At 35.7% G+C, this 288358-nt stretch overlaps 1 protein-coding gene and 1 long non-coding RNA gene across 3 annotated transcripts; one reads left to right on the top strand and one right to left on the bottom strand.

Annotated features, from left to right (window-relative positions):
• Nucleotides 1–58706: 58706 nt before the first annotated feature.
• Nucleotides 58707–186718, bottom strand: LOC309978757. The gene is made up of 2 exons (XR_014327140.1): nucleotides 186592–186718; nucleotides 58707–58880 (listed from the first exon to the last, which is right to left on the bottom strand). It is a non-coding gene; the product is annotated as an uncharacterized lncRNA (long non-coding RNA).
• ITM2A (integral membrane protein 2A) lies at nucleotides 173888–179061 on the top strand (the record flags this gene model as incomplete). 2 transcript variants are annotated; one of them, XM_082864296.1, is made up of 6 exons in its annotated part: nucleotides 173888–173998; nucleotides 177459–177590; nucleotides 177867–178064; nucleotides 178302–178412; nucleotides 178655–178805; nucleotides 178955–179061. In XM_082864296.1, the coding sequence occupies 6 exons, from the start codon at nucleotides 173888–173890 to the stop codon at nucleotides 179041–179043; spliced, it is 792 nt and encodes a 263-aa protein (XP_082720422.1). In that variant the 3' UTR covers nucleotides 179044–179061. The 2 variants fall into 2 exon arrangements, with proteins under 2 accessions (XP_082720422.1, XP_082720423.1); XM_082864297.1 differs by lacking the exon at nucleotides 177459–177590.
• Nucleotides 186719–288358: the final 101640 nt, after the last annotated feature.

The following is a 288358-nucleotide window of genomic DNA, read 5'->3' as shown; positions in this document are numbered from 1 at the left end:
ACCAATATTAGCACTTCAACAATTAACAATCATATGGGTGAAAATTATATAATTTAAGTATGTATTTTTCTGATAACTAGTGAGTTTGAACATCTTTTTTGTTTATTTAATACTACTCATATTTTCTATCATTTAAAAGACCTTTTCATTACCTTTGCTAATTTAGCTGATGGAGATTTAATTCTTTTTGCTGCTGTTCTGTAGATATTCTTTGCACATTCTGTATAATAATCTGTATCAATCTGTTTTTCTTATCAAACCTGAGAACAAAGCTAAAATATAATTAAGCAAAATGGTAACTTACTGGAAGGATATCATAGATGATAATCTACTGGAAGAGCAGGCCTTGAAAGTAGACCAAAAACAGAGGAGCACTGGAAGGCCTGCCAGCAGTAACCAGAGCAAAATTCCAGGAGCAGGACAGACTGTTCCTTAGCTTCTATTATTGCTGCTGCAACAATTATGAACTCCAGATATCTCCATACCCTTGCATCACTCACAACAGATTCAAATTCCTTAGAAAGTATGTACAAATGGCCAAACAAATGTAACATGCCTACTTTACTTTGTGCTGTGCTGGGTCACAAAGAGGGAGACTCTTGCCTTTCAGCTTCTACAGTTTCAGTCAGAACTACTGCAGTTTCAGGCAGCTCATAAAGACTATACATATTGTTGAATGTCTCCAACTAGAAATGAGAATCCTATCAAGAAGGTATGGTTGGGAGGAGATGTTGGAGAAAGTACAAAAAAAATCCTACCAACAAAAATAACCTCCTGTACCAATATGAGAGGGGGAGATGGAATTTATTATTGAGTAAGCAATAACAGATTTACATAAATGGAAGGGAGCATGAAAGTGACTGCAAAATATAGATAACATTTAATACAAATTTATGCAATAAAGTGAAAGGAAGATTAAAACCTCTCTTACTTTCTTGAGAACAAATAGATGTACCTTGTATGAAAATTTTACATTAATTTCAGAAATATATGTTTACAGTTCCAAAGGTTAGAAAGCCTGTGAACATGCATTTCAAAATCAAAAGTTTAAAATTCACATAGGGCTTATCATATTTTCAATGAGATTCCCTAAGAAAAGTGGAAAGGGGAAAATGGTATATTTTCCCTTTATAAATAAAGGAAATCATTTTAATTTACTCTTAAAGATGGCAGCCAAAAATGTAATAAATATTCACTATATTCTCCTTTGTTCTTTTCCCTCCCAGCCTTCTATTATGGATGGATGTTTTTAATCACATATATGGCTTTAATGTTGAAATTCTCAAATTTATTGATCTTTTAATTTTTGTATTTTTCTTTTATTTGTTTTCTTTTTGTATCTAGTTTATGTGGCCTTCCCTATTTCAAGGCCAAAAATATATTTCTGATATTTTAAAAAATACTTTTAAAATTTTATAATTTATATTCCATTGCCATATACTATATTCATAATATTTATTAATTATGATTTATATTATTTTGCAGATAGTGTTATGCAGAATTTATATTAAAAAATATTTAACCATTTCTTCTTCATCTCCTTCTTCTGTTTCCTTTCTCTTTCTGAACTATTTAATCCTAAAGGTTTTAGGTGGAGCATAGAGAAACAAAGAGAAGGCACTGGCAGCAACGGAAGATTGGTTATATACAAAGAGACTGATCAAATTAATAAATGTTTTAAGCATAATGAAAATAGGTTTCTTGCTGTTAGAGAAAGGAGTTACAAATGTGGAAAGAGATAAAATTACAATAACTCTGTGCTGTTGAATTGGATTTGGAGGTATCGATGTAAGCTCGTATTTTTCAAGATGAATGATGATAGATGATAGATAGATAGATATGATAGATAGACAAACAGATGTTAGATGTGAATGTGTAGACATATACATACATATATTACTAGATCTGTCCTCTGAGAGGGCCTAAATGTTGTGACCTCCAATAACAATAAGCACACGTCATGCTCAAATTTCAGTTTCTAAATAGCATTCTCCAATAAAAGGTAACTAAGTTCCTTGGAGAAGTGGTTGATTCCAAGGTTGGGGCAGGGAAATACAAGATCAGCCTTGCCTGGAGCATCTTGTAGTGACACAAAGCAGGAAAGTGCTCAAAGGAGGATGGGGACTTAACAAAGGAACAATGAAACCAACCTTGAGCACCCACTAGCCATATCTGAAATAATTTGAGCATAAAATGAATATTAGTAGTAATGGATTATAATGTATCAAATAAAATAGGAAGCATGTATACATACTGATATAAATAAATGAATGAATAACTTGAAGTTTTGATGAGGAATAGGGTATTTACATAGTCTAAAATTATTTCCCAACAAAATAACTTTGTGTTTGAGAAGCCTGGCACACACCACCTTAAGTGATCAAGTGAACATTATCAGTTGTGGGACAAATTGAAATCATGTACTCCCAATAGGATGAGATGAGATGAATACAACATGATTTTTGTGATAGTCTTACCAATGAAGCATAAACAGAATCTAAGCATGTTTACATGTCAGACATAGTCAAATTGAGGAACATTCTACAAAATAACTGGCCTTTACTCTTTAAAAACATCAAGATCATAAAAGTCAAGGAAACACTGAGCAATTTTTCCAGTTTTAAATAATCTAAAGAAACAAACTGAAAACAACACATGGGAAAACTTGAATGGTGTCTGATTTTTTGTTTTAAAAATTTGAAAATTAATAATATTCAACTATTATTATGGCATAGGTATTGTAGACTTAAAAACTGCACAACAAGAGAGTTGTGAGTCAAGTTTTATTTGGGGCAAAATGAGGTCTATAGCCGAGCAGACAGCACTTCAGATAGCTCTGAGAAACTGCTCCAAAGAGGCAGGGGTAAGGTCAGTATATATGTGATTTTGGTGGAGTACATACAATCAAGTATATATATATATATATATATATATATATATATATATATATATATATATATATATATATATATAGCAGAAGGTTTCTGCTAGTCATGAGGTGCAGTCATCACCGTGAAGGATTTTAGTGCTTTTCTAGATATGAGGAGATACAAGAATTGGGCTCATAAAATCGGCTCCTGAAAATAACTATCTGAAGACCTTTTCTGCCAGTTTTTCTCAGAGCAGAGTGCCTCATTTCTGCTCTCCACCCTGGACTCCTTTAAGGGGGTGTTGAAAATCAGCAGCACATGATTTAATCCTTTTAGAGGTAGTTGGCAAGTGCCAATTTGTAGTTGACAGTATGGACCCATCAGAATGGACACTGAATGTAAGCAACCAGTTCATGCCCAAAATATATTAGGTCTGGTGTGAGATAGTAATCCATTTTACTGTTCTCTGAATGCACACCCAATTATCCTAATTTCATTAAATAAATAGCCCATCTTTTCCCAATTATGTGAAATGTCATATTTAGCAGATACTAAATATTCATATACATAAATTTATTTCTGGATTATCTATTCTGTTCCATTAATGTACTTGTTCATTTGTACACAAACTGTGTAATCTAGTACCCTGCTTTACTTACTATATGTTCACATATATTCACACAATATATTGCTGTCTGGTTGGGCAAGTCTTCCCTCTATTCCTGCTTGTCAAAATTATCCAGACTATCTTTGAATAATGACTCTTTCTTATAAATTTTAGAATCAGTGTTCAAGGTACATGAAAAATTCTGCAAGTATTTTAATTAGGATTACATTGAAAGTCATATATGTTGTATCCAAATTAAAATGATATTATTTTCTTCCTTGGTGCAGGCATTGCAGGGTGAATCACCTTCTCTTCAATTTCAAGGGGCTGTTTCCACAGGCCTCTTCAATGAGTTTCGAGGTTATGAAATTTCTAATGGTTTTCTTCCAACCTCTGTTATGCAAGTGTCACAATAATAGATGGATAGAAAAACCCATTCTGTGAAGTTTTGCCAATTTTCTCTCAAGTCATCTCAGTGCTTGCTTAGTAGAATGAATGAACATAGCAGCAGTTATGAGGGGTTATGTATAGGCTCACTCAACAGCTTTCCCCTTCTTATTCCTTTGGAGAGGCTTACTGTCACTAATCTCCAGACACACTGACTTTTACTTGAATATGCCAAAATTAATTCCACCTCTGGGTCTTTGCACTAGCACTCCCTTTGACTGAAATGTTATTTTCTGTTATTGTTATGGTTAACTACTTTTTGTCATTCTGATCTTAGCTAAAATGTCACTTCCTCAAAGAATATTTCCCTGAGCATCCCATTTGAAATAGCCACACAGTTACTCTTATCACATCATCTAATTTATTTGCATAGATTTATCCATTTAATTTTCTATCTTTTCTCAGCTGTAATGCAAGGTCCACGAGATCGTTTTGCTATATTAATTATTTTATGCTCATCACTAAAAAGCAAAAAGCAGATGGTAAGCACTCAGTTATTATTTTTGAAATAAGTGGAGGCAGATACACCTATATCATTTCTTTAGAAAAAGGGAAAGGTGAGGTGTGTGCTTTCACTTCCAGTTGCTAATCAAAGCTTATCAACTGAACATGAACATTTTCTTGGTCTGGAATCTTTTCTTGATCTAACTTTTTGTCTTAAAATCAAAGATAAGTGTTCTCCATAAGAACCTAAAAGGAAAGTGAGAAATTTCAGCACCACTCTGTTTTCCCCTAGTTTCCACAGTGGCTCAGATGCTGTGCTTACCTTCCATACCTATAGACTTCAATCTCATCTACTATATTAGAAAAATAATATAGCATAATTTCAAATAAAATGTTAATAATTGTTAATGACTTTGAGTGTTAACACTACCAGGGGTACTTAAGTTTTAATGAAGGCCTCTTGAAGAACATATAGGCATTAAGATTTATTGTAATGGATCACAACCCATTTATTTTCTGGTTTAGAATGTGCTACCAATTTGTATTCTCAATCAAGTTATAGTGAAGGCCTTCTGAAAAGTCCAAACTTTTTTGAAAATTATTTTTTATGAAAAAGAACTACTTAGAAGCTAATATACATTGAATAACCTCCCCTAAATTGTTATCATGTTTGCCCCCAAAGCTTTTATAATCAACTAATATTAACCTATAGTATCTATATAAAGCACTAACTGAAGAGCATGTGTGCAGAATCAAGTATTAAATTCACATTTCTGTGGTAAAAAAAATCTCTGCTTCTTACTCTATTGCTTCAGATTTCACATCTGGAAAATTAACATGGAGTTAAGACACTGGGTTTCATTCTCTATTCTATCACTGTTATTTTAACCATGATAAAATCACTTTACCTCTCTAAATATCATACACTATGTGGCTTAAACAACAAATATTTATTTGACACAGTTCTGGACATTGGGAAGACTAAGATCAAGGCACAGGCAGATTCAGTGTCTGGTGAGAGTCAGCTTCATGGCTCATAACTGTCTTATCTTGTGTCCTCACATAGTGGAAGGAATGAGGGGGTTTAACAGGGTCTCTTTTATAAGGGCACTAATTCCATTCATGAGCACTCTGCCCTCATGACCTAATCATTTCCTACAGGTCCCATCTCCAAATAACATCACTTTAGGGATGGCATTTCAAAATATGAATTTTGGAGGGAGGACCCAAATATTCAGTCTATGGTATTTGATCCCAGGTGTCCCAAAACTGATGTTCTTTTTTCATGCAAAATTAATTAATTCCATTCCAACAGCTGCAAAAGTCTGAAATTGTTCCAGCATCAACTCAAAAGTCTAAAGTCCAAAGTTGCATTTAAATATCATCTAAATCAGATATGGGTAAGACTCAAGGTACAATTCATCTGAGCAAAACTTCTCTCCAGCTGTGAACCTGTGAAACTATGTAAGTATGTATTTTCAAAATACAATAGTGAGACAAGCATAAGAAATACATTACCATTCCAAAGGGATAAATAAGAAAGACTGAGAAGTGACAGATCCCAGGCAAGTCCAAACCGAACGGGACAAACATTAGATCTTAAATAATAATCCTCTTTGGCTCAATGCTCTACCTTCCAGTACTATTGGGCTGGCAACTTCACCCCCAAGGCTCAGAGGAAAGTTCCTGCAGAGACTTTCTTCTTGCACCCCACCTCTGCAGGGGTTCTCTTCCTGGATCCTATGTCTCTCCCAGGTTGGGGTCCTGAGCCCATGGACTCTGTTTTGTAGTCTGGTCCTTTGAAATCTAGGTGAAGGCAGCCATGTCCCAAGGCCTATGCACTCTGGGTACACTTTGTTGACTGCACCCTCCAGAGCAGTGGCCACAAAGGCCTACACTGCACCAGGGTTCACTCGAGCTGCATCTGGGGTAGATGAGGAATGCGATGCTAGAGTATGGAGAGAGGAACCTGCAATATGAGATAGCACTAGGCAGTGTGTGCCTAAGTCTCACAGGTGGCAGTGGTCTCTCCTTTGAAGCCATTCTGCCCTCCAGGCCCTTGTACTCTGGGTCTGTGATGGGCGAGCAGCCCTGATGATCTCTGAACCAACTACAGGGTCATTCTTTCATTGTCTTAAACAATGAGAAAGTTGATCCATACTAATCTCCTTATCAAACAGTTGTTTGGCCACACACTTTGTGTTCACTACTGAACAGGATTTCTCATTTTTTGAAATATGGATAGCCTTAGAAATTTCCACATCTTTGAGTTCTGCTTCCTTTTTGCTTATCAATTCCATCTTGAAGTCATTTCTCTCTCTTTGCTTTCAAACAGTCAGGAACAGCCAAGCTATATCTTTAGCACTTTACTTAGAAATAGATTCAGCTAAATATCCAATTTCATCACTCAAAAGTTCTACCTACCACAAAACACTATAACATGAACACAACTTAACCAAGTTCTTAGCCACTTTATGACAGGATTGCCATTCCTCCAGTGTCCAACAACATATTCTTCATTTCTGTCTGAGACCTCATTAGAATGGACATTACCATTCATATTTCTGCCAACATTCTCTTCAGGATTACTTAGGTATTCTCTAAGAAGACTGAGCCATTTTCTACAGTTTTCTATACTTTCTGAGCGCTCATCAAAATTACCCAGTTCCAAAGTCACTTCCATATTTTTAGACATTTGTTACAAAAGCATCCTCCTTCTCAGCACCAATTTCTGTCTTAGTCAGCTTGGGCAGTTGTAACAAAAACTCCATAGAATATGCGGTATTTAAAAAACAAACATTTATTTCTTATAATTCCAGAAGCTGAGAAGTTCAATATCAAGGTGCCAGCATATCCTACGTCTGGTGAGAGCCCACTTACTGGTTAATAGAGAGTTGTCTTTTCATTGTGTCCTCACATGATGGAAGGGGCAAGGGAGCTCAGTGGGGTTTCTTTTACAAAGGCTCTTAGCTCATTCATGATAGCTCCATCCTCATGAACTAATTCCATCCCAAAGGCTCCATATCCAAATACCATCACATTGGGAATGAGGCTTCAACATATGAATTGTGGGGAGACACAAATATTCAGACTATGGCAGCTTCTGTTTCTTCTTTTGTATTGATTGGCCAAAAAGTTCCTTCAGTGTTTTTAGTTTTTAAACATCTTTATTGGAGTATAATTGCTTTACATTGGTGTGTTAGTTTCTGCTTTATAACAAAGTGAATCAGCTATACAAATACATATGCCCCCCATAGCTCTTCTCTCTTGCAACTCCCTCCCTCCAAAACTCCCTAACCCACCACTCCAGGTGCTCAAAGAGCACCGAGATGATCTCTCTGTGCTATGAGGCTACTTCCCACTAGCTATCTATTTTACATTTGCTAGTGTATATATGTCCATGCCACTCTCTCACTTTGTCCCAGCTTACCCTTCCCCCTCCCTGTACCTGCAAGTCCATTCTCTAGTAGGTCTGTGCCTTTATTCCCATGTTGCCCATAGGTTCTTCATGACCATTTTTTCTCTTTCTTTTTTTTAGATTCCATATATATGTGTTAGCATATGGTATTTGTTTTTCTCTTTCTGACGTACTTTACTCTGTATGACAGACTCTAGGCCCATCCACCTCACTACAAATAACTCAATATTTTTCCATTTTATGGCTGAGTAATATTCCATTGTAAATATGTGCCACATCTTCTTTATCCATTCATCTGTTGATGGACACTTAGGTTGCTTCCATATACTGGCTACTGTAAATCATGCTGCAAAGAACATTTTAGTACATGATTTTTATGAATTATGGTTTTCTCAAGGTATATGCCCAGTAGTGGGATTGCTGGGTCCTATGGTAGTTCTATTATTAGATTCGTAAGGAATCTCCATACTGTTCTCCATAGTGGCTGTATCAATTTACATTCCCACCAACAGTGAAAGAAGGTTCCCTTTTCTCCACACCCTCTCAAGCATTTACTGTTTGTAGATTTTTTGATGATGGACCAGATGGCTTCACAGGCCAATTCTATCAAACATTTAGAGAAGAGATAACACCTATCCTTCTCAAACTCTTCCAAAATATAGCAGAGGGAGGAACACTCCCAAACTCATTCTACGAGGCAACCATCACCCTGATACCAAAACCAGACAAAGATGTCACAAAGAAAGAAAACTACAGGTCAATATCACTGATGAACATAGATGGAAAAATCCTCAACAAAATAATAGCAAACAGAATTCAACAGCACATTAAAAGGATCATACACCATGATCAACTGGGGTTTATCTCAGGAATGTAAGGATTCTTCAATATATGAAAATCAATCAATGTGATACACCATATTAAAAAATTGAAGGAGAAAAACCATATGGTCAGATCAATAGATGCAAAGAAAGCTTTCAACAAAATTCAACACCAATTTAGGATAAAAACCCTCCAGAAAGTGGGCATAGAGGGAACTTTCCCCAATATAATAAAGGGCATATATGACAAACCCACAGACAACATCGTCCTCAATGGTGAAAAACTGAAACTGTTTCTTCTAACATCAAGAACAAGACAAGGTTGTCCACTCTCACCAGTATTATTCAACAGAGTTTTGGAAGTTTTAGCCACAGCAATCAGAGAATAAAAAGAAATAAAAGGAATCCAAATCAGAAAAGAAAAAATAAAGTTGTCACTCTTTGCAGGTGACATGATACTATACATAGAGAAACCTAAAGTTGCTACTAGAAAACTACTAGAGCTAATCAATGAATTTGGTAAAGTAGCAGGATACAAAGTTAGTGCACAGAAATCTCTTGCATTCCTATACACTAATGATGAAAAATCTGAAAGTGAAATTAAGAAAACACTCCCATTTACCAGTGCAACAAAAGAGTAAAATTTCTAGGAATAAACCTACCTAAGGATACAAAAGACCTGTATGCAGAAAATTATAAGACACTGATGAAAGAAATTAAAGATGATACAAATAGATGGAGAGATATACCATGTTCTTGGATTGGAAGAATCAACATTGTGAAAATGACTCTACTACCCAAAGCAACCTACAGATTCAATGCAGTCCCTATCAAACGACCACTGACATTTTTCACAGAACTAGAACAAAAAAATTCACAATCTGTATGGAAACACAGAAGATCCCGAATAGCCAAAGCAATCTTGAGAAAGAAAAACGGAGCTGGAGGCATCAGGCTCCCTGACTTAAGACTATACTACAAAGCTACAGTATTTAAGAGAGTATGGTACTGGCACAAAAACAGAAATATAGATCAATGGAACAGGATAGAAAGCCCAGAGATAAACCCACGCACATATAGTCACCTTATCTTTGATAAAGGAGGCAAGAATATACAGTGGAGAAAAGACAGCCTCTTCAATAAGTCGTGCTGGGAAAACTGGACAGGTACATGTAAAAGTATGAAATTAGAACACTCCCTAATTCCATACACAAAACTAAACTCAAAATGGATTAAAGGCATAAATGTAAGGCCAGACACTATCAAACTCTTAGAGGAAAACATAGGCAGAACACTCTATGGCATAAATTACAGCAAGATCGTTTTTGACCCACATCCTAGAGAAATAGAAATAAAACCAGAAATAAACAAATGGGACCTAATGAAACTTAAAAGCTTTTGACAGGAAAGGAAACCATAAATAAGATGAAAAGACCACCCTCAGAATGGGAGAAAATGTTTGCAAATGAAGCAGCTGGCAAAGGATTAATCTCCAAAATTTACAAGAAGCTCCTGCAGCTCAATATCAAAAAAAAAACAAACAAACAAGGCAATCCAAACATGGGCGGAATACCTATATAGACATCTCTCCAAAGAAGATATACAGACTGCCAACAAACACATGAAAGAATGCTCAACATCATTAATCATTAGAGAAATGCAAATCAAAATTACAATGAGATATCATCTCACACCGGTCAGAATGACCTTCAGTTTCTATGTAACAATAAAAGACACAGGGCTTCCCTAGTGGCACAGTGGTTGAGAGTCCGCCTGCCGATGCAGGGGACACGGATTCATGCCCCGGTCCTGGAAGATCCCACATGCCACGGAGCGGCTGGCCCCTTGAGCCATGGCCACTAAGCCTCCATGTCTGGAGCCTGTGCTCCGCAATGGGAGAGGCCACAACAGTGAGAGGCCCGCGTACCTCAAAAAAAAATAAAAGGTCACATTTTTCATTTTCACCAAGAACTTTATTGAACAACATATTTGAAATTTTGTTCCACTACCTTCTGCTATTTTTCACGCAGCTTCATAATTCCATCTTCCCAAAACTTTTTATCTTTTTGAGCAAAGAACTATTCCAGGTGCCTTTTACAGTCTTCCAGGGAATTGAAATTTTTTTATTAAGAGAATTTTGTAAGGACAGAAATAAATGGAAATCTGAAGGTGCAATATCTGGTGAATACAGTGGATGAATCAGAACTTCAGCCAAGCCGTAACAGTTTTTGCTTGGTCATCAAAGAAACATGTGGTCTTGCATTATACTGATGAAAGATTATGAGTTTTCCGCTGACTAATTCCAGCAACATTTTATGGAGTGCTGCTTTCAGTTGGTTTACCTGGGAGCAGTACTTGTTGGAATTAATCCTTTGGTTTTCTGAAAGGAACTCATAATAGAGGACTCCCTTCGAATCCCACCATATACACAACATCACCTTCTTTGGATGAAGATGGCCTTTGGTGTGGTTGGTGGTGGTTCATTTTGCTTTCCCCACAATCTCTTCTGTTCCACATTATTATACAGTATCCAGTTTTCATCACCCATCACAATTTGTTTTAGAAACAGAACGTTTTCATTACATTTCAGTAGATAATCACATGCAGAAATACAGTCAAGAAAGTTTTTTTCACTTAACTTATGTGTAACCAAACATCAAAGAGATTAACATAACCAAGCTGGTGCAAATGATTTTCAGTGCTTGATTCGGATATTTTGAGTATGTCGGCTATCTCCCGCGTGGTATAACATTGATTGGTCTCAGTTAATGTCTCGATTTCCATGAAGCATCATCCAGCTATAAATCTCCAGCATGAACCTTCTCAAACCACTTTTGATATGTTCGATCAGTCACAGCACCTTCTCCATACACTGCACAAATATTTTCTTGCATTTCGGTTGCATTTTTACTTTTCTTTAAATAATAAAGCATAATATGCCAAAAATGTTGCTTTTTTCTTCTATCTTCAATATTAAAATGCCTACACAAAAATTTACCAATTTGATGGGGTTTTTTTTAACATCTTTATTGGGGTATAATTGCTTTACAATGGTGTGCTAGTTTCTGCTTTATAACAAAGTGAATCAGTTATACATATACATATGTTCCCATATCTCTTCCCTCTTGTGTCTACCTCCCTCCCACCCTCCCTATCCCACCCCTCCAGGCTGTCACAAAGCACCAAGCCAATATCCCTGTGCCATGCGGCTGCTTCCAACTAGCTATCTACCTTACTACGTTTGTTAGTGTGTATATGTCCATGACTCTCTCTCGCCCTGTCACAGCTCACCCTTCTCCCTCCCCATAACCTCAAGTCCGTTCTCTAGGAGGTCTGCATCTTTATTCCTGCCTTACCCCTAGGTTCTTCATGACATTTTTTTTTCTTAAATTCCATATATATGTGTTAGCATACGGTATTTGTCTTTTTCTTTCTGACTTACTTCACTCTGTATGACAGACTCTAGGTCTATCCACCTCATTACAAATAGCTCAATTTCATTTCTTTTTATGGCTGTGTAATATTCCATTGTATATGTGTGCCACATCTTCTTTATCCATTCATCCGATGATGGGCACTTAGGTTGTTTCCATCTCCGGGCTATTGTAAATAGAGCTGCAATGAACATTTTGGTACATGACTCTTTTTGAATTTCGGTTTGCACGCTGATATGACAGCTGTCACAATACAATCTAACAATTGTTTTGAATGAAGTTAAAGACAACTAAGTGCTACTAGAGCCATCTTACGGAAAAACTCAAACGAACATTTTGGCCAACCCAGTAAAATAAGAAAGTTAGGTAAAATAATGTGCAACATCCCTTCCAGATAGAAAATTTATGTTTCTTTGACTCTGCACTCATGTCTTAGGTTTGGAAGAACATAGGCCTCATTGGGAGAGACAAACTTTTCATCTCAGCAGATGTGAAGAAGCTAATTAATTACTTGATCTGATTTTAATCCAAATTTGTCTACCTTATATTTGAAGTTTTGACTCTTCCATTTAAAATCTCTTATTTGTATCCAGAGCTAGGAGCAGTATTCTGGGTAATTTGTTCTTTGACCAGTTTCCATCAACTTGATTCTAATTATCCTATTTGAATTTTCCCCAACATTTGTGTTCTCTTAAGAAGACAGAAATTCTATTTTATGGGACCAGCAACATAGGGACTAAGGGACTAATCCATAGGGGAATTATTTTTCTTTCTACTAATTGAATATCATAATCACAAAATTTAGACCGTGACATGGTCATACAAGTCATATTCTTTGTTTTGATTTCCAATCAAGGTTTGGTTATCCTATCCTAATGCAGTTACAGATAGAAAATATTAAATTTTAAACATTTGGTGGAAATATCTGGTATTAAAAGGTAGTTGAATATATTAAAACCAAATGTCTTTACTTCTAATACTACAGTTACAGTAGAAAAAATAGTAAAACATAAATTCTGACTTAATAATGTATCAGAAAACATTTCTCCATATCTGCAAATGAAAACTTTCAGATTTATTTGTTTGTTTGCTTCAATGGGATTCAAATGAATTTCACAAGATTTTGTTTTGTTCCTGTTTGATGAAGAAAAATTGATATTATAAAGATTCAATGCTATTTCTTTCTTTTTCATCCTGGGAAACAATTTTTATCACTATTATGTAGCTATTCTACAAGCAGCTTTGATTATTTTCATGACCATGTCACCACTGAATCCTTGGCTGAATGAATATGTTGATGTTCTGGGTTGACCCAATATTGAAAAAAGCAATAGAAATTTGAAATCATTAGAAATTCTATCATTTTTTAAAAAAAATTGATGATCTAGATATGATATAGACATAGAAGGAAGAAAGAAAGTATAAGATATCAAACTTTAGCTTGAAAATTTTGTCCCAGAGAATGCCTTATAAAGCTTAATTCTAAACCACATCACCATTAAACTTGTGATATGAGGCACAAGATTGCTCAAATAGATATGGTAGTATGTTGTTTTCAAAGGCACACTGGATTAGGAGTCAGGAAACCTAGGTTCTATTCTTAGTTCCTTCACTAGGATGAATTTATTAATACTTCATAATCTGAGCCTGAACTTCTTCTATCTAATGGGTGTAATAATGTCTTTCCTTCACAACCAATAAGTTTAAGAAGACTGAATGAGATAATGCATGTAATAAAAATTTATTTAAGTTTATGCAAATTGGAGGCCATTGAGATTCTTATATTAATCTAAAGATTAATGTGCTTCATCAAATTTTGGAAGGTTTTGGCCCTTATTTCTTCATTTTTTTAAACAATTTTCTATTTTATTATTTTGGGACTTTCATTGTGTATGGTGATACTCTTGGTGTTATCCTGCAGATCTCTGCTACTCTGTCATTTTTCTTCTTCTTTTTTTCCTTTTTATTCCTCAGACTGGATAATCTCAATTGGCCAGTTATCAAGTTGATGACTCTTCTACCTGCTCAAATCTGTTGATGAACTCCCTCATGATTTTTTCATTTCAGTTATTGTATCTTAAATGTCAGAAATTATGTTTGGTTTCTTTATTAATTTATATTCCTCTATTAGTATTCTCTATTTCATGGGACATTGTGCTTATACCTTCCTGAAGTTCTTCAGACATGGTTTCTTTTACCCCTTTGAAAATACTTAACTTAATTGATTTAACGTCTTTTTTCTAGTACATCCAATGTCTGGGCTTTCTCAGGGATATGTTTTATTGATTACTTTTCCCTATATGTGGGTCATGCTATCTTATTTCTTTGTATATCTCATATTATTTTAAACTATATGTGTCAGTTAATATATGTAGTAACTCTGAAAATCAGATTCTCCCTCTCCCTCCAGGTTTGTTATTGTTGCTCTTTTGTTGTAATTTTTTGTTTGTTTAGTGATTTTTCTGAACTAATCATGTAAGATATGTGTTCTATGTCATGTTTGGCAACGAAGTCTCTATTCTCTTAGCTTTGTGGTAAACTAATGATTGGTAAGATATTTCTCTAAATGTCCAGAACCAGTAAATCCTCCAGTCTTTGTTAATGGGCTCTGTGTGCTTGCTAGGACGTGCATTCAACATTCTTCTGGGCGGTTCCCAATTCTGCCTTAATCTTTACTTCCTGCTGCATAGAGCTTCAAGGTCAGCCAGAATTGAGAGATTAGGGCCTTCTCGGATTTTTCTGGAGCATGCACACAGCATTACACATTCATGTAAACTTTACATTCATGTAAACCCTCAAGACTATTTTGGCGTTTTCCAAAATGTCACAGACATCTCATCCTGAGCTTTTCCTATTAACTTTTTGATGTGTCTATTGCTTGCCTTTTTCCAACACTTTAGGCAGCTGTGATGTTAAAATGTTCAGTAAATGCCCCTACAAAAGGGCTTTTAGTACTGGATCACTGGAAGAATTAGAGTGAGATCAAATATTAAAAAGCCTCTTGAGAGGGTCTTCCAGGGAACCACCAGATAGGTCAAATAATGGCTATTCTTTGAGAAGTATGTGTTAGAAAAGTTCCAGCTCCATTTTGATCTCTTCAATACTGGGAATGTGAGCTGATTTTTTTTCAAGGCTACCACTGTGCTGGTAACTGTGGGATGGGGTTAGAACAAATTTGAATACCACAGAACTCACTGTTCTTATTGAGATTCATACACATTTTTTCTTTTACTAAATGTTCCACAGGTTGCTGCAAGTCTTTGGTTAATTCACGAGTTCTGAAAATGTTGATTCTGACAATTTACCCCTTATTATTGCTTTTGAGGAGTGGTGAATTTTTGGAATTCACCTTACACCTCCATTTTTGCTGATGTCACTCCTACTTTTTATTCCTTCTTGACTAAATTACTCCTTAGTTAGCTACTATTTAAGCTATTCTTTGAGTTTTTTTATTTGCTTAATATAATTTTCAGTTCTAGAATTTCCAGATTTTTTTTCCAAATCTGCAAAGTCATTTTAATACTTTCTAGTTCCTTACTAAAATTTTAAATTTTATCTTCATGAATATGGAAATTGTCTGGTAATTCTACTATCTGGTGTACCTGTGGGTCTGTTCCTAGTGCCTGGTGTCTGTGTTGATGCTCATCTTTAGGGTAGACATATATGCTTTCCTCTAGTAACTCAGAACTAACAATCTAGTATCAACTTCAGATTTCAGAACTTGAGATTTTCTGGGCCATCAAAATAATGTTAAGCTAGGCAACAGTCCATGTGAGTTCTGGATTACTTCAGGTTTGTCCTTGCTTCTTGGGTGCCATTCTTCAGGCTCCCAATACTAATTGAAGGGTGATTTACTAGTGACCGCAGCCCTGGCAAAACCTGTGTTCTAAGTTTTGTCTCACTGGTCCTGTGAGGTTGTCTAAAGCTCTACTCAGCCTTTAAGATGCCTCACCAGGATCAGCAGAAGGAGCATCAAGTGCCAGGCTGATTTCTCTGGACTCTCTTTTCATATATCTTGGCCCAGTAGTTTTGATCCTGTGTGTTGATCCATTTAGGAATATGATGTTTTAAATGAAGACACTCCTCTCTTTGTGTGTTTCTTATATTTAAGAGTTTCAATTACCAAAGTTTAGTTAAACAGTACCAGTCCAACAACAACATTGTTTATATTTCAGTTACCATAGTTTATTAAATGTGAGTACTTGCTTAAAGTAGAAATTTTACTGTTAGTGTTTCAGTCCACAAATCATTACATAAAAAACAGATTCATGTCATGATCAATGACCAATCATATGGCTTTTAAAAGTCCATCAGCAACTGGTCACTTTTCATGTGTTATTCAGTTTATGCACAGACAGAAAAGCATTAAGTTATGCTGCCTCCTTGTCTCTCAGAGATAACTCATATGGTGGTATACAACAATGGATAATTTAAAGGGAGAACTGGCCAACAAAGATCAAAGTGCAGCAAAGGAACAAAAAGTGATACCATTGCAAGTAAAATTTAAACCAAATGTAAATAGAGTTATAGAAGAAATAGCTGACTGTGGGAATATTGACATTGCCAGCACTGAGAAAGTCTAGAGCCAGAGAAACTTAGCAAAGGCAAACTTATATACATAAATGAGGAAAGTTACTGTGATAAAAAAGATGAAGATATCCCAGAGAAAGTAATGCTGGCAAATATTTCATATTAAAGAAACTCTGGGAGATATTTCTCAACACTGAATGTACAAAAGATAAAATATTGGAAGCTGATTCACACTTAGAAATGAGTGTGAGAATTCTCCAAGACAAAAATTATATATCTAGAAGAAGGTGAAAACTGTTCAGACCACTCTAAATACATTTTTACAAAAAAAAAACCACTTTAATTTTACACTATTTAAAACACAGTGCACTACATAAATATTAGTTTTATTATTTTTTGTTTTCCTATTTATTTGTAACCAAAAGTAAGAAAGATTTTAATGCTTTGACAAAAAATGTTTAAAGTCGCAGAAGAATCATATTTTTCCTATTGATTATTAAGATTGTTTTGCATAGTTTCAGCTTGCATGGCCACTTTTATGGTCCCACACCACCGTGCAATGTAAAGACTGCCTGTATTTTGTTTAGCATTTTCAGCTGTTTTCAGCAGATGGTTTGGTGTAAATTAAATAGTCTGCATTACCGTGTATAATTTTCAAAGGATTTTTTCATACAGAATCATATTTAATTCTCACAATGACTTTGTGAGATACAGTGGTTAAATTTTATTATGTTCTATATTTTATAAATGAAGAAACTGATACCTAAAGATGATTGATGGTCCTGAGATAAACAGCTACTTAGGTGTGAAACAGGGATTCAAACTCAGGTTTATTTGATTCCAATTCCTTGTTTGTCATCACTCTACTATAATGATAATTATGGGAGTAGACTCTACCCTTCTAATTTGAGACATTTTTTGTACCACATAAGACATCCTCTAACATCATTAGAACTTACCCACTCAAAACCAATTCACTTTTTTTTATTTTTTGGCTGCACCATTTGGCTTCTAGGATCTTAGTTGTTCCCCAACCAGAGATTGAACCTGGTCCCTCCACAGTGAGAACACATGGAGTCTTAACTACTGGACCACCAGGGAATTCTCCACTTTGCAAAATAGATAAAGCTGTCTTTCTGACTAGAATAACTAAATATTTTTGAAATGGTGAAGATAAATCATTCAGTAAATATATATTTATTAAATTCCTAATAGACATGTTGGAGACACTCTAAGAAACACAAAAGAGGAATGGGGTGTTTTTTGCTTTCAGAAGGTCTATGATTTTTTAGAAGACAATACAAGACAAATATTGAAAAGCAAGATTATATGGTTAAAAATATATGACATCACGACAGAACTATCAAAAGGAAAATGATGCATAAAAATGAGACTATGATGAATTTTGAAGAATGATTCATATCATGATTATAAAAGAGGAAGATTATAGTGACTACACAAAAATGCGTGAAGACCAAGAAATAAGCAGAGATGTAGCACTGATCACCTTTTACACAAGGAGACCTACAGAGCTCTCTTTGTTTCTTGCTTTGTTAAAGTTTGTTGTTAGCTCTTGGGAGGTGGCTGGGAGGAAGGAATGTCAGCAATTCTATCTCCAAGACTAGTTGTTTACATTCAACTAATCAGAAGGAGACTCACCTCTGGAGACTATAATTTGTTTAGGAAGCTTCAGAAAACAGTCTTTGAAATGGGATTTCCGTCACTTTGGCTTTAGAATCATATTGGAAAATTCTCAAGAACTGCCTTTCTTCTGGGTCCTGTCAAAACATTCATAACAGAAAAGCAAACAGTCCTGTGAAGCCATTCATCAGAACATCTTAAAAGCTCTGAGATAACTGAGAAGTTTGACCATTAAAATAGCTTCCAAACAAAATTTAATATACAATATTTTATACAACTGCTAATAATATTCCATATGTCCTAATGTAATCATTTTATAGCTACAGACTAAAAGCATCCAATCAGAAAACTATAGAAAGAATTCTGAATTATCCAAATATCTGTACAAACTTGCTAATGTCACTGTAATTACATTTCTAGAATCAAACATATAATTACAAACATCAACAACCTAATGAAATACGAAGTCCTAAATAATGAATTTAGAAAACAGTTTGGCAACTCTTCAAAATGTTAAACATAGAGTTATCATATGACCTAGTAATTCTATTCTTAAGCACATATTCAAAAGAATTGAAAACATGCTTTTAAATGATTGTAAAAGCAGCATTATACATAGCTAAAAAGTAGGAAAAATCCAAATGTCCATTGACTGAAGAATGAATACATAAAATGTGGTATATTCCTACAGCATAATATCATTTGGCAATAAAAAGAAATGAAGTATTGATACATGCTACAACATGAATGAACCTTGAAAACATTATGCTAAGTAAAAGTCAATTGTGAAAGACTACATATTATATTAAACGATTTACATAAAATGGTCAGAATAGGCAAATCCATAGAAACAGAAAGTAGATTAGTGGTTGCCTAGGGCTGAGGTGTTGTAGGGGAAGTGAGTAACACTAATGGATATTGAATTTCTTTTCAGAGTGATGAAAATGTTTAAAACTAGATAGTGGTGGTAGTTGCACAACTCTGTAAATATACTAAAAACATTAAATAGTACACTTTAAATGGTGAAATTTATGGTTTGAAAATTGTATCTTGATGGAGCTGTTTTAAAAAATATACATAGGATATAGGATAATGAAGGTAAGAGATCCCCTCTCTCTTTTTTTAACATCTTTATTGGAGTATAATTGCTTTACAATGGTGTGTTAGTTTCTGCTTTATAACAAAGTGAATCAGCTATATATATACATATATCCCCATATCTTCTCCCTCTTGTGTTTCCCTCACACCCTCCCTATCCCACCCCTCTAGATGGTCACAAAGCACCTAGCTGATCTCCCTGTGCTATGTGGCTCCTTCCCACTAGCTATCTATTTTACATTTGGTAGTGTATATATGTCCATGCCACTTTCTCACTTTGTCCCAGCTTACCCTTCCTCCTCCCTGTGTTCTCAAGTCCATTCTCTACATCTGCATCTTTATTCCTTTCCTGCCCCTAGGTTCTTCAGAACCTTTTTTTTTTTAGATTCTATATATATGTACTAGCATACAGTATTTGTTTTTCTCTTTCTGACTTACTTCACTCTGTATGACAGACTCTAAGTGCATCCACCTCACTACAAAAAACTCAATTTCGTTTATTTTTATGGCTGAGTAATATTCCACTGTATATATGTGCCACATCTTCTTTATCCATTCATCTGTTGATGGACACTTAGGTTGCTTCCATGTCCTGACTATTGAAAATAGAAAAAACTAAAAATAGATTACCATATGACCCAGCAGTTCCACCACTGGGCATATTCCCTGAGAAAACCATAATTCAAAAAGAGTCATGTCCCACATGTTCATTGCAGCTCTATTTAAAATAGTCTCCTCTCTTTTGTACTGATCAGACCACCCTTGGAAAAATGTAGTCATATCTGAACAGGATGCTTTGAAATGAAATTGATGAAAAGAACTAAAGACATTCTGAGGAAAGTGGCAAAGATGATGAAGGCACCCCAAAATACAGTATACTAATACCTGATCCTGGATTTAAGGAAAATATATCTCTATAAAGAAAATTATTCGGTCAAATACAAAATTGGAATAAGGGTGACAGATTAGATAAAGGTTTGTCATCAGTGTTAACTTTCTTAAAGTTAATAACTGTCCTGTGGTAACATAAGACAGTGTACTACTTGTCCACAAATGTACACTGAAGTAAGTGGTAGCTAAAAGGTATGACGTATGTAACTTTCCCTCAAAGGTCTCAGAAAAAATATATTGTGTGCATATGTGTATGTGTGTAAATGTATGTAGTGTGAGATAAAATAAATAAAAACCAAAGAAAAATGTTAAAAATTAGTGAATTTTGGTAAAGGATATATGGGTGTTTTGTGCACTATTCTTGCAAATGAAGTCTGAGATGAGCATCTTTGGACAGAATCAAGGAGTTAGCTGGGCCATATTACACTGGAAGCTCTAGAGAAGAAACCATTTCTTGCCTTTTCCAGCTTCTCTTAGGTCCCAGATTTCATTTTAAGGTCATGTTTTAACACAAATGTTATCTTACACAGCAAATCAAGCATACACCAAAAGAACTGTTTTTCTAATTACATCCCTTTCAACTGTTGTCCTGTCATATCTTGTATACTCAAGAAATGAGGAAGTGGGCAGCAGTAGATGTTACTAAGAGTACTGAAGTAAATTCTCTTGTAATATTTGGCTAAAAATAACTAGGACTATTATGTGAGTTCTCTTTCTCATTTGGTAGCCTGTTGTCAGATTCAGTGACAACCTTCTCATTACAGATTTTTAGGAGATAGAAACTTTTTTCACAGCATTCATAAACCATCATAGCCATGCACTACATGTTTTTGAAGAAACAACTGAGACAATAAGGAGAACCAATTGCAAAGCAGGTTAGCATTCATGGTACTCAGAGGAAAGTATAACGGTTGACTTGGTTACTTCTAATTGCCTTCAGTCACAAGTTCAAATGACTTTTATTTTGTATATTCCATGATTTGAGTCACCATAAGAAAACTTGCCTTTCATTTTAAGAGTAAATAAGGGTGGTGGAAGTAATATACTGAATTGTATGCATTTCCTGGCATGTAACTGGTATAACAGAGCTTAGACTATCTTAGACAAAAACATTGTATATAAAAATTATATTGGGCAAAGGTTTTATTAGTGTAGTGGTGTAAACAGTTACTAGGAGTCAGAAAACCTGAGTTCTAATAATAATTTTGCCAGTTACTACTATTATGATTTTGAGCAAGTCATTTCTCTCTCTAAACTTCAGTTTCCTCCTCTGTAATACAAGAGGCACCTTTTAACTCCTAAGTCATCAGGTCCTAATATTCTAAGATAATAATGATAAACCTGTTTTTTTGGTGTGTAAAATGTCTACCAGAATTTCCTTACTTTGATTTGTATCAGTACACTGTGCCAATAAACTGTGGTTAAAACAACATGTTTTGAAGTCAAGGAGACTTGTGTTCTAGTCCCTGATCTGCCATTTTCTAGCTGCATGACCCTGGGCCAGTTAATTATCCATGCTTCAGTTGCCTCATCTTTAAAATGAGATTAATAATAATACTGACCTCATAAGTTTTTAGTGAGAGTTAAATGTGATAATACATATATGTGCTTTGCACAGTGCCTATGACATAGTAGGCACTCAATAAACTTAGCTTTACAAAAGGAAGAACATTCCTTAACTTGAGTTTACTCTGATCATACCTTTGTTCTGGGACATGTTGGTACATGGGGATTCCAATTGTATATTTTCTTAACACTTACTTGGTAACTGCTACTAAGTCACTTTCATATTTTATGTGATTTTAAGCTATTAAAAGTTGAGAATTAAATTTGTTTCCTTGATCTTTCTGCACAACAACTAACATAGGCTTTGCATGCAAAATTTACTTGGATATTTGGTCTTAACTGGCTAAGCAATTGTCAAACTAAAATCAGAATTCTTGCTGCTCAATTTACAGTAACCTTTTCATAGAAGAAAGCCTGTGGCATATCTCTGAAAGTTGCAATTAGAACCGTTTCTTATCAGAATTCAAAACTGTTCACAACTTCATCCAGAGTAAAGCTCAAAAATGGCTCTTTGGCAAGCAGTGCACAATTTCAACAGGAGAAATTGAGCTCACATTTAATTGGGAAATATATTTTCTTTTGTCAATAAAATGTTGATTAACTTAATGGAGAAAGTTTATGGATTTAAGGAAATGGCAATCTTAGTTTACTTTGGAGATTTTATTTTAAGTAGCTTTATTTATACTCTTTGAGGCTGAGGGGTGTGTATGTGTGTGTATGTGTATGTGTATGTGTGTGTGTGTGTGTGTGTGTGTGTGTGTGTGTGTGTGTGTTGGAGTAGTTGTGTTTAACAGAGTCAAGCATTGTTTAGTAGTGACAGATGATCTTATGAACATTTTACCCAGAGGAAAAAGCAGGCCACTGCCAATGTTGGTAGGATATTCTCCTTTAAAAGAAAGCCACATAGTCAGACTTTTAGTCACCTTTTTATATAAACTCTATAAAATATTGACAGCCACTCCATCTCAGATACATTGCTACTTTGGCCCCTTAAACTAGTAACAACCTTTAGAGAACACAGAGTCCAACTCTCTTATTTTATAGATGGAGATACTGAAGCTTATCAGAGATAAGGGGCTTGTCTGAGAAGTAGTAAGCAGCAGTTATGTCACATAGATCTATCTGTCTCCCCATTTAACTGGCATTCACATATCACTGACTGTGTTCCCATACTGAGGCCTGAGCTTCTTTTGAAGCAGAATAACCAGTTGTGAAAATATTCCATTGCATTAGGATATATAGACATTTTATCAACTGGCTATGACCCCCAAGATCTCGTTTTATACAAGAAAACCAAGTATGAGTAGGCTTCACTTCTAGATTTATGTGACAGCTCATGGGAAGAAGATTAAGATGGGAAAAATAAAGATAAATATTTCCATTCCTCCTGCATAAGGGAAAATCCCTGCTTTAATTTCAGCCTCTGCTATTTTAAATGACTCACTTCAGTGACTATAGGAATAAAGGACAAATCATAATGTAACTAAAATTACTATGTCAACACTGAAGAAGTCTGTGATTAATGATTTACTCTAGCATCTTGCTACTCAAAGTATTATCTAAGGAGCAGCAGTGTTGGCATCACCTAGGAATTTGTTCGAAATGCATAATTTCAGGCCCAACCCCAGACCCAATAAATCAGAATTTGCACTTTAACAAGAACTTCCTCTAGAGTATTTAGAAGAATGCTGAGTTTAAGTGACCTAATCAGTTTGCTCTAGATAAAATTCAGGTGGCAAATCAAATGACAAAATCTTTAGAAAAGAGATCAAATAGATAGGTATTCCCCAAATCTGTATTTATTTCCCATTTCTGCTGCAACATATTGCCACAAAATAAGTGCCTTTAAGAACGACAAATTTATATATTTTTTTACTTTTCTGGATATCAGAAATATAAACTGTGTCCTCAGGGAATTATTCCTTATGGAGTTTCTAAGGGAGGATTGGTCTCCTTTACTTTTCCTGATGTAGAGGCCACTTAGTTTACATGGCTTGTGTCCCCTTCTTCTGCCTTTAAAAGCCATCAGTGTAGCAATTTATCTACCATGCTCTTCACACTTCCTTCTGAGAACTTAGCAGCAGCATCTTTAATGTTCATATTTCTACCAATTGTATGTTTATGACTACATAGGTGTTTCTAAGATGATATAGACCTCTTTCTACCATGTTCTTCCTTTCCTTCTTTTTCTATTTTTTTATTTTTTTATATAATTTTAAATGCTACACTCCATTTACAGTTATTACAGAATATTTGCTATATTCCCTCTGTTGTACAATACATCCTTGTAGCCTACCTTATACACAATAGTTTTTACCCCTCACTCCCCCACAACTATACTGCCCCTCCCCTCACTCTCCCACTGGTAACCAACAGTTTGTTCTCTATATCTGTGAGTCTGTTGCCGTTTTGTTATATACATTCATTTGTTTTATTTTTTAGATTCCACATATGAGTGATGACATACAGTGAAAACATACAATATTTGTCTTTCGCTGTCTGACTTATTTCACTTAGCATGAAGCCCTCCAAGTCCATCCATGTTGCTACAAATGCCCAAATGTTTTTCTTTTTTATGGCTGAGTAGTATTCTGCTGTTTGTGTGTGTGTGTATATATATATATATAACATTTATGTATACATATATTATGTATATATATATATAATATTTATAGTATGTTATATATATATATATTATATATATATAACATCTTCTTTATCCATTCATCTGTTGGTAGACATTTATTTTGCTTCCAAGTCTTGGCAAGTATAAATAATGCTGCTATGAACATTGGGCTGCATGTATCTTTTCGAATTAGTGTTTTTGGTTTTTTTGGATATATACCCAGGGCTGGAATCATCCACATCTTTTCATGTGTCTGTCAGCCATCTGCATTTCCTCTTTGGAAAAAATGTCTATTCAGTTCTTCTGTCCCTTTCTTAATTGGGTGTGTATGAGTTGTTTAGGTATGTTTTCTTATCAGTCATATCATTTGCAAATATTTTCTCCTATTCAGTAGGTTGTCTTTTTTTTTAACAACTTTATTGGGGTATAATTGCTTTACAATGGTGTAAATGGTTTCTGCTTAATAACAAAGTGAACCAGTTATACATATACCTAAGTTCCCATATCTCTTCCCTCTTGCGTCTCCCTCCCTCCCACCCTCCCTATCCCACCCCTCCAGGCGGTCACAAAGCACCGAGCTGATCTCCCTGTGCTATGCGGCTGCTTCCCACTAGCTATCTACCTTACGTTTGGTAGTGTATATATGTCAATGCCTCTCTCTCGCTTTGTCACAGCTTACCCTTACCCCTCCCCATATCCTCAAGTCCATTCTCTAGTAGGTCTGTGTCTTTATTCATGTCTTACCCCTAGGTTCTCCATGACATTTTTTTCTTAAATTCCATATATATATATGTGTGTTAGCATACGGTATTTGTCTTTCTCTTTCTGACTTACTTCACTCTGTATGACAGACTCTAGGTCTATCCACCTCATTAAAAATAGCTCAATTTCATTTATTTTTATGGCTGAGTAATATTCCATTGTATATATGTGCCAAATCTTCTTTATCCATTCATCCAATGATGGGCACTTAGGTTGTTTCTATCTCCGGGCTATTGTAAATAGAGCAACAATGAACACTTTGGTGCATGACTATTTTTGAATTATGGTTTTCTCAGGGTATATGCCCAGTAGTAGGAATGCTGGGTCATATGGTAGTTCTATTTCTAGTTTTTTAAGGAACCTCCATACTGTTCTCCATAGTGGCTGTACCAATTCACATTCCCACCAGCAGTGCAAGAGTGTTCCCTTTTCTCCACACCCTCTCTGGCATTTACTGCTTCTAGATTTTTTGATGATGGCCATTCTCACTGGTGTGAGATGATATCTCATTGTAGTTTTGATTTGCATTTCTCTAATGATTAATGATGTTGAACATTCTTTCATGTGTTTGTTGGCAGTCTGTATCTCTTCTTTGGAGAAATGTCTATTTAGGGCTTCTGCCCAGTTTTTGGTTGGGTTGTTTGTTTTTTTGTTATTGAGCTGCATGAGCTGCTTGTAAATTTTGGAAATTAATCCTTTGTCAGTTGCTTCATTTGCAAATATTTTCTCCCATTCTGAGGGTTGTCTTTTGGTCTTGTTTATGGTTTCCTTTGCTGTGCAAAAGCTTTGAAGTTTCAATAGGTCCCATATGTTTATTTTTGTTTTTATTTCCATTTCTCTCAGAGGTGGGTCAAAAAGGATCTTGCTGTGATTTATGTCATAGAGTGTTCTGCCTATGTTTTCCTCTAAGAGTTTGATAGTTTCTGGCCTTACATTTAGGTCTTTAATCCATTTTGAGCTTATTTTTGTGTATGGTGTTAGGGAGTGGTCTAATCTCATACTTTTACATGTACCTGTCCATTTTTCACAGCACCACTTACTGAAGAGGCTCTCCTTTCTCCACTGTACATTCCTGCCTCCTTTATCAAAGATAAAGTGACCATATGTGCGTAGGTTTATATCTGGGCTTTCTATCCTGTTCCATTGATCTATCTTTCTGTTTTTGTGCCAGTACCATACTGTGTTGATTACTGTAGCTTTGTAGTATAGTCTGAAGTCAGGGAGCCTGATTCCTCCAGCTCCATTTTGTGTTCTCAAGATTGTTTTGGCTATTTGGGGTCTTTTGTATTTCCATACAAATTGTGAAATTTTGTGTTCTAGTTCTGTGAAAAATGCCAGTGGTAGTTTGATAGGGATTGCATTGAATCTGTAGGTTGCTTTGGGTAGTAGAATCATTTTCACAATGTTGATTCTTCCAATCCAAGAACGTGGTATATCTCTCCATCTATTTGTATCATCTTTAATTTCTTTCATCAGTGTCTTATAATTTTCTGCATACAGGTCTTTTGTCTCCTTAGGTAGGTTTATTCCTAGGTATTTTATTCTTTTTGTTGCAATGGTAAATGGGAGTGTTTTCTTGATTTCACTTTCAGATTTTTTATCATTAGTGTGTAGGAATGCCAGAGATTTCTGTGTATTAATTTTGTATACTGCAACTTTACCTAATTTATTGATTAGCAGTAGGTTGTCTTTTTATCTTGTTGATGGTTTCCTTTGCTGTGCAAAAGCTTTTAAGTTTAATTAGGTCTTATTTGTTTATTTTTGCTTTTATTTTCTTTACTTTAGGCAATGGATTCAAAAAAATATTGCTGCCTTTTATGTCAAAGTGTGTTCTGCTTACGTTTTCCTCTAGGAGTTTCATAGTATCTGGACTTACAATTAGTTCTTTATTCCATTTTGTGTTTATTTTTGTATATGATGCTAAAAAATCTTCTATTTTTATTCTTTTACATGTAGCTCTCCTGTATTCCCAGCACCACTTATTAAAGAGACTGTCTTTTCTCCATTGTGTATTCTTGCCTCCTTTGTAGTAAATCAATTTACCATAAGTTTGCAGGTTTATTTCTGGGCTCTCTATCCTATTTCATTGATCTATGTGTCTGTTTTTGTTCCAGTACATATTGTTTTGATTACTCTAGCTTTGTAGTGTAGTCTGAATTCAGGGAGCTCTGTTCTTCTTTCTCAAGGTTGTTTTGGCTATTTGAGGTCTTTTGTGTTTCCATACAGATTTTTAAATTATTTGTTCTTGGTATATATAGATAATGGAATATTACCCAGCCATAAAACAAATGAAATAATGCCATTTGCAGCAACATGAATGGACATAGAAATGATCATACTAGTGAAGTAGGCCAGACAGAGAAAGACAAATATCGTGTCATACCGCTTATATTTGGAATCTACAATAAATGATACAAATAAACTTATTTACAAAACAGAAATAGACTCACACACATAGAAAACAAAGTGATGTTTATCAAAGGGAAAAGGGGGGAAAGGATAAATTAGGAGTTTGGGATTAAAATATCACACTACTCTACATAAAATACAAAACCAACAAGGAACTATTGTATACTCAATATCTTATAATAATCTAAAATGGAAGACAATGTAAAAAAGAATATACCTGTGTATGTAATATATATGTACATATTATTTACATAGAACTGAATCACTTTGCTGTACACCTGAAGCTAACACAACATTGCAAATCAACTAAATTGCATTTTTTTTTATTTTTTAAAAAAATTAAAAAATCTCCACACACACAAAATTATTTGTTCTAGTTTTGTGAAAAATGTCATTGGTACTTTGATAGGGATTGCATTGAATCTGTAGATTGCCTTGTGTATTATGGTCAATTTAACAATAATCATTCTTCCAATCCAAGAACATGGTATATCTCTCCATTTGTTTGTATCATCTTCTCCTTATCTCATTAGTGTCTTACAGTTTTCTAAGTACAGGTCTTCCTTCCCACTAGTATCTTTAACAGCTATATTTATATTAACAGTATATTCAAAGAAATCTAAGCTTTTTTTCACCTTATTCCTCACATTTTTTTCAGCCTCTATTTATTACTCAATTCCAAAGCCACTTTCACATTTTTAAGTATTTTTTTTACAGCAGATAAAAATGACCCCTACCATTCACAATTAATTTTCATGTGGATATCATGAACTTCCAAATGCCTAAATTTTATTATAGCATGTAATTTTTCATGAAATGTAATAAAGTATAACTAGAAAGTATGTTATATAAACAAGAATTATTTTAATCACTTTGTAATACAGTGAAAAATACTTAATAGAAACTTAGTGAGGTTTTTTAATTTAAATGCAACAGAAATAGCATGGGTTTCAACAGACAGGAAGTCTCTAATTTATTTCTGTCCCTAGATAAATAAGTAATATTGTATAAATCTTAATTTTCCATTTTTGAAATTCAATATTTTCCTGACTTTTCAGGATTGTTGTAATGATTCAGTGGTATAATCAACATTATGAAAAATAGTGTAATTAAAAGGTAGCTCTAATTAGATGACATAGTAACAGAGGAACTATACCAATAGACTAAATATAAAATGCTATTGTGTACTAAAAGTGTAGCCAAAGCATTAGAAGGTGAAATTTAAAAATTGATCATGTCAATTTCAACTTGTTTTGCTTAGTTTCCTTAGCTATTTGGTGTCTTAGTCCTTCTTGTCTGCATAAATAAAGTAGTCGTTCCTACTGAATTTCTGGATTTAAAATGCATCTCAGTAGTCACCAAGTGTGTGATAATGTATAGGAATAGAAACAACACTGGATTAAGAATAAGGTGACCTGGACTTTAGCTATAAATCTCTTGATAATTTAGATAGAGGGTGTGTGTGTGTGTGTGTGTGTGTGTGTGTGTGTGTGTGTGTGTGTGTGTGTGTATTCTCCAGGGACCTGTCTTACAGGTAGGAAACAGGAGTCTCAATGAAGCCAACTGATCTGAAGACACCTAAAGCCGAAACGAACTGGAAACATGGGGTTAGTCAAGAATCAAGTCTCAACAAAACCAGGATATCTTATTTCCATTTAAGAATTTGTTATTCTGCTGTTTCAGCAGGTAGAAAATCCAAAATCAGAAAGAAACTTGGAAATCCATTCATTTATTTAATAACTATTTTTTACTGCTTACTATGTTCTAAGAATCACTTAAAAGAGAGACCATAGACCAAATTCTTCTCATAGCTTCAGCTGACTTTGATTTATATTTTCCTCTCAAGCAGGGTTTTCCTGCTCCCAGAATTGTTGCAAAAGTTTTGGGAAGTCTCTGATAGCTAATTATCTGGGTAGACCTTGGGTACATCATTTTACCTCCCCAGTCTTCAATTTGCTTATTGATAAAATAAGGATATTGAAATAAATAATCTGCAAGGTCCCTTCTAGCCCTAATATTTTGTGATTCTATGTTTGTAAATTCACAATCTATAGGCTACTTTGAACTGCTAGGAAAGATATATGGATAAGCTATCAAAATCAGAAGAGTGGGCCTTATGAAAGGGAAAAGAGGCAAGGAAAATTAGCTTTCTCCTTTTTGTACAGCAAGAACTGATATTCAATATTTGAAATTTTTATTTCTTTTCATGTTATGAAATATTAAAATGTGTCATAAAAATACTGGATGAGAAATAGCAAATAAAATGTTGTAATGAATTGGAGGTGAGTCTATTCTTATAAACAATTCTGGTTTTGTTATTAGGCTGTTTTATTGAGGTAGAATGATAACCACAATTTCTTGGCACATTTTGTTGCCCACATCAATATGTGAATATCTATGTTCAAGAAAACAGAGTATAAATTGTTGTAACATATGAGTAAACATCTAATAATATGTTGGCAATTGGATAACTCCATTCTCGCATATTCTTGTTTATGCAACAAGGAATGTTTTACCTACTGATTTTTCCCCAAGCCTATACCTTGTTTTAATATAAAATTATTGCATAAGTGCTTTATTCTTACCTAATCCTTCTATTTCTAGGCCTTTGCTGTTCTTCTAGAACATACATGAAAATTTTGTTTGCTAATATTCATTCTAGTTGAGGAGTATATCAGTAGCAAGATTAATCTTAGGTTTAAGCAATTCCAAAAATTTTAAGAGTTTCATATTCCTCCCTCTCGCTACCCCCAACTTCAACTTTTTTCTTTGCTTTGCCATGCCCTCCACTTCCTTGGTTGATTTGCTGCTGTCACTTTGTTTTAGTAACATTCGAAATATTGTAGAAAGGTCAACATAACTTATTTCTATACCAATGGACTGCCTTTATTCCTTTATATATTCTGTACTGTATCTTGAAGTTTTTGATCAGTATCTCCCTTTTGAATTGAAGAAAAACATGAGAGGAGTCCACCCAGTAGTTATTGTCCCACAAAATGACTTTCCTTAAAAGTCTACTTGTCCTTTACTTTATTTCCATCAAATAAAAAAAAAACCTTCTGACAACAACACTGAGATCCATTTCAAAGGAAAGCTGGAAAGTGACTGGAACTTGAACAGACTATGCACATAAAACTTGTTTTCCTAATATTTCATCATTCGCTCATTAGTTAATTTGTTAGCTGCCAAGAGATTAAAATATGATAGATCCCATTCCCATCCCCAGGTATGGATTCAATCAACATAAAGATAAGGACTTCCATAGTTTGGGCAAGGAATTCTCTCTCTCTACCCCACTCCTCTTATTGGATCTGAATGACAAATTATGCAGCCCTGGACCAGTAATGAGCTACAGAACATGAAGAGGGACATAAAAGAACAGACTGGGTCCTTGAACATATCACTGACCCTCAATATGTCTACCCTATAACTAGACTCTCCATACATGTGAGCCAATAAATTCTTATATTTTTAAACATGTTTTAGTTGAGTAGTTTGCAACTTAAAGCTTCCTAACTTCTACATCTTGCCTTTTAAAAGTCTATTCTTAAGCATTTTACATAGTTTTATGTCAGTTAGCCTCCTTCTTACAAATTAGATGTTAAAAATGAGTCTATCTTAGATGCAAGAAAATAGAGAATCCTTAACTGAGGTGAGATGTGCCTCTAATCTTCCTGGAAATGTGGAAAAACTTTCTGACACTAGAATATTTAAAAAATTGTACTATTGAGAGTACAACAAAGTACCAAGTTTCAAATTAAGTTCAAAAAACTTAATCAGGGATTTGTCATTGGTATTTCACAGCACATTTATCTGTCATAATATTGCAGTTGGGATGATATCTTAGATGATATGTGTTAGAATTGCTTTATATGCAAAAGTCAACAAGAAGCTCTCCCATAGCACCTCTTGACATTAAAAAAAAATTACAGGTATAGTGGCTCAATGAAATATCCTAGAGGTCTTTTATTGAACACTCAAATATCATTTCTATCATCCAAGAGATTTTTGATAACAGGGACAGTAGAAAACAGGAAAAGCATGATTCAGAAATATGCATTTCTTAGAAATATTAGCAGTATATATACCATAGAAAGTTACACCATATGTTTCCGTGATTTTAAGGGTACATTATTCTTAGGGAAGTGTCCCTTTGAGAGATCACACTCCTCAAAATCCTACCAAATATACCTCGAGAATTGTTGTTAGAATTTATATCATCTAATCAACAAATAATATTAATTTTCCCACGACATTAAAGGCCAGCAGTTTTAGCTTACTCAGAGATTCCAGGACAAGCTCCCTGTAGAAAATATTGTATTTGAAAAATAACTTATAAATGATTTAAAGCAAAAGATGAAATATTAAAACTGTGAAGTCTCCAGTACGTTGTGAATGAAGGAAATAAGGAGCAACCATTGTCCAATTTCCACACCCAATGGGCTGGAATAGTGACTCCCTTCTCTGCGTTCCCATAGCACGTTGTTTATTTCCTGAATAATATCATGTTATTTATTACTGTGTTTTACTGTCAGATACAATAGGAAATAGTTTTCTAACTAGAAAAGCAATAGTATTTTGGGGGCTGTCTCAAGTGGTGTATATGATAGGCTAAGCAAGTATAATTTTAATTCTGATGAAACATTTCCCATTTTCCGCATAATTTCCTGGTGTATTGAAATGATGTAGTGATTTATAAAGTATTTGGCCTTAGTTTTAACAATAATCAAGAATGTCAATTTTCTCGGTAAACACCATTATTTGGCATAAAAAATGTTTATGATGAGAATTCATAAGTAGCTCCATGGGAATCAGAAAACAAAAGTCCTGGAGTGAAGCTGAGTTGAGAACTTAATGGGACACACATATATTGAACACAGTATCTCTAACAAAGTGACATAGATCTGTTTTATACAATAATGTCACTGCCATTACAAATTATTTTTGTTGAGCTGTCCATGTGGATGGTAGCTCTTCCCCTGAGAGAGTATTCAACTTGTCACTTGCTTTTTTACAGAAATTATAGAAAAATTCGTATGTAATTCAATTCAACCAACAATTATTGAGGATTAATTTGTGCCTGTGTCAGAAACTTTAATAGCTATAGTAGATGTATAAAATATAAGCCTTTAAAAAGTTCATATCTTCCATAAATTAATAAAAAGTTTATTGATTGTGAACTAGACTTGATATCAAATTATTTGTACATATCTGATACAGATCTCAAATTCTATCTCTGCTCAGACCTTTTGCAGTATGTGTGACAATACTATTTGACTACAATATTTTTCCTTTGCTCCCCAGACTAGAAAATTACTATTTCTTTGAGAATGTTACTTTCTCTGTTAAGTTTTCCCCAGATATGCTAGTCATTATTTGCAGGTGATTCTACTACAGAGATCCAGAAACTATCATTAATTATGGAGCATTCTGAGTTTGTTTAGTACTTTCCATTTAAAATTTTAAGTATCTCAAAAATTTCCACTGAGAATATGCTTCTTAATAATTTAGATAGGATATTATATGCTAACATCTTGATTATGAGATTAACAGAGAAAGAATACCAAGGCAGAGTTCATAAATCATGACATTATTTCAATACATCAAGAATATAATAGAAAAATGGGAAATACGACATCAGAATTTCAGTAATGCCTGGCTTACCTCACCATATCAATATACGGTTATTACACAATTGAGACAACTTCAAAATTGTATTTTCCTTTACATTAGAAAACTGTTAGATATTTCTGATATGTTTATAAAACAGACTTCCTTTTTGAGACTGTCTTAATTGTGTGATAACAGTAGCATAGATATGATGGGCCAAACAGGGCATGATTAGTAGTCTGAAGTCAAGTTTTCCTTTTTTAATTAGATACCTTATGCATTGAAATGATATAGTGATTTTTTAAACTCCACAGCAATAGATTTAGACCATAATCAGAAAATAATGAAAAAGAATAAACTAATAACACATGCAACAATATAAATTAATTTCATAGACATAATTATGAATAAAAGAAGTCAGACACAAAGACTATATACTCTATGACTTCATACATATTAAATTAATTTTGAGAAAATTTAATCTATCTTTATTGATGTCAGAACAATGGTTACCTGGGGGTACTGATTAGGAGAAGGCACAAGGGAGACTTTGGGTGCTTGAAATATTTTCTGACTTATCTGGGTGACTACACACTTGCACACACATGTAAACTTTCATTGAATTGTAAACAAGATCTGTCTACTTTTCTACCGGAAAGCTATTTTTTAAAAGGAAGAAAACTAGTACCCAGCAGTAAAGTAATAAAGGAGGTGGTATGTATGCCAAAGAGTGGTATTATACAGTGAAAAGTGTATTGATTCTTTTTTGCGGGGGGGTCATCTTAGTAACATACTGCAGTGGGTTGGGTTAGGATCAGCTCCACAGTTCCTATAAAGAGCTATTCATCCATGCTTGTTTACTGCTATTCCAACACAATGGTTCCAAATTTTTTTTGTGAGAATAAACTTAGTACCATCCATGCATTACTGCAGTTTAACTCAAAAGGAATTTTGGAGCACAGGGAGACATTTTGAGATACTGAACAGACCAGTGAGGCAGCCATTATCTTTTACTTTGAAATTCTTTAAGAACTTATTTTATATAAATCTATGCATAAGTCAATATATGCCATGGAGAGGGAATGAGAAGTCAAATTATCTTAGAAATTTCTTCTAGTCATGGTTTTCTTGATCAACCATGCTGTGTCTTGAGGTATTTGAAGTATAGAGGTCTGAAGAAGTGGAATATGTATGTTCTTACATTTCTCAGAAAAAAGAATTTGGGAAGGAACAGAAAAATTTAAAACTTTGGATGGATCATATTATCTAAGGCAAAAAGTTTAATAGTTGAATAAATAATAGTAAAGGGAAATTACCCTTTTTTTTTATTGTGGTTCGTTGAAGAGTTGTTAAACTGTGGACACTGTAAAGGGCTAGGCCAAGAGGGGCCAGAAAGAAAAGAGTGATTGTGTCTATGTGTGTATAAGTCATAGTTTGAAATAATTCTTTTTTAGACTGTGTTATTCAAACCTCATTTTTCAATTTGGTGTGATGTTGAGAGATGTCTATATTTTCCTGGTGTATATCACACCTTATTCTATTAATGAAATATCCTTACCTTTTATATTGACTTCTTATGCAGCTTTACCCTCTTGTATATTTCTATGCATATCAAGCTCTCTTTGAAGTCAAGGGAGAGCATTCAGGGAACAAGATGAAAATCTGCTAGTTTGTTCATGTATATAAACAAACATCTTCTGTTTTATTGTTTCCCTGTGAACTCTTGCACAGAATTTAAAGATCCAAAGAAAAGCAAATAAGTAGCATGATTCCAACTTGACCTTGAATTGTAATATGTATCAACAACTCCAGAGGTGGGATTAGGGAGTCTCTTCTGGTGTTGGAAAAACGAAACCTAAAAGAATAAGTGTCAAAGAGAGTGTCACAATTCATTTACTCACTGCATATTCTGAACAGATATCCATGAATTAATTTTTTCTTATATATTCTTCATAAAGAAGAGTTTACTGGCACTTGGTGGCAAATTCAAAGAAGTCATCATTATATTCAGTCTTGCTAAAGCAAAGGAGACCCATCTTGAAACAGGGGATGCTTAAAATTTCATTTTATAACAAAACAAGTGGACACACTCAGATAGAACATGAGATGGCTTAGTTGTTTCCAGAGAACAATTTGTTCATTAGAAAACTGACTTTCTAAAAATTATTATAATAGCCCATAAATTTCTGTACATCGTTATTATTATCGTGTTGTCGATATTATTAAATATGTCATTATATTATTGCTGCCAGTCTTTCTGCACAGGAGATAAACAGCAAGCAGTTGTCAGTCTCAGCAATAAACTCTAGTGGCAGTAAACTTAATCTGGTGTTAATTATGCCTGCGGAAAACTAAATCAAGCATCAAAAACCACAGATTATTTTAGGCTTCCTTTAGCATAAACATAAAGTCTTGAGGGTCCATAACATGTTACTTTTGTTGACAGTCTTCCATTTTTTGACCAATTGACTTCATGTTTCTGATATACTCTGTCTTGATTGCACTTAGCTCTATCTTCTCTTGGCCTCCAAGCAGCAGTTCGTTAATCCATCCTACTTTTGTGTATTTAAGCAAGATTAAAAACTTCAAATACCTTGTAAAATGAACCTTTATACAACCTTTCAAAACCACTTAAGTGATCCAGTGATGGAAGTACCAGCCTTGTAAGTAAATACAGAACATTTTGGAAATCATGCCAAGTGTTTATTTATGAGCCATTTGTAATTACTAAGCAAGAATGAATGAAAGCTCTGGAAAATGTAAAACGGCAGAGCATACTGCATTAAATTACTATTTACCCACAATGAGGAAAGGATAATACTGTTTTCTTAAAGCCTGTTCTAACTGAGGAGTGTGATTATGTTCTATAAGATCATTGATAAGTAAATGAAGATTTTTAAACTGCAGAAACTTTGGTAAACTTGTAAAAGAATGTCACTACAAAGAACAAGTAGACAGATATGAACAATGGCCATACTTCTTTATAAGAGTTTCTTAAAGTTTTATACACCTAAATGATGACTGATCAAGTAATAAAATGTTTATTTTGTCTCTTTAAGGTTTTTTTTTTTAAGTATTCCATAATATACTCCTTGAACTCTCCTCTTTCATTTTTCAAGCAGGGCAGAAACCCTCTATGCTTCTGTGCTTTCTCAGTAGTTATTTTCTTTCTCCTCCCTCCTTCCCTCCCTCCCTTCCTCCCTTCCTTCCTTCCTTCCCTCCTTCCTCTTACCTGCTTTCCTGTCTACCTTCCTGCCTTCTTCATCTCCATTCTTCCTACCTTTCAGCTCTCTCTCCCTCCCTCTCTCAACTTTATTTATCTCTCCAGCTCCATCTCTCTGCATTCCCATGAACATTTCTTAAGCACCTACTCTGTATGAGGTCTTGAAGTAATAATATCAAGTAAGATAAATTCCTTGCCCTCAAGGAGATCATAACTTAGAGAGAGAAATGGACATGAACATAAAAAAATACAATGTAGAATTCTATAATTAAAAAAAATAGAGTAAGTACTATAATAGAAATATTCACTGGTGCTATAAGAAAACAGAGAATGGGCATATAAATCAGACTGACTGGAGGAAGTGATCAAGGATTCTTGGAGATTGTAATGCTTATGATGGACTTTAAAGGACAAATAAGCGTTCATTGCAGCAATATTCACAATAGCCAAGATATATTTATACACACAAACAGTGAAATATTATTCACCCTTAAAAAAGAAATAAATTCTGCAATTTGTAACAACATAAATGCAGCTAGAAGACATTATGTTAAGCAGAATAAGCAGGACACAGAAAGAAAAATACTATGATACCACTTATATGTGAAATCTAAAATAGTCAAACTCATAGAAACAGAAAGTAGGGTGGTGTTTGCCAGGGACTGAGGGAAAAGGGAAATTAGATGATTTTGGTCAAAGACTACAAAGCTTAAGTTATGCAAGATGTATAAGTTCTGAAGTTCTAATGTACAGCATGGTGACATATGCTAAAAGGATAGATCTTAAATCAAGTCTTCTCACCACACACACACACACACACACACACACAAAACAATGGTAACTATGTAGAGATGATAGATATGATAATTAACTGGAAAGCAGTGTTCATTTCAGAATGTATATGTATATCAAAACATCTCATTGTACACTTTAAATGTATACAATTTTATATGTTAATATCTCAATAAAGTAGAACAGATAGGAGTTACATATAATGGATAGATGAAGGGCACCATAAGCAGTAAAATGAACATATACAACAGCATGATGTTATCAAGCATTTAAAATGCTTTCTGTAACCTATGTACAGTATACTGAGAGGAGAGCTTGCATGTGGAGTATGGTAGGGGACAAGACCACAGAAACAGACATTAGTCAGAATATGAAGTGCCTTATGTGCTAAATTTAGGAAACTGACTTCAGCCTGGAAGACCTAGGCAGCCTTTGAAAGATTTTCAGCATGAAAATGGCAGAATCATGTTATGGATGTGTAAAAGATCACTTTAGAATTAGTGTGAAGGAAAAGAGGATGAGATAACTTAAGGCAGGAGACCAAGTTGGGGAGTGATGCAACAAGTAGGCAAGCATGGATGAGACTTGTATAAAGAAATGGCTTTGGAAGAACAAAGGAAGGAATCGACTAGAGAGTTATTGAGTATGTGTTCTCTCAGGACTCAGTTGTATCCTGTAACTGTCCTGATTTAGTTATAACCCATACTTGTTTCAAAGCATTTATGACATATGGAGTTGGTGGTACAGTGGTGAGCATATCTGCCTTTCAAAGTATTTATGACAGTTGTAGCTATTATTCAATCACACCATATACAGTGTCTTGCACAAAACCTTTTACATAGAAAGTGATCAATAAATGTTTTTGAATAAAATAAATTGACCTAGAATGTCAAAAAATTTTGGTTCAGAAAACGAGGTGCTGAAGTTTGCTTTTCAGAGATGGAGCTGTTCTAAATTATTGCAAATTCCAGAGTGTATTTATGGAAGTGAGTAGATGAAGTGAAAGGTGACTGAAAAACAAGTGATCATGAGACAAAGGTGCTGAGTGGGTTATCTAGGTGGATATTGACTTGAGCATATATTAAGGAATCTGTGCTCATGATGGTTTCTGAGGAGGCACAATCGTGATGAAACTTGGTATGTTTCTGGCCTGTACAAAATTGGTTTCTAGTAAGGTGTTCATGCATAGGCAATTGTGAATAGCAAATATATACATACATGAATGCTAATATTAAAAATAAATCAGACTGTGAGATGTGAAAGGTCACTGAGATAATTGTTTAAAATTAAAACAATAATAATAAAGCAAACAACAATATAATGATATTGGCCAGTTGCAGCCCTTGGTTTATGAGACTTATCTAAACATACGTGTAAGGAAAATTACCTTGCCACAGATAAACAATAATTTTAATAGATGAAATGTGCCTTTTAAAATAGAGGATTATTACATCCCATATTTATATGTTTTGGAGTCAAACCTTAGCATTTCAAACAAAAGGAAAAATATTAATTAATGTCAAATTTTAAAATATTTTCTAGTATATTTAGAAGTACAAATTAACCATGTTTTGTCCTTCAGAGCAGCATTCCCAAACTTTATGTTTGTGGCACATGTACAAAATGATGATATTTGAGCATCTTATTGGAGGAAAATAGACCAGACTGTTCATGGTCACAGGGCCTGGTACTAGGCTGCCTGGTTGTGTAGTGCCATCCTGAGGGCTGAGAGGATCAATGTCTTGGTACTCCTGTAACCCATTTTTGGCTCAGAGAGATCTCTAAAAAGTATTGAAACAATTTAGGTAAAACTTCCCCTGTTTATAGTCTCATTCTTCTTAGAAGGTACATTTTTTCATGAATAAAAGAGCTCCAGTCAAGTTTTCCCAAATATCACATAAATTTGTGCTGAAGTAACAAAAGAAATAAACAAGAATGACAGTATTCCTTTTAAGAGCTACTGCTAGAGTGTTAACATCCTGTTATATAATTGCTTCTAATCACTATTGATTACTAGTTTCCTTTATCCTTAAATAAGTGCTCTACCAATAAGGTTCCATTTCCTTATTTTATTTATTTTATTTTTTAATTATTATTTATTTATTTTTTGCAGTACGCAGGCCTCTCACTGTTGTGGCCTCTCCCGTTACGGAGCACAGGCTTAGTGGCCATGGCTCATGGGCCCAGCCCCTCCACAGCATGTGAGATCCTCCTGGACCGGGGCACAAACCCATGTCCCCTGCAACAGCAGGCAGACTCTCAACCACTGTACCACCAGGGAAGCCCCATTTCCTTATTTTTGTTTTGGTTTACTTTGCATAAGGGGACAGACCCCCAAAAATATATTGCTATAATTTTGTGTCAAGAGCATTCTGCTTATGTTTTCTTCTAGAAATTTTATGGTTTTCAGTGTTACATTTTGGTGGTTACTCCATTTTGAGTTTATTTTTGTATATGATATGAGAAAATGTTCTAATTTCATTCTTTTACATGTAGCTGCCTAGTTTTCCCAGCATCACTTATTGAAGAGAGTGTCTTCTCTACATTGTATATTCTGACCTCCTTGTAGTAGATTAATTGATCATAGTGCATGGGTTTATTTCTGGGATCTCTATTCTGCATCATTGATCTATGTGTCTGCTTTTGTGTCAGTGTCATACCGTTTTTATTACTCTAGCTTTGTAATATATTCTGAAGTCTGAGAGAATGATACCTCCAGCTTTGTTCCTTTTTCTCAAGATTGCTTTGGTTATTCAGGGTTCTCTGGTTTCCTGTGAACTATAGGATAATTTCTTCCAGTTCTGTGAAAAATGTCATGGATATTTCAATAGGGATTGCATTAAACCTGTAGATTGCTTTGAGTAGTATTGAAATTCTAAAAATAATATTTTCTCAAATTCTTGAACATGGATATCTTTTCATTTCTTTGTATCATCTTCAATTTCCTTCATCAATGTCTTATAATTTTCAGAGTATAGCACTTTCAATATCTTGCTTAAGTTTATTCCTAGATATTTTATTCTTTTTCATGCAATTGTAATTTGAATTGTTTTCTTGCTTTTTCTTCCTGATAGTTGATAGAAAAGCAACAGTTTTCTGTATACTCTTCTTGTATCCTGAAATAAAATTTACTGAATTCACTTATTAGTTCTAATAGTTTTTGGTGGAGAATTTTAAGGTTATCTATATATACTATCATGCCACCTGCAAATAGTGATAATTTTATTTCTTCCCTTTTAATTTGGATGCATTTATTTATTTTTCTTGTCTGATTGCTGTGGCTAGAATTTACAATACTATGTTAAATGAAAGTGGTGAGAGTGGTTTTCCTTGTCTTGTTTCTGATTTTAGAGGAAAAACTCTCAGCTTTTAATTATTCAGTATGATGTTAGTTGTGGGTTTGTCATAATGTCTTTATTATGTTGAGATATATTTTCTCAACACTGACTTTGATGACAGTTTTTGTTTGTTTGTTTTTTGCGGTACGTGGGCCTCTCACTGTTGTGGCCTCTCCTCCCATGGAGCACAGGCTTCGGACGCACAGGCCCAGCAGCCATGGCTCATGGGCCCATCCGCCCTGTGGCATGTGGGATCTTCCCAGACCGGGGCACGAACCCACGTCCCTTTCATTGGCAGGCAGACTCTCAACCACTGTATCACCGGGGAAGCCCAACAGTTTTTTTTTTAATAATGAGCGGATGTGGAATTTTGTCAAATCTATTTTCTGCATCTATTGAGATGATCACATGATTTTTTTTTTCAGTATTCAGGTCTCTCACCATTGTGGCCTCTCCCATTGCAGAGGGCAGGTTCTGGATGTGCAGGCCCAGTGGCCATGGCTCACAGGTCCAGCCACTCCACAGCATGTGGGATCCTCCTGGACTGGGACACAAACCCATGTTCCCTGCATCGGCAGGCAGACTCTCAACCACTGCACCACCAGGGAAGCCAAATCACATGATTTTTATTCTCTGATTTGTTTATGTGGTGTATCATATTGATTGATTTACTGATATTGAGACATTCTTACATCCCTGGAATAAATCACACTTGGTCTTGATATATAATCCTTTTTATATATTGTTAAATTCAGTTTTCAAGTATTTTGTTAAGAATTTTTACATCTATATACATCAGAGTTACTAGCCTGTAATTTTTTTTTTCTTTTTACTGTCTTTGTCTGGTTTTGGTATTAAAGTAATTGTGGTTTCATAGAATAAATTTGGGAATATGCCATTTTCTTCAAATTTTTTGAATATTTTGAGAAGGATAGGTATTATCTCTTCTTTATAAGTTTGGTAGCATTCCTCTGTGAAGCCATCCAGTCCTGGACTTTTGCTTACTGGAAATTTTATTTTTTATCACAAATGTAATTTCACTACTATTGATTGCTTTGTTAAGATTGCATCTTTCTTCCTGATTCAGTTTGGAAAATTGTATGCTTCTAGAAATTTTTACATTTATTCCAGGGTGTCTAATTTGATGGCATATAATTGTTCATAATGTTCTCTTATAATTTTTTGTATCCCTGTAATAGTACTTATAATTCCTCTTCATCCACTTCTTATTCTGTAAATTTGGGTACTCCATTTTTTTTCCCCTAATGAATCTGGCTAAAGACTAATCAATTTTGTTTACCTTTGCAAAACAACCCTCGGTTTTATTGATCTTTTCTATTTTTTGTCTCTAATTTATTTCCTCACTCATCTTTATTATTTCTTTCCTTCTGCTGATTTTGGGCTTTGTTCATCTTTTTCTAATTTCTTTAGATGGTAGGTTAGGTTGTTTATTTGAGGGTTTTGTTTGTTTGTTTCTTGAGGTAGGTCTGTATCACTATAAATTTCACTCTTAGAACTACTTTTGCCGTGTCCCATAGATTTTGGAAAGTTGTATTTTTATCTTCATTTGTATCAAGGTATTTTCTGGTTTCCTCTTTCATTTCTTCATTGAATCATTGTTTTTTTTTTAGTAGCATATCATGTATTCTCCATGTGTTTTTGTTTTTCACATTTTTCTTATTTTAATTGATTTCTAGTTTCATATTACTGTAGTCAGAAAACAAAATGCTTGTTATAATTTCTACACTCTTAAATTTGTTGAGACTTATTTAGTGGTCTACCATGTGATCTATCCTGGAGAACGTTCCATGTGCACATGAAAAGATGGTGTATTCTTCTCCTCTTACATGGAATGTCCTGTAGATGTCTTTCAAGACCAACTGCTCTATTGTCTTGTATAAGACCAGTGTTTCCTTATTGATTTTCTGTCTGGATGATCTGTTCATTGATGTAAACAGGGTATTAAAATCCCCTAATATTATAATATTATTATCAATTTCTCCCTTTATGTCTGGTAATATTTGCTTTAATATTTAGGTGATCTCATAATAGATGCATATTGGTAGGGACAAGATGGCAGAGGAGTAAGATGTGGAGATCACCTTCCTCCCCACAAATACATCAAAAATGCATCTACATGTGGAACAACTCCTACGGAAAACCTACTGAATGCTGGCAGAAGAATTAAGATTTCCCAAAAGGCAAGAAAATCCTCACATACGTAGGGCAAAAGAAAAAGAAAAAACAGAGACAAAAGAATAGGGATGGGACCTGCACCTCTGGGAGGGAGATGTGAGGCAGGAAAAGTTTCAACACACTTGAAAGCCCCTTCACTGGCAGAGACTGGGTGGGGTAAGGAAGCTTTGGAGCCAAAGAGGAGAGCACAGCAACAGGAGTGCAGAGGGCAAGGCAGAGATTCCTGCACAGAGGATAGGTGCCAACCAGCACTCACCAGCCTGAGAGGTTTGTCTGCACACCCACCAGGGAGGGTGATGACTGGGAGCTGAGGCTTGGGCTTCAGAGGTCACACCCCAGGGAGAAGACTGGGGTTGGCAGCATGAGGACAGCCTGAAGGGGGCTAGTGGGCCACAGTTAATCGGAAGGGAGTCCAGGAAAAAGTTTGGACTTGCCTAAAAGGCAAGAGACAATTGTTTCGGGGTACGCAAGGAGAGGGGATTCAGAGCACTGCCTAAATGAGCTCCAGAGACAAGTGTGAGCCACGGCTATCAGTGTGGACAGAAGAGATGGGCATGAAATGCTAAGGCTGCTGCCACTGCACCAAGAAAGCTGTGTGCAAGCACAGGTCACCACACAGAGGCCATCCACCCCCTCTGGGACCCTGTGCAGCACAACACAGCCAGGGTCCCAAGATCGAGGGACAAAATTGCTGGGAGAAAACATGGTGCACCTCAAGCTGTTGCAATGACATGCCAGCCTCTGCTGCTGAAGGCTCAGCCCACATTCCAATTATGACTACCGTACTCACCACCTCCCTGGCCTGAGAGACCAAGACAGCCCTAATCAGCTGCTGCTTTAACCCCCTCCTGTCTGGGTAGGGAGCAGATGCCTGAGGGTACATGCAGAGGCAGGGCCAAAACCAAAGCTGAACCCCAGGAACTGTGCGAATAAAGAAGAGAAAGGGAAATTGCTCCAGGCAACTACAGGAATAGCAGATTAAATCCCCACAATCAATGTGATGACCCCTGAATCTGTAGAATACCTGAATAAACAATGAAAGTTCCCAAAGTTGAGTTGGTGGAATTTGGGAGCAAATGTAGACTTCGGATATGCTGTCTGTGACTGATATGTTTCTGATTTTTATGGTTATCTTAGTTTAGATTTTAGAGCTTGTTATCATTAGTAGATTTGTTTATTGGTTTGGTTGCTCTAGTCTTACTTTATTTTTTATTTTTCTTATTTTTTTATTTTCTTATTTTATTAATTTAATATCATTTTATTATTTTTTTTCTTTCTTTTCTTCTGAGCCGTGTGGTTGACAGGGTCTTTGTGCTCCTGCAGAGTGTCAGGCCTGAGCCTCTGAGGTGGGAGTGCTGAGTTCAGGGCATTGGACCACTGGAGACTTCCCAGCCCCATGTGAAATCAATCAGTGAGAGCTCTCCTAGAGATCTCTATCTCGACTTTAAGACCCAGCTCCACCAAACTGCCAGCAAGCTCCAGTGCTTGATGCCCCATGCTAAACAATTAGCAAGACAGGAACACAACCCCACCCATTAGCAGACAGGCTACCTAAAATCAGAGTAAGTTTACAGACCTATAAACATGCCACTGGACACGGCCCTGCCAACCAGAAAGAAAAGATACAGTCCCACACACCAGAACACAGGCACCAGTCCCCGATACCAGGAAATCTACACAAGCCACTGAACCAACCTCACGCACTGGGGGCAGACACAAAAACAACAGGAACTACAAACCTGCCCCCTGCAAAGAGGAGACCCCAAACACAGTAAGTTAAACAAAATGAAAAGACAGAGAAAGACACAGCAGATGAAGGAGCAAGCTAAAAACCCACCAGACCAAAAAATGAAGAAGAAATAGGCAGTCTACCTGAAAAAAATTTCAGAGTAATGATACTAAAAATGATCCAAAATCTCAGAAACATAATGGAAAAATAAAAGAAACATTTAACAAGGACCTAGAAAAATTAAAGAGCAAAGAAATAATGATGAATAACACAATAAATGAAATTAAAAATTCTCCAGAAGGAATCAATAGCAGAATAACTGAGGCAGAATAATGGATAAGTGACCTGGAAGATAAAATAGTGGAAATAACTACTCCAGAGCAGAATAAAGAAAAAATGAGGACAGTCTCAGAGACTTCTGGGACAACATTAAATGCACCAACATTCAAATTATAGGGGTCCCAGAAGAAGAAGAGAAAAGCAAAGGGTCTGAGAAAATATTTCAAGAGATTATAGTTGTAAACTTCCCTAACATGGGAAAGGAAAGAGTCAATCAAATCCAGGAAGCAAAGAGATTCCAATATAGGATAAATCCAAGGAGGACCACCCAAAGACATATTAATCAAAGTATCAAAAATTAAATACAAAGAAAAAACATTAAAAGGAGCAGGGAAAAGCAACAAAAAACATCAAAGGGAATCCCCAAATGTTAACAGCTGATCTTTCAGCAGGAACTCTGCAAGCTAGAAGGGAGTGGCAGGACATATTTAAAGTGATGAAAGGGGAAAACCTACAATAAAGATTATTCAAACAAGCAAGGATCTCATTCAGATTCAATGGAGAAATTAAAACCTTTACAGATAAGCAAAAGTTAAGAGAATTCAGCACCACCAAAGCAGCTTTACAAAAAATGCTAGAGAAACTTTTCTAGGCAGTAAACACAAGGGAAGGAAAAGACCTACAATAACAAGCCGAAAACAATTAAGAAAATGGTATTACAAACATACATATCAATAATTACCTTAAATGTAAATGGATTAAATGCTCCAACCAAAAGATATAGACTGGCTGAATGGATACAAAAACAAGACACATATATATGCTGTATACAAGAGACCTACTTCAGACCTAGAGACACATACAGACTGAAAGTGAAGGGATGGAAAAAGATATTCCATGCAAATGGAAATCAAAAGAAATCTGGAGTAGTAGCAATTCTCATATCAGACAAAGTAGACTTTAAAATAAGACTATTAAAAGAGACAAGCAAGGACACTACATAATGATCAAGGGATCAATCCAAGAAGGACATATAACAATGTAAATATTTATGAACCCAACATAGGAGCACCACAATACATAAGGCAAATGCTAACAGCCATAACAGAAGAAATCAGCAGTAACACAATATTAGTAGGGAACTGTAACACCCCGCATTAACCAAAGGACAAATCATCAAAAAAGAAAAGAAAGAAGGAAACACAAGCTTTAAATGACACATTAGAGAAGATGAATTTAACTGATATTTATAGGACATTCCATCGAAAATCAACACAATACACTTTCTTTTCAAGTGCTCATTGAACACTCTCCAAATAGATCATATCTTGGGTCACAAATCAAGCCTTGGTAAATTTAGGAAAATTGAAATCAAATCAAGTATCTTTTCCAAACACAACATGATGAAACTAGATATCAATTAAAGGTAAAATAAAAAAATGTAAAAAATACAAACACATGGATTCTAAACAAAATGCTACTAAATAATCAAGAAATCACTGAAGAAATCAAAGAGGAAATCAAAATATACCTAAAAACAAATGACAATGAAAACACGATGACCCAAAACCTATGGGATGCAGCAAAAGCAGTTCTAACAGGGAAGTTTATAGCAATACAATCCTACAACAAGAAACAAGGAACATCTCAAATAAGCAACCTAACCTTACACATAAAGTAATTAGAGAAAGAAGAACAAACAAAATAACAAAAGTTAGCAGAAGGAAAGAAATCATAAAGATCAGATCAGAAATAAATGAAAAACAAATGAGGGAGACAATAGCAAAGATCAATAAAACTAAAAGCTGGTTCTTTGAGAAGATAAACAAAATTGATAAACGAGTAGCCAAACTCATCAAGAAAAAAAGGGAGAAGACTCAACTCAACACAATTTGAAATGAAAAGGCGAAGTAACAACTGACACTGCAGAAATACAAAGGATCATGAGAGATTACTACAAGCAACTATATGCCAATAAAATGGACAACCTGGAAGAAATGGACAAATTCTTAGAAAAGCACAACCTTCCAAGACAGAACCAGGAAGAAACAGAAAATATGAAAAGACCAATCAGAAGACCAATCAGAATTGGAACTGTGATTAAAAATCTTCCAACAAACAAAAGCCCAGGACCAGATGGCTTCACAGTTAAATTCTATCAAACATTTACAGAAGAGCTAACACCTATCCTTCTCAAACTTCCCAAACTCATTCCACAAGGCCACCATCACCCTGATACCAAAACCAGAAAAGGATGTCACCAAAAAGGAAAATTACAAAGGACATCGATGCAAAAATCCTCAACAAAATAGTAGCAAACAGAATCCAACAGCACATTAAAAGGGTCATACACCATGATCTACTGGGGTTTACCCAAGGAATGCAAGGATTCTTCAATATGCACAAATTAATTAATGTGATACACCATAGTAACAAACTGAAGGATAAAAATCATGTGATAATCTCAATAGATGCAGGAAAAGGTTTTGAAAAAATTCAACACCAATTTATGATAAAACTGGCCAGAATGTGGGCATAGAGTGAACTTACCTCAACATAATAAAGGCCATGTATGACAAACCCAGAGTCAACATTGTTCTCAATAGTGAGAAATTGAATCCATTTCCTCTAAGATCAGGAATAAGACAAGTTTGCCCACTATTATTCAACATAGTTTTGGAAGTTTTAGCCACGGAAGTCAGAGAAGAAAAAGAAATAAAATGAATCTAAATTGGAAAAGAAGTAAAACTGTAACTGTTTGCAGATGACATGATAGTATATGTAGAGAATCCTAAAGATGCTACCAAAAATTACTAGACCTAATCAATGAATGGTAAAGTAGCAGGATACAAATTTAATGTCCTGAAATCTCTTGCATTCCTATGCACTAATGATGAAAAATCTGAAAGAGAAATTAAGGAAACACTCCCAACTACCTTTGCAACAAAAAGGATAAAAAACCTAGGAATAAACCTACCTAAGGAGACAAAAGACCTTTATGCAGAAAACTATACAACACTGATGAAGGAAATCAAAGATGATACAAACATGGAGAGATATATCATGTTCTTGGACTGGAAGAATCAACATTGTCAAAATGACTATACTACACAAAGCAATCCACAGGTTCAATGCAATCCCTATCATATGATAAATGGTATTTTTCACAGAACTAGAACAAAAAATTTTACAATGTGTATGGAAACAAAAAAGAAGCTCAATAGCTAAAGCAATCTTGGGAAATAAAAAAAGAACTGGTGGAATCAGACTCCCTGACTTCAGACTATAAAACAAACCTACATTAATCAAGACAGTATGATACTAGCACTAAAACAGAAATATATATCAATAGAACAGGATGGAAAATGCAGAGACAAATCCACGCACATATGGTCACCTTATCTTTAACAAAGGAGGCAACAATATACAATGGAGAAAGACAGCGTCTTCAATAAGTGGTGCTGGGAAAACTGGACAGTTACATGTAAAAAAATTAGAACACTCCTTAACACCATACACAAAAATAAACTCAAAATTAATTAAACACCTAAATGTAAGTCCAGACCCCATCAAACTCTTAGAGGAAAACATAGACAGAACACTCTATGACATAAATCACAGCAAGATCCTTTTTGACCCACCTCCTAGAGAAATGGAAATAAAAAGAAAAATAAACAAATGGGGCCTAATAAAACTTAAAAGCTTTTGCACAGCAAAGGAAACCATAAACAAGACCAAAAGACAACCCTCAGAATGGGAGAAAACAGTTGCAAATGAAGCAACTGACAATGGATTAACCTCCAGAATATACAAGCAGCTCATGAAGCTCAATATCAAAAACAAGCAAACAACCCAATCTAAAAATGGGCAGAAGACATAAATAGACATTTCTCTAAAGAAGATATACAGATTGCCAAAAACACATGAAAGGATACTCAACATCACTAATCATTAGAGAATTTCAAATCAAAACCACACTGTGGTATCACCTCACACCAGTCAGAATGGCCAACACCAAAAAAGCTACAAACAATAAATGCTGGAGAGGGTGTGGAGAAAAGGGAGTCCTCTTCCACTGTTGGTGGAAATTTAAATTAATACAGCCACTATGGAGAACAGTGTGGAGTTTCCTTAAAAAAGTAAAAATAGAACTACCATATGACCCACAAATACCACTACTGGGCATATACCCTAAGAAAGCAGTAGTTCAAAAAGAGACATGTACAACAATATTCATTGCAGCAATATTTCGAATAGCCAGGACATGGAAGCAACCTAAGTGTCCATCAACAGATAAATGGATAAAGATGATGTGGCACATATATACAATGGAATATTACTCAGCCATAAAAATAAATGAAATTGAGTAATTTGTAATGAGATGGATGGACATAGGGTCTGTCGTACAGAGTGAAGTAAGTTAGAAAGAGAAAAAGAAATACTGTATGCTAACACATATGTATGGAATCTTTAAAAAAACATGGTTCTAATGAACCTAGGGACAGGACAGGAATAAAGATGCTGGTGTAGTGAATGTACTTGAGGGCACAGGGAGGGGCAGTTGTAAGCTGGGACAAAGTGAGAGAAAAGCATTGACATATATACACTACCAAATGTCAAATAGACAGCTAATGGGAAGCAGCTGCATAGCACAGGGAGATCAGCTCAGTGCTTTGTTAACACCTAGAGGGGGGATAGGAAGGGGGGGAGGGAGATACAAGAGGGAGTGTATATGGGAATATTTGTATACATATAGCTGATTCACTTTTCTATACAGCAGAAACTAACACAACATTGTAAAGCAATTATACTCCAATAAAGATGTTAAAAAGGTGCATATTTATATATATTAATGAATATTATATCCTCTTATTATATTAATCCCTTCATCATTATACAATACCTTTCTTCAAATTTTGTTAGATTGCTTTATAGCATACTTTGTCTGATGTGAGTATTGCTACCCGAGCTTTCTTTTCATTCCCATTAGCATGAAATATCTTTTTACATCCCCTTTCAGTTTGTGAGTTTCTTTAGATCTGATGTGATTTTCTTCTAAGCAGGTGTTGTTTTTGTATTGTTTCAGCCACTTTATGTCTTTTGGTTGGAGCATTTAGCCCACTTACAGTTAACATAATTATCAATATTTATTTTCTTATTGCCATTTTGTTAATTGTTTTAGGTTTATTCATGCAGGGTTTTTTTCTTTATCTATTTTAAGCAGCATATAGAGTAGCCTTCTTTTATTCATTGAGCCACTGTATGTCTTTTGATTGGAGTATTATATAAATTGAATTTAAAGTTATTACTGATATGAATGTACTTACTGCTGTTTTAAAACTTGTTTTCTGGGTTTTTTTGGTAGTTCTTCTCTTTTCTTTTCTTTTAGTTTCTTCCCTTGTGAATTCATGATTTTCTTTCATGGTGTGCTTGTGTGCCTTTCTCCCTGGTTGTGTATCTATTGAATGTTTTTGTTTTGTGATTACCATGGGGCTCATATATGTTCACCTATGACTATATCTACTTCTTTTAGGTTAGAGTCATTTAAGTTCAAACACATTCTTAATAATCTACATTTTTAAACTCCTCTCCCCCACTTTTTATCTTTTATATATCATATTTTTCTTCTTCATTTTTATTTCAGTTTAATGCAGTTATAGTTTATCTTATAATTTTGTCTTTTAATATTTGTTCTAGGTTATTTAAGTGGTTGACCTATACCTTTTCCATATATATATATTTCTTTACTAGTGGGATTTTTTCTTTCCTATAAATTCTTAATCTTTGTCGTAACTTTTTCTTATTCACTTAGAAAAGACCCCTTTAATGCTTTATTTTAGGGTTGGTTTAGTATTGATTAGTTCTTTTAGTTTTTGTTTGTCTGAAAAAATATTTATATCTCCTTGGATTCTGAATGATAACATTGCTGGGTAGATTATCCTAGGCTGTAGGTTGTTCCCTTTCAGTGCTTTAAATATATTATTCCACTCCCTCTGGCCTGCAATGTTTCTGCAGAAAATTTAGCTGATACCTTTTGGGCATTCCCCTGTATGTGACTTTTTTTTTCTTTTGCTGTATTTAGAATTCTCTCTTTGTCTTTAATTTTGCCATATCAGTTATGATATAAGTGGTGGGGACCTCTTTGGATTTCTCTTATTTGGGACTCTCTGTGATTCCTGCACCTGAATATCTGTTTTCTGATTTGTATTGGAAAATTTTTCAGCCATGATTTCATCAAATATATTTTTGACCCCTTTCTCTCTCTCTTCTCCTTCTGGGACATTTATAATGCAAATGTTAGTACTCTTGATGTTGTCTCAGAGGTCCTTTAAACAGTCCTCGTTTTTTAAAGTTTTCTTTTTATTTTTGCTGTTCTGATTGTGTGATTTCCATTTTTCTATCTTCCAGATCACTCATTAATTCTTCTCTACCACCTAGCCTGTTGTTAAGTACTTCTGGTTTGTTTTTCATTTCAGTTATTGTATAGTTCAGCTCTGATTGTTTCTTTTTAATATTTTCTAGTTTCTTGTTAAAATTCTTTCTGTGTTCATCTATTATTCACAAGTTCAGTTATATTCTTATTAGTAATGCTTTGGACTCTTTATCTAGTAAATAATTTATCTCTGTTTCCTTTTTTTTTAAAGTTTTTGTTTGTTGTTCTTTCATTTAAAACAAATTCCTCAGTCTTCCCTTTTTTTTTTTTTGCGGTACGTGGGCCTCTCACTTTTGTGGCCTCTCCCGTTGCAGAGCACAGGCTCCGGACGCAAAGGCTCAGCAGCCATGGCTCACGGGCCTAGCCACTCTGCGGCATGTGGGATCTTCCCAGACCAGGGTACGAACCCGTGTCCCTGCATCGGCAGGTGGACTCTCAACCACTGCGCCACCAGGGAAGCTCTGTCTTCCCATTTTGTTTAACTTTCTGTGCCTTTGTGAAATTGGGTGAAACAGTTACTTATCCCAGTCTCAAAGGGATATCCTTGTGTGGGAACCTCCCTATGCAGTCTGCATGTGGCAAGTGGCTTTAGTGGAAGAACTGGATCTGAAGTTAGTTAGCATAAGTCACATCTTCCCCCAGGGTGTGCTGTCACCTATCACTTTATTGTGTGCTGGGGCTGGAGGTGAATGGGATAGAGCCATAGCCACATGTGAACCAGGGCTTCTCCTATACTCAGTGCCTATTGCTGCTCTATCAGGAGAAGGGGTCGGTACTGAGGGGCTAGAGCAAAACCCATGAGGTTCGAGTCTTAGCTGGCTCCATTCTCACTAAATGTGCATACCCCCCCATCCCGACAACACCTTTGCCCTGAGAGGAGCAGCATTGAAGCAAGAGGGGCAAGAGTGGGTGCCTGGTGTGGGCTGGGGCATGCACTGGGATGGTTCTTGCATGAGAGTCAGAGCTCCAAACATCTTCCAATCCACCATCTCTGCAAGTACCAGTAATGGATGCTCAGACCCCATTCAGGTGCAGTGCCAGATCTGAGCTGGCTCTGCCCCCCCACACACAAGTGTACACTCCTCAGCAATGACATCATTTGCCCTAGTAGGGAGCTCTACCAGAGCTAGAGAGGATGAAGTGAGTGTATGTTGAGGGTGAGTACCTGTTGGTACAGTCATAGGAAATCTGCCAGAGCCCCATTCAGTTTCAATCTGCTTCCTCTGTCTTGTTTCCAGGAGTAAAAAAGCATGTATATGCCCTTTGAGAGCATAGTCTCAGTTTCTTATATATCTCCTGTAAGTCCTTCTGGTTTTCAAGCCAACAAAGTGTACTCTTCTTCCTGGCATTGAACCCCAAGTCTGAAGTGTCCAATATGTTGTTCAAACCCTCATATCCCAGGGAGGATTTCTGAGCACATAATAGCCCCCTTTATTTCTGTGTCCCCTCCTAGAGTCATGGGTCCTGACATGATCACTTCTCCTCCCATTCTACCTGACTCCATGTGTATCTTTCATTACAGCCTTGGTTGTAGAGTACTCTTTCTGCCAGTCACCAGTTTTTTAGTGAGAATTGTTCCACATGTAGATGTATTTTTGATGTTTTCTGTGGGAAGGTGAGCTTAACTTCTTCTACTCTGCCACTTTGATCTCTTCTCCTCCGTTTTGTCTAGTTCATATATACTGCTATCTGTTCTGTTATTGTGACTATGAAAGTAGGCTACTAAAATACAACACAATTAAATCTATGTCAACAACTTTTTCTTTGTTCTTATAAATAAGCTAAAAGGAAATAGATCCCCATCAGCAGAACTGATGGTTTTGTTTCACTAAAAATTGTAAATAATAATATTTATTCTATTGCCAATTAACTTTTAAAAAGTATATCAGGACCTCTCTGGCCACCCAGTGGTTAAGACTCCATGCTTCCACTGCAGGGTCACAGGTTTGATCGCTGGTGGGGGAACTAAGGTCTTACATGTCCATTGGTGTGGCCAAAATAAATAAATAAAAAACAAAAATCTATCACAAAAAATATCTATGTTGATGAGTGTTCTACGGTTTTTGCCTTTCTTTCATTAGATACAATGTAGGACATAGATGATAGATAATTAGATAGATAGATTGGTAAATAAGATAATAGAAGACATCTGCCTATTTATCTCAAGTGAGGCTAAGCAAACATTGGCCACTAGAGGGCAGTAGAAGATCAGAATGGGCAGAAACGTGCTGGCTACAGATAGGATCAATAATTTGACTGTGAGAGCAACTGAAAGAAACTTCGTGACACATCACTTTGGCCCTGAGGAAGAGCCCTGGACTGGCCTGAAGCACAGAACATGGTGGTGTCACAACTCAGAGACATAATAATATCGCTATACCTCAAAAGTTCTGAAATAGATAAGGAATTGAGCAAGACTTAGGAATCCAAATCTCAGATTAAATTAGTTTTTAAATCAGGTTATTAATGATAAAATCAAAGTTGTACTGAAATCCAAGCACAGATGAGGAAAGAATGAAATCAAGGTGAGGAAGTAAATAGATTACTGGACCATGCAGTGTTTTTCCAACACATTGTGAAAAGATGCCACCTCTTTTTGAAGCATTACCATGTCTAAATAACATCTAGATAGATACAGTTTAAAGAATGCAGCTCCTAAAGAAGAGGTGGCACATATATACAATGGAATATTACTCAGCCATAAAAAGAAATGAAATTGAGCTATTTGTAATGAGGTGGATAGACCTAGAGTCTGTCATACAGAGTGAAGTAAGTCAGAAAGAGAAAGACAAATACCGTATGCTAACACATATATATGGAATTTAAGGAAAAAAAATATCATGAAGAACCAAGGAGTAAGACAGGAATAAAGACACAGACCTACTAGAGAATGGACTTGAGGATATGGGGAGGGGGAAGGGTGAGCTGTGACAAAGCGAGAGAGAGGCATGGACATATATACACTACAAAACGTAAGGTAGATAGCTAGTGGGAAGCAGCCGCATAGCACAGGGAGATCAGCTCCGCGCTTTGTGACCGCCTGGAGGGGAGGGATAGGGAGGGTGGGAGGGAGGGAGACACAAGAGGGAAGAGATATGGGAACATATGTATATGTATAACTGATTCACTTTGTTATAAAGCAGAAACTAACACCCCATTGTAAAGCAATTATACCCCAATAAAGATGTTAAAAAAAAAAAAAAGAATGCAGCTCCTAGACATTTTTAGGCAGCTTGATACTCTTCTGTCCTCAGGTTCATGTCTAAGGAATAGTGAAATCTTTAAAGGGGTATCTTTTGTGAAAAGCTATAAAGAAGATGGACAGAACCCCATTGATGTGGGTTGCTAACCTAGTGTTGCCACATAAATGTATCTAATGTTAAAGCTATCCCCATCCCAATAATCAAACTATTGTGTTCAACTCCAAAAGTACCAGGAACACAAAACTACAATATTAGTTTATATCAGAAAAGTTTATGTGCAATATCGGGAGTAAGCAGCAGGTAATGTGAGTGGAACCCATTATTGGCACCGGAAGACCGTTTATAGTAGACGTTGGACAGCCTGAGGTATTTTTTAGCTGCCAGAATCCACATCCATCCTAATAATATTCTAGTTTCTTTCTAGAGATTTACCTCTTCTCCACTATATTTAGTTTTTGCATGACAATGCTAAATGCACCCATCTCCCACTGCCCAAATCCATACCTCTGACTATGAGTGCTGAGAGCATCAAAATGTTGGGCACATTACTTAAACTCTGTCAATCAAAGCTCTTTTCCTGGACTTTAAATTTTGAAGAAAATAATAAATTCAGAATTCATATTTAGACATAATAATTTTTTTAGAGCTGCAGCTGAAGTGGTAGCAGAAATAGAACTGGCAATAACTTTTGAATACGTGGATCCTTCTTAAAAGACACATGCTATAATTTTTGTTTCCTGTTTCTCCCTTTTTCAGATCTTCCCAATCTATTAGCTTCTCATTAATATTTTGAGCCTTCTGTATCATTTGCTAAATTTCTTTTTGCTAAAGTTTTCCAAATTTGTTTTTCATTGTTTTTCATAAAAGACCTTAATAGAAGAATATTCTGAATGGAAGTGTCTAACACATTACTATAAACAAATTCACTTGTGGAAAGAGAAAGCACTTTATTATCTTTGTTTGTTTCTTTTTTACATCTTAATTGGAGTATAATTGCTTTACAATGGTGTGTTAGTTTCTGCTTTATAACAAACTGAATCAATTATACATATACATATGTTCCCATATCTCTTCCCTCTTGTGTCTCCCTCCCTCCCGTCTTCCCTATCCCATCCCTCTAGGTGGTCACAAAGCACCGAGCTGATCTCCCTGTGCTACATGGCTGCTTCCCACTAGCTATCTATTTTACGTATGGTAGTGTATATATGTCCATTCCACCCTCTCGCATTGTCACAGCTTACCCTTCCCCCTCCCCATATCGTCAAGTCAGTTCTCTATTAGGTCTGTGTCTTTAATCCTTTTGTATCCCTAGGTTCTTCAAGACATTTTTTTCCCTTAAATTCCATATATATGTGTTAGCATATGGTATTTGTCTTTCTCTTTCTGACTTACTTCACTCTGTATGACAGAATCTAGGTCCATCCACCTCATTACAAATAGCTCAATTTCGTTTCATGTTATGGCTGAGTAATATTCCATTGTGTATATGTGCCACATCTTCTTTATCCATTCATCCGATAATGGACACTTAGGTTGTTTCCATCTCTGGGCTATTGTAAATAGAGCTGCAATGAATATTTTAGTACATGACTCTTTTTGAATTCTGGTAGTCTCAGGATATATGCCCAGTACTGGGATTCCTGGATCATACGGTAGTACTATTTGTAGTTTTCTTTTTTTTCTTTTTCTTTTTCTTTTTTTTTTTTTTGCCGTATGCGGGCCTCTCACTGTTGTGGCCTCTCCCGTTGTGAAGCAGAGACTCCGGACGTGCAGGCCCAGCGGCCATGGCGCACAGGCCCAACCACTCCACAGCATGCAGGATCCTCCTGGACCGGGGCACAAGCCGGCAACCCCTGCATCAGCAGGCAGACTCTCAACCACTGTGCCAAGAGGGAAGCCCCCTACTTGTAGTTTTTTAAGGAACCTCCATACTGTTCTCCATAGTGGCTGTACCAATTCACATTCCCACCAGCAGTGCAAGAGAGTTCCCTTTTCTCCACACCCTCTCTAGCATTTGTTGTTTCTAGATTTTTTGATGATGGCCATTCTGACTGGTGTGAGATGATATCTCATTGTAGTTTTGATTTGCATTTCTCTAATGATTAATGATGTTAAGCATTCTTTCATGTTTTTGTTGGCCGTCTGTATATCTTCTTTAAAGAAATGTCTATTTAGGTCTTCTGCCCATTTTAGGATTGAGTTGTTTGTTTTTTTTATTATTGAGCTGCATGAGCTGCTTATAAATTTTGGAGATTAATTCTTTGTCAGTTGCTTCATTGGCAAATATTTTCTCCCATTCTGAGGGTTGTCTTTTGGTTTTGTTTATGGTTTCCTTGGCTGTGCAAAAGCTTTGAAGTTTCATTAGGTCACATTTGTTTATTTTTCTTTTTATTTCCATTTCTCTAGGAGGTGGGTCAAAAAGGATGTTGCTGTGATTTATGTCCTAGAGTGTTCTGCCTATGTTTTCCTCTAAGAGTTTGATAGTTTCTGGCCTTACATTTAGGTCCTTAATCCATTTTGAGCTTATTTTTCTTCATGGTGTTAGGGAGTGATCTAATCTCATACTTTTACTTGTACCTGTCCAGTTTTCCCAGCACCACTTACTGAAGAGGTTGTCCTTTCTCCACTGTACATTCCTGCCTCCTTTATCAAAGATAAGGTGACCATATGTGCGTGGGTTTATCTCTGGGCTTTCTATCCTGTTCCATTGATCTATCTTTCTGTTTTCTTGCCAGTACTATACTGTCTTGATTACTGTAGCTTTGTAGTATAGTCTGAAGTCAGGGAGCCTGATTCCTCTAGCTGCGTTTTTCATTCTCAAGATTGCTTTGGCTATTCAGTGTCTTTTGTGTTTCCTTACACATTTTGAAATTTTTTGTTCTAGTTCTGTGAAAAATGCCCATGGTAGTTTGATAGGGATTGCATTGAATCTGTAGATTGCTTTGGGTAGTAGAGTTGTTTTCACAATGTTGATTCTTCCAATCCAAGAACATGGTATATATCTCCATCTATTTTTATCATCTTTAATTTCTTTCATCAATGTGTTATAATTTTCTGCATACAGGTCTTTTGTCTCCTTAGGTAGGTTTATTCCTAGATATTTTATTCTTTTTGTTGCAATGGTAAATGGAAGTGTTTCCTTGATTTCACTTTCAGATTTTTCATCATTAGTGTGTAGGAATGCCAGAGGTTTCTGTGCCTTAAATTTGTATCCTGCTACTTTACCAAATTCATTGACTAGCTTTAGTAGTTTTCTGGTAGCATCTTTAGGATTCTCTATGTATAGTATAATGTCATCTTCAAACAGTGACAACTTTACTTCTTCTTTTCCTATTTGGATTCCTTTTACTTCCTTTTCTTCCCAGTTTGCTGTGGCTAAATCTTCCAAAACTATGTTGAATAAGAGTGGTGAAAAGGGGCAACCTTGTCTTGTTCCTGATCTTAGCGGAAATGCTTTCAGTTTTTCACCATTGAGGACGATGTTGGCTGTGCGTTTGTCATATATGGCCTTTATTATGTTGAGGAAAGTTCCCTCTATGCCTACTTTCTGCAGGGTTTTTATCATAAATTGGTGTTGAATTTTGTCGAAAGCTTTCTCTGCCTCTATTGAGATGATCATTTTTCTTCCTTCAATTTGTTAATATGGTGTATCACATTGATTGATCTGCATATATTGAAGAATCCTTGCATTTCTGGAATAAACACCACTTGATCATGGTGTATTATCCTTTTAATGTGCTGTTGGATTCTGTTTGATAGTATTTTGTTGAGGATTTTTGCATCTATGTTCATCAGTGATATTGACCTGTAGTTTTCTTTCCTTGTGACATCCTTGTCTGGTTTTGGTATCAAGGTGATGGTGGCCTCGTAGAATGCGTTTGGGAGTGTTCCTCCTTCTGCTGTATTTTGGAAGTGTTTGAGAAGGATAGGTGTTAACTCTTCTCTAAATGTTTGATAGAATTCACCTGTGAAGCCATCTGGTCCTGGGCTTTGGATTGTTGGAAGATTTTTAATCAGTTTCAATTTCAGTGCTTCTGATTGGTCTGATAATATTTTCTTTTCTTCCTGATTCAGTCTTGGCAGTTTTGCATTTCTGAGAATTTGTCCATTTATTCCAAATTGTCCATTTTATTGGCATAGAGTTGCTTGTAGTAATCTCTCATGATATTTTGTATTTCTGCAGTGTCAGTTGTTACTTCTCCTTTTTCATTTCTAATTCTAATGATTTCAGTCTTCTCCCTTTTTTTCTTGATGAGTCTGGCTAATGGTTTATCCATTTTGTTTATCTTTTCAAAGAGCAAGCTTAAAGTTTTATTGATCTTTGCTATCATTTCCTTCATTTCTTTTTAATTTATTTCTGATCTGATTTTTATGATTTCTTTCCTTCTGCTAACTTTCGTGTTTTTTTGTTCTTCTTTCTCTAATTGCTTTTGGAGCAAGGTTAGGTTGTTTATTCGAGATGTTTCCTGTTTCCTAAGGTAGAATTTTATTGCTATAAACTTCCCTCTTAAAACTGCTTTTCCTGCATCCCATCAGTTTTTGGTCGTTGTGTCTCCATTGTCATTTGTTTATAAGTATTTTGAGCTTTCCTCTTTGATTTCTTCAGTGATCACTTCGTTATTAAGTAGTGTATTGTTTATCCTCCATGTGTTTGTATTTTTTACATATCTTTTCCCATAATTGATATACAGTCTTATTGCATTGTAATCGCAAAAAAATACTTTATACAATTTTAACTTTCTTAACTTAACCAAGGCTTTCTTTGTGACGCAAAATATGATCTATCCTGGAGAATGTTCCTTGAGCACTTGAGAAAAATGTGTATTCTCTTATTTTTGGATGGAATGTCCAATAAATATCAATTAAGTCCATCTTGTTTAATGTATCATTTAAAGCTTGTGTTTCCTTACTTATTTTCATTTTGGATGATCTGTCCATTGGTGAAAGTGGGGTGTTTAAGCCCCCTACTATGATTGTGTTACTGTCGGTATCCCCTTTTATGGCTGTTAGTATTTGCCTTATGTATTGAGGTGCTCCTATGTTGGGTGCATAAATATTTACAATTGTTATATCTGCTTCTTGGATCGATCTCTTGATCATTATGTAGTGTCCTTCTTGTTTCTTCTAATAGGCTTTATTTTAAAGTCTATTTTGTCTGATATGAGAATTGCTACTCCAGCTTTCATTTGGTTTATATTTGCCTGGAATATATTTTTCCATCCCTTTATTTTGAGGCTGTATGTGTCTCTAGGTCTCAAGTGGGTCTCTTGTAGACAGCATATATAGGGGTATTGATTTTGTATCCATTCATCCAATCTGTGTCTTTTGGTGGGAGCATTTAGTCCATTTACGTTTAAGGTAATTATCGATATGTATGTTCCTATTCCCATTTTCTAAAGTGTTTTGGGTTCATTATTGTAGGTCTTTTCCTTCACTTGTGTTTCTTGCCTAGAGAAGTTCCTTTAGCCTTTGTTGTAAAGCTGGTTTGGTGGTGCTGAACTCTCTCAGCTTTTGCTTGTCTGTAAAGGTTTTAATTTCTCCATCAAATCTGAATGAGATCCTTGCTGGTTAGAGTAACCTTGATTGTAGGTTTTTCTCCTTCATCACTTTAAATATGTCCTGCCAGTCCCTTCTGGCTTGCAGTGTTTCTGCTGAAACATCAGCGGTTAACCTTATGGGCATTCCCTTGTGTGTTATTTGTTGTTTTGCCCTTGCTGCTTTTAATATGTTTTCTTTGTATTTAATTTTTAACAGTATGACTAAGGTGTGTCTTGGCGTATTTTCCTTGGATTTACCCTGTATGGGACTCTCTGTGCTTCCTGGACTTGATTAACTATTTCCTTTCCCATATTAGGGAAGTTTTCAACTATACTCTCTTCAAATATTTTCTCAGTCCCTTTCTTTTTCTCTTCTTCTTCTGGAACCCCTATAATTCGAATGTTGGTGCATTTAATGTTGTCTGAGATGTCGCTGATACTGTCCTCAGTTCTTTTCATTCTTTTTTCTTTATTCTGCTCTGCAGTAGTTATTTCCACTATTTTATCTTCCAGGTCACTTATCCATTCTTCTGCCTCAGTTATTCTGCTATTGATCCCATCTAGAGTATTTTTCATTTCATTTATAGTGTTGTTCATCATTGCTTGTTTCATCTTTATTTCTTCTAGGTCCTTGTTAAATGTTCCTTGCATTTTCTCTATTCTATTTCCAAGATTTTGGATCATATTTACTATCATTATTCTGAATTCATTTTCAGGTAGACTGCCTATTTCCTCTTCATTTGTTAGGTCTGGTGGGTTTTTATCTTGCTCCTTCATTTGCTGTGTGTTTTTTTGTCTTCTCACTTTGCTTATCTTACTGTGTTTGGGATCTCCTCTTTTCAGGCTGCAGGTTCATAGTTCCCGTTGTTTTTGGTGTCTGTCCCCAGTGGTTAAAGTTGGTTCAGTGGGTTGTGTAGGCTTCCTGGTGGAGGGGACTAGTGCCTGTATTGTGGTGGATGAAGCTGGATCTTGTCTCTCTAGTGGGCAGTTTCACATCTGGTGGTGTGTTTGGGGGTGTCTGTGACCTTATCATGATTTTAGTCAGCCTCTCTGCTAACGGGTGGGGTTGTGTTCCTGTCTTCCTATTTGTTTGGCGTAGGGTGTCCAACACAGTAGCTTGCTGGTCGTTGAGTGAAGCTGGGTGCTGGTGTTGAGTTGGAGATCTCTGGGAGATTGTCACCATTTGATATTATGTGGAGCTGGGACGTCTGTTATGGACCAGTTTCCTGAAGTTGGCTCTCCCACCTCAGAGGCACAGCTTATAATAAAGACTGTGCTTATTATAATGTATGTGATCAAGATATGATCAAGGGAGTCCCCATAAGGTTATAAACTGAGTTTTCAGAAGAAACTCTCCAGGCAAGAAGGGAGTGGCACAATATATATAAAGTAATGAAAGGGAAAAACCTACAAACAAACTCATCGACCTATAGAAACCCTGATTTTGAAACCACCCATGAATAAGAATACTTTTTTGGGTACCTGGGAGTCGAGTAGAGCAGTTCCAGCATGCAAATGAAGCAAAAAGTCTGAAAACAGACATATTGAAGAGGGTAAGAAAAACAGCTTCACTTTACCTGTGTCACTCTCTCTGCCAGGAGAGCACAGTGTATTGCCAAAAGAGTCTTACTTGGCCTGTGATAGCTCCCACAGGATAGATGAATGTGAGAACACAGTGGGTTCCTGGCTTTCCATGCTATGCAAGACACTGCCAAGTGACACAGTTCTTTCTCACTCAAATAAGAATACTGAGAGGATTGACAAGACTGGATAGCTTAAGGGAAGCTAGGAGCAGCAAAAACTGTCAGGGTTCACAGTAACTGGGCACAAGACTCAACAAAGGAGAATGGATTCTATTAACATCTTTGCAGACTCCATCCAAGTAACCGTCTCATAAACCTCATAAAATGTATCACTAGCAAATCCACCTCCAACAAGGCTATGTGAATCTCAACTACTTCCTTTCCATAAGCAGTGCTCCACATATGTCAGCATCTGCAGATTATGCATGTGCATTTGCAGATATTGTCTAGGAAAAATAAACAGAATGTTCTCATCGTCTGACCTGGATTTAGAACATCAAGAGAAAGTGTAAAATTTTAAGACTTAACCCTCAAAAGGCAACATGAGGAAGAGAGGATGTATCCATAGAAATAGTCTGAGAGAATTCCAAAATTCCTAGGTGACTGGTGAAGGTATTTTTTTCCTGAAACCAGTTGGTAAACTTTGGAACAGGTAACTACATCTTCAAATGTAAACACAGCAACTTAGGATTTAAAGAAACAGAAAAAAAAAAAAGGAAACATGACAACACCAAAAAACACAATAATTTTCCAGTAACTAAATTCAAAGAACTGGAGATCTATGAATTACCTGACACATAATTCAAAGAGTTGTTTCAAGGAAGCTCAGCAAGCAACAAGGAAGCAAAGATAAACAACTCAAATAAATAAGAAAAAAATACATGAAGAAAATTATAAGTTAACAAAGAGATGGAAATTATAAAAAAGAACCAACAAATTTCTGGATCTGAGGAATAAATGATCAAACTAAAAAATGGAGCAACGAGCTTCAAAAGTAGACTCAATCAAACATAAGAGAGAATCTACAAACTCAACAAGAGGTCATTTGAGGAGGTTGGAGAAAAGATGGCAGAGTAGAAGGACTTGAGCTCACCTTTTCTCACAAAACACCAAAGTCACAACTAACTGCCAAACAACCATCAACAAAAAGAATGGGACCTAACAAAAAATATATTCTACTTCCAAAGACAAAGAAGAAACCACAACAAGATGATAGGTGGGGTGCATTTGCAATACAATAAAATCTCATACCCGCCAGGTGGGTGGCCCACAAACTGGAAAATAATCATATCACAGAGGGTCTCCCACAAGAGTGAGAGTTCTGAGCAGCACGTCAGACTCCCAAGCCTGGGAGTCTGGAATCAGGAAGAGGAGTCTCCAGATCATTTGGCTTTGAAGGCCAGCAAGGCTTGATTTCAGGACCTCCATAGGTCTGGAGTAAACAGAGACTCCACTCTTTGAGGGTGCATACAAGGTCTCACGTGCACCAGGAACCCAGGGAAAAGGCAGTGATTTCAAAGGAGCTGGGGTCAGACGTACCTGCTGGTCTTGGGGGGTCTCCTGGGAAAGTAAGGGGTGGCTGTGGCTCACTAGGAACAAGGACACTGGTGGCAGAGGTACTGGGAAATATTCATTGGCATGAGCTCTCCTGGAGGCCACCATTTTGACACCAAGACCTGGCCCCACCCAACAGCCTGCAGGCTCCAGTGCTGGTACGTCTCAGGCCAAACAATCAATAGGGTTGGAACACAGCACAATGCATCAGCAGACAGGGTGCCTAAAATCATCCTGAGTCCACAGACTAACCTAAACACACCTCATGACACAGCCCTCCTCACCAGAAGTACAAGACCCAGCTCCACCCAAGCAGTGGGTAGGCATGAGTCTCTCACACCAGGAAGCCTGCACAAGCCTCTTAAACCAACTTCACTGACAAGGGGGCAGAAACCAGAAGCAAGGGGAACTACAACACTGTAGCCTGTGGAACAGAAACAGCAATCACAAAAAGTTAGCCAAAATGATATGGCAGAGGAATATGTTTCAGACCAAGAAACAAGATAAAACACAGAACAACAAAGTGAAGAGGAGATATGCAAACTACCTGAAAAATAATTCAAAGTAATGATACTAAAGATGATAAAAGATCGCAGGAAAGAATGGAGACACAGACCAAGAAGATACAAGAAATATTTAACAAAAAGCTAGAAGATATAAAGAACAAACAAAGATGAAGAATACAATAACTAAGTGAAAAAATACACTTGAAGGAATCAATCAATAGGAGAATAAATGAGGCAGAAGAATGGGTAAGTGAGCAGGAAGACACAGTGGTGGAAATCACTGCCATGGAACAGAATAAAGAAAAAAAGAATGAAAAGAAAGAACATTTTAAGAGACCTCTGGGACAATGTTAAATGCACCAACATTCACATTATATGAGTCTCAGAAAGTAAACAGAGAGAGAATGGGTCTGAGAAAATATCTGAAAACATAATAGATGAAAACTTCCCTAACATGGGAAGGGAAAGAGTCACCCAAGTCCAGGAAGCTTAGAGAGTGCCATAAAGTATAAATCCAAGGAGGAACATGCCAAGACAAATATTAATCAAATTGACAAAAATTAAAGACAGAGAAAATATTAAAAGCAACAAGGGAAAAGCAACAAATAACATACAAGGGAGTCCCCATAAGGTTATAAACTGAGTTTTCAGCAGAAACTCTCCAGGCAAGAAGGGAGTGGCACAATATATATAAAGTAATGAAAGGGAAAAACCTACAAACAAGAATATTTTAACCATCAAGGCTCTCATTCAGATTTGATGGAAAAATCAAAAGAATTACAGACAAGCAAAAGCTAAGACAATTCAGCACCACCAAACCAGCTATACAACAAATGCTAAAGGAACTTCTCTAAGTAAAAAAGAAAAGGACCCAACTATAAAAAAGATAATTACAAATGGGAAAACTCACCCATAAAGGAAACCATACAGTAAAGGTAGAAAGTCAAACACACACAAATACAATATCAAAACCAGCAATTGTGAAAAGAGAAGGGTATAAATGCAGAATATTGTAAATGAATTTGAAACTAAAAAACAGCAACTTAAAAGAATCTTGTGTATTTAACATGCCATAACAAAACATTCTGCTAACCACAAACCAAAAATCTACAATAGCTACACACACACAAAAGAATAAGGGATCCAAACACAACAATAAATTTAGTCATCAAATCACAAGAGAAGAGAACAAACAAGGAAAGGAAGAAAAAAGACGTAAGAACAAATCCAAACAATTTACAAAATGGCAATAAGAACATACATATTGATAATTATCTTGAATGTAAATGGATTAAATGCTCCAACAAACAGACATAGACTGGCTGAATGAATTTAAAAAAAAAGACATATATATGCTATCTACCAAGGACCAACTTCTGATTTAGGGACACATACAGACTCATACTGAGGGGATGGAAAAAGGTGTTCCATACAAATGGAAGTCAAAAGAAAGCTGGAATAACAATAATCATATCAGACAAAATTGGCTTTAAAATAAAGATGGTTACAAGAGACAAAGAAGGACATTACATATGATAAAAAGGATCAATCCAAGAAGGAGATATAACAATTATAAATATATATGACCCCAAAAAAGGAGCACTTCAATATATAAGGCAAATGCTAACAGTCATAAAAGGAGAAATTGACAACAAGACAATAATAGTAACGGATTTTAACACCTTACTTTCATCAATGGACAAATCATTCAGACAGAAAATCAATAAGGAAACACCATCCTTAAATGAAACATTAGACCAGATGAACTTAAGTGATATTCATAGAGCATTCCATCCAAAGCAGCAGAATACAGCCATAAAATGAAATGAAACTGAGTTATTTGTAGTGAGGTGGATGGAAGTAGAGTCTGTAATACGAGTGAAGTAAGTCAGAAAAAGAAAAATAATTCGATATGCTAACACATATATATGGAATCTAAAATTAAAAAAAATTGTTATGAAGAACCTAGGGGCAGGACAGGAATAAAGACCCAGACATAGAGAATGGACTTGAGGCCATAGGGAGGGGGAAGAGTAAGCTGGGACAAAGTGAGAGAGTGGCATGGACTTATATATGTTACCAAATGTAAAATAGATAGCTAGTGAGAAGCAGCCACATAGAACAGGGAGGTCAGCTTGGTGCTCTGTGATGACCTAGAGAGGTGGGATAGGGAGGGTGGGAGGGAGACACAAGAGGGAGGAGACATGGGGATATATGTATATGTATAGCTGATTCACTTTGTTATAAAGCAGAAACTAACACACCATTGTAAAGCAATTATACTCCAATAAAAATGTTTTTTAAAAAAGGAGCAGAATACACAATCTTCTCAAGTGCACATGGAACATTCTCTAGGATTGATCACATACTGGGCCACAAAATGAGCCTCGGTAAATTTAAGAAAATTGAAATCATAACAAGCAACTTCTCCAAACACAATGCTATGAGATTAGAAATAAACTTCAAGAAAAAAAATGTAAAAAACACAAGCACATGGAGGCTAAATGCAACTAAACAACCTATGGATCACAGAAGAAATCAAAGAAGAAATCAAAAAATACCTAGAGACAAATGAAAATATGACAATTCAAAACCCATGGGATACAGCAAAAGCAGTTCTAAGAGGGAAGTTTCTAGCAATAAATTCTTACCTCACAAAGCAAGAAGAATCTCAAATAAACAACCTAACTTTACATCTAAAGCAACTAGAGAAAAAAACAAAACCCAAAGTTAGTAGAAGAAAAAAAATCATAAAGATCATAGCAGAAATAAATGAAATAGAAATATGGAAAACAACAGAAAAGATTAATAAAACTAAAAGTTGGTTGTTTGAAAAGAGGAACAAAACTGATAAACCTTTAGACAGACTTATACAGAAAAAAAGGGAGAGGGCTCAAAGTAAAAAGTACATATATACAAATGAAAAAGGAGAATTTACAGCTGACTCCAAAAATAAAATAAAATAAAATTACAAAGGATCATAAGAGACTACTACAAGCAACTATATGACAATAAATTGGACAACCTAGAAGAAATGGAGAAATTCTTGGAAAGGTACAGTCTCCCAAGACTGAATCAGGAAGAAATAGAAAATATGAACAAAGAAATCACAAGTGCTAAAATTGAAAGTGTGATGTAAAAACTCCCAACAAACAAAAGTCCTGGACCAGATGGCTTTGTGGACAAATTCTATCAAACTTTTAGAGAAGAGTTAACACCTATCCTTCTGCAACTATTCCAAAAAATTGTAGAGCAAGGCACACTTCTGACCTCATTCTATGAGGTCACCATCTCCCTGATACCAAAAACAGACACATACACTAAATCCCCTACATATGAACGAGTTCCATTCTGAGAGCACGTTCTTAGATCCAATTTGTTCATAAGCCCAGCAAAGTTAGCCTAGGTACCAAAGTAACAATAGCTGCTATACAGTACTGTACTGTAATAGGTTTATAATACTTTTTACACAAATAATGCATAAAAAACACAAAAATAAAGAAAACATTTTTAATTTTACAGTACAGTACCTTGAAAAGTGCAGTAGTACAGCACAACAGCTGGCATACAGGGACTGGCATCGAGTGAACAGTCAGGAAGAGTTATTGACTGGAGGATGGAGAGGAGGTGGGAGATGGTAGAGCTGAAGGATCATCAGCAAAAGGAGATGGAGGGCAAGCTGCAATTTCACTCACGCCTGACATTGATGGCACATGTCCAGGTTCCTTGCTGCATTCAATTCAATCTACCCACTTGAAAAAAATAATCCAGCAATGTCTGGGTAGTAGCTCTGTTTCTCTTCTCATAAATGACATGGTAGCAATGGATTGCATTCTGAACGGCTGCTGCAATCTTCGTGTACTGTTCTATATTCGGATCTTGTGCCTCAAAACCTAACAGTGCCTCCTCAAATAAAGAAAATCACCTTGCCACTTCCTGCATCATGAATCTCTTCAGTGCTTCAGTTACTCCTTCCTCTTGTCTCTCTTCATCCTTTTTCGGGGCCTCCAATTCCATCAGGTCTTCATTAGTAAGCTCCTCGTGTTTCACAGCAAGGAGTTCAACATAGTTATCCTCTTGCAGATCTAGCTCCAGCTTCTCACTGAGAGTCACTAAGTTGCTGAAGACCTCTTTGGACTCCTCATCCACCTTCTCAAATCCATGAAAGTCATGAACAAACTGCAGGCAAAGTTCTTCCAAACCCCATACATGGTGATGGCCGTAACCTCACCTCAAGCAAAGTCAATGATTTTTTATGGACTTGTAGATGTTATAGTCTTTACAAAAGTGTCACAAGGTTGTTCCTGATTTGTCACTCACCTTTACCACCTGACAAAAAAAGTGTGACGTAAATAATATTTCTTGAAAATCGCTATAACTCCCTTGTCCATAGGTTGGATGAGCAACGTAATATTTGGTGGCAGATATACTACTTTGATGTTGGGATAAAAGTCATCCATGAATGGGGTGTAGCCTGGAGCATTGTTGAGAAGCAAAAGAATGTTAACGGGACGTCCTTCTCCAAGAAATATTTATCTACCTCCAGGAAAATGTGGTGGAAAAACCAGTCCTGGAAAATGGACTGTGTAACCCAGGCTTTGGGGTTACACTTACAAACAACAGGAAGAGAGCCATTACCTATGTTTTTAAGGGCTCTTGGTTTCTCTGAATGATAAACTAAGAGAGGCTTCAGCTTCATATCCCTGGAATCATTGTCACCAAACAAAAGAGTTAGCCTATCCTTTACTGCTTTATAACCTGACATCAACATTTCCTCCTTACTGATGTTTTTCCTGAAGTGCTTCGGGAAATTCCTGGGCAGCTACGATATCTGCACCCACTGCCTCACCACTTACTTTCATGTTGTGATGGTTGGCCCTAGCCTTGAACCAGTGAAACCAGCCATGGCTGGCATTAAAAAATGTGCCTTCTGATTCTTCACCTTGTTTATTCTTCAAGTCTTCATAAAGGTTTTTAGTTTTCTCTTGAATCATCATTAAGTGGAGTGGGACTTGACAATAATGCTGATTCTGAATCCACACACTGAGAAGTTTCTCCATCTCCTCCATCATTTTTCCACCCTTCTTTGATACTACTGCTGATGTCATCAGCATAGCAGCCATCACATATTCAATGATCTTCTCCTTGTTCTTTAGAATCATGCTGATGGTTGAACAATTCATGTTATAAGAACAAGTGATGGGAGGACCTTCAAGATGATGGAGGAGTAAGATGTGGAGATCACCTTCCTCCCCATAAATACATCAAAAATATATCTACATGTGGAACAACTCCTCCAGGACACCTACTGAACACTGGCAAAAGACCTCAGACTTCCCCAGAGGCAAGAAATTCCCCATGTATCTGGTTAGGAAAAAAGAAGAAACAGGACAAAAGAATAGGGACAGGACCTGCATCACTTGGAGGGAGCTGTGAAGGAGGAAAAGTTTCCACACAGAAGGAAGCCCCTTCACTTGTGGAGATGGGTGTGTGTGCAGTGGGGGGCGAAGCTTTGGAGCCATGGAGGAGAGCACAGCAACAGGGGTACAGAGGGCAAAGTGCAGAGATTCCCACACAGAGGATCAGTGCCGACCAGAACTCACGAGCCTGAGAGGCTTGTCTGCTCACCCACTGGGGTGGGTGGGGGCTGGGAGCTGAGGCTTGGGCTTCATAAGTCAGATCCCAGGGAGAGAAGTGAGGTTGGCTATGTGAACACAGCCTAAAGGGGCTAGTGCACCACAGCTAACTGAGAGACAGCCCGGAAAAATCTCTGGACCTGCCTAAGGGAAAGAGACCCTTGTTTGGGGGTGCATGAGCAGAGGGAATTCCTTCCCTGTCTGCCCACAGAAGGCAGAGCACTGCTTAAATGAGATCCAATGACGGATACAAGCCACGGCTATCACTGTACACTACAGAGAGGGGCATGAAACACTAACGATGCTGCTGCAGCCAACAAGAATCCTATGTGCAAACACAGGTCACTATCCACAACTCCTCTCCTGAGAACCTGTGCAGTCTGCCACTGCCAGGGTCCCATGACCCAGGGAAAAATAACCCTGGATAACACATGGCAAGCCTCAGGCTGTTGCAATGTCACACTGGCCTCTGCTGCCATAGACTCGTCCCACATTCCGTACCCCTCCCTCTCCCCAGCCGGAGTGAGCTAGACCCCCTAATCAGCCACTGTTTTAACCCCCTCTTGTCTGGGGGAAGAACAGATGCCAGAGAGCAACCTACACGTAGAGGCAGGGCCAAATCCAAAGCTGAACCCCAGGAGCTGTGTGAAAAAAAAGAGAAAGAGAAATTTCTCCAAGTGGCCTCAGGAGCAGCAGATTAAATCTCCACAATCATTTTGATGTACCCCACATCTGTGGAATACCTGAATAGACAACGAATCATCCCCAAATTGAGGCAGTGAACTTTAGGAGCAAATGTAGACTTGGGGTTTGCTGTATGCGACTGACTATTTTCAGATTTATATGTTTATCGTAGTTTAGTTTTTACAGCTTGTTATCATTGGTGGATTTGTTTATTGGTTTGGTTGCTCTCTTTTTTCTTAATTACTTTTTAATTTTTTATTTTAATAATATTTAAAAACATTTTTAATTACTTTATTTTTCCCTTTCTTCCTTTCTTTCTTTCCTTCTTTCTTTCTTTCTTTCTTTCTTTCTTTCTTTCTTTCTTTCTTTCTTTCTTTCTTTCTTTCTTTCTTTCTTTCTTTCCTTCCTTCCTTCCTTCTTTCTTTCTTTCTTTCTTTCTTTCTTTCTTTCTTTCTTTCTTTCTTTCTTTCTTTCTTTCTTTCTTTCTTTCTTTCTTTTTCTTTCTTTCTTCCTTTTCTTCTGAGGTATGTGGCTGACAGGGTATCTATGCTCTGGATGAGTGTCAGGCCTGAGCCTCATAGGTGGAAGAGCCGAGTTCAGGACATTTGATGACCAGAGACCTCCTGGCCCCACATAGTATCAGTTAGCAAGAACTCTCGCAGAGATATCTGTCTAAACACAAAGACCCAGCTCCACTCAACAACCATCAAGCTACAGTGCTTGACACCCCATGCCAAATAATTAGCAAGAAAGGAACAGAACCCCACCAATTAGCAGAGAGACTTCCTAAAATCAAAATAAGTTCACTGACACCTCAAAACATACCACCAGACTTGGTCCTGCCCGCCGGAAAGACAAGATTCAGACTCATCCACCAGAACACAGGCACCAGTCTCCTCCACCAAGAAGCCTACACAACCCACTGAACCAACCTTACTCACTGGGGGTAGAAAACAAAAACAATAGGAACTATAAACCTGCAACTTGTGAAAAAGAGACCCCAAACACGGTAAGTTAAGCAAAATGAGAAGACAGAGAAATACACAGCAGATGAAGGAACAAGGTATAAAACCAACAGACCAAACAAATGAAGAGGAAATAGGCAGTCTACCTGAAAAAGAATTCAGAGTAATGATAGTCAAGATATCCAAATCTTGGAAATAGAATGAAGAAAACAGAAGAAGATTTAAAAATGACCTAGAAGAACTAAAGAGCAAACAAACAATGATAAGCAACACAATAAATGAAATTAAAAATTATCTAGAAGGAATCAATAGCAGAATAACTGAAGCAGAAGAAGAGATAAGTGACCTGGAAGATAAAATAGTGGAAATAACTACCGCAGAGCAGAATAAAGAATAATGAAAAGAATTCAGGACACTCTCCAAGGTCTCTGGGACAACATCCAATGCACCACCATTCGAATTATAGGGGTCCCAGAAGAAGAAGAGAACAAGAAAGGGACTGAGAAAATATTTGAAGAGATTATAGTTGAAAACTTCCCTAATATAGGAAAGGAAATCAAGTCCAGGAAGCACAGAGAGTCTAATAGAAGGATAAATCCAAGGAAAGACACACCAACACACATATTAATCAAACCATCAAAAATTAAATACAAAGAAAAGACTATTAAAAGCACCAAGGGGAAAGCAACAAATAACATACAAGGGATCACCATAAGGTTAACAGCTGATTATTCAGCAGAAACTCTGCAAACCAGAAGGGAGTGGCAGGACATATTTAAAGTAATGAAAGGCAAAAGCCTACAACTAATATTATTCTACCTATCAAGGATCTCATTCAGATATGATGGAGAAATTAAAATTTTACATACAAGTAGAAGCTAAGAAAATTCAGCACCACCAAACCAACTTTACAACAAATGCTAATGGAACTTCTCTAAGCAGGAAACAAAGAGAAGGAAAAGACCTACAAAAACAAACCCAAAACAACTAAGAAAATGGTAATAGGAACATACATATCGATAATTACCCTAAATGTAAATGGATTAAAGGCTCAAAGGAAAAGACACAGACTTGCTGAATGGATACAAAAACAAGAACCATATATACCCTGTCTAAAAGAGATCCACTTCAAACCTAGGAACACATTCAGGCTGAAAGTGAGGGAACAGGAAAAGATAGTCCCTGAAAATGGAAATCCAAAAAAGGGGGAGCAGCAATACTTATATCAGACAAAATAAACTTTAAAATAAAGACTATGACAAGAGGCAAAGAAGAACACTGCACAATGATCAAGGGATCAATTCAAGAAGAAGATATAACAATTGTAAATATTTATGCACCCAAAAAAGGAGCACCTCAATACATAAGGCAAATGGTAACAGCCATAACAGGAGAAATCGATAGTAGCACAATAACAGTAGGGGACGTTAACACCCCACTTTCACCAATGGACAAATCATCCAAAATGAAAACAAATAAGGAAACAGAAGTTTTAAATGATAAATTAAACAAGATGTACATATAAGACATTCCCCCCAAAGACAGCAGAATACACTTTCTTCTCAAGTACTCATGGAACATTCTCCAGCATAGATCATATCTTGGGTCACAAATCACGCCTTGGTATACTTAAGAATATTGAAATCATATCAAGTATTTTCTCGACCACAGTGCTATGAGACTAGATAACAAAAACAGAAAAAAAGCTGTAAAAAATACAAACACATGAAGGTTGCGATATGATGATAAACAACGAAGAGATCACTGAAGAAATCAGAGAGGAAATTAAAAAATACCTAGAGGGCTTCCCTGGTGGCGCAGTGGTTGAGAGTCCGCCTGCCGATGCAGGGGACACGGGTTCGTGCCCCGGTCCGGGAAGATCCCACGTGCCGCGAAGCGGCTGGACCCGTGAGCCATGGCCGCTGAGCCTGCGCGTCCGGAGCCTGTGCTCCGCAACGGGAGAGGCCACAACAGTGAGAGGCCCGCGTACCGCAAAAAAAAAAAAAAAAAAAATACCTAGAAACAAATGGTAATGAAAACACGACAGCCCAAAACCTATGGGAGGCAGCCAAAGTAATTCTAAAAAGGACGTTTATAGCAATACAATCTTACCTCAAGAAACAAGAAAAGTCTCTAATAAACAACATAACCTTACACCCAAAGCAATTAGAGAAAGAAGAAAAACAACAACAAAAAATCCCAAAGTTAGCAGAAGGAAAGAAATCATAAAGATCATATCAGAAATAAATGTAAAAGCAATGAAGGAAACAATAACAAATATCAAAAAATCTAAAAGCTGATTCTTTGAGAAGATATACAAAATTGACAAACCATTAGCCAGACTCAATAAGAAGAAAAGGGAGAAGATGTAAATCAACAGAGTTAGAAATGAAAAAGGAGAAGTAACAACTGGCAATGCAGAAACACAAAGGACCATGAAAGATAATGATCTCTCATGATTGGCACCTATATGGCAATAAAATGGACAAATTGGAAAAATGGACAAATTCTTTAAAAAGCACAACCTTCTGAGACTGAAACAGGAAGAAATAGAAAATATACACAGACCAATCACAAGCACTGAAACCAAAAGCGTGATTAACACTCTTCCAACAAACAAAAGCCCAGGCGAATTCTATCAAACATTTAGAGAAGAGCTAACACCTATCCTTCTCAAACTCTTCCAAATATAGCAGAGGGAGAAACACTCCCAAACTCATTCTACGAGGCCATCATCACCATGATACCAAAACCAGACAAAGAAATCACATAAAAGAAAACTACAGGCCAATATCAATGATGAACACAGTTGGGAAAATCTCAACATAATACTAGCAAACAGAATCCAGCAGCACATTAAAAGGATCATACTCCATGATCAAGTGGGGTTTATCCCAATAATGCAAGGATTCTTCAATATAAGCAAATTAATCAATGTGATACACCATATTAACAAATTGAAGGAGAACAACCATACGATAATCTCAAAAGATTCAAAAAAAAGCTTTTGACAAAATGCAACACCCATTAATGATAAAAACCCTCCAGAAAGTAGTCATAGGGGGAAATTACCTCAACATAATCAAAGCCATAAATGACAAACTCACAGGCAACTTTGTGCTCAATGGTGAAAATCTGAAACCATTTCCACTAAGATCAGGAACAAGACAAGGTCACCACATTATTCAACAGAGTTTTGAAAGTTTTATCCACAGCAATCAGAGAAGAGAAAGAAATAAAAAGAAAACAAATCAGAAAAGAAGAAGTAAAACTCACTGTTTGCAGATGACATGATACTACACATACAGAATCCTAAATATGCTACCAGAAAACTACTAGAGCTAAATCAATCAATTTAGTAAAGTACCAGGATCCAAAATTAATGCACAGAAAACTCTTGCACTCCTATACACTAACAAAAATTCTGAAAGAGAAATTAAGGAAACACTCCCAATTACCATTGCAACAAAAAGAATAAAATGCCTAGGAATAAACTTACCTGAGGAGAAAACAGACCTGTATGCAGAAAACTATAACACACTGATGAAAGTAATCAAAGATGATACAAACAGATGGAGAGATACATCATGTTCTTGGATTGGAAGAATCAACATTGTGAAAATGACTATACTACCTAAATCAATCTGCAGATATAATGTAATCTCTATCAAACTACCAATGGCACTTTTCACAGAATTAGAACAGAAATTTCACAATTTGTATGGAAATTAAAAAGGCCCTGAATAGCCAATGCAATCCTGAGAAATAAAGTGGAGCTGGAGGAATCAGGCTCCTGGTCTTCAGAATATACTACAAAGCTACAGTCATCAAGACAGTATGGTACTGGCACAAAAAGAGAAATATAGATCAATGGGACAGGATACAAAGCTGGGAGCTAAACCCATGCACATATGGTCACCTTATCTTTGATAAATGAGGCAAGAATAAATGAGGCAAGAATATACAGTGGAGAAAAGACAGCCCCTTCAATAAGTGGTGCTGGGAAAACTGGACAGCTACATGTAAAATAATGAAATTAGAACACTATCTAACCCCATACACAAAAATAAACTCAAAATGGATTAAAGGCCTAAATATAAGGCTACACACTATAAAACGCTTAGAGGAAAACACTCTGACATAATTCATAGCAAGATCCTTTTTGACCCATGTCCTAGAGAAATGGAAATAAAAACAAAAATAAACCAATGGGACCTAATGAAACTTAAAATCTTTTGCACAGCAAAGCAAACCATAAACAAGATGAAAAGGTAATGCTCAGAATGTGAGAAAATATTTGCAAATGAAGCAACTGACAAAGGATTAATACCCAAAATATACAAGATGCTCATGTAGCTCAACATCAAAATAAATAAATAAACCAAATCCAAAAATTGGCAGAAGGCCTAAATAGACATTTCTCCAAAGAAGATATACAGATTGCTAACAAACACATGAAAGGATGCTCAACATCACTAATTATTAGAGAATTGCAAATCAAAACTACAATGAGATATCACCTCACACTGGTCAGAAAGGCCATCATCAATAAATCTACAAACAATAAATGCTGGAAAGGGTGTGGAGAAAAGGGAACCCTCTTGCACTGTGGGTGGGAATGTAAGTTAATACAGCCATTATGAAGAACAGTATGGAGGTTCCTTAAAAAACTAAAAATAGAGCTACCATATAACCTAGCAATCCCACTACTGGGCATATACACTGAGAAAACCGTAATTCAAAAAGAGTTACGTACCAAAATGTTCATTGCAGCTCTATTTACAATAGCCAGGACATGGAAGCAACCTATGTGTCCATCAACAGATGAATGGATAAAGAAGATGTGGCACACATATACAGTGGAATATTACTCAGCCATAAAAAGAAACGACGTTGAGTTATTTGTAGTGAGGTGGATGGACCTAGAGTCTGTCATACAGAGTGAAGTAAGTCAGAAAGAGAAAAACATACCATATGCTAACACATATATATGGAATTTAAGAAAAAACAAAGTCATGAAGAACCTAGGGGTAAGATGGGAATAAAGACACAGACCTACTAGAGAATGGACTTGAGGATATAAGAAGGGGGAAGGGTAAACTGTGACAAAGTGAGAGAGTGACATGGACATATATACACTACCAAATGTAAAATAGGTAGTTGGAAGCAGCCACATAGCACAGGCAGATCAGCTCGGTGCTTTGTGACCACGTAGAGGGGTGGGATAGGGAGGGTGGGAGGGAGGGAGATGCAAGAGGGAAGAGATATGGGAACATATGTATATGTATAACTGCTTCACTTTGTTATAAAGCAGAAACTAACACACCAATGTAAAGCAATTATACTCCAATAATGGTGTTAAAAAAGTAAAAAAATAATAAAATAGGAGGAATCCACCTACCCAAATTCAAGACATTATTTGGCTACAGTAATCAAGATTGTGTGGTATTGCTAGACAAATAGATACACAGATCAATGGAAAAGAACAGAGAACACAGAAATAGATGCACACAAATATCCCCAACTGATGTTTTGACAAAAGTTCAAAAGCAATTCAAGGGAGGATAGGTGGTCTTTCAACTTATTGCTGAAAGAATGACATATCTAGGCAATAAAATAAACCTTGATCTCAGTCTTACTGCTAACACAAAATTAACTCAGAATGTATCAAAGACTTAAAGGTAGAATGTGAAGATATTAACCTTTTAGAAAATAAATGAGAAAATCTTCAATATCTTGGACTAGACAGAATTGTTAGACTTGATACCAAAAACATGATCCATAAAAGGAAAAATTAATAAGTGGACTTCATTAAAAATAAAATGTTTTACTGTGCACAGGACTCTATTAAGAAGACGAAAGGACAAGCTACAGAGTAGGATAATCAAGCCACATATCCAACAAAATATCTAGAATAAAGAACTCTCAAAACTCACCAATACAAAATCAAGCAATCTGATTAAAACATGGGCAAAAGACATGAAGAAACATTTCACAGAAGACATACAGATGGCAAATGAGCACATGAAATGTTATTTAACATCATTAACCATTAGGAAATGCTAATTAAAACCACAATGAGATACTACTAAACACTTATCAGAATGACTAAAATAAAAATTAATGACAAGACCGAATGCTGGTGAGGATGCAGAGATACTGAATAATGTTATATTACTAGTGGTGATGAAGAACACTGCAGCCACTCTGGTACTCTTGGCAGGTTAAAACAATAATAACAACAAAAGAAAACACCTTAACGTGTAACTACCATGTGTCTCAGAAGTTATACTTCTGGACAATTATCCCAGAGAAGTAAAGATCTACGTTTACACAAAAACAGGTACCCAGATGTTTATAGCAGCTCTATTCATAATAGTACAAAATTGGAAGCATCTAGATGTCCATCAGTGGATGAATGTTTAAAAAAACTGGCACATCGCAATAAAAAGTATTAAACTATTGACACCTTACAACAACCTGGATGAATATCCAAAGAATTATGCTGAGTAAAAAAGCCAACCCCAATACATTACATATTTGATGTTTCCATTTATTCAACATGCTTGAAATTACAAATTATAGAAATGGAGAACAGATCATGGTTGCGAAGTTTATTAGGAGGTGGGAGCACCAGAAGGGAGATAATGTGGTTATAAAAGAGCAACATTAGGGATCTTTGTGGAGATGAAAGTGTTCCAGATCTTGACTGTATCAATGTCAATATCCTGCTTGTGATATTCAACTACACTTTTGCAAGATGTTTCCTTTAGGGAACTGAATAAAGGATTCAGAGAATAATAATAAAAAAAACCAGTATGATACTGGCATAGAAACATGTATACATGAATGGATCAGGATAGAAAGTCCAAAAGTAAACCCACACACCTATGGACAATTAATCTATAATAAAGGAGGCAAGACTATACAATGGAGAAAAGACAGTCTCTTCAGTAAGTAGTAATGGGAGAACTGGACAGCTACATGTAAAAGAATGAAATTAGAACACTATCTGACCCCATACACAAAAATGAACTCAAAATGGATTAAAGACCTAAATGTAAGACCAGATACTATGAAACTGTTAGAAGAAAGCATAGGAAGAACACTCTTTTACATAAATCACAGCAAGATTTTTTTCAATCCGTCTCAGAGTAATGGAAATAAAAGGAAAAATAAACAAATGGAACCTAATTTTATTCAAAAGCTTTTGCACAGCAAAGGATACCATTAAAAAAAAACAAAAAGACTATCCACAGAATGGGAGAAAAGATTTGCAAAAAATGTGACCCACAAAGGATTAAGCCCCCAAATATACAAAGAGCTCATACAGCTCAATATCAAAAAAAAAAAACCTCAATCAAAAAATGAGCAGAAGATCTAAATAGACATTTCTCCAAAGTAGACATACAGATGGCCAAAGAGTACATGAAAAGATGCTCAACCTCACTAATTATTAGAAAATGCAAATCAAAACTAAATTGGGGTAACACGTCACACCAGTCAGAATAGCCATTATCAAACAAAAAATCTACAAAACTTAAATGCTGGACAGGATGTGGAGAAAAGGGAACACTTCTACACTGTTGGTGGGAATGTAAATTGGTAAAGCCACTATGGAGAACAGTATGGAGGTTTCTTAAAAAGCTAAATATAGAGCTACCATATGATCCAGCAATCCCATTCCTGGGCATATATTCAGAAAAAAACATAATTCAAAAAGATACATGCATGACAATATTTATTGAAGAATAATTTACAATAGCCAAAACATGGAAGCAACCAAAATGTCTCTTGACAGATGAATGGATAAAGAAGATGTGTTACATATATACAATGGAATGTTACTCAGCCATAAGAAAGAATTAAATAAGGCCATTTGCATCAACATGCATAGATCTAGAGATTATCATTCTAAGTGAAGTAAGTCACACAGAGAAAGACAAATATATCATATCACTTATGTGTGGAACCACAAAAAGTGATACAAAGGACATTAAGAAACCCCATGAAAACAGAAGAAATTATGAAACTCACTGGTAAAGCTAAATATATAATGAAATTCAGGAAATGTTTTCTGGTGTTTTGTAAAGTACTTTTAACTAGCATAAAAGTTAAAGACAATAATATTTAAAATATTGCAATAATTTAAATGAATGCACAATCTAAAAAGATATGAATTGAGACATCAATTATATAAAATTTTGAGAGGGAATAACATATACTTTTTGTAGACAACTGACATTAAATTGTTATCAGCTTTACATAGACTCTTATAACTATAGATGTTTTATGTAAGCCTCATGGCAATCACATAGCAAAAACCTACAGTAGGTACTAAAAATATATTTAGAAAGAAAACAAAGTATTACAATATGGAAAATCATCAATCACAAAGGAATGCAGTTATAGAGGAAGAAAGGAGCAAGGACACTACAAAATAGGCAGAAAACCATAAGGTGGCAAGAGTAAGGCTTGATTTATCAATAGTTACTTTAAGTGTAGATGGAATAAGTTATCTAATCAGAAGGTATAATGTAACTAAATGGATAATAAAAGACACAACTATATGTTGCCTACAAGAGACTCACTTCAGATTTAAGGACATACACAGTCTTAAACAAAAGAAATGAAAAAAAAATTTCATGCAAATGGAGACCAAAAGAGAACAGATGTATTTATATAGACAAAATAAACTTTAACTTAAAGCTGTAACAAGAAAAAAAAGATGGTCATTATATAATGAAAAATAGATGAATTAATCGAGGACATAATCTTTGTAAATATTTATTCACCCAATACAGGAGCATTTAAATATATAAGGCAAATATTAACAAACCTGAAGGGAGCAGAAATAGACAACAATACAAAAAAGTAGGGGACTTCAATACCCCACTTTCAGTAATGGATAGACTACTAGGCAGAAATTCAATATGAAAACAGAGATTTGATTAACTCCATAGGCCATATGGACCTAACAAACAGCAAAATACATACACATAGGTCAATAATATATGGGACATTCTCCAAACTATTCTCCATATATTGCTAGACCTTAAAAAGAAGCGTTAACAAATTTAAAGAGATTGATATCATATCAAGTGTCTTTTCAATCACAATGATACATAACTAGAAATCAGTAGCAAAAGGAAAATTGGAAAATTCAAAACTATGTGGATATTAAACAAAACATTCCTGAACAACCAATAGGCCACTGAAGAAATCAAAAGGTAAGTAAAAAATATCATGAGGAAAATGAAAATGGAAACACAACATAGCAAAAGCTATGGGATGCAGTAAAAGCAGTTCTAAGAAAGATGTTTTTTCTGGGTTTTATTGGTTTGGGTTTTTTAAGATTTTTTTCTTGTTGTTGCAGACCATTTTTAAAGACTTTATTGAATTTGTTACAATATTACTTTTGTTTTAAGTTTTGGGTTTTTGAGAGTGAGGAATGTGGGGTATTAGCTCTCCAACCAGGGATCGAACTAGCACCCCTTGCACTGGAAGTCTTAACCACTGGACTGACAGGGAAGTCCCTATTTTAATTTACTTTATTTTTTAAAATTTATTGTTTGTTGTTGGTTTTTAAATCTTTACTGGAGTATAATTGCTTTACAATGGTGTGTTAGTTTCTGCTTTATAACAAAGTGAATCAGCTTCTGCTTTATAACAAAGTGAATCAGCTATACATATACATATAACATCATATCTCCTCCCTCCTGTGTTTCCCTCCCACCCTCCATATTCTACCCCTCTAGGTGGTCACAAAGCACTGAGCTCATCTCTCTGTGCTATGTGGCTGCTTCCCACTAGCTATTTTACATTTGGTGCTGTATATATGTCCATGCCACTCTCTCACTTCTTCCCAACTTACCCTTCCTCCACCCTGTGTCCTCAAGTCCATTCTCTATGTCTGGGTCTTTATTCCAGTCCTGCCCCTAGGTTCATCAGAAACTTTTTATTTATTTATTTTTTAGATTCCATATATATGTGTTAGCATACAGTATTTGTTTTTCTTTCTGACTTACTTCACTCTATGACAGACTCTAGGTCCATCCACCTCACTACAAATAACTCAAATTCGTTTCTTTTTATGGCAGAGTAGTATTCCATTGTACATATGTGCCACATCTGCTTTATCCATTCATCTGTCGATGGACACCTAGGTTACTTCCATGTCCTGGTTCTTATAAATAGAGCTGCAATGAACATTGTGGTACATGACCATTTTTGAATTATGGTTTTCTCAGTGTATATGCCGAGTAGTGGGATTGCTGGGTTGTATGAGAGTTCTAATTTTAGTTTTTTAGGGAAGCTCCATACTGTTCTCCATAGTGGCTGTTTCAATATACATTCCCACCAACAGTGCAAGAGGGTTCCTTTTTCCCCACACTCTCTCCACCATTTATTGCTTATAGATTTTTTGATGATGGCCATTCTGACTGGTGTGAGGTGATACCTCATTAGAGTTTAGATATGTTTTTCTCTAATGATTAGTGATGTAGAGCATTGTTTCATATGTTTATTGGCAATCTGTATATCTTATTTGGAGAAATATCTAGTTAGGTCTTCTGCCCATTTTTGGACTGGGTTGTGTGTGTTTTTGATATTGAGCTGCATGAGCCACTTGTAAATTTTGGAGATTAATCCTTTGTCAGTTGCTTCATTTGCAAATATTTTCTCCCATTCTGAGGGTTGTCCTTTTGTCTTTTTTATGTTTTCCTTTGCTGTGCCAAAGATTTTAAGTTTATTTAGGTCCCATTTGTTCATTTTGGTTTTTATTTCCATTTCTCAAGGATATGTGTCAAAAAGGATCTTACTGTGATTTACATTATTGAGAATTCTGCCTATAATTTCCTCTAAGAGTTTTATAGTGTCTGGCCTTACTCTTAGGTCTTTAATCCATTTTGAGTTTATTTTTGTTTATAGTATTAAGGAGTGTTCTAATTATATTCTTTTACATGTAGCTGTCCAGTTTTCCCGACACCACTTATTGAAGAAGCTGTCTTTTCTCCATTGTATATTCTTGCCTCCTTTATCAAAGATAAGGTGACGATATGTATGTGGGTTTTCCTCTGGGCTTTCTATCCTGTCCCACTGATCTATATTTCTCTTTTTGTGCCAGTATCATAATGCCTTGATTACTGTAGCTTTGTAGTATAGTCTGATGTCCAGGAGCCTGATTCCAGCAGATCCATTTTTCTTTGTCATGATTGCTTTGGATATTCGGGGTCTTTTGTTTTTCCATACAAATTGTGATATTTTTTGTTCTAGTTCTGTGAAAAATGCCACTGGTAGTTTGATAGGGGATAATCGTGTTTTATTGCCATTTGTTTCTAGGTATTTTTTGATTTCATCTTTGATTTCTTCTGTGATCTCTTGGTTATTTAGTAGTGTACTGTTTTACCTCCATGTGTTTGTATTTTTACAGATTATTTTTTCCTGTAATTGATATCTAATCTCATAGCATTATGATCAGCAAAGATACTTGATACAGTTTCAATTTTCTTAAATTTACTGAGGCTTGATTTGTGACCCAAGATATGATCTATCCTGGAGAATGTTCCATGTGCACTTGAGAAGAAAGTTTATTCTGTTATTTTTGGATGCAATGTCCTATAAATATCAATTAAGTCCATCTTGTTTAATGTATCATTTAAAGCTTGTGTTTCCTTACTTATTTTCATTTTGGATGACCTGTCCATTGGTGAAAGTGGGGTGTTAAAGGCCCTACTATGATTGTCTTACTGTCAATTCCCCCTTTTATGGCTGTTAGCATTTGCCTTATGTATTCAGGTTCTCCTATGTTGGGTGCATAAATATGTACAAATGTTATATCTTCTTCTAGGAGTGATCCCTTGATCATTATGTAGTGTCCTTCTTTGTCTGTTGTAAGTCTTTATTTTAAAATCTATTTTGTGTGATATGAAAATTGCTACTCTAACTTTCTTTTGATTTCCATTTGCATGGAACATCTTTTTCCACTCCCTCACTTTCAGTCTGTATGTGTCCCTAGGTCTGAAGTGTGTCTCTTGTAGTCAGCATATATATCTTCTTGCTTTTGTATCCATTCAGCTAGTCTATGTGTTTTGGTTGGAGCATTTAATCCATTTACATTTAAGGTAGGTTTTGATATGTATGTTCCTATTACTATTTTCTTAATTGTTTTGGGTTTCTTTTTGTAGGTAGTTTCTTTCTCTTTCTTCTCCTGCCATGAGAAGTTCCTTCAGCATTTGTTGGAAAGCTGGTTTGGTGGTGCTCAATTCTCTTAGGTTTTCCTTGTCTGTAAAGGTTTTAATTTCTCCATTGAATCCGAATGATATCCTTGCTGGGTGGAGTAATCTTGGTTGTAGTTTTTTGTCTTTCATCACTTTAAATATGTCCTTCCACTCCCTTCTGGCTTGCAGAGTTTCTACTGAAAGATCAGCTGTTAACATTTGGGGGATTCCCTTATATATGTTATTTGTTGTTTTTCCTTTGTTGCTTTTAATATTTTTTCTTTGTATTTAATTTTTGGTGGTTTGATTAATATGTGTCTTGGCATGTTTCTCCTTGGATTTATCCTCCTATGGGACTATCTGTGCTTTCTGGGCTTGATTGATTTTTTCCTTTCCCATATTAGGGAAGTTTTCCACTATAATCTCTTCAAATATTTTCTCAATCCATTTATTTTTCTCTTCTTCTTCTGGAACCCCTATAATTTGAATGTTGGTTTATTGGATATTGTCCCAGAGGTCTCTGAGACTGTCCTCAATTCTTTTCATTCTTTTTGCTTTATTCTGCTCTGTGTAGTTATTTCCACTATTTTTTCTTCCAGTTCACTTATCCATTCTTATGTCTCAGTTATTCTTCTATTGATTCCTTCTAGAGAATTTTTATTTTCATCTATTATATTATTCATCATTGTTTGTTTGATCTTTAGTTCTAGGTCCTTGTTAAACTTTCCTAATGTTTTCTCCATTCTATTTCCAAGATTTTGGATCATCTTTACTATCATTACTTTGAATTCCTTTTCAGGTAGACTGTCTATTTCCTCTTCATTTGTTTGGTCTGGTGGGTTTTTACCTTTCTCCTTCATCTGCTATGTGTTTTGTCTTCTCATTTTGCTTAACTTACTGTGTTTGGGGTCTCCTTTTCACAGGCTGCCAGCTTACAGTTCGCATTGTTTTTGGTGTCTTCCTCCAGTGGCTAAGATTGGTTCACTGGGTTGTGTAGGCTTCCTGGTGGAGGGGACTGGTGACTGTGTTTTGTTGGATGAGGCTGGATCTTGTCCTTCTGGTGGGCAGAACTGCATCCAGTGGTTTGTTTTGGGGTGTCTGTGACCTTATTATGATTTTAGGCATCCTCTCTGCTAATGGGTGACATTTTGTTCTTGTTTTGCTAGTGGTTTGGCATAGTGTGTCCAGCCCTGTAGCTTGATGGTCTTTGAGTGGAGCTGGGTCTTAATGTTGAGATGGAGATCTCTGGGATTACCTTTGCCATTTGATATTATGCACGGCCGGGTGGTCTCTGGTGGACCAATGTCCTTAACTTGGCTCTCCCACCATAGAGGCACAGGCTTGACGCCTGGCCAGAGTACCAAGACCCTGTCAGCCACATGGCTCAGTAGAAACAGTAGAAAGAAAGAAAGAAAGAAAGAAAGAAAGAAAGAAAGAAAGAAAGAAAGAAAGAAAGAAAGAAAGAAAGAAAGAAAGAAAGAAAGAAAGAAAGAAAGAAAGAGAAAGAAAGAAATAAAAATACATAAAATAAAAGAAAGTTATTAAAAATTTAAAAGTAATAAAAAAAGAAAAAGAAGGAAAGAAGAAAGAAAAGAGCAACCCAACCCAAAAACAAATCCACCAATTATAACAAGTGTCAAAAACTATACAACAACAAATAAAGACAGACAGAACCCTAGGACAAATGGTAAAAGCAAAGCTACACCAACAAAATCACACAAAGTAGTATACACATACACACTCACAAAAAGTGAAAAAGGAGAAAATACATATATTTCTATATATTAAACAAAAAAGGAAGAGAGCAACCAAATCAATAAACAAATCTACAGATGATGATAAACTCTAAATACTAAACTAAAATAAACATAAAACCAGAAAAATATTAGATGCAGAACACAAACCTGATGTCTACAGTTGCTCCCAAAGTCTACCACCTGAATTTTGGGATGATTCATTGTCTATTCAGGTATTCCACAGATGCAAGGTACGTCAAGTTGATTGTGGAGCTTCAATCCACTGCTCCTGCAGCTGCTGGGAGAATTTTCCCTTTCTCTTCTTTGTTCACACAGCTCCTGATGTTCAGCTTTGGATTTGGCCCCGACTCTGCATGTAGGTCGCCTGAGGGCGTCTATTCCCCACCCAGACAGGATGGGTTAAATAGCAGCTGATTAGGAGGCTCTGGCTCACTGAGGCCAGGGGGAGGGATGGGTATAGAATGCGGGGGGAGCCTGCTGCAGCAGAGTCCCGTGTGACATTTTAACAGCTTGAGGCATACTATGCGTTCTCCCAGGGAAATTTTCCCTGGATCATGGGAATCTGGCCATGGTGGGCTGCAGTCTCCCTGGAGGGGAGGTGTGGGTAGTGACCTGTGCTTCCACACAGGTCTCTTGGTGCTTGCAGCAGCAGTCTTAGCATTTCATGCCTGTCTCTGGCATCCATGCTGATAGCCACAGCTCACACCCAGCTCTGGAGCTCATTATGGCAGTGCTCTGAATCCCCTCTCCTCACGCACCCCAAAACAGTGATCTCCCTAAGAAGGAAGTTTATAGTGATGAAACCCTATGTAATAATGAAGGCAGATTTCATATTAAGAAAACCTAACATAACACTGTAAAGAACTAGAAAATAAGTAATAAATTAAACCTAAATTCAGCATAAGGAAGGAATTAATAAAGATTAGATTAGAAATATACAAAACAGAAACTAGGAAAATAACTAAAATGTTAAAACTAAAAGTTGGTATTTTGAAAATATTTTTAAAAATTGAAAAACCTTCAGCTTGACCAACTATCCAAAGAATAATGGAGGGAAAAAAATCCCATTTACAACAGCATCAAGAAGAATAAAATACTTAGGAACAAGTTTAACCAAGGAAGGGAAATATCTATGTACTGAAAACTATAAAATATGGATGAAAGAAATTAAGTAAGACACAACTAATTGGAAAGATATCACAAATGCTTGGATTGTAAGACTTAGTAGTTTTAAAAATCCATACTAATGTGATCTGCAGGTTCAACAAAATCATTATCAAAATTGCTGTGACTGTTTTTTACAGAAAACACTTTGAAATCCTAAAGTTTATATAGAACCAGAAAAATACCATATTGCCAAAGCAATCTTGTACAGGGAAAGAAGAGGTGGAGACATCACATTTCCTTATTTCAAAATACATTACAAACCTACAGAAATCAAAACAATAAGGTACTCCCTGTTTAAAAAAAAATAACAAAGAAAGACATATAGATAAATTAACAGGATATGCATCCCAGAAATAAATCTGCAAATCTACAGTCAAATTATGTTTGAAGAAAAGTATGAAGAACAAACAATGGGGAAATGATAGTCTTTTCAATAAATTGTGTTTGGAAAAGTAGATATCCATATACAGAAGAAAGAAATTGGACCCTTATCTCACACTACATACAAAAATCATCTCAAAAGGCTAAAAAAATGTAACCATAAGTCCTGAAATTGTGAAACCACTTGAAGAAAATGTACAGAGGAAAGCTTCTTATCACTGTGGATATCACCCCAAAAGCAAAAGCAACAAAACCTAAGATAGATAAGGGGTTTTCAATTCAACTAAAAATCTTATGAAGAGTAAAGGAAACAACCAAAAACATAAAAAGACAACTGACTGAATCAGAGAAAATATTTGCATACCATACACCTGATGATAACTTAACATCTAAAAAATATAAGTAATACCTAAAACTAAATAACACAAAAACAAATAACCTCATTTAAAAATGGGCAATGAACATGAATAGACATTTCTCCAAGAAGACCTACAAATGGCCAACAGAGAGATGAAAATGTTCTCAACATCACAAGTCATCAGGAAAATGCAAAGCAAAACCACAATGAGATATCACCTCACACATGTTTGAATGGATATCAACAAGATAAGAGATACGTATTGGAGAAGATGTGGAGAAAAGGAAACATTGGTGCACCATTGGTGGGAATGTAAAGTGGTACAATCATAATGGAAAAGAGTACGGAGTTTCCTAAAAAAAGTAAACACAAAACTTCCACATGATCCAGCAAACCCAAGTCTGGATATATTGAAAAGGAATAAAATCACTATCTGAAAAATATACCTGCACTGTCAGGTTCATGGCAGCATTATTCACAGTAGCCAAGATATGAAAATGATCTTAAGTGTCAGTCAATGGATGAATGGACAAAAAAAATTGCCATACATATATTGTTATGTATTAAAATACATATAAGACAATTCTATATAACACTGATCTAAAAAATAAGCAATTCCTGCCATTTGCAACAACATGGATGAATATGGAAGACATTTTGGTAAGTGAAATAAGCCAGACATAAAAAGACACATACTGTATGATCTCATTATATGTGGAACCAAAAATGCTGAACTCATTAAAGCAGAGAGTAGAATTGTGTTTACCAGGGGCTGAAGTTTGGGGAAAATGAGTAGATGTTGATCAAAGGATACAAAGTTTCAATTATGCAGGATTAATGATGTATGGAGATCTAATGGACAAGAGGTTAACTATAGATACTAATAATGTATTGTATAAACGTATCCCCTACTTTTTGAAAATTTGTTTAACCATTAGCTGACTCATCAAGAAAAGAAATAGAGAAGACCCAAATAAATAAAACCTGAAATAAAAAAGAAGTTGCAACCAACACCATAACTGATGGACAGGGTCAGTGAGAGGAAATGAAACAGTCTTTTCAGTGGCTATTAAAGCAAAATGCAAGTAAATAAATAAAAACTTTCTATTCACTATAAAACAAATCATAAGAGATTACTAGAAACAATTATATGGCAATAAATTGGACAACCTAGAAGAAATAGATGAATTCCTAGGAATGTACAATCTCCCAAGACTTAATCAGGAAGAAATACAAAATATGAAAGAACAATTACCAGTAATGAACTTGAATCAGTAATTTAAAAAATTTGAACAAACTAAAGTCTAGGGCCAGATTGCTCCACAGGTGAATTCTACCCAATATTAAAAAAAAAATAGCACTTATCCTTCTCAAGTTATTCCAAAAAATGAGGAAGAAACACTTTTGAATACATTCTGTGAGGCCAGAATCACTCTGACACAAAACAAGACAAGAGCACCACAACAAAAGAAAAATTACAGGTCATTATCACTGATGAATACAGATGCAGAAAAACTAAACAAAATAATAGCAAACTGATTTTAACAATACATTAAGAGGATCATACATCATGATCAAGTGGGATTTATCCTACAGATGCAAGGATCCACAAATAAATAAATATCCACAAATCAGTCAATATGATACACCATATTAACAAATAATAAAAATCATATATCATTGCAATAGATACAGAAAAACCTTTTGACAAAATTCAACGTCATTTATCATAAAAACTCTCAACAAAGTGGTACAGAGGAAACATACTTCAACATAATAAAGCCTATATGTGACAAATCTACAGCCAACATCCTATTCAATGTTGAAAAACTGAAAACATTTTCCCTAATATCAGGCATAAGACAAAGATGCCCACTCTCACCACATTTACTTGATATAATATTGGAAGTCCTAGCCACAGTATTCAGACGAGAGAAAGAAATAAAATTTGGATATGAAGAAGTAAAGCTATAACTTTTTTCAGATAACATGATATTTTATATAGGAAATCCTAAAGATGCCACCAAAAATGTATTAGAACTAATAAATGAATTTGGCTGTGACAGGGCGAGAGAGAGTCATGGACATATACACACTAACAAACGTAGTAAGGTAGATAGCTAGTTGGAAGCAGCCGCATGGCACAGGGATATTGGCTTGGTGCTTTGTGACAGCTTGGAGGGGTGGGATAGGGAGGGTGGGAGGGAGGGAGACGCAAGAGGGAAGAGATATGGGAACATATGTATATGTATAACTGATTCACTTTGTTATAAAGCAGAAACTAACACACCATTGTAAAGCAATTATACCCCAATAAAGATGTTAAAAAACAAAACAAAACAAAAAATAAATAAAATGAATTTGGTAAAGTTGCAGGAAACAAAATTAACACACAGAAAGCTGTTGCATTTCTACACACTAATAATGACCTATCAAAATGAGAAATTAAGAAAATAATCCAATTTACAATTGCATCAAAAATAATAAAATACCTGGGGATAAATCTACCAAGGAGGTAAAAGATCTGTACTCAAAAAACTATAAGACACTGATTAAATTAATTAAAGATGACACGAACAAATGGAAAGATATTCTATGCTCATAGGTGGGAAGAAGTAATATTGATAAAATAATCATACTACCCAAGGCAACCTACAGATTCAATGCAATCCTTATGAAAATACCAATGGCATTTTCCACAGAAGTAGAACAAATAATTCTAAAATTTATATTGAACCACAAAAAGACCTACAATAGCCAAAACAATCTTAAGAAAGAAGAACAAACCTGAAAGAATCATGCTCCCTGATTTCAAACTATACTACAGAGGTACAGTCATCAAAACAGTGTAGTACTGGTATCAAGTGAATAGAAAGGAGATCCCAGAAATGAACCCACACTTATATGGGCAATTAATCTGTGACAAGGTTGGCAAAATGTATACTGAGAAAAAGGTAGCTTCTTTAATAAACTGTGTTGGAAACACTGGACAGCTAAATGCAAAATAATCAAACTGGACCAGGGGGCTCCCCTGGTGGCCGAGTGGTTGACAGTCTGCCCACTGTTGCAGGGGACATGGGTTCGTGCCCTGGTCTGGGAAGATCCCACATGCCGCAGAGCAGCTGGGCCTGTGAGCCATGGCCACTGAACCTGCGCGTCCGGAGCCTGTGCTCCGCAACAGGAGAGGCCACAACAGTGGGAGTCCTGTGTACCCCCCCAAAAAAAATACTGGATCACTCTCTCACCTGATGCACAAAAATAAATTCAAAAATGGATTAAAAATTTAAATGTAAGGCCTAAAACTAGAAAACTTCTAGAAGAAACCATAAGCAGTACAATCTTTCACATCAGTTGTCTTAATATTTTGGATATGTCTCTGCAGGCAAAGGAAACAAAAGTAAAAATATACAAATAGAACTACATCAAACTAAAATTCTTTTGCACAGCAAAGGAAAATATGAACAAAGAAAAGGCTACCTGTTAAATGGTAGAAGATATTTGCAAATAATAAAGGGTTAATATGCAAAATATACGAATAATTCATACAACTCAACATTTAAAAAAACCTGATTTAACAATGGGCAGAGGATCTGAATAGACATTTTTCCAAAGAAGACATACAGATGGTCAACAAGGACATGAAAAGATGCTCAACATCACTTCATCATCAAGGAAATGTAAATCAACCCACAATGAGATATCACCTAAAACCTGTCAGAATAGCTATTATCAATAATACAACAAATAACAAGTGTTGGTAAGAATGTGGAGAAAAGGGAACCCTCATGCACTGTTGGTAGGAATGTAAATTGGTGCAGCTACTGTGGAAAACAGTATGGAGATTCCTCAAAAAATTAAAAATAGAACTACTATATGATCCAGAAACTTCTCTCCTGTATATTTGAACAAAGAAAACAAAAACACTAATTAGACAGTTAGATGCACCCTTATTCACTGCTGCATTATTTACAATAGCCAAGATATAGAAGCAACTCATATGCCCATCAATAGAGGAATGGATAAAGAAGATATGGCATATATGTACAATGGAATATTGCTCAGCCATAAAAATAATGAAATCTTACCATTTGCTACAACATGGATGAACCTAGAGGTTATTATGCTAAATGAAATATGTCAGACGGATAAAGATAAGTACTGTATAATTTCACTTATATGTAGAATCTAAAACATAAAACAGATGAACAAACATAACCAAACAGAAACAGAGTTATAGATATAGAGAACAAACAGGTGGTTGCCAGAAGGGAGTGGGGTGGGGAGAGAAAAGGAACAGTTGAGGGATACAAGAGGTACAAACTTCCAACTGCAAAATAAATAAGTCATGAGTGTGAAATGTACCGTGTGGGGAATATAGTCAATAACTATGTAATATCTTTGAATGGTGACATATCCTACCTAGACTTATCCTGGTTATCATTTTGAAATTTATAGGAATACCAAATCATTATTTTGTGTAACAGCAACTAACATAGTGTTGCAGGTCAATTATATTTCAAAAACAAGCAAACAAACTCATAGAAAAAGAGAACAGATATGTGGTTACCAGAGGCGGGGGGTCTGAGGAAGGGAAATTGGATGAAGGCAGTCAAAAATACAATCTTCCAGTTATAAGATAAATAAGTATTAGGTATATGATGTACAACATGATAAATATAATTAACACTGCTGTATGTTATATATGAAAATTTTTAAGAGAGTAAATCCTAAGAATCCTCATCACAAAACAATTCTTCTTTAATTTTGTATCTATATGAGATGATGGATGTTCACTAAACTTATTGTGATACTCATTTCATGATGTATGTTAGTGAAATCATTATGCTGTACACCTTAAACATATACAGTGCTGTATGCGAAATAGATCTCAATAAAACTGGAAGAAAAAAAAACCCATCATGTTGCATACCTTAAATTTATACAACTTTTATTTGTAAATTATACCTCATAAAGCTGGAAAAAGTAAAATAAATTAAACTAAATAGTCAAACAAAAAAATAAGAAACAGTTTTAAATTGAATCTCTGCCTCTTTCACTTTGTGTAAATTTGTGTGAGATTTTTAGACTCTCAGGGACTGAATTTACTCATCAATATAAATGGAAATAATAATAAATTTCTTATAAGCTAATTGAGATCATTAAATGAGAAAATCCCATGTAAAGCATTAGCATCATTCCTGGAATGTGGTAAATTCTCATTTGTTGCTATTTTAAATTATATAATTAATTCAACAAATATTTATTGACCACCTATTATTTACCAGGTACTATGCTAAGCAGACTAAAATGAGACTCTCATGGATTATACAAGCTAGTGAAAGAGATAGACATTTATAAATCTAAAAGTCTTGAATATGAAAAATGTAATTGTGGCAAACAATATGAAGAATAGATACATTGTTTTCTGCATTATTATACTAGTAGAATGACTAGAGGATAGGGAGGGTTTCTTTAAGAGAGTGGCATAGTGGAAATGGGAATGAAAATGAGTGATCTATTAGAATTATATGTTGGAGGAATAATCTACAGAGCTTGTTGTTTGAGTGGCTATGGGATATATGATAGAAGGAGGTGTCAATGACTACTTCCACTTTCTGAAGTGTGCAATGGGAAGGTAATATTTACTAAAATGGAAAATATTGATTGAGATACAGGTTGAACAAGTGAGTGTCGAATATTCAGTTTGAAAAATATTCTGTTTCACTTGCCTGGGTTACATTTAAATGCAGATATTAAGTAGGTAGCTGAATATAACATTCTGGAAGTTGGTAACTGGAAGTACAAATTTAAAAGTAAGCAGTGTATAGATAACAGTTAAAATTGTAAGACTGGATGAGATTTCCTTTTGAGAGGAAATCCAGTAGAGAAAGAAAAGAGCACCCAGAATGAAACTCTGAGGAGCTCCATATTTAAAAGACTAGATAGCAAAGGTAAAGAGCTTGAGATAAAGTGGATAAAGTTAAAAGTTTAATGTCATATAAGCCAAGGAAAGAGAGTGCTTTAAGAAGAGGGAGGTCAAATGTCAAATGATAAGAGGCCAAATAAACTAGATTTTTTTCCATATAACTTTTCAACATAAAGATCATCGGCAATACGGGTTTCAATGAAAGGGTGTAGGTGGGTGACTGATTGGAGTTGAGAACTGACTGGGAATAATGTAAATAATACCTTGAGAAATTTTAGAGTTGCCAGACAAAATACAGAAAGTTCTGTATTTTTATTTACTAAATGTCACAAACCTTGCCCATGTATAGATTGCCCTTTTAAAAAAGTTAGCTCTGAAGGAGAACATAGAGATAAAGAGATAGAGATAGAAATAGAGATAGATATATAGATAGATGATAGATAGATAGATAGATAGATAGATAGAGGGAGTGTGAAATCCAGAGATTTATATTTTTTAAGATGAAGAGAGTAGAATACTTGAATATAACATACATCTCTAGGGGTAATATATACAAGGAGGTGAGTAGAAATGAACTTGTGTTTTAATTCCTTGAAAGTTTCCTGGGACTAAGGTACTCATTGAAGTGCCTACTATTTCCCCAGAAGATTTGTTAGAGAGAGCAGGGGCCACAGAAGGGAGTAGTAACCTAATATAATCATCTTTGGAATGTGAAAGATTATTGAAAGTTTATTTTAGAATTAGATGTGTGTCCTAACCAGTACTCATCTGACTTTCCAGAGGTCCATCCCAATCCCTTGTGAGGATGTTACATACACCAAACACTTGACTTGAACTTCATAAAATTCATAATTCTAAATTTTTGGCAAAATAGTTGATGCTATTGGAGACAGTCCAGCTCCATCTGGTCAGTGTTTTCATGAGTAGACTAAGATATTACCCAGATACTTAATCATGCTTCAATCCAGGAAAGTCCAGAAACACCATGTTCATAAAATTTTGGAAAATCGCCCAGACATAATAAAATCCAAAAGGCATAATGGTTCATAAACACACCAGCCATACTGAGTGCAGAAAAACATTTTTTCTGTTATCTCACTCCTGAAACTCTGCACTGTCACTGAACCTATGAAGAATAGGTAAGTGTCACTGTTGGTTGATGGAATTGTTAAAACAGGTTAGGGATCAGTTGGAGAAATCCTGTTCTTCCGTATAGTTTAACCTATTGTTTCTACATAGAATGTAGGGACTCCAGCCTGGGAAACTGTTAGATAAAAAAACGTTTACTCATGATCGGCTTCTGTATATTTTTATAATGACAGAATCTTAAAAATTAAAAAGAAATACATTTGTCCAATTAGAACATGTATACCTAAAATTAAGGAGCTAGCATACTTACAATGTCAGAGGGGAGTCAAAGATTCAGTCATAAAGGTGGAAAAGACGTTTCATAAATTTGGTCAGTATAGAAACCTGAGGTATCCAGTATATCATGGGAAGCTACATTTTAATTTGTAAATAACTTTTTGTCTCTTGGTTTGAAAATAACTTCTAATAAGGAGCATATTTATTTGAGGAATTCTTGTTTCAGATGGAAGTGCAGTGAACACCACAGTACATACAGCTAGAACTAGCCAAAGTACTTAAAAACAAAATGAAGAATATAAGTTATTTAGGTGATAATAAAGTCATGCCTCTCTCTCTAAGGAATGTGGAGAAATCAGACATTGTTTAATGGACAGTGCCAGCCACATAAAATTATATCCCAGATGGAATCTGATGGGAATGATGCTTATCATCAGTGTTCATTAATACAAGAGAAAGTTTAAGATGGTGCTAGAGAAAAACTTGATTTACAAAATTACTTTATGCTTCAGTCCACAATGGTATATATGTAGAAATTAGTTCATGCCACTTTTAGATTCATGGCTAAATGAAAGTGACTGATAATTTTGTCATTGGTGCCCAATACAGAGCCTGGCACACAGAAAATAGTAGATCTCAAAGTGTGATGCTAGCAACATGGCTGAATAAGATGTTCCTCATTTGTAACCCACCTCAAAAAACAACAATTTGTCTTCCATTCACAGATAAAATCACCTTTGTAAGAGCTGTGGTATCCAGACCTATTTGCCAGGAAACCCAGGAAGAGTCTTACTCACCCATGCATCAGGCAATAGTCATACAGACCTTGGTCTCATCTGTGGACTCTGCAGTTGCTAATGAACCAGCTACAGCCCCTCTCAGTAGTGATCCAAGAGTCCCTGGAGAGCACTGCCTCAGAAAATCACCCATGGATGAGAGAGTTTTTGTGGAAATACAGGTTTCCAGCAGAGAATTTCCAACACACCATTGGAGAAAAAATACAAGTTTGAAGGCATTTGAGAGGATTACTGAATTATAAGTTGCATGGGTGGGAGGGAAGAAGCTAGAAGAGTGGTATATTGGATACCTGGAGGTCATTAAAGGGACTTGGATCCTACTACCTGCCTTGCAGACTCCATCAAGAACCTTGTCAATAAGCCACTGTGGATGTCTCGACAATGGGTACACCCAACTGGCTTATGGGCACCCCAAAGGTTCTGCATGGCTCACCCACATATCCCTCTCTTCTTTGGCCAGATCCCTATAAATGTACCTAATGGTGGCATTAAGAGCAAGTTTTGGCAGGTGGGTAATGAGCATACACAGAAAACTAACATAAATCTGCAGGCCAGGGACAGACAACAAACTTGTACTTTAGTGCCACATTTGGGAAAAAAGGGAAAGGCTGTCAGCACTTGTTCTGTTGCACTGTAAGACTGAGAGAAGACATACAAGTTTAAGAATTCTGCCACAAGACAGAGCAAGAAACATGGATCAGATGTACAATACCATAGAAGGCCTGAGAAAATCTAAGATCTCTAATACAGCTGATGGAAAATATTTCTCTCTGGAACGCAGTTAGTAATAACTGGAGGAGGTGAATGCTATTTCAAATGGGAAGACAGCAACACAAAACATCAAGGAATACAGAAAACTAAAGAAACATGACACCATCAAAGGATCCCAATAATCTCCTAGTACCAATCTCAAAGTCATGAGAATTTTTGATTTACCAAATAAATAATTCAAAATAGCTGTTTAAACGAAGTTCAATGAGCTACAAAAGGTACAGAAAGACAATTTAGCAATTGGGAAAATAATGCAAGGACACAATGAGAAGTTTAACAAACAGATAGAAATCATAAAAAAGAACAAAATAGAAATACTAGAGCTGAATATTGCAATTAATAAAATAAAAAGGCAATAGAGAGCATAAACATCAGAAGGGATCAAGTAGAAAAAACCCTGTATGCCAGAAAAAGTAACTTTAAAATTATCAAGTCAGAGGAAAACAAAGAAAAAGTAATGACCCAATAAAGAAAAGTCCAGGACTATATGACTTCATTGGTAAATTCTACTGAACAAGTAAAGAATTACTACCAATCCTTTTCAGACTCTTTCAAAAAATAGGAGAAGGAAACACATACAAACTCATTTTATGAGGTCAGTGTTAGCCTGAAAACAAAATCAGACAGGGACACTACAATATAATAAAATTACAGCCCAACGACGCTGAGAAACATAGATGCAAAAATCCTCAACAACATATTAGCAAACTGAATTCAACAATACATTAAAATATTAAACTCTGTGATCAAATGGGATTTGGTCCATGGATTCAAAGATGGCTAAACATTTGCAAATCAATCAACGTGATACACCACTTTAACAAAATAAAGGATAAAAATCACATGATAATCTCAAAAGATGCAGAAAAGCATTTGATAAAATGTGGTATATATTCTTGATGAAAATTCTCAACAAAGTGTGTATAGAGGAAATGTACTTCAACATAATAAAGACCATATACAACAACCCCACAGCTAACAACATTCTCAATGGTAAAAAGTTGAAAGCTTTTCCTCTAAGATCAGGAATAAGACAAAGATGACCACTTTTGTCACTTTTATACAAAATAGTACTGGAAGTCCTAGCAAGAGCAATTAAGCAAGAAAAAGGTGATTCAAAGAAAAAAGTAGAATTTTATTTACATATATATATATATACATATATATATATATGTATATACGCTAAAGACGCCACCAAAAAACTGTTAGAGTAAATAAATGAATTCAGTAAACTTTCAGTATACAAAGCAATTTGCAAAGTTAGGTGCATTTAGTTAAACTAATAACAAATGATTAGAAACAGAAATTAAGAAAACAAGCCAATTCACAACTACATCAAAAAGAATAAAATACACAGGAATAAATTTAGCCAAGAAGTTAAGAAGTCTGTACACTGAAAACTATAAGACAATGATAATATGAATTGAAAAAGACACAAAATTAATGGGAAAGTATTCTGTGTTCCTGAATTCGAAGAATTAATACTGTTAAAATATCAATACAACACAAAGCAATATACAGATTCAATACATTGCCTATCAAAAGTATAATGACATGTTTTGCAGAAATAAAACAAATAATCCTAAAATTTGCATGAAACCACAAAAAGCCCCATGTAGCCAAAGCAATGTTAGGAAAGAGAAATAGAGTTGGAGGCTTCACAGTTCCTGATTTCAAACTATCTTACAAAACTATAATAATCAATACCCTATGTTATTGATGTAAAAACAGACACAGAGATAAATGGAACAGAATAGAGAGCCCAGAAATAAACCCATGCACATATGCTCAATTAATTTGTAGCATTAATTTATGAAAAAGAAGCCAATAATATAAAATGGTGAAAGGATAGTCTCTTCAATAAATAGTATTGTTAATACTGGACAGCCACATGCAAAAGAATGAAACTGGACTAATATATTACACCATACACAAAAATCAACTCAAAGTGGATTTTAAAAACTTGAACTTAAGACCTGAAACCATAAAACTCCTAAAAGAAAATGTAGAGGAGGAGCTCCTTAACATCAGTCTTGGCAATGATTGTTTGGATTTGACACCAAAAGCAAAGGTAACAAAAGCAAAAATAAACAACTGGAACTACATCAAACTAAAATGTCTTTGCAAAGAAAACAACCAAAAAAAATGAAAAGATAACCTACTACATAGGAGAAAATATTTGCAAACCATATATCTTAGAAGGAGTTAATACCCAAAGTTTAGCTATAACTCATACAAGTCAATAGGAAAAAATCCAATTAAACAATAAGCAGAGTATCAAATCGACATTTTTTTCAGTGAAGACATACAGATAGCCAAAAGGTATATGAAAAAGTACTCAACATCACTCATCATCAGGGAAATGCAAATCAGAACCATGAGCTATCACCTTACACCTGTTAGAATGCCTACTATCAAAAAGACAGGAAACAACAAGTGCAAAGATGTGGAGAAAAGGGAATACTTATGCACTATTGATGGAAATGTAAATTGGTCTGGCCATTTTAGAAAACAGTATGGAGATTCCTCACAAAATTGCAATTCCACCTTGGAATATTTACCTAAAAGAAACTAAATCACCATCTTACAAAAAATGTGCATCTCCCTATTCATTGCAGCATTATTTAAAATAACCAAGACATGTAAATATCTCAGTGTCCGTTGGAAGATGCATAGATTAAGGAAAATGTGGTGAAATATACAAAAGAATATTATTCAGCCATGAAAAAGGAAATCCTACCATTTATATCCACAATGATGTAACATTAGGGCACTATGGTAAGCTAATTATGTTAGACAGGGAAAGAGAAATCCTATATGATCTTATTATATCTGGAATCTAAGAAAACTAATAGATACAGAGGGGTGATTGGTAGTTGCCAACAGCAAGTTATTGGGAGTGGGTAAAATAAGTGAAGATGGTCAAAATGAACAAACTTCCAGTTATAAAATAAATGACTCCTGGTGATGTAATATACAGCATGGTGACTATAGTTAACAATGTTGTATTGTATATTGAAAATTGCTGAGAGTAATTCTTAAAAGTTCTCATTACAGAAAATATGTTGTAAATATGTATGGTGATGGATGTTAACTAAATTTATTGTTGTAATAATTTTGCATACAAATCTTTATGTCTTACACTTAAAACTAATACAGTGTTGTATGTCCATTATATTTCAACAACAACAAAAAGCTAAAGTATAAAAAAAGGTGAAAAAGGCTAGATATTCTATGGGAATCAATGAAAAGAAACAATTTTCAAATTATTTGAGTCCCAGAAGAAAAAGGGAGAAGGTTGCAGAAAACTTATTTAAACAAATAATGGTTGAGACCTTCCGAAATTTGGGGAGGAATTTTGATATCCAAGTTCATGAAGCTTATGGTTCAACAAATAAACTCACTTAAAGATATCTTCTACAAGACATATAAGAAAGAAAACGATCAAAACCAAAGAAAACAAAGAGGGAAGAAGCTTGTAACTAATGAGGAAATTTGCACAAGGCTATCAGCAGATTTCTCAGGAGAAATCTACAGGTTAGGAAAAAAATGTGATGATATATTCAAAGTGCTGAAAGTGAGGGAAAAAAAAAAACCCTGCCAACAAAGGATACTCTGTCAAAGTATTTTTTTCAGAATTGAAGGAAAGGTAAAGACTTTCTCAGACAAACAAAAGCTAAGGGAGTTAATCACTACTAGACTTAACTTGCAAGTTGTTGTTGAAAGGATGCTAACTAGTAACATAAAAATATACATCACACTGGTAAAGGTAAGTATATAATAAAACTCAAAATATTCTGTTTTGTAATATGGTGGTTTATTAATCATTGAACTCTAGTATAAATGTTAAAGGATAGAATATTAAAATATAGATTAAATAATTTGTTAATGAATACACAATCTAAAATGAGGTAAATTGAAAAATCAAAAACATAAAGGAGATGTAAAAAGGTAGAATTTTGGACATGATCAAAGTTAAATTGCTAGTATAAAATAGGTATAATATCTGTAAGATATGTTATGTATGTAACTTGTGGTACCTATAAAGCAAAAACCTACAGTAGATTCACAAAAGATAAAGAGAAGGCAATGAAAGTGTAACACTATGGAAAATCACCATTCCCAATGGAAGAGAGCAAGAGAGGGAGAAATGAACAAGGAACAAGGGAAACAAAACTGGAAGAAAACAATTAATAAGAGCATCAGTAAGTTTTACCTGTCAGTAATTACATTTTGTGTAGATGGCTTAATTTCTCCAATCAAAAGGCGTAATGTGGCAGGTTGGATCAAAAACAAGACCAACAATATGCTATTTACAATAGATTCACTTCACTTTAGAAGACAAACATAGCTCCAAAGTGAAGGGATGAAAAAAATATTCCATAAAAGTGGAAGCCAAGAGACCATAAGTAGCTATACTTATATGAAAAAATAAACTTTAAATCAAAAACTGTAAAAGGAGTCAAAGAAGTTTCTTATACAATGACCAAGGGATCAATTAATCGAGAGAGTATAACAAGCATAGATGTATATGTACCCAATATTGTAAAAGCTAATTGTATTAAGCAAATACTTACAGAACTGTAGGGAGAAATAGATGATGATACAATAATAGCAGTAGGGTTCAATACACACTTTCAACAGAGGAGAGATTATCCAGGTAGAAAATCAATAAAGAAACTTTGGGCTTGAACTATGCTTAGACCAAAGAAACCTAAAAGAAATGTATAGAACATTCCATCCAACAGCAGCACCAGCATATACATTCTTTCAAGAGCACATGGACATTCTCCAGGATAAACCATATGATATATCACAAAACAAGTCTTAGCAAATAAGAAGATTAAAATTATATCTAGTACATTTTCAACCACTATGATGTAAAACTAGAAATAAAAGGAGGAAAACTGGAAAATTCACAAAATTGAACAACAAAACCCTGAAAAAAATATTGACTCAAAGAAAATCTAAAGGGGAATTACAAAATATATTGAAACGAATGAAAATGAAAACACAACGTACTAAAATTTATGGGATGCAGCGAAAGCAGTTTTAAGAGGAAATATTTTAGCCATAAATGCTTACATAAAAAAAAGAAAGATATCAAAATAAACAACGTAACTTTCAAGAATCTAGAAGAAGAACAATTCAATACCTAAGTTAGCATAAGGAAAGAAATAACAAATGGAGCAGAAATGAATGAAATAGACATAACAAAAAAAGATAAAATGGACAAACATTTAACTAGACTAAGACAAAAAGAGAGGTCTCAATAGAACAAATCAGAAATAAAAGAGGTTATATTACATCTGATACTACAGAAATACATAGGCTCATAAAAGATTACTATGAACAATTATAGGCCATCAAATGAGATAACCTAGAAGAAGTGGATAAATGCCAACAAATATACTACATACCAACAGTGAATCAGGAAGAAATAGAACATCTAAACAGACCAATAACGAGTAAGGAGGTTGAATCAATAATCAAAACTCTCGCAACATAGGAAAGCCCAGGACAAGAGAGATTCCCTGGTGAATTCAATAAACATTAAGATAATGCCACTTCTTTTCTAATCCCCTGAAAAAATTGAAGAGGAGGGAACATTTCCAAACTCATTCTATGAGGCCAACATTACACTGATACCAGACATTATAGGAAAAGAAAAATGCAAGCCAATATCCATGATAAATATAGATGAAGAAATTTTAACAGAGAACTAGCAAACTTAATCAAACAACACATTGAAAGGATCATACATATTGATCAACTGAGATTTATCCCTCGGATACAAGGTTGGTTCAACATATGCGAATCAATAAATATGACACAATAAATTAATAGACTGAAGGATAAAAAGTATATGATCATCTCAATAGATGTAGAAAAAGCATGTGACAAAATATAACATCCTTCATGATAAAAACTCTCAACTGATTTGATATTGAGAAATGTATCTCAACACAATAAGGGCCATATATGACAAGACCACAGCTAACATCATACTCAGTGCTGAAAGTTTGAAATCTTTCCCTCTAATATTAGACATGAATATTCATGTCCTCTTTCACAACTCTTATTCAACATAATTCTGAAAGCCCTAGACAGAGAAATCAAGCAAGGAAAAGAAATAAGAAGCATCCAATTAGGAAAGAAAGAAGTAAAATTGTGTTTATATGCCGATGATATGATCTTAAATGTAAGATCCTGAAGACTCAACACAATACTGTTATAACTAAGAAATAAATTCAACAAAGTGGCAAGATATAAAATCAACAGAAATCAGTTGTGTTCTATACACTAGCAATGAATATCTAAAAAAGAAGTACAGAAAAAACATCATTCACAATAGCATAAAAGTCAAAGACTAAGGAATAAATATTAAAAAGAAATAAAAAGACTCAAGAATAAATTTAACCAAGGAACACTACCTAAAATCTATTACACTTTGATGCAAGAATTTGAGGAAATACAAATGGAATTATATCCCATGTTGAGGAATCAGAAGAATTTGTCAAAATGCCCATACTAAGATCTATAATAACGAACACAAAACAATTTAGAAAATTGGAATAGGAACATACATATCGATAATTACCTTAAATGTAAATGGACTAAATGCTCCCACCAAAACACACAGATTTGCTGAATGGTTACAAAAATAAGACCCTTATAAATGCTGTCTACAAAAGACCCACTTCAGACGTAGCGACACATACAGGCTGAAAGTAAGGGGATGGAAAAAGATATTCATGCAAATGGGAACCAAAAGAAAGCTGGAGTAGCAATTCTCATATCAGATAAAATAGACTTTAAAATAAGGACTATTAGAAGAGACAAAGAAGGACGCTACATAATGATCAAGAGATCAATACAAGAAGAAGATATAACAATTGTAAATATTTATGCACCCAACATAGGAGCACCTCAATACAAAAGGCAAATACTAACAACCATAAAAGGGGAAATCAACAGTAACACACTCATAGTAGGGGACTTTAACACCCCACTTTCACCCATGGACAGATCATCCAAAATGAAAATCAATAAGGAAACACAAGCTTTAAATGATACATTAAACGAGATGGACTTAATTGATATTTATAGGACACTCCATCCAAAAACAACAGAATACACATTTTTCTCAAGTGCTCATGGAACATTCTCCAGGATAGACCATATGTTGGGTCACAAATCAAGCCTTGGTAAATTTAAGAAAATTGAAATTGTATCAAGTATCTCTTCCAACTGCAATGCCATGAGACTAGACATCAATTACAGGAAAAGATCTGTAAAAATTACAAACACATGGAGGGCAAACAATACACTATTTAATAACGAAGTGATCACTGAAGAAATCAAAGAGGAAATCTCAAAATACTTATAAACAAATGACAATGGAGACACAACGACCAAAAACTTATGGGATGCAGCAAAAGCAGTTCTAAGGGTGAAGTTTATAGCAATACAAGCCCACCTTAAGAAGCAGGAAACATCTCGAATAAACAACCTAACCTTGCACCTCAAGCAATTAGAGAAAGAAGAACAAAAAAAAACCCAAAGCTACCAGAAGGAAAGAAATCATAAAGATCCGATCAGAAATAAATGAAAAATAAATGAAGGAAACAATAGCAAAGATCAATAAAACTAAAAGCTGGTTCTTTGAGAAGATAGACAAAATAGATAAACCATTAGCCAGACTCATCAAGGAAAAAAGGGAGAAGACTGAAATCAATAGAATTAGAAATGAAAAAGGAGAAGTAACAACTGACACTGCAGAAATAAAAAATATCATGAGAGATTACTACAAGCAACTCTATGCCAATAAAATGGACAAATTCTTAGAAATGCACAACGTGCCAAGACTGAATCAGGAAGAAATAGAAAATATGAACAGACCAATCACAAGCACTGAAATTGACACTGTGATTAAAAATCTTCCAACAAACAAAAGCCCAGGACCAGATGGCTTCACAGGCGAATTCTATCAAACATTTAGAGAAGAGCTAACACCTATCCTTCTCAAACTCTTCCAAAATACAGCAGAGGAAGGAACACTCCCAAAATTCTTCTATGAGGCCACCATCACCTTGATACCAAAACCAGACAAGGATGTCACAAAAAAAGAAAACTACAGGCCAATATCACTGATGAACATAGATGCAAAAATCCTCAACAAAATACTAGCAAACAGAATCCAACAGCACATTAAAAGGATCATACACCATGATCAAGTGGGGTTTATTCCAGGAATGCAAGGATTCTTCAATATACGCAAATCTATCAATGTGATAAACCATATTAACAAATTGAAGGAGAAAAACCATATGATCATCTCAATACATGCAGAGAAAGCTCTTGACAAAATTCAACACCCATTTATGATAAAAACCCTGCAGAAAGTAGGCATAGAGGGAATTTTCCTCAACATAATAAAGGGCATAAATGACAATCCCACAGCCAACATCATCCTCAATGGTGAAAAACGGAAAGCATTTCCACTAAGATCAGGAACAAGACAAGGTTGCCCACTCTCACCACTGTTATTCAACATAGATTTGGAAGTTTCATCCACAGCAATCAGAGAAGAAAAGGAAATAAAAGGAATCCAAATCGGAAAAGAAGAAGTAAAGCTGTCACTGTTTGCAGATGACATGATACAATACATAGAGAATCCTAAAGATGCTACCAGAAAACTACTAGAGCTAATCAATGAATCTGGTAAAGTGGCAGGATACAAAATTAATGCACAGAAATCTCTGGCATTCCTATATACTAATGATGAAAAATCTGAAAGTGAAATCAAGAAAACACTCCCATTTACCATTGCAACAAAAAGAATAAAATATCTAGGAATAAACCTACCTAAGGAGACAAAAGACCTGTATGCAGAAAATTATAAGACACTGATGAAAGAAATTAAAAATGATACAAATAGATGGAGAGATATACCATGTTCTTGGATTGGAAGAATCAACATTGTGAAAATGACTCTACTACCCAAAGCAATCTATAGATTCAATGCAATCCCTATCAAACTACCACTGACATTTTTCACAGAAGTAGAACAAAAAATTTCACAATTTGTATGGAAACACAAAAGACCCCGAATAGCCAAAGCAATCTTGAGAACGAAAAACGGAGCTGGAGGAATCAGGCTCCCTGACTTCAGACTATACTACAAAGCTACAGTAATCAAGACAGTATGGTACTGGCACAAAAACAGAAAGATAGATCAATGGAACAGGGTAGAAAGCCCAGAGATAAACCCACGCACATATGGATACCTTATCTTTGATAAAGGTGGCAGGAATGTTCAGTGGAGAAAGGACAGCCTCTTCAATAAGTGGTGCTGGGAAAAATGGACAGATACATGTAAAAGTATGAGATTAGATCACTCCCTAACACCATACACAAAAATAAGCTCAAAATGGATTAAAGACCTAAATGTAAGGCCAGAAACTGTCAAACTCTTAGAGGAAAACATAGGCAGAACACTCTATGACATAAATCACAGCAAGATTCTTTCTGACCCACCTCCTAGAGTAATGGAAACAAAAATAAACAAATGGGACCTAATGAAACTTCAAAGCTTTTGCACAGCAAAGGAAACCATAAACAAGACCAAAGAACAGCCCTCAGAATGGGAGAAAATATTTGCAAATGAAGCAACTGGCAAAGGATTAATCTCCAAAATTTAGAAGCAGCTCATGCATCTCAATAACAAAAAAAGAAACAACCCAATCCAAAAATGGGCAGAAGACCTAAATAGACATTTCTCCAAAGAAAATATACAGACTGCCAACAAACACATGAAAGAATGCTCAACATCATTAGATAAATGCAAATCAAAACTATAATGAGATATTATCTCACACCAGTCAGAATGGCCATCATCAAAAAATCTAGAAACAATAATTGCTGCAGAGGGTGTGGAGAAAAGGGAACACTCTTGCACTGCTGGTGGGAATGTGAACTGGTACTGCCACTATGGAGAACAGTATGGAGGTTCCTTATAAAACTACAAATAGAACTACCATATGACCCAGCAATCCCACTACTGGGCATATACCCTGAGAAAACCAAAATTCAAAAAGAGTCATATACGGAAATGTTCATTGCAGCTCTATTTACAATAGCCAGGACATGGAAGCAACCTAAGTGTCCAGCATCGGATGAATGGATAAAGAAGATGTGGCACATATATACAATGGAATATTACTCAGCCATTAAAAGAAATGAAATTGAGCTATTTGTAATGAGGTGGATAGACCTAGAGTCTGTCATACAGAGTGAAGTAAGTCAGAAAGAAAAAGACAAATACCATATGCTAACACATATATATGGAATTTAAGAAGAAAAAAAAATGTCATGAAGAACGTAGGAGTAAGACAGGAATAAAGACACAGACCTACTGGAGAATGGACTTGGGGATAAGAGGAGGGGGAAGGGTGAGCTGTATCAGGGCAAGAGAGAATCATGGACATATACACACTACCAAACGTAAGGTAGATAGCTAGTGGGAAGCAGCCGCATGGCACAGGGATATCGGCTCAGTGCTTTGTGACCGCCTGGAGGGGTGGGATAGGGAGGGTGGGAGGGAGGGAGATGCCAGAGGGAAGAGATATGGGAACATATGTATATGTATAACTGATTCACTTTGTTATAAAGCAGAAACTAACACACCATTGTAAAGTAATTATACCCCAATAAAGACGTTAAAAAATGCCCATACTACCCAAAGCCCTGTACAGATTTAATATAATCTAAATCCAAATCCCATTGGCATTTTCCACAAAAGTAGAACAAACTATTCTAAAATGTGTGTGGAACTGCAAAATGCCCCAAATAGCCAATCAATCACGAAAAAGAACAAAGCTGAAGGCATCATACTTTCTCTTTTCAAACTATAATACAAATCTGTAGTCTGGTCCTGACAGAGAAGTAGACACATAGATCAATGGAACAGAATAGCAAGCCCAGAAATAAACATTCACAGATATGGTGAGCCTAATATTTTCCAAGTGTGTAAAGAATACTCAGTGGGAAAGAATAGACTCTTCAATGAATAGTATTGGTAAAACTGGAGAATTACATGCAGAGGAATGAATTTGGGCCCCTATCTTACACAACTTACAAAAATTAACTCCAAAATGGATTAAAGACTTAAGCATAAGACCTGAAACCATAAAACTTATAGAAGAAAAAAATATTGAAAAAGCTCTTTGGCATTGGTTGTGGCAAAGAGTTTTTGTATATGACACCAAAAGCTAAAGCAACAAAAGCAAAAATAAATAAGCAGAACTATATCAAACTTAAAAGCTCTTCGTAAAAAAGCAAAGAATCAACAACATAAAAAGGTGACATATAGTATGGGAGAAAATATTTGAAAATCATATATCTGATAAAAGGTTAATATCCAAAATATATATGGAACTCATACAAATCAATAGCAATAAAACAATCTGATTTTAAAATATGCAGAAGAATTGAACAGTCTTTTTTTAAACATCTTTATTAGAGTATAATTGCTTTACAAAGGTGTGTTAGTTTCTGCTTTATAACAAAGTGAATCAGTTATACATATACATATGTCCCCATATCTCTTCCCTCTTGCATCTCTCTCCCTCCCACCCTCCCTATCCTACCCCTCTAGGTGGTCACAAAGCACTGAGCTGATCTCCCTGTGCTATGTGGCTGCTTCCCACTAGCTATCTATTTTACGTTTGGTAGTGTATATACGTCCATGCCACTCTCTCACTTTATCCCAGCTTACCCTTCCCCCTCCTCGTATCCTCAAGTCCATTCTCTAGTAGGTCTTCATCTTTATTCCCATCTTGCCCTTAGGTTCTTCTCACAATTTTCTTTTTTCTTTTTTTTAGATTCCATATATATGTGTTAGCATACGGTATTTGTTTTTTTTCTTTCTGACTTACTTCACTCTGTATGACAGTCTCTAGGTCCATCCACCTCACTACAAATAACTCAGTTTCGTTCCTTTTTATGGCTGAGTAATATTCCATTGTATATATGTGTCACATCTTCGAATTGAACATGCAAATGGCCTTTTCTTTTCCAAAGAAGGCATGCAAATGGCCAACATATACAATGAAATGTTATCACTATTATTGAATAGTGAATGAATAATAACTGAATGAATATCACTAATTATTAGGGAAATTCAAAGCAAAACCACAGTGAGATATTACCTCACACCAGTTAGAATGGCTGTTATCAAAAAGACAAGAGATAACAAGAGTTGGCAAGGGTGTGAAGAAAAGCGAAAACTTGGGTACTGCTGGTGGGAAAGTAATTTGTATAGCCACTATGGAAAACACTATGGAGGTTCCTCAAAAAATTTTTAAGAATAGAACTACCAGCAACTCCAATTCTGGGTACTTATAAAGTAAATAAATCAGTATTTCAAAGAGATATCTACATTTCTGTAATTCTTACAGCATTAGTCACAATAGCCAAGATATGGAAACAACCTAAGTGTCGTCTATGGATGAATGGATAAAGAAAATAAGTGAATATTTATTATTCAGCCATGAGAAAGAAGTAAGTCTTACCACTTGTAACGACATAGAAGGAACTTTAGGACATTATGATAAGTGAAATAATGGCAGAGAAAGACATCTATTAGATAATATCCTTCTTTTTTATAATATCCTTTATATGTGGAATTTAAAAGAGCCACACTCATAGAAACAGAGAATTGTATAGTGCTTACTTGGGCATGGCGGTTGGAAATTATGTAGATGTTAATCAAATTGTACAAACTTCCAGTTATTCTGAGGATCTAATGTAAATGATAGCTATAGCAAACAATTTTGTATTATGTAGTTGAAAGTTATTTAGAGTGTATCTTCATAGTGGCTGCACCAATTTACATTCCCACAAATAGTGTAGGAGGGTTTGTTTTTCTCTACACCCTCTCCAGCATTTATTGTTTGTAGACTTTTTGATGATGGCCATCCTGACCGGTGTGAGGTGATACCTCATTGCAGTTTTGATTTACATTTCTCTAACAATGAGCGAAGCTGAGCATCTTTTCATGTGCCTATTAGCCACCTATATATTATTCTTTGGAGAAATGTCTTCTTACAACTTCTGCCCTTTTTTTTTTTTGAGGTATATGGGCCTCTCACTGCTGTGGCCTCTCCCCGTTGCGGAGCACAGGCTCCGGACACGCAGGCTCAGCGGCCATGGCTCACGGGCCCAGCCACTCCGCGGCATGTGGGATCTTCCTGGACCAGGTCACGAGCCCATGTCTCCTGCATCAGCAGGCAGACTCTCAACCACTGTGCCACCAGGGCAGCCCTGCTCATTTTTTTGATTGGGTTGTTTGTTTTTTTTTTTTTTATATTGAGCTGTATGAGCTGTGTGCATATTTTGGAAATTAAAATCTCTTGTCAGTCACATCATTTTCAAATATTTTCTCCCATTCCTTAAGTTGTCTTTACATTTTGTTTATGGTTTCCTTTGCTGTGAGAAACCTTTTAAGTTTCATTAGGTCCCATTTGTTTATTTTTGTTTTTATTTCCATTACTCTAGGAGGTGGATCAAAAAAGATCTTGCTGTGATTTATGTCAAAGAGTGTTCTGCCTAAGTTTTCCTCTAGAGTTTTGTAGTATCTGGTCTTAATTTTAGGTCATTAATCTATTTTGAATTTATTTTTATATATGGTGTTAGAAAATGTTTTAATTTCATTCTTTCACATGTAGCTGTTCAATTTTCCCTGCACTATTTATTGAAGAGACTGTTTTTTCTCCATTAAAAAACTAAAAATAGAGTTACCATGTGATCCAGTGATACCACACCTGGGCATATATCCAGAGAAAAACTATAATTCAAAGAGATACATGTACCCCAATGTTCATGGTGGCACTATTTACAATATCTAAGACATGGAAGCAACCTAAATGTCCATTGAGAAGATGTGATATTATATATATATATATATATATATATATATATATATATATATATGATGGGATATTACTCAGCCATAAAAAAGAATGAACTAATGCCATTTGCAGCAAAATGGATGGGTCTAGACATTATCATACTAAGTGAAGTAAGCCAGAGAAAGACAAATACCATATGATAATGCTTATATGTTGAATCTAAAAAAATGATACAAATGAACTTACTTACAAAACAGAAATAGATTCACAGACATAGAAAGCAACTTATGGTTACTAAAGGGGAAAGTGAAGAGGGACAAATTAGGAGTTTGAGATTAACAGGTACACACTACTATATATTAATAAATAAATTATGCAAACAAAAAAATCTACCTTTGCATCTGAGAAATTATTTAGAAACTGGACTAAGTAATGTTTGCTGAATAAATGAACAAAGTAATTATATGACCATAATTTTAGATATTAGTTAAACTTATTCCATTAAAGGTTAGAAGAATACATTCCAACAATTTCCTGTCAGGACACTGAAGTACATATATTGATTCAACATGTATTTTTTGATATATATGCCCAGAAGTCGGGTTGCTGGATCATGTGGTAACTCTTACTTTTTTAAGGAACCTCCATACTGTTCTCCATAGTGACTGCACCAATTTACATTCTCACCAGCAGTGCAGGAGAGTTGCCCTTTCTCCACACCCTTTCCAGCATTTACTAATTGTAGAATTTTTAATGATGGCCATTCTGACTGGTGTAAGGTGATACTTCATTGTTTTATTGATTTGCATTTCTTTAATAATTAGTGATGTTGAACATCTTTTTATGTTCCTGTTGGACATATATATGTCTTTTTGGAGAAATGTCTATTTAGGTCTTCTGCCCATTTTTTGATTGGGTAGTTGGTTTAGATAGTTAGATAGATAGATATTAAGCTGTATGTGCTGTTTGTATATTTTGGAGCTTAATCCCTTGCTGCTCACATCATTTGCAGATGTTTCTCCTATTCAGTAAGTTGTTGTTTCATTTTGTTTAGTTTTCTTTGCTGTGCAGAAGCTTTTAAGTTTACTTAGGTCTCATTTGTTTATTTTTGCTTTTATTTCCATTACCCTAGGTGATGGATACAAAAAAGTATTGCTGTGATTTATGTCAAAGGGTGTTCTGCCTATGTTTTCCTCTAGGAATTAGATTTTTTTTTCCTCTAATAAAGTGAGTCCTTACAAAGAGAAAAACAACACACAGGATGAGAAAAAATGGCAAGTTTTAATGACACTTCCCGCTATCACTAAACACAGTGGGGAGGAACAAAATGATCCCTAAAGTAGGTTAAAGTAGCAGTTAAAGTTCTCACCACTCCAGGCAAATAATGAAACACACTAATGGTAGAAAGATAAAACACATCAGTATCAACAGTTCCTCTCTGTACTATGCTGGATCTTCACCATCCTGTTAAAAGAGTGACAGAAATTCCATCCACAGATTCTACTAGATGTAGCAACAGTGGCACAAAGTTGTTTTGTCAGGCTGCTCTAGAGAGAGGGTCAAAAAAACCCACTCTTTTACAGAGTGAGTTGGGTAAAATTATGACTCTTATTGAGAGTTTTCAATTATTTGTTAATTTTACACATACGCAAATAACTTAGAAAATCCTTCAATTTATCTCACTAAAAGCACAATATGCTCAGAAATGATTTCATCAAGGTAGCAGTATAGGAGATTAACATACAGAAGTCTGTTTTATTTCTTTACACAAATAATAAAATGTCTGAAAGGGAAAGTAAAAAAAAATCCCATTTAAAATCACATCAAAAAGAATAAAATACCTAGGAATAATCTCAACCAAGAGGTGAAAGACCTATACACTGAAAAGTATAAAACTTTGATAAGGAAAATTGAAGATGGTTCAAAGAAATGGAAAGATATCCCATGCTCTTGGATTGGAATAATTAATATTGTTAAAATGGCCATACTACCCGAATCATTCTACAGATTTAATGCAACCCCTATCAAAATAAACATGACAATTTTCACAGGACTAGAACAAATACTCCTAAAATTTACAAGGAACCAAAAAGACCCAAACTGCCAAAGCAATCCTAAGGAAAAAGAACAAAGCTGGAGGTATAACCCTTCTAGACTTCTGACTATACCACAAAGCTGCAATAATCAAAACAGTGTGGTGTTGGCATAAAAACAATCATACAGATCAGTGGAACATAATAGAGAGCTCAGAAATAAATCCACACACCTATGGTCAATTAATCTACAACAAAGGAAGAAAAAATATAAAATGGAGAAAAGATAGTCTCTTCAACCAGTGGTGTTGGGAATTCTGGACAGCTACCTGTAACTCAATGAATTTAGAACACTTTCTCACACCAATATTCAAAAATAAACTCAAAATGCTAAAGTCCTAAATATAAGACATGATACCATAAAACTCCTAGAAGAGAATATAAGCAAAACATTCTCTGACATAAATCATGGCAATAGTTTCTTAGATCAGTCTCCCAAGCAAAAGAAATAAAAGCAAACAAACCAATGGGTCCTAACCAAACTTAAAAGTTCTTGCACAGCATAGGAAAGCATCAACAAAATGAAAAGACAACCAATGGAATTGGAGAAAAAATTTGCAAACAATGCAGCTAACAAAGGGTTAATATTCAAAATATACAAATACATACAACTCAGTATTGAAAACACAAGTAACCCAATCAAATAATGGGCAGAAGACCTAAATAGATATTTCTCCAAGAAGACATACAGATGTCCAAAATGCACATGAAAAGATGCTCAACATCGCTAATTAGCAGAGAAATGAAAATCAAAACTACAATGAGGTACCACTTCACACTGGTCAGAATGGCCATCATTAAAAAGTCTGCAAATAGTAAATTCTGGAGAGAGTGTGGAGAAAAGGGAACCCTCCTACACTGTTGGTGGGAATGGAAATTGGTACAGCCACTATGGAAAACAGTGTGGAGATTCCTTAAAAAAAACTATAAATAGAGCTACCATATGATTCAGCAATCCCAGTCTCGGACATATATCTGGAGAAAACCATAATTCAAAAAATACATGCACCTCAATGTTCACTGAAGCACTATTTACAATAGCCAAGACATGGAAGCAAACTAAGTGTCTATCAACAGATGAATGGATAAACAAGATGTGGTATATAAATGCAATGGAATATTACTCAGCATTAAAAAGAATGAAATACTGCCATTTGCAAAGTGGATAGACCTGGAGAATATTATACTTAGTGAAGTAAGTCAGACAGAGGAAGACATATGTTATATGATATCACTTATATGTGGAATGTAAAATATAGTACAAATAAATCTATGTACAAAACAGAAACAGAGTCACAGACTTTGAAAACAAACCTATGGTTACCAAAGAGGAAAGGGAGGGGGAGGTATAAGTTAGGAGTATGGGAGTAGCATTATTTATACGTAAAATAGATAAGCAACAAAGATATACTGTATAGCACAGTGAATTATATTCAATATCTTGTAATAACCTATAATGGAAAGCAATCTGAAAAAAATATATATCTATAGATATAACTGAATCACTTTGCTGTACACATGAAAGTATCACAATATTATAAATCAACTGTACTTCAATAATAAAAGATAGTGTGACCCTAGCATGAGGACATACCATAGAGAAAAGGAAAAACTGGCATTTATAAACAAACTTACAAAATATGGTCATCTGATTTACAACAAGTATATTTATGTCTTCAAAAGATAAAAGGTGTTCTTTTTGGATAAATTGTACTTGGGACAGTTGGATATCTTTATGTAAAACAATGAATCTTAACTCTAACTCACATTATACGCTACTATTAATTTGAAATGGATTGTAAATGTAAATATACAAGAGAAACAAGAAAGTTTCTAGGAAAAAACATGACAGCATAACACAAAAATCATTCACTATACAATAAAAGATTTATAATTTGATCTTTACTAAAATTACTAACTTCTATTCATTTAAAAACAATTCTTAAGAGAGTGAAAAAGTGAGCTATAGACTTGGAAAATATATTTGAAATGTAGATAATAGTAGAGGGTGAGAGATAAAATATATAGAGAGAGATCTGACAATAAATTAGTTTCCTGAATATATACAAAAAAAATCTCCTAGTAAGTCCTAACCTATAAATAATTACTTTCAATGTAAGCACATAAAATTCTCCAGTTAAAAGACAGAATGGTTGAATGAATAAAAAATATTCCAACAATATGCTGCCTTCAAGAGACTCACTTTAGCCTTAGACATAAAGAGACTTACAGTGAAGGGATAGAAAAAGACATTTTAAGCAAATAGTAACCAAAATAACCAGGAGTAGCCATACTTATATTTAAAAAATACACTTTAAATTAAAAATGGTAAAAAGAGACAAAGGAGGTCATTATATAATGATAAAGTGGTCACTTTATCAAAAAGATATAACAATTGTAAATATTTTCACACCCAATATCGGAGCACCTAAATATATAAAGGAAAAAATAATAACTAAAAGGAGAAATAGACAGTGATACAGTAATAGTTGAGGATTTTAAAATCCAGCTCTCAACAATGGATAGACCATGCAGACAGAGAATCAATAAAGAGGCAGCAGATTTGACAACACTATAGGCCAAATGTACTTAACAAATACATAAAACATTCTATCTAACAGTAGAACACATTCTTCTAACACATTCTTCTAAAGTGCACATTGAACATTTTCTAGGATAAAACATATGTTAGGCCACAAAAATGTCTTAACAAATTAAAGAAGACAAGTAGACCAATGGAACAGAAGAATCAAGAGCCCAGAAATAAATGCAAGCATATACAGTTAAGTAATACATGACAAGGGAGCCAATAATACTTAATAGAAAAAAGTCTTTTCAATAAATGGTTTGAGGATAATTGGATATTCACATGTAAAATAATAAAACTGGACCTATATCTTACACCACTCACAAAAATTAACTCAAAATGCATTAAAGAGTTAAATATAAGACCTGAAACTGTAAAACTGCTAGAATAAAACAGAGGAATAAAGCTCCTTGATGTAGATCTTGGTAATTATGTATTGTATTGGGTTGGCCAAAAAATTCTTTTGGGTTTTCCCATATGCTCCAGAAAATCCCAAACAAACTTTTTCGCCAACCCAATATATTACAGGTAAAGCACAAGCAACAAAATGAAAAATAAACAAGTAGGACCAGGACGTCACCTAACTAAAAAGCTTCTCCACGGCAAAATAGACCATCAACAAAGTGAAAAACAAACTGCAGAATGGGAAAATTACTTGCAAACCACACATCTGTTAAGGGGTTAATATTCAAAATATATATATAACTCTTTCAACTCAATTGCAAAAAAACGAATAACCCAGTTTAAAAATAGGCAAAGAATTTGAACTGACATTTTTTCCAAAGAAGATATATGAAAGGCCAACAGGCACTTTCATATGAAATGAAAGTTTTTCACATCATATGACATGATGTTTAAAAACACTAATAATTAGAGAAATGCAAATTAAAGCCACAATGATATATCATCTCACACCTCTTAGAGTCATCATTATAAAAAAGGACAAGAGATGACAAATGCTGGTGTGGATCTGGAGAAATGGGAAACCTCATGCACTGTTGTTGTGATTGTAACAACTTGGTACAGCCGTTATAGAAAACAGTATGGAGGACACTCAAAAAATTAAAAATAGAATTACCGTATGATCCAGAAATTCCACTTCTGGGAATATATCCAAAGGAAATGAACACACTAACTCAAAATGATATCTGCATCCCCATGTTCATAGCAGCATTATTTACAATAACCAAGACATACATGAATAAAGAATTTTTGAGATATTTAATAGAATATTATTTAGCCATGAAAAACAAGGAAATCTTACCTTTTGGACAACATGAAAAGATTTTGAAGACATTATGCTAAATGAAATAAGTCAGACAGAAAAAACAAATACTGTATGATCTCACTTACATATGGAATCTTAAAAAGAAAATTCATAGAAAAAGAGATTGGACTTGTGGTTACCAGAGGCAGTGGGTGGGGGACAAGGAATAGAAGGAAAGTGGTCAGAAGGTACAATCTCTCTGTTATAAATAAATACTAGAGATGTAATGTACAACATGATGACTATAGTTAACACTTCTGTAGGATATATAGGAAAGTTGTTAACAAAGTAAATCCTAAGAATTTTTATCACAGGGAGAATTTTTTTCTTTTCTTCTTTTCCTTTCTTTTTGTTGTATCTATATGAGAAGCTGAACCTATCATTTCACAATATATGTAATTCATACCATCATTCTGTATGCCTTAAACTTATACAATGAAATATTTGCAAATCATATATCTAATACAGATCAAGAATTCAGAATATATAAATTCACAATATATAAACAACACTTACAATTCAACAACCAAAAGTTCAGCAACCCAACTTAGAAAGATAGACAAGAGATCTAAATAGAAATTTATCCTAGTAAGATAAAGAAATGGCCAATAAGCACATGAAAATATGCTCAAATGTCATTTGTCCTTACGAAAATGCAAATAAAACCCACAACAAGATACCACTTCACATTCACTAGGATAGCCATGTTCAAAGAAATAGAAAATAACAAGGGTTGGTGATGATGTGGGGAAACAGAAATCCCCATAATTTGTTGGTGGGACTGTATCATGGTGCAACTGCTATGGAAAACATTTTGGTGGTCCATCAAAAAGCCAATCATAGAAATACCATATGATCCAGCAATTCCATTCCTTGATATATATCCCAAAGAATTGAGAACAGGTGTTCAAATAAAAATTTGTACATGAATGTTTATAACAGCGCTATTCATAATGTTAAAGCAGAAAAACTCAAACCTCCATCAACTGATAAATAGATAAAATGTGGTATATTTATACAATGGAATGTTGTTCAGCCATAAAAAAGAATGATGTACTAATGTAAGCTACCACACAGATGAACTTTGAAAATAATGATAAATGAAAGAAACCAGAAACTAAAGGTCACATGTTGTATGATTCCATTTATATGAAATGCAAATCCATAGATACAGAAAGCAGGTAAGTGTTTGTCTTAGGTTGTGCAGAGTGGGGAACGACAAGTGATTTTTTTTAAAGTTTACAGTGTTTCTCTTTCAGATGATGTAAAACTTTTTGAACTAGATAGTGATGATGTACTACATTATAAATGTATTTAATACCATAGGCTTACACACTTTAAAATTGTTAAAATGGTAAATTTTACTATAATAGAAAAGAATAAATAAAGGATTATTTTAGTACCAGTGGTCCCTTCATATTTTTCTCCCTGTGTCTATAGGACTGGATGATTGCAGAGAACACCACTTTGAGAGACAGCTAATAAGACTGATATGTTTTATGAAAAAATGAGGCTGGACTCTTCAAAGTGAGGCAAGATCACTTCAAATATGTCAAAATTCTCTGATGACACATCTGATTAACAGGGGAGGAACATCACTTGGGACCTGTGATATATGACACGACAGGGTGCCAAAAACAGGAAAGAAGAATATCTGAAAAAGAGAAAAGCTACTGAAGATACATTCTACATATTTATTTTGTCAAGGGATAGCCTTGACAGGATCATATTCTTAAATATTTTTTTACCAGTTCCTGAAAAACTCCAGAATACTGTTCATCTTGATCCAAGTTAGACATAGGTATTTTAAACCAACCTTGGGATTTAAACACCTGCAGTCAGAGACTTAAGAATCCTGGCAAATATAGAGGAAAGAAAGTTTTTTTCCAACAAATCATTCTGTCCTTAAACCCTCCATTAGGCCTAGGGCTTTCCCTCTATTAGACACTGATACTATTTTGACAGAGCCTTTATGAATAATTTGACTGTAATTCACATTTTAATTAATATATGCATAGTGGTGAGTGCATACCAAGACAATTTTATCTGCTTATATTTTAGTTTCTCCTTTCATATGCCTCATACAGCAAGCCAGGCCACTGAGTCAGTACAGAATCCAATTCCTAAATCATATTTGACTTGAGAGCTACCCTGGAAAATTCCAGTAACCTGATGTCTGCTGGACCTCTCTTTTAGGGTTTTGGCCTCTGATTCAGACTCATGGGACTTCCATTTCTTATTTCATATTTTGACAAAGAAGGTAGCAGTGGTGTGAGAATATATCAACAAGTAGTAATGAGGCAGTTAAGCCTAAGAGAAATGAGATGTGGCAGTAATTGAACTTGCAGAAGGAAAAAGAATGAAATAATGTGGAAACAAGTTCATGAACTCTATGGTTCCTTATATAAGGTGAATGTAAGTTTGTTGTAAGTTTGTTCTATTTAACATTGGTTATTATTTTACTTTCTATGGTCACCTGAAGCTAAAATCAAAAAAGCAATTAGCTCAATATTTAAGAAAAGAGCCATAAAATATGCCTAGAAATCCAGGTCTTTGGGGACATTGATTTATAAAACTTCCATAGCAAACCAGTTATGCCACATTCCACATTGTACTGGGGTACTATTACTGATGGGCTGAAGAGGAGCTGATTAACATGATGTGATTCAAGGAGTATGAGGAAGTAACTTACCAATCTTACCCCAAAATTTCTCTCACTATAATTTTCACTTGCACTATTAGCAAATTATTATTTTCTTTAAATAGTGATCTTTTGTGGGGTTCTCTTCTGTAGTGTAAGTATCTTGAAAGAGGATAACATAAGTTGATAACCTATCAGTGGTGTGCTGAAGCCAGTTCTTACTGGTGCAAGAGAGGCCATTTTGTGCATATCTTACCAATTTTCCCTTCAATGACTTTTCTTTATTAACTTTAGATCACTCATTGTGGGAGCATATACACCACAAAAATTCTTACAGAAATTACAATTACTTGGAAGTTGGTTCAGCCATTTTAAGTTCATGCTTGTAATTTCAGATATCATTTTAGGTAACATTTTGCATTCATAAAAATACACTCCTACAGAAAATCTTTGCTTTGTATATTGTTTCATACACATCTACTCCAAAGACTTGAAAGTGTTTTGTGTGTGTGTATGTGTGTGTGTGTGTGTGTGTTTCCCCCAAAGACACAAGAATATGTGGAGAATTATCTTAGTTTGTGGTATACAAAATTATCATATAGTTTATAAGTAGATTACATTGGAAGAGGACTTAGAGTGGGGGGGTATTTACAAAGTATAGTTTCAAGCATACAGGGAGATTACTTAATCAAAAAAAATACCCCTACATGTGTACAACTCCTCCCCTCATTTACTACAGTTTTTTTTAGTCCCAGAAACTCCATTCTTACTGTAAGAGATTGGGGTAACCCAAAATGTAGACAATGTCTCACATTCACATTCACAAATATCTCCTGAAAATCAAATTGAATAAGGGTTAAAAGTAAATCAGTAAACAAAGAGGGGACAACTGAAGAAAAGGACAACTAGAACCATCAAAGATAAACTTTACCATCTATTTTAACTTTTATTTTCTTTCATGAAGACGCTAAAGACAAAAAAAAAATTCAGAAAAAATTCAAGTTTTTACCTGTCTTTCAGACATGGGATAACATTAGGGTCATTAAATTTGCAAATATAATTTGGAAACATTTTGTAGCAGCTTGCCTGTACGTTATTCTACACTCAAAGGTTCCATTGCTGTGATCAATGGACTCATTGCCTGGGTTTGATCACTTGGCATTTTTTGAGCCAAACCAAAGCCTCAAAGTAAATATTTCTTACATAGATCATTTAGGCCACAAATGAAAACGTAAGGAATATCAGAAGGGAAAATATTGTTTTATAGTTACTTGCAAACCATACTGCATGAATTAGTGACTAAAGAATGCAGCTGGCAGTACACGGAAAGAGGGGGAAGGGATAAAGAGCAGCATTTTAACATTTTCACCAGTTTCAAATTGTTATAACTCCAAACCCCAAAAGTTGTCATATTTCTTTGCATGCTAACTAAGCTAAGCTTTTGTTGCTTTCCAGACTTGTAAATTTCTCTCTGCTAAGTTTTCAGGAACCATAGAAAAGAAGGAAAAACTAGCATATAGTCCTCTCTGTGTTTAGTTACAGAGGGATGAAATACGCAGTAACTAATCAACCTCTATACACTGTTTGTTAGGGTGAAATATAAGCAGGGAGAACAGTTTTGTTAATATAAGTAATTTTTTTCTAAATAATTTGCCCCAGGTGACAGATAATTGTGCAGACCACATTAATGTGGCCACTATGTTTCAAAAGCTACTACCTTCTCTATTGCTCAACTGATTCAGGCTCAACTTTTGGCTATGGGAGAATAAGAACCATTCAGCTAAATTTATAGTCATTTCTTCCAAGCACACTCTATAATAGCTCAGAAGAGAAACAAGAGACTCTGGCTCTTCATGCCTCTTCATCTGATAAATGTGCACTTCTTTTGGAGGAATATTTTCTTTTTATCCTGCTTGGAAGCCACAATCAAACAAGGAGTCAGGCGGTAAACACTGTTCAAATAGCCTCTCCATCAACAACTAGAAAGAGAGTCATTCTAGACCTTTTGCAAATAAACATAGTGATCTGATAGATTTCTAGAGGAAAACACTAACTTGCAAATTCAAAGCGAACCTGGTCACTAATTCATTCAAGATTTTTTATCACATTTATTGAGCAACTAATATGTTTCAGAAAACTGTATTAGGAACACATGAAATGATGCTGGATGGTAAAGTCCAAACTGTTTTTCTGTAGGCAATTTCCAAGTTGTGGCTGCATTTTTGTCACTGGCATTTTAACAAGACTTTTAAGAAGTATAAAATGTAAATCAAGTATGTGCAGACTGAAAATCACTATTAGAATCAACTATAATAAAGTCACACATGAGAAATAAAGTTATCATAATACAAAAACTACACAAAGGCAGGTATAGTAAAATTGTAATTAAGGAAAACATAAAACAACACAGCTGGCATCAATGATTTATTAACCAAAAAAAGAAAAGATTTCAGATTATATCCTGGACTCAGTACACAACAGAATTGGTGTACTTGTTTCTACCTCCATTGTTATCTTCGGTTCTGACTGGAAACTGATGCTCAAAAAGATGACTCCTAGGTCCTGAAAAATGAGCAAATTTTTAATCATGGTCACCAGACTACTTTGAATAAACTAAGAAACATGTTCATACATATTTTAAAGTTTTCAAGTAAAAAAGGGTTTTAGTTGACTTTTAGTTAAACCCAAGTATGAACTGTTTTAACCAGAGCTACCTTAATTTCCTAGTGTGCTGGGTAACAATGACACATTAGTGGTGTGATTGAATGTCACTCTAAAGACATAATCACACCCATCATTCAAGCTCATCCTCCCTAGGGGCATTGGTTTCTTTCCTTGACAAAAACAATTAAAATGCAAATATAAACTGAGAAAGATAACCCTTTAAATCATTAATCATACAGTAATTCTTTAGTGGAAATTAATCTAGACTCTGAAAAAATGTGACATAAAGGAACAAAAAGCTCTGACTGATAAAAGGAGATCTGGAGTCTAGGGCATTATTGAGAGAAGGGAGGCACGGGCTGATCATTATAGTGTGAATTTTGGGAAGCAGTGGCAGGATTGGATGGTGTAGCAGGCCAGTCCAGAGCATAGGAAGGCCATAAAGAATGCTATTGCAGGTTAAAGAGTTATGTGTAAGAAGTGGCTCTATCAGATTATGAGAGTAGAGCTTGATGTTCTTACCATAACAGAAACGCCTTGTACACCTTAAATTTAAACAATGTTATGTCAGTTATATTTAAATAAAGCTGGTTCCTTTATCAAAGATAAGGTGACCATATGTACGTGGGTTCATCTCTGGGCTTTCTATCCTGTTCCATTGATCTATCTTTCTGTTTTTGTGCCAGTACCATACTGTCTTGATTACTGTACCTTTGTACAGTACTTTGTACAATACCTTTGTACAGTACTGTATCTTTGTACCTTTGTCTGAAGTCAGGGAGAAAATGGAAAAAAAAATAAACAAATGGGACCTAATGAAACTTCAAAGCTTTTGCACAGCAAAGGAAACCATAAACAAGACAAAAAGACAACCCTCAGAATGGGAGAAAATATTTGCAAATGAGGCAACTGGCAAAGGATTAATCTCCAAAATTTATAAGCAGTTCATGCAGCTCAATAACAAAAAAACAAACAACCCAATCCAAAAATGGGCAGAAGACCTAAATAGACATTTCTCCACAGAAGATATACAGACTGCCAACAAACACATGAAAGAATGCTCAACATCATTAATCATTAGAGAAATGCAAATCAAAACTACAATGAGATATCATCTCACACCAGTCAAAATGGACATCACCAAAAAATCTAGAAACAATAAATGCTGGAGAGGGTGTGGAGAAAAGGGAACCCTCTTGCACTGCTGGTGGGAATGTGAACTGGTACTGCCACTATGGAGAACAGTATGGAGGTTCCTTAAAAAACTACAAATAAAACTACCATATGACCCAGCAATCCTACTACTGGGCATGTACCCTGAGAAAACCATAATTCAAAAAGAGTCATGTACCAAAATGTTCTTTGCAGCTCTATTTACAATAGCCCAGAGATGGAAACAACCTAAGTGTCCATCATTGGATGAATGGATAAAGAAGATGTGGCAAATATATACAATGGAATATTACTCAGCCATAAAAGAAAATGAAATTGAGCTATTTGTAATAAGGTGGATAGACCTAGAGTCTGTCATACAGAGTGAAGTAAGTCAGAAAGAGAAAGACAAATACCATATGCTAACATATGTATGGAATTTAAGAAAAAAGAATGTCATGAAGAACCTAGGAGTAAGACAGGAATAAAGACACAGACCTACTAGAGAATGGACTTGAGGATATGGGGAGGGGGAAAGGTAAGCTGTGACAAAGCGAGAGAAAGGCATGGACATATATACACTAACAAACGTAAGGTAGATAGCTAGTGGGAAGAAGCTGCATAGCACAGGGAGATCAGCTTGGTGCTTTGTGACCACCTGGAGGGGTGGGATAGAGAGGGTGGGAGGAAGGGAGATGCCAGAGGGAAGAGATATGGGAACATATGTATATGTATAACTGATTCACTTTGTTATAAAGCAGAAACTAACACACCATTGTAAAACAATCATACTCTAATAAAGATGTAAAAATAAATAAATAAATAAAGCTGGGATAAAGTCTGAAGATGTCAAATACAGTGAGCATATGGGTAAAATAACACTTCAATACATTGCTGATGGAGTTAAAAATGTATACGGCCAATTTGGAAAGCAGTTTGCTAGTACTGGTTAAAATTGGAAATATGCAGACCCTAACGCTCCTACACTCACACTTTAGGTATATATTTTATATAAATGCACTGTACATAAGAACACATGTACAAGAATGCTGAAATCAACATTGTTTTTAAAGGCAAAAATTAGAAACAAAATTATCTAGTCAACTGGAACTAGATAAATGTAATGCAATATATTTATATGATGGAATACTAAATAGCAGTTAAAAGGAATTATATATATGCATATATATATATACACAAATAAGTATATATCTAAAATAATAAAATATGTTGTCACTTTTAATTATGGTAATTAAAAAACAATAAAATATACTATCAAACGTCATCATTATTTCATAATAGAAAGTGTGCATTTTTAGTGCAAACGAAAAATGTGAGGCAGACATAACTTTAGAATAAAAGATGGAATAAATCTAGTTCTATGAAAATCTCATTGCACTATCCAAAGAGTTATGATATAGATCGTTGAAAATTTCATCACAGACTGGTAATTGAAACAAAGATTTCATGGGAAATAGTTTATTAAAACATCCTTCACTGTTTATGTAAAATTCCATTTTAATCAGGCTTCCTCTATTATTTGCTAAATCTGGTAGCTCTAACTAAGGAAGCATTTGGCAGAGCAGTCCCAGATCTTTAGATGCCACCATACTGTATATTTTATACTATACTGTAAAACCTTCAGTTTAGCAGGGACCAGATCTCTATTTCTGTTGATTTCTACACATGACTTAATACGGGACTCTGTACAAATGGTAGTGTCTAAAGGATATTTATTTCAGACACATAACTGACTTTGTACTTAATATTTTGGTGCTCTCACGTGTCCAACTTTTCTACCCAAGCTCAGAATCTGCACCATTAATGCTATTTGTACAAAGGCTTTCCTTAATAAGTCCTCACTGCAGCCCTTAGAACAAGATTGTGGTTGGTATGTTATTTTGGAAAATGAAACTACTTTCTCTGACTTTCTATATAAAATTAATTGGGATCTCATTATATATGTTGCAGTTATTCCAATTTTAATTTGTTACGAAAGACACGAGGAGACTATCAGTATCTCTCATTAAATAGCTCTCTCTTGGTTTACATACCGTAATTTGTTTTGTAAAATACAATTAGTCTACTACTATTGTAAATACAAGGCATACCTCGTTTTATTGTGCTTCTCTTTGTTTGCTTGACAGATAATGGCGTTTTTTTTACAAATTGAAGGTTTGCGGCAACCCTGCATTGAGGAAGTCTGTTAGCGCTATTTTTCCAACAGCATTTGCTGGCTTCATGTCTCCGTGTCACATTTTGGTAATTCTATAAATATTTGAAACCCTCCTTCAGCAAAAAGATTATGACTAGCTAAAGGGTCAGATGATGGTTAGCATGTTTTAGCAATAAAGTATTTTTAATTAAGGTATGTATATTGTTTTCTTTAGACATAATGCTATTGCACACTTAATAGACCGCAGTGCACTGTAAACATAAGTTTTATTTGCACTGGGAAAACAAAAAACTTGTATGACTGGCTTTATTGCGATATTGCCTTTATTGCAATATTCACTTTATTGTAGTGGTCTAGAACCAAACCTTCAACATCTCTGAGATATGCTTGTGTATATGTTTTCTTTAAAATGGTGAGAAAGCGTAAGAGTTTATTTCCATATGAGCAACCCAGGATTTTCAATGGTATTAATTTCTATTACACAATTATCTATTACAAAAATAAATGAGGAAATTTCAAAAAGAGTAATTTAGACCTAAATGTACTGAAAAGTAAGCCATTTCAGTTTTCAAGAGCCTTCTGATTTTCTCCTATGGTTTACCACAAGGGGGCGTGTGACGATCAAATACAAGAATATATTTATAACAGGTCTTTGAAAAAAAATTACAGCTGTTTTTAAACTTTTTGAAAAGGTGATTTATTTCACCACGGGTGTGTTTATTTTTTAAAACACAGATTCACTGAACATTAGAGTTGGCTAAATATTAAGTCATTCCGTATTCTTTCTTGAATTTGGAGCTGAGAAAATGGTTTCGTTGTTTTCTGAAACAGCTTAGCCCTCTTGATGTGTTGGATGAGGAATATGGTTAACAAGAACACGCCTGCATCTGTTACTTTAATAGGCAGGTATTTCAGGGTGGACTGGAACACCTTTTGTGAAACTGGGTATCTTAAGGAAACTGATGATATTTGGGAGATGTTCTTCCTTTTCACTTTTTCATACAATGCAGTTTTTTTTTTTACTTTGTTAAATTTCTTTTAAATATCTTTATTTAAAATAATTAAACTTCAATTGTTATATTGATAATAAATATCTGTACTTCACTGATTATCATTCTCTCTCTCTCCCTCACACACACACACACAGAACCAAAACTTGCACGTCTCAATGGAAATATGAATAATTTTATGCAAAATGGATATAAGCCAATCATCCTTTTCATAATTTCATGGGACATTACCTTTAAGACTAAACTATTTGCTACAATTCCTCAAAGAGAGAATATTAATTTTTAGAAAATGGTGGGAGAAGAGACAACCAAGCAAAACAGAAACTCGAAATGGAAAAATGATTCAAAAACTTTAAAAGCAGGTATTTCCAAGTGAAATATGTTCCATTTCCAATATTATACACGCCAAAATTCAAGCAAATGGTTTTTAACTTTAGGTAAAAGTTGGAAAAATTTTGGACATGTATTTCACATTTCAACCAGCCCACTATGAAAGTCTGCAGCAGTTCTTTTTGTAAGGGTTATGGGAAGAGAAGCCAAAGTTCTGGGGGATTCCATACAGGGATATGACAAATTAAATAAATATTTCCAACCTATCCTACATTTACATGAGGGATATAGGAGGCTAAAGCAATTATGTACTACATGTTGATGTTCTCTTTGTGTCACTTTTATAACAAATTAAAATTGGAATCATTGCAACATGTACAGTGAGTTCCCAAAACATTGTGTTTGGTAAGGCAAAGCAAATAGTTACCTGCCAGAACTATTTGCTCTAGTTCATAAAGTGCATTACTGTGTGTTCTATCCTCTTTTTCAGTATTTTGGACTATTTAATTAGCACCTATTGGTTAGCAACTTTGAAAATATTGTCTTCTATGATAAACTGCCATCTTCTTATGGGGTCATTAATGTATTTAACATCAAACAAGTATTTATAGAATGTCTACTATGTGCGAGGCAGCTACACTTTGGGAAATAAATGTAAGGAAATATGCCACAATTTCTGTGTGGGAGAAGCATTTGCCTAATTGGGAGAGAACAAATACAGAGCCAAGAAAATTTAAGTCATTGTACACACGAAACATATGCAATGTACCAAACAGATAGTAAACACTATTGGATTTCAGAGATTGGGTGGAGTGGAGAGATTAAAGAGCGTATAATGTGGATTGGAAGAGAGGAAGGAATTGAGCATTTTGGTTAACCAGATGAATATGAACAAATCAGTAAAGAGAGATGAGTATTCACATGATAATTTGGTGACAAATAATACATCAATCTGGCTGAACTGGGGATTTCATATTGAGAAACAAGGAGCAGTAAAATTAAAATGATGAATAAGCCAGATAGTGTTAGCAATGTTGACACAATTTATCTTAGATGAGGTTACATTAAAGAATTTTGGGAAGAGCAATGACATATTGAAAAAGACTTTTAGAGAAGATAAAGCTGGCAGTGTTTTTATAAAATAAACTAGAAGAGAGAATTGGAGGCTAATGTAATAATCCAGAGACAAGATGTTATGGACTTGGACAGGAATGATGGAAATGGAAATTATGAGAGCGAGTTCAATATTTGTTCATATGATTAAAATAGAGGCATCATAAGGAGCTGATCCAGGCAAATCTATAGATTCAGAGTGGAACTAGGAGATTGTCTTACAGCAAATAGGCTGAAAGTCCTATAATTAATGGCTTTGGTTGCTCAAGTGAGTTTATGGAATGCCCATCGAAGTTGGTTCAGTTTTACAATTATGCTTATCCCTATTCTAGAATCCAGAATAAAAACTATTTAATCATTCTGGACAAGGAAGCAAAAGTAACATACAGTATGGTGGAATTAGCTTTGGAGGCAGACCTAGGTTTGAATCTTGATTCTGCAGATGTGTGATTTTTGTATTAAATGTTTAACCTCTCCAATCCTCATTTTCCTCCTCTGAAAAATGAAAATAATAATTGTATCTATACCATAAGTCTATAGCAAGGATCAAATAAGGCAACTTAAGTACCTACTGGTACCTATAGTACCAAGATACATCCAAAACTCCTTAGTATATAATGTTCTTATATGATTGTTAATTTAATCATTCTTGGTAATCTAGAGTTAAACCATCAAGACCAATCAGAACTGACATTCTTGTCCATCCTTGCTTGCTTGCATGCAGAAAGCCAGACCAGATAATTTCTTATGCTTCTTCCTAGTTTTTTACATATTCTATGCAATTAGAAGGTCTAAATGGGATTATTCCCAAGAAAAATCCAAGGAATATAGTCTAAATCAATCTAAGAGTTGAAAGTGTAAATTTTGATATAGAAAAATAAGCCCCTGTGAGTAATATATTTTAAAAATGTATATTATTATATACTCTCTCATGACTGGTGAGCTTTTATTCATCTAAAATTTTATTTTAACAAAGGATACATTTCCAGCGTGGTTCTATAGTAGAACCACAATTATGTTGATATCTTTGGGGATTGTGTTTAATTCCATTATATGGAATAAAATCAGTCTCCATGTTGTTATGATTTAAATAAATTTCCATTTGGTCCAGGACCAGTTGATGATCTTGAAATATTCTAATAATTGAAGAGATAATTATATCCTTTAAGTGCTTTAGTAAAGGTTATAGGGTTCAGCCTTGGATCATTCCTAAAGGCCCTTTTGCCCTTCCTAAAATGATCATTATTCATGAGTTGCTGCTGCTATTATATGATCTTTATACCAATATAACTTACTTATATGTAAATGATGACAGAAATATATGCTATTTTGGGAGCTTGCATGACTCCCAGATGTCCAATACCTGAACATTTAAGACTCTCAGAGGAGTATAGGTTATAGATTCAATTAGGGGTTTGATATTAACAGATGAAGGATGACCAAGTTCATCAGAATATATAGAGAAAATGGGAGAAAATGAATGTGACTCTTCTTAGTGGCCTGACTTTTTCTAAGAAGTAATATTCAGGTACTCTGGGGCCTGAAGCAGTTCTAGAGACAAAAGAAATGAGGGAAAGAATAACTTAAAATATGGGTATGTTCCAGAGTAATCAGTTATCCTACCCACACCCCCAGCACTATCATCTGACAAAGATAGTAGAGAACATTCTAACATTTGGCATGTGGGAGAGCTAGAAAGGAGAGATTTGCTTGATGACGTTTAAGATGTTTTTAACCTGAGATTGGAAATGTGAAAGACTCTAAGGAGTTTTTAAAATAGATATTTATTGGAGTACAGTTGCTTCACAGTACTGTTAGTTTCTGTTGTACAACAAAGTGAATCAGCCATATGCATACATATATCCCCATATCCCCTCCCTCTTGTGTCTCCCTCCCACCCTCGCTATTCCACCCCTCTAGGTGGTCACAAAGTACAGAGCTGATCTCCCTGTGCTATGCAGCTGCTTCCCACTAGCTATCTATTTTACATTTGGTAGAGTATATATGTCAATGCTACTCTCTCACTTCATCCCAGCTTACCCTTCCCCCTCCCCATGTCCTCAAGTCCCTTCTCTATGTCTATGTCTTTATTACTGCCCTGCCACTAGGTTCATCAGTACAAGTTCTTTTTTATTTTTAGGTTCCAGATGCACCTCGAGTCTGTCATACAGAGTGAAGTAAGTCAGAGAGAGAAAGATTCTAAGGATTTTAAAACATATAGTGCTCTGATACTTTGAGGATACATATCAATCAGTGAATGGAAGCAGACAATGAATGTTAGAAGTGTACAATATTTCTATCTAAATAGAAATATTGCAATTCCATTGATTCACTTTCTCCAATTAGGAGTTTGACTGGACAAGCCCACAGTTTTCTGGACAGAAAAAAAGTTTCCAAGTCTTTGTTTTCTAATTTAGCACTTGAGGTGAGCACATGGGGAGATAACCACATATTTAGCATGTATCACCCATGGGACAGGCTCTCCAAACTCAAGCTGGTGAAATAGCCTGTGGATACATATGAAATACTTCTGATTGGCTATATGGCATACATTTTGCTTCTAAAGGTGTGATATATTTTGTGTCATGTTGAATTTAGAGTAAGGGTCTCTGGGTGACTTTTTTTTCTGACATTTTTCATTACTGGACCTAAAATTTCAAATGTGCAAATTAAGAGGTTGGATTAAGTTATCTTCTATCTCTAACATTCTACAGTCTCTAATGGGATGACTTCAAATATCAGTATTGAAAATATTATTTGATTATGTTCTCCTTTAGGTTTTCCTTAATCTCACTCTTCCCAAAAGAACTTGCCTTCTTCTGCCTCTGGATATTCATGGCATTTATTATATGTACCAGTCACCTTGTTACTGTTATGTATCACTAGGCACAATTACATTTGTTACCTTGTTCACCAACTAGATTGAGAGCTCTTTGAAGATATGTTATTCTGTAAGCTTACCAAACAAAGGAGTTCAGTTCAGTTAATTGAACACTGTTGTCCTTTTTACATGTGAAATTTTTTAACAAATTATGTAGTGGATAGAAAAATGAATGGGTTCCTCAAGGAGATTTTCTCTCATCACTATCATTTAAGCAGGGATGTAACTAAATATTAAACAAGAACAAGCAAACCTTGGTTTCGAAACCACGCTTAGGAAAACTGCTGTCCTAGATTTCAAAGATAAAATTAAGCAAAGATTTGAGTAAATTAGTAACATGGTATAATGAGGTATGCACACATTCAAAATTGGCCAGAAACTATCAAACTCTTAGAGGAAAACATAGGAAGAACACTCTATGACATAAATCACAACAAGATCCTTTTTGACCCACCTCCTAGAGAAATGGAAATAAAAACAAAAACAAAAAAATGGGACCTAATGAAACTTCAAAGCTTTTGCACAGCAAAGAAAACAAGACCAAAAGACAACTCTCAGAATGGGAGAAAATATTTGCAAATGAAGCAACTGACAAAGGATTCAACTCCAAAATTTACAAGCAGCTCATGCAGCTCAATAACAAAAAAACAAAAAACCCAATCCAAAAATGGGCAGAGGACCTAAGTAGACATTTCTCCAAAGAAGATATACAGATTGCCAACAAACACATGAAAGAATGCTCAACATCATTAATCATTAGAGAAATGCAAATCAAAACTACAATGAGATATCATCTCACACCAGTCAGAATGGCCATCATCAAAAAATCTAGAAACAATAAACGCTGGAGAGGGTGTGGAGGAAAGGAAAACCTCTTGCACTGTTGGTCGGGATGTAAATTGATACAGCCACTATGTAGAATAGTATGGAGGTTCCTTAAAAAAACTAAAAATAGAACTACCATACGACCCAGCAATCCCACTACTGGGCATATACCCTGAGAAAACCATAATTCCAAAAGAGTCATGTACCAAAATGTTCATTGCAGCTCTATTTATAATATCCAGGAAATGGAAACAACCTAACTGTCCATCATCAGATGAATGTATAAAGAAGATGTGGCACATATATACAATGGAATATTACTCAACCATAAAAAGAAATGAAACTGAGTTATTTGTAGTGAGGTGGATGGACCTAAAGTCTGTCATACAGAGTGAAGTAAGTCAGAAAGAGAAAAACAAATACTGTATGCTAACACATATATATGGAATCTAAGAAAAAAAAAAAGGTCAGGAAGAACCTAGGGGTAAGATGGGAATGGAGACGCAAACCTACTAGAGAATGGACTTGAGGATGTTGGGAGGGGGAAGGGTAGGCTGTGACAAAGTGAGAGAGTGGCATGGACATATATACACAACCAAACATAGAATAGATAGCTAGTGGGAAGCAGCCGCATAGCACAGGGAGATCAGCTCAGTACTTTTTGACCACCTAGAGGGGTGGAATAGGGAGGGTGGGAGGGAGGGAGACACAAGAGGGAAGAGATATGGAAACATGTGTATATGTATAACTGATTCACTTTGTTATAAAGCAGAAATCAACCCACCGATGTAAAGCAATTATACTCCAATTAAGATGTTAAAAAATAAATAAATAAAAGAACTTTCTGCAAAAAAAAAAAAATTGTCTGGGATAGTCTGATATTTCACCTCCATGTCCTTATTTTCTGGATCAGATATGGGTACTTGACAAAAACACAATTGCAGGACAGGAAGTTCTGCCTTCTCGTAGAAGAGATGGAGGAAGGAAATATGGCAAAACCAACGTTTAAAGACAAGTAGGAAAAGAAGGACATACAGGTCCAAGCAAGAAAGAAGGGAATAATAAAGAATGACAGAATGGACCTTCAAGATGGCAGAGGAGTAAAGCATGGAGATCACCTTCCTCCCCACAAATACCTCAGAAATACATCTACATGTAGAACAACTCATACAGAACACCTACTGGACGCTTGCAGAAGGCCTCAGATTTCCCAAAAGGCAAGAAACTCCCCACGTATGTGGGTAGAGCAAAAGAAAAAAGAAAAAAACAGAGACAAAAGAATAAGGATAGGACCTGCACCTCTGGAGGGGGCTGTGAAGGAGGAAAAGTTTCCACACACTAGGAAACCCTTTCACTGGCGGAGATGGGGGGTGACAGGGAGGGAGGGAAGCTTCAGAGCCACAGAGGAGAGCACAGCAACAGGGGTGCAGAGGGCAAAGTGGAGAGATTCCCACACAGAGGACAGGTGCAGACCAGCACTCACCAGCCCGAGAGGCTTGTCTGCTCACCTGCCAGGGCGGGTGGGAGCTGGGAGTTGAGGCTTGGGCTTCAGAGTTCAGATCTCAGGGAGAGGACTGGGGTTGGCTGCGTGAACACAGCCTGAAGGGGGCTAGTGCACCACAGCTAGCCAGGAGGGAGTCCAGGAAAAAGTCTGGAACTGCCTGAGAGTCAAGAGACCTTTGTTTTGGGGTGCACTAGGAAAGGGGATTCAGAACACTGCCTAAACGAGCTTCAGAGATGGATGCAAGCTGCAGCTATCAGCAAGGACACCAGAGATGGGCATGAAACACTAAGGCTGCTGCTGCAACCACCAAGGATCCTGTGTGGAAGCACAGGTCACTGTCCACACTTCCCCCCCACCCCAGGAGACTGTACAGCCCGCCACTGCCAGGATCCTGTGATCCAGGGACAACTTCTCTGGGAGAACACATGGTGAGCCTCAGGCTGTTGCAACATCACACTGGCGTCTGCCTCCACAGGCTCACCCCACATTCCATACCCCTTACACGCCGCAGACTGAGTGAGCAAGAGACCCCTAATCAGCCGCTGCTTTAACCATATCCTGTCTGGGTGAACAATAGATGCCAGAGGGTGACCTACATGGAGAGGCGGGACCAAATCCAAAGCTGAATCCCAGGAGCTATGGGAGCAAAGAAGAGAAAGGGAAATTTCTCCATGCAACCTCAGGAGAAACAGATTAAATCTCCACAATCAACTTGATGTACCCTTCATCTGTGGAATATCTGAATAGACAAAGAATCAACCCAAAATTGAGGCCCAGGACTTTGGGAGAAACTGCAGACTTGGGGTTTTCTGTATGCAATTGACTAGTTTCTGATTTTATGTTTATTGTAGTTTAGTTTTTAACACTTGTTATCATTGGTGGATTTGTTTACTGGTTTGGCTGCCCTCTTCTTTTTCTTCTCCTTTTTAATTTTAATATTTTTTTGTTTTTTATTTTAATAGCTATTTATTTTATTATTTATTTATTTCCATTTTTTCTCCCTTTTCTTCTGAGCTGTGTGGCTGACAGGGTCTTGGTGCTCCAACTGGGTGTCAGGCCTGAGCTTCTGAGGTGGGACAGCTGATTTCAGGACATTGGTCCACCAGAGACCTCCTAGCCCCAAGTAATATCAATTGGTGAGAGCTCATCCAGAGATCTCTGTCTCAATGTTAAGACCCAGCTCCATGCAAAGACGAGCAGCTCCAGTGCTGGACAAGCCAAGCCAAACAACTCTCAAGACAGGAACACAACCCCACCCATTAGAGAGAGGCTGCCTAAAATCATAATATGTTCACAGACACCCCAAAACACAGAACTGGCTGTGGAATTGCCCACCAGAAAGACAAGATCCAGCCTCATCCACCAGAACACAGACACCAGTACGTTCCAACACGAAGCCTACACAACCCATTGAAACAACCTTACCCACTGGGGGCAGACACCAAAAGAAATGGGAACTACAAACCTGCAACCTGCGAAAAGGAGACCCGAAACACAGTAAGTTAAGTAATCTGACAAGAAAGACAAATACGCAGCAGATGAAGCAGCAAGGTAAAAACTCACCAGAACAAACAAATGGCGAGAAAATGGGCAGTCTACTGGGACAAAAATTCAGTATTATGATAGTAAAGATGATCCAAAATTTGGGAATAGAATGGAGAAAATACAAGAAACGTTTAAGGAACTAGAAGAACTAAAGTGCAAGCAAACAATGATGAAAAACACAATAAATGAAATTTAAAATTCTCTACAAGGAAACAACAGCAGAATAACTGAGGAGAAGAACGGATATGTGACCTGGAAGATAAAATAGTGGAAAAAACGATCATAGAGCAAAATAAAGAAAAAATAATGAAAATAATTGAGGACAGTCTCAGAGACCACTGGGACAACACTAAATGCACCAATATTCGAATTGTAGGGATCCCAGAAGAAGAAGAGAAAAACAAAGGTACTGAGTAAATATTTGAAGACGTTATAGTTGAAAACGTCCCTAATATAGGAAAGGAAATACTCAATTAAGTCCAGGAGGCTCAGAGAGCATCATACAGGATAAATCAATGGAGAAACATGTTAAAACACATATTAATCAAGCTATCAAAAATTAAATACAAAGAAAAATTATTAAAAGCAGGAAGAACAAAACAACAAATAACATACAAGGGAATCCCCAAAAGGTTAACAGGTGAACTTTCAGCAGAAACTCTGCAAGCCAGAAAGGAGTGGTACGACATATTTAAGGTGATGAAAGGGAAAAAACTACAACCAAGATTACTCTACCCAGCAAGGATCTCATTCAGATTCGACAGAGAAAATAAAAATATTAGAGACAGGCAAAAGCTAAGAGATTGAGCATCACCAAACCAGCCTTACAAAAAATGCTAAAGGAGCTTCTCTAGGCAGGAAACACAAGAGAAGGAAAAGACCTACAATAACAAACCCAAAATAATTACGAAAATGCTAATAGGAACATACATATCAATAATTACCTTAAATGTAAATGAATTAAATGCTCCAACCAATAAAACATAGATTAGCTGGATGGATACAAAAACAAGACCCATATATATGCTGTCTACAAGACACCCACTTCAGACCTAGGGACACATACAGACTGAAAGTGAGGGGATGGAAAAAGATATTCTATGTAAATGGAAATCAAAAGAAAGCTGGAACAGCAATTCTCATATCAGACACAATAGACTTAAAATAAAGACTATTACAAGAGACAAAGAAGGACACTGCCTAATGATAAAGGGATCAACCCATGAAGAAGATATAACAATTGTGTATATTTATGCACCCAACATAGGAGCACCTCAATACATAAGGCAAATGCTAACAGCCATAAAATGGGAAATCGACAGTAACACATTCATAGTAGGGAACTTTAACACCCCACTTTCACCAATGGACAGATCATTCAAAATAAAAGTAAACAAGGAAACACAAGCTTTAAATGACACATTAAACAAGATGGACTTAATTGGTATTTATAGGACCTTCCATCCAAAAACAACAAAATACGCTTTCATCTCAAGTGTCCATGGAACATTCTCCAGGATAGATCATATCTTGTATAACAAATCAAGCCTTGTTGAATTTAAGAAAGTTGAAATTGTATCAGGTATCTTTTCCAACAACAATGCTATGAGACTAGATATCAATTACAGGGAAAAAAACTGTAAAAAAATAAAAACACATGGAAGCTAAACAATACAGTTTTAAATAACCAAGAGATCACTGAAGGAATCAAAGGGGAAATCAAAAAATACCTAGAAACAAATGACAATTAAAACATGACTGCCCAAATCCTATGGGATGCAGCAAAAGCAATTCTAAGAGGGAATTTTATAGCAATATAATCTTACCTGAAGAAACAAGAAACAACTCAAATAAACAACCAAAAATTACACCTAAAGCAATTAGAGTAAAAAGAACAAAAAAAATCCAAAGTTAGCAGAAAGAAAGAAACTATAAAGATTAGATCAGAAATAAATGTAAAAGAAATGAAGGAAACAATAGCAAAGATCAATTAAACTTAAAGCTGATTCCTTGAGAAGATAAACAAAATTGATAAGCCACTAGCCAGACTCATCAAGAAAAAAATGGGAGAAGACTCAAATCAATAGAATTAGATATGAAAAAGGAGAAGTAACAACTGACACTGCAGAAATATAAAGGATCATGAGAGATTACTACCAGCAACTCTATGCTAAGAAAATGGGAAAAGTGGAAGAAATGGACACATTCGTAGAAAAACAAAACCTTCCAAGACTGAACCAGGAAGAAATAGAAAATATAAACAGACCAATAACAAGCACTGAAATTGAGACTGTGATTAAAAATCTTCCAACAATCAAAAGCCCAGGACCAGATGGTTTCACACACGAATTCTATCAAACATTTAGAGAAGAGCTAACACATATCCTTCTCAAACTCTTCCAAAATATAGCAGAGGGAGGAATACTCCCAAAACCTTTCTATGAGGCCACCATCACCCTGATACCAAAACCAGAAAAAGATGTCACAAAGAAAGAAAACTACAGGCCAATGTCACTGATGAACATAGACATAAAAATCCCCAACAAAATACTAGCAAACAGAATCCAACAGCACATTAAAAGGATCATACATAATGAGCAAGTTAGGTTTATCCCAGGAATGCAAGGATTCTTCAATATACCCAAATCAATCAATGTAATACACCATATTAACACACTGAAGGATAAAAACCATATGATCATCTCAATAGATGCAGAATAAGCTTTTGACAAAATTCAACACCTATTTAAGATAAAAAAAAACCTCCAGAATGTAGGCATAGAGGGAACTTACCTCAACATAATAAAGGCCGTATATGACAAACCCATAGCCAACATCATTCTCAATGGTGAAAATCTGAAATCATTTCCTCTAAGATCAGGACCAAGACAAGGTTAACCACTCACACCACTATTATTCAACATAGTTCTGGAAGTTTTAACCACAGCAATCAGAGAAGAAAAAGAAATAAAAGGAATCCAAATCAGTAAAGAAGAAGTAAAGCTGTCACTCTTTGCAGATGACATGATATTATACATAGGGAATCCTAAAGATGCTACCAGAAACCTACTAGAACTAATCATTGAATATGGTAAAGTAGCAGGATACAAAATTAATGCACAGGAATCTCTTGCACTCCTATACACTAACGACGAAAATTGTGAAAGAGAAATTATGGAAACACTCCCATTTACCATGGCAACAAAAATAATACAATACCTAGAAATAAACCTACCTAAGGAGACAAAAACCTGTGTGCAGAAAACTATAAGACACTCATGAAAGTAACTAAAGATGATAGAAACAGATGGAGATATAGACCATGTTCTTGGATTGGAAGAATCAACATTGTGAAAATCACTATACTACCCAAAGCAATCTACACATTCAATGCAATCCCTATCAAGCTACCAATGGCATTTTTCAAAGAATTACAATGAAAAATTTCACAATTTGTGTGGAAACACAGAAGACCCTGAATAGCCAATGCAATCCTGAAAAAGAAAAATGAACGTGGGTGAATCAGCCTCTCTGACTTCAAAGCTATAGTCATCAAGACAGTATGGTACAGGAACAAAAACAGAAATATAGACCAATGGGACAGGATAGAAAGCCCAGAGATAAACCCACACACGTATCTTTATCTTTGATAAAGACTTTATCTTTGATAAAGGAGGCAAGAATATACAATGGAGAAAAGACAGCCTCTTCATTCAGTGGTGCTGGGAAAACTGGACAGCTACATGTAATAGAATGAAATTAGAACACTCCCTAACACCATACACAAAAATAAACTCAAAATCAATTAAAGACCTAAATGTAAGATCAGACACTGTAAAATTCTTAGAGGAAAGCATAGGCAGAACACTCTATGACATAAATCACAGCAAGATCCTTTTTTTACCAACCTCCTAGAGAAATGGAAATAAATACAAAAATAAACAAATGGGACCTAATGAAACTTCAAAGCTTTTGCACAGCAAATGTAACCATAAACAAGACAACCCTCAGAATGGAAGAAAATACTTGCAAATGAAGCGACTGACAAAGGATTAATCTCCAAAATATACAAGCAGCTCATGCAGCTCAATATCAAAAGAATCATACAACCCAATCCACAAATGAGGAGAAGACCTAAATAGACATTTCTCCTAAGAAGATATACAGATTGCCAACAAACACATGAAAGGAAGCTCAACATCACTAATCATTAGAGAAATGCAAATCAAAACCACAATGAGGTATCACCTCACGCCGGTAAGAATGGCCATTATCAAAAAATCTAGAAACAATAAATGCTGGAGAGGGTGTGGAGAAAAGGGAACCATCTTGCACTGTTGGTGGGAAAGTATATTGATACAGCTACTATGGAGAACAGTATGGAAGTTCCTTAAAAACTAAAAATAGAACTACCATATGACCCAGCAGTCACTACTGGGCATATACCCTGAGAAAACCATAATTCAAAAAGAGTCATGTACCAAAATGTTCATTGCAGCTCTATTTACAATAGCCCAGAGATGGAAACAACCTAAGTGTCCATCATCGGATGAATGGATAAAGAAGATGTGGCACATATATATAATGGAATATTACTCAGCCATGAAAAGAAATGAAATTGAGTTATTTGTAGTAAGTTGGATGGATGTAGAGTCTGTCATACAGAGTGAAGTAAGTCAGAAAGAGAGAAAGAAATACCATATGCTAACACATATATATGGAATCTAAAAAAAAAAGTGGTTCTGATGAAACTAGGGGCAGTACAGGAATAAAGACACAGACATAGAGAGTGAACTTGAGGACACAGAGAGGGGGAAGGGTAAGCTGGGACGAGGTGGGAGAGTGGCATTGACATATATAAACTACCAAATGTAAAATAGATAGCTAGTGGGAAACAGCTGCATAGCACAGGGAAGTCAGATCCTTGCTTTTTGACCACCTAGAGGGCTGAGTTAGGGAGGACGGAAGGGAGATGCAAGAGGGAGGGGATATGGTGATATATGTATACATATAGCTGATTCACTTTGTTATAAAGCAGAAACTAACACACCGTTGTAAATCAATTATACTCCAATAAAGTTGTTAAAAATAAATAAATATTACCTTCAAATCATATTCAAACTATGATTTTTCTTTTTGTGATTCTCAGTTATTCATTCTATCATATGTATATATATTTGTTTGTTCATTTAAATGTCTAGTCAGTCAGTCAGTCAGTCAGTGAATCAGTTGTCTTCTTGTTCTAATTGACTGTTCATCCCAAATTCTCTCTTGGATCAAGTCTTTAAGTTCCTGCCAGAATCCGTTCAGCTGTGGGTTACAGATTCAAAGTGTCATGCAAGGGCAGCCAACTGCAACATAAAAAAAGTGAAGAATCCTTGGAGCTTCCCTGGTGGTGCAGTAGTTGAGAGTCAGCCCACCGATGCAGGGGACACAGGTTCGTGCCCTGGTCCTGGAAGATCCCACATGCCATGGAGTGGCTGGGCCCGTGAGCCATGGCTGCTGAGCCTGCACGTCTGGAGCCTGTGCTCCGCAATGGGAGAGGCCACAACAGTGAGAGGCCCGCGTACCACAAAAAAAAAAAAAAAACCAAAAACTGGAGAATCCTAAACAATCTAGCATACCTGGTCATCTCACTTCATACTAAGAAAGAGAAACACATTTGATAATATATTGGATATTTTGCCCCAGACTTTCATGTAAGATTATGGTGATCAATAACCATAATAATGGTTAATATTCTCAGTGCTCTCCCCATTCCCCAACTCCAGAAAGTTTTTAAAATAATTTTCAACTTAAGTAAGTAGCTAATCTAAGCAAGTTCAAATCAAAACGTTATTTCATTACACTGATGGAGGAGGAAGGAAATTGAACAGCCATTTAAAGTTTTAAAAGCAAGATTTAGAATCTAAAATGAGCTAATGGAAATAGAAATATATGGATGTTCATCTCAGGAAACTCTATATGACTCTGTTCCCAGTTTGGATAAGAGTGAGAAACATGAGTGATATGTGTGGAAAACAAGTTTAAATAATAAGAAAAGCTATATTGGAATTAATGTTTGGATACATGGCCTATCTTCAATTGTTGTTTTTTTGTGTAGAGAGGTATATGAAGACATACTTGGCTCTTATTTTGAAAGTTACAATTAATTAAAGCTATTATTTTGGATAAGGTTCAACCACCCAGTTGAATACCATTTTTCATTATTAGCCTTGGTCATGACTAATAAAGGACTTTATAAATCTACACTTTTTAGAAGCTAACTTATTTTAGGACAGTATTTAAGGTACTGAGTGAATTATGCTTTAAACGTGCACACATTTACTTGGTTTCTATAAATTCATAATTATGCCACTATCTGAAAGTCCATTGCAACCTAATAATTAAGAGACTCTCTAGAATACCTTTGTTATTAGCTCTCTATTCAGTCAAGGTGAGACAAAATTGTCTCATGTTCTCCACTACTACCAACTCCATCCATATACATACACACACATTCCACTCTACTGACCTCTCCCATGTGCCTTTGGTCCTGTGTCATCACATTATTTTTCAAAGATTGAGGAGAGGAAGAAAGTAAAGAGAACAACAAAACCTGGTGTTTCAGTAATTACTTATTTTCATGATTTCATTGCGGTAAGGGCTCTTGTTTAAAATGTCCCTGTAGTTTAATTTTAGTATGTGCTAAAATTTGAGTATATAGTACTTTAATTTTAGTATGAATTCTAGAGAGTTCGCTGTCACTAAATTGATCCTTTCTATCTTAGCCTCACTTCCATATAATTTGGAAAGAGAAGTGGAGATTTTTTAAAGATGTAGATTGCAAATATTTAGTTCAGAGTTAATGCTAACATTAAAGAGATTGGGTATGACTTGGAATGTAATCATTTGCTTAAAATAATATCATATCTAAGCCATAGTGAAGATGACTGGCATGAATATCTCACTAGTTACCAAAGACAAAAGAAACACGTAAATGTCTTACTTTATAGATAATTATGTGATAGAGTAGATGGGTTTTAAATGATTTTTCTCTGGCTGAAATTTTCTTTTCCTTTTTAGTTTTACATTGTTTCACCAAAGAGCTTTTTATGATATTGTGACATTTTACACATTCAAGAAACATTTAATCTAAGAATCATTATTTCTATAAGAGCAACTGGTAATTCTACATATGAATATATTAGGTAATAGAGTAGGAGTAGAAATATCTAGCTATCTGAATATAAGGAGGATGAGTGTGTATCAAACAGAAAATGCTCTACTGTTTGTTTTTATTGTTTCTAGAGCTCATAGTATAAGCATATGCATGAGAATTGTGAGTACATGCTACCTTACAAAATGTGAAATTCAACATAAAAATTGGAGGAAAATACCGGAATGAAATTCTGTCAAAGAGCATTAAAATAGCTTGTTTAATTGAAGCAAGAGAAGGGATGGGAGGGTAAAATTCAGTCTAATTTACTTATGTTAACATTTATATAATTCATCTCTTTGGAACAATCTGTAAGTAAGATGGAGCAAATGCCCTCTCTCCCCATCCTATTTGCATCCTGACCCAAAAGCATGGCAATTCTCCAATAAAGATAGTACACATGAAGCTATAATCCCCTACTGAAATCTCCATTTTCCTTCTTTAGAATGTACAGACAAACCATATCAATTGATTGCTGCTTGGTTAATTTTAAATGATTAACCAACTCAAACTTTTGATATCTGAAATTTTCTAAAAGTAGATTGAATATTTATTTTAATAACACTAAATTTACTGAAATATGCATGCTCAGGAATTAGAAAACCAGATTACTAGTCTTTACAATCAAACCTAATATCTTTTTAGAAATAAATAAAGTTTGATGAAGTTACTCAGAATTTCACAGCTCTTTCTCAGATGCTTGTTTTCTTTGATTATACACAGTGTACTTGCCATCTTTCTGTTATCTACCACTATCTCTGTGCAGTAGATTTTAAAACCAGATGACAGATTTAAAGATATATTTCAAGTAAAATTTACTGCACACCAAATTAGCAACAAGTTTTCTGAAGTTTCCAGGTGCCTGAGCCATGTAAGTCACTTCCTCTCATCACCTTCACTGAATGCTCTCACCTACTTCCTGCACTAAACACCACAACAGAAAAGAATATATATATATAGCAGAGTAGTTTCTCTGTTTTGAAATTTAGATAACTTAGGTTATAAAATTCCCATCCTCAATTCAACAGATTATTTTGAAATATGAGGTGAGTTCATATGTATTTCCAGATTCTTTGGTTTAGATCATTCCAAAATTTGTGTCAAACATATGCTCATAATATGTGTATACATAGATATATACATTTGCATACCAACTCACAACAACCTTTAAACTCTTAAAGATACCTGGAGAGTAAAATCCTTGAAACCTGGATATTTTACAAATCAGCTAACAAATACTAAGTCATCAAACAGCCCAGAAATTGGACTATGTAATCTTTGAAGTGACTTTCAACTCAGCAAGCCTATCATTCTATATCCTACTCCTGAGATAAGTGGCTGCTTATAAGGCTGTTCTGTGTTCACCTTATCTTAAATAGCTTCCTCACCATACCCCACTCTATTCCCCTACTACGCTTTATTTTTTATCATGCAACTTATCACAACTGACAGTATATTATGCAACTATTTGTCCGCTTATATTCCATGACATAAGCCTGTACTGTATCTGTCACCTTCACCACTGAATATCTAGCACCAGAAATATGCCTAGAACACAGTAAGTACTTGAGAAGAATCTGTTGAATTAATAAATGTATGTGTAGTTGTCCCAGCTAAATCATAACTAATGCTAAAATCAGAAAAAATGTAAATTGGCCCTTTACATTCTCAAACTGAAAGGCATATGGTTAAGATAGTGGCACTCATAAAAACTAAAATGGGGTGGGGGGATGAGGAGAGGCCAGTTTTAGAATAACAGAAATTAAAGATATGGAAGAAATATAATTCCTAAATACAGTGAGTGGAATTTGGATATTGAGCCAAACAGACAATAGTAAAAGGACATATTTAGACAATCAGGGATATGTAAATAAGGACTGGATATTAAATGATAACTGTTGATATATTGTTATTATTTTAGTTATGATGATGGAATTTTAATGCAAATATCCTTATTTATCTTCTCTGGAAAACAAACTGAGGCATTTAGGGGAGGAATAACATTATGTCAGAAATCGTTTAAAAGTACTCCAGCTTTTAAAAAGGAACACTTTTGAACTCATTCTATAAAGGTACCACCATCCTGATACCAAGAAAAAAGAAAATTACAGGTCAATATCACTGATTAATATAGATGCAAAAATCCTCAACAAAATACTAGCAAACTTAATCTAAAAAAACATTAAAAGGATTATACAACATAATCAAGTAGGATTTATCCCAGAGATGCAACAATTCTTCAGTATACATAAATCAGTCAATGTGATACCACATTAACAAAATGAAGAATAAAAACCATATGATCTTCTCAATAGATGCAGAAAAAGCTATGAACAAAATTCAACACCAATTTATGATAAAAACTATCCAGAAAGTGGGCATACAGGGAACATACCTCAACATAATAAGGGCCACATATGAAAAACACAGAGCAAACATCATTCTCAACAGTGAAAAACTGAAAGCATTTCCTCTAAGATCAGGAACAAGGCAAAAATGTCCATTGTCACCACTTTTATTCAACATAGTTCTAGAAGTGCTAGCCACAGGAATCAGAGAAGAGAAAGAAATAAAAAGAATCCAAATTGGAAAAGAAGAAGTAAAATTGTCACTGTTTGCAGATGACATGATACTATACATAGAAAATCCTAAAGACGCTACCGAAAAACTACTAGAGCTTACCAATGAATTTGGTAAAGTTGTTAAGTTACAGTATTAATACACAGGAATCTTTCGCATTCCTATACAATAACAATGAAAGATCAGAAAGAGAAATTAAGGAAGCAATCCCATTTACCATTTCATCAAAAAGAATGAAATACCTAGGAATAAACCTACCTAAAGAGGCAAAAGACCTGTACTCAGAAAACTTCTGGACACTGTTGAAAGAAATAAGAGATGACACAAACAGATGGAGAGATATACCATGTTCTTGGATTGGAAGAATCAATAATGTGAAAAAGACTATACAACCCAAGTCAATCTATAGGTTCAATGCAATCCCTGTCAAATTAACAATAGCATTTTTTACAGAATTAGAACAAAAAAGTTTACAATTTGTATGGAAACACAAACGACCCGCAATAGCCAAAACAAGCTTGAGAAAGAAAAACGGAGCTGGAGAAATCAGGCACCCTGACTTCAGACAATACAACAAACTACAGTCATCAAAACTGTATGGTTCTGGCACAAAAACAGAAATATAGATCAATGGAACAGGTTAGAAAGCCCAGAGATAAACCCATGCACCTATGGTCACCTAATCTATGACAAAGAAGGCAAGAATATACAATGGAGAAAACAGTCTCTTCAATAAGTGGTGCTGGGAAAACTTGACAGCTACATATAAAAGAATAAAATTAGAACACTCCCTAACACCATACACAAAAATAAACTCAAAATGGATTAAAGACCTAAATTTAAGGCCAGACACTGTAAAACTCTTAGAGGAAAACATAGGCAGAACACTCTTTGAGATAAATTGCTGCAAGACCTTTTTTAACTCACGTCCCAGGGTAATAAAAATAAACAAAAGGCCCCTAATGAAATTTCAAAGTTTTGCACAGCAAAGAAAACCATAAACAAAACAAAAAGACAACCCTCAGATGACCAAAAAACACATTATTAGAGAAATGTAAGTCAAAACTATAATGAGGTATCACCTCACACTGGTCAGAATGGTCATCATCAAAAATTCTACAAACAATAAATGCTGGACACACTGTGGAGAAAAGGGAACCCTCTTACACTATTGGTGGGAATGTAAATTGGTGCACCCACTATGGCGAAAGGTATGGAGGTTCCTTAAAAAACTAAATAAAACTAAAATATAATCCATTAATCCCACTCCTGGGCGTATATTCAAAGAAAACCGTAATTCAGAAAGATACATGCACCGTTATGATCACTGCAGCACTATTTACAATAGCCAGGATATGGAAGCAACCTTAATGTCCAGCCATGGATGAATGGATAAAGAAGATGTTGTGAACAGGATAGAAAGCCCAGAGATAAACCCACGTACATATTGTTGCCTTATCTTTGATAAAGGAGGCAAAAATATACAGTGGAGAAAAGGCAACCTCTTCAATAAGTGGTGCTGGGAAAACTGGACAGGTACATGTAAAAGTATGAAATTAGAACACTCCCTAACACCATACACAAAAATAAACTCAAAATGCTTTAAAGACCTAAATGTAAGGCCAGATACTATCAAACTCTTAGAGGAAAACATAGGCAGAACACTCTATGACATAAATCACAGCAAGATCCTTTTTGACCCACCTCCTAGAGAAATGGAAATAACAACAAAAATAAAAAAAATGAGACCTAATGAAAGTTAAAAGCTTTTGCACAGCAAAGGAAACCATAAACAAGACCAAAAGGCAACCCTCAGAATGGGACAAAATATTTGCAAATGAAGCAACTGACAAAGGATTAATCTACAAGATTTGCAAGCAGCTCATGCAGCTCAATAACAAAAAAAGCAAACAACCCAATCCAAAAATGGGCAGAAGACCTAAATAGACATTTCTCCAAAGAAGATATACAGATTGCCAACAAACACATGAAAGAATGCTCAACATCATTAATCATTAGAGAAATGCAAATCAAAACTACAAAGAGATATCTTCTCACACTAGTCAGAATGGCCATTATCAAAAAATCTAGAAACAATAAATGCTGGAGAGGGTGTGGAGAAAAGGGAACACTCCTGCACTGTTGGTTGGAATGTGAATTGGTACATCCACTATGGAGAACACTATGGAGGTTCCTTAAAAAACTACAAATAGAACTACCATATGACCCAGAAATCCCACTACTGGGCATATGCCCTGAGAAAACCATAATTCAGAAAGAGTCATGTACCAAAATATTCTTTGCAGCTCTATTTACAATAACCAGGACATGGAAGCAACCTAAGTGTCCATCAACAGATGAATGGATAAAGAAGATGTGGCACATATATACAATGGAACATAACTCAGCCATAAAAAGAAACGAAATTGAGATATTTGTAGTGAGGTAGATGGACCTAGAGTCTGTCATACAGAATGAAGTAAGTCAGAAAGAGAAAAACAAATACCGTATGCTAACACATATATATGGAATCTAAGAAAAAAAAAAAGAAAAAAAATCATGAAGGACCTAGGGGTAAGATGGGAATAAAGACCCAGACCTACTAGAGAATGGACTTGAGGATATGGGGAGGTGGAAGGGTAAGCTGTGACAAAGTGAGAGTGGCATGGACATATATACACTACCAAATGTAAAATAGCTAGCTAGTGGGAAGCAGCCGCATAGCACAGGGAGATCAGCTCAGTGGTTTGTGAGCACATAGAGGGGTGGGATAGGGACGGTGGGAGGGAGGGAGATGCAAGAGGGAAGAGATATGGGAACATATGTATATGTATAACTGATTCACTTTGTTATAAAGCAGGAGCTAACACACCATTGTAAGGCAATTATACTCCAATAAAGATGTTAAAAAAAAAGATGTTGTACGTATATACAATGGAACATTACTCAGGCAAAAAAAAAAAAAAAAAAAAGAATGAAATAATGCCATTTGCAGCAATATCAAAGAACCTAGATGTTGTCATACTGAGTGAAGTAAGTCAGACAAAGACAAATATCATATGATATCACTTATATGTAGAATCTAAAAAAAAATTACAAATGAGTTTATTTACAAAACAGAAATAGAGTCACAGATGTTGATAATGAACTTATGTTACCAATGGAGCAGGAGGGGTGAGGGATAAATTGGGAGACTGGGATTGACATATACACACTACTATATATAAAATAATAACTAATAAAAACCTACTGTATAGCAAGGGGAACTCTACTCAGTACTCCGTAGTGACCTATATGGGAAAAGAATCTGAAAACGTGGATATATGTATATGTATAACCGATTCATTTTGCTGTACAGCAGAAACTAACACAACATTGTAAATTAGCCATACTCCAATAAAAAATAATTTAAAAACTAAAATTATTCCAAAGTTAAAAAAAGTACTCCAACTTTTCAAAAGAATTAAGTAATAGATCAAACAAATATGGCAAAACATTGATGGTTTTTAAGTTGGATAATGGGTTCATGGAATCTTCTTGTACATCTGACCTGGAATTTTTCCTTCTTAAAAAGTTAAAGGGAAAAATGTGATGGTGGCATAGAAGAAAATGTATATTATCTGAATAAATTGAGCATATTCTGGAGAAAGAAATTCAGTTATTACTTCCTTTCTTGTCTTTTCCATTCTCTTTCAATTGTTACTTTTGGAAACAAATCAAGGAACAATATTTGAATTCCAATGCTCCTGTGGCTAAGTGTATCCAAAGGAATGTAGAGAATTAAGGAGTCTGTAGATAATTGGAACTAGTCTTGGTAAAGTAAGGCCACAAAACCTTCTTCTTCATTAACTTACTAATTTTTGTTTGCTCTTATCTGAAATTGTAGATAATTGACTTGATGAGTACTCAACATGCCTTGTAGTTACTGCCATGAAGAGCAAATTCTTCTGGTATAATTTTAACTGGGTCCTCTCTATATCAAGTGAGTAATATAAATTTCTTCCTTTTGAATTTTTTAGTTTATTAACTTTCAATGAATTGGGAAGTATACTTTACCAGTATTTTCTACTAAAGGAAAAAAGAGGAGATGGAAGGTGACTTGGCTTTCTAAACATGAATTCTCCACAGTCATGAGACAGTTTATACAGTCTACACATCCAAATGAATGTTTTGTCTTCTAAGTAGTTACCCTTGGAGACAACATAATATTTTTGGAGTTCACATTCTTTTGGAATTGCTCTCAGTGTCTAGGTAAGATATTTCTCATATGATCAAGGGGTCACATGTTAATCACGATGTTGATTTCTGAAAATAAATAGAAGTTATTCAGTGTTACACCCTGTGAATAAGATGGATGGACAAGCCTGCTAATTGAGATCTTGGTGCAAGACAAATGCTACTGTAAATAAATGAGGCTCATTATCTTCTGTGACATGTAAATTGAGTCTGGGATTACACTCAGGACTAGGCTGTTAGCAAATGTGTAGCATCACTTAATAATTAAGGATGAGGTGAATTGAACAAAAGAATAGGAGGGAAAATAAATACATTTCCACATTCCTCTTGACCCCAACTCTACAATATCACCTCCTTATATCTGAGTATCTATCTACTAGTGTGGATGAATATGGCTGAGGAAGACAATGCAGAACAACAGTCATTTGTACACCCAGCAGCACAGGAAAGGATGCTCCTTTGATTTATTGTTACTGCAGCAGTTCTGCCTTGTGGGTTGCAGGATCTGCTGGTGCACACAGGCTCTGTCAAGAAGAAGCCCAAAGAAGCCATATAGGGCTTCCCTGGTGGCGCAGTGCTTGAGAGTCTGCCTGCTGATGCAGGGGACATGGGTACGTGCCCCAGTCTGGGAAGATCCCACATGCCGCAGAGTGGCTGGGCCCGTGAGCCATGGCTGCTGAGCCTATGTGTCCGGAGCCTGTGCTCCACAACAGGAGAGGCCACAACAGTGAGAGGCCCGCGTCCCACAAAAAAAAAAGAGAAGCCATATATATACACACACACACACACACACACACACACACACACACACACACACACGAGTATATATAGATTCATGTAACACAATGATCCAAAACATATGGGACCCAGCAAAAAAAGTTAAAAGAGGAATGTTTATAGCAATACAAGTCTAACTCAGAAAGCAAGAAAAATCTCAGATAAGTAACCTCACTTTATACCTAAAGGAACTAGAAAGAGAAGAACAAAAAAAACCCAATATCAATGGAATAAAATTAAACATAAAGATCAGAGCAGAAATAAATAATACAGAGACTAAAAAATATATATCAATAAGACTAAGAGCTAGTTCTTTGCAATGAAAAACAAAATTCATAAACCTTTAGCCAAGAGAGGGCCCATATCAATAAAATCAGAAATGAAAAAGCAGAAAGACAAAGGATCAAAAGATATTGTAACAATTATACACTAATAAAATAGACCACCTAGAAGAAATGGAAAAATTCCTAAAAATGTACAATCTCCCAAGACTAAATTAATAAGAAATAGAAAATATGAAAAGATAAATTACCAGTAATGAAATTGGATCAGTAATAAATAAAACACTCTCAAGAAACAAAAGTCCAGGACCAGTTGGTTTCACAGGTGAATTCTACATAACATTTAGAGATGTTATCCTTCTCAACGTGCAGAGAAAGGAATGCTTCTGAAGTCTTTCTACAAGGCCAGCATCACCCTGATATCAGAACCAGACAAAATATCACAAAACAAAGGAAATTACAGGCCAACATCACTGATGAACATAGATGAGAAAATTCTCAAAAAATATTAGCAAACTGATTTCAGCAATACATTAAAATGATCATACACCATGATCAAGTGGGATTTGTCCCAGGGATGCAAGGGTGGTTCAATATCCACAAATCAATCAATGTGATACACCACATTACAAATTAAAGAATAAAAATCATATGATAATTTCAAAGATGCAGAAAAAGCTTTTGACAAAGTTCAACATCCATTTATCATAAAAACTCACAACAAAGGGGGTATAGAGGGAACACATATCAACGTAATAAAGACAATAATATGACAAGCTAACCTCATACTCAATGGTGAAAAGCTGAATGGATTTTCTCTAAGATCAGGGACAAGACCCTTAGGTCCACTCTAACTACTTTTATTCAACATAGTATTGGAAGTTCTAGCTACAAAAATTAGACAAGAAAAAGAAGTAAAAGAAATCTAAATTGAAAAGGAAGAATTAAAACTGTCACTGTTTGCAAATGATATGATTCTTTACATAGAAGATCCTAAAGACACACCAAAAAATGACTAGAACTCATCTATGAATTTGGTAAATTTGTAGGATACAAAATTAATATACAGAATTTTGTTGTCTTTCTATACACTAACAGTGAACTTTGGAAAGAGAAATTAAGAAAAAAATCCATCTACAATTGTGTCAAAAATAATAAAATAACCAAGAGCAAATATATCTAAGGAGGTAAAATACCTGTATTCAGAAAATTGTAAGACATTGATGAAAGAAATTGAAGATGACACAAACAGATGGAACGATATACTGTGCTCATGGATTTGAAGAATAAATATGATTGAAAATGACCATATCACTCAAGGAAATCTACAGAGTCAATGCAATCCCTATCAAAATACCAATGGCATTTTTCACTGAACTAGAACAAATAATTCTAAAATTTGTGTAGAAACACAAATGATCTTGAATAGCCAAAACAACCTTGAAAAAGAAGAATAAAGCTGGAGATATCACACTCCCTGGTTTCAAATTATAATACAAAGTTAAAGTAATCAAAACAGTATTGTACTGGCACAAAAAAAGACACAGAGATCAATGGAACAGAAAAGAGAGCCCAGAAAGGAACCCACACTTTATGAGCAATTAATCTATGACAAGGGAGGTGAGAATATACAATGGGGAAAAGACAGCCTCTTCAATAAATGTTTGGATAACAGGACAGCTGCATGCAAAAGAATCAAACTGGACTATTTTTTCACTCCATGCACAAAAATAAATTCAAAATGGACTAAAAACATAAATGTAAGACCTGAAAGCTTAACACTTCTAGAAAAAAACATAGGTACTACGCTCTTTCACATTGGTCTTAGCAATATTTTTTGATATGTCTCCTCAGGCAAGGGAAACAAAAGCAAAAATAAACAAATGGAACTACATCAAACTAAAAAGCATCTGCAAAAAGAAGGAAACTATCAACAAAATGAAAAGGCAGCCTACTGAGTGGAAGAAGATATTTGTTAATGATATATCAGATAAAGAGTTAATACCCAAAATATACAAAGAATTCATACAACTCAACATCATAAAAACAAACAATGTGATTAAAAAATGTGCAGAGGATCTGAATAGACATTTTCCAAAGAAGACATACAGATGGCCAACAGGCACGTGAAAAGATGCTTAACATCACTAATTTTCAGGAAAATGAAACTCAAAACTACAATAAGATATCACCTACCACCTGTTAGAATGGCTATTATCAAAAAGACAACAAATAACAAGGGTTGGCTAGGATCTGAAGAAAAGGGAACCCTCACGCACTGTTGGTGAGAATATAAATTGGTACAGCCAGTATGGAAAACCACATGGAGATTCCTCAAAAACATAAAAATAGAACACTATATGATCCAGCAATTTCAATCCTGGTATTTATCCAATGAAAATAAAAACACTAATTGAAAGAGATATAACACCCCTATGTTCATTGCAGCATTATTTATAATAGCCAAGATATGAACACAACCTAAGTACGTATCAATAGATGAATGGATAAAGAAGATGTGGTATGTATATAAAATGGAAATATTACTCAGCCATCAAAAAGAATGAAATCTTGATATTTGCAACCCCCTGGTTGGACCTAGAGGGTACTACGCTAAGTGAAATAAGTCAGATACAGAAAGACAGAACTGTATGATTTCACTTATATGTGGAATCTAAAAAAAAAACAAATGAATAAAATAACAAAACAAAAACAGAGTTATAGATACACGGAACAAACAGGTGGTTGTCAGAGGGGAAAGGGGTTGGGAGGAGGAAAAATATAGGTGAGGGAGATTAAGAAGTACAAACTTCGAGTTGTAAAATAAATAAGTCATAGGTATTACATATACAGTGTGAGGAATATAGTGAATAACTATGTAATATCTTTGTATGGTGACATGTAGTTACTAGCTTTATCATGGTGATCATTTTGAAATGTATAGAAATATCAAGTCACTACGTTGTGTAACAGGAAGTAACATAGTGTAGGTCAACTATAATTCAAAAACAAAAAAACAAATAAAGTCATAGAAAAAGTGATCAGATTTATAGTTACCAGAGGTGGGGGTAGGAGAAGGGGAAATTAGTTGAAGTCAGTCAAAAGGTACAAACTCTCAGTTATAAAATAAATAAGTACTAAGGATGTAATGTATGACAAGATAAATATAATTAACACTGCTTCATGTCATATATGAAAGTTATCAGAGTAAATCCTGAGTTCTCATGACAAGGAAAAGTATTTTTTTCCTATTTAATATTTTATCCATGTGAGATGATGGATGTTCACTAAACTTACTATGATAATCATTTCATGAGGTATGTAGGTCAAATCATCATGCTGTACACCTTAAACTTATACAGTGCTCTATGTCAATTATATCTCAATAAAACTGGAAGAACAAATACATATATATTTATATATAATTGACATACAATAAAGTTCACCATTTTAAAGGGTATAATTCAGTGGTAGTTGGTAAATTTACAGAGTTATGCAACTATCATCATTATCTAATTCCAGAAGATTTCATCACCCCCAAAAGAAACTCCATGTCAATTAGCACTCAATCTTCTTTACTTCCTCACCCCTGACCCTGACAACCATTAATCTAAGTCTTGTCTCTATGTTTTTTCCTTTTCTGGACATTTCATATACATTGTATTGTATAATGTGCAACAATTTGTTAAGTAACAACTTTCACTTAGCATAAAATTTTCATTCATACTTTAGTATGCAACAGTACTTCATTCATTTTCATTGTTGTTCCTTTATGTGGATATACCACATTTTGTTTATCCACTCATCAATTGATAGGCATTTGAGTTGGTTTCATTCTTTGACTCTTATGAATAATACTGCTACAAACACCTGTATACAAGCTTTACTGAGGGCACACACATTTTCATTTATCTTGGGCATATAATTAGGAGTGGAATTTCTTGGTCATATGCTAACTCTATGCTTAACTTTCTGAAGAACTACCAAACTATTTTCCAAAATGCCTATTTTCCCATTTTACATTCCTACCAGTAGTTTAATGTTTCTGGTTTCTCCATCCTCATCAACATTTGTCAGTGCCTGCCTTTATGATTAGAGACATCCTAGTGGATGTGTGGTTTTGATTTGCATTTCTGTTATAACTAATGACGTTGAGCCTCTTTTCATGTGTTTATCAGTATATCCTCCTTAGAGAAAGCCTATCAAAATACTTTTTCCATGTTCATAAGTTTAATAGTTCTTTTATTGTTGAGTGTGAGAGTTCTTCATATACTCTGGATACAAGTTCCATGTCAGACATATGTTTTACAAATATTTTCTCCCACTCTGTAGATTGTCTTTTGACTTTCTTGGTGGGCCTTTAAATCGCAAAAGATTTCAATTTTGATGAAGTCCAATTTATTTTTTCTTTTATCACTTGTGTTTTTTGTATCCTACCTAAGAAACCGTTGCCTAATCTGAGGTCAAGAAGATTTATTCCTATGCTGTTTTCTAAGAATTTTATAGTTTGTGTCTTATATGTAGGCCTTTATCCATTTTGAGTTAATTTTTGTGCTAATTTTTGCGCATGGTATGTGATATGGTAAGTTTATAATTTTGCATATGGATATACAGTTATCTCAGCACCATTTATTGAAATGATTAGTCTTTCCCCTCATTGTATATCCTCAGCACCTTTGACTTTATCAATTGATCATAAATGTAAGGATTTTTCTGGACTTTCAATTCTGTTCCATTTTTGTATTGTTTTCTGTGCTTCCATGTAGCAGTGATCCCAGAATTCAGTCACATTAAGGCTATCCATATTCACAGTTGAAGTCTCCAGGGTCTAAGACAGCTATATTAATATGGGATGGCAATAACAAAGGATTTTTATTATATGATTACTTATATTAAATAAATATTATTATATTTATTATTAGAAAAACTGACGTTGGTCATGATTTTGAAATCCTTTGACATCTTACAACTCTTACTTCTTTTTCAGGTACCCTGCTAAAGCATTAGGTCCTGAAGAGTTTAGTTCAGTTTGATTATTCCAAATGATCCTTAAAAACTTCCATACAGATGTGTCAATATTAGCACCTTTTTTTATGGTAAATGATCTCTTTCTGCACTGTGAATATTTCCTGGGAAATCACCAGCTCTTTCTGTGATTTCTGAACAGTAAGTCACCACAGGGAAGAGGAGTAGACATTAAAGTATTTACTGTTAATTCAAATACTAACAATAGTCAAGTGGAAGAAAATTCTTCATTTAGGTTAAACAGGATGGTGGAAGGGGAAATGTCACTGAGCCTAGTAAGGAAGAAACTTTATCAAAGTGCAGCCAAATTAGGTGAGACAAAAATATGCAGTTTGTCTGATTTGCCATGGTTCATCAACAAAACATGTTACACAGCAGAGACCAGAAAATTCAGACCCCACCACACATGCTCTACAGAAAATATCAAGTGGTTCAGCTGGACCAGTTCTATATACAACAGTTGGTAGATACTTTCCATTGAGAGACTATTAAATACTACCCTCATATTCTTCAGGGCACCCCAGTGGGGTACTTAGTACTAGGAATGAGCATGACAAAAAAAGTGGGCTTCAGAGGAAAGCGTGGGTTGATAAAAAGGAAACTGTATTTACGGGGATGTTAACAATCAAAATTGTGCTTACCTCACTATTTTGCCAGAGACAATTCCATTCACTCATTCATTCATTTTGGAACATTTATTCAATAACTATTTTTGAGCACTCCTTTTATGCAGGGCACTAAGAGAGATGCAAAGAAAAACAAAACACAAGTCCTACACTTAATGACTTTAAATTTAATGGGGAAGATGGAAGTGTTCACAATTAACTCTAATGACATAGGAAAGTGATAATGAACTATATGTCTCATTTATAAAATAAGGGGGCTAGATTAGACCATATCATCTCTAAAGTTCTTTTTAACTTTAAAATTCTGGCTTTATGATTCTAAATATTAAGACAAGAGAACAACATGTTATGACAGCATAGAAGAGGGAAAGGGCAATATTAATCATGATGAGAGAAATTCAGGAATTTCATGAGAAACTTGCCATTTGACGTAGACTTTTAGAGATAAATGTCTGCTAGGAAGAGAAGGTAAGAGAGGGAGGTTTCCAATGTAGAGAAATAGCATAAGCAAAGGCTTTATGTCAGAAAAGTATTTTACTTTCTTTGGAAAAAAACAAAACTTATTTAATTATTAGTCATAAATTAATAATAATATCTGAGGTTTAAAATGAATCTTATTTTAGTTTGACACAGTACTCCTTAGATGTGCTGAGATTAATTTTATCAACTCTGCTATTTACACTTTTTAAATGAATATTCTTGTTTAGAGTTCTGTTAATTGTTTCCACAACACTGTTTCACAGTTGGAGTATTTACATATTTTACTCTATTTACATTCCAAGATAGTCACCTGGTCTTAAATACAAATGCTGAACTGAATGTGCATTATTTAAATGACTCTGCCTATTGAACAAATAATACAAAAATTCTAAATTTCATGAAAAATATCTCTTGGAGATGTAGAGGCACTAACAAAATATTTTAGTATTTGAAGAAAATTGAGAATTTAATCTGATTGACATCCTTATGGATAACTCTTACTGTACTTACATGTACAATTTCTTGTGCTAGGCCATGAAAAGGAGGTCTCTGATTTTAGAGAGTCCAGCAATGGGACTAAGATCCAAAAGCACAAATAAACATGCCCAGCAGAATATCAAAAACAGCCACAAAAAATGATGCAGTAAATAAAACGTCATGAAATCTCACAACTTAAAAATTAAGGTTCTGTATGACCTTCACAGACTCTCAGTGGAACAAGTGCCAGGAATTCTGGTCACTTTGCATGACAAATCCTTTAGGATTTTGGTACTTAGAGATTCTCTCTCTGTCTCTGTCTCTGTCTCTGTCTCTCTCTCTCTCTCTCTCTCTCTACCCCACATCCTCCTTCCTTCCCTTCCTCCCTCCTTTATTCTTCCTTTCTTTTTTCTCTCTATTTCTCTTCTTCTTTTCTTTCTTTCAGTTTATTTCTTTTCTTTCCTTTTTAATATTTCCTTACTGAAACTGCACTCACTCATCTATACACCATCTTTAGAGCTCTTTACATTTCTATTGATACTTCTGCTCATTACCTTCCCTTCCATCCTCACCATCCTTTTGAGGCCAACATAAGTGTTTGCTACTCAGGTACATTTTTCACATCATCCCTTTAATTCCATTTACAAATTCCACTAATTTCAAAATTTTAAGTTAATTTGGTCCAGCATAGTGTCTGGTGTATATTGGGTTTGACTGGTTTTTATTTCATCTGACACTTATATACATGATGAGGAAAGATAGTCTCTGCAAGGAGAATTACCTTTGGGTGAATTGCATTTTATTTTAATGAATCTCTCCCTAATCTTGCCACAGATTCTGAAATTGAATTCATTAAAATGATTCTAAAAGACTTGAGTCAGAACTTCAGGCTCATTAAAAATATAAGCATATTTATTTTCTCTCTTCCTTCCCCTGCTGCCTCTTCAAGTTTGGATGTGTAGTACACACACACACACATACACACACACATTTTTAAATTTTTGTAAACATCTTTATTGGAGTATAATTGCTTTACAATGGTGTGTTAGTTTCTGCTTTATAACAAAGTGAATCAGCTATACATATACATATATCCCCATATCTCCTCCCTCTCACACATTTTTTTGTCAAATTTCTTTTTAAACAAGGAACATAAAACATCAGTGTGTGTGTGTGTGCGTGTGCTTTTTCTCCAGAAAGTCATAAAGAACTGGTACCCTTTCATCTTGATTTGTGAATAAGTTTTGTCTGTTATAGCTTCATATTTCGTGGTGTCGAGTTTCTTCACGCACAAGGTAGACACTTTATCTGAGGTTATGCATTCTCTATCTCTAAGAGATGCATATCAGTCTACAGTTTTTGTGTTTCTTCATTTGTTGCCACAAATCTCACAAAACTGAAAGCATATCCAGTGTTGCCACTGCCAGTTCATTGCAGTATTTCTATGTTTGACAGAATAGGTTTAAAAGAAAGGAACTATAATGGCCTCTTGGATTCTTAAACACTGTTATCTAACCTTTACTTTCCAGATTATCTTTCATTTAGAAGATCACATACATTTAGCATGGGTAATCTTCACTTTGCAACAGAGATAATTTTCAAAAGATCCTTAAAGTGAATTTCCATACTTGTTTCATGCCTAAGATTAGACAACTGCTAACTTTGAAATTTTTACCTAGCCCAAATCAATTAATGAGGAGGTCATAGCCAAGTATACCACATTTCTCAAATTAAACCAAGACACATCTTACAATTAGGGAGACGATTTGTAATTTGTTTCACACTAGAAAATTTAGAGTGTATAGATAGTAATCCTGGCTATTATAAACATCTAGTATAGTGACTTCTCTCTCTTCTTTTCCTTAAAATATGACTACCCTATAAAATCCAAAGTAAACAATTTTACTGAGAACCTCTTATCAAGGCAGCACTGTGCTAGGTACTGTTGGACACACAAAAAATTACAACTGACTTTTAATGGTGCATTACAGTTAACAAAACTTTCATGTATATAAACACATTGGCTTCTCCTAATAACTTATAGAAAAAAGCAGGGGGTAAGTTTCTATCTTATAGAAGCCAAAAGAAATGAACTGACATATCTAAAGTTACATAGCAAATACATGGACTCAAGTACAGGTCTTTGAACTCACAAGCCAGTCCTCTTTCCGCTCTGCCCATAGCATAGAACAGGATCTCTGAATTTAAGGAGTTTATAATCCAGGTTGAGAACAGTTATATAACAATAGACTAAAATAATATTACAACACAACAGTAGAAAAGCTGCCAAAGGAAGTAGATTAGAAAGTAACTTTGAAGGCTGAGAATTAATGAAAACCATCCCAAAGGAAAATTCTGGCATACTGAATTCCACATAAATGTAATACTCCTGTAAATTAAAAAAATAGCTTAAAAATTTTTAAGTAAATAACGGACCAAGAAAATATGGCAGCAAATATGACAGACAAAAGACTATTCTTTATATAAAGAGCCTATAGAAATTAAAACAAAGACATTAAAGTCCAAATAGTTGAATAAGCAAAGAATGTAAACAGACAATGTATAAAAGAGGATATAGTAGCAAATCTACATGTGAAAAATATCCAACTTGCTACTAAAAATGTTTAAAGAAAAAGGAAAAAAACAAAAAGAGATACTATTTTGAATATTACATAGCTTTACAATTAATAATATACAAAATTAGTGTGTATATAAAACTGGTGCTATCTAAAATTGCTGGTGGCATAAAAGCCATCCCAATGTGCATCTCTTTTCCTCAAAAACCTCATTTCTGGACAATTATTCTAAAGAAATAATCCAAATGGAGGGAAATTTTTATGCATAAAATATCAATCAAGACATTATTTATAATAACAATAGAATAGGGGAAGCGACCCAAGTACCTAACAAAAAAAGCATGCATGAGTAAAATATGATGCATGCATGTTATAGATTGTTATAAAACTATTAAAATAATCTGTCTGAAGATGGTACCACAATGGGAAAAATGCCTATAAAACATTGTCAATTGAAGAAAAGCATGCTCTCAGCTATGAAAATATACATACAACATGACTGAAACATAAGAGTAACAATATTAGAAAATTTGCTGACTGCTTTGTGCCAGGCTGAGTTCTTATTCTGTTTCATACATGATATCCCATTTAATAATCATAGCAATCCTGGGAAGTAAGTACTGTTGTTTTTCCAGTTTTCCAGATTGGGAAATTGAGACTTAGATATGTTGACTATCTCAAGGTCACAAAGCTCATAAATGATGATACACAGGACAGAAAACCTATGCTCCTCAAAACAGAAGTTTTCCAGTTGGGGAACTGGGATTATGGGTCAGCTTCTCTACTCTATCATCCTCCTCATTTCTCAAGTATTTATTAATGTCATAATTTTTCTATAATTTTTAGATAATTTATCTGTAATAAAAATTACAAATAAATGATTTAATAAGAAATAAAGGGAGCTGAAGATACAGGACCAAGTGTCAGTCTCCCAAGGCAATAGAAAGAAAGGCAAAAATAAGCAAATGTGACCTAATAAAACTTATAAGCTTTTGCACAGCAAAGGAAACCATAAACAAAATGAAAAGTCAACCTACAGATTGGGAAAAAAATATTTGCAAATGATGTGACTGACAAGGAATTAATTTCCAAAATATAAAAACAACTCATACCACTGAATAACAAAAAAACCCCAAACAACCCAATCAAAACCGGGTAGAAAACCAAAACAGACATTTCTTCAAAGAAGACATACAGATGGCCAATAGGCACATGAAAAGATGCTCATCATCACCAGTTATTAGAGAAATGCAAATCAAAACTACAGTGACATACTACTGCACACTGTCAGAATGGCCATCATTAAAAAGTCTACAAATAATAAATGTTGGGGAGGGTATGGAGAAAAGGGAACCTTCTTACACTGTTGGTGGGAATGTAAATTGGTGCAGCCACTATGGATAACAGTATGGAAGTTCCTCAAAAAAATGAAAATAGAGTTACCATATGATCCAGCCATCCCATGCCTGGGCATATACCCATGTAAAACTATAATTCAAAAAGGTACATGCACCCCTATGTTCATAGCAGCACTATTTACAATAGACAAGATATGGAAACAACCAAAATGTCCATCGACAGATGAATGGATAAAGAAGAAGTGGTATATATACACAATGGAATATTACTCAGCCATCAAAAGAATGAAATAATGCCATTTGCAGCAACATGGATTGACTTAGAAATTATTATACTAAGGGAAGTAAGTCAGAAAGAGAAAGACAAATACCATACAATATCACTTATATGTGGAATCTAAAATATGACACAAATGAACATATCTAGGAAACAGAAACAGACTCACAGACATAGAGAACATACTTGTGGTGGCCAAGGAGGAGGGGAATGGGGGAGGAAAGGATTGGGAGGTTGGGATTAGCAGATGCAAACTATTATATATAAGATGGATAAACAGCAAGGTCCTACTGTATATCACAGGGGACTATATTCAATATCCTATGATAAACCATAATTGAAAAGAATATAAAAAGAATATATATATGTATAACTGAATAACTTTGCTGTACAGTAGAAATTAACGCAACATTGCATTGGGCTGGCCAAAAAGTTCGTTCGGGTTTAACTAAGATGGTACAGAAAGACCCGAACGAACTTTTTGGCCAACCCTCTAAATCAACTATACTGCAATTAAACATAGTAAAAAAAGATTCATAACCACGTGAATAATTACTAAAGGAATTCAAAGAGAGAGATCCCTTCAGGCTTAGTGGCTTAGGAAGGCTTTAAGAAAAATATGAGATTTGATGGGAAGTAGAGCCATAGCTGGAATTTGCAGAGGTTAAGGGAATAATGTTGGGTATTCCAGAAGGTGATACAAAGACTGAAAAAAAAAAAAAAAAGCTTGGTTGTAGCAGTGAAGATGAAGCTATGTTTAGGGGATAGTCTATTGACCTGTTTGACTGAAGGAAAGAGTGTGTATGAGGTAGCTAAAGCAAGGGCCAGAGTGTGAGGGGATATTAATTTTAAGACAAGGGTTTTGCCTTATTCCCAGAAGCAATGGAGAGCCACTGAAGATGTTTTCATTTTCTTTCTTTCTTCCTTCCTTTCTTTCTTTCCCTTTCTTTCTTTCTTTTTCTCTCTCTCTTTCTCTCTCTCTTTTTCTTTTTCTTTCTTTCTTTCTTTCTTTCTTTCTTTCTTTCTTTCTTTCTTCCTTTCTTTCTTTTTCTTTAAAACAAGCTCTACTTCTGAAAGATTGATATTATATCAGAGCCAAAATTGGACAGGAGCAGGCAGAGAGAACACTCAAGAAGCCTTCATAGTAAACCAAGGGTGAGCTGTTAAGCAGCTGCAGGGAGGATGGCAGTGCTGTGAATGGAAAGGAACAGATGCAAGAGATATTGTCTGAGAAGACTTGGCAGAATACGGTGACTGATTGGTTATGGGGGTGAGGAAGAGGAAAAGCATTGTTCAATGTCTCAGCACTCCATTCCACAAACTCACAAGTGCTGAGTTCTCTTGGCTCCTACTTTCAGTTTAAATGATTTTGAACATTTTTTCCTCCCAAGCATTTCACAATGCCTTCTGAGATAATCAGAGACCCACTAGGGTGTGGCAAAACTGGTCACCATTCTAATCAAAAGATTATTGCTCCTAGCTCTCCAGTTAATGTCTACCATGTTTTAGCTAATCTCTAACATATGCAGCAGCTACTGCGACTTTGGCATCAAGGAAAAAAGTAAGTTATACCACAGAAGTATAGGTGTATAGGCCCATCTTCTCATTTGGTAGAGGATAAAACTGACATAGTGAGAGGGGTCCTGACTGGAGGCTTTGCTGCCTGTTTGTCCCCAGTATTCTGTTTAGCAAAACTATTTTTTCTCAGCAGTATTTTCCTCCAAAGTTTCTAAGTTACCCAGATCTGATTAGGAGTGACAACATTCAGTGTGAATAGAGGGTGACAGTTTCCTTAACACATAGCATGGAACTTGGTCAAAGTTTGTCTTTTGTGATGAATGAGGTCCTGGTTTCTACTAGAAACATTATCACATAATATATTAGTTTTATGTCAAAGTTCTGAAGTTTTTATAATCTTTCCTTTCAATGTGCTAGCGTCCTTGTCATAGGGTCTTTTAAAAATATGACCATAGGGCATTTAAAGGAGTGACATACTGATTTATAAAACCTTCTACATGGATCAGACATGGAAACCAAAAACATGTAAACTAAAAACATTTACTTCTGTGAAAAATTCTGCTACAACTCAATAATAAATAAGTGCACAATGAGTGAACATTCAAAGAACAGCTTTGAATTCATATGTCTAATTTATGAGATCAATGAATTAGTGTCATGGTAATGAAGCTTTACAATTTACCCTCAAGCCAGGGTTAACAGGATCCAGGCTGCTTTCACGTGGTCACCATGCAGCCAGGATGTCCTAACATAGATAGGGAGGCAGCAGGTTCTATGGGGATAAGGGGAGCCAAGGATTGTAGAAGGGTGAATGGAGGGCACCCAGCAGGAGATGAGGGGAATGAAACCCAGATGTTTTCTAGTGAGCATTGCAGACAGATTGATATAAAATAGACACTGGATGATGTTTGCAGCACCTGTGCTCATTTTGACTGAAAGTAAATCATCACAATGGGACATTGGATCTGCCTGAAGACGAGGCTGTAGATTCCAATGACTATCCCTCACACCTGTTCATTTCTTGTCACCAGCCAGCCTCTGGACAGCTCTGTGTGTGTGTGTGTTTCCAGCTATGCATATCAGTCATGCTGAACCAAATGGTATTAAAAATAAAACATAAAACCTTTCATATAGATTATAGACTTCAATGGTGCCAAATTCTGATGGAATAAAGAAAATAAAAACTAACAACAAAATATGTACCTAGGGGAAGTTCCGGGAAAGAAGACATGGTTATAAAAAGAGGAAATGATATAGCACTGGCAAAGGCATTTATTATTATTTTTTGTTTGAAAAGGGTTTTTGTGGAGAAGGGATATAAGCTTAATCATCAGTAACAGCTGTGTCAGAGGAGATACCCAGGAGGTGGCAGATTATAAGAGAAAGAGCTGAGGAAACACGGACTACCAGTTCCCCTCTTTTGCTGACTACGAACTTTGGGCAAGACACCTCTTCACTGGGTAGCCAGAGAGGAAGTTGAACCAAGTTTGTAAGGTCATTTCCAGATCTGATATTTTATAATTATATGAAGTCTCATTATTTTTCTGCTTGTTTTTGAAAGAACAAATCCTTCAAACATGGTTATTGTGGTAGTGCCTTTCCTGAGGGCCCTAGTGAGTGTATATTTGTAACAATAATCTTATTTTTATGTAGACATTTAGTCATGTCAGGACATTCAATTTGGGGTTTGGGTTCTTCTTTTTTGCAGTTGGGAGCCTATGGAACTTCTGATTATAGTTTTCAATCCAAATCTGTTTCTTCTATCCCCAAAATACACCCCTTTAAAAAAGATTATATTGGTGAATATCAGGCATCCAGTAAGGAGCAGAAGGATGGAAAAGAAGCATAGGCTCGCAGATTTTCTAAAAGAAAGTACATACTGGAAAACTGAAAATTCCTCATTGCTAAGCAAACATACTCTTTACAGGTTTAGGGCCATAAAATTGTAAGCAGGTTTAGCTCTGCTGACTCTTGTCATAATGGAAAGAGCAGCCTATAAAGACTAGAGGGCCCAGGTCTGTCACTCAACATGCCAATCTATGTTCAGAGAGAACAAACATCAAGCATAAGTCACACAAGCAAATATAGAAGCCTGTAGTTCTGATGGAGAAGTCCTCATCACAACTACCAAAGTTGCTTAAAATGCAAATGGGGACTGGGAAGTAGGCCTGAAGTCCTGTTAGGGCCCTCCGTGATTTAAATAAGGCTTGTGTATACATGAAGAAAGCCTACTCTATGCACTCCCCAGGAAGTCAGTGTGTGGAGGGGGAAAAAAGCCAAGGAGAAGCAAGCCTGGAAAGAAAAGGGGAGCACATGATGGTTCTTCCTTAGGACATGCCTTGAGAGAGAAAGAGGAAGAAGGGGAAACTGGGATTTCATTATGCCCTGAGGCCAACGGTTTTTCCCTAACAGACATGACTAATTTTCTAATGAATGGCAGTGAATAATCAGGATTTGCTAGGTTGGGTGTAGGGAAGGGTGGGAGGGTCTGTCTAATGGTAAATATATATACAGGGGATAATCCACTAACTTTCTGATAAAAGTATTTTTTCCTAAATGAGTCACAAAGCAAAGGAGATCAGTTTATTTTTGTATTTGACACAGAGGATTCAAGGTCAAAAGAAAAACAAGGATGTTATGTTTTAATGGGACAAAACTTAATAGAGTGAAAAGTTTCTTAGTTCCTTGGTCCTTCTGTTAAACAATCGTCTACCAGGAGGTTCCAGTTAATTCTCTGAAGTTTTTTAAAGATCAATTTAGTAACTGGAATCTAGTGAAATAGCATCAAGGCAAGCTTGCTGTTAGCCATGTTCTGATCTTGTTCCCCAGTTCTTATAACCCTTACATCCCAGAATTGGGCCTCTTTCATTCATCCATCCCTGTCAATACTCTAGTTCTTCATATTTGGGGGTATTAACTTATGACATAATGGAAAGTGCAGCACATGAAAACTAAGAGACCAAGGCCTGTTATTTAATAACCTAGTGCAGATTGAACAAACATAAGTTACACAAGTAGCTAGTCTTTATGAACTGCTCCCAGGCTCCCAGACTTCTCTGATGTTGACCTCTAATTTCTACTACACGTTCTGACTCCCACTGTCTACTTTGGAATCTTCCTAAATCCACTGCCCTACTCCAGCAAGTTTGTCCATCCAAGAGAAGATTCTGAAAATAATACAAGGTGCTTTTCTTCCAATTAATAAGTAAAATATCACAAAAGTAATCTATCAGTCAACCCATAATCTTGTTACCAGTTGAATATTGGCCTGTATACACAGTCATAGAATTTATACTAAAAGGATAGTATCTGTTTACAGAAGAAACCCTTAAATCTGGGCTCTCTGTATCATCTGCACTCCTACTAGCAGACCTCAGCCATTCACTTCCAAATTAAGTTATTCAACTTATATGAAGATCTTATTGTCATATTAATGTAGTTAAATCTCTACTAAAAAAGTCTGTCTCAGCCTTCATACCACCTATTTTGGGTAGAAATGCTCTTATGCCAAGCTGTAAAAAAAAAGCATTCTGAGTCCTTAGGGGATTTTGTCCCCACCCTATACCTTGTCACTCGACCTGTTTTCCCACTTGTCTTAGAGTTGAGGGAGGAGATTCCACATTAGGCAAATTAATTTGAGTCACAAAAAAGAGCAAAATTATATTTTCTGGGTTATGAAATTAAACACGAGCAGATGTTACCAGTTCTATCTCTAGATATTTAAAATGTTGCCACTTTTAGAAACAAAACTTGATATCTTCTGAATTTAAAGCCAAATTGAGCACTTTGTGGTTTTATTCTAGTTGTTATTAGTAAAGCACTAGCTCTTCTTTCAAAAACAAAACAAAACAAAGACTTGATCAAAAGTTCACATTGTTAAAGGCTTTTATAAAATAAGTCAAGTAAACAATACTTTAAAAAATGGGCTGGTACAGGGACTTCCCTGGTAGTCCAGTGAGTAGGACTCTGTGTTCCCAATGCAGGAGTCCCAGGTTCGGTCCCTGGTCCAGGAACTAGATTCCACATGCATGCTGCAACTAAGAGTTCATATGCCACAACAAAGATGTCCACCTGCCACAACTAAGAAGTCCGCATGCCACAAGTAAGAAGTCTGCATGCTACAATGAAGATCCTACATGCCACAACTAAGGCCTGGAGCAGCCTAAATAAATAAATAAATAATTCTGTAACAATATATGGTGATGGATGTTAACTAGACTTTGTGATCATTTTACAATATATAAAAATATTGACTTATTATGTTGTACACCTGAAACAAATATAATGTTGTATGCCAGTTATATCTTAATAAAAATTATAACATGAGATAAAATTTTAAAAGCAACTTAATGAGATAGGTGTTAGGGACCAACATTTATTTACCAGCGCCCCCGCTTCCATGTGGAGAGGCAGAATTCCCTAGAAAAGAACTCAGTTTTTCGCCCACACTCACCCCCATTTCCTCCTTCCCATGGGAGCAGTGACTCCTCTACTGGTGAATCAAAGAGGAGGGGTACGTTTCTTCCTTCTTGATATCTTAGAACTAGAGGTAGAGTATATTCTGTCTTCTCTGGGACAGGTGTGCCCTGTGGAGTAGACCTGCCTGGGTCTCAATTCAGTGCAGGAGTAAGGATATAATAGCAAATCCATTTGGTCTACCAAAATCATTCCCGTTCTCCAAGCAACTTTATTTGTTGTTTAAAAAAAAAAAAGGTGGGAGGGGAGGCAGATAAACTCTGCCATGATGAACATAGCTCTTTTTGTAGGGGCAAATGAAAAAAAGGGATGTAAAACTAATGTCATTCTATACACAAGAAATTTATTACTTTTTCATTGCACAAGAATTTAAAGGTCTTTATAGATGATAGCATTCTTTATATTTCTGTATTTTCTACACAGCACAGAGTTGGGCACAGAAAAGTAGATCACTGTAGATCTGTTAATTGGTAAATTGAAAGTATGAGACAGTATAGGAAGTATAAAGCTCCCTTAATTTTCCACCTACTTTCTCCCTCTTTCTTCTCAAAGAGAAACAATTATCAACAACTAATGTAATCAGTAAGTCTGGTTTGGAAACTGACTAGGTATTTGGTCAGACTCACGCTAGATACTGTGGAGATACAAAACAGGGGACCCAGCCCCTCCCCTTTAGAAACATAGTATAGTTAGGGAGATGAAACACAGTCACATACTGTGGCAGAAGAAAACAGGAGAAAGAGTTTATACAAAGTTAGTGTTGGTGGAGGTCAAAGACTGTGAGAAGAACTGTGCTCCAGGAAAGCACCACGGAGGAAGTGAGACTTAATGAGTGAACAGATTTCTGCTGTGTACTTATCCCCAGGAAGATGATTATGTGTAAGACTTCCTAAGGGTGCTACATGGTTCCAAGGCAAGGTGCACTATACATCATACATTGTCTCATCAAGTTTTAAAAATACATATATACAGGTGGAATCACTTGAGCATCAACTGGAGCCATCTCCGAAGTAGAAAAGTCCATGTAGTAATCCTAAGGGGTATATATGTACAGAGGCAGAGCTGGCCCCATCTACTTTGCTGGATGATGTTTACAATTTTACTGCTTGCCTATGAACCTCAGATCCAGGTCAATTCAACAATTTTATTTAGCCTCCTCTTTGTAACAGTCAAAGGACTAAACACTGTCAACTATTCAAAGGTGAGTTAGAGGCTGATTGAGGTGAAAAATAGATACATATGGAATTGACTATAGAACAAAACATTATTTGTAATAGTATGACATACAAACATTTTATTCTTTCTTAGCAAAAGTGAGTCTCTGAATCACTGCCAGTTACTGCAGAAGCACAGGAACTTGATTTGTCCCTTATAAATAGTTCTGCCCTTCTTCCACCAGGCAGGCAATCCAGAAGTACAAACCCCACTGACACATAGAAAACAAAAAAAATAAAGATACTAGTAAGGACTAAGAAATAAGAGCAATGTTAATACTGTTCTAGTGTAAGGTACAGTGTGTGATGGGAAGAACTTTACTATCATTTGCTGTATACCACCAATACACAACGTATATAGATGTGCTGTGGAGGGTTCCAGGTAAAACTTCTTTGGATGCGTAAGATGGTAGTGTGATTCAGAGAAAGTAGTCTCAAGAAAATATGTTCATTAAAACACACATGCACACACACACACACACAGAGAGAGAGAGAGAGAGAGAGAGAGAGAGAGAGAGAGAGAGAAAACATTATGTGCTTAGTTGATTTGTTGGGAGACATTTTTGGCTTCTTTGAATTTCCTATATAAACAATTATAATTACCTTTACTTTGAATTGCTGGGGAGAGATTTCTACCTGCATTTGGATGCAGATTTGGAGTTCAAATGTTTTTCTTGCAGAGTTGTCTTTGAAGAATTTGCTTTTTTGGTGACAGAATCATATTCTGGTCACAGTCTCAGCACATTCATCATAGTATTTGTTGGATGTTCTTGTTAGTTATCACTTACTCATCCAGGTTCACAATCCCATAGGATATACTTGCCTCCTGCGTGAATTCATTCCTGGGTTGCTTCTAAATATACATGAATTTTCTTTTCTGTGCATGCCTCATTGTTGTTCAATAACAATTCTTGGCATTGATTGAGAACTGATTTTTTCTCAAGATCTTCATAAATAAAACAGCAAATAAGATACCAATGCCACTCGACTAAAAGTTTCAACCCAAAAAGGAGCTGAAAAGACTGAGTAAGAGTATTCCAGGATGGGATACCCTTTAGCTACCTTGCAAGGTTTAGAGAAGTGGAGAATTAAGCATTTCACGTTCCTGTAAATAAAAGGTCTTCTTAAAGCTTAAAGGTCAAGGGGTAAGATCACAGTGGATGAAAGAAAACATTCTCCTTATTCATAATAAATGTTAGCATTTGTATAATTATCTATTTCTATTTATAAATGCCAGTATTCTATTTTGCCCCATTTAGTAGAATCTTTTAAATTTAAAATTCCAATACCAAATATGAGTAAAGAAGCCAGTTGTTCTGAGTTAATTACAACACAAACAGAACATAGGAGACTAGACCTCTTCCTTCCGAGGCTGTGTGGACAATATTTTTATGTAGGATTCTTCTCAATGTGGTAGAGGCAATTACAAATTTCAGTTTCTAAAACAAACAAACAAAAATTCTGAGAAGATAATTCCCCTAACTTGAAAGTCAGAAGTATAATTGATGTGTCATACACTACATTCCTCCTTTATGCAAGACTTCCCTTTTTCACTAGTACAGAAACATGGCAACCACACTAAAGTGTAAGCAGCACTTTTTGTGGACCTTGAGTTTGGGTTAGGATATTGTCAACCAGATTTTCCAATCATGATCTGACTTAATTTGTTAGGACTGACTGTGCCATTGACCTAAAGAGAATCTAATTTGGAGCATTCCTTTGTTGTTGCGACCTCATTATTAACAAGATGTCATCATACTTTAGAATAATTAAAGGCTTTGGAATATGAATACATTGAGGTTATCTAAAAATTAGTGAAGTGAAAAACAAAGTTACATTTCAAGAACAATCAAGGTGAAATCTGTTATAAAACCACTTGGGATTTTGTGTTCTTTAAGAATAAACTAGGAACAGAATATGTTGACCCACCAAGAAAACTAAACATGAAAGTAAAAATAGTATCTGTTTTAACAATCATTAATAAAAATACAAATGATTGTGCTTTCATTGAATAAGAACATAACTAACTCTAAAGCCACAAAGACATTTTAGTATCACTCAGTAATATATTATGGAACAACTGAACCAACTAGATATTCTTACAAGCATTCCTAGGGCTAAACTTTAATTTCTCTCTTGTAGTATTCAGGACTGGAACTCATGTAAAGGTTTATCACATAAGGCATGTTCAGATATTGATTCATAACTCTATTTTAAAAATTTCCCAGGTAGTCTGCAATGAGATAAGAATTTTTACACAATTAAGAGAAGGTGCATTGAAAATCAGTTATTTTCACTAGATTTTTCAGTTGCCTTAAATGAGAAGAAAAGTGACTCTTATAAATAAGGGATGGACCACAATTTCCTCTTAACCCCAAAGATATGACTAAATCATTGTGAAAAGATGATGAAATTTATTTCTTATGTGTAAGAAAACATTGCATTTTCCCATTATCATAACTTACTAGCCTACAAAGAAACCTTAAATGGAGTCAAGAAACAAGAGTCTACTCCAGAAAGTGAGTGTCTATGTTACTTTTTGTGTGGAGCCCTAGCTATGCTCCCCAAGCTGAGCTTGCAGGGAAATTGTGTACCTAGAAATTGAGCGGCTCTTTAAAGACTTAAACCAAACTCCTGGAATTATATCCAGAAGCAGATGGCTGACCAGCTTCCCCTGTAGTTGTTTCTCTGCTGACAAAAGCAACTGCACAACTCAGGAGAAATATTCTTTAAAATGAGTAGAGTATAGCCATGTACCCATGGCCAGCAAAGTTGCACAAGTGTTTCAAATGTTTTTAGTCCTGAACAAAATCTTAGGTAGGAATCTCTGCTTGCAGTATGGGCAGGGGATTCATGCTTCATTTCCATAGAGATTATGCTAATTATTTTCTCTGCTTTCAAGCCAGCTCCCTTGTTGATTTTCTCATTTATTTTAGTGGCAGCAGGACAATATAAGGTTGAGTATAAACACTGGAATCAGACCACCTGAGTTAGAATTTGACCTTGGGCAAGTCATCTAACTTCTGGAAATTCAGTTTCTTCATCAATGAAGTGGTGAATGTAATAATACTTCACAGTACTGTGGTAAAGATTAAATAACACAATCAATTGAATGTGCTTAGCACAGAAATCTAGCATTTGATGTGTTCCACAAATGTTTGGTATTGTTACCAATGGCACCACCATTTTCCAAATCTTGGATTCCCAATCATCCAGAACAGAATTATTTTTTCTCCCTCATATGATTTATTCCAGCACTAGACTTTGTAAAATATGGCTCCTAAACATCTATGGAAGTTGTCCCTTTATTTTCAATATTGCAGTCATCAACGTATTCCACCTCCTCTCACATAGACTGTGGGAGTGCCTCCTAACTTGTTTCCCAATACATCTTGTTGTCATATTAATTTTACTAAATAGAATGCTGGATGTGAAGCCATTGCAGTAGAGCTTGGAACTTAAGCTTTCTTGGTAGCACTAGCTGTGGATGCAAGTGCTCTGCCGCATTGTAGAATTGCTATATCCCACTCTACAGCATGGGACCAACATTTCCGCTACAAAAACTGGAGAGCTCATAACAAATGGTACTGCCATGTGTGCCGTAATGACATGATTTACAAGGGCAAAGTTGTATCTGCTTAGTCACCACTGTATTCCCATGGCTGATTACAGCAGAAGGCAGTAGACCCTTGGTAAATATTTGATGAACAAATAAATGAGTTAATAAATTAAATGGTATCACAGATGCCACCAGTAGCCTTATTTTTGTGTGGTTGAATTTTGGGTCATTCAAAGAGAGTTGACAATGTTGCTTGGCATTCAATTGTTTGCCGTATTCCATTTAGCTCAAGTTGTGATAATTTAGTCATCATTTGGCATGTGAGAATAAGGAATTCATTTATAGACTTAAATGGTGTGGATTCTGACAAAATTAGCAACATTAGCTGGTACTATTTGTTTTATGTATTTGGGTACTCTTATATTAGGTGCATATATATTGATGACTATAAAATCCTCTTCTTATATTGATCCCTTTACCATTATATAGTGACCTTCTTTATTTTTCTTTATGACCTTTGTTTTAAAGTCTACTTTGTCTGATACGAGTATTGCCACTCTCACTTTCTTCTCTTTTCCGTTTGCATGAAATATCTTTTTCCATCCCCTCACTTTACAATCTATGTGTGTCCTTTGCCCTAAGGTGGGTCTCTTGTAGGCAGCATATTGTAGGCTCTTGTTTTTTTTATCCAGTCTGACTCTCTATGTCTTTTTTTTTTGTAGTACATGGGCCTCTCACTGCTGTGGTCTCTCCCATTGCAGAGCACAGGCTCCGGATGCGCAGGCTCAGCGGCCATGGCTCATGGGCCCAGCCACTCCACGATATGTGGGATCTTCCCGGACTGGGGCACGAACCTGTGTCCCCTGCATCGGCAGGCGGACTCTCAACCACTGCGCCACCAGGGAAGCCCTCTCTATGTCTTTTGATTGGAGCATTCAGCCCATTGACATTTGGGGAGGAGGGAGGGAGAGGGATGGACTGCGAGTTTAGGGTTAGTAGATGCAAACTATTACATTTAGAATAGATAAACAACAAGGTCCTACTGTATAGCACAGGGAACTATATCCAACCTCCTGGGATAAACCATAATGGAAAAGAATATTAAAAAAGAATGTATATATGTGTATAAATGAGTCACTTTGAAGTACAGCATAAATTAACATAACACTGTAAATCACCTATACTTCAATTAAAAAATAGAGAAAAACAACAACAACAAAAACTTTAACTGGAATTGGTATGGCAGCCAGATCCCCACAGTTCCAAAGACAAGAAAGTGAGAGAAATTGATTCTGAGAAACAAGAAGTTGCTGCTGGGAAGGAGCAAGTACAAGAAAAAGATTAATCAATGAGAACCATTTTTTATTAGATGGAAATATGTTCACTATACTGGTTGCAGCCCAATGAGCAAGTAGCAGGTTACATTTTGAAATTAAAAAAACAAACATGCAGGAAATATTTGCCTTTCATAAATGGGCACTAACGATGGGCGTTATTGCTATTCTATGATTCTAACACAAGCATTACATATTTATATTGAAAGGATAACAGCAATATCTGTTAACTTGAGACGACGCCTATAGCACATATGTCCAACATCAGCAAATGCCCTTAGAGATGTATGGGTGACATTCCTAAAATACAGCATGGCATTAAGAAACAGAAGATGGCCAAAGCTTTAAAAATTCAACAGAGAAGTTAAATGCTAATTTATGTGACTATTCTTAGAAGTCTGACCTTTTCCAAGATGATCTATATTCAGAGACTGTGGGGTCTTAAGCAGCTCTAGAAGTTAAAGAATAGTTGAAGGATAAAAAAAAATAGATTATCTTTATAACCTTGAAACCTGGCTATGTTACATACTAAAATAAGAATTGTAGCATAACCAACCACTTCACTCTTCTATCCTTTTCATAATTTAAAATGTGTTTCCTCCTGCATTATCCTAAATGATCCTCACAGCAGCAGCATGAAAATATTTTACCATTCTACTGAGGAGAAAGTGAGGCCCAAGGAGATGAGGTGACTTGCTCAATGTCACAAACCTAGCAATTAATCATATACTCCATTGGTTGTTATGAGAGTTTGGGTCTATTCATTTGAAAAATAGAAATAATCTTTGCCCCTTCTGTGTGACCACATTTCAGGAAAGATACACTAAAATAATACATTACTATTCCATCCAGCACGTTGCACTTGGTAGGTAGATGTGTCAGAGCAACCATTGGTTCAACCATCTGTGTGTTATGGATCACAGGGCCAGACTAGCACAGACTCTAGGCTGAATTATCACAAAGGTGATGGCAAACATAAAGTAACTGTAAAGAGAAACATCTTAGGAAGTTGAGATTTCCTCAGTCTACACTAAAGGTTACCTCATAAATGTTAAATTATAATGGCCACACTTGAGCAAAAAATAAGTAAAAGAACATACAACACCAATGTTTCTAAGCAAACTCATACATCTGGCCCTGTATAAGGCACAGGCTCCCCACTGTTCCCTTCCATCTTCCTTCCCATCTGCAGCTTATCCAAGAAAATGAAGGCTGTTTTCACAAAGTTGCCACAGCTATGCACTTCAGAGCCAAGGAAACCTCGGTGGGAAAAACTACAACCTGGAATTTCTAGGACAGAGGGGTGGTGACTCTCAACATATTCAAGTCATTTTAATAAGTATATGAGTAGACGAGGGATTCTCTAGCACAAGCCGGATTTTTGGGGTAAGTGTTATTATCTTCACAAAACAGTCCCCTCTACTGTCTTTGGCAGCAGGACTATTTATAAACCCTTTACCACTACTACCCCTAGTCACCAACCTCCACAGCATGAATTTCATATGGAAAGGTACTCTATCATTGTCACCAACCAGGGAGAACTGACTTTTAAGAAATGGTATGATTACACTGGCTGCTCATGTAAATGTTCCAAAAATGGTTTCTAACTCAGCCCCTTTGAGATTATTGTTTTTTGTTTTTTCACTAGAGCTGGGTTAACATCTGGCTAAATTTTCTATCTTCTATCTCCAACCACACTTCCACCTCCCTAAACACATAGGTACACACACATCCCTGCTTTTCTCGCTGTGGATTTCACAGCTGGTGGCTGAAAAGAAACAAGTTCTGGGCTGAGACCTTGGTCTGGATTCCCTGGCCTCGGAGAGTGAAAGATCTGAAATATTTCAGGGATTTTCTATGAGCTTTCCATACTCCTCTGTCTCATGTCCTACCTGCAAAATGGGCTTTGAAGAGGCAGGTGTCCTGTATTTCTGATTTAGCATTGTTCTGTGATAGGAAATTAAAATTACGAAACAAAGAGATGTCAAGGAATGAAAAAATATGTTGAGAGAATGAACCAAGTAATTCTAAACGTGCTTCTGAGTGTTTTTTAGAAGGAAGGTATTATTGTAAATGTACAGAAAAGTCCTGGAACTGTGCTTTTGGGTGCAGAGAGGAGGAAGCTTGAACTGGTGCCAAGTTACAGTTCCCTGCCCCGCGGGAGGCCAGGTCCAAGTTTGGGAAAATAGAATCAGGGGCAGGGGCTATTGTGGCCTGTACAGAGGCAGAAAGACACGACACAGCAGGCTTCCTTCCTGTCTTGCTCTTATCTGAGGGAGCAGAGAGCGAGGTGGGAGCACGCCTGGAGTGCAGGTGAGGAGTTTTCAGTCCCAGTCCACTGGCTCCACCCAGTTTCTCTCCTCCCACTGTCAACTCCCACCCCCATTCCAGTACTTAGACACCCTCCCGCTCCTCCCTCGGCCCCTGCTTGGGCCCGCCCACGGTCTCCCACCCAGCTTGTGACTGCGTCATAAGTATACCCAGACCTGGGCTTGCAGTAGTGTAAAAGCAGACAAGGAGAAAGAAGGTGCGGCTAGGGCTAGCGCGATCTTCTCCTCTTCCAACCTGCAGCCCAGGACATTGATTCGAGCAGCGCCTTACCGCGCAGCCCGAAGATTCACCATGGTGAAAATCGCCTTCAACACACCCACAGCGGTGCAAAAAGAGGAGGCGCAGCAAGACGTGGAGGCCCTAGTAAGCCGTACGGTCCGAGCTCAGATCCTGACCGGCAAGGTAGCAATTCCCATTCCACCCCTGACTGCCTGCCAGGGTCGGGAAGGTGGGGGTGGGGGTGGTTTGAGGGGAAGGAAGGGGAAAGGTGGGAAAGGACAAAATGAAAGCTGCTGCGGAGTTCCTGTGTTTCCGGCGGTGCTCTCTGTGCTGTCTGTTGGGTTTGCCCGGTCACCCCAACTCTGTCCATTCGCACCACCTTCCGCTTGCGGTTCCCCAAGTCCCTTAGCATCTCCGTTCGTCGCGCCACGTTCCGTGGGTCCCAGCTCACGTTGTACATCGCGGAGGGATGTTGGAGGGAGTTTGAGGAGAACTCTTGGGACCAGATGTCACCTTCTCCTGGGGAACATGTGGGTAGCTAGAGATCAAAGAGAGGCACGTCACCCGGTCAGCTCCAGGGGCACACACATCTTCCACAGGGGCGGAGAGGACAAGCAGGGTGAGCAAGGACACGAGATTTAACTCTTCTTTCTTTCCTTTCGACATGTATGAAGTTCTATGAATCTTAAGGCTTTCTAGGATCCCTGAGTGTTTGTGGAGATGGGGCGGGGGGCAAAAGGCAGCTTCGACTCGATGCGATATGGGTTGGGGCAAATGTGTGTCTGTGCCCGCCCGTGTATATTTTCAGTTTCTCCCTGGTCACAGGCGGTGTTAAGCATTCTGTAAAGGAGCTGTCAAAACTGAAGTTAGTCTTAATTAGATTTTGAGATGTTCACTGTGCCCTCTTACTCCAAGAGCCTTGTATGTTTTCAGAGTGACATTTCCTAAAGAAAACACTCTTCCGTAAAATAAATTTTGAGGGGTTTTGTTTTTCTCTTTTGTTTTTCTTTATAGTACAGTACTTCCTTTTTGAGTGATATCCCCTCTGCCCACCCTCCCCCACAGAAAGATCTGAAGCAAGTCTGACCTTGTAATTTAATCTTCTAGCACTGCCAGGAACTGGGGGAATTTTTCCCCCCAAAATGTTAGCCATTGTTCATTTAGTCTAATTTCTATCTCCTTTAAACATCTAACACGTTTTCAGTGTCTGTAAACTACTCCTCATTTTCCTCAGTAAAATTTCAATGTTAAAAGGCACAATCGTATTTTTTTCTTGTTATACAAAATCTGTGCATTGTTGGAGCTTGCAAATCTGCCCTAACTTGTCTTGTTCTCTCTATAAAGTTTAAACTTTTGTGTTCAGAGTGGAGATTTGAAAAGATCTCTGAGTGAAATGAGAATCCATGTAGTAAAACTGATTATGCACACAATTTGCAAAGCTAATGAGCTTTTGCAGAATTTTTATCACGGAAACTTTCAATAGTTAACCCAGCAATCAAACTAGCTGTTGTGTATGACACATTTCAGAACTCAAAAACACCCCCTTGCATTGTTGAGGTTTTGATTAAATGGTAGAAGGTCAAATATGTAATTGTCCTACTTACTTTGTAAGGGAAATATGGCCAGATTTTTTAGGGGAGTTCTAATTAGATGCCAGTAGTTAAATATAGCCACACAATAATCCTTTATTTTCCCACATCACCACAAACTCCATGACTTGTTGAATTCAGTTAATATGCAAGCAATACTTCTACCAGGCCTGAGGTGTTATGAGGAATAAACAAAAATAAGCATACGACAGGATCCTGACCTGGCCACCATAAGACACTGATTTAATAATACTTGGCACATTGTACTGTGATGTATTGATCAGCTCATCAGAAATTGAACACAACAAAATAGTATGTCAGAGGTTGTGTACAATGACTTTAAAATACAGTTCAGAGGGAAATGAGCTGTGGTAAGTGACAGCCCCTACCGCACTGAAGTTTGGCAAATTTAAATGAAAAAAAAATCCTTATTCCTAGTCCATCATCCATCCATGGGCACTTAGATTGTTTCCATATCTTGCCTACTATGGTGGGAAATTTTGAAATTGACACTCTAATACTTAGATCTTGCTTAATAATAACCCCCCTGAAATATTGGAAGGAGAAATGAAATTGCAGTGCAGATTGCTCTTGTCGTATCTCAATGACAAGAAAAAATAAATTAATTAATTCCTTTGAGAATTTCGAACTAAGTCATTTTTGTGACTTTTAGGAAAGTCACTTCATTTTTCTGGACCTCAATTTAATCATCCAAAGTATAATTTCTAAGCCCTTAGCTCTAGATTACAGGGATTCACAATCATAATTTATAGGCTTTGTAGTGTTAATCTTAGGTTATTTTTTAAATAAAAATTATTTTAAATTTCTGAAAATTATTGGGACAAGGAAAACCTTCAAGGCTTATAGAGTATTAGTGGAGGGTTTGAACTTAAGTAAACGTAGCTAAGAAAATTTGAATACCAAATTTCTTTGAATTTTAAAGAGAAATCATTTTTGAAGCCATTTATGAGATGATTGCCTCTCCTTAGAATCTATGTATTTGCTTTCAACAAATTAATTAAAGTTTAATTCTCATTAAGTAGTTATGGAAAAGAGCTAATGGCCAGAAAGACTTAAAGCAATTCTATTTACATACCAGTCTGAGTGATTTACCCTCTGATTATAAGAGAATAGATTTGCTGACTTCATTCATTATACCCTTCAGTAATACTGCTGCTTAGGGCATATTGTGACATAAAAGAATGAGATTGGAGGGCCCCTTGGTCCACTGCCCTGAGAAGAGTACAGAGCTAATTGGTTACTTGTTTGTTTTGGAGTCCCTTGTTCCAATTACTAAACAAATTATGGATTTAACAGAATTTTACAGTCACTGTTACACTCAAAGCTTTGTGCCTAGCTATGACTGTACTTTAAATCTACTGTTTTGCCCAGAACTTAGAAAACGTTATTTCATTCAAGCAATACACAGCCATAGAATATTGGGTGATATTAGGAAGCCTAATTTCTCATTAAACTTAGGAATATTATGAAATAGATCTCATCTTCAATATTTTAATTTCTAAAATAGGGGGAAACGGTATATACCTACTTTATAGAATTCCTTCCTATAAAAGTTAATTTTCAAAAAACAGCTTTTTGAAAATCAGTTAATAAACCAAGGGGTATTAATTCACCTCTAATTTGGCAAACTAGTTGATGTACAAAAAATACTAAAGAAACAGTTGTATTCCAGAAAGTTAGTGATTATATCACTGTACAAGTCCAAAAAGTAATGGCTTCCATTTATTTAAAGAGGATAACTTATTGCATAAATGAATGGTTATTTTCAGCTGATTTTAGAACTGTATACTTTGAAATAACTTTATATCTATATTTGGGTTTGGAAATGCCAGAAAAAGGTTGTTATAAATTGGAGATTTTCACATCTATTAAACATCAGAAAGTGTCTTGAAATGATTTTAGGCTAGGGTGAATTAACATCTTTTTAAAACATCTTAGGTTTCAAGGGTGATAAATTGTACACAAAAGCAACTATGTGTCTAAAAGCACAATCTGTTTTTTTTTTGTTTTTGATCTTGCTTTTTAATAAATAGGAACTCCGAGTTGCCGCCAAGGAAAAAGAGGGCTCCTCTGGGAGATGTATGCTTACTCTCTTAGGCCTTTCATTCATCTTGGCAGGACTTATTGTTGGTGGAGCCTGCATTTACAAGTACTTCATGCCCAAGGTAATATTAATGAAAGTTATTATATTTTGGATTACTAATTGCTATACATTTAGCGAAAACAAATAATTCTGTCATGGCCCCCAGATAAATGAAGATTTAGGGAAAGTTTTCAAATTACCTTTTGGTATAAAATTGATTTGTCTTTATGGTGATAACTGTAATCAATAATCCTCAGCTTGATAAACAGGACAACGAACTGATATGAGTTTGAGAAATTATTCAAATGTCACGGGAGTGAGTGTTAGAAAGTTTTGATTTTCCCTTTTTGTCTTTTAGAGTACCATCTACCGTGGAGAGATGTGCTTCTTTGATTCTGAGGACCCTTCAAATTCCCTCCAAGGAGGAGAGCCCTACTTCCTGCCTGTGATGGAAGAGGCTGACATTCGTGAGGATGACAACATCGCAATTATTGATGTGCCTGTCCCCAGTTTCTCTCATAGTGACCCTGCAGCAATTATTCACGACTTTGAAAAGGTGGGTTTCTCATTCTTATAGGTATTTCTGAATTTTCTTTTTTTTCGTAAGTTTATTGGTATTAAATTTGTTCATAAATATACAACTTTTTGCAGCAAAGCCTTTTTCATTCTTTTGCTACTGAGTATACATTAGTTGATTTTGAAAGGTTGTAACTGCTTGTTCTAATGGTCATTGGAAAATCTGCAGCATTGATACTCTCTGAATCATGCCTAACATTTTCCCCCTCCCCAACAGGGCATGACTGCTTACCTGGATTTGCTGCTGGGGAACTGCTATCTGATGCCCCTCAATACCTCCATTGTTATGCCTCCAAAGAATCTAGTGGAGCTCTTTGGAAAACTGGCAGTATGTATTTTGGATGTCAACTTTTTATATAAGCAATTACAAATAATTGCTTCCTCATTTTAAAATTAATGATTTGAGCCAAAACATTCCATTTCACTAAAATAATTTTCAAATAAAAAATATTCTGTGAACCTAAACTGCTCTAAAAATAAACTCTATTTAAAAAGTATATCTGCTATAGGTGAGAAATTAAATAGCATTTTTAAGAATTTCTCTTTCAATCTTTTAAAAAAATTTTTTAGAGTGGCAAATACCTGCCTCACACTTACGTGGTTCGTGAAGACCTGGTTGCTGTGGAGGAGATTCGTGATGTTAGTAACCTTGGTATATTTATTTATCAACTTTGCAACAACCGCAAGTCCTTCCGCCTTCGCAGAAGAGACCTCTTGCTGGGTAGGCAATTTATTTCTTCCTTCACCCTGTGTTGTTGAGACAGTGAAGGAGAGTATGGGTGGGGTACGGGAAAAGTAGAGAGCAAATCTAGATATATTTTTATTTACACAATAATGAAAAAGCCACTTTTATTGTGCATTTCCTCACAGGTTTCAACAAACGTGCCATTGATAAGTGCTGGAAGATTAGACACTTCCCCAACGAATTTATTGTTGAGACCAAGATCTGTCAAGAGTAAGAGGCAACAGAAAATGAGTACACTTAGTAACAGGAAGTCAGAGATTTATAATATGACTTCAACATTAAAGTGTGTGGGATACTCAAGATATTTACTCATGCATTTACTCTGGCTTATATTAAAAAGAAAAAAAAGCTACTAACCACTGCAAGCTCTTGTCAATTTTTAATTTAATTGGCACTGCTTGTTGTTTGAAACTGAAATGAAATAATTCTTATGTCTTTTTTTTGAATTTATAGGGTTTAGATTTCTGAAAGCAGCATGAATGTGTCAGCTAACACCCTGACAATGATTTCCATCCTTTGTGTGTGTGTATGTGTGTGTTTAAGTAAGCTCTTTAATCATATGGTAGAACATGTTCCAAATTTAAAATATTTAAAATTGTTTTTGACGTTTTGTGTAAAGCATGTCAAATTACTTAATATTGTTAAGTGTTTTCCATTTTGTGCAACTTTCCTGAATTTAGAAATTACATCTTTGCATTTCTGTCAGGTGCTCTGTAATAGGTCTGATTTATATGTAAAAAACTTTCATAAAGAAGTCATTTTCACTAATGCAGTGATTCTTTCTCACTGATAACCATATTGTGAATTCCACAAAACTGTGTAAGTGCTAAATGCTATAAGGAATTTAGGTTGTATGAATTCTACAACCATATAATAAATTTTACCATATTTAACCACTGGTTCTCATTTGAGAGATACTTCATATGAACAATTTACGTTACTTATTTAGCTTTGGTGTACCTGCAATAAATCTAAAATTATGAGCCTAGCTTTGCCTTTACTCCCACCTCTACACATTTATATTTTATAATCTCATATTTTACCCCTCTTTTGGTATTATATCAATTACTCTTTTATAAAGACCCCATAGTTAGGTTACATGTAAATTCAACTATTTGTTAAAAGCCTTCAGGACCATAGCAATTTCAAACCTTTAATGTGCTTCCTTTTTCATAAAAATTTAAACAGTCATATACAGCTACAATAGGTCACTAAGAACTAACCTTGGATAAGATGTTGATGACTTTTAATAACTTCACATTCTGTGATCTCTACTCTAAGAGTATAAACTCCATACAAAGGGGGCCAGTACTTTAGACACTTTCTTTTGTGTTAGGTTAAAAATTGTTCCTGATATCACTGATCACCTGCTGGTAGTGATTGTTGATTAATTTTGGTAGCTAAAACTGTACCCAGTCAAATCCATAGCCTTAAATACTTTCTTTAAAAAAAAAAGAAAATACATTAACTAAATATTTTTCAAGAATTTAGAAATAAAGCAATTACACAAACCTTTAAAATGGAAAAAAGCATGCAATAATTAGAAAATAATAACAGTAGCTGAAAAATTCAAGAACTGTCTCCTAATAGAGAATGAGAATATTCAAAAGGAATTCGATAAAATTATACACCCATTCCTTGTATAAAAGTATAAAAATTAGGAAAAGGGAGATATGATTTTTACATATTTATCTTAAATAGTCAGCATCATGACTAAAGATGATATTCAAGAAAGGATGCTGGTTATTGTAGCTATTCAATGTTGTTTTAGACATTCAGGTCAATGCATAATATGTGAAACAAATAGCAAGTATCAATTTTTAAAAGGTGATGAAATTATGATTATTATCCCATGGGATTTTACATATAACACATTAGTGGGTTAATTGAAAACTTTTAAAATCAATAAGAAGATTCTGTATAATATAAACAAATGTCAATGGCTTTTTTTTTTTTTTTTTTTTTTTTTTTTTTGCCGTACGCAGGCCTCTCACTGTTGTGGCCTCTCCCGTTGCAGAGCACAGGCTCCAGACGCGCAGGCTCAGCAGCCATTGCTCACGAGCCCAGCCACTCCGCGGCACGTGGGATCTTCCCGGACCGGGGTACGAACCCGTGTGCCCTGCATCGGCAGGCTGACTCTCAACCACTGCACCACCAGGGAAGCCCCCAAAGGCTTTTCTTTATATCACCAACAACCAATTAAAAAAGTAATACAAACAGGTGAAAAATATTTTATTCATAATAGCAAAAGGGACATAAAATAGCACAGAACAAGAAATTTATGGATTTATTATGAAGAAAACCATAAAACATAATTAAGAGATACAAAAGAGTTGAGTGAATGGAAAGGGAAGAAAGAGGATTACAAATAAATAAATTGTTTCCCAGTTAAATTTATTGGTTTAACCCCATTCCAACCAAAATTCCCAAAGAATGGCTTTTGGAACTTGACAAAATTATCTAAAGGTTCGTCTGGAAGCGTAAATAGGTGAGAATAGCGAAAAAGGAAAACGAAAATAAGAGTAATTGGAGGGAGGATTTTCTTACATGAATAACTTTTTTTTTAAAGCATTAATTTTTATTAACAGCTAAAGATTTCAAAATGTCATTTTTCCTTTTAAGATTTCATAAAAGTCTTTATTATGTGTTTTCAGGAGAAAAATACACTCATTTAATTTACTTAGAGATAAATATAATCCCTCTATATTTCATCATTAACCTAGTACAACTAATTCCTTAATATCAGTGACTATGCAGGATTTTTCCAGCCCTGGTGGCCCTCAGACCCACTCCTCACCTTTCCCTGTTCTGCTCTGTATCGCAGGTGCCCATGTTCTCTGGCCCCTGTGTCAGCTGGCTTCCAGATGGGTTTGGCGAATGGGAGGTACTGATGGAGACTGGAGGCTGGGATACTGAGAGATTGGAAGGAGAGAGGAAAGAAGAAATCAGGGTCTTTGTCCCTCCTTCCTCTCTGCCTCAGGAGCCAACTGAAGCAGCAACTGGCTCTCCTGTCTGGTCCTAGCTCCCCACTAGGGAGTCCTACCAGGATTCCAGCTTTGTTGGGTATGCCAGTCAGGGTCCAATCAGGAGAGAAAACACCAAGTAATGTGAATGGAGAAGGTTTAATATAAAGAATTATTCACTATAATAGACACTGGAGTAATGCAGGACTGGCCAGTAGGAAATGAAGAGAAATCTAAAGAACACAATAATAGCAAATATAAGGAGCAGTTACAACTCTGGGGCTCAGAGAGAGCAAGTATGATCCACCCCCGGCTCACCAAGACTAAGATCCAGATCTTGCTGGAGACAGAATAGCTATGGCTCACTGGATGGTGGAGAAGCTTGCTATGGCACCACACCAGCAGAACTTGCTGAGATACTGAGGGAAGACAGCTACAGGGAGATGCCCCACCTCGTAACTGCAAAGCCATTCTAGGGGATGCTAGAAGAAACTACCCACAGGGAGGTACTGTGTGCTATTGGCACACAGTAGCAGATAGTGCAGAAACTGCATGCACTGCAGGAGCCGGGAGCTGTAGAAGCAGCATATACTTCAGGAGCACCAGTGAGAGAAGCACATGGGAATCAAGAAGAGAGAGGAAAAAACCCTCCTCCTGCAATGTCTCTCCAGCACCTCCTACTGACAAAGCTTAATATCATGCCAATTGACAAAGGAGAAACACTCGGAGGGAGAAATATTTACAAGGCCTGTATTACTTTGCTATAGCTGCATAACGTATTACCACAAACTCAGTAATTTAAACAGCACAGATGTATTATCTCACAGCTTCTGTGGGCTAGGGGTCTGGCACATTTTGTCTAGGTTCTCTGCTCAGGGTCTCATAAGGCTGAAATCAAAGTGTCAGCTGGCTGCATCCTCATCTCGAGGCTCAAGGAGGAAGTGATCATTTAGGTTGTTTCAATAATTCAGTCCCTTGCAGGTGTAGGACTTGAAGTCCTTATTTTTTGTTGACTGTCGACTGAGGACCACTCTCAACAAATAGAGGCTGCTCTTGCCATGTCACACCCTCAACAGGCTCTCTTAAACAATGTTTTTTTTCTTCCAGTTTTACTGAGATATAATTGACATACAACACTGTATAAATTTAAGATGTACGGCATGAGTTGACTTACATGCATCATGAAATGATTATCACAATAAGTTTAGTGCACACCATCATCTCACATAGATACAACATTAAATAAATAGAAAAAAATTTTTTTTCCTTCTGAGAACCCCTAGGATTTGCTCTCTTAACAACTTTCATACATAACATACAGCAGTTAATTATATTCATCACATTGTAACTTACATCCCTAGTACTTATTTAACTTATAACTGGAAGTCTGTACCTTTTGACTCCCTTCCTCCAATTTCTCCCACCCCCACCTATGGTAACCCCAAATCTGATCTCTTTTGCAATGAGTTTGCTTTCTTTTTTTTTTTTTAACATCTTTATTGGGGTATAATTGCTTTTCAGTGGTGTGTTAGTTTCTGCTTTATAACAAAGTGAATCAGTTATACATATACATATGTTCCCATATCTCTTCCCACTTGCGTCTCCCTCCCTCCCACTCTCCCTATCCCACCCCTCCAGGCGGTCACAAAGTACCAAGCCGATATCCCTGTGCCATGCGGCTGCTTCCTACTAGCTATCTACCTTATGTTTGTTAGTGTGTATATGTCCATGACTCTCTCTCGCCCTGTCACAGCTCACACTTCCCCCTCCCCATATCCTCAAGTCCGTTCTCCAGTAGGTCTGTGTCTTTATTCCTGTCTTACCCCTAGGTTCTTCATGACATTTTTTTTTCTTCTTAAATTCCATATATATGTGTTAGCATACAGTATTTGTCTTTTTCTTTCTGACTTGCTTCACTCTGTATGACAGACTCTAGGTCTATCCACCTCATTACAAATAGCTCAATTTCGTTCCTTTTTATGGCTGAGTAATATTCCATTGTATATATGTGCCACATCTTTATCCATTAATCCAATGATGGGCACTTAGGTTGTTTCCATCTCCCGGCTATTGTAAATAGAGCTGCAATGAACATTTTGGTACATGACTCTTTTTGAATTTTGGTTTTCTCAGGGTACATGCCCAGTAGTGGGATTGCTGGGTCATATGGTAGTTCTATTTGTAGTTTTTTAAGAAACCTCCATACTGTTCTCCATAGTGGCTGAACCAATTCACATTCCCACCAGCAGTGCAAGGGTGTTCCCTTTCCTCCACATCCTCTCCAACATTTATTGTTTCTAGATTTTTTGATGATGGCCATTCTGACTGGTGTGAGATGATATCTCATTGTAGTTTTGATTTGCATTTCGCTAATGATTAATGATGTTGAGCATTCTTTCATGTGTTCGTTGGCAGTCTGTATATCTTCTTTGGAGAAATGTCTATTTAGGTCTACTGCCCATTTTTGGATTGGGTTGTTTGTTTTTTTGTTATTGAGCTGCATGAGCTGCTTGTAAATTTTGGAGCATTAATCCTTTATTAGTTGCTTCATTTGCAAATATTTTCTTCCATTCTGTGGGCTGTCTTTTGGTCTTGTTTATGATTTCCTTTGCTGTGCAAAAGTTTTGAAGTTTCATTAGGTCCCATTTGTTTATTTTTGTTTTTATTTCCATTACTCTAGGAGGTGGGTCAGAAAGGATCTTGCTGTGATTTATGTCATAGAGTGTTCTGCCTATGTTTTCCTCTAAGAGTTGGATAGTTTCTGGTCTTACATTTAGGTCCTTAATCCATTTTGAGCTTATTTTTGTGTATGGTGTTAGGGAGTGATCTAATCTCATACTTTTACATGTATCTGTCCATTTTTCCCAGCACCACTTATTGAAGAGGCTGTCCTTTCTCCACTGTACATTCCTGCCACCTTTATCAAAGATAACGTTTCCATACGTGCGTGGGTTTATCTCTGGGCTTTCTACCCTGTTCCATTGATCTATCTTTCTGTTTTTGTGCCAGTACCATACTGTCTTGATTACTGTAGCTTTGTAGTATAGTCTGAAGTCAGGGAGCCTGATTCCTCCAGCTCCTTTTTTCGTTCTCAAGATTGCTTTGGCTATTCGGGGTCTTTTGTGTTTCCACACAAATTGAGAAATTTTTTGTTCTACTTCTGTGAAAAATGCCAGTGGTAGTTTGATAGGGATTGCATTGAATCTATAGATTGCTTTGGGTAGTAGAGTCATTTTCACAATGTTGATTCTTCCATCCAAGAACATAGTATGTCTCTCCATCTATTTGTATCATCTTTAATTTCTTTCATCAGTGTCTTATAATTTTCTCCATACAGGTCTTTTGTCTCCTTAGGTAGGTTTATTCCTAGATACTTTATTCTTTTTGTTGCAATGGTAAATGGGAGTGTTTTCTTGATTTCAATTTCAGATTTTTCATCATTAGTATATAGGAATGCCAGAGATTTTTGTGCATTAATTTTGTATCCTGCTACTTTACCAAATTCATTGATTAGCTCTAGTAGTTTTCAGGTAGCATGTTTAGGATTCTCTATGTATAGTATCATGTCATCTGCAAACAGTGACAGCTTTACTTCTTCTTTTCCGATTTGGATTCCTTTTATTTCCTTTTCTTCTCTGATTGCTGTGGATAAAACTTCCAAAACTATGTTGAATAACAGTGGTGAGAGTGGGCGACCTTGTCTTGTTCCTGATCTTAGTGGAAATGCTTTCAGTTTTTCACCATTGAGGATGATGTTTGCTGTGGGCTTGTCATATATGGCCTTTATTATGTTGAGGAAAGTTTCCTCTATGCCTACTTTCTGCAGGGTTTTTATCATAAATGGGTGTTGAATTTTGTCAAAAGCTTTCTCTGCATGTATTGAGATGATCATATGGTTTTTCTCCTTCAATTTGTTAATATGGTGTATCACATTGATAGATTTGTGTATATTGAAGAATCCTTGCATTCCTGGAATAAACCCCACTTGATCATGGTGTATGATACTTTTAATGTGCTCTTGGATTCTTTTTGCTAGTATTTTGTTAAGGATTTTTGCATCTATGTTCATCCATGATATTGGCCTGTAGTTTTCTTTCTTTGTGACATCCTTGTCTGGTTTTGGTATCAAGGTGATGGTGGCCTCATAGAAGAAATTTGGGAGTGTTCCTCCCTCTGCTATAGTTTGGAAGAGTTTGAGAAGGATAGGTGTTAGCTCTTCTCTAAATGTTTGATAGAATTCGCCTGTGAAGCCATCTGGTCCTGGGCTTTTGTTTGTTGGAAGATTTTTAATCACAGTTTCAATTTCAGTGCTTGTGATTGGTCTGTTCATATTTTCTATTTCTTCCTGATTCAGTCTTGGTACATTGTGCATTTCTAAGAATTTGTCCATTTTTTCCAGAGTGTCCATTTTATTGGCATAGATTTGCTTGTAGTAATCTCTCATGATCTTTTGTATTTCTGCAGTGTCAGTTGTTACTTCTCCTTTTTCATTTCTAATTCTATTGATTTGAGTCTTCTCCCTTTTTTTCTTGATGAGTCTGGCTAGTGGTTTATCTATTTTGTTTATCTTCTCAAAGAACCATCTTTTAGTTTTATCGATCTTTGCTATTGTTTCCTTCATTTCTTTTTCATTTATTTCTGATCTGATTTTTATGATTTCTTTCCTTCTGGTAGCTTTGGGGTTTTTTTTTTTGTTCTTCTTTCTCTAATTGCTTGAGGTGCAAGGTTAGGTTGTTTATTCGAGATATTTCCTGCTTCTTAAGGTGGGCTTGTATTGCTATAAAATTCCCCCTTAGAACTGCTTTTGCTGCATCCCATAGGTTTTGGGTCGTCGTGTCTCCATTGTCATTTGTTTCTAGGTATTTTTTTATTTCCTCTTTGATTTCTTCAGTGATCACTTCATTATTAAGTAGTGTATTGTTTAGCCTCCATGTGTTTGTATTTTTTACAGATCTTTTCCTGTAATTGATATCTAGTCTTATGCCATTGTGGTCGGAAAAGATACTTGATACAATTTCAATTTTCTTTAATTTACCAAGGCTTGATTTGTGACCCAACATATGATCTACCCTGGAGAATGTTCCATGAGCACTTGAGAAAAATGTGTATTCTGTTGTTTTTGGTTGGAGTGTCCTATAAATATCAATTAAGTCCATCTTGTTTAATGTATCATTTAAAGCTTGTGTTTCCTTATTTATTTTCATTTTGGATGATCTGTCCATGGGTGAAAGTGGGGTGTTAAAGTCCCCTACTATGTATGTGTTACTGTCGATTTCCCCTTTTATGGCTGTTAGCATTTGCCTTATGTATTGAGGTGCTCCTATGTTGGGTGCATAAATATTTACAATTGTTATATCTTCTTCTTGGATCGATCCCTTGATCATTATGTAGTTTCCTTCTTTGGCTCTTCCAATAGTTCTTATTTTAAAGTCTATTTTGTCTGATATGAGAATTGCTACTCCAGCTTTCCTTTGGTTTCCATTTGCATGGAATATCTTTTCCCATCCCCTTACTTTCAGTCTGTATGTGTCTCTAGGTCTGAAGTGGGTCTCTTGTAGACAGCATATATAAGGGTCTTGTTTTTGTATCCATTCAGCCAATCTGAGTCTTTTGGTGGGAGCATTTAGTCCATTTACATTTAAGGAAATTATCAATATGTATGTTCCTATTCCCATTTTCTAAATTGTTTTGGGTTCGTTCTTGTAGGTCTTTTCCTTCTCTTGTGTTTCTTGTGTAGAGAAGTTCCTTTAGCATTTGTTGTAAAGCTGGTTTTGTGATGCCAAACTCTCTCAGCTTTTGCTTGTCTGTAAAGGTTTTAAATTGTCTATCAAATCTGAATGAGAGCCTTGCTGGGTAGAGTAGTCTTGGTTGCAGGTTTTTCTCCTTCATCACTTTCAGTATGTCCTGCCACTCCCTTCTGGCTTGTAGGGTTTCTGCTGAGAGATCAGCTGTTAACCTTATGGGGATTCCTTTGTGTGTTATTTGTTGTTTTTCCCTTGCTGCTTTTAATATGCTTTCTTTGTATTTAATTTTTGACAGTTTGATTAATATGTGTCTTGGCGTATTTCTCCTTGTATTTATCCTGTATGGGACTCTCTGTGCTTCCTGGACTTGATTAACTATTTCCTTTCCCATATTAGGGAAGTTGTCAACTATAATCTCTTCAAATATTTTCTCAGTCCCTTTCTTTTTCTCTTCTTATTCTGGAACCCCTATTATTCGAATGTTGGTGCATTTAATGTTGTCCTAGAGGTCTCTGAGACTGTCCTCAGTTCTTTTCATTCTTTTCTCTTTATTCTGCTCTGCAGTAGTTATTTCCACTATTTTATCTTCCAGGTCACTTATCCATTCTTCTTCCTCAGTTATTCTGCTATTGATCCCATCTAGCGGACTTTTAATTTCATTTATTGTGTTGTTCGTCGTTGCTTGTTTCATCTTTATTTCTTCTAGGTCCTTGTTAAATGTTTCTTGCATTTTGTCCATTCTATTTCCAAGATTCCAGATCATCCTTACTATCATTATTCTGAATTCTTTTTCAGGTAGACTGACCATTTCCTCTTCATTTGTTAGGGCTGGTGGGTTTTTATCTTGCTCCTTTATCTGCTGTGTGTTTTTCTGTCTTCTCTTTTTGCTTATCTTACTGTGTTTGGGGTCTCCTTTTTGCAGGCTGCAGGTTCATAGTTCCCACTGTTTTTGATGTCTGTCTCCAGTGGCTAAGGTTGGTTCAGTGGGTTGTGTAGGCTTCCTGGTGGAGGGGACTAGTGCCTGTGTTGTGGTGGATGAGGCTGGATCTTGTCTCTCTAGTGGGCAGGTTCACATCTGGTGGTGTGTTTTGGGGTGTCTGTGGCCTTATTATGATTTTAGGCAGTCTCTCTGCTAATGGGTGGGGTTGTGTTCCTGTTTTGCTAGTTGTTTGGCATAGGTTGTCCAGCACTGTAGCTTGCTGGTAGTTGAGTGAAGCTGGGTGCTGGTGTTAAGATGGAGGTTTCTGGGAGATTTTCACAATTTGATATTATGTGGAGCTGGGAGGTCTCTTGTTGACCAGTGTCCTGAAGTTGGCTCTCCTACCTCAGAGGCAGAGCCCTGACTCCTGGCTGGAGCACCAAAAGCCTTTCATCCACACGGTTCAGAATAAAAGGGAGAAAAAGTAGAGAGAATTAGTAGAAGTATGAAGAAAGAAAGAAAGAAAGATAGATAGAAAGAAAGAAAGAAAGATAGAAAGAAAGAAAGAAAGAACGAAGGAAAGGAAGGAAGGAAGGAAGAAAAGCAAAGAAGGAAAGAAGGCAAGAAGGAAAGAAAGGAGGGATGGAGGGAGGAAGGAAGGAGGGAAGGAAGGAAAAAAGACAGAAAGAAAGAAGATACAGTAAAATAAAGTATAATAAATAAATTGAATTAAAAATAATTATTTAGAAAAAAAAAGGGACAGATAGAACCTTAGGACAAATGTTGGAAGCAAAGATATACAGACAAAATCTTACACAGAAGCATACACATACACCCTCACAAAAAGAGGTAAAGGGGAAAAAATCATAAATCTTTCTCTCAGAGACCACCTCCTCAATTTGGGATGATTCGTTGTCTAAAGGAGGGAGGGAAGGAAGGAAAGAAAGAAAGAAAGAAAGAAAGAAAGAAAGAAAGAAAGAAAGAAAGAAAGAAAGAAAGAAAGAAAGAATAATAAAGTTATTAAAATTAATTATTAAGAAAAAAAATTTAAAAAAAACATGGACGGATAGAACCCTAGGACAAATGGTGGAAGCAAAACTATACAGACAAGCTCTCACAGAGAAGCATACACATACACATTCACAAAAAGAGGAAAAGGGGAAAAATCATAGATCTTGCTCTCGAAGCCCACCTCCTCAATTTGGGATGACTCGTTGTCCATTCATGTATTCCACAGATGCGGGGTACATCAAGTTGATTGTGGAGCTTTAATCCGCTGTTTCTGAGGCTTCTGGGAGAGATTTCCCTTTCTCTTCTTTGTTCTCACAGCTCACAGGGGCTCAGCTTTGGACTCGGCCATGCCTCTGCGTGTAGGTCGCTGGAGGGCGTCTGTTTTTTGCTCAGACAGGACGGGGTTAAAGGAGCCGCTGATTCGGGGGCTCTGGTGCACTCAGGCCGGGGGAGAGGGAGGGGCACTGTGTGCGGGGCGGGCCTGCGGCAGCAGAGGCCAGCGTGACGTTGCACCAGCCTGAGGCACACCGTGCGTTCTCCCGGGGAAGTTGTCCGTGGATCCCGGGACCCTGGCAGTGGCGGGCTGCACAGGCTCCCCGGAAGGGGGTTGTGGATAGTGACCCGTGCTCACACACAGGCTTCTTGGTGGCAGCAGCAGCAGCCTTAGCGTGTCCCGCCCGTCCCTGGGGTCCGTGTTTTTAGCCGCGGCTCGCGCCCGTCTCTGGGGTCCGCGTTTTTAGCCGCGGCTCGCGCCCGTCTCTGGGGTCCGTGCTTTTAGCCGCGGCTTGCGCCTGTCTCTGGGGTTCGCGCTTTTAGCCGCGGCTCACGCCCGTCTCTGGAGATCCTTTAAGCAGCGCTCTTAAACCCCTCTCCTCGCGCACCAGGAAACAAAGAGGGAAGAAAAAGTCACTTGCCTCTTCGGCAGGTGCAGACTTTTCCCCAGACTCCCTCCCGGCTAGCTGTGGTGCACTAACCCCTTCAGGCTATGTTCAAGCCGCCAACCCCAGAAACCGAAACCCGAGCCTCAGCTCGCAGCCCCGCCCGCCCCGGCGGGTGAGCAGACAAGCCTCTCGGGCTGGTGAGTGCCGGTCGGCACCGATCCTCTGTGCGGGAATCTCCCCTCTTTGCCCTCCGCACCCCTGTTGTTGTGCACTCCTCCGCGGCTTCGCCCCCCTCCGCCTCCCGCAGTCTCCGCCCGCGAAGGGGCTTCCTAGTGTGTGGAAACATTTCCTCCTTCACAGCTCCCTCCCACTGGTGCAGGTGCCGTCCCTATTCTTTTGTCTCTGTTTTTTCTTTTTTTCTTTTGCCCTACCCAGGTACGTGGGGGGTTTCTTGCCTTTTGGGAGGTCTGAGATCTTCTGCCAGTGTTCAGTAGGTGTTCTGTAGGAGTTGTTCCACGTGTAGATGTATTTCTGGTGTATCTGTGGGGAGGAAGGTGATCTCCGCGTCTTACTCTTCCGCCATCTTCAAGGTCCCCCCTGACATGAATAACTTTTAAACCACAGCCAAATTTACAATAAGTTTAAAGGTGACATTCACACAAGTTAGAGAATACAATGCCAAGAGATCCTAGTGTGTAAAAGAACAGGATCCTAAAGGAAGTTCCATGCTGTGAGATACACTGTTTACCACATTGTGTTGGTAAAATGGCTAATGAAAAAATAAAACAAAAGTCCTAGTTGGTACAGTCCCCCAGATGGAACTTCTCCTAAATTTTCACTACCAAGAAATATTTTGAAAAATAGAAAGCCCACAGAAACACTAAAAGTACAACTGAAGGAAAACCTGATTTTGGAATCTGTGAGGAATTAATATGTGACTAGACACTAGTTGTTCCATCATTTGTCCACTCAGAGCCCAGGATTTGTATCAACCAGAGAAGCAGGCAGTCATTTATCTAAGAGTTGATCTATGAAGCATAGTTATGGATTTCATACTTTGTGTTACTTTTTCCTTCTATCCCTTCACCCTCCCCCACATGATTATTGACTGCATTGATTGATTGATTGATTGATTTGCCAGACATTCCTTTAGGCATTAGGCATGTGTACAATTGTGAGAAAAATAGATATGGACATCACACCTGTTGAGCATCTAGTCTCTTGTGGGGAGAAATACTTTTTTTTCAAATAATTGTACAATTTTGTTATAAAGAAAAAATATAGAATGCTTATGAAAGTTTATAATAGAGGGGGCCAATCTTGGACTATTAATGAAGTCTTAACTGAAAATGTAAAATTTATATTGAGAGATGAAAGATACCTAGTATAAATGAAGTAAATAAAAGAATATTTCAGTTAGAAAAAAGGGGGAGCTAAGTCTCTGAGGAAGGAAGAAGTGTGTTTGTTGGAGAAGGTGAAAGTAAGAGAGCCTGGAGCACACTGAGTAACCAGAATTATATGAACAGAAGCTGGAAAATTAGAGTCCAGATCATGTGGGACTCTGCCAGGTATGTCAAAAAAATGCCATTAAAGTAATAGGAAAACATTGAAGGGTTTTAGTCTGGACCATGGAAAGGAACAGATTGGTGTTTTTAAAAGATCACTTTGGTTGCAGGACAAAAGGGAAGTAAGACCAGTTAGGAGGCTATTTCAGTAGTCCAGGCCAAAGATGGCAGTAGATTGGACTAGGAAAGTGACAATGATGAAAGAAAGAAAGAGAAGAAATTGAAATATATTTTTGGTGTAAAATTAACAGAAAATAGTTATGGATTTGATATGTAGAATAAGTGGTATCAAAGGGTTTTCTTCATTGATGACTCCAAGGTTTTTGGCTTATACACTTGGATGAAAGGTAATATGACTTGGCCCTGCAGATCTCATAACTTACTCAGGGTAGATAGGGGAAAATTGATACTTGATATGTCACTCAGGGTCTTGACAGAAAATAGATGGCACTTTCAAACAGTATAATGAAAAGGGATTAATAAAGGGCCAATTTATTATGGTGTAAGAAAGGTTAATAGAGACCAAGTCTCAATGAATCTCACCAGGACTAGCAACACTGAATAACCCTTATAACCCCCCCCCCCAGCTTTGAATATTCAAGGGAAAATAATGATTCCCAGAACCTGGAAAGATTAGCTATAGATGAGAACTTTCTCTGACAGGACCTGTGTCCTTTTACCAGAGGTTAAAAATATACACAGCTCCTTTGGTAAAAGAGCACAGCCAATTTGCCCTTTAATCTCCTGATGGAGTCCCCCATGGGCCGGACTCAGCTATGAGCTAGAAGGAAAGGAGTGCATTGATGCAGTCCACAAAGGTTAGCCTCCTGGTTATGAGCAGAATGGGTAAGAGTGAAGAGTAGCTCTGAAGAGCAAGGCAGGGAATATCCAGCAGGGCCAATTCATTTTTCTCCTCAGGATCCACTCTTATTGTTTGTCTAGATAAAATATTCATGTCCTCAACATGGAGAACACACAAATTCCCATCAGCTACCATCTAACTGCACGGTAGTGTCAATTCAATGATATTTCCACTGGAAAATAAAATCTTAGTAACCTCCATTACTCTTTAGTTAAGGCAATGGGTGGTGGAAAGGAGGGAAAAAGAAACAAAGTAAAGCATAGCTTCTTCAGCTCCTGATTTCCTAGCAGCTTATGAGTCCTAAACTGATAATTATAGTTTATCCTTCTACCACAAGCAATTCATTGTCCTCCTTTGCACTCTGTAGCGTATTGGCTGGGTATGTTTTTTTTTTTTGTCTGGTGGGATAAAACAAACCTTTATCACTGAAGGATCTGAATCTTTGACAGTCTTATATTTGTTGTAGTTTTCCACTGATTAGGGCTATTTGGCAAGAGAGTAAAAGAGGCACCTCTGTGAATCCATTGAGTTCCAGTAGTGGTGCTCCTTGGCTTTATTGTGTAGCAGAGACCCAGTTTCCCCTCGGAAATCAGAATCAATCACCCCAGCCAACAAGTGATTCTTTCTGTGCCTGCTAGCTCATGGGGCATCTCAAATGGCTACGAATCAGCCTTAGCTTCCAGTTTAATGAAACTATGACTCTTTTCCCTGCTGGAAGTGTTCTACCTTGACTAGTAGGAATTTCAATATCATCAAACCCAATATTGTAGTAAAAGGAAGCAAAAATTCCTTTAATACATTGTTAGATATAAGAGTGAGAGGGGAAACTTCCACCTCCACCCATTGGTTTCTGGTTACGGGGCACAGGGGATCTTTTATTGACTGCAGCTTTAAAGTTGTTGTCTCTCAACTGGCAGAGTCTCCGAATCTTCAGTATGCCATTCTTTGTACCCAATTTTAAGGATTCAATTCATCAGATAATATTAATTTACTTTTTCATTACTTCTTGTTTTGTTTTTTTTTTAACATCTTTATTGGAGTAAAATTGCTTGACAATGGTGTGTTGGTTTCTGCTTTATAACAAAGTGAATCAGTTATACATATACATATGTCCAGATATCTCTACCCTCTTGCATCTCCCTCTCTCCCACCCTCCCTATCCCACCCCTCTAGATGGTCACAAAGCACCGAGCTGATGTCCCTGTGCTATGCAGCTGCTTCCCACTAGCTATCAATTTTACGCTTGGTAGTGTATGTATGTCCATGCCACTTTCGTGCTTTGTCACAGCTTACACTTCCCCCTCGCCATATCCTCAAGTCCATTCTCTAATAGGTCTGTGACTTTATTCCTGTCTTACCCCAAGGTTCTTCATGACATTTTTTCCCCTTAAATTCCATATATATGTGTTATCATATGGTATTTGTCTTTCTCTTTCTGACTGACTTCACTCTGTATGACAGACTCTGGGTCCATCCACCTCACCAGAAATAACTCAGTTTCATTTCTTTTAATGGCTGAGTAATATTCCATTGTATATATGTGCCACATCTTCTTTATACATTCATCCAATGATGGACACTTAGGTTGCTTCCATGCCCTGGCTATTGTAAATAGAGCTGACATGAACATTTTGGTACATGACTCTTTTTGAATTATGGTTTTCTCAGGGTATATGCCCAGTAGTGGGATTGCTGTGTCATATGGTAGTTCTATTTTTAGTTTTTAAGGAACCTCCATACTGTTCTCCATAGTGGCTGTATCAATTTACATTACCACCAGCAGTGCAAGAGTGTCCCCTTTTCTCCACACCCTCTCCAGCATTTATTGTTTGTAGATTTTTTGATGATGGCCATTCTGACTGGTGTGAGAAGATATCTCTCTGTAGTTTTGATTTGCATTTCTCTAATGATTAATGAGGTTGAGCATTCTTTCATGTGTTTGTTGGCAATCTATATATCTTCTCTGGAGAACTGTCTCTAGGTCTTCTGCCCATTTTGGGGTTGGGTTTTTTGTTTTTTTTAATATTGAGCTGAATGAGCTGCTTGTAAATTTTGGAGATTAATCCTTTGTCAGTTATGTCATTTGCAAATATTTTCTCCTATTGAGGGTTGTCTTTTTGTCTTGTTTATGATTTCCTTTGCTGTGCCAAAGCTTTTAACTTTCACTAGGTCCCATTTTGTAATTTTTGTTTTTCTTTCCATTTCTCTAGGAGGTGTGTCAGAAAGGATCTTGCTGTGATTTATGTCATAGAGTGTTCTGCCTATGTTTTCCTCTAAGAGTTTGACAGTGTCTGACCTTACATTTAGGTCTTTAATCCATTTGGAGTTTATTCTTGTGTATGGTGTTAGGGAGTGTTATAATTTCATTCCTTTGCATGTAGCTGTCCAGTTTTCCCAGCACCACTTCTTGAAGAAGCTGTCTTTTCTCCATTGTGTATTCTTGCCTCCTTTATCAAAGATAAGGTCACCATATCTGCATGGGTTTATCTCTGGGATTTCTATTCTTTTCCATTGATCTATATTTCTGTTTTTGCACCAGTACGATACTGTCTTGATTACTGTAGCTTTGTAGCATAGTCTGAAGTCAGGGAGTCTGATTCCTCCAGTTCTGATTTTCTTTCACAAGATTGCTTTGGCTTTTTGGTGTCTTTTGTGTTTCCATACAAATTGTGAAATTTTTTGTTCTAGTTCTGTGAAAATGCCAGTGGTAGTTTGACAGGGATGACATTGAGTCTGCAGATTGCTTTGGGTAATATAGCCATTTTCACAATGTTGATACTTCTAGTCCAAGAACATGGTAAATTTCTCCATGTATTTTTATCATTTTTAATTTCTTTCATCAGTGTCTTATAATTTTCTGCATACACGTCTTTTGTCTCCTTAGGTAGGTTTATTCCTAGATATTTATACTTTTATTACAATGATAAATGGGAGTGTTTTCTTAATTTCACTTTCAGATTTTTCAACATTAGTGTATAGGAATGCAAGAGACTTCTGGGCATTAATTTTGTATCCTGCTACTTTACCAAATTCATTGTTTAGCTCTAGAAGTTTTCTGGTAGCATCTTTAGGGTTCTCTATATATAGTATCATGTCATCTGCAAACAGTGACAGCTTTACTTCTTTTCTGAATTTGATTCCTTTTATTATTTTTTTCTTCTTTTACGGCTGTGGCTAAAACTTCCAAATCTATATTGAATAATAGTGGTGAGAGTGGGCAAATTGCCTTGTTCCTGATCTCACTGGAAATGCTTTCAGTTTTTCACCATTGAGGATGATGTTTGCTGTGGGTTTGTAATTTGTGGCCTTTATTGTGTTGAGATAAGTTCCCTCCATGCCTACTTTCTGGAGGGTTTTTATGTAAAATGGGCGTTGAATTTTGCCGAAAGCTTTCTCTGCATCTATTGAGATGATCATATGGTTTTTCTCCTTCAATATGTTAATATGGTGTATCACATTGATTAATTTGCGTATATTGAAGAATCCTTGCATCCCTGGAATAAACCCTACTTGATCATGGTGTATGATCCTTTTAATGTGCTGTTGGATTCTGTTTGCTAGTATTTTGTTGAGAATTTTTGCATCTATGTTCATCAGTGATATTAGCCTGTAGTTTTCTTTCTTTGTGACATCCTTGTCTGGTTTTGGTATCAGGCTGATGGTGGCCTCATAGAATGAGTTTGGGAGTGTTCCTCCCTCTGCTATATTTTGGACGAGTTTGAGAAGGATAGGTGTTAGCTCTTCTCTAAATGTTTGATAGAATTTGCCTGTGAAGCCATCTGGTCCTGGGCTTTTGTTTGTTGGAAGATTTTTAATCACAGTTTCAATTTCAGTGCTTGTGATTGGTCTGTTCATATTTTCTATTTCTTCCTGATTCAGTCTTGGCACGTTGTGCATTTCTAGGAATTTGTCCATTTCTTCCAGGTTGTCCATTTTATTGGCATAGAGTTGCTTGTAGTAATCTCTCATGATCTCTTTTATCTCTGCAGTGTCAGTTGTTACCTCTCCTTTTTCATTTCTAATTCTATTGATTTGAGTCTTCTCCCTTTTTTTCTTGATGAGTCTGGCTAATGGTTTATCTATTTTGTTTATCTTCTCAAAGAACCAGCTTTTAGTTTTATTGATCTTTGCTATCGTTTCCTTCATTTCTTTTTCATTTATTTCTGATCTGACCTTTATGATTTCTTTCCTTCTGCTAATTTTGGGCTTTTGTTGTTGTTTTTCTACTTCTTTCTCTAATTACTTTAGGTGCAAGGTTAGGTTGTTTATTTGAGATGTTTCTTGTTTCTTAAGGTAAGACTGTATTGCTTTAAATTTCCCTCTTAGCACTGTTCTGCTGCATCCCATAGGTTTTCAGTCATCGTGTTTTCATTGTCATTTGTTTCTAGGTATTTTTTGATTTCCTCTTTGATTTCTTCAGTGATCTCTTGGTTATTCAGTAGTGTATTATTTAGCCTCCATGTATTTGTATTTTTTAAAGATTTTTTCCTGTAATTGATATCTAGTCTCATAGTGTTGTTGTCAGAAAAGATACTGGATACGATTTTAATTTTCTTAAATTTACCGAGGCCCGGTTTGTGACCCAAGATATGATCTATCCTGGAGAATGTTCCATTAGCATTTGAGAAGAAAGTTTATTCTGTTGTTTTTGGATGGAATTTCCTATAAATATCAATTAAGTCCATTTTCTTTAATGTATCATTTAAAGCTTGTGCTTCCTTATTTACTTTCATTTTGGATGATCTGTACATTGATAAAATTGTGGTGTTAAAGTCTCCTACTATGACTGTGTTCCTGTCAATTTCCCCTTTTATGGCTGTTAGTGTTTGCTTTATGTATTGAGGTACTCCTATGTTGAGTGCATAAATATTCACCATTTTTATATCTTCTTCTTGGATTGATCCCTTGATCATTATGTAGTGTCCTTTTTGTCTCTTGTAGTAGTCTTTTTTTTAAAGTCTATTTTTTCTGATATGAGAATTGATACTCCAGCTTTCTTTTGATTTCCATTTGCATAGAATATCTTTTTTCATCCCCTCACTTTCAGTCTGTATGTGTCCCTAGGTCTGAAATGGTTGTCTTGTAGACAGCGTATATATGGGTTGTGTTTTTGTATCCATTCAGACAGTCTATGTCTTTTGGTTGGAGCATTTAATCCATTTACATTTAAGGTAATTATCGATATGTATGTTCCTATTCCCATTTTCTTAATTGTTTTGGGTTTGTTATTGTAGGTCTTTTCCTTCTCTTGTGTTTCCTGCCTAGAGAATTCCCTTTAGCATATTTGTAAAGTTTGTTTAGTTGTGCTGAAATCTCTTAGTTTTTGCTTCTCTATAAATTTAATAATTTCTCCATCAAATCTGAATGAGATCCTTGCTGGGTAGAGTAATCTTGCTTGTAGGTTTCTCCATTTCTTCACTTTAAATATGTCCTGCCACTCCCTTCTGGCTTGCAGAGTTTCTGCTGAAAGATCAGCTGTTAACCTTAAGGGGATTCCCTTGTGTGATATTTGTTGTTTTTCCTTTGCTGCTTTTAATATTTTTTCTTTGTATTTAATTTTTGATAGTTTGATTAATATGTGTCTTGGCATGTTTCTCCTTGGATTTATCCTGTATGGGACCCACTGTGCTTCCTGGACTTGATTAACTGTTTCCTTTACCATATTAGGGAAGTTTTCAAGTCTAATCTCTTCAAATATTTTCTCAGTCCCTTTCTTTTTCTCTTCTTCTTCTGGGACCCCTATAATTCGAATGTTGGTGCATTTAATGTTGTCCCAGATGTCTCTGAGACTGTCCTCAATTCTTTTCATTCTTTTTTCTTTATTCTACTCTGCGGCAGTTATTTCCACTGTTTTATCTTTCAGGTCATTTATCCATTTTTCTGCCTCAGTTATTCTGCTATTGATCCCTTCTAGAGAATTTTTAATTTCATTTATTGTGTTGTTCACCTCTGTTTCTTTGCTCTTTAGTTCTTCTATGTCCTTGTTAAACGTTTCTTGTGTTTTCTCCATTCTATTTCCAAGACTTTGGATCGTCTTTACTATCATTTCTCTGAATTCTTTCTCAAGTAGACTGCCTATTTCCTCTTCATTTGTTAGTTCTAGTGGATTTTTGCCTTGCTTCTTCATCTGCTGTGTGTTTTTCTGTCTTCTCATTTTGCTTAACTTACCTTGTTTGGGTTCTCCTTTTCACAGGCTGCAAGTTCATAGTTCCCGTTGTTTTTGTTGTCTGTCCCGAGTTGCTAAGTTTGGTTCAGTGGGTTGTGTAGGCTTTCTGGTGGATGAGGCTGGATCTTGTCTTTCTGTTGGGCAGGTCCACATCTGGTGGTGTGTTTTGGGGTGCCTGTGGCCTTATTATGATTTTAGGCAGCCTCTCTTCTAATGGTTGTGGTTGTGTTCCTGTCTTGCTAGTTGTTTGGCATAGGGTGTCCAGCCCTGTAACTTGCTGGTTGTTGAGTGGAGCTGGGTCTTGCCCATGATATGGAGATCTCTGGGAGATTTTCACTGCTTTATATTACATGGAGCTGGGAGGTCTCTTGTGGACCAGTGTCCTGAACTTGGCTCTCCCACCTCAGAGGATCAGCCCTGACTCCTGGCAGTTGTATAGATGAAAACCATATCAGGACACTTCCGCCAGTGGTAAACAATTCTGAAGTTGGTCAGAGGTGGGGAATCATCTCACACGCAGCCAGCAGATCCCCTGCAAGTAGCATCCTCACTGCAAAGCTGGTGGACCTTCTTCCCTAGGAGAAATTCCAATGGCAGTTATTGGTGACACATCCTCTTCTTTAGCAGGTGGCAGCCTGGCCACTCCTTTTATTCATTTGTGCTTTGTCTAATTTCACTTGCTCCTAGGGTTCGGCATGCAGAGGCCTCACACCCGGCACTTCAGACCCGATTTCCTAGTGCAAAATGGTTGGGCCGACACCTCAGCTCGTGGGGCCGGTGCCGACTCAACGATATAGAGCCTGAGCTCCAGCCAACCCTGCCCTCTAGAGCTCCACCAGATAGTATTAATTTTATGATGAGAAGTTTGAAATTCATATCCCCTTGTTCCACAGTAATGCATTTAGTCTCTACCAGGCCTGTTAAAAAGACGGGTGATATTTCAAATTAAAAATAGTTTTCAGAAGACAGGATAGCCTTACACCAGAATCTTAGGAGTTGACACTGTGATTTTACTATAGTATCTTTGCCACAGAAACTTTCAATATCATTGTGTCTGCAGGGTTATAAGGCCCAAGTGGCATAGCAACTTAAAATGGGACCTAGATATACTTTACAGTTTTTTCTTGTTTTAGAGCATACTCCAGACTGACAACTTTATGCATTACCTAGTAAATTAGTTGAATCAGGAAGCCCAGATATGGTGTATGTTTCCTCCAAAACTCTAAAAGATCTACCAATCATTGTTTCTCTTTCTTCATGGTGGATAGTTCAAGGAACAATAGTAGTTTCCCACTTTAGAGAAGATATCCTGATAGGTCTAAGGTCACTGGGTCCCTAGAAAGTATCAAAGATGACACAGGTCTGTGACAGGCATGTGTCTTACTATGGCACCTTTAATGCTTGTTATTTTCCTTTCACCAGGTCTACTTAGCATAATGTCACCAATGTAATGGACCAGCATGATGATTTATGGAGGATATCAACACAATCAGAGTCATTCCTGATGAAACTTTAACAGAGAGCAGAGGAGATTATATAGGCCTAATACAAGAAAGTGAAGGCCACCTGAAGGCAAACTGCTTCTGGTTTTCTTTACAGAAAAAAATGAGGAAGGAGTAAGGGATTTGGCATAGAAATGACTGCATATTAACTGCCAGTATCTGTGTTAATTTGCTTCAACAGAGACATCACATTCACAGCTAAAGCTGGAATTAGCCTCATACCCTGAATAAATTTGCAGTAAACCCCAGTCATTCTCTAAGACACACCTGGCTTTTCCTCCAATCAAATCAAACTAGATTACAATGTGGCAGGAAATACCATTTTTGTATCTTTGATAATAGTACTAAACTCTGTACTTCCTTCCCCTTTTTGTTTACACTCTTGATAAGGTATAAGGATAATTGGGGTATGAAGAAATCTAGTGATTCCATTGTACCCTTTCCTGCGATAACTCTTACTCCATGAATTGGGGCACGAATAAGGATTGGAGGTTCTTCTAGTTGTCCAATAACTTCCAGAAAATCTGGGTATTTCCTCTTTATCCAGCCATCCTGGTAAATGGACATGGATATCTATGGACAAAGATTGAGTGAATAATAAAAGTATACAACTGTGGTTACATTTCAGGGATTCTCATAAAATGCATCCAAACTCTCTAAACCAAAGGTTTCCAATTCTGTGAATAGTCTCAGGAATGGAAACTTAGTACAAGGCTAAAAACCCCAGGATGACCATTCAAGTTAGGTTGCGGCCAAAAATCTCATTTTTTTCTGCTTAAATGCATCAAGCATCACTTCAATAGGTTGTCCATTTCATGCATAAGGATGGCATGACTAATTAGCCACTACCAGAGGATGTTGAGAAACAAACTACATTGATAAGTGTTCTAGCCCTGTGGTTTTGGTTTATCTAATATATCAATTGCTTTCACCTTGTCTGTGATGGTTAAAAGCCACTTGGGCTTGACCACACCAGTACTCATTATTCTTAATGCCTTGGTGGGGAATATGATCAGAGGATTGCACATAATATATCCATTCCAACATTTCAATCTCCTTGAGTCTTTAGAGTTCTTTTTCTGTAGTATGCCAGGAAAGTTCTGGCATTTCAACTTAATTGACTATAAACCATTATTAAGCTTCATTTTAACTGACCTAGAAGATAATTAGCACCATTTTTCAGTGCTCAAGTTGATATATTGTATAACCAAATCTAGATGAATGCATGCATACCAATAAATTTGTCCTGCTTAAGTTGTGTATTTCATCCTTCTTGGTCTAATCCTTAGAATAAATTCTCATGTATGCTCCTATATTACTTTTTTATTAATTTTTATTGGAGTATGGTTGATTTACTATGTTGTGTTAGCCTCCACTGCACCAAAAAATGAATTAGCCATACACATACAGATATGCCCTCTCATTTGGACTACCCTCTCATTTGTACTTCCCTCCCATTTAGGTTACCACAATGCATTAGGTAGAGTTCCCTGTGCTAAATGGTATGTTCCATCAGTTGTCTATTTCCCATCAGTTTATCAAAAATATATACGTGTCAATACATTTCTCTCAGCTCATCCCACCCTTCCCTCAATTTCCCCCTTGGTATCCATATGTTTCTTCTCTATGGCTGTGTCTCTATTTCTGCTTTGAAAATAAGATCATCCATACAATTTTTATAGATTCCACATATATGTGTTATTATATGATATTTGTTTTTCTCTTTCTGACTTATTTCACTATGTAGGACACTCTCTAGGTCCACCCACATCTCTACAAATGACACAATTTCATTCCTTTTTATGGCTGAGTAACATTCCATTGTATATATGTAGCACAACTTCTTTATCCATTCCTCTGTCGATGGACATTTCAGTTGCTTCTATGTCCTGGCTAATGTAAATAGTGCTCCTATGAACATTGGGGTGCATGTGTTCTTTTGAATTATGGTTTTCCCTGGGTATATACCCAGTACTGGGATTGTTGGGTCATATGGTACTCCAATTTTTAGTTTTTTCAGGAACCTCTGTACTGTTTTCCATAGTGGCTGTATCAATTTACATTATCAACAACAGTGTATGAGGGTATCCTTTTCTCCACAGCCTCTCCAGCATTTATTGTTTGTAGATTTTTTGATGATGGCCATTCTGACTGGTGTGAGGTGATACTTCATTGTAGCTTTGATTTGCAATTCTCTATTAATTAATGATGTTGAACATTTCTCTTGTGTTTGTTGGCCACTTGTATGTCTCCTTTGAAGAAATGTCTATCTACGTCTTCTGCCCATTTTTGGATTGGGTTCTTTGTTTTTTGATATTGAGCTCCATGATCTGCTTGTATATTTTGGTGACTAATCCTTTGTTAGTTCCCTCATTTGCAAATATTTTCTCCAATTCTGAGGGTAGTCTTTTCACCTTGTTTATGGTTTCCTTTCCTGTGCAAAAGATTTTAAGTTTAATTAGGTCCAATTTATTTATTTTTATTTTCATTACTTTAGGAGGTAGGTCAAAAAAGATGTTTCTGTGTTTTGTGTCAAAGAGTGTCCTGCCTATGTTTTCCACTAAAACTTTTATAGTGTCTGTTCTTACATTTAGGTCTTTAATCCATTTAGAGTTTATTATTGTGTATGGTGTTAGGAAGTGTTCTAATTTCATACCTTTACATGTAGCTGTCCAGATTTCCCAGCACCACTTATTGAAAAGGCCTCAAAAGTCTGCTTTTCTCCATTGTATATTCTTGCCTCCTTTATCAAAGAAAAGGTGACCATATGTGCATGGGTTCAGCTCTGGGCTTTCATCCTGTTCCATTGATCTATTTTTCTGTCTTTGTGCCAGAACCATACTGCTTTGATTAATGTAGCTTTGTAGTATTGTTTGAAGCCAGGGAGCCTGATTCCTCCAGCTCTGTTTTTCTTTCTCAAGATTGCTTTGGCTATCTGGGGTTTTCTGTTTCCATACAAATTGTGAAATTTTTTGCTCTAGTTCTGTGAAAAGTGCCATTGGTAGTTTGATAGGGATTGCATTGAATCTATAGATTGCTTTGGGTAGTATAGACATTTTCACAATGTTGATTCTTCCAATCTAAGAACATAGTATATCTTTCCATCTGTTTGTATCATCTTTAATTTCATTCATCAGTGTCTTATAGATTTCTGCATACAGGTCGTTTGTCTCCTTAGGTAGCCTTATTCCTAGGTATGTTATTCTTTTCATTGCAGTGGTAAATGGGAGTGTTTCCTTAATTTTTCTTGCAGATTTTTCATCATTAATGTATAGGAATGCAAGAGATTTCTGTGTATTAATTTTGTATCCTGCTACTTCACCAAATTCACTGATTACCTCTAGTAATTTTATGGTAGCATATTTAGGATTCTCTATGTGTAGTATCATGTCATCTGCAAACAGTGACAGCTTTATTTCTTCTTTTCAAATTTGGATTCCTTTTATATCTTTTTTTTCTCTGTTTGATGTGGCTAAAACTTCCAAAACTATGTTGAATAATAGTGGTGAGAGTGGACACACTTGTCTTGTTCCTGATCTTAGTGGAAACGGTTTCAGGTTTTCATGATTCAGAATGATGCTGGCTGTGGGTTTGTCCTTTATGTTGCCTATTATGTTGAGGTAAGTTCCCTCTATGCCTACATTCTGGAGGGATTTTATTGTAAATGGGTGTTAAATTTTGTTGAAAGCTTTTTCTGCATCTATTGAGATGATCATATGGTTTTTCTCCTTCAATTTGTTTATATGGTTTATCACATTGATTGATTTGTGGCTATTGAAGAATCCTTGCATTACTGGGGTAAACCACACTTGACCATGGTGTATGATCCTTTTAATTTGTTGTTGGATTCTGTTTGCCAGGATTTTGTGGAGGATTTTTGCGCCTATGTTCCTCAGTGATATTGCCCTGTAGTTTTCTTTCTTTGAGATATCTTTGTCTGGTTTTCGTATCAGGGTGATGGTGGCCTCATGGAATGAGTTTGTGAGCGTTCATCCCTCTGCTGTATTTTGGAAGAGTTTGAGAGGGATAGGTGTTAGCTCTTCTCTAAATGTTTGATAGAATTCGCCTGTGAAGCCATCTGGTCCTGGGCTTTTGCTTGTTGGAAGATTTTTAATCACAATTTCAATTTCAGTGCTTGTGATTGGTCTGTTTATATTTTCTATTTCTTCCTGGTTCAGTCTCGGAACGTTGTGCTTTACTAAGAATTTGCCCATTTCTTCTAGGCTATCCATTTTATTGGCATATAGTTGCTTGTAGTAATCTCTCATGATCTTTTGTATTTCTGCAGTGTCAGTTGTTACTTCTCCTTTTTCATTTCTAATTCTATTGATTTGAGTCTTCTAACTTTTTATCTTTTTGAGTCTGGCTAATGGTTTATCAATTTAGTTTATCTTCTCAAAGAACCAGCTTTTAGTTTTATTGATCTTTGTTATTGTTTCCTTCCTTTCTTTTTCATTTATTTCTGATTTAATCTTTATGGCTTTTTCCTTCTGCCAACTTTGGGGCTTTTTGTTCTTCTTTCTCTAATTGCTTTCGGTATAATATTAGGTTGTTCATTTCAGATTTTTCTTGTTTCTTGAAGTAGGATTTTATTGCTATAAACTTCCTTCTTAGAACTGTTTTTGCTGCATCCCACAGGTTTTGGGTTGTCGTGTTTTCATTACCATATGTTTCTAGATATTTTTGATTTCCACTTTGATTTCTTCAGTGATCTCTTGGATATTTAGTAGCGTATTGCAACCTCCATGTGTTTGTATTTTTTACAGTTTTTTTTTCCTCTAATTGATATCTAGGCTCATAGCATTGTGGTTGGAAAAGATATTTGATATGATTTCAATTTTCTTAAATTTACCAAGGCTTGATTTGTGATCCAAAATATGATCTATCCTGAAGAATGTTCCATAAGCACTTGAGAAGAAAGTGTATTTTGTTGTTTTGGTTGGAATGTCTTATAAATATCAATTAAATCCATCTTATTTTATGTATCATTTAAAGGTTGTGTTTCATTTTTTATTTTCATTTTGGATAATCTGTCCATTCATGGAAGTGTGGTGTTAAGTCCTCTACTATGATTATGTTACTGTTGATTTCCCCTTTTATGGCTGTTAGCATTTGCCTAATGTATTGAGGTGCTCCTGTATTGGGTGCATAAATATTTACAATTGTTATATCTTCTAGGATTGATCACTTGATCATTATTTAGTGTCCTTCTGTGTCTCTTGTAATAGTCTTTATTTTAAAGTCTATTTTGTCTGATATGAGAATTGCTACTCCAGCTTTCTTTTCATTTCCATTGGCAGGGAATATCTTTTTTTCCATCCCCTCACTTTCAGTCTGTATGTTTCCCTAGGTCTGAATTGTGTCTCTTGTTGATAGCATATATACAGGTCTTGTTCTTGTGTCCATTCAGCCAGTCTATGTGTTTTGGTTGGAGCATTTAATCCATTTACATTTATGATAGTTATCGATGTATATGTTCCTGTTACCCTTTTCTTAATTGTTTTGGGTTTGTTATTGTAGGTCTTTTCCTTCTCTTGTGTTTTCTGCCTAGAGAAGTTCCTTTAGCATTTGTTTTAAACCTGGTTTGGTGGTGCTGAATTCTAACTTTTGCTTGTCTATAAAGGTTTTAATTTCTGCACCGAATCTGAATGAGATCCATGCTGACTAGAGTAACCTTGGTTGTAGGTTTTAGGTTTTTTCGTTTGATCACTTTAAATATGTCCTGCCACTCCCTTCTGGCTTGCAGAGTTTCTGCTGAAATATCAGCTGTTAACCTTATGAGGATTCCCTTGTGTGTTATTTGTTGTTTTGCCCTTGCTGCTTTTAGTATGTTTTCTTTGTATTTAATTTTTGATAGTTTGATTAATATGTGTCTTGTCCTGTTTCTCCTTGGATTTATACTGTATAGGACTCTCTGAGCTTCCTGGACTTGATTGACTATTTCCTTTCCCATATTAGGGAAGTTTTCAACTATAATCTCTTCAAATATTTTCTCAGTCCCCTTCTTTTTCTCTTCTTCTTCTGGGACCCTATTATTTGAATGTTGGTGAGTTAATGTTGTCCCAGAGGTCTCTGAGAATCTCCTCTGTTCTTTTCATTCTTTTTTCTTTATTCTGCTCTGTGGTAGTTATTTCCACTATTTCATCTTCCAGGTCACTTATCTCTTTTTCTGCCTCAGTTATTCTGCTTTTGATTCCTTCTGGAGTAGTTTTAATTTCATTTATTGTGTTGTTGATCATTGTTTGCTCTTTAGTTCTTCTAGTTCCTTGTTAATGTTTCTTGTATCTTCTCCTTTCTAATTCCAAGATTTTTGATAATCTTTAATATCATTACTGTGAATTCGTTTTCATGTATACTGCCTATTTTCTCTTCATTTGTTTGGTCTAGTGGGTTTTTACTTTGCTCTTAATCTTCTATGTGTTTCTCTGTCTTCTCATTTTGCTTAACTTACTGTGTTGGGGTCTCCTTTTCACAGGCTGCAGGTTCATAGTTCCCGTTGTTTTTGTAGTCTGCTCCAAGTGGGTAAAATTGGTTCATTTTGTTGTGTAGGCTTCCTGGTGGAGGGGACTGGTGCCTGTGTTCTATTGAATGAAGCTGGATATTGTCTTTCTGGTGGGTAGGACAACATCCAGTGGTGTGTTTTGGGGTGTCTGTGACCTTATTATAATTTTAGGCAGCCACTTTGTTAATTGGTGGAATTGTGTTCCTGCCTTGCTAGTTGTTTGTCCTAGGGTGTCCAGCACTGTAGCTTGCTGGTCGTTGAGTGGAGCTGGGTCTTAGCATTGAGATGGATATCTCTGGGAGAGCTTTCACCGTTTGATATTACATGGAACTGGGAGGTCTCTGGTGGACCAATGTTCTGAACTCGGCTGTCCCACCTTAGAGGCATAGGCCTGACACCTGGCCGGAGCACCAAGACCCTGTCAGCTACACGACCAGGTACATGGGGTGTTTCTTGCCTTTTGGGAAGTTGAGGTCTTCTTCCAGCGTTCAGTAAGTGTTCTGTAGAAGTTGTTCCACGTTCATATGTATTTCTGATGTATTTGTTGGGAGGAATGTGATCTCCACGTCTTACTCCTCCTCCATCTTGAAGGTCTCCCATTATTCACTATTTACAAGAAGGAATAGACTAAGATTTTAATTCAATAAATTTTGCAAAGGCACTGAATTTAGCCAAAAGAGAGCATTAGAAGTAAATTTTTAAAGGTTAGTAAAAAAAAATAAAATGTTATATTAAATTTAAATATTTATTTTTAAAAATAACAGTTAAATAGACAAGCCTTTTGGCAAAGCTATTCAAGAGTGTAGCAAAAGCTATTCATTCAATTTTTAAATGGAAGGTGGGAAAAGTAGCCAATGTCACAAAAATTAGACAGCTGATTTATCCACAGATACAAAAAAAAGTGTTTAAATTACAGGAGACTATTATGCAAAGCTCTTAACTTACTCTAACAGTCAGAGTCCAGGGAAAAACAGATATCATACTTAAGAGCTTTAACTGAAGAAATTTTAGTGAAAAGATTATTTACAGGTATACAAGAAGGATGAAGGAAATAAAAACGGAGTGTTGAAATACCCAAGGACAAACAACAGAATGAAACTTTTAACCTATAAGGAACAAGGGAGAGATGGTGTTAGCAGAGCCAGTAAGAGATATAAATATGGAAAAGAGGATACCCAACAGGAGCAGTTTCCATACAGTTATGCAGCATTTGCCAAACTGTAGCTTCATTCTCTCATATAGCATAAGTTTTCAACGTTCATACATGTTGCAACATTATCAGTACTTCATTTGTTATTATTGCCAAATAATATTATATGGTATAGATATATCACATTTTGTTTATCCAGTTATCAGCTGTTGAAAATTTGTGTGGTTTCCACTTTAGAGCTATTATAAATAATGCTGCAGTGGGCATTTACATACAAGTTTCAGTGTAAGCATATGTTTTCATTTCCCTGTAGATACCTGGGAGTGGAATTGCCAGGTTGTATGGTAACTCTACGTTGAATTTTCTGAGGAACTGCCAGGATATTTTCTAAAGTGGCTGCACCAACCAATTCACTTTCCAACTCTGAGAACCAAAACTGAATAAGATGTTAAAGTTTCCCAAGGCTTGGCCCTGAACATTTTCTCACCTCAACACTGGAATGCTTTTATAAAATTTGAACTTGAATGATTTGAGGTGGTTCTTGCACATTCCATTTGAATAAGAGACCTCACTACTCCCTTCAACTCTTAAAGTGGTTATATATCAATAAGAAAAATACAACTTGTTTATTAAAGTTGAGTAAAGGAATAGAACCAACAAAATATAGAAGGAAAAAAAAAACCCAAATAGCTAATAAGCCAGTAATTAAAGTGATGCAAATTAGAATGTGACTATTTTTCACCCACCAACTAATAAACAATAAGACACAATGTCAGTGAAGATATAGCAATGATAGCAATTATGTTTTGAGTGCTTTCTTTAGGCCAGGTACTTTATATTCATTATTTCATTTAATTCTAATAAAAATCATATGAAGTAGGTGCTTTTATTAATTCTATTTTATATTTCAGAAAACTGAGAATTAAAGATGTCAAGCACAGATAGTAACTTGTTGGGTTGGTGTCTGGATCCAGATAGTCTGACACACACCCCTCTGCATATATAATTTACTTCCTAAAATTTGTGTCCCCTGTTCCCTCCTATCTGACTACCTAGTGAGAGGATGTCTAGCAAAACAATTCAAAAAAGTAATACCAGAGGGGATTAATAAGTGCAATAAGAGGTTGGTTTGTCTTATACATGCTCTTCATTGGAGAATAAAGAGGAACCAAGTCTAATCCAACATAGGAATTGGGAGCCATATTTCCCTCCCATGAACTACAGAACTCCAGGCTTTCATTATGCCGGATAATGTCAAAATTGAACTAGGACCCTGAGGTGGAGAAAAGGCTGGAGTGGAAAGATGGAGGAATTGGAACCTTAGAGTTCCCAGCAGAGGTTTTGTTGTCTAAATGTAATACAACAGAGAATATACACATTTATTTTGTACTACCCAATCGCTTTTTCCCCTAAATTCATTATTATTGAAAGTTTCAAACATATACAAAGATAGAATAATATAATTAATCCATATTTATTCATGACTCAGTTTAGTCATGGCCAATGCCAATTTATCTACACATTCTTTCCAATTATTTTAAAGAAAATCCCATCTGCAAATAGTTTAGTATGTATCTTGAAAGAATAAAGGTTATATTTAACAAATCACAATATCTTTATACAACTAAAAAGAACCTATTAAAGAGTGCTTTGATACTATCAAATATTCTGTGTTCACAATACCTGAATTGTCTGGAGGGTTTTTTAAAATATTGTGGTAAAATACACATCATGTAAAATTTACTATTTTAACCATTTCTGAGTGTACAATTCAGTAACATTAAGTATATTCACCATGTTGTGAAATCACCACTACCAATTTCAAGAACTTTTTCATAATCCCAGATAAAATATCTGTACCAAATAAACAATAATTCTCCATCCCTCACTCACCCAAGCCCCTGCTAACCACTGTTTTACTTTCTTTATGAATCTGTCTCTTCTAGGTATTTGATATAAATGGAATCATACAATATTTGTCCTTTTGTGCCTGGCTTATTTCAATTAGCATATTTTCAAGGTTCATGCATGTTGTAACATATATAAGAATTTCATTTTTCAAGGTTGAATAATACTCTGTTGTATGTATGTACCCATTGAATGTGTACATCACTGCATGTATATACCATGTATGCATGATCTGTTCATCTATTGTTGGGCATACAAGATGTTTCCAACTTTTAGCTATTGTAAATGATACTGTTGTTATGAACGTTGGTATACATGTAGCTATTTTAGTTCCTCCTTTTGATTCTTTTGAGTATATAGAATGGAACTGGTAAATCATATGATAATTCTATGTTTAACTTTTGGAAGAATCACCAAACTGTATTTCACAGTGGCTGTAAATTTTACATTCCCAACAGCTACGCACAAGTGTTCTAATTTCTCTACATCTTTACCAACACTCGTTAATTTTCACTATTCTAATGAGTGTGAGGCTGTGTCTCATTGTAGTTTTGATTTACATTTCTCCAGTGGGTAGTGATGTTGAGCAGCTTCTTATGTACTTATTGACCGTTTGTATACTTTCCTTGGAGAAATGTCAAGTTCTTTGCCAATATTTTTGATGGTGTGTAGTGTTGTCATTGAGTTGTAGGAGTTCTTTTCACATTCTGGATGTTAATGCCTTATCAGATATATAATTTTAAAATATTTTCTTCCATTACATAAATTGGTTTTTCACTCTCTTGATAGTGTTTTTCAATGCACATTTTTAAAAATTTGATGAAGTCTAATTTATTTATTGTTTCTCTAGTTGCCTGTGAACTTGGTAGCATATCCAAAAAATGATTGTCAAATCCAATATAAAGAATATTTCCCCCATGTTTTCTTCTAAAAGTTTTACAGTTTTGGCTCTTACATTTAGGTCTTTGATCTATTTTAAATTTATTTTTGCAAGTGATGTAAGATACAGGATCAAATTCATTCTACGCATGTGGACATCCATTTTTTCCACATTTGTTGAAAAGACTATCTTTTTCTTATTGAATGATCTTGGCACCCTTTTTGAAAATCAAGTGATCATATATGTGAGGGTTTAGTTCAGAGTTCTATATACTCATTCATTTGTCTATATGTATGTCATAATACCAGACTATACTGATTGCTATACTTTTATAGTAAGATTTAAAATCAGAAAGTGTGTGTCTTAAATATGGCATGAAACCATAAAACTCCTAGAAGAGAACATAGGCAAAACATTCTCTGACATAAATTTTACCAATAATTTCTTAGGTCAGTCTCCCAAGGCAATAGAAATAAAAGCAAAAATAAACAAATGGGAACTATTCAAACTTACAAGCTTCTGTATAGCAAAGGAAACCATAAGCAAAACAAAAAGACAACCTATGGACTGGGAGAAAATATTTGCAAATGATGCAACCCACAAGAGCTTAATTTCCAAAATATACAAGTAGCTCATACAACTCCACAGCAACAACAAAAAAGCAAAGAACCCATCTGAAAAAAATGAGCAGAAGACCTAAATAAACGTTTCTCCAAAGAAGGCATACAATAAGAACATGAAAATATGCTCATCACCACCAATTATTAGAGAAATGCAAATCAAGATTACAATGATGTACCACCTCACATTGGTTATAATGGCCATCATTAAAATGTCTACAAATAACAAATGCTGGAGAGGTTGTGGAGAAAAGGGAACCCTCCTATACTGTTGGTGGGAATATAAGTTGGTGCAGTCACTATGGAAAACAGTATGGAGGTTCCTCAAAAAACTAAAAATAGAGTTACCATGTGATCCAGTAATCCCACTCCTGGGCATATATCTGGACAAAGGTATAATTTGAAAAGATACATGCACCCCTATGTTTATAGCCACACTATTCATAATAGCCAAGACATAGATGCAACCTAAATGTCCATCAACAGATAAATGGATAAATAAGATATGGTACATATTTACAATATAATATTATGCAGCAATAAAAATGAAAGAAATAATTCCATTTGCAGCAACATGGGAGGACTAAGTAAAGTAAGTAAAAAAGAGAAAGACAAATACCATATGATATCACCTACCTGTGGAATCTAAAACATGACACAGATGAACCTATCTATGAAACAGAAACAGACACACAGACATAGAGAACATACTTGTGGTTCCCAAGGGAGAGAGGGGACGGGGGAGGGATGGCCTGGGAGTTTGGGGTTAGCAAATACAAACTATTATATTATATATAGAATTCAAAAACAACAAGGTATAACACAGGGAACTATATTCAATATCCTGTGATAAGCCATAATAGAAAAGAATATTTTAAAAATGTATATATATATATATATATATATATATATATATATATATATATACCTGAATCACTTGGCTGTACAGCAGAAATTAACACAACATTGTAAATCAACTATAAATCAATAAAAGTAAATAAATAAAAATTAAAAAAGAAAGTCTGAATCTTCCACTTTTGGTCTTTTTTCAGATCATTTTGACTATTTGGGATCCCTTTTAATACAAGAATTTTAGGATTGGTTTTGACATTTCTGCAAAAACGCCACTGGTTTCAACCACAGTGTTCTTTGCAGCACTATTTACAATAGCCAGGACATGGAAGCAACCTAAGTGTCCATCGACAGATGAATGGATAAAGAAGATGTGACACATATATACAATGGAATATTAGCCATAAAAGAAACAAAATTGAGTTATTTGTAGTGAGGTGGATGAACATAGAGTCTGTTGTACAGAGTGAAGTAAGTGAGAAAGAGAAAAACAAATACCGTATGCTAACACATATATATGGAATCTAAAAAAAAGGTTATGAAGAACCTAGGGGCAGGACAGGAATAAAGACAGACATAGAGAATGGACTTGAGGACACATGAAGGGGAAAGTGTAAGCTGGGATGAAGTGAGAGAGTGGCATGGACTTATATATATACTACCAAATGTAAAATAGATAGCTAGTGGGAAACAGCCACATAGCACAGGGAGATCAGCTCAGTGCTTTGTGACCACCTAGATGGGTGGGATAGGGAGGGTGTGAGAGAGACGGCAGAGGGAAGAGATATGGAGATATATGTATATGTATAGTTGATTCACTTTGTTATAAAGCAGAAACTAACACACAATTGTAAAGCAAATTATACTTCAATAAAGATGTAAAAAAATAATAAAAATTTAAAAGGGGGTGGTGGTGAGAAAAAACATCTTTGGAAATTAAGTCTGCTTAATATTGCTTAAAAGAATTAAAGATAATAAAATAAAATAAAAAAAGAAACACCACTGGGATTTTGATATGGATTGTATCAAATCTATAGATTGTTTTGGCTAGTATCTTAACAATAGTAGTAAGTCTTCCAATCCATGAATATGGGCTGTCTTTCCAGTTATTTATTTCTTATAAATAAATAAATAAATATTTATAATTAAAAATTATACTTTTTAATTTATTTGAGCAAAATTTTGTAGTTTTCAGTGTAAAAAGTTTTACCTTCTTGGTTAATTTATTTCTAAGTATTAACTTCTCTCTAATGCTATTGTAAATGGAATCATTTGCTCAATTTTATCTTTGGATTGTTTGCTAGCTACTGCATAGAAATACTACTGATTTTCATGGTTGATTTTGTACCCTGTAATTTTGTTCAATTCATTTATTAGCTCTAAAATTTTGTGTGTGTGTGAGAAATCTTCAGGGTTTTCTACACATAAGATTGTGTCACCTTCAAGTCGAAATAATTTTGTCTCTTCTTTTGCAATTGGGACACCATTTATTTACTTATTTAGTTTACATTCTCTTGCTAGAACATGAACATTATTATTGGGATACCACTGCTTCAAGACCAAGACTGCTGTGGCACCAGGAAAGAGAATGGGTAGGAGCAAATAAAGAAATGCCACAAAACTTGCTTACCCTTTTGAATATAGCTTTTTCTTGGCTGGACATTCACTTTGTTGCTGTAAACCTTTGACTGTTTCTTAGAGCTTTAGTAAAGATGTTTCAGTCTCTTACTGATTTTGTTTTTGTTATTTCTATGGGGGGATGAGAGTTTGGAGCTTCTTAGTCCGCCATTTTGCTGCTCTCTGCTTTCCAAAATTAAGTTTGTGTTAAGATGACCATATTACACAAGGCAATCTACAGAGTCAATGCAATTCCAATCAAAATACCAATGGCATTTTTCACAGAACTAGAACTAATAATTCTAAAATTTGTATGGAAACACAAAAAATTCCAAATAGCCAAAACAAACTTGAAAAAGAAGAACAAAGTTAGAGGTATCTCCTCCCTGATTTCAAACTATACTACAAAAATACAATAATCAAACAGTATGGTACTGGCACAAAAACAGACACATAGATAAATGGAACAGAATAGAGGGCCCAGGAATAAACCAACATTTTATGGGCAATTCAGTTATGACAAAGGAGGTGAGAATACACAGTGAGAAAAAGCCTCTTCAATAAATGGTTTTGATAAAACTGGACAGCTACATGCAAAAGAATTAAACTGGACTACACTCTCACCCTTTATACAAACATATATTCAAAGTTGATTAAAGACTTAAATGTAAGATCTGAAACTATAACACTCCTTCTTTAAGAAAACATAGGGGGGCTTCCCTGGTGATGCAGTGGTTGAGAGTCTGCCTGCTGATGCAGGGGACACAGGTTCGTGTCCCGGTCTGGGAAGATCCCACATGTTGTGGAGCGGCTGGGCCCATGAGCCATGGCAGCTGAGCCTGCATGTCTGGAGCCTGTGCTCCGCAATGGGAGAGGCCGCAACAGTGAGAGGCCTGCGCACCACAAAAACAAAACAAAACAAAACAAAAAAATACAGGGAGTAAGTTTTTGACATTGGTCCTAGTAATATATTTTTTGGATATACCTCTTCAGTAAAGGGAAACAAAAGAAAAAAATAAACAAATTGGATTACATCAAACTAAAAAGTTTTTGCACTGAGAAGGAAACTTTCAACAACACAAAAATGCCACCTACTGAATGGGAGAAGATATTTACAAATGATGTACCCAAAAGGGTTAATATCCAAAATATACAAAGAACTCATACAACTGAACATCAAAACCAAACAACCCAATAAAATAATGGGCAGAGAGTCTGGGTAGACATTTTTTAAAGAAGACGTACATATGGCCAGCAGGCACATGAAAAGATGCTCAACATTACTCATCATCCTGGAAATGTAAATCAAAACCACAATGAAATATCACCTCACACCTGTCAGAATGTCTGTCATTAAAAAGACGAGAAATAAGTGTTAGCAAAGAATTGGAGAAAATAGAGCACTCCTGTACTGTTGGTGGGAATGTGTGTTGGTGTTGCTGTTATGAAAAACAGTGTGGATATTCCTCAAAAAAATAAAAATGGAACTATCATACAACAGAGCAATTCCACTCCTAGGTATTTATCTGAAGAACATGAAAACAATAATATGAGAAGATATATATTCATTGCAGCATTATTTACAATAACCAAGATATGGAGGCAACCTAAATGTACATCAATATATTAATGGATAATGAAGATGTGATATATAAACAATGGAATACTAGCCATAAATATGAATTAAATCTTGCCATTTGCAACAATGTGGTGCACCTAGAGGGTATTATGCTAAGTCAAATGAGTCAGAAAGAGAAAAACATATACCCTATTATATCACCTGTATTTGGAATCTAGAAAACAAAACAAATGACCAGATATAACAAAACAGAAATACAGTCATAAATACAGAGAAAAAAATGATCATTGTTAGAGCAGAGGGCTGTGGGGAAGGAGAAAAATAGGGGATGGAGATTAAAAGGTGAAAACTTCCAGATGCAAAATAAATGAGTCACGGTTATAAAATATACAGTGTGGGGAATATAGTCAATAATTATATAATATCTTTGTATAGTGATAGATAGTAACTAGTTTTATGGTGGCAATCATTTTGAAATGTATAAAAATATTGCTTCACTATGTTGTGTGACAGGAATTAACATAGTAAAAAAATACAATATATAGGCATGTAAAACAAGATGATTGAGATTTGGATGGTAAAAGTAGAGGTTGATGAGATATGAGAGATTATAAAAAAAATTTTAAATGCAATCACATAATAAAATCAGTATTAGAGGCATAAGAGAGTGTTATCAGCATTTTCCAGAGAATCTTACTCTCTCTTGTAATTTGAAGGAAAACAATAAATGAAATCATCAATTAAAAAATATGATAGATGATAGATATGGAAGAAAGAGATAATAGATGATTTTTCATTTTGTAAATATGGTGTTCACATTTATTGATATGCAGATGTCAAACTTTCCTTGCATTTCTTGAAAAATCTCACTTGATTATGGCATATGATCCTTTTAATATATTGTTTTGGCTTGCTATTATTTTGTTGAGGATTTATGCGTGTATATTCATCAAGGATATTGGCTGTGATTTTATTATCTCCTGGTGTCCCTGTCTGATTTTTAAAATCAGGCTAGTACTAGCCTTGTAATATTAGTTTAACTGTGTTTCTTCATCTTCTGTTATGTTTGGAATAGTTTGAGAAAGACTGGTATTAATTATTCTTTAAGTCACTAATAGAATCCACCAGTGAAGCCATCTAATCCTGGACTTCTTTATGTTGGGACTAATTTTTTGTCTTTATTGAATTTATTACAACATTGTTTCTGCTTTATGTCCTGTTTTTTTGGCCACAAGGCATGTGGGATCTTAGCTCTCCGACCAGGGATTGAACCCACAACCTCTGCATTGGAAGGTGAAGTCTTAATTACTCGACTGCCATGGAAGTCCTGGAACTTTTTTTTCTATTACTGATTCAGTCTCCTTCCTAGTAATTGTTTGTTTATATTTCTATTTCTTCATGATTCAGACTTGGTAGGTTGTATGTTTCTAGGAATTTATCCATTTCTTCTATGTTGTCCAATTAGTTGGCATGTAATTTTTTCATTGTAGTTTCTTCAGATCCTTTGTATTTCTGTGGTATAAATTGTTATATTTTCCTTTTTATTTCTGATTTTATTTACTTGAGTTCTCTCTATATATTTTTCTTTGTGAATTTGGCTAAAAAATTGCCAATTTTGTTTACCGTTTCAAAAAACCAGTTCTTAGTTTCATTGATCTTTTCTATTGTGTTTTTAGTCTCATTGATTTGCACTATGATTTTTGTTATTCCCTATTACTAATTTTGGGCTTTATTTGTTCTTCTTTTTCTGGTTCTATGAGGTGTACAGTTAGGTTTTTCATTTCAAATCTTTCTTTTTTCTTCATGTAGGCATTTTTCACTTTGAACTTCCCTCTTAGAACTGCTTTTGCCCCATCCCATAAGTTTTGGTATGCTGTGTTTCCATTTTCATTTGGCTAACTTTTAAAAATTTCTCTTTTGATTTGTTCTTTGACCATTGATTGTTCAGTAGCATGTTGTTTAATCTTAACATATTTGTGAATTTTCCAGTTTCTTCTTATATTTGATTTCTAGCTTCATAATATTGTGGTTGGAAATGATGCTTGATATGATTTCAACCTTAAATTTATTATAACTTTTTTGTGGCCTAATATATAATCTATCCTGAAGAATGTTTCATGTGTGCTTCAGAAGAATGTGTATTCTGTGGCTTTTGAATGGATTGTTCTGTACAAGTCAGCTAAGTTCATCTGATCTAACATGTTGTTTAAGGTCAATGTTTCCTTATGAAATTTCTGTCTGGATAATCTATCCACTGATGAAAAGAGGTATTAAGTTCACTTACTAGTCTTGTAATGATGTCTATTTCTCCCATTAGGTCTGTTAATATTTGTTTTAAATATGTACGTGTTCCTATGTTGGGAGCACAAATATTTACAAATGATATATTTTTAACTTGTATTGATGCCTTTATCATTACATAATGACCTTCATTTTGGCTTGTCACAGTCGTTGTCTTATAAAGTCTATTTTGTCTGATATAAGTATAGGTATCTTAGATTTCTTTTAGTTTCCATTTGCATGGAATATCTTTTTCCATCACTTTACTTTCAGTTTGTGTATTTCTTATATCTGAGGTGAGTCTATTGTGGGCAGCATACATTGGGTTGGCCAAAAAGTTCATTCAGGATTTTCCATAAGATGTCATGAAAATCCAAATGAACTTTTTTGCCAACCCAATAGATTGGTATTTTATATTTTTATCCATTTAGCCACTCTATGTCTTTTGATTGGAGAATTTAGTCCATTTACATTTAAAGTAATTATTGATAGGTATGTACTTATTGTCATCTTGTCAGTTGTTTTCTGCCTATTTTGCTAATTATTCTTTTGGCTGTTTTGTAATTCCACTCTTCCTTTCTTCTCTCGTTTTCTTCCTTCATGATTTGATGACTTTATGCAGTGGTGTGCTTGTATTATTTCTTCTTTTTCTTAACTATGTTTACTATAGTGTTTCACTTTGTGGTTTCCATGAGGCTTACATAAAACAATTGATATTTACCACAATGTGTTTTAAGTTGATAACAATTAACTTTGAACACATACTAGAGCTCTACATTTTTATTCCCCCCTACATTTTATGTTTTTGATGTCACAATTTACATCATCTTATCCTGTGTATCCCTTAACAAATTATTGTAGCTATAGTTATTTTTACACTTTTGTCTTTTACCTTCCTACTCACTTTATAAATGATTAATCTGCCACCTTTACAATATGAGATTAACTTAATTTTACTGTATATTTACTTGTATCTGTGAGATTTATGGTTTCATATGTTTTCTTATAACTAATTAGTGCTCTTTGTTTAAGCTTCGTGAAATACCTTAACATTTCTTATAAGGCCTGTCTAAGGGTGTTGAACTTCTTTAGCTTTTGCTTCTGGAAAACTCTTTATTACTCTTTCAATTCTGAATGACAACTTTACCAGGTAGAGTATTCACGCTTGGAAGGTTTTTTGCTCGTTTCTTTTGTTTGCTTTATTTTCCTCAGCACTTTGAATATATCATGATACACACTTCTGGAGCGCAAAGCTTCTACAGAAAAATCTCCTGAGAGTCTTATGGGAGTTCCCTTGTATATAGCAAGTTGTTTTCTCTTGCTTCTTTTAAGAGTCTCTCCTTGTCTTTAACTTTTGAAATTTTAATTATGTCTTGTTTTGGGTATCTATGAGTTCATTTTTATTTGGAACTTTCCATTCTTCCCGGATATGGATGTGTGTTTCCTTCTCCATGTTAGGGAAGTTTTTAGCCATTATTTCCTTAAATAATTTTTCTTCCCCTTTCTCTCTCTTTTCCCCTTCTGAGACACCTAAAGTGTGAATGTTGGTCCCCTTGATGTTGTGCCATAAGTCCCTTAAGCTTCTTCACTTTTCTTTCTGCTCTCATTGAGTGAGGTTCACTGCCCTGTCTTAGAGTTCACATGTTTTCTTCTGCTTCATCTAATCTCTTGTTGAAGCTCTTTATTATGTTTTTTTATTTTTTATTTATTTTTTATTTTTTTTAACATCTTTATTGGGGTATAATTGCTTTACAATGGTGTGTTAGTTTCTGCTTTATAACAAAGTGAATCAGTCATACATAAACATATGTTCCCATATGTCTTCCCTGTTGTGTCTCCCTCCCTCCCACCCTCCCTATCCCACCCCTCCAGGCTGTCACAAAGCACCGAGCCAATATCCCTGTGCCATGCGGCTGCTTCCCACTAGCTAGCTACCTTACTACGTTTGTTAGTGTGTATATGCCCATGACTCTCTCTCGCCCTGTCACAGCTCACCCTTCCCCCTCCCCATAACCTCAAGTTCGTTCTCTAGGAGGTCTGCGTCTTTATTCCTGCTTTACCCCTAGGTTCTTCATGACATTTTTTTTCTTAAATTCCATATATATGTGTTAGCATACGGTATTTGTCTTTTTCTTTCTGACTTACTTCACTCTGTATGACAGACTCTAGGTCTATTCACCTCATTACAAATAGCTCAATTTCGTTTCTTTTTATGGCTGAGTAATATTCCATTGTATATATGTGCCACATCTTCTTTATCCATTCATCCGATGACGGGCACTTAGGTTGTTTCCATCTCCGGGCTATTGTAAATAGAGCTGCAATGAACATTTTGGTACATGACTCTTTTTGAATTATGGTTTTCTCAGGGTACATGCCCAGTAGTAGGATTGCTGGGTCATATGGTAGTTTTATTTGTAGTTTTTTAAGGAACCTCCATACTGTTCTCCATAGTGGCTGAACCAATTCACATTCCCACCAGCAGTGCAAGAGTGTTCCCTTTTCTCCACACCCTCTCCAGCATTTATTGTTTCTAGATTTTTTGATGATGGCCATTCTGACTAGTGTGAGATGATATCTCATTGTAGTTTTGATTTGCATTTCTCTAATGATTAATGATGTTGAGCATTCTTTCATGTGTTTATTGGCAGTCTGTATATCTTCTTTGGAGAAATGTCTATTTAGGTCTTCTGCCCATTTTTGGATTGCGTTGTTTGTTTTCTTGTTATTGAGCTGCATGAGCTGCTTGTAAATTTTGGAGATTAATCCTTTGTCGGTTGCTTCATTTGCAAATATTTTCTCCCATTCTGAGGGTTGTCTTTTGGTCCTGTTTATGGTTTCCTTTGCTGTGCAAAAGCTTTGAAGTTTCATTAGGTCCCATTTGTTTATTTTTGTTTTTATTTTCATTACCCTAGGAGGTGGGTCAGAAAGGATCTTGCTGTGATTTATGTCATAGAGTGTTCTGCCTATGTTTTCCTCTAAGAGTTTAATAGTTTCTGGCCTTACATTTAGGTCTTTAATCCAATTTGAGCTTATTTTTGTGTATGGTGTTAGGGACTGATCTAATTTCATACTTTTACATATACCTGTCCAGTTTTCCCAGCACCACTTATTGAAGAGGCTGTCCTTTCTCCATTGTACATTACTGCCACCTTTATCAAAGATAAGGTGTCCATATGTGCATGGGTTTATCTCTGGGCTTTCTATCCTGTTCCATTGATCTATCTTTCTGTTTTTGTGCCAGTACCATACCGTCTTGATAACTGTAGCTTTGTAGTATAGTCTGAAGTCAGGGAGCCTGATTCCTCCAGTTCCTTCTTTCGTTCTCAAGATTGCTTTGGCTATTCGGGGTCTTTGGTGTTTCCATACAAATTGTGAAATTTTTTGTTCTAGTTCTGTGAAAAATGCCCATGGTAGTTTGATAGGGATTGCATTGAATCTATAGATTGCTTTGGGTAGTAGAGTCATTTTCACAATGTTGATTCTTCCAATCCAAGAACATGGTATATCTCTCCATCTATTTGTATCATCTTTAATTTCTTTCATCAGTGTCTTATAATTTTCTGCATACAGGTCTTTTGTCTCCTTAGGTAGGTTTATTCCTAGATATTTTATTCTTTTTGTTGCAATGGTAAATGGGAGTGTTTTCTTGATTTCACTTTCAGATTTTTCATCATTAGTATATAGGAATGCCAGAGATTTCTGTGCATTAATTTTGTATCCTGCCACTTTACCAAATTCATTGATTAGCTCTAGTAGTTTTCTGGTAGCATCTTTAGGGTTCTCTATGTATAGGATCATGTCATCTGCAAACAGTGACAGCTTTACTTCTTCTTTTCCGATTTGGATTCCTTTTATTTCCTTTTCTTCTCTGATTGCTGTGGCTAAAACTTCCAAAACAATGTTGAATAATAGTGGTGAGAGTGGGCAACCTTGTCTTGTTCCTGATCTTAGTGGAAATGCTTTCAGTTTTTCACCATTGAGGATGATGTTTGCTGTGGGCTTGTCATATATGGCCTTTATTATGTTGAGGAAAGTTCCCTCTATGCCTACTTTCTGCAGGGTTTTTATCATAAATGGGTGTTGAATTTTGTCAAAAGCTTTCTCTGCATCTATTGAGATGATCATATGGTTTTTCTCCTTCAATTTGTTAATATGGTTTATCACATTGATAGATTTGCGTATATTGAAGAATCCTTGCATTCCTGGAATAAACCCCACTTGATCATGGTGTATGATCCTTTTAATGTGCTGTTGGATTCTGTTTGCTAGTATTTTGTTGAGGATTTTTGCATCTATGTTCATCAGTGATATTGGCCTGTAGTTTTCTTTCTTTGTGACATCCTTGTCTGGTTTTGGTATCAAGGTGATGGTGGCCTCGTAGAAGGAGTTTGGGAGTGGTCCTCCCTCTGCTATATTTTAGAAGAGTTTGAGAAGGATAGGTGTTAGCTCTTCTCTAAATGTTTGATAGAATTCGCCTGTAAAGCCATCTGGTCCTGGGCTTTTCTTTGTTGGAAGGTTTTTAATCACAGTTTCAATTTCAGTGCTTGTGATTGGTCTGTTCATATTTTCTATTTCTTCCTGATTCAGTCTTGGCAGGTTGTGCATTTCTAAGAATTTGTCCATTTCTTCCAGATTGTCCATTTTATTGGCATAGAGTTGCTTGTAGTAATCTCTCATGATCTCTTTTATCTCTGCAGTGTCAGTTGTTACCTCTCCTTTTTCATTTCTAATTCTATTGATTTGAGTCTTCTCCCTTTTTTTCTTGATGAGTCTGGCTAGTGGTTTATCTATTTTGTTTATCTTCTCAAAGAACCAGCTTTTAGTTTTATTGATCTTTGCTATTGTTTCCTTCATTTCTTTTTCATTTATTTCTGATCTGATTTTTATGATTTCTTTCCTTCTGCTAGCTTTGGGTTTTTTTGTTCTTCTTTCTCTAATTGCTTGAGGTGCAAGGTTAGGTTGTTTATTCGAGATGTTTCCTGCTTCTTAAGGTGGGCTTGTATTGCTATAAACTTCCCCCTTAGAACTGCTTTTGCTGCATCCCACAGGTTTTGGGTCGTTGTGTCTCCATTGTCATTTGTTTCTAGGTATTTTTTGATTTCCTCTTTGATTTCTTCAGTGATCTCTTGGTTATTAAGTAGTGTATTGTTTAGCCTCCATGTGTTTGTATTTTTTACAGATCTTTTCCTGTAATTGATATCTAGTCTCATGGCGTTGTGGTCAGAAAAGATACTTGATACAATTTCAATTTTCTTAAATTTACCAAGGCTTGATTTGTGACCTAAGATATGATCTATCCTGGAGAATGTTCCATGAGCACTTAAGAAAAATGTGTATTCTGTTGTTTTTGGATGGAGTGTCCTATAAATATCGATTAAGTCCATCTTGTTTAATGTATCATTTAAAGCTTGTGTTTCCTTATTTATTTTCATTTTGGATGATCTGTCCATGGGTGAAGGTGGGGTGTTTAAGTCCCCTACTATGAATGTGTTACTGTCGATTTCCCCTTTTATGGCTGTTAGTATTTGCCTTATGTATTGAGGTGCTCCTATGCTGGGTGCATAAATATTTACAATTGTTATATCTTCTTCTTGGATCGATCCCTTGATCATTATGTAGTGTCCTTCTTTGTCTCTTTTAATAGTCCTTATTTTAAAGTCTATTTTGTCTGATATGAGAATTGCTACTCCAGCTTTCTTTTGGTTTCCATTTGCATGGAATATCTTTTTCCATCCCCTTACTTTCAGTCTGTATGTGTCTCTAGGTCTGAAGTGGGTCTCTTGTAGACAGCATATATAAGGGTCTTGTTTTTGTATCCATTCAGCTAATCTGTGTCTTTTGGTGGGAGCATTTAGTCCATGTACATTTAAGGTAATTATCGATATGTATGTTCCTATTCCCATTTTCTAAATTGTTTTGGGTTCGTTATTATAGGTCTTTTCCTTCTCTTGTGTTTCTTGCCTAAAAAAGATCCTTTAGCATTTGTTGTAAAGCTGGTTTGGTGGTGCTGAACTCTCTCAGCTTTTGTTGTCTGTAAAGGATTTAATTTCTCCATCAAATCTGAATGAGATCCTTGCTGGGTAGAGTAGTCTTGGCTGCATGTTTTTCTCCTTCATCACTTTCAGTATGTCCTGCCACTCCCTTCTGGCTTGTAGGGTTTCTGCTGAGAGATCAGCTGTTAACCTTATGGGGATTCCCTTATGTGTTATTTGTTGTTTTTCCCTTGCTGCTTTTAATATGCTTTCTTTGTATTTAATTTTTGACAGTTTGATTAATATGTGTCTTGGCGTATTTCTCCTTGTATTTATCTTGTATGGGACTCTCTGTGTTTCCTGGACTTGATTAACTATTTCCTTTCCCATGTTAGGGAAGTTTTCAACTATAATCTCTTCAAATATTTTCTCAGTCCCTTTCTTTTTCTCTTCTTCTTCTGGAACCCCTATAATTCGAATGTTGGTGCGTTTAATGTTGTCCCAGAGGTCTCTGAGACTGTCCTCAGTTCTTTTCATTCTTTTTTCTTTATTCTGCTCTGCAGTAGTTATTTCCACTCTTTTATCTTCCAGGTCACTTATCCGTTCTTCTGCCTCAGTTATTCTGCTATTGATCCCATCTAGAATACTTTTAATTTCATTTATTGTGTTGTTCATCGTTGCTTGTTTCATCTTTAGTTCTTCTAGGTCCTTGTTAGCTGATTCTTGCATTTTGTCCAATCTATTGTCCATTCTATCTCCAAGATTTCGGATCAGCCTTACTATCATTATTCTGAATTCTCTTTCAGGTAGACTGCCTATTTCCTCTTCATTTGTTAGGTCTGGTGCATTTTTATCTTGCTCCTTTATCTGCTGTGTGTTTTTCTGTCTTCTCATTTTGCTTATCTTACTGTGTTTGGGGTCTCCTTTTTGCAGGCTGCAGGTTCGTAGTTCCTCCTGTTTTTGATGTCTGTCTCCAGTGGCTAAGGTTGGTTCAGTGGGTTGTGTAGGCTTCCTGGTGGAGGGGACTAGTGCCTGTGTTGTGGTGGATGAGGCTGGATCTTGTCTCTCTAGTGGGCAGGTTCACATCTGGTGGTGTGTTTGGGGTTGTCTGTGGCCTTATTATGATTTTAGGCAGCCTCTCTGCTAATGGGTGAGGTTGTGTTCCTGTTTTGCTAGTTGTTTGGCATAGGTTTTCCAGCACTGTGGCTTGCTGGTCGTTGAGTGAAGCTGGGTGCTGGTGTTAAGATGGAGGTCTCTGGGAGATTTTCGCCATTTGATATTATGTGGAGCTGGGAGGTCTCTTGTTGATCAGTGTCCTGAAGTTGGCTCTCCTACCTCAGAGGCAGAGCCCTGCCTCCTGGCTGGAGCACCAAAAGCTTTTCATCCACACGGCTCAGGATAAAAGGGAGAAAAAGTAGAGGGAATTAGTAGAAGTATGAGGAAAGAAAGAAGGAAAGGAAGGTAAGAAGGAAGGAAGAAAGAAAGAAAGAAGCAAAGAAGGAAAGAAGGCAAGAAGGAAAGAAAGGAGGGAGGGAGGGAGGGAGGAAGGAAGGAAGGAGGGAAAGAAGGAAAAAAGACAGAAAGAAAGAAGATACAGTAAAAATAAAATAAAGTATAATAAAGTTATTGAATTAAAAAATTCTTATTTAGAAAAAAAAAAAAGGGACGGAAAGAACCTTAGGACAAATGTTGGCAGCAAAGCTATACAGACAAAATCTTACACAGAAGCATACACATACACCCTCACTAAAAGAGGTAAAGGGGGAAATATCATAAATCTTGCTGTCAGAGACCACCTCCTCAATTTGGGATGATTCGTTGTCTAAAGGAGGGAAGGAAGGACGGAAAGAAAGAAAGAAAGAACGAAGGTAAAGTATAATATTGTTATTAAAATTAATTATTAAGAAAAAAAAATTAAAAAAAAACATGGACGGATAGAACCCTAGGACAAATGGTGGAAGCAAGACTATACAGACAAGATCTCACACAGAAGCATACACATACACATTCACAAAAAGAGGAAAGGGGAAAAAATCATAGATCTTGCTCCTAAAGTCCACTTCCTTAATTTGGGATGATTGGCTGTCTATTCATGTATTCCACAGATGCAGGGTATATGAAGTTGATTGTGGAGCTTTAATCCGTTGCTTCTGAGGCTGCTGGGAGAGATTTCCCTTTCTCTTCTTTGTTCTCACAGCTCCCAGGGCTAAGCTTTGGATTTGGCCCTGCCACTGCGTGTAGATCGCTGGAGGGCGTCTGTTTTTTGCTCAGACAGGATGGGGTTAAAAGAGCCGCTGATTGGGGGCTCTGGCGCACTCAGGCCGCTGGGGACGGAGGGGCACAGAGTGCGGGGCGGGCCTGCGGTGGCAAAGGCCGGCGTGACTTTGCACCAGCCTGAGGCGCGCTGTGCGCTGTCCCGGGGAAGTTGTCCCTGGATCCCGGGAACCTGGCATTGGCGGGTTGCACAGGCTCCACGGAAGAGGGGTGTGGAGAGTGACCTGTGCTCGCACACAGGCCCCTCGGTGGCGGCAGCAGCAGCCTTAACGTCTCCCGCCCGCCTCTGGGGTCCGCGCTTTTAGCCGCGGCTTGCGCCCGTCTCTGGATTCCGCGCTTTCAGCCGCGGCTCGCGCCCGTCTCTGGGGTCCGCGCTTTCAGCTGCGGCTCGCGCCCGTCTCTGGGGTTCGCGCTTTTAGCCGCGGCTCGCGCCCGTCTCTGGAGTTCCTTTAAGCAGCGTTCTTAAACCCCTCTCCTCACGCCCCAGGAAACAAAGAGGGAAGGAAAAGTCTCCTGCCTCTTTGGCAGGTGCAGGGTTTTCCCCGGACTCCCTCCCGGCTAGCTGTGGTGCACTAACCCCTTCAGGCTATGTTCAAGCCGCCAACCCCAGTCCTCTCCCTGCGCTCCGGCCTCAGCTCGCAGCCCCGCCCGCCCCGGCGGGTGAGCAGACAAGCCTCTCGGGCTGGTGAGTGCCGGTCGGCACCGATCCTCTGTGCGGGAATCTCCCCGCTTTGCCCTCCGCACCCGTTGCTGTGCAGTCCTCCGCAGCTTCGAAGCTCCCCCCTCCGCCTCCCGCAGTCTCCGCCCGCGAAGGGGCTTCCTAGTGTGTGGAAACTTTTCCTCCTTCACAGCTCCCTCCCACTGGTGCAGGTGCCGTCCCTATTCTTTTGTCTCTGTTTTTTCTTTTGCCCTACCCATGTACGTGGGGAGTTTCTTGCCTTTTGGGAGGTCTGAGGTCTTCTGCCAGCCTTCAGTAGGTGTTCTGTAGGAGTTGTTCCACGTGTATATGTATTTCTGGTGTATCTGTGGGGAGGAAGGTGATCTCCGCGTCTTACTCTTCCGCCATCTTCCGCCTTCCCCTCTCTTTATTATATTTTTAATTGTAGTTATGGTGTATACCTCTGCTCTGTAACTTCTATTTGGTACTTTCATATATACATATCTATATCTATGTCTATATCTATATCTATATATCTTTCTTGGAATTCTCATTTTGTTATACACTCTTCTCCCAAGGTAGGTGAGCATCCTTATGACATTACTTTGAACTTTTTATCAGGTAGATTACTTATCTCCATTTTGTAAATACTTTTTTTCTGAGGTTTTACCTTGTTCTTTCATTTGGAGTATATTTATCTTTCTCATCATTTCACTTAACTCTATCCTGTTAAGTTTTAAGTGTTGGTGTCTATGTATTAGATACAACAGCCATATTTCCCTGCCTTGAAAGATTGGCCTCATGTAGGAAATGAACCTTATGGTTAAATCCTGCCCAGGATCTTGGATGTATCTCAGATCATTGTGCTTGTCCAAGTGGACTACTTTATTTTTAGTGGTGAGGTGTGCTAAGCCCTGTCAGTGTCCCAAAGGGGAGGATTTCAGTCAGCATTTAGGTTCAGGATGATTGGAAGCCAGATCCTCATTCAGCAACTTTTAAAATATGCAAGTATAACTCTTTCATTGGAAGACTAGGAGATGGGTATTTCTTTCTTCTTCATCCCCCCTGATTCATGAGGTGATAGGCAGTTAAGAACTGTTTCTTTAATTTGTTACTATGCCACTAAACATATGAACACAATCCCTACTGGCCACCAGAGGCCAGGGACCAAAAGGCTTCTGGATAGCAGCCACAAAAACTGGGGCACCAAACATATGTAGGAACTGCCCCTCAAGGAGATATTAGTATTCTGGAGCATGGTCGATGGAGAGTGCAAAAATAGTACCTACCATCTAAGGTCTCTGGAGCAGATTATTGCTGGCCCTTAGATGTGTGTTTAATTAGAGACCTGCCCCTCAGGATACAGTTATGAAGATAAGCTAATAGGCCTCATTCATAGAAATACTGGGTGTCTTAGCCTGTTGTGTCTCTGCTGTGCCCTGAGGGTGATATCTAGTTAAGAACTCTTTCTCCATTTGTTACAGTCCTGTGGGACTCACTAACATAATTTCTACTAGCCACCAGAGCCAGGTGATCTAGAGGTTTACCCTAGGTGGTAGTCACATATTGGTGTGCCAAACAATGATAGAAGTTCATTTTGGGGAGATACCAGTGAGCTGGAGGGAGGCATAGGGAGAGCAAAAAGATGTCACCCACCAGTTTCCATCTTTAGTGACTATTATAGTAGGGTCCCAGATGTGTGCTCAGTAGATGCCTGTCCTTCAGTCTGATGTTTTAATTTACCTTTAATATAAGCAAATAAGCCTCTTTCACAAAAAGCCTCTTTTTCAGTCAGCTTTCTCTGTGCTGGGCCCTGAGTCAGATGAGTCCATGTGTGCAAGCATTTTAAGAACTGTTTCTTAGTTATTTTGTGGGTCTTGTGGATGCAAGCCCCATTGGCTTTCAAGGCTAGATGCAAATTTGGGGGGATTGTCTGTCAACTTCAGGTCTTAAAAGTTGGGATACTAGATGTAGGATTCAAACTCTTTGGTCCTCAGGGAGAGACTTGGGTTTGTGAGTTCTCTCTTGATTGTTGGTGACAATGGCAGGAGTGGAGTTTATGGTGCCTCAGCCTCTCTTACTTACTTGATGTGGGGTTCTTTCCCTTGGTGTTTAAGAGTCACTCAGCTAGGTTTGGGGTTTTTTTGAGAGGAAATTGTTCCATATATACCTATAGATTTTGTGTGTCCATGGGAGGAGGTGAGTTCAGGACCCTACTATTTCACCCTCTTGAATTTGAATGCTGAAAAATAATATTTTAACAATAATAATTATGGACACAATCCCTAGATTATCTTATGGGCCCAAACAAAACCAAAAATTACCTGGGAGATGTGCAAAGGGAAATCAAAGTGAAATAATTATCTCATTTAATCTTAGGCCTACTCAGTAAACAGCTATTTTTTGTGTTATTGCTAAACAGAGAAATATAACTTTTCACATGTGTGTGTATCTGTTTGTGTGTGTGTTTTAAATACACCTCTCTGTCCTTTGTAGATCATGTAGGTATAAAATAAATTAGGCTAGCCTGTCTTCACATATTTAAATTTGGGGCTTAAACTTTTTATTATGTAAACATTTATACTTCATTAATTATTTATATAAATATATAAATTACATATTTATATATAGTCTATTTTATGTATCTTGAACATGAAAGATAAGATATAGTTCTTTTCAAACATCAATGGAACATTTACAAAAATCAGTATACATTAGGTCCCTAAGAAAATCCTTGATTTATTCCCCAGATGAAACTATTTATGGGTTACATTCTCCAATTAAAGTGAATTCAAATTGGAAACTAAACTGATTAAGAAATTCTAAATTATTCTTATATCAAAAAATATCAAAACTGTAATCATTATTTGGGCAATAAGAACTTTACTGTGAATTAAAACTGACGGGATAAAACAAAGCTATAATAAGCAGCAAATTAAAAGACCTTGTGTTTTCATTAAATAACATTTAATAATTAACAAAAAATAAAAAACAAAGTATTATAAACAAATCACAAGGTAATGTTGAAGAATGTAGGAAGATCGAAGTAATAAAGATAAAATCAGAAATTTAAAACATAAAATAGTAGAATAAGTAAATTTAAGAGGTGGCTCTTAAGAAAGCCTCCAACAAAACAGATACCTATTTGACAAATCAAATAAAAATATAAACAACAGAGAAGAAACTAAAAGTGAGTTACTTGTAAAGATTGATAAAGTCTATAAACCTCTACACAGACTAATAAAGAAAAAGAGAGAAAACACAAATTACTAGTATCAGAAATGAAAGAAGAAATGTGACTAAAAATTCCATAGATATTAAAAGATAATAATGAAATACTATGAACACCTCAATGTCCATATGTTTGATAACCTAAGTGAAATGGACAAATTCCTTAAAAGACACAATTTTCAGAAACTCATACAAGAAGAGATAGACAATCTGAATAGACCTATACATATTGAAGTAATTGAATCAATAATTAATAACATTCCAAAACAGAAAGCATAAGGCCCAGGTGGATTAACTGGTAAATTTCACCAAACACTTAAGGAAGAAATTATACCAAAGTTCTACAATCTCTTTCAGAAGACAGAAGCAGAGGAAGTACTTCCTAAATCTTTCTGTGAAGCCACAATTACTGTGATACAAAAACAAGGACATTATAAGAAAAGAAAACTAATATCTCTAATGAACATAAATGCAGAAATCCTCAAGAAAATGTTGGCAAATTGAATGTAACAATGTATAAAAAGAATTATACAACCCAACCAAGTGGGAGTTATCCCAGGAATGTAAGTTTGGTTCAACATTTGAAAATCAATTAATGCAATCCAACAATTAACAAGCTAAAGAAGAAAAATCAAATGATCATATCAATAGATCCAGAAAAAATGTTTGTCAAATCCAACATCCATTCAGGATTAAAAACAAAACAAAACAAAAAACCTTAGTAAACTAGAAATAGAGAACTTCTTAACTTGATAAAGAATAGCTATAAAAATTCTATAGCTAACATCATGCTTAATTGTGAGAAGTCCAAATCTTTCCCACTAAGGTCAGGAAAAAAGTAAGGATGTATCCCTCTCACCACTGCTTTTCAACATCATACTGAATGTCCTATAAGGCAAGAAAAGGAAATAAAATGTATATTGATTTCTAAGGAAGAAATAACACCATTTGTTTGCAGATGACATGATTGTCTGTGTAGAAAATCTGAAAGAATCAACAACAAATTCCTGGAACCAATAAGCAATTATAACAAGGCTGCAGGATACAAGGTTAATATATAAACGTCAATCAGTCAATCATCTTTATATACACCAGCAATGAACAGGGGGTTTTGGAATTAAAAATGCTATACCATTTACGTTATCACCCCCAATATGAAATACTTAGATGTAAATCTCAAAAATAAGCACACAATCCATAAGAGGAAAACTAAAATATTTTGACAAAGGGTATCAAAGAAAAACTCATGAATAGGAAGATGATGCTGCCAAGATATCAGTTCTTCCCATCTTGATGTATACATTCAGTAAAATCTCAATCAAAATCCCAGCAAATTATTTTGCAGACATCAACACACTTATTCTAAAGTGTATATAGGAGGCAAAAGATCCAGAAGTCCAACATAGTATTGAACGGAAGAACAACGTTGGAGGACTGACACAACTCAACTCCAAGACTTAACTATAAAGCTACTGAAATCAAGATGATATGTTATTGGTAATAGAGTACACAAATAAATTAATGAAATAGAATAGAGGGCTCAGAAATAGGCCCACAGAAATACCATCAACTGATCTTTGACAAAGAAACAAAGGCACAATGGAAAAAATATACACTTTTCAACAAATAGTGCTGGAAGAATTGGATATCCACATACAAAACTAAATAAATAAATTCAGACAGACTTTACACCTTTCACAAAACTTAACTCAATATAGATCATAGACCTAAATGTAAAATTCAAAACTGTAAAACTCCTTGAAGACACAGGAGAATACCTAGTTGATTTGGGGTACGATGATGAATATTTAGATAAAACACCAAAGGCATAATTCATGAAAGAAATAATTGATCAGCTGGACTTCATTAAAATTAAAACCTTCTACTCTATGAAAGACAATATCAAGAGAATTAGAAGACACGTGACAAACCGGGAGAAAATATTTGGAAAAGACATGTCTGATAAAGAACTGTTACCCATAATATACAAAGAACTCTTAAAACTCATCAATAAAAAAGCAAACAGTTTGTTCAAAAAATGGGCCAAAGACCTTAACAGTCACCTCAGCACAGAAGATATACATATGACAAATAAGCATATGAAAAGATTCTTCATATAATATATTCTCAGGGAAATACAAATTAGAACAACAATGAGATACCACTACACACCTATTAAAATGGCCAAAATCCAGAACATCCACAATACCAAATGCTGATGAGGATGTGGGACAACAGGAACTCTCATTCTTTCCTGTTGGGAATGCAAAATGGCGATGGCACAACAACTTCAGAAAACATTATGTCAGTTTCTTACAAAACTAAACATACTCTTAGCATATAATCCAGCAATTGTGCTCCTTGGTATTTACCTAAAGGAGTTGAAATCTTATGCCACATCAAAACCCACACACAGATGTTTATAACAGCTTTACTCATAATTGCCAAAACAGAAAAAAACCCAACATGTCCTTTAGTAAGTGAATGAATAAATAAACTGTGGTAGCACACACAATGAAATATTATTCATTTTTTAAAAAGAAATGACCTATCAAGCCATGAAAAAAAATGGAGGAAACTTGAATTAGTATTACTAAATGAAAGAAGTACATCTGAAAAGGCTACACAATGTATAATCCCAACAATATAATATTCTATAAAGGCAAAACTATGAAGACAAAAAATATCAGTGGTTACCAGGGGTTGGGAGAGGAATGAGTAGGTGGAACACAGAGGATTTGGGGGGCAGTGAAACTACTCTATCTGATACTATAATAGTGGATGAAGGTCATTATATATTTGTCCAAATCCATGGAATGTACACCGAATGAACCTTAATGTAAGCAACGGACTTTTAATGAAAATGATGCATCAATATATTTTCATCCATTGTAACAAATGTCTCACTCTGATGGGGGATGTTAATAAGTAGGGAAGCTATGCATGAGTGGGGCAGGGAGGATATGTGAAATTACTGTATCCTGCTCTTAATTTTGATGTGAACCTTAAACTACTGTAAAAAATAAAGTCTATTCAAAAGAGAGAGATAGAACAAATCCACAAAAAGAATAATGAGAAAAGTTATAACCACAAATATGAGGGAGACCAGATAAATTACTAGGGAATTATGCATACAGAATTATGCTAACAAAATTCTTGATGGAATATACAGTTTTATGGGAAAAGTAAATTATTAAAATTTACCAAAGAAGAAATTTTAAAAATTAATAATAATTGTTGAAAAACTGAAACATTTCCAAAATGACTCCCTCAAAATTAATATCAATAAGGGTGTGATGAGGCTCACATTCTCATATACTATTCATGAATCTAAACTGGTACAACAAATAAATTTACCACTAGGTTGTGGAAGCATTATAAATGCTTGTATCCTTTGACCAATTAATAATTATACAAACATTAATTTATCTAATTATTATTTTTTTGTCTAGGGAAGACAATAGAGCAACCTATACAAAATTTTAGGGATCAGAGATCATAGCCCAAGTATTCTATGATGAGACAAATTACTATTTACATGTGAGGAAAAAAGAAAAAACAGTTTCAGAAAATACACATCTACAGTAATCTAGGAAGTTAAATTCAAACCAAGTAAAACTTGAGTCAGAATGAAGAAATCAAGTACAACAAAGTTTGAATAGAAAAGTTGTAAACAATGAAACCATGAAAAATAAATTAATGTTTATATAAGTATTAATACAGTTATAAAACTTATACCAGTATAAAAAATGTCTTGAAGAAGACATATAACATAATAAAGAAATATTTATCCTTATTATCAACATCATCAACTGTATTTAAAAATAGATGTTGGGTTGATTACTGTAACTTTTTAGTACTGTATGAAGTCTGGGGGGGTTATGCCTCTTGCTTTGTTCATTTTCCTCAAGATTGCTTTGACAATTCTGGGTCTTTTATGGTTCTATATAAATTTGAAGATTATTTGTTCTACTTCTGTGAAAAACATCATGTGTAATTTCATAGATGTTGCATTAAATCTACAGATTGCTTTGGTTAGTATGGCCTATTAACAATATTAATTCTTCCAATCCAAGAGCATGGGATATTTTTTCCATTTCTTTAAATCATCTTCAATTTCCTTTATCAATGTTTTATAGCTCTCAGCGTATAAGTCTTTGACCACTTTGGTCAGATTTATTCCTAAGTATTTTAATTTTTTGATGTGATTTTAAAAGGAATTGTTTTTTCTGGTTTTTTTTTGTGGTTTTCTCTTACTTTCCCTTTCTTATGTATAATTTTTAGTGTAAAGAATGTGACTGATTTCTGTAGGGAAATCTTGTATTGTGCAACCTTGCTGAATTCGATTATCAGTTCTAATAGTATTTTTCTTGACATTTTTATTGGAGTATAATTGCTTTACAATTGTGTGTTAGTTTCTGCTTTATAACAAAGAGAATCAGTTATAAATATATATATATCTCCCATATCTCTTCCTTCTTGCATCTCCCTCCCTCCCACCCTACCTTTCCCACCCTTCTACCTGGTCACAAAGCACCGAGCTGATCTCCCTGTGCTATGCGACTTATTCCCACTAGCTATCTATTTTATATTTGGTAATGTATATATGTCCATATATACACTACCACTCTCTCACTTTGTCACAGCTTACCCTTCCCCCTCCCTGTGTCCTCAAGTCATTTCTCTAGTAGGTCTGGCACTTTATTCCTGTTGGGCCCCTAGGTTCTTCATAACCATTTTTTTTATTCCATATATGTGTTAGCAATATGGTATATGTTTTTCTCTTTCTGAACACTTCACTCTGTATGACAGACTCTAGGTCCATCCACCTCACTACAAATAACTCAATTTTGTTCCTTTTTAATGGCTGACTAGTGTTCCACTATATATATGTGCCACATCTTCTTTATCCATTCATCTGTCAATGGACACTTAAGTGGTTTCCAAATCCCAGCTATTGTAAACAGAGCTGCAATGCACATTGTTGTGCATGACTCTTTTTGAATTATGGTTTTCTCAGGGTATATGGCCAGTAGTGGGATTGCTGGGTCGTATGGTAGTTCTATTTTTAGTTTTTCAAGGAACTTCCATACAGTTCTCCATAGTGGCTGTATCAATTTACATTCCCACCAACAGCGTATGAGGGTTCTCTTTTCTCCACCCTTCTCCAGCATTTATTTTCCGTAGATTTTTGATGATTGTCATTCTGACCAGTGTGAGATGATATCTCATTGTAGTTTTGATTTGCATTTCTCTAATGATTAATGATGTCGAGCATTCTTTCATGTGTTTGTTGGCAAACTGTATATCTTCTTTGGAGAAATGTCTATTTAGGTCTTCTGCCCATTTTTGAATTGGGTTGTTTGATTTTTATTATTGAGCTGTATGAGCTGCTTGTAAATTTTGGAGATTAATCTTTTGTCAGTTGCTTCATTTGCAAATATTTTCTCCCATTCTGAGGGTTGTCTTTTGGTTTTGTTTATGGTTTCCTTTGCTGTGTAAAAGCTTTGAAGTTTCATTAGATCCCATTTGTTTATTTTTATTTTTATTTCCAGTTCTCTAGGAGATGGGTCAAAAAGGATATTCCTGTGATTTATGGCATAGAGTATTCTGCCTATGCTTTCCTCTAAGAGTTTGATAGTGTCTGGGGTTACATTTAGCTCCCTAATCCACTTTGAGTTTATTTTTGTGTATGGTGTTAGGGAGTGTTCTAATATCATTCTTTTACATGTACCTCTACAGTTTTCCCAGCACCACTTATTGATGAGGCTCTCTGTTCTCCACTGTATATTCTTGCCTCCTTTATCAAAGATAAGGTGACCATATGTGCACAGGTTTAACTCTGGGCTTTTATCCTTTTCCATTGATCTATATTTCTGTTTTTGTTACAGTACCACACAGTCTTGATTACTGTACCTTTGTAGTATAGTCTGAAGTCAGGGATCTTGATTCCTCCAGCTCCATTTTTCTTTCTCAAGACTGCTTTAGTTATTAGGGGTCTTTTGTGTTTCCATACATATTGTGAATTTTCTTGTTCTAGTTATGTGAAAAATGCCATTGGTAGTTGCATAGGGATTGCATTGAATCTGTAGATTGCTTTGGGTAGTATAGACATTATTTCTTTCATCAGTGTCTTATAATTTTCTGCATACAAGTCTTTTGTCTCCTTATGTAGGTTTATTCCTAGATAGTTTATTCTTTTTGTTGCAATGGTAAATGGGAGTGTTTTCTTAATTTCACTTTCAGATTTTTCATCAGTAGTGTATAGGAATGCCAGAGATTTCTGTGCATTAATTTTGTATCCTGCTACTTTAACAAATTCATTGATAATCTCTAGAAGTTTTGTGGTAGCATCTTTATGATTCTCTATGTATAGTATCATGTCATCTGCAAATAGTGACAGCTTTACTTCTTCTTTTCTGATTTAGATTCTTTTTATTTATTTTTCCTCTCTGATTGCTGTGGCTAAATCTTCCAAAACTATGTTGAATAATAGTGGTGAGAGTGGGCAACCTTGTCTTGTTACTGATATTAGTGGAAATGGTTTCAGTTTTTCACCATTGAGAATGATGTTCGCTGTGGGTTTGTCATTTATGGCCTTTATTATGTTGAGTTAAGTTCCCTCTCTGTCTACTTTCTGGAGGGCTTTTATCATAAATAGGTGTTGAATTTTGTCAAAAGCTTTCTCTGCATCTACTGAGATGATCGTATGGTTTCTATACTTCAGTTTGTTAATAGGGTGTATCACATTGATTGATTTGCGCATATTGAAGAATCCTTGCATTCCTGGGATAAATCCCACTTGATCATGGTGTATGATCCTTTTAATGTGCTGTTGTATTCTGTTTGCTAGTATTTTGTTGAGGATTTTTGCATGTATGTTCATCAGTGATATTGGTCTGTACTATTGTTTTTTTTGTGACATCTTTGTCTGGTTTTGGTATCAGGGTGATGGTGGCCTCGTTGAATGAGTTTGGGAGTGTTCCTCCCTATGCTATATTTTGGGAGAGTTGAGAGTGATAGGTGTTAGCTCTTCTCTAAATGTTTGATATAATTCGCCTGTAAAGCCATCTGGTCCTGGGTTTGTTTGTTGGAAGATTTTTTTTTTTTTTTTGCTGTACGCTGGTCTCTCACTGTTGTGGCCTCTCTCCCATTGGGGAGCACAGGCTCAGCGGCCATGGCTCATGGGCCCAGCCACTCCGTGGCATGTGGGATCTTCCCAGACCGGGGCACGAACCCGTGTCCCCTGCATCGGCAGGCGGACTCTCAACCACTGCGCCACCAGGGAAGCCCCTGTTGGAAGATTTTTAACCACAGTTTCAATTTCTGTGCTTGTGATTGGTCTGTTCATATTTTCTATTTCTTCCTGATTCAGTCTCAGAAGCTTGTGCATTTCTAAATAATTGTCCATTTCTTCCATGTTGTCCATTTTATTGGCATATAGTTGCTTGTAGTAATCTCTCTTGGTCTTTTGTATTTCTGCAGTGTCAGTTGTTACTTCCCCTTTTTCATTTATAATTCTATTGATTTGAGTCTTCTCCTTTTCTTTCTTGATAAGTCTGGCTAATGGTTTATCAGTTTATTTTTTATCTTCTCAAAGCACCAGCTTTTAATTTTATTGATCTTTGCTATCATTCCCTTCATTTTTTTTTCATTTATTTCTGATCTGATCTTTATGATTTCTTTCCTTCTGCTAACTTTGTTTTTTTTTTTTTTGGTTTTCTTTCTCTAACTGCTTTAGGTTTAAGGTTAGGTTGTTTATTTGAGATGTTTCTTGTTTCTTAAGGTAGGATTGTGTTGCTATAAACTTCCCTCTTAGAATTGCTTTTGCTGCATCCCATAGGTTTTGGGTCATCGTGTTTCAATTTTCATTTGTTTCTGGGTATTTTTTGATTTCCTCTTTGATTTCTTCAGTGATCTCTTGGTTATTAAGTAGTGTATTGTTTAGTCTCCATGTGTTTTTATTTTTTACAGATTTTTTCCTGTAATTTATATCTAGACTCATAGCATTGTGTTCAGAAAAGATACTTGATACAATTTCAATTTTCTTAAATTTACCAAGGCTTGATTTGTGACCCAAGATATGATCTATCCTGTAGAATGTTCCATGAGCAACTTGAGAAAAATGTGTATTCTGTTGTTTTTGGTTGGAGTGTCCTATAAATATCAATTAAGTCCATCTTGTTTAATGTATCATTTAAAGCTTGTGTTTCCTTATTTATTTTCATTTTGGATGATCTGTCCATGGGTGAAAGTGGGATGTTAAAGTCCCCTACTATGATTATGTTACTGTCGATTTCCCCTTTTATGGCTGTTTGTATTTGCCTTATGCATTGAGGTTCTCCTAAGTTGGGTGCATAGATATTTACAATTGTTATATCTTCTTCTTGGATTGATTCCTTGATCATTATGTAGTGTCCTTCTTTGTCTCTTGTAACCATCTTTGTTTTAAAGTCTATCTTTTCTAATATGAGAATTCCTACTCCAGCTTTCTTTTGATTTCCATTTGCAGGGAATATCTTTTTCCATCCCTTCACTTTCAGTCTGTTTATGTCCCTAGGTCTGAAGTGGGTCTCTTGTAGACAGCATATATACGTGTCCTGTATTTGTATCCATTCAGCCAGTCTATGTCTTTTGGTTGGAGCATTTAATCCATTTGCATTTAAGGTAATTATCAATATGTATATTCTTATTACCATTTTCTTAATTGTTTTGCGTTTGTAATTGTAGGTATTTTCTTTCCCTTGTGTTACCTGCCTAGAAAAGTTCCTTTAGCATTTGTTGTAATACTGGTTTGGTGGTGATGAATTCTCTTAGCTTTTGCTTGTCTGTAAAGTTTTTAATTTCTCTGTCAAGTCTGAATGAGATCCTTGCTGGGTAGAGTAATCTTGGTTGTAGGTTTATCCCTTTCATCACTTTAAACATGTCCTGCCAACCCGTTCTGACTTGCAGAGTTTCTGCTGAATGATCAGCTGTTAACCTTATGGGTATTTCCTTGTATGTTATTTGTTTTTTTTTTCCCTTGCTGCTTTTAGTATTTTTTCTTTGTATTTAATTTTTGAGAGTTTGATTAATATGTGTCTTGACGTGTTTCTCCTTGGATTTATCCTGTATGGGACACTCTGTTCTTCCTGGACTTTATTAACTATTTCCTTTCCCATGTTAGGGAAGTTTTCAACTATAATCTCTTCAAATATTTTCTCAGTCCCTTTGTTTTTCTCTTCTTCTTCTGGGACTCCTTTAATTCGAATATTTGTCCATTTAGTATTGTCCCAGAAATCTGTGAGACTGTCCTCAATTCTTTTCATTCTTTTTTCTTTATTCTGCTCTACAGTAGTTATTTCTACTATTTTATCTACATGTGATTTATCCGTTCTTCTGTCTCAGTTATTCTGCTATTGATCCCTTCTAAAGAATTTTAAATTTCATTTATTGTGTTGTTCATGATTGTTTGTTTGCTCTTTTGTTCTTCTAGGTGCTTGTTAAACATTTCTTCTATTTTCTGCCTTCTATTTCCAAGATTTTGGATCATCTTTACTATCATTATTCTAATAGTTTTTGTGTGTATTCTTTAGGGTTTTCTCTATCCTGTAATCTGCATATAATGACAATTTCACCTCTTCTGTTCCAATTTGGATACTTTTATTTCCTTTCCTTGTCTGATGGTTGTTTCTAGGACTTCCTGTACTATGTTGAATAGAAGTGGTAAGATTGGGCATTCTTTTCTTGTTCCAGATGTTAGCAGGATGAAGGCTTTCAGCTTTTCACTGTTGATTATGTTGGCTATGGATTTGTCCTAAATAGCTTTCATTATGTTGATATATGTTCCCTCTATACCTACTTTGGTAAGAGTATTTTATCATGAATAGATGTTAAAGTTTATCAACTGCTTTTATTGCATCTGTTGAGATCATCATGTGGGTTTTGTCTTTTCTTTTGTTGATGTGAAGTGTCACATTATTGATTTGCATATGTTGAACCACCCTTGTGACCCTGGGATAAATCCAACTTGGTCATGGTGTATGTTTTTTTTTTTATATATGTTGTGTGATTTGGCTTGCTGATATTTTGTTGAGAATTTTTGCATCTATATTCATCAAAGTTATTTGCCTGTAATTTTTGTTTTTGGTATTGTCTTTGTCTGGTTTTGGTATCAGGGTGATGGTGGTTTCATAGAATGACTTTGGGAGTGTTCCTTCCTCTTCAATCTTTTGGAATAGTTTGAGAAGGATTGGTATAAGTTCTTCTTTCTATGTTTGGTAGAATTCCCCAGTGAAGTCAACTGGTCCTGGACTTTTGTTTGCAGCAATTCTTAAAAATTTTTTTTTTACATATTCTATTTAACTTCTAGTGATTGGTCTGTTCAAATTGTCTATTTCTTCTTGATTCAGTTTTGATGGGCTCTATGTTTCTAGAAACTTGTCCATTTCTTCTAGATTATCTAATTAGTTGGCAGATAACTGTTCATAGTATTCTCTTATGGATTTTTGTCTTTCCATAGTATTGTTTGTAACTTCTCCTCTTTCATTTCTTACTTTATTTATTTGGGTTCTCTGTCTTTTCTTCTTGGTGAGCCTGGCCAGAGGCTTGTCAATTTTGTTTCACATTTTAGAGAGCCAACAATTGGTTTTATTGACTTTCTTGTGTGTGTGTGTGTGTGTGTGTGTGTGTGTGTGTGTGTTTAATCTCAATTTCCTCTCTGATCTTTATTAATTTTCTTCCTTCTGCTTATTTTAGGTTTTGTTTGTTCTTTTTCTAAGTCTTTTATTTGGTAAGTTAGGTTGTTTTTTTGAGATTTTTCTTGTATTTTTTATGGAAGTCTTATAATACTATGAACTCCCCACTAGCAACTGCTTTTGCTGCATCCCATAGATTTTGTATGGTGGTGTTTTCATTGTCATTTGTCTCAAGGTATTTTTTTAATTTCCTCTCCGATTTCATCATTGACCCATTGGTTATTGAGTAGCATGCTGTTTATTATCCATGTAATCATTTTTTCTCATTTCTTTTTCTGTGTTTGATTTCTAGTTTCATGAAGTTGTGGTCAGAAAAGAAGCTTGAAATAACTTCTATCCTCTTAAATTTGTTGAAGCTTGTTTTATGCCCTATGTGGTCAATCCTAGAGAATGTTCCAGGTGCATTTGAAAAGAATGCAAAGCTACAGTAACCAATGCAGCATGGCATTGGCACAAAAACAGAGATATATATCAATGGAACAGAACAGAGAGCCCAGAAATAAACCCACACACTTATGGTCAATTAATCTTCAACAAAGGAGGCAAGAATATACATTGGGAAAAAGTCTCTTCAGCAAGTTGTGCTGGGAAAGTTGGACAGCAGCATGTAAATCAATGAAGTTAGAACACACCCTCACACCATACATAAAAGTAAACTCAAAATTGCTTAAAGATTTAAATATAAGACATGACACTTTAAAACTCCTAGAAGAAAACATAGGCATGTCTCTGACATAAATCATACCAATGTTTTCTTAGGTCAGTCTCCCAAGGCAATAGAAATAAGAGCAAAAATAAACAAATGGGACCTAATTAAACTTAAAAGCTTTTACACAGCAAAGGAAACCATAAACAAAATGAAAAGTCAACCTACAGACTTGGCGAAAATATTTGCAAGTGATGTGACCAACAAGCACTTAAATTCCAAAATACGCAAACACCTCAGGTAACTCAATAACAACGACAACAACAAAAACCCAAACAACCAAATCAACAAATGGACAGAAGATCTAAATAGACATTTCTCCAAGGAAGACATACAGGTGACCAATAGGCACATGAAAAGATGCTCAACATTGCTAATTAGTAGAGAACTGCAAATCAAAACTACAATGAGTTACCACCTCACACCAGTCAGAATGGCCATCATTAAAAAATCTACAAATAACAAAGGCTGGAGAGAATATGGAAAAAGGGACCCTCCTACACTGTTGGTGGGAATGTAAATTGGTGCAGCCACTATGGAAATTAGTATGCATGTTCCTCAAACAACTAAAAATAGAGTTACCATATGATCCAGCAATCTCACTCCTGGGAATATATCCAGAGAAAACTATAATTAAAAAAGATACATACACTCCTATGTTCATAGTGGCACTCTTTACAATAACCAAGGCATGAAAACATCCTAAATGTCCATCAACAGATGAATGTATAAAGAAGAAGTGGTATATATATATACAAAGGAATATTACTCAGCCATAAGAAAGAATGAAATAATGCCACTTGCAGCTACATAGATGGACCTAGAGATTATCATACTAAGTGAGGTAAGTCAGAAAGAGAAAGACAAATACCATATGATATCACTTATATGTGGAATCTAAAATATGACACAAATGAACTTATCTACCAAACAGAAACAGACTCACAGACATAGAGAACATACTTATGGTTGCAAGGGGTGGGGGTGGGAGAGGGTTGGATTGGGAGTTCAGGACTAGCATATGAAAACTATTATATAGAGAATGAATAAACAGCAAGGTCCTATTGTACAGCACAGGGAACTATATTCAATATCCTGTAATAAACCATAATGAAAAATAATAAATATGCAAAAGAATACATGTATATACGTATATATAACTGAATCACTTTGCTGTCCACCAGATACTAACACAACATTGTAAATCAGCTATACTTCAATTACAAAATATATATAAAAACATGCACAAAGGGTAAAATAAAAAAGATGTTGGGTAGGGTTTTGGAAGAAAAAGCAGGTTAATTATATTATAAAGAGTCTATCAATAGTTACTATTTTATCCTGGATCTTGATAGAGGATAATAGATTATTTTTGTGTTTAAAAATATCCCTTACAATAGTAAGGGTAGAATAACTTCAAATTGCTAGAATAAATAGCCAATAAAATGTGAGCAATTCAGAAAAAGAAAGTTGGAATCCTTGTATACGATAAAGGCTTAATATTTGTAATACAAAAAGAGTACATACAAACAACATATAAGAATAAGAGAACAGCTCGTATCTTAAACCTGGATATAGTTCAAATTCTTCAGACCATTAGTTATGTAACACTAGACATACAGAATCATTTTATTATTAGGAATCTAGCGAGCGCACACGGAACATGTACTCTAGCCTCTTTATTTGTCTAAATCCACATGACAGTTTTGGGATTTTACTGATAATCCAGTAGGCCACATGGAATAAGAAGAGATCAGGAAAAAGAGAGTTTCAGCAGACATTTGAGAGCACAGAAAGTCAGATATCCTCCTAACCTTTTATTCAGCACCAATCTCAGGAAATAGGAAGCATAAGAGAACTGCTTCATTAAGGGATGTGGCCTCGTCATACAAGGGTCTTGGAATCTGAATATATGTATATTCCCACCTCTTGGGGAGGAACAAAAAAGAGTGTGGGGAGGGAGTGGGAATTTTCTCTTCCCCTCTATTTTGAAACATATAACAAAGTGTTTGCTTAGAAATGCTTTTTTTTTTTTTTTTGCTTTATGCGGGCCTCTCACTGCTGTGGCCTCTCCCGTTGCGGAGCACAGGCTCCGGACGTGCAGGCCCAGCGGCCATGGCTCACGGGCCCAGCCGCTGCACAGCATGTGGGATCTTCCTGGACCCGGGCACGAACCCGCGTCCCCTGCATCAGCAGGCGGACTCTCAACCACTGCACCACCAGGGAAGCCCTAGAAATGGTTTTGAAGGAGCTAGACATAGGAGAACTTCCACTTTGTATTTTGCACATTTTTCATTTTAGTTTGTCAATAAACGTATATTGATTTTACAACCAGGAAAAGCAACAGATATTAAAGATAATGGTTATTTTTATTTAAACGTTAGTTTCATCCTCTTTTTAGAAACAGTGTCTCTGAAAAGTTATAATAATCCTGCATTTCTATAATTTAAAAACAAAAATATTGACTCGTTCTCCAAGTTATTTCATTCTGTCATTTCAGTTATCTGTTGTGTTGTCAAATTTGATTTCTTATTGATGGCATATCTAAAGGTCACTTTGTCTAGTCTAGTTGAAAATAGTGACATAACTAACAGGGTTGTCTCATTAACAGTGGACATTGATTTAAAAGCATGAGTATATGTAATTTAAGAAAATCTAAGATTTTATGTTTTAAGACCTTTCAACTTAGTGCTCCCCTTTTAAACACTGAATCATAGACATCTTAATGAAATCAATCTAATTATTTTCCAGCTCAGCATGTTTGTGGTATGTTCAGAATGAATTGCATTTAATTATCAGATTAATTTTTTTAACATCTTTATTGGAGTATAATTGCTTTACAATGGTGTGTTAGTTTCTGCTTTATAACAAAGCTTATCAGATTAACTTTTAAAATTAGACTGCAAAATTATATCATTACCTATATAGAATTATCTTTCTTGCACTAATGGAGACCTTTATACAAAATAACTATTCAAAATATTAATAAAGCTAAAAAATAGATCTCTCCATATGGATTAAGAACTTTGCACAATTTTTTCATTAGTATGTTTTACTTGAAGAAGTATTTTAAGTTTTCTCTTATGTAAATTGTCCAAGAACCTCATTAATTTAATATTTACTGAATGCCTATTATGTGCCATGGGGTTAGAGATATAAAGTTCAATCAAACATGGCCAGTGACCATAAGGAGTTATATATTTTTTAAATGAGATGTTATTTAAAATTATATTTGTTTGAGTCAAATGCATTATTGTTACTGTTATCTGTGTATGTTGTCAAAAACAATTTCTACATCACCATTTTATACAATTATATTGTTGAATCTAAAGTGTCTGTCATTGTCAACCTCTACATAGTCATAAAACATACCATGTCATTCTTCATTTATTAAATTACTGAAAAACTAGGAGGAAACTAAATGGTAAAAATACACACAAAATTTTAAGTGTTTCTCCATGTGGTATGCTTCACCAAAAGGGAATATTTAAGAGCAACACTCTAGTAACCTAACTGACCTGAGTTTAGTTGACTTTCCTGCTAAGAAATTTCTCCTTGGTCAAAATGTAACTATATATGTGGTTCAGTTTCATCATTAGCTGAAAAAGGAAAAAGAAAATGACATAACAGGTCTAGGTAAATCAAAGGATTAAATGTTTAAAAGTGAAACCATAGCAGAGTGGAAGAAATTATAGGTTGGTATTTATTTGACCACTAACAAGTACATTCTAGCATAAAGGCACTGGGCAGAGGAGGAGGGCAGGTGGAGTCACAATGCTAAAAACTGGTAAGTTTGATACAACATAAGTTTAAAATACCATATGTCAAGATGCACTATAAATATTGGAAAAAATAACCTGATGGTGAAGTATGTGCAATATTTTCTACATACATATGGTGACTACACTAATAGGTAAATAGCTCTCTCAAATGCTATGAAGAAAGTAACATGAAGGAAAACACTGGAGCCAGAGATTTCCATCTAGAAAATTGTTGCAATTATTCAGGTGAGAAATGGGAACTTCCTGTACCAAGACAGTAACATTGGAAGTGGAAAGTCAGTAGGATTTGGTATTTGATTGAGGTGCAGGCTGGAAGAGGAAGGAGAGACCAAAGCACAGGTACTCATTGTTTACCTTTAAACCCACCACAGTCTTTAGGTTCAGTATATGTCTCCAAATGGACTATCAATGTCCTCAATAAACAGAATTCTGTAAAACACATCTAAGTCAATGTTGAACCATAAGTAACTTATTCACAAGTAGCTTCTGTTGTATGCACATCTAGCTAGTTTAGACTTGGATTTCCCAGTCAGCACATGTGACTTTTTCCTTTTTTCTCCACCTGTTCTTTTCTCTGCACTGATTGGCACCAGGGCAATTCCTGCTCTTTGCCTGTCCACCCATTATTATCCTGTCCTCCACTGCTCTACTGATTTAGAGATCAGAAAGCATTTTTCCCAGCACCAATGATATCTTATTGCCTACTTCAATTTCTGCATCCCCATCCCTTACCGCACACAAGAGTTTTGCTAAATTTTGTGTGCACATATGACCCTCTTGCCATCAATTTCATTATCTTGGCTATGATTCTATAAAGATTTTCTTGCTCATTTACTCAAACCAGTTTTCAACAGTGTATGTCACATTTTTTTGTACTGCAGTAGGGTTAAATTTATACAATGTGTCCCATCAAGACTTAATTCCTATTAGGTATAATAGATGCTATTTGGATTGTTAAAAATAACCGAGTCAGTATCTTTATTGATTTGGAGACATGTTAATAACAAGCTGCTGAGTGGGAAAATAAGATTATAATATTATGAAGCATAGAATCTAATTTCTGTTTTACATACACAAACACCCACAAGTATTCATAAAGTCTATACAATAAAATGGCAAAATAGTAAGAGAAAGAATCTTTTTCCTATAGAATGTTTTATGGGTAACTTTTAAATTTTCTTTCCTTTTCTTTTCTTTCCTTGTCTTTCCTTTTGTTTTTTCCCTATCTACAGTATCTAATTTTCTACCAAAAAAACATATATTATTTGTATATCAAAAAACTTAAAATTAAAAAAATAAATTAAAATAATATAATAAAATAATTCTAAAAGTATAATAAAAATAAAAATAATATGTGATTCTTTAGAAACTTGTTTACTAACAAGGGAAAAGACTCATCTTATTGAAACACTGATCTTATATTTCCTTTTTTTTTCTAATCACTTCTCACAAAGTGACAAATAGGTCTAGAGAAAATACTGAAAACCTCAACTACTCTAGACTCTGTAGATTTATAAGCTGCTTAAAAGGAGCAATTTTCTTTTTCCTTTTGATGTATTCTAAATGTGTGTGTGTGTGTGTGTGTGTGTGTGTGTGTTAACAGTACCAACATTTAAACACTTTTACAATTATCCCTTATACAGTGCATGGTGTCCGTTCCTCCCCCTTCTTCTCAGGTGTAGCACTACACACATGAAAATTCCTAATGTGCTGTTGAATAAAAAATAAGTCTGGGTGTCCTGGGATACCAACTGTGTTTCATCAACATGTCTGTAAATAAATTTTGTTGAACTGATTAAAAGGTTTACTGAAACCCTTATATATTGAGCATACATCTATGCTTTTCTATCTATTGATCTCATTATTTAATCAGCAAATAAATTAAATTAGTGTGATGACTTATAATTCATAAAGGCTTTGAGTGATTAGCTGTTGCCCTTTAGCTACCTAATGATTTTCCAGGGAATGAACTCAAGCTAATAGACTTGTCATTTCCAAGGCCTTATTTTTCTCTAGTGGATTTGTGTTTAGTTTTCTTCTGAAAATCTGTATTTACTTTTTATTAGTTTTGGGATTCTTCACCCATACTCATTTGTCATTTAAAGTTAAATTCTTCATTAGTTGTAATGGGGAAAACTGAGAGCTTTGAAAATGAAAATTCTGAGATAATTAAAAAATGTCCATCAAATAATTTATTATAACTACTTATAGGTAAAAAATATGTTCAATTTGAAATGCACATTAGTTGTGTGCATAGAAGGAAAAACAACTTGATGGGAAGCATAAGAAATTTATTTTTGTTTAGATTATATCATTTTTATGTTTTGCTTAATGACATCTTGGTATTTGGAAATATTTCTTTGTTCAGCTTATTTTTTATTACTGAATTGAAAGTTTAGTGTCATGTGAACAGCTACCCTTTTCTTCTTTCCCATGCTTGCCACCTACTAAAATTGCTAATGATCTTGAATATTGACCAATAATTAGAGGAAGGATAATTAACCATAGGCCCAAATAGCTTAATTCCAGATGTCAAAGGTTGTTTTTCTTTAAACTTTATTTCTATTTTGGTAATGGAAAAGTAGCCTTATTTACTCCCATATTTCAACACCAACAGTGACTTCCCAGCCTTGACTTCACTCAGATGTATTTACATTAATCTATATCAGGTCTGTCTGTCCCACATGTTAACAACTGATGTAAACGGACATTTCCCATTCTCACTCTCAGATTCCTAATTCTACTGTTGGCAAAATTCAATCTGAGTCCAAAGGCCTGAGAACCGGGGGAGCCAATGGTATAAATCCAAGTCCAAGGGCAAGATATGATGAGATGAGATGTCCCAGCTTAAACAATGAGGCAGAAAAAAATGGGGCAAATTCCTCTTTCCTCAGTAAAGCTTTCCCCACTCTTATTGTGCCACTTTCTTCTTTTTTCTCTAGGGCCATACTTCTCTCTATATCAAGGCCTTGAAATACTCTGTTCCCCTCTGTAATGTCCTTAGTCACCAGTCCCATCTCAATTATGTGCCTAGATCCTTATCACTCTTCCAACATGATTTTAAATGTCATTTCTTAAGACAGGATTTTCCTGATTACTCATTCCAAAGTAGCTCCCACCCCACCACAAAAGTCTTTCTCACAAGAACTTGTTTTTTTAATAACTTAACTACAATTTTAAATTTAAATATTAATTTTTAGATTTTTAAAATCTCTTTCTTCCCCCAATAAAACATAATTCTATAAGAGTAAGCCTCATCATTTGTTCACTACTGTATTATAACCACTCAGAACACTACGTAGCTTGAAGTAAGTGCTCAAAAATATATATTCAATAATAAATGTAAGCCTGATTGAACAAATGAATGAAAGCAGTTCTAGCCTCATGACCAGTGGTTTATATGTGTTAACTTAATCTACTAAACATGCTAAAATACCCTAGACTTTTTTATGTCTAAGGAAATGTCACTATCACAAGTCAGTAAGTTGGCACTTTCTATTTTCTTAGATTCTTTATCAGTTTTTTTTTTCTGAGAAAGCCTGAAAAAGAAAGTGAGTAATGAGATGTGAGTAAGGCTTGAGCACTAAACTTTATAAAGACCATTTGCCTGAAGTAATGAAGAGAGGTGCTAAAGAGAACATAAAGGAAATCATGTGGGTCACCTGAGAAAAAGAAATAGGGCATCAACGTAGATGACTGGAAGGCAAGATTTCTCAAAAAGCATGTCACAGAGTAGGAAGGACGTAGGTGCATGGCACTGAGTCAGTATGGTCCCAGGGATAGGCTAAACAAAAGAATAGTTTTAGGGAGGAGAAGGGATATCTTCAAAATAGACCACATGGACTTCATGCTATAACATAAGAATGCCAATCATACAAACACTTGCTTCTTCATAGGCAACAGTGATCAATTTAAAATTAAGTTTGCTCATATTTATCCCTTCTCAAATGGTAAAATATTCTACCCGATGACATAGTCTTTAATTTGCATAAAAGTGCAGTGCCTCTAAACACTTCTCATACCATTTTAACAGCAAGGGTCAAGGTCATACCCAGAATTCCAAAGGTAAATTTGCTATGAATAGGGTAGACCGTAGCAAGGATCTACCCAGTTTCATCCTGCATTAGATGTCATTATACTTTAATATTTTAGCATTAATTTTTAATTTTCTGCTTTCCATTCTCTATTTGAAGCTATCTTGGCAATCCCAGTTAATCTTGCTGAACAAATTGGTGAGAGAGGTGGTTCCAGTACAAATTCCAACCAGGAAGTGGCTCTTTCAGCAAATACAAACAGCTTTCAAGAAATGGATCAATACTCTTCTATAGTGACTTTAATGCTTGCTTTTATTGAATGTTTTGATATAAAGTAAATGTGTAGCCAAAAGTACTACTTGTTTTATTGTGAATTTTAAAACCAGCCAGCAGAAGACTACTGGGGCAGGAAAATGGTACCCATCTAATAGAGGGGGTCAGGAAGCTAAGGACTTTAGCTAATTGAGTGTTCTGTTTAACTGAGAAGTTTTCATTCCCAATCTGATCTAGATTTCACCACTAGATGACCCAACAGCAAGAGAACTTTGGGCTTTAAGAATAATACTGGGGGGACTTCCCTGGTGGTGCAGTGGTTAAGAATCTGCCTGCCAATACAGGGGACACGGGTTCAAACCCTGGTCTGGGAAGATCCCACATGCCGCAGAGCAACTAAGCCCGTGCAGCACAACTGCTGAGCTTGCGCTCTAGAGCCAGCGAGGTGCAACTACTGAAGCCCACGCGCCTAGAGCCCGTGCTCCGCAACAAGACAAGTCACCGCAATGAGAAGCCCGTGCACCACATTGAAGAGTAGCCCCCACTCACCGCAACTAGAGAAAGCCGGCACGCAGAAACAAAGACCCAACGCAGCCAAAAAAAAAAAAAAAAGAATGATATTGGGTGAGCCCAGTTCTGTGAGAAACTTTCAAATGGGTATGTTTTTGTATTTCTAAAGTTTAAACTCCAAATGGGAGGACAAATCAGAATTCAAACATACTAACAATCAGAAAACAGAGAATATAATGTGACTATTAAAGTGAGATTTAAACTTTTTATGAGAACGATAGTTTGTGGAATCAGTCTCATTATATTTTAGTATAATGGAATTCTTAATAGTGTGATTCCAGATATAGTGATTGAGAGGATAGAAAGGGTCATGTAAAGTGGAACACTCAAGAAAGGTTTCCCTTAGCAAATAAAATTTGTGATGGGCCTGAAAATTATGGGGATGTCAGTTGCTTGTATGACTGTCAAGGAGAGAAGAGGTCATTTTCTTAGAAAGCCCCCTGGAACAACATTTGTGAGGGATAGATAGGAAAGGAAACTGGCATGAGTGGATAATGAGAATTGAGATAAAACATCGGAAGTTTTCAAAGAGAACATCTATCTCTGAGTAGAGAATCATAAAGTAATTTTAAAGCGCAAAGTATGAGTAGTACAGAACTGTCCATCTTGCTTCTCTGCACTAAGGCATACAGTTGATGGCATGAAGTTTGAATTTTAATTCAGTAATTATTGTTTTTGTAATTCATTTAGATGTTTTAGCATAAAATTCTCTCTTCTTCTTTTTGTAAGATTTTCTTATACAGGCTCCTTGCTTGAGTGAGATTTCTATCACATTTCAAATTTCAATGTTACTTCTCTGGAGCAATTCTCAGATTTCAAAATGGAAACCTGGAAGAATTTGTAAGGTATTCACCATGGAGCTGTAGTCAGATTTCTTTCATAGGAACTATGTTTTCTACCAGTCAGATCTGAATTTTTACATGATATTTCAAGATTAAATTGTAACAGATAAATTAAGGAGAAAGCCTAAAGCCCAAAGACAGTTCAGAAACAAAAGTTGTGACTCACCCTGTTAGGTGAGGGGTCAGAAGAGGGCGCCACAGGCTTTAGGGGAACTTCTGTCCAGACCGTGCTAGCCCTTTAAGGAGGAAGATGGTTAGAATAATGAAACAAAATTATTATTGTTTTCAAATAATTATTGGGTGTTCCTGCGTAGGCGGTTACAGGAAACATTTCCTCAGAAGATAGAACTAATCATGCTTGAAACTTATTTCACTAATTTTTAAAGGTTTCTATTTTGTTCTCAAATTCTCAATGCAGTTAGTGTTTAAAAATACGAGGTTCTAATTCTCTTTTCTCTTAAGACTATCTAGTGGAGGAATAACAAAAGATAGGTTCTCAAACTTAATCATTTTTGCCATTTAAATCCAGAATCTCAGAGATTAATGGGGTCTTAGGTATTGTACCTAACTCTTATTTGACAGAAAGAGAAGTTGAGGTCCAAAGGGATCACACAATTGGATGTTGACAGAGTTGGAATAAGATACCAGCATACCCAGTCTTCTGTGGAGACTTCCTCTAACATAGCAAGCTAGCAAGTCGAGTAAAAAGTTGTGTGTATGGTAGTAATGTAAAAATAGAAGTGTTCTCATGAGTTAGAGACGTTTACTAAAACACTCATGGATGAAATGACATTACATCTGGCATTTGCTTTAAAATTCTTCAATAAAAATTGTGAGGGAAGGCAGATAAATACAACAAGATTTGCAACATGTTATTAACTATTAAAGCTGTGTTATTGGTATATTCATGTTCATCACACAATTCTCTTTTTTTGTTTATGCTTGAAAAATTCTATAGTAAAGAGTGTTTTGTAAAGTAATGTGTTAGGGGACAGCTGTGTAACTGGAAATTACACCGTTATGTATAATCTATAGATTTTAATGATCCATGATCATGACCATGGTCAAAACTTTCTTATAAAGGCCATCTTAATGCCAATAAATGTTTTATAAGTAAGTACCTGCTAATGAAAGTATGCCTGTTTATGATACTATACATTATAATGTGTTAAAATGGAGGCTTTTGTTTTTAAGAGAATATGATTAAGTTCACAATTGTGGAGAATATAAGTTTATTATTTGAACTATATTATATCTGTTGATTCCTTTAATTTTATCCAGCAAAACCAACAAATCTACAGGGTGTGTATGTATATGAATGTGAGCAGAGCAGGATACTTCTTAATACAATTTGATTCTGCAACAATTGATTTGAAAGAATACTTCCAAAACAATTTGATAATTTATGCATTAAAACTTTAATTTTCAAGGAAACCAAATCAATTAAAAAAGCAAGTCCTCTGTCATCAGCCACTCAATATATAGATACACAGAGAAAGAATGCTGATAAATAATCAGCAGGGGAACAGAACAAGGGAAGCATCAGTAAAATAGATCAAAGGGAGAGAGGTTGAGACTGGCTACATATAAATATACCAGACCATATATGCCTTCTGGTTGAACAGCACAGATGACAACTAACAGCTTATGTAGCAAAAAGCTAACTTAATATAGAGAAACCCCTCCCCACAAAAACATAAATAAATAAATGAATAAATAAGCATAACCCCTTGTTATTTAGTAAGTTAAATAAGCTAGCAAGCACACAAATATTAAAGCTGAAATTTAGAGGTGGGAGAGGATCATATTGTCCAAATTATTATTTTTTTTAATTTTTTAATTATTTTTTTAGGTTTACTATCTTTTAAATTAATTTTTATTGGAGTTTAGTTGCTTTACAATGTTTTGATAGCTTCTTCTGTACAGCAAAATGAATCAGTTATAAGTATACATATATCCCGTTTTTTGGGATTTCCTTCCCATTTAGGTCACCACAGAGCATTGACTAGAGTTCCCTGATCTATACAGTAGGTTCTCATTAGTTACCTATTTTATACATAGTATCAATAATGTACATATGTCAATCTCAATCTCCCAATTCATGCCACCCCTCCTTCCCCCCTTGGTGTCCATAAGCTTGTTCTCTATGTCTGTGTCTCTGTTTCTGCTTTGCAAATAAGATCATCTATACCATTTTTCTAGATTCCACATATATATGTTAATATACGATATTTGTTTTTCACTTTCTGACTTACTTCACTCTATATGACAGTCTCTAGGTCCATCCACGTCTCTACAAATGACCCAATTTCATTCTTTTTTTATGGCTAATATTCCATTGTATATATGTACACATCTTCTTTATCCATTCCTCTGTTGATGGAAATTTAGGTTGCTTCCATGTCCAGACTATTTTAACTAGTGCTGCAATGAACATTGGAGTGCATGTGTCTTTTTGAATTACGGTTTCCTCTGGGTATATGCCTAGTAGTGGGATTGCTGGGTCATATAGTTCTATTTTTCGTTTTTTAAGGAAACTCCTTACTGTTCTCCATAGTGGTTGTATCAATTTACATTCCCACCAACAGTGCAAAAGGGTTCCGTTTTCTCCACACCCTCTCCAGTATTTACTGTTTGTAGATTTTTCAATGATGGCCATTCTGACTGGTGTTAGCTGATACCTCATTGCAGTTTTGATTTGCATTTTTCTACTAATTAGTGATGTCCAGCATCTTTTCATGTGTTTGTTGGCCATCTGTATGTCTTTTATGGAGAAATGTCTATTTAGGTCTTCTGCCCATTTTTTGATTGGGTTGTTTGTTTTTTTGATATTGAGCTGCATAAGCTGTTTGCATATTTTGGAGATTAATCCTTTGTCAGTTGCTTCATTTGCAAATATTCTCTCCCATTCTGAGCATTGTCTTTGTATCTTTTTTTATGGTTTCCTTTGCTGTGCAAAAGCTTTTAAGTTTAATTAGTTCCCATTTGTTTATTTTTGTTTTTATTTTCATTGCTCCAGGAGGTCAGTCAAAACAGATCTTGCTACGATTCTTGGTCACTTTCCTATATGGTTGTCTTCTGGAAAAATAGTTTCAAAAAAAGATTTGGACATTACTCTTTTTTGATCCACCTCCTAGAGTAATGTCCAAATCATTTTTGAAATATTTTTCCAGAAGACAACCAGATAGGAAAATGACCAAGAATGGCTTCCACTTCATTAAATGCAATGTATTTCTCACCTTTGATCTACTAAGGTAAGTAGGTAATTTGGCTTAAATCTATTATATTAACATTCAAAAACACTGCCACTGTTTTATTTCTCTCCAAAGGGAAATGGCTTCTGTTTCTTATCTTCAATTTTTTTTCAACTTTCATACTTTGTAATATTTTATTTGTATTTCTTGGTGTAAGGGGCAACTTGCCAAGAAAGGCACTAGCTCAGTAGTATAATGAGCATTTGCAAACAGTAGTTATTTCTATAAAGGCTTATTTTCTCTCCTTGAAGAAAATTTCTGGGCAAAGAATTGACATTTTGAAAACATTTTAGGAAAAAATATTCAAATATGGGGAAATAAAGGTTATGGGGAGCAGGGGGCTTTGAAAATCTAGCTTGTGCAGACAGTGTAAACACATTGAAAAGTACAAAGATAAATAAGGCCAGGTGCATGAAAGAGAGATAGATGTCAGATCTAAGTTAGAGTTGAGTTACCCGTTTGGGAGCTGATTTAGATTCAAGTTGGTATGAGGGAATATGGCCAAAATATGAAGTCTTGGCTGAGCAAAAGCTAAATGAGTTTGATGGACTTGGAATTGAGTTTGATTTTGAATAAAAACTCATCTTTACTTCTTAAATAGAACACTGCAATTTTAGTTTTAAAAGAGAGGCTATTCACTCAAAAAATATCCTGTACCTGCAAGAGCAGAAACAAGGGTGGGAGTGGAAAGTAAGAGAAAGAGAGGGGAAAGCTGATGACTAAACACCACACGATATTAAGAAATAGGATTATACTGTCAGTTGTGACACTTAGATTCTAACAGCGGTTCTGATGCTAACTTGCAATGTTACTGTAGGCTAGTTCCATCCCTCTCCAGGCTTTAGTTTCTCCACCTGATTATTTAAGATCGTTATAGTAAATGGTCTTCTGGGCGTGGGGGGGGTCTTTATAATTTTGCATTTCTAGTTAAAGTCATTTGAAATTATTTAGTGCAACTTAGCTAGGTTTTTGCTAATGTTCACTTATAGCTAATAGCAACTAATAAAGCTACGTAAGCTAATAAACTAATGTTAATTTTATTTGGAGACACTTGCTACTATTCTAATCACGTTTATACTAAATTAGGGTTAGACTTGTTTTTGAAGCATTATGCTGGGCACCAATTCTCACGGCCTATGTCTGGACATAAAAATGGAGAAAGTATAGGGAGTAGGGCTGACTGTTTGCTAAATCAAGGAAAACATACCCTGGAGATGACTGATTTGGAGATATCTCTGATGCTGGCTTCTTTTTTGTTTACTTATACTCAGAACTCCTTCAAGGTCACTAGCATTTTCATTTAAACCTGGTGTTCCATTCCTAGTTGGCTGCTTGGCTGCCTCTTTAATGCGCCCACAAGTTTTATGCAGCTGTTAGGAGATGTGCTTGGTGTCTAATTTCCCCTTCTGTCTGTGGAGATTGAGGCTTTGCACATCTGAATCCATCTATATCAAGATTTTTCCCTGGTCCAACTCTGGTGATGTCCTGTCCCATATTTCACTTTCTCTTTTTAACTTTTTGACTGTTACATCAGCACCTCTTATAACTGGGGGTACAGTTCTAAAGACGCCAGTGAATTTAGGAAGGAAAAAGTTATGTGACAACCTATTAAGCCTCAAATAATAGCTCTTCTTTCAAAGGCCTTGTGATGTGAAACATCTCCACGGAGAATGCAGAAAAGAAGTTCATGTTCTCAGATAGTGAAACATTTCTGTAACCAGATTAGTCAGTCTTATCTTTGCCATGGCCTTGCCATGTGACCTAAGACAGGAACCAGCCTTTTGGGGAAAGAGAAGTTCTTTTCTACATACTTCTACTGGTACAAAGTAGATGTAGACCTGCACCCATTTGTCACAAGTGGCATTCAATATAATTTGGACAGATGTATGGACAAATATTTTATTTTAATAACTAATTATATTTATAATAGAATTAGTATTTTTTCTATAATTACCATCTCTTTATGTCACATGTAACTTGTTTTCTGAACATATGGTAATATTTTTATATTAAAGGAAGTTAAATAACTTTAAATAAAATTATATTTGAATAGATTAAAGAAAGGTATACATATTATTATACATATTATGTAGTGGTAAACAGGTACGAAAAAGTCATGCAAGAGGTATAAGAATGATTGAAATTTGGGAAACACAGGATCAGATAACCTCCAAGTTGCTGTTAGCACTTAGATTCTATGATTTCTTCAATGGTCACTAAAAGGAGAATTAAATTATGAAATTATTTTCTATCTACCTCCTTATTCTCTTCCCCTATTAAGTACTATGTGTTTTAGTACTAGGTGTCTGCTGAGTGCTTATTTGTTCCAAAAGCATTAGTATTGCCTAGGTCAGCAAGAGCAACTTGCCTACTACATGAAAGGCTGTCTTACCACATTGTTGACATTGCTCTTCTTGGAAATTACTGTAAGTCTATAAACACAAATGCTTTTTCAAAAGGTGTCAAAACAGCAAGAGAGATAAGTCATGAATTCTCATTTCACCATAAATATTCATGATCAATGCCATCTACAGCTGATGGCCAGAATAAGTCTCAAATGACAATCTATACTTTTGGACTACATGGTTATTTTACAAGCTCAAGTATAGGTTCTCTACTACTGTGGGACATGTGCATCACAAATGGCAAGGAGCCATCTGAGCATCTGCAACTCAGAAAAAAAATCAGGAGAACAACCTAAATTCCCAAACAAGGGATTTGTTATGATCACCATGCAAAGGCATTTTCAAATGTCCTTCAAAAGAAACAGTATACCAAGAATACATACATATATATATATATATATATATATATATATATATATATATATATATGTTAAAGACCCTTTGGGTTCATTCAAGCTCAGCTACAACTTTTCGTTTAATTAGGGTGAATGGAACCTTTTTACACTTTGCTTGGGAAGCTATGATTTTTTTGACCTACATCAACATTCATCAAGGTTTGTATTTTTGCTATCTCTTTGGACAATAGAGATTAATGAAGTTATTTCTTATGTGAATAGCACCTACATTTCCATTAACTTTTTGAATCTCAGGCAACCTAGGAAGGTAGGAAGAGCAGACATAATTGTCCCCACTTTGAGGAGAGAAAATTGACAACTATCAAGGGAAGCACTTTTGATTCTCATTGTATGTTAGAGACTGAGTAGGAAGCATAATTACAGAACCAATGCTTTCCAGCCTTTTATAAGATGCTAGGTTCTATCTAGACTAGACTGTCACTGGAAGTAACAGTGATGAAGGGTTTTAGATGATGAGGTAAAAGTAGGGGTGGGGGTCCAAAACCTCTCTTCAATCTTCAGATACCTATTGAAAGGCATGCAGTTCCATAGTCCTAAACTATTCTGAGAGCTGAACGTCCCTGGAAGAAGCTGCTCTGCTGCCGTGGTGTAAACTGGTAGAAGGAAGCCATCTGAGGTTTGTTTATACTATAAACATAACATTTGACCTACCCAGTTTGATAATACAACTAAATAGATCATTGCACAAAGTTTTTCTTTGTCTTCAGGTGACTAAACCTCTGATTTTCACTTTCAAATAACATTTAACATGGCAATAAAATCTCCCTAAGTTGATCAGAGCTAAGATAAAGTGAGTAGAGCTAAGAATAGTATGATTTTAGCTATTCTTCTATCTCTGAAAAAAGACAGATTTCAGAATATCATTAGAAACCAAAAGGGAAGTCACTAGTGACCTTCAACAGAATATTTTTGTTAGAAAATGAGAATCCGGTTTTTAAGAGAGATTGGGAGATAATGATATGGATGCAGTGGGTAAAGGGCATTTTTAGCAAAAAATTGAGTGTGAGTGTAAAAATAGAATTATAACTTTGGTGAAAAATAATTCTTCACTGTTTAATGATATATAAAGAGTTCTCTATTTTTAGTTTGTCTCCATACTATTCTCCATAGTGGTTCTATCAATTTGCATTCCCAGCAACAGTGTTGGAGGGTTCCTTTTTCTCCACACCCTCTCCAGCATTTATTATTTGTAGATTTTTTTAATGCTAGCCATTCTGACTGGTGTGAGGTGATACCTCATTGTAGTTTTGAATTGTATTTCTCTAATAATTAGTGACGTTGAGCTACCATAGGATCCAGCAATCCCACTCCTGGGATTATATCTGGAGAAAACCATAATTCAAAAAGATACATGCACCCCAATGTTCATTGCAGCACTATTTACAATAGCTAGGACACAGTAGCAACCTAAATGTCCATCAATGGATGAATGGATAAAGAAGGTGTGGTACATATATACAGCGGAATATTACTCAGCCATAAAAAAACAACAAAATAATGTCATTTGCAGCAACATGGATGGAACTAGAGATTGTCATACTGAGTGAAGTAAGTCAGACAGAGAAAGATGAATATTGTGTGATATTGCTTATATGTGGAATCTAAAAAAAAGGTACAAATGAACTTATCTACAAAACAGAAATAAAGTTACAGATGTAGAAAACAAACTTATGGTTACCAGGGGTAAAGGGCGGGGGATAAATTGGAAGGTTGGGATTGACATATATGCACTACTATGTATAAAATAGATAATAAGGACCTACTGTATAGCATAGGTAACTCTACTCAATACTTTGTAATGGCCTATATAGAAAAGAATCTTAAAAAAGTGTGGATATATGTATATGTGTACCAGATTCACTTTGCTGTACACCTGAAACTAACACAACATTGTAAATCAACTATACTTCAATCATTTTTTTACCTTAAAAATAAAAACAGAATGGTAGTTAGATGAGACAATGAGGTTAATGTAACTTATGTCTATCTTTAAGTTAGTAAAAAAAAAAGAAAAGAAAAGTAAACCTACGTGTGTGCTTTTTGCATTTTGTTATAACACAGGGGAAAAGAGAATTGAGCTCATTGGCAGCTTAGGGTATGGGTATGGGTATATACTCCAGTGTTCATCCCCTCATTTTCCACTAAGACTAGGTAGCGCTACCCACACTGTTTCCTGACTCTGGGAAAAAATCTTTTCATAGTTCCAATGGTGTCATTAAAAAAAAAACTGTTTTGAATGTTCTAGCTATTTCTGTTCCTCATAAAGATCCTCTATTTGCCTCTGTTTACAAGTTTCAGTGAAAACGGGTGGCCCCAGGAAAGAAATAGGTAAGTGGTGATGTGACTAATGAATAATACAGAGACACAAAGAGTCATTTCCAGCTGGGCTCCAATATTTTAAATTGCTTTATAAATCCATGACTTTGCATTTCTATACATATACAGTGTATTTCTTTATTTATTTTTTACAATATTTTCATAGCATCTTTTCTCTGCAGTTCTCAATGGTGAGGATCTCAAAATAACAACCTGTTCATATGAGGACCCAGGGAAAATCTGACTAACACTGTTGGCAAAGTCTCAAGTTCCCCTACCATACACCTTCCCCTCTCCTCCTTGTATTTCTCTGACTTCTTTTTCAGGCGTAATCCCTGAGTTGAATCATAGTCTTTCAATGTCTGCCAGTTCCCATTCCTTTCCTAAGTGTAACTGAAATATGAATACACGGAATCCCCCAACCTGGGGTGAAACATTTCCATGACCTGAGCAGTTGATCAGGTCATATTTCATCAGCAACAGCGGGTAGTATCCAAGAATGTGAGGAATTCATAAAGAAGCTAACTTCAGTTTAGCCTGAGTTTTATAAGTGGAGCCTCCAGGGATCTCACAGCTTTTCTTCATTAAAATAGTATCTGTGTTTCACATAACTACTAATCTTCAAATGCAACTTATTGGCACCTGTTGGTTGAAATTCATTTGTTACTCAAGCATCTCAATAATTTCACTTAATTTTCAAACTTCTAACCAATTGGTCCTAAATTTTAATATTTTCAATAATTCTGCCTCATGTCTAGATAGTTGGAGATATATTTTATATGGTGATATTGTATTTAAAAGAACTTTAACATTGTTGCTTAAATAACCCCAGCCTTATTATGTTAATTACAATTAAAGGATCTCACGTGGTCATTATCTTTTGTAGGAAATATTCTAAACACTTTATCTGAAAAATTGGAATTAAAAAATATACCCTTGTATCCACTTTCACGTATTATTTTTCCTGAAGGCAAATCACCTTGGTTACTGCCAGGCTCTTAAATCTGCTCAACCAGGATCATAACTCACTTATTCCCATATCACTTATAGCAGGTCCAGGACTGCACCCAGAAAAAATGATGGAAAGACTTTGCGTTAATACCAGAGATGTCCCTTTGCCCCCTATACTAAAGCCATGGTTCAGCTCTATTGACTTGGACATGCCTATTATTGAGCTCTTTTGTTTAACCAACTGTTAGATCATACTACCTTTAAAATTCTCACTCTGTCCTCCTCTCTTAGGCCCAAAATCAAATTTCATGATTATGTAAAAACTAGCAATGTCTGAATAATTTCTCAGTTATCTCTACTCCTTGAAATAAAATAAAATAACATAAACAAGGAATAAATAATATATTTGGCCCTTAGACAAAGCCAACTTTAACTATCTGCACATAGTATCTGTAATTAACATGAGAGAGAGGATTATCAGAATTGCCTGTCTTTGGAGCCTTGTAATTCCTTTGTCTAATCCATGATTTTACTGTATCTGTATAGGTAGATATTCAAAGGAAAACATTGTTGTCCTAGTTCACACATCTCAAATGGCCCAGTTTCTGCTCAGTGAGATTAAATTTATCTGGAAGTGGAATCTGAAGAAAGGTGAAAAACTTCTGCTTGTCAAAAGTTTTACTTACAAGTGAAAAGATATGTCATGTTTTAGAGATTAACGATTTTTAGTGCTTTAACGATTAAAACACTCTTTATGTATATTATTTACTATAATATTCATATAGCTCACCCATGGATATGAATATTAGAGTAAACACTCAGTTCCAGAAAATTGCAACAGAAGATGCTGGATGACCAAGTTATTTACCTTTATGAATGAGGAAATAATAGAGAAGGGTAAGAGAACCTTGAACCTTGAAGATTCAGTTGAAATATTGTCATCCAAAAGTCATTCTGAAAGTGTCTTTTTTCTTTTTAAGGAAATGTAATCTAAGGCAAGATCCGGATGATGCACTATTTTAACAGTAAGAGGCTAAGAGGGAGGAAGAGTCTCTGTTGAGTTCATTACAAAGAGTTCATTTTGCATCAAATAGCAATTACTTTTTAAGCCACACATCCCTGCCTGTCTAAAATATCTCTACCACTTAAATTCCCACCCATTCACCCACTGATACAGAATAGTAACTCACAAAAGATCTGGATGCTTAGAAGAGGAAAAGAGTGGGGGTGGGTCAGCACCCACTTTTTCCTACTAGACTCTGAGCACTTCTTTCCACTTGCTAACTGCAAAGGTTAAGAGTATAGATTTTGGTACCAGACTGCCTGAGGTAAAATCCTTGCTCGACCTCTTAATAGCAAAGTGATTTTTGTCAAGTCACTTAATACTTTTGTACTTCAGTTTCCTCATTCACACAATGTAACAATAGAATCTATATCATAGGGGTTTTGGGATGATTATATGAGTTGAAATTCTTTTTTATCAATATTTTAAGACTTAGAATTCCTCATCATGCACTTTTTGTGACCAGGTTTCATCTAAGCACAGAATATTTGTCTGATTAGTTACATTGAACTTCAAAGCACTCCTCAATGTGAGGCATGTTTGTACATATGTTGTATTCAGATGGGATGTGCACAAGCCATCAAACTTTGTGTACTGGGTGTACACAAAGGCTTCATACAACAATGTATGTGTGTTTGTGTGTGTATATGCATGTACACTCTTTTAGCATGTCTATACCTGAAGTTTCTAGGCCAATTGATAAATTTACTATTTATGTTTTTCACAAGAATACATTTCAGAGATGATTCTTATATTTTTTTTCTCTCTATGGAAACTTCTACTACAATATTATTTCCCCAGACTCTCAGCAGGTAAGTGCTTTTAAATATAATTTAATTCAATTTTTTTCTTTGATTGTTAGTACACGTTCAAAATTAAACACAGCCAAGTGGCCTGTGAATATTATTAGCTTATTTTTCAAGTATTTTTCAGTGCCCATACAGATTTCCACACCCCACAACCTTCCCCGTGGGTCCCCAGGGACCCACAGCTCTGTTTCAGACAGAGAAGGAAGGCATGTGCTCTCATTTTGCACTTGTGAAACAGCCTAGCACCAGCCACTATTGCCCCACACCTGTTCCCAAAAGCAAAAGGCAGAAAAAAGTTTCTCCTCCTTTCTTTTCTGATTTTGCCTCCTTTCTTATAGATCAAAATATGTTTCTTCAGCTTTGAAACTTCTAAGGGTCTTTCAGGTAATTTTTTATTACTGTTTTTGAACCCCCCTGTCCTGTTGAGCACCTAGAGGAAAGTAGATAAGCCATGCCTGTTAGACACGTGGTAAAACAGTTCACAGCTGTTGCAACCAAAGCCTGCATTCTTGTTTGAATGTGGTTAAGCTGGGAAACTGAAGTGTGGGTGTCTATGGAAACAACCGCTCAAGTGATTATGAGTTGAGACATAGAGAAACCAACTTGTAAAGGGGGTGTGCTAACTCCAGCCTCCTCCAACAATAGCAAATGATAATTCTTTGTGCTTGCCAATTTGTATTTGGGGCTTCAAATTTTGTTTCATACAGACTCAGCTGTTGGGCTTTCTCTTGGCTTAAAAGCATAGTTCTGAGTACTCAGGTCTATAAGCAAATTTCGCTGGCTGCAGCTCCAGCTATCTACCTATTTCCACAAAGACACAATTCTTTTGACCATCACCCTTAAAAGTGTAGTCTTTCAGTTTCTTTGATGGTGCAAAGCGCCTCCTTTAGTGGGTCATAAAAGAATGAAAAGAACATTAGCATTGCACTTAGGAACTTGTTCTCAGGTCATGGTTCATTCAATTATTAGCAGTAACTAAGGAGGCTCTACAGCTTGTGAGAGTCAGACTGCCTGGAATCTTAATTCCAACTCTGCAATTTAATAGTTGTGTAACCTGGGGAAAACTACTTAACCTTTTTTAACCTCAATTTTCTTATACATGAAATGGTTATAATCATAGGTGCTATATCTCACAGGGCCATGTGATGATTTAATGAAATATTACATATATATAATCTAAGGAAATATATTAATAAATATTATACACCATCATAATCATCATCATATCTATATTACCATCCAGGAAAAACCAAATAACCTTGCTTCTCCTTACTAGACTTATCTATAAATTGACAATCATGACCTAGGAGTATTGAGAAAAATTCAAAAATTTACGAATTCTAAACAAAGATGGTAGTCTCTGAAGTGCAAATGAATTGAAGGGTGTTTATTGATAATGAGCAAATATAAAAGCTAACAAGTGACTACATGCCCCATTCAAGGTCTCTTTTATGGGATGAAGTTAATTCTAAAAGTGAGAATACAAGTTCTTAGTTCCCAGCTGTTTCTGAGTAAATGAATCCTAGTTCTCCCCTTCACTGGCATTTCTTCAATGATTAATGCATACTTAATAGATTCCAGAAACAGTGATGCCTTCGGAGTATCAGCTCTGATACTCTAGATATTTTACATGTCCTAGATCATACAGGACAAGGATAACAGATATTTTTGTTCTTGGCATGATATATTATCAGAGAGAAATCTGGATATTCCATATCAATGGATATGGAATGTTTTTCATATCCATTGATAAGCCAAGCCCTGCATTTTTGGTGGAATCTCAAAGGAATTAGAAAATTTGTGGTGCTTTTCTAGATTTCTTTTTAATACCATTATAGATTTTCTCTGTAGTATTTCTTCACCAGCATTGTTAGGTAACAGTTTCAAATACCCTCAAATTAAACACTAATATCATAGCTTTCTACAGTCTGTAGGGTGAGGCTTGAAGACTTCAGCTTTTTATTATTTTATGTTTGTTTGTTTATAATATATCTTTGTCCAAGACAGAATTAGCTGGATGTGTGTGGGATTATGTGTCAATGTTTAACTTAAATGGGTCTTCAATTGCTCAAAGCTCCTGAAAAATGCCACTTATCCTCCTCATGATTACTCACAGAGCCTTACATAATGTTTAGCTGCCAACACTCTAGAGCTACCATTTCTTTTTATGGTGAATGATGCCAACATTTCTTCACTAATCCTTTGCAGCTCACCAGCAGAGGGGGCCAATAGCTGTATTCTATGGTTCTTCAGGTAGTCCAGGGTCCATAGTGGGGATTTTTTGTTTGTTTTTGTTTAAAATATCTGTCATTGTGTCATGCTCATGGAATGCTTCCCTGAGCAGCTACAAAGACATGCTGGCAATGCTTTTGAGGATGGGATTGTTTTCCAGTCCCCAACATGATATTTTATTTCTAGAATAAATATTTATTTAAGTAAATAAATATTTTTTTCTCTAGAAAATATTTCTGGCTCAGGGAAAATAAAATACTTTTCATTTTCAATGGAGACAGTTTCTGGAAAGTTAGGGATAGTAATGAATGAGTTAAGTCCATTCTCTCACCCCCACTACACATATACACACACCTGTGGAGGGATTCCCATGAAAAAACTTATTTAAACTGCCAAACTTTACTCATGTCTAAGAGAGTGAGGTCACTAATAATGCCTTGCCCTTGGGTGCTGATTTTGATGTCTTTCTTATACACACGCATACATGTGCACATACCCTCACACTGTCTCAACAACAGAAAAGTTTAAGTGTTATTTAAATTATTTTACACTGTGGGGAAACTAAAATACAAACCAAGTTTGGGAAATTGCTTAAGATCATACAGTTAGTAGTTAAAGAAATAGAGCTAGATCAATTAGGGTGATAATAATCTCTCTGTCAAGTCTCAGTGTCTTATTTACTCTTGAAGTTTACAGATTGAAGCCCTTAGTGACTTAAGGCATAGAATGGATGAGGGAATAGAGTGAATAGGAAAAGAAAAACAAACATAGAAAGAAAACAAGGCATATGCATTAAAGGGTTAGAAAGCCAATGACCATGGCCTCAGGGCTCTCTCCCTGGCATTTAGATGCATATTTCACCTTAATCAAAAGGGAACCTATTAATAAAGAATCTTCACAGACCTAACATTCTAATTATAGATGTAATTTTTTCCATAGCAAGAAACTTCTTCAGCATATTTTCTATCTCATAAAGTAAATAAAAGTCAATCTCAGTTCAATCTTTTTCAGAGATGGGAAAATTATACTTTCATAAGCAACCTGTCCCATTGCTTAAGAACAGCTCATATGTTCTATACTATAAATGGAAGTCCACTTCCACCTATCTTCCATTTATTGGTCCTATTTATTTCTTCTTTTACATTAAAGGATTAGCTTCCTGCACTCTTATACGTGACAGCCATTATTCTACATAAAGACAGCAAGAATGCTCTTCCTTTCCCTTGTCTAGAACATTAGCCAAGCTTTCAGCCTCTCCATGCATTAGCCACCTTCCTCTGGTTACTTGAATTCATTTAAGTATGTCATAAAATGTGAAATCCAAATCTCATCTGACCAATGTGGATTAGAATAAGAATGGTACCATCCTAATTCTGGGAAATGTATATTTCTTAATGTATTAAAGTATTGTGCTATCTTATAGATAACCAAATTATACTGTGGGTTTTTCACACTCAATTAAAGCTATGTCTTAAACATGAAATATTATCATGTCAGGTCTTTTCATATTGTTGAAACTAAATGCTATATTTACATTAGTTAGAATTTATACATTTTTGTTTTACCCAGCATTTTACAATATTTAAATAATTACAAACCACTGATTCCTGTTTTACAAATACTTCTAGCAAGCCTTGTTATTACAGAATATTAGAAGCATTAAATTAGAATAGGGAATGAAGAATCAATACAAATACAGGATCAAGATATTACAGCTGACAAAAAGAGAAGGGACAGAAACACCTGAAAAAAAACCACAAGAATTAAAGAAGCAATTTTAGTTCAGAAGCACTCAGTATAGGAGCAAACAGCCCTACATACCTCATGAGAATTTCACTGTATATGTAAACTACACAGTAAAGTACCTGAGCAATTAGGATACTCTTAAGTTAACTATCCTCTATTTAATAAAGCAGATACATAACAATCTTTAGAAAAAGCCCTGCTTAAAATTTTTTGGTATTTGAAGTGGGTTGAATGGTGCCCCCCCAAATATGTCTATGTCCTAATTGTCAGAACCTGTAAATTTTACCTCATTTGGTAAATGAGGTATTGTACATGTAATTAAGTTAAAGATTTTGAGATGAGGAAGTCATCCTGGATTATCTGGATGGGCTCAAAATCCAACAAAAAGTATCCTTATAAGATAGAAGAGGATAAGATACAGACACATAGAGGAGAAGGTAATATGAAGATGGAGGCAGAGATTGGAGTAATATAGAGGAAGCCAAGGAATGCCAAGAATTGCTGGCAACCACCAGCAGCTAGGAGAGAGACATGGAATGGATTCTACCCAGATCCCTGGAAAAAAAGTGCAGCAGCTCTGCCAACACTGATTTTGGGCTTGTGAGCTCCAGAACTGTGAGAAAATAAATTTCTGTTGTTTTAAGCCACACAGTCTGTGGTAATTTGCACTCCAAACATTGAAAACTAATACAGTGCTTAAGGTGCTAAGTATCACTACCTAGCAACTTTACTTACATGGAAACTGTTAAAAACTGGATAAATGGAGCATTTGTGGGTAAAAGTAAAACAATATAAAATAATATGAATTATAGAACCTGAGCAACATAGTATCATTATTAATGTTTTAAACATTAAATTGTATTTACACAATACGTACTGAAATGATATTTATTCACCCATTCACTTATCTCTCCATCCTTCCATCTATTCATCCATCCATCCATTTAACCTACCAGCAAGCCAACATTTATCTAGCAGTTATTGAGTTCAACCTTAAATCAACATCACAGCATGATTTCATTCATCAATGTTGTTAACCACAGACACGTTTTATAGATTGTGATAATTTCAATCACCCAGATGTTTGCAGTCATCCAGATATTGAGGATCATGAAGTTAAATCAACTGAACGATGAACTAAAGAGTTTTCATTTCTTACAGATGTCTTGGTACCTTGTAAATGTAACCATAATCTAAAATGTCCCAAAATGCAGTTGAGAAGGAAGCAAAAGTAATCATGTTTTACGTATAGCATACAAGATAAACATGTGTCTTGGACATTCTCAACTATTGTGAAACCCCCAGGGAGTGGTAGGAAGAATAATTTGTGCCTAATTGGTAGCAATTTACTCTTTTAGTTTATGAAGTTTTGTATGTTAACTTTGCTTCACTTAAAATATGCTTTTTTTTTTTTACCTGAAAACAAGAATGATCATGTTTGGCCACAACAAGGTATTTTATTGGAGAAGATGTGAATATTATTGCTACCTGAGTTCAGGATGACATTGGAAATAAAGGAGCTTAATTCATTATTCTATCAATGAAATACATGGCAAATCTTCCTCAAACATGAAACTAGCTGTCTTTCAGAAGTATTTGGCCAGTGACTTCCCATGAGGAAGATTTTATCAAACTAAAGCAAAATGAGAAAATTGGGAGAATGTGGCAAGTGTTTTATAAAATTAAAAGCATTTAACTTAAAGACCTCTGTCTTATCTGCTTATGTTCTTCCTAATTGTGGGTGGTTATTGTTTACTGTTGTTTACTAACCTCTTAACTTGACAAAATAAAATATGAGTAAGCCTATGCCAATGACCACTTTTTTGTATGCACTAGTTTATGAAATTAAAAAAATGAGTTACTTGTATAGAGAAAAGAATGATAATTTTGGAATCAGAAAACCTGGATTGTAGTGCCAGTTCTGCTACTAGCAAGTAAAGTGATAACTTTATCTCAGTTCCTTAGCTTCTCAGATTCTTGGTTTCATCATGTGAATGGAATAATCACTGTTATGCTGACAACATAGGTTTGTTCTTTATTTTTTGAGGCTTACATGGGAAAACATCTAAGAAAGCATTTTGTGAACTGTAAAGTGCTAAACAAAAGGGGATTTATTTTGTGTAACAAAACTGAGGGAAAGTCTTTGATGTAGTTAAGTACTTTTATAAAGTTACAGAAATATACTCCTATTTTCTGAATGCTAGATGAGCCTGCACTCTGAAAAGGCCACCCAATTGTTAATTTCTCCTGTAGACGTCTTAGTCAGGAAATCTGTGGCTTATCATACCAACCAAAAATCAACCTAGCAGATAAGGCCCTGTGTCAATAAGCAGTATCCACTGCAGAATATTATAAGGATTTGTGTGGATGCTCAAATCCACCTAGAGTCAGCAATCTCAAGGTCTAGTACACTGTCAGACATTTAGTAGATGCTCACAAAATATTTATGCAGGAAATGAATGTGAGGGAGGGCCAAACAGAGCTTAGTGATTCTGACAAAAAATCAATTATTTTATAAATAACACTACAGTTTACAATTTCACATTTACATTTTAGTGGTTTTAGTATTCTGGCAAAATTGTGCAACAATCTCCACTATCTAATTCCAGAAATATTTCATTACTCCAAAAAGAAACTCCATATCCATTAGCATCCATTCCACATCTCTTCATATACCCAGGCCCTAGAAGCCACAAATGTGATTTTTGTCTCAATAGATTTGCCTATTCCAAATATTTCATATAACTGGACTCATATAATACATAGTCTGGCTCTTTTCATTAGGCATACTGATTTTGAAGTTCATTTATGTCTCATAGTATTTATCATATTTCATCCCTTTATATGGTCAAATAGTATTCCACTGTATGGATATCCCATTTGGGTTGTTTCCACTTTTTGATTATTATGAAAAAAGTTTAAATGAACATTCATGTACAAATATTTGCGTGGGCATATCTTTCCAATTCTCTTTGGTAGATATCTAGGAGTGGAATTCCTTGTTTGTATGATAACTATATGTGTGACTTCTAGAGGAACTGGCAAATTGTTTTCCAAAGTGGCTGCAGCATTTTACATTTCTACCAGTAATGTATGAAGGTTCTGATATCTTCACTGCCTTTCAGACATTTGCTATTATCTTTTTTTTATTATAGTGGATATTAAGTAATATCTTGTGATTTTGATTTGCATTTCAAAATGACTAGTGATATTGAGTTTATTTTCATATGCTTACTGGTCATTTATATATCATCTTTGGATAAATGTCTATTTAAATAATTTTCCCATTTTAAGTGGGTTATTAAATATTTTATTGTTGAGTTGTAAGAGTTATTTAAACATTTGGTATACTAATCATTTCTCAGATATACAATTTGCAAATATTTTCCCCCATTATTTAGATTGCATTTTCAATTTCTTGTTACTATACTTCAAAGCCCAAACAATTTTAATTTTGATGAAGTACAATTTATCTATTCTATTTTTGTTTTGCTTCTTGTGTTTTTGGTGTCATATTTAAGAAATTATTGCCTGAAGTTCAGAGAATGGATGACTTGGGAGCAAGGTTGTGGACAGAGAAGATTCCTTTTCAGATAAAAATAAAAATTAAACTAAAAAGATAAAAGCAGCAGTAAAATTCAGATATAAAAATATAACAGATACACAAGTTGTCTTAAGAGCCCACAATGACCAGGGGTTTGGCCAAGATGATGGAGTAGAAAGACACTGGGCTCATCTCTTCTCACAGGCACACCAAAATCACAACTATCTACAGAACAATCATCAATGAAAAAGATGGGAACCTAACAGAAAAGATGTTCTACAACTAAAGATATAAAGAAGGAACCACAATGAGATGGGTAGGGGGCATGGAGTCCTGGTATAATCAAATCCCATACCCCCAGTGGGTGACTCACAAAGGGGAGAATAATTAGAAGTGAGAGGTCCAAGCCCCACATTGGGCTACCCAGCCTGGTGGTCCTGCACCAGGAAAATGAGCCCCCAGAGCATTTGGCTTTGAAGGACAGAGGGGATTAATTTCAGGAGTCCCAGAGGCCTGGGGAAAAAAGAAACTTTATTTTTAAAGGGTACACACAAAATCTCATAGACTCTGAGACCCAGGGTAGAAGCAGTAATTTGATAGAAGCCTGGGTCTGTCAGACTTATCTGATGATCTTGGAGAGTCTCTGGGAGAGGCCAGAGGCCACTGCAGCTCACCCTGAGGACACAGACATTGGTGACAGTCACTTTTGGGAGCTCTTTCTACCATGTGGACACTGGTAATAAGTACATACCAATCAATAATCACTTTAAATGTAAATAGACTAAAAATGCTCCAATCAAAAGGCATAAGCCAATAAAAAGAATGAAATAATATCATTTGCAGCCACATGAATGGACCTAGAGATTGGCATATTGAGTGAAGTAAGCCAAACAGAGAAAGACAAATATCATATGATATCACTTATATGTGGAATGTAAAAAGATGGGTACAAATGAACTTATCTACAAAACAGAAGTAGAGTTACAGATGTAGGAAACAAACTTATGTTTACCAGGGGTAAGGGGGGCAGGAATAAATTGGGAGGTTGAGATTGACATATACACACTACTGTGTAAAATATATAACTAATAAATACCTACTATATAGCACAGTTAACTCTACTCAATACTCTGTAATGGCCTCCATGGGAAAAGAATCTAAAAAAGATTGGATATATGTATATGTGTAACAGATTCACTTTGCTCTACACCTGAAACTAACACAACGTTGTAAATCAACTATATTCCAACAAAAAGTTTTTAAAAAATAAATAATAAAACCACAGAAAGTAGAAAAAGAGTGGAGACAAAAGTAAAAACAAAGAATCAGGGAAAAAAAACATAACAAATATGGTAGATATTTAATCCAGTATGTAAATAGTCAATTTGAATGCCAGTATGGTAAATGTATCAATTAAAAGACAGAGATTGTCAGAGTGGGTCAAAAAACAGTCGACCTATACATTGATTGTCTACAAGATATCCACTCCTAATATAAAAACACATAGATTAAAAGTTAATGGATGGAGAGGAGCTTCAAGATGGTAGAAGAGTAAGATGTGGAGATCACCATCCTCCCCACAGATACATCAGAAATACATCTATGTGTAGAACAACTCCTACAGAACACCTACTGAACGCTGGCAGAAGACCTCAGACCTCCCAAAAGGCAAGAAAGTCCCCAAGTACCTGGGTAGGGCAACAGAAAAAAGAAAAACAGAGACAAAAGAATAGGGACGGGACCTGCACCAATGGGAGGGAGCTGTGAAGGAGGAAAGGTTTCCGCACACTAGAAGCCCGTTCGTGGGCAGAGACTTTGGGTGGTGGAGTGGGGAAAGCTTCGGAGCCGCAGAGGAGAGTGCAGCAACAGGGGTGCAGAGGGCAAAGTGGAGAGATTCCAGCACAGAGTATCGGTGTCAACCGGCACTCACCAGCCCGAGAGGCTTATCTGCTCACCCGCTGGGGCGGGTGGGGGCTGGGACCTGAGGCTCTGGCTTCTTCGGAAGTCACATCCCAGGGAGAGGACTGGGGTTGGCTGCGTGAACACAGCCTGAAGGGGCTCGTGCGCCACAGCTAGCTGGGAGGGAGTCCGGGAAAAAGTCTGGAGCTGCCATAGAGGCAAGAGACGTTTTCTTGCCTGTCTGTTTCCTGGTGCGTGAGGAGACGGGATTAAGAGCACCCCTTAAAGGAGCTCCAGAGATAGGCGCGAGCCACGGCTATCAACACAGACCCCAGAGATGGTCATGAGACACTAAGGCTGCTGCTGCAGCCACCAAGAAGCCTGTGTGCAAGCACAGGTCACTATCCGCTCTTCTCCTCCTGGGAGTCTGTGCAGCCCGCTACTGCCAGGGTCCCGTGATCCAGGGGCAACTTCCCCCGGAGAACGCAGGGCGTGCCTCAGGCTGGTGCAACATCACTCCTGCCTCTGCAACTGCAGCCTCGCCCCACACTCCGTACCCCTCCCTCCCCCCAGCCTGAGTGAGCCAGAGCCCCCAAATCAGCTGCTCCTTTAACCCCGTCCTGTCTGAGCAAAGAACAGCTGCCCTCAGGCGACTTATATGCAGAGGCGGGTCCAAATAAAAAGCTGAACCCCAGGAGCTGTGCGACCAAAGAAGAGAAAGGGAAATTTCTCTCAGCTGCCTCAGGAGCAGCGAATTAAATCCCCACAATCAACTTGATGTACCCTGCATCTGTGGAATACCTGAATAGACAACAAATCATCCCAAATTGATGAGGTGGACTTTGGGAGCAATGATATATATATATATATATATATAATTTCCACTTTTCTCTTTTTGTGAGTGTGTATGTGTATGCTTCTGTGTTTGGTTTTTTCTGTATAGCTTTGCTTTTACGATCTGTGCTAGGGTTCTGTCTGTCCCTTTTTCTTAGTATAGCTTGTAGCACTTGTTATCATTGGTGGATTTCTTTTTTTGGTTTGGTTGCTCTCTTCTTTCTTTCTTTCTTTTTTTATTACTTAATTTTTTTTAAATAATGATTTTTTATTTTAATAATTTTGTTTTATCTTCTTTCTTCCTTCCTTCCTTCTTTCCTTCCTTCCTTCTTTCTTTCTTTCTTTCTTTCTTTCTTTCTTTCTTTCTTTCTTTCTTTCTTTCTTTCTTTCTTTCTTTCTTTCTTTCTTTCTTTCTTTTTCTCCCTTTTATTCTGAGCCGTGTGGATGACAGGCTCTTGGTGCTCCAGCCAGGCATCAGGGCTGTGCATCTAAAGGTGGAAGAGCCAAGTTCCGGACACTGGTCCACAAGAGACTTCCCAGCTCCACGTAATATCAAACAGTGAAAATCTCCAGAGATCTCCACCCCAACGCCAAGACCCAGCTCCATTCAACGACCAGCAAGCTACAGTGCTGGACACCCCATGCCAAACAAGCAAGACAGGAAAACAACACCATCCATTAGCAGAGAGGCTGCCTAAAATCATAATAAGGCCACAGACACCCCAAAACACACCATCAGACATGAATCTGCCCACCAGAAAGACAAGATCCAGGCTCATCCACCAGAACATAAGCACTAGTCTCCTCCACCAGGAAGCCTACACAACCCACTGAACAAACTTTAGCCCCTCAGGATAGACACCAAAAACGGGAATTACAAACCTGCAGCCGACAAAAAGGAGACCCCAAACACAGTAAGTTAAGCAAAATGAGATGACAGAGAAACACATAGCAGATGAAGGAGCAAGTCAAAAACCCACCAGACCTAACAAATGAAGAAGAAATAGGCAGTCTACCTGAAAACAAAATCAGAAAAATGATAGTAAAAATAATCCAAAATCTTGGAAATAGAATGGAGAAAATACAAGAAACGTTTAACAAGAACCTAGAAGAATTAAACAGCGAACAAACAATGATGAACAACACAATAAATGAAATTAAAAATTCTCTAGGAGGGATCAATAGCAGAATAACTGACACAGAGAATGGAAAAGTGACCTGGAAGATAAAATAGGGGAAATAACTACTGCAGAGCAGAATAAAGAAAAAAGAATGAAGAGAATTGAGGACAGTCTCAGAGACCTCTGAGACAACATTAATCACACCACCATTTGAATTACAGGGGTCCCAGAAGAAGAAGAGAAAAAGAAAGGGACTAAGAAAATATTTGAAGAGATTATAGATGAAAACTTCCTTAATATGGGAAAGGAAAGAGTTAATCAGTCCAGGAAGAACAGAGACTCCCATACAGGATAAATCCAAGGAGAAACACGTGAAGACACATATTAATGAAAATATCAAAATTAAATACAAGAGGGAGGAGATATCAGAACATATGTATATGTATAACTGATTCACTTTGTTATAAAGTGGAAACTAACACACTATTGTAAAGCAATTATACTCCAATAAAGGTTTAAAAAAAACAGCAAGGAAAAAACAACAAATAACACACAAGGGAATCCCCATAAGGTTAACAGCTGATCTTTCAGCAAAAACTCTGCAAGACTGAAGGAGGTGGCAGAACATATTTAAAGTGATGAAGGACAAAAACCTACAACCAACATAACTCTAGCCAGCAAGGATCTCATTCAGATTTTACGGAGAAATTAAAACCTTTACATACAGGCATAAGCTAAGAGAATTCAACACCTCCAAACTAGCTTTACAACAAATGCCAAGGGAACTTCTCTAGGCAGGAAACACAAGAGAAGGAAAAGACTGAAAATAACAAACCCCAAACAATTAAGAAAATGGAAATCGGAACATACATATCGATAATTACCTTAAAGGTTAATGGATTAATGCTCCAACCAAAAGACACAGACTGGCTGAATGGATACAAAAACAAGACCCATATATATGCTGTCTACAAGGCACCCACTTCAGACCTAGGAACACATACAGACTGAAAGTGAGGGGATGGAAAAAGGTATCCCATGCAAATGGAAATCAACAGAAAGCTGAGGCAGCAATCCTCATATCAGACAAAATAGACTTTAAAACAGAGAGAATTACAAGAGACAAAGAAGGACACTACATAATGATCAAGGGATCAATCCAAGAAGAAGATATAACAGTTGTAAATACTGATGCAGAAAACACAGGAGCACCTCAATATATGAGGCAAATGCTAACAGCCATAAAAGGGGAAATTGACAGTAACACAATCATAGTAGGGCACTTTAACACCCCACTTTCAGCAATGGACAGATCATCTAAAATGAAAATAAATATGGAAACACAGCTTTCAATGATACATTAAACAAGATGGACTTAATTGATATTTATAAAACATTCCATCCAAAAACAACAGAATATGCATTCTTCTCAAGTGCTCATGGAACATTCTCCGGGATAGATCATATCTTGGATACAAATCAAGCCTTGGTAAATTTAAGGAAATTGAAATCATATCAAGAATCTTTTCTGACCACAATGCTATGAGGCTAGATATCAATTACAAGAAAAGATCTCTGAAAAATAAAAACACATGGAGGCTAAACAATAAACTATTTAATAACCAAGAGATCACTGAAGAAATCAAAAAACATGTAGAAAAAATGTCAATGAAAACACGAAAACCCAAAACCTATGGGATGCAACAAAAGCAGTTCTAAGAGGGAAGTTTACAGCTATACAATCCTACCTTAAGAAACAAGAAACATCTCAAATAAACAACCTAACCTTACGCCTAAAGCAGTTAGAGAAAGAAAACCAAAAAAAAAAAAAAAAAACCCAAAGGTAGCAGAAGGAAAGAAATCATAAAGATCAGATCAGAAATAAATGAAAAAAAATGAAGCAAATGTTAGCAAAGATTAATAAAACTAAAAACTAGTTCTTTGAGAAGATAAACAAAATTGATAAACCATTAGCCAGATGCATCAAGAAAAAAAGGGAGAAGACTCAAATCAATAGAAATGAAAAAGGAGAAGTAACTATGACAGTACAGAAATACAAAGGAACATGACAGATTACTACAAGCAGCTATATGCCAATAAAATGGACAACCTGGAAGAAATGGACAAATTCTTAGAAATGCACAACGTTCTGAGACTGAACCAGGAAGAAATAGAAAATATGAAAAGACCAATCAGAAGCACTGAAATTGAAACTGTGATTAAAAATGATCCAACAAACTAAAGCCCAGGACTAGATGGCTCCACAGGAGAATTCTATCAAAGATTTAGAGAAGAGCTAACACCTCTCCTTCTGAAACACTTACAAAATATAACAGATGGAGGAATACTCCCAAATTCATTCTAAAAGGCCACCATCACCCTGATACTAAAACCAGACGAAGATGTCACAAAGAAAGAAAACTACAGGCCAATACCACTGATGAACATAGATGCAAAAATCCTCAATAAAATACTAGCAAACAGAATCCAAGAGCACTTTAAAAGGATCATACACCATGATCAAGTGGGGTTTATCCCAGGAATTCAACGATTCTTCAGTATACACAAATCAATCACTGTAATACACCATATTAAGAAATTGAAGGAGAAAAAACATATGATCATCTAAATAGATGCAGAGAAAGCTTTTGACAAAATTCAACACCTATTTATGGTAAAAGCCCTCCAGAAAGTAGGCATAGAGGGAACTTTCCTTGACATAATAAAGGTCATATATGACAAACCCACAGGCAACATCATCCTCAATGGTGAAAAACTGAAACGTTTTCCACTAAGATCAGGAATAAGACAATGTTGTCCACTCTCACCACTATTATTCAACATAGATTTAGAAGTTTTAGCCACTGCAATCAGAGAAGAAAAAGAAATAAAAGAAATCCAAATCAGAAGAGAGAAGTAAAGCTGTCAGTGTTTGCAGATGATATGATAATATACATAGAGAATCCTAAAGATGCTGCCTGAAAACTACTAGAGCTAATCAGTGAATTAGGTGAAGTATCAGGATACAAAATTAATGCACAGAAATCTCTGGCATTCCTATACACTACTCATGAAAAATCTTAAAGTGAAATTAAGAAAACTCTCCCATTTACCATTGCAACAAAAAGAATAAAATATCTAGGAAAAAACCTACCTAAGGAGACAAAAGACTTGTAAGCAGAAAAATACCATGTTCTTGAACTGGAAGAATCAACATTGTGAAAATGGCTATAATACCCAAAGCAATCTACAGATTCAATGTTATGCCTATCAAACTACCACTGACATTTTTCACGGAACAAGAACAAAGTATTTCACAATTTGTATGGAAACCCAAAGACCACGATTACCCAAAACAATCTTGAGAAAGAAAAACAGAGCTGGAGGAATCAGACTCCCTGGCTTCAGACTATACTATAAAGCTACAGTAATCAAGACAATATTGTACTGGCACAAAAACAGAAATATAGATCAATGGCACAGGTTAGAAAGCCCAGAGATAAACCCACACACATATGGTCACCTTATCTTTGATAAAAGATACAAGAATATACAGTGGAGAAAAGACAACTTGTCCAATAAGTGGAGCTTGGAAAACTGGACAGCTACATATAAAAGCATAAAGTTAGAACACTCCCTTACACCATACACAAAAATAAACTCAAAATGGATTAAAGATCTAAAGGTAAGGCCAGACACTGTGAAACTCTTAGTGAAAAACATAGGCAGAACACTCTATGACATAAATCACAGTAAAATCCTTTTTGACCCACCTCCTAGAGAAATGGAAATAAATACAAAAATAAACAAATGGGACCTAATGAAACTTATAAGCTTTTGCACAGCAAAGGAAACCATAAACAAGACGAAAAGACAACTTTCAGAATGGGAGAAAATATTTGCAAATGAAGCAACTGACAAAAGATTAATCTCCAAATTTACAAGCAGATCATGCAGCTCAATATCAAAAAAAAAAAAAAAAACCACAAAAAATCCAATCAGGAAAAGGGCAGAAGACCTAAACAGACATTTCTCCAAAGAAGATATACAGATTGCCAACAAACACATGAAAGAATGCTCAACATCATTAATCATTAGAGAAACGCAAAACAAAACTACAATGAGATATCATCTCACACTGGTCAGAATGGCCATCATGAAAAATCTACAAACAATAAATGCTGGAAAGAGTGTGGAGAATACTGAATCCTCTTGCACTGTTGGTGGGAATGTATATTGATACAACCACTATGCAGAACAGTATGGAGGTTCCTTAAATAACTACAAATAGAACTATAATATGACCCAGCAGTCCCACTACTGGGCATATACCCTGAGAAAACCATAATTCAAAAAGAGTCATGTACCACAGTGTTCATTGCAGCTCTATTTACAATAGCCACAAAATGGAATCAACCTAAGTGTCCATCAACAAATGAATGGATAAAGAAGATGTGGCACATATATACAATGGAATATTACTCAGCCATGAAATTAAACAAAATTGAGTTATTTCTAGTGGGGTGGATGGACCTAGAGTCTGTCATACAGAGTGAAGTAAATCAGTAAGAGAAAAAAAAATACCGTATTTTAAGACATATATATGAAATCTAAAGAAAAAGAAAAATCATTATGAAGAACCTAGGGGCAAGACAGGAATAAAGGCACAGACCTACTAGAGAATGGACTTGAGGATATGCGGAGGGGGAAGAGTAAGCTGTGACAAAGTGAGAGAGTGGCATGGACATATATACTCTACCAAACGTAAAATAGATAGCTAGTGGGAAGCAGCTGCATAGCACAGGGATATCAGCTCGGTGCTTTGTGACCACCTAGAGGGCTGGGATAGGGAGTTTGGAAGGAAGGGTGATGCAAGAGGGAAGAGATATGGGAACATGTGTATATATATATAACTGATTCACTTTGTTATAAAGCAGAAACTAACACACTATTGTAAAGCAATTTTATTCCAATAAAGATGTTAAAAAAAAAGACTGACAAAAATCTACACTTAGTTTGGAAAGAAATATGTAAAATTACTTGATGGAGAAAAACATAGTATGCTAACACATATCAAAGGGAAGCAGAAGTAGCTGTATTCATTTCACACAGAGCAAGTAAGGAAAATTATCAGGGGTAATGAAGAGTATTACATAATGTAATTGTAATACATTACATTGTAATTACACTGTAATTACAAATACATAATGTAATTGTAATTATGTAATTACATAATTACAAATCATTCTCCAAGATTTCATGACAATTTTTAAAACCTATGTAACTAAAAATAGATCATTAAACTACATGAGGGAAAAAACTGATAGAAATTCAAGGAGAAATAAATGAATCAATTATCATAGTTGGAGACTTCTACACCCCTCTCTTAGAAATGGACAGATCAAGCTGGCAAAAAATTAGTGAGGATAGAATTGAGCTCAATAACACCATCAACCAAGTGGATATAACTGATATTTGTAAATGACTTGATCCAAAAACTGCAGAATACAAAATTCTTCTCAAGCTTACATGGAACATCACCAACTTAGACCACAATTTGGGAAAACACACCTTAGCAAATTTAAAGTAATAGAAATCATGCTATGTCTGCTCTCAGGCCATAAGGAATGAAACTTAAACTTGATAAGAGAAAGACAACTGAAAAACCCCAAAATACATGGATATTCAAAAACACAATTTTAAATAATACATAGGTTAAAGAATAACTCTCAAGATAAATTTTTAAAAATGTTGTAAACAAAATGAAAATAAAAATACAACATATCAAAAATTTGTGGGATACAGTGAAAGCAGTGCTTACAGGGAAACTTATAGCATTGAATGAATATATTAGAAAGGAAGAAAGATCCACAGTCTAAGTTTCCAACTTAGGAAATGGAAAAAGGAGGAGCAAGTTAAGCCTAATACAAGCAGAGGAAAAGAAATAATATATATTAGAGCAGAAATCAATAAAATTGAAATCAGGAAATCAATAGAGAAAATCAATGAAACCAAAAGATAGTTCTTTGGAAAGATCAAAAATATTGGTAAACCTCTAGCAAAGCTAACTAAGAAAAGTGGAGTACACAAATTACTAATATCAGAAATTTGAAAGAGGGCATCACTGCTCTTCCCATGGACATTAAATAAGTAAAAAGTAGTTCTATGCCCACAAATTTGATAACCTAGGTGAAATGGACCAAATTTTATGAAAGACATAATCTGCCAAACACCCACAAGGAAAAATAGACAATTGGACTAGAACTCTATCTATTAAAAATATTTAATCAATAACTAATAATCTATAACTAATAACCTACCAAAACAAAATTCTCCAGGCCATATGATTCAGTAATTCCACTTACATGTATTTATCCAAAGGGAAAAAAGAAACCACTAATAAGAAAATTCTCCCAGTGTTCACTGCAGCATTGTTAGCAATAGCCAAGAAATGGAAGCAACCCAAGTGCCCATCAATAGATGAATGGATAAAGAAGATGTGATATATATACACAATGGAATATGTACAATGGAATACTACCCAGCCATTTGCAACAGCATGCATGGACCTTGAGGGTATTATGCTAAGTGAAATAACAAAGACAAAGAAAGACAAATACCATATGATTTCACTCACATGTGGAATATAAAAACAAATAAAAATAACTAAATGAACAAAGCAAAACAAACAGAAACAAACACCTAGATACAGAGAATAAAGCAGTGATTACCAAAAGGGAAGGTCAGCAGGTAGGGCAAAAAGGAGAAAGGGGATCAAATTTATAGTGGTAGATGAAAAGTAAATTTTTGGTGGTGAGCATGCTGTGGGGTATACAAAACTAGAAATATAATTTGTACACATGAAACTTATTTGATGTTATAAATCAGTGTTACCTCAATGAAAATAAATTAAAATATATGTATTAAAATACAAAAGAAAATAAATAATTACTTTAAATGCATTGGACTAAATGCTTCAACCAAAAGATACAGAGTGGCTGAATGGAAAAGAAAAATAAGACCCATATATATGCTGCCTACAGGAGGCTGCCATCAGATCTAAAGACAAAGACTGAAAGTGAGGAGATGGAAAAAGGTATTCCATGCAAATGGAAATCAAAAGAAATCCAGGGTAGCAATACTTATATCAAACAAAGCAGATGTAAAAATAGAGACTGTTACAAGACAAATAAGGACATTACCTATTAATCAAGGGATCAATCCAGGAGGAAGACATAACAATTATAAATATATGTGCATCTAATATAGGAGCACCTAAATACATAAAACAAATATAAACAGGCAATATGAGAGAAATGAACAGTAACACAATAATAGTAGAGAACTTTAACATCCAACTTAACATCAATGGACAGATCCTCCATCTAGAAAATCAATAAGGAAATACTGGCCTTAAATGACACATTACTTCAGAAGGACTTTACGTGTATGGAGAGAGAGAGAGAGACATAGAAAGAGAGAGAAAGAACATTCCATCCAAAAACAACAGAATACACATTTTTTTTCAAGTGCACATGGAACATTCTCTAGGATGTATAACATGCTAGGCTACAAAACAAGTATTGGTAAGTTGAAGAAACTTGAAAACATTAGAAACATATTTTCCAACCACAGAGCTATGAGATCAACTAGAGATTAGAAATCAACTACAAGGAAAAATAATAATAAAACAGCAAAAACCACAAACACGTGGAGAGTAACCAATATGCTAATAAACAACCAATAGATAACTGAAGAACAGAGAGGAAATCAAATGGTACTTGGAGACAAATGAAAGCACAATGATACAAAATCAGTGGGATGCAGCAAAAGAAGTCCTAAGAGGGTAGTTTATAGCTATACAAGCTTACTTCAGGAAACAAGAAAAATCTCAAATAAAAAAACTTAACCTTACCCCTAAAGAAGCTAGAAAATGAAGAACAAAAAAACCCAATATTAGTACAAGGAAAGAAATCATAAATATCAGAGCAGAAATAAATGAAATAGAGACTAAATAATAATAGAAAAAATCAAAGACACTAAGAGCTTGTTATTTGAAAAATAAAAACTTGATAAATATTTAGCCAGACTCATCAAGAAAAAATGAGAGAGGACCCAAATTATTAAAATTAGAAATGAAAAAGTAGTTACAATTGACACCACAGAAATACAAAGGATCCTAGGAGACTACTATGAATAACTATATGCCAATAAAATGGACAACGTAGAAGAAATGGACAAATTCTTAGAAATGTATAATCTTCTGAGACTAAATGAGGAAGAAATAGAAACTATGAAAAGACCAATTTTCAGTAATGAAATCGAGTCAGATATTTTAAAATTCCCAACAAGAAAAAATCCACTACCTAATGGCTTCACAAGTGAATTCTATGAAACATTTAGAAAAGAGTGAACACCTATCCTTCTCAAAATATTCCAAAAAATTGTGGAGGAAGGAATGCTTCCGAACTCATTCTACAAGGCCTGCATTATCCTGATACCAAAACCAGACAAAGATATCACAGAAAAGGCAATTACAAATCAATATCCCCAATGAACATAGATTTTAAAATTCTAAACAAATTATTAGCAAACCTTATCCAATAATACTTTAAAAGGATCATGCACCATGATCAAGTGGGTTTCATCCTAGTGATGCAGAGTGGTTCAATTTGAATAAAGTGATCAATGAGATATATTTTAACCAACTGAAGAATAAAAACCATATGATCACCTCAATAGATGTGGAAAAAGATTTTGATAAAATTCAACATCCAAGGGGGAGGAGTCAAGATGGTGACATAGGAGGATGCGGAATTTGTATCTGCTTAAAAGTACATCAAGAATACATCTACAAAGGGAAAAATTCTCACAGAGAACTTGCTGAACATTAACAGAAGACTTCAGACACTTAAAAGGAAAAGAAAAATCCCCTGAGAAGCAGGTAAGATGAAAGAAAGAAAGAGAACAAGAAAAGAGGGATCAGAAAGAGACAAGGAACCCTTGTGGGAAGCTGAAGGTATCAATCTTGACACCAAGACATGGCTCCACCCAACAGCCTGCAGTCTCCAGTGCTGGACACCTCATGCGAAACAACCAGCAAGACAGGAACAAAGCCTCACCCATCAGCAGACAGGCTGCCTAAGTCATACTAAGCTCACAGACAGCACAGAAAACATCATCTGATGAGGCCCTGCCCATCCAAGGGAAAAGACTCAGCTCCACCCACCAGAGCACAGGCACCAATCCCTCTCACCAGCAAGCCTACACAAGTCCCTGGACCAATCTCACCCACCAGGGGTCAGAAAACAGAAGCAAGAGGAACTACAACCCTACAGCATGTGGAAAGGAGACCATAAACACAGCAACACAAAGTGAGATGACAGAGAAATATGTTGCAGATGAAGGAGCAAGGCAAAAAGCCAGAAGTCCAAATAAATGAAGGGGAAATAGGCAATCTACCTGAAAAAGTATTTAGAGTAATGATAGTAAAGATGATCAAATATCTTGGAAATAGAATGGTGGCATGAATAGAGAAGATACAAGAAATGTTTAAAAAGGACCTAGAAGAACTAGAGGACGAACAATCAGTGATGAACAACACAATAAGAGAAATGAAAAATGCATTAGAAGGAATTAATAGCAGAATAACTGAGGCAGAAAAATCGATGGATACATGAGCTGGAAGATTTCTGGTGGAAACAACTGCCACAGAGCAGAATAAAGGAAAGAGACTGAAAAGAAATGAAGACAGTCTCAGAGACCTCTGGGATAACATTAAACATGCCAAAATTCAAATTACAGGGGTCCCAGAAGAAGAGAAAGAGAAAGTTTTGAGAAAATATTTGAAGAGATTATAGTCAAAAACTACCCTAACATGAGAAAGGAAATATTCACCCAGGTCCAGGAAGAGCAGAGAATCCCATACAGGATAAACCCAAGGAGAAACATGGCAAGACACACATTAATGAAACTAACAAAAATTAAATACAAAGAAAAAATATTAAAAGCAACAAGGGACAAACTACAAATAACATAAGGTTATTTGTAGAATACCCATAAGGTTACAAGCTGATTTTTCAGCAGAAAATTTGCAGGTCAAAAGGGAGGGGCAGGATATGTTTAAAGTAATGAAAGGGAAAAACCTACAACTGAGATTACTCTACCCAGCAAGGATCTCTTTCAGATTTGATAGAGAAATAAAAAACTACAGACAAGCAAAAGCTAAGAGAATTCAACACCACCAAACCAGTTTTACAACAAATGCTAAAGGAAGTTCTCTAGGAGGGAAACACAAGAGAAGGAAAAGACCTAAAAACAAACAAAAACAGTTAAGGAAAAGGTAAAAATAACACACATTTCAATAATTACCTTAAATGTAAATGGATTAAATGCCACAATCAAAAGACACAGACTGGGTAAATGGATACAAAAACAAGACACGTGTATATGTTGTCTACAAGAGACCCACTTCAGACCAAGGGACACATACAGACTGAAACTGAGGAGATGGAAAAAGATATTCCATGCAAATGGAAATTAAAAGAAAGCTAGAGTAGCAGTACTCACATCAGAAACAATAGACTTTAAAATAAAGACTACTATAACAGACAAGGAAGGACACTACATGATGTTCAAGGGATCAATCAAAGAAGAAGATATAACAATTGTAAATAATTATGCACCCAACATAGGAGAACCTCAGTACATAAGGCAAATGGTAACAGCCATAAAGGGGAAATCGACAGTGACATAATAATAGTGGGGGACTTTAGCACCACATTTACATCAATGGACAGATCATGAAGACAAAAAATTAATAAGGAAACACAAGCCTAAATGACACATTAGACCAGAAATACTTAATTGATATTTATAGGATACTCAACCTGAAAGGAGAAGAACACATTTTCTTCTCAAGTGCACATGAAACATTTTCCAGGATAGATCACATTTTGGGTCACAAATCAAGGCTCACTAAATTTAAGAAAGTTGAAACAGGGAATGTGAATTGGTTCAGCCACTATGGAGAACAGTATGGAGGTTCCTTAAAAAACTACAAATAGAACTACCATATGACCCAGCAATCCCACTACTGGGCATATACCCTAAGAAAACCATAATTCAAAAAGAGTCATGTACCAAAATGTTCATTGCAGCTCTATTTACAATAACCCAGAGATGGAAACAACCTAAGTGCCCATCATCGGATGAATGGATAAAGAAGATGTGGCACATATATACAATGGAATATTACTCAGCCATAAAAAGAAACGAAATTGAGCTATTTGTAATGAGGTGGATAGACCTAGAGTCTGTCATACAGAGTGAAGTAAGTCAGAAAGAAAAAGACAAATACCGTATGCTAACACATATATATGGAATTTAAGAAAAAAAATGTCATGAAGAACCTAGGGTAAGGCAGGAATAAAGATGCAGACCTACTAGAGAACGGACTTGAGGTTATGGGGAGGGGAAGGGTGAGCTGTGACAGAGCGAGAGAGAGTCATGGACATATACACACTAACAAACGTAGTAAGGTAGATAGCTAGTGGGAAGCAGCCGGATGGCACACGGATACTGGCTCGGTACTTTGTGACAGCCTGGAGGGGTGGGATAAGGAGGGTGGGAGGGAGGGAGATGCAAGAGGGAAGACATATGGGAACATATGTATATGAATAACTGATTCACTTTGTTATAAAGCAGAAACTAACACACAATTGTAAAGCAATTATACCCCAATAAAGATGTTAAAAAAAAAAGAAAGAAAGTTGAAACAATATCAAGCATATTTTCCAACCACTCTTCAATGAGATTAGAAATCAGTTACAGGAAAAAAAGAAAAACTGTAAAAAACAGAAGCACATGGAAGCTAAACAATATGCTATTAACTAACAAAGAGATCATTGGAGAAATCAAAGAGGAAATAAAAAGAATCCTAGAAAGAAATGACAATGAAAACACTACGATCCAAAACCTATGGGATGCAGCAAAAAGAGTTCTGAGAGAGAAGTTCATAGCAATAAAATCCTACCTCAAGAAACAAGAAAAATTCCAAATAAACAACCTAAACTTACACCTAAAGCAACTAGGGAAAAAGAAAAAAACAAAATAAAACAAAGCAAAACAAACAAACAAAAAAACAAAGTTAGTAGAAGAAAAGAAATCATAAAGATCAGAGCAAAAATAAATGAAATAGAAACTAAGAAAACAATGGTGAATATCAAAGAAACTAATAGCTGCTTGTTTGAGATGATAAACAAAATTGTTAAACCTTTAGCCAACACATCAAGAAAAAGTAAAAAAGGGAGAGGACTCAAGTCAACAAAATAAGAAATGAAAAAGAAGTTACAATGGACACCACAGAAATACAAAGGTTCATGAGAGACTACTACAAGCAAATATATGCCAAAAAAAACGGACAACCTGGAAGAAATGGACCCATCCTTAGAAAAGTACAGCCTTCCAAGACAGAACCAGGAAGAAAGAAATAGAAAATATGAAGAGACAAATCACAAGTAATGAAATTGAAACTGTGATTTAAAATCTTCCAACAAACAAAAGTGCAGGACCAGATGGCTTCACAGGTGAATTCTATCAAACAGTTAGAGAAGAGCTAACACCTATCCTTCTCAAACTCTTCCAAAAACCTGCAGAGGGAGGAAAATACCCCAGCTCATTCTACAAGGCCACGATGACCCTGATACCAAAACCAGACAAAGATATCACAAAAAACAAAATTACAGGTCAATAACTCTGATGAACACAGATGCAAAAATTATCAACATAATACTAGAAAACTGAATCCAACAACACATTAAAAGGATCATACACTATGATCAAGTAGGATTTATCCCAGAGATGCAAGGATTCTACAATATATGCAAATCAATCAATGTGATACAACATATTAATAAATTGAAGAATAAAAACCAAATGATCATCTCAATAGATGCAGAAAAACCGTTTGACAAAATTCAACACCATTTATGGTAAAAACTGTCCAGAAAGTGAGCATAGAGGGAACTTACCTCAACATAATTAAGGCCATAATTGAGAAACCCACAGTAAACATCATTCTCAATGCTGAAAAAATGAAACCATGTCCTCTAAGGTCAGGAACAAGACAAGGGTGTCCACTCTCAGCACTATTATTCAACATAGTCTTGGAAGTCCTAGCCACAGAACTCACTGAAGAAGAAGATATAAAAGAATCCAAACTGGAATAGAAGTAAAACTGTCACTCTTTGCAGATAACATGATACTATACATATAAAATCCTAAAGATGTCACCCGAAAACTACCAGAGCTAATCAATGGATTTCGTAAAGTTGCAGGATACAAAATTAATACACAGAAATCTCTTGCATTCTTATATACTAACAACAAAAGATCAGAAGGAGAAATTAAGGAAACAATACCATTTACCATTGCAATAAAAAGAATAAAATACCTGAAAAATAAACCTACTTATGGAGGCAAAAATACTGTAGGTATATAACTATAAGATACTGATGAAAGACATCAAAGAAGACACAAACATAGAGAGATATACTATGTTCTTGGATTGGAAGAATCAATATTGTCAAAATGACTATACTACCCAAGGTGATCTACAGATTCAATGCAATCCCTATCAAATTACCAAGGGCATTTTTCACAGAATTACAACAAAATAATTTTACAATTTGTATGAAAATACAAAAGACCCCAAATAGCCAAAGCAATATTGAGAAAAAATATGGAGTTAGAGGAATCAGGTCCCCTGACTTCAGGTTATACTACAAAGCTACAGTAATCAAGACAATAATGGCACAAAAACAGAAATATAGACCAATGGAAGAGGATAGAATGACCAGAGATAAACCCATGGACCTATGGTCACCTAATCTATGACAAAGAATGTACAACAGAGAAAAGACTGTCTCTTTAATAAGTGGTGCTGGGAAAACTGGACAACTACATGTAAAAGAATGAAGGTAGAACACTCCATAACACTACACATAGCACTATACACAAATCTGTCTAAACGGATTAAAGACCCAAATGTAAGGCCTGGTACTATAAAACTCTTAGAAGAAAACATAAGTAGAACACTCTTTGACATAAATCAGAGCAAGATCTTTTTTGACCCACCTCCTAGAGTAATGAAAATAAAAACAAAAATGAACAAAGTGGACCTAATTAAACTTAAAACCTTTGGCACAGCAAAGGAAACCATATGACGAAAATACAACCCCTCAGAATGGGAGAAATTATTTGGAAATGAAGGGACTGACAAGAAATTAATCTCCAAAATATACAAACAGCTCATGAAGCTCAATATCAAACAACTGAATCAAAAAATGGGCAAAAACATAAATAGGCATTTCTCTAAGGAAGACATACAGGTGGCCAACAAACACATGAAGTGATGCTCAACATCACTGATTATTAGAGAAATGCAAATCAAAATTAAAATGAGGTATCACCTCACACTAGTCAGAATGACCATCATCAAAATATCTACAAACAATAAATACTGGAGAGGGTGTGGAGAAAATGGAACCCTCTTATGCTGTTGTTGGGAATGTAAATTGATAGAGCCACTATGGAAAACAGTATGGAGTTTCCTTAGAAAACTAAAAATAGAACTACCATATGACAAAACAATACCACTCCTGGGCATATACCCAACAAAAACCATAATTCAAAAAGATACATGCACCCCAATGTTCATTGCAACACTATTTACTATAGACAGGACATGAAAGCAACCTAAATGTCCATTAACAGAGGAGCGGGCAAAGAAGACTGGAACATATATACAGTGGAATAATACTCAGCCATAAAAAGGAATGAAATTTTGTCATTTGCA

The sequence above is a fragment of the Leucopleurus acutus genome, assembly GCF_964270905.1.
Source record: "Leucopleurus acutus genome assembly, chromosome: X".
Taxonomy (NCBI): domain Eukaryota; kingdom Metazoa; phylum Chordata; class Mammalia; order Artiodactyla; family Delphinidae; genus Leucopleurus; species Leucopleurus acutus.
The sequence above is the reverse complement of the archived record's forward strand: the minus strand, read 5'-3'. Positions and strand labels throughout refer to the sequence as shown.